Genomic DNA, 288,358 nt, shown 5'->3' on the forward strand with positions numbered 1-288,358 from the left:
CCTGTTCTTTCCACCCTCCTGTCAGGTCAGAGGGACTTTGGGAAGTTTCCACTCTCTGGGGAGGGATGGCCCCTGCCCTTTACTAGGAAAGAGTGATCCTGGGGGCAGTGAGCTTGGGCTCTGTGATTGCTTGCTGTGACCTTGGGCATGTGGTGACCCTCCCTGGACTTCTGTCCCTGTTCTCTATACTATTAGAGGGAGGTAGACAAGATTCCACTTCTACTCCTGGTCCTTAAGCAGGGTGCTGGTCACCCTCGAACCGATTACCCCATTTAGTCCTCTCAACAGCCCTAGGGGACAGATCCGTCGACTCCACATTGCAAATGTTTGCTCTAAATCCCAGACTTTGGAGTCAGAGAGACTTGGGTTTGCACTCAGCCTCTGCCAGTTCCTCACTGTGTGACCTTGGACAAGTTACTGCCCCTCTCTGAGCCTCAACATCCACATTTATGCAGTGGGAAGGTTAATACCTGCCTCTCAAGACGTCATGAAGAACTAATGGGCTGATGTTTCCAACACATCATAGGTGCTTGAACAGCATCTGTGTCCTTCCTTCCCTCTCCGGGTCTCAGTTCCTCACCTGCACAGTGGGGATTAACTCTGTCCCCCTTATAAATGGGACAGCGGGTGAGTGGATTCACCAGGGAGAAGATGTGTGTGGAAGCTCTTTGCAAAGGGTACAGAACATCTATGGTGTGCCAGGCGCTCAGGGGCAGAGGAGCTGACAGCAAGCGACAGGGAGCTAAGGGACAGGGAAAAGGAAAAGGACTACTTGTGTCTGGGCAGACGAAGAAGCAAACAAAGGCTGAGCATCTGCTAAGTATCGGGTGCTCCCTGAATGGAACCCTCCCACCAGCCCTGAGAGGTGGGCATCCCAGGGCCCGGGCTGGGATTCCAGCATTGGTCCTGGAGCCTGTGCTCTTCCTCCAATGCCACCTGGTCCACACATGTAGCAAGACCCACAATCACCTATTATGCTGTGCTCACCTGCACATTTCTCATTTCACCCTCAAAATCTGCAAGGCTGGCGTGCGCCCTCACGTTACAGGTGAGTAAATGGAGGCTCTCAGAGGCTGAATAATTTGCCCATCCTCCCAGAGATAGGGCTAAATGGGGGAGAAGAGATGAAGCCATAGGGCCTTCCACTTCCGGCAGGATTCGTCCAATAGTCCCAGGTGATTTCGACCCTAGTGAGGACAGGAGAAAGACACACTTCAATAATTCAGGCAGCAAGGTTGCACTGAGCATCTACCTGTGTCTTTCCCTTTGCTGGTGCTCAGGGCAGACACACGCCTGCTCCCATACCTTCCATGACTCCCTATTTGCCACAGGATAAGCCCAGACTCCTCAGCCTGGAGTTTGAGGCTCTTTTCAGCCAATTTGTCCACCACTTCCTCCGGTGCCATAGCCGCTGGACCCTTGACCCGTGACCCCATCTTCTTAATGCCCTTCCTCCACTTCTCTATCATCCCTCAAGGCTCAAATTCCACCTGTTCCCTGGAGCCTGAACTGGCCTTGCTCCCCGCACTGGGGCAGAACCCATCCACATCCCACCCTCTCCTCTGTGTCCTTCCCAAAGGGTGTGCACTGCTCTGGTCCCAGCGCTGCTTACGTGACTGTGTGTGTGCTGGTCTCCTCACCTGGACTGGGATGTCCTTCAAGGACAGGGGCCTCTGCCTACCCATTTTTCTATCCCCAGGACTTAGCAAAAGCAAGTGGCAATAGTGCTGGTGGAAGAGGATGGAACTGACCCAAATTGAACTGAACCACACGGCCACCCTGAAGGCTCATGGCCCCGTTGCAGAGACCACATAGCACAGGGCTGAGGAGCTCAGGCTTTGGCATAACCAGTCCTGAGTCTGGGCTTCCCCTGGCAAACTGTGTGACTTTGGCCAAGAGACTTACCCTCTCTGGTCCTCAATTTCTTTATCGATAAAGTGAGATTAATAATACCTACCTAATCGCATATGAAAATTAGATGAGATCACGCGTATCGAGTGCTCAGAGTGTGCCTGGTGAGCCCCCAGTAAACGGTAGTTATTACCATTACCATTTGCAGGGAGGAAGGGAACGCGCACAACGCGTAGACATCAGGAGCCAGCGTGGACTTGAGGTTGGCATCCAAGTACTGTATTATTAGCACTTCCCAAATGCAGGTCAATGGACCCAGCTGGGCTGGTGGCGTCAGACTCTCCTGGGCAGTTTTAAAAGTGCAGTGTCCTAAAATACCCACAAAGAGGTCTGGGATGGTCTGAAGTGTGAAGAAGCCAAGCCACGTCATTCTAAGGTGCAGAAGGGCTTACTCTTTTGTTTTTAAACAAGTTACAAGGACTAGAAGGGTTGGAAGATGGCCCAGAGAAGGTGGGGTGGCAAGCCAGGAATTAGATGGGTAAGACGAAAGGGCAAGGGTATCTCAGGCAGAAGGCATGGTGCAGGCAAAGTTCCATAGGAAAGAAGGAAGAAGATGTGATCCCAAGAACCTGGAGGAGGCTAGTCTGGCTGGAGAGATGGTGGACGGAGTCAGAGAATGAGGCTGGAGCTTGGTCACAGGACTTCTTGAATTCCTACTGCAGAGCTCACATTCTATCTGATGGGCAAGTGGGATCCACTGATGGTTCTTGAGCAGAAGAGTGACATGAAGAAAGGAATGGTGAGGACATATTCTGGTTAGTATGTGCAAAAGAGAATGGAAGGGCACATATTGGTGGCAAGAAAGCTAGCTCGTGGCCTGTGGCAGGGTTCCAGTTCCCAACCTGACATGGGAAAGGTTTTTTCCACTGTGGAGGGGAAGCTGGGTGGGTGCTAGGTCAGGACTGAAGCTTGGTGGAGCCAATGTCCCAGATTCCTCATTGCTGACCACAAGACCAGCCCAGCAGAGCAGGGGGCTATGTGGCAGAGGCTGGATCTTCTATCCAAGTCACCAGAGCCCTGATCAATGCAGTGTTCAGTTCAGAGAGAGCCCAGGGGAAGGGCAGGTGAGGGTCCAAGGGACCCAGTAAGTGCCCAGGTCAGATAACCGGCCCCATAGGTGATTCTGCAGGTGGTGAAAGCTCCCAAGCCAGCTGCCTATCCTCACGTTAACCCTGATGAGAGCAGACCTGGGTGGAGGGTAGGCGGCAGCAGCAGGCTTTGGATGCCTGGTCTACCAGCCTGGAGACAGCGAGGGGTCGATTTCATTCATTCATCCATTCATTTATTCATTCATTCATTTATTCTGGCCACAAGCACTCTCTAATCACCTGCTTGGCGTCACCCCCTGTGCCAGGCACTGGTCTGAAGCATCTGACCCATGCCTATCTAGCTGGAGGCCCCCCTCCCCTGGGGTAGCTGCAGAATGAACAGTGACAGGTCAGAGTGGTCAGTGCTGGGCAGAGGAAGGCACAGTAGAGGTCTGACCCCACCTGGAGAGTCAGCAAGAGCTTCTCAGACTTGCACCGAGCTATGTCCTGAGGGTTCACTGGGGGAGAAAGGGAGAGGAGAGCAGCCTAGACAAAGGCAGGGAGCCCAGAGTCACCCCCCCATGTTTGAGGAGTGACCCAGGGGTAGGTGTGAGCAGAGCTTAGGATAGATGGGGAGGACGGCTAGAGAGGACATGGGTGGGTAGGTGGGGACTTGACCAGGAAGGGCTGTGGATGCCACCCTGGAGAGAGCCCCAGTGGGCTGGATGACAAGTACACAGCTACAGTCTCCCAAGGAGGAGGACCTTGGAACACACAGCTGCCCAAAGAGTGGCGGCAACATCTGACAGACGGAGGTCACAATCCTTCACATAGAGAGTGCTAAAAATCAGACAGGAAAAGAAAAGGAGTTCACTCACAGGAAAGATCTGTGACCCCATAAAAGAAACAAACGAAAATATGGTCGATCAAAGGAATAATCAAAGGAATGGAAATTAAAACAGCAAGAAACCATGTTTCAACCCGTAACACTGGCAACGTTTTACAAAGATGACGATAACAGACGCTGTTGGCAGAATGTGGAGGAACAGGGTGATTTCTTACATTGCTGGTGGGAATAGAAATGATGCGAGCTTCTGGGGGGAGGAGTGTGGCAACGTAGGCTAAGTGCCTCAGCACGTGGGCTGCCCCAAGATTCTGCACGTCTACACGTAGGAACCTATCCCAAGGAAATAATCAGACAGGTGCACTAAGATGCAGTTTGGGAAGGGTGTTTACTGTGGCGGTATTGATGACAGCTCAAGTGTGGAAAGAATCTAAACATCCAGCAACAGATTTGTTGAAATAACGATGCGACAGCTCTGCGAGGGAATGGTGTACGGCTGTTAAAAGGGGGACCCTCCTGATTGAATCACACCCCCTTCCCCGACCTCTCCTTGGTAGCATATGTGATCACTGCCATTTCACATTCACTTGTGAATTTCTTGGGTGACTTTCTGCTTTCCCCATCCGCTGTTAAGCCCCGTGAAGGCCAGGACTCTGTTTATTATGTTCAATATTATGTCCTCGGTGCTGACTTCAGTTCCCGTGGGCCCTCAGCAGATAGTTATTAAACGAATAAATGAGTCTGTACTTCTTTACTGTGGTAAAATACACATATCATAAAACTTACCATCTTAACCATTTTCAAGTGTACAGTTCAGTTCTGTTTAGTACATTCATGTTACCGTGCAACCATCCCCGCCACCCATCTCCAGGTTTATCTTCCCAAACTGAAACTCTGTACCCATTCAACAGTAACCCCCATTGTCCCCTCCCTGCTCCCCAACAACCGCCATTCTACTTTCTTTCTTTCAATATCCCCCTGTTCCCTATGCCCCTGTATTTTTTGATGTGGAAAGACGTTCATGATATATAATTGATAAAAAGACACCTTACAAAGCAGAATGCAGCAAACACTGTTAACTCCCTCCTTCCTTGATTTTGTTTGGAGGGATCACATGTCTACACCCAGGCGATCAATTACGATCGACCCAAAGCCAGTGAGGACAATCCTATTCTCTACTGACAGTTCTGGCCAATGAGACCTGAAAAGAAATTTGTTGGAGTCACTTCTGAAAAAGCTTTTACTTTCTTGATTAAAAAGGCAGCCGTGATTAGCTTTGCTGGCCTTGAATACAGATGCAGTGGTTGGGGCTGCAGCTGCTGTCTTGCAACCACCAGAGAAATGCTAATAGAATCATAGGGATTTTGGACCTGTAAACTGGTGAACCAAAGCCAGCAACCGCTGGTCTTCTAGCTATGTAAGAACGTTTAACTCCTACTTATTTAAGTTACTGTGCTTGCAGCTGAACTCACTCCCAACAGATACAGAATATGATCCTTTATCTATGTGCACGTATGAATAGAAAGAAATTGAAGTGATTATCTCTGGGCGATGAGATTCTTCTTTTTGAAATGTATATAATGAACGTGTAAATAATGATCGGAAAATAACAATTTTACATTTAGGAAAATGTAACAATGATGTTAGTTCTATTTTAAAAAATAAACAAAATATTGGGCCTCCAGGAAGTAATTCACTCCTATCTGACCACTGAATTCAAGGGAAGCTCAATGGGCACCTGTGGAACAGATTCAAGCCTCCAGGGGGAGGCTGGACTTCACCTACACGGGTCCCATCCAAAACAGTGTATGATTCTAGCCTCATGATGGGGGGCAGGACCGATGCCATGGTGCCAGGGAAACATGAAAACCTGAGGCTCTGTGAGGAGAGGTGAACCTCGAAAGGTCCCCAGTGTGGCTGTGAGGGGCTGGACCACACCCTCTCTGGCTCTCCTGTCCTCCCCCTGCTGCAGCCCTGGAGGCCCCACCTCTCCCTCTGGGCTTTGAGGCCAGACCCCGTGTTCCTGGCAGAGGCATGTCCCTCAGCTCCCAAAGGACAGTCCACCCTCACCCTCAGATTAGGGCCCAGACCTTCTCCGGCTGACGAGGCTGCCAAGCAGGTTCTCAGCCAGCTCCAGGCTGATGACCGGATGACCAGGAGGAAGAGCCGCGCTGGGACCTGGGCATGAGGCCCCCGGAGGACGGAGCAGCCGTGGGGCCTGCAGGCAGGGCTGATGTCGGGCAGCACCTGTATTGGCTATAAACACCTTTACCCCAAACGACCTTGCCATCTCTTCCCACAACAAACCTGGGATTATCTCTGTGAAAGTGACCCTGGGGAAAAGCAGAAGAAAGAAGGAAAAAATGCCAGCAGAGAATGAAAGGGAAACTGCACTAAGGGAGCACTGTTGATCCTCTTCTTGGCAAACGTGCCCAGGGTCGCAGCTGTGCCGCCTGCGGACACGGCAGTCGGGACCACAGCCAGCATTGCTCTGTGCGCTCAGCAGTGCCGTCCTCGGTCACGCACGTGTGCCGGCTCATTTGATCTTCACCCAGGAGGTAGTGCGTGCAGAGATGCATCAGAGGAAACTGCCCTGGAGAAGCGGGGGCAGAGATAGCGCCAGGGACACTTAAGGGCAGCAGGGTTTTCTCCTGGGATGGGAGGAGACTGGACCATGAGGATGGTCTACACCAGCGTTCCCTTGGGGGAGGCATCTGGGTACTAGCTCTCCACCTTCTCTTTAGAATGGGATAGACCAGTCTGGAGCAGCTCGACATCCCGGTGACTCCAGTCTTCTTCCCTCTCTTCCTTTCCTGCCTCCTCTTTCCTTCTGCCTCCTTCACCCTCTGAGTTAGGAAGCTCAAGCCGCCTACCTGAGCCTCGGTTTTCCCCAGTGAAATAACGGGGTGCCAGTCAATGCTGCCCGACCTCTTCTCAGTGAGCACTTTTTTTTTTTGGGCTGCGCTGTGCAGCTAGCGGGATCTCAGTTCCCCATCCAGGGATTGAATCCGGCCCACAGCAGCGAGAGCACACAATCCTAACCATGAGACCACCAGGGGACTCCTCCCAGGGAACACTTTGATCTTCCCTGTCTAGGGAAGGGGAGCCAGACTCCACCTCTTTTTCCCTGTAGGATCTTCCCTGGCCTCAGTTTCCTCACCCCATAAGGGGCTAGCAGCCCTGCCTGCGTGCCTCACGTGCTGATGCGAGGCCTGGGAGGGGACAGAGGTGGCTACTACTGCCGCGCTGGATTGCAGGGCTTCTGGGCTCCTCCCCCCAGGCTCAGATGGCTGCCTTCCCTGCACCACTAACACCCTGACCAGCAGGTGATGGAGATATTTTGGCCTGGGGGTGAGGGCTAGTGACTGGGGAGCTGCCAACGGCACATTCTTCCTGGTCCCCTCTGCTCCCACCTGCCCTGGGGCCCTGGGGCTGCTGCGGATTCTTTCCTTTCATCCCAGACCTCAGGGCACTTGATGCCAATTGGGTGCATGTCCTTGGGGTCTTTTGGATCCAAATTGCCAGTCCATGATACAGCTGGGTGTTTGTGTGGAGGGGGCGCTGCCACCCAACCATTTACAGCCCCCGTCTGCCCTCTCCCTCCACGCGTGTCTAATGTGATGAAGCGCTCTCCTCTGTTTGTGCTATAAAGCATTTTCAGATGTGTCATCTCATTTGGCCTCACGTGTCCCTGCTGAGGTTGGAATTACTGTTACCATTTTACTGATGAATCAACTGGGGCTTGGAGAGGAGCAGTGACTCACCCAGGGTCACACCATGGGTTTAGTGGTGGAACTGGGATTAGAACGGTGCCTTGGATCCCAGCCCTGGGCCCTGCCCATCTGCTACCCAGGCCTGCCTGTTCTGGGAGTACTGCCTGGAGGAGGTGACTCTGAGCGGGTCTTGAAGGATGTGTATGAGTTATTAGGTGAAGAACGTTGGGAAGGGCATTCCAGAAGGGAACAGTGTGCACAGAGGCATGGATCTGCCTGGCGGCTGCAGAGTGGTACTGGGCAATCTGGACCACTCTAAGCAGTGCTACATCTTCAGGGAGTAAATCTGTGGCTCCCATGCTTTGGGCTACCTCAGACTCTCCTGGGGAGCTTATGAAATGCAGATTCCTGGGCATGTTCCTAGAGATTCTGGGTCAGTCCGAGGAATCGGCCCTTCTCACAGACTGGTTCCCTGCCCCCACCCCACAGCCCCGATGCCGGTGGTCCTCGGGTTAGTGGAGAAGCCCAGCAGAGCCGTGGGCAGGGCGTAGGGGAGGCGGTAGGTGTGCAGGAAGCCACAGGAATAGCGTAGGGGCTGACCCTCCTGGACCTCCCTGTTAAAAAGTGCAGCTCTCCCCGCAGCCTTTCCCTTTTCCCTTTTCTCCAGGCCTCTTGTCACCACCTCACATACTGCACACTTGACTTAGCGGTTTCTTATGTTTTACTCTCCAAGAGTGAGGGCGACATGAGGGCAGGAGTTTTGTCTACCTTGTTCAGTGATGTAACCCAGCTTCTAAAACAGTAGCTGGCACATGTAAAGTGATAGAGGGGCCTTTGCTCTGTTTATTCATTCATTCATCTTCAGGGTGGAAGAGCTCTGAGCATCTCAGAGGCTGGCAAGCCTTGGTGTGGACAAGATGGAGACAATGTCGGAGCACAGTTTCTGGAGGAGGCCAGGGGAAAGGATGGGTCCCTCAAGGGAGAGACCTGCTGGACATCTTCTCCCTTTAAACCTGCAGGGACAGAGCTGGTGCGTGGTGGGGAGGTAGTGCAGGAGGTGGGTGCCACTGGCCTTCATTTCCTCCATGAAGTGCAGGCAGGAAGAGGGGGAGGGGGCAGTGGAGGTTCATGGATGACGAGAGACTGGGGTAGTTCCTGAGGGGGGCCTTTTGGAGCAAGTGAAAGCATAACTGAGGCTGGCACTCTAGTCACCACTCTCTTTTGTTCAGAACCTCCCAGGACCCCTCAATCCACCAGAAGGGGCCGTACCTTTCCCTGGTCTCAAGGGAAACATCATTAAAAACTAGCCTCCTGTCCCAACGTCCCCAGCTAAGCCATGCACTGCTTGCTAGACATGTCCCCATTACAACTGGACCACAGACCCAGAGTTGTCTCCTCCAGGAAGCCTGCCTGGATCCAGTGTCCATCGACTGGGTCCCACAGAACCCAGCCTCTCTCTTCCTTGTGTGACTTGTCTCCTCCTGCCTCTCATCAGAGGCCTGAGCTCTTACCTGCCTTGCTGCGGGCTCGCCGAGGGCAGGGCAGGGTCTGCTTCATCTCAGCGGCTGGAGCAGGCTGCCAGCGAAGTCTGGGCTCTGCCTGGTCTGGGTGGTTAGGCCATGGGCTCTCACGCTGGGCGCTGGGCGCCCTCTGCTGGCCCAGCTGGACACAGCCACTGCTCGCAAGGGATTGGAAACTTCTGGGAGACACATCTCTTTCCCTGGGCCCAGCGCCTCCCTAGTTCCTTCCTTCCTCCTTTCCTGAAACCCTTCACTGTGCTCTTGAAATCCTGGTCCATCACCACCGCCTTGTCCTCAAACGCCTCTCAAACATTCCTTCCTCTTCTTGCTTTGCCGAAAATCCCCGTCCCCCGAGACACTGCTTCCTCGGTTTCCTCTCCTTTACCTGGAGCCTGAGGTGGGGTGAGGCCCTCCTTGCTCCTCAGCGCCTCTTCCAGATCGCTGTCCTTCTGTCTTGCATACATACACACCATCAAAGTGTTACTGACCAGGGTTCTTGGCCTCCTTAATCGATAGAAATTGATCAGAGGCCAGACAAGAAATTCAGGCCAGGCTTATTGGAGACCCTGCTACAGCAGAGGGGAGTGAGAACAAGTAACAGGTTCCCTTGCTCGCTCGCTCACTGTGGGGGGCGGCAAGCTGGTTCCTTCTATGGGGGGAGGGGAGGGATGCGTCCAGGGGTCTGGCCGGAGGGGTAGCTTAGGTGGTTTGCCGACCCCCTTGGTGGTGTTGTGTGCAGGGGGCATGCGCAGTACCCTGCTTTTGTTCCCCCCCCACCCCCTGCTTTTCTCCCGGCTCTTCAGAAATGGCAGTTGGGCTTTTTGGTCTTTTTGTATCTTGCTGCCCATAATTTGCCCCAGCTGCACATACACGCGGTTATTTTTAGTCCCTTATAGTGTCTTTGTATTTTGCTGCTTGAGGAGATGTTTGTCTAGGTGCAAGCACTGCAGCAAAGGGTCCTGGGTCCCAGGTCCCAGCCTGTCTCAGAAGCTCCTGTCATCAGATTACATGCTTTACGTACTGGAGACTGAGCATACGGTCCGTTCTCCTGCGGGGCCGATTCCAACATGCACTGGGCTCTCACTTCCTCTACCTCCAAAGACCTCACCTCCACTTCCTCTCAGCCACTCACTCCCACCGCTATGCTCCTGACCCTGTCGCTACCTGTAGTTCTATCTCCTCTAGCATCTCAGTTCCAAACACCCTACCTTCTGATCACCACATTCCCTTTTCCCAGCTCACCCCCAACTCCCGCATCCTTCACGGACACCTGCTGTTGACGGCCCCCTTCTCACCTCCGGCTGTCACTCACCTCCTCCTGTGTCTCAGCTCTGCACACCTGAGGCTTCCGGGTCCAGCCTTCTATCTGCTCGCACCCTCGACTCCCTTGCCCCACTCTTTATTGTAATCACAGACCAAAACCCAATCCTGCTTAGACCCCGCTGTCCACCAGCTCCGCTCCCGCACCCAGGTGGCTGAGCACAGAGCAAGAGGAAAGCATTCAACATACACGCTTTCTGGTTTCACTTCATTATCAACCACAAACCTCCCGTGGGCCCTTAAGACTGTCCTACAAACCCACATGTTTTCTGAGCCATCACTCTTCCCAACTCATTTATTTTAGCTTTAATTAAAAATATAACACCTCTACTTTGCAGGTAATATTCTAAGCATGTTATGAATACCAATTCGTTTAATTTTCAAAAAATTCTGTGAGGCAGGTTCTATGGTCACTTGGATTTTACATGAGGACATGGAAGCGTGGTGGGGGTCCGTGGATTGGGGGACCTACACTGGGAGCCTCCGCCCTCGAGCCCCCAGAGACACTGCCTCGATTACATCCCCCCTTCCCCTTTGTCCTCACACCTCCAAACCTTCTCCCATCCTTCCTTCCAGCTGATGCCGTGTCTCCTATTTCCATGAGAAAACACATACAGTAAAGGGAGGCCCCCAGCAGCTCCCATTCCACAGCAACCTGGCTGTACCTCTGCCCCCTTCTCCACCCCCCCCCCCCCCACCTGTTAGGATACAGTGGTTTTGCCCTGTCTCCACTGCACCAGAAAACATTCCTTCTCACCCACCTAAGGAATTCCCACCCCTCACCTTCTGGTTGCCAGCTTCCCTTCTCTGCCCATTGGCCTGCTCTCACGGTTCCCATCTAGGGGAGAAAAGCTTTCTTGGCCTCCTACTCTCTCTGTCCACAACACACTTTCCTGCTCCCTTTATAAGAAAGTTCCTTAAAGGGCTGTCCGTACTCTCTGGCTATCTCAGTTCCTCTTCCTGCATTCTCCCTAGAACCCTCTTCATTCAGACCATTCTGGTGCCAAACCTGATGGGATCTTCGGATCCCATCACCTGATCTGTTAAATCAATTTTCCGGCCTCACCTTACTTGACCTGTGGGCTGCATTTGACCCGCTTGGTCACTTCCTCTTCTTGGACACACTCCCTTAGTGATCTCTGCGAGTCGGTGGCTTTGAATATTATCAATATGCTGACAGCTTCCAGCCGAGCGTCTCCCTGAGCTCAGGTCACATGTCACACTGCTGATGTAGTGTCTTGGTTGTCTGGTGAATGATCCAGACAGGGGCAACCAGAACCCCGCAGCTGCCCTGCTAAGCCTCTCCCCCTGGACTTCCCAGCTGCCTAATGACAGCCCCATCCTTCCAGCAGCCTCGGCCAGAACTGGGAACCTTCACTCTTCTTTTTCTCAGACTCACATCTAAATGGTCGGCAAATGCAACAGGCTTTATTTTCAAAATACACCCAGAATCCAACCACTCTCACTGCCCCACTGATGCCCCTGGTCCAAGCCACTAGCAGCGACTCACAGTCTCCTGGCTGCTTTCTCTGTTCCTGGCCTCGCCCCCTGCCATCTTTTTTCTAACCAGCAGTCAGAACAATCCTTTAAACCATCAGGGCATTTCACTCTCCCGATCAAAGCCTGCTTTAGCTTCCCACCTTACAAGACAAAAGCCAGAGTCCCCAGAATGGGCTATACTCTCCTACTGGATCTGCACCCCAGCCCGGCAGTTACTGCGCTGCCTCCTGGTCCCTCCTGGCTTGTCCCTTCCGTGGCTGGCCTTGTGCACCCGCTGTTCCCTCTGTCTGGGGTGCTCTTCCCCCACCTTGTGTCCATATGGCGCATTTCCTCAGCTCCTTTCTCCCAGTGTCCCCTTCTCACTGAGGTCTTCTCTGACCACTCTATCATCTGTCTATCTATCACAGTTCCGAACATGGAACACAGACATTGAGAGTCCCCTTGAATTCAGCTCGGGTCTATAACCTCGATTTTGTTTTGTCTATGCAGAGGTAAACATTATACATGCATATGTAACCATTTTATGGAAATGAGATCATAACCTACTTTTTAAAAGGGATTGATTTCGGACATCTTTCCATATCAATATATAAACGTCTATGTCATTGTTTTTCACAGCTGCAAAGTATTCCACTGTGTGAATAGTCTAAAATTGGTCCCTCCATATTGATGGAGATTTGGGTTGCTGAACCAATAGAAGAACTCAGTGAGATCGAATGAAAGTATGATACCGTGGCATATCAAAGTGACAGTCTTATTCCAGAAGACAGTAATGCTGGAAGGAGACAGCAAAGTGAATCGACCTGTGGCCGTGGGAGCTCCCATGGGACCAGATGAGAATGTCCCACCCTGCCACACGATGTCTGGGCTTTTATATCCTAGAGACTCCTTAGTGAGTCAGGGGCTGTTTTAAGAACCAGATGCAACCATCAGACAGCAGAAGTTCTTATTAATGAATATGCTCCCGTCCTTGACCCCTCGTCCAACCCGAGCCATGGCCCACTCAAGTCTTGTCCTTTGATGGTGGGTGAACATACTGGGGGCCTTGCTGGTTTATGTTAGGGCCTCCATACACTTTAATTGCTCTCAGTTTTTCACAGTAACAACTGTTGTACCAATAGTACCTCTTCGTTCACTTGTCTATTTCCTCGGGATGACTTCCTAGAAATAACTTTGCTAGGTCCAAACGCACGCATGTTTTGACATTTCGGTATCCGCTAGAGTTATTAAAGGAGCAAAACGGAGAGGCGGAAAGAGCTGCTGAGTCATAAGGGAATTTAGTTGCTGCTCAGGTGTCATTTCTAACCATTGGAGAAGAGGTGAGTTATTGAATAAATGGTATTGGAGCAATGGGTTAGCCACTTGCCACAAAATAACCTCACTCATTATGCAAAAATAAATTCCAGCTGAAGCCAAGATTTAAACGTTTTCAAAAAGGAGAATTTTTATATGATCTTCATAAGGGGGAGGCCTTTCTAAGCACAGCACAGAAGTTAGAAATCATTCAGTAGAAGACTGATAAATTTGACTCCAGAGAAAATAAAATTTCCTCTGGAGTCAAATGCCATAAAGTCAAATGTCAATCAACAAATGTGGGTGGAAGGGGTGTGGGTCACCTCTGGGCGGAAGCTGCATGTGAGTCACCACTTCCGCTTCCCTCCTGCTTTGGTGGATTCAGCAAAGTTCTAGATGAAGGTGGCTTCTTCAGTCTGAAGCAGGGATCGAGAGCAAAGCCTGCAGTGGACATGCAGTGTGAGAGAGAAACAAGCCTTTGTCATTTGAAGCACTGAGATTTGGGGGTTGTGCGTAACTGAAGCAGAACCTAGCCTATGCTCATTGATTCCCCAAGCGATGCTGGTGGGACTATATCAGCATCAAACATTCACGTGCCTTTTACGTAGAAATTCCACTTCTGGAAATATATGAAACAGAGAGGCTCACGCATGTGCAAAGAGGCATGGATGAGGCGAGGCACTGCTCCTTTGTCTGTAACAGCAAAAGGCAGAAAACAATCGGCACACCCATCAGTCAGAGATTGGAACATACATAGAACGGAACCGTCTGCCACCAGAGAAATGACCAAGCAGACGGAGATGCACCGACATAGTCGTAACCCGCAGATTAGGGCTGGAGTAAGACGATAGAGACCCCAGGATCGAAAAAGATGAAGAGGCCCCTCTCCACCTTGCCCATGTAAACAAAAAGTTAAAAATGAGTCACAAATATTTGTTAAATGTTTAAAAGTATTTTTATAAAAACATATCTGAAAAGTGACACAATAAATGGGTATACTAACTCGTTCCCAAGGGCTACAGTAACAAGTTACAAGGAAAAACCTTCGGTGTTTTGAAACAACAGAAATGTATTCTCTCACAGTTCTGGAGGCCAGAAATCTGAAATCAAGCCCATGCTCCCTCTGCAGCCTCTCGAGAAGAATCCATTCCTGCCCCTCGCAGCCTCTGGTGGGTCCTGGCTTTCCTCGGTTTATGCATCATTCCCATCCGTACCTACATCTTCCCATGGTCCTCTTCCCTCTGTCCCTCTGTGTCTTAAATCTCCCTCCCTTTTCTCTTCTAACACCAGTCATTGGATGTAGGGCCCATCCTAAACCCAGGTGATCTCACCAGGAGATCCTTAGCTTAATCACATCTGCAGAGACCTTCCTTCCAAATAAGGTCACAGTCACAAGTACCAGGGGTGAGGAGTGGACAGATCTTTTGCGGGGGGGGACACTGTTCGACCCACTACAATGGGTAACAGGGGTTGCCCCTGGGAAGGTGGAGGGGGACAGTTAGGAACGGGAGGGAGATAAACTTTTCACTGTATATACTTTTGAACTACTCACATTAAAAAAAAAACCATTTTCCTGTAAAAGTCTTTTTAAACGAACATACACACAAAAAGGATGGGTCCCTCCCCAAAAAGAGTGTGCCCGTTTGAAATGTTGACACTGCTAAATTGGCCTAATGTACACTCATGGCAATAGGGGCTGCAGACTCCAAGTTTTCTGAGGTTGGGGAAGTACAGGGCGTAAATCTATCGTTCAGACTGTGAGTGGGAGTCAAGGGGAGAGGGCCATTTTGAGGGAAGGGGTTTGGGGGGTGGAGAAGCCTTGAGAAATCTGATGTGGTGAAGAGGAAGAATAACAGGAGATGAGGGATTTGGCAGTAAGAGGGGGAGACGAGATGGTGGACGCAGATCCCTGAGGAAGCCTGACTGGGGCAGGGGAGGGTCCTCTGTGGACAGGAAGATGGTCCCTTCTGCCCTAAAAGAGAAAGGAAGGAAGGAGGAGGGAAGGGTGGGTGTTGGCCCAGGAAGAACTCGGAGGGAAAGACCTGGAAGAGGCTCTGTCTTACCTGGACCCCTGCATCTTTGCATCTCTGGTGGTGGTGGTGGTGATGGTGGGTAGGCTGGTTGTCAGCTGGTCTGAGCAAGGGGGGGGTGCATCTGAGAAGAGGGAGGAGTTGACACCACTGCTTTGGGCAACTCTTGGGGGAGGGTAATTAACAAGGGACAAAAGCCCTGCCAAGTGACAGGAAGCCAGGGTGGGGCTGCCGCCTCGAAGAGTGCAGTGGAGGATGCGGGATGAGAAGGGACTGCCCTCGGGGTCCATCTGTTGCAAAGTCCAAGGTGCCTGCGGGGCTTCCTTGGTCCCCCATCTCCATCCAAACACACCCACTGCACACTCGACAGTGCCTCCGCCTTTCCCAGCCTGTTGACATCGTGTCCCTCTGTGCACGTGCTTGATCATCTGCTGATAGGTGAGACCCCAGGGTCCCCAAGGGGAGCATCAGGGAAACCTTGCTCCCACCTCCCAAAAGAGGAGGCCTTTGATGAGGAAGCCGCCAAAAGCAGGTTTCAGATACAATTCTCTTTATAGGCGACAGGAAAGGGCGCATCTGCTGCCTGCTGAGAGCCTCGAGCTACCTCTTTCAGCAAAAAATTAATGAGCTCCTACTCTGTGCCAGGGACGGTGGGATATTCCAGGGGAGGACAAAGTGGAGGAGACCCTGACCTTGCGGAGGTCGCTGTCAGCCCACTGGCTGCACAGTCTTTGTTCAATTGGCCTTGGCCTCCGGTGTGAGGTGTCTGCAAACAAGGTGGAAAGGGCATTGACTTTGGAGTCCAGTGACCCAGGCTCAGAGCAAGTCATTTTCACTAGAACCCGCTAATCATCTGCAAAGTGGGAGCAGGAAGCCTCCAGTTTCTACACCCTGTGGCCCTTCTGGGAGGATGCCTGGCTTTGTGTGACACATCAACCCCGAGGCCTGGGGCTGCTGGCCTCCACATCCTCCCGCAGGCAGCAGCTGCTCACCAGATCCTCATCCAGTCATGCTCTTGGCCATGGTGTGTAAATAGAATCTGCAAACCGAATTGTTTGGAACACTGAGCTTGTGCTACAGTGGAATTCTTTCTTTTTTTTTCCTAGTTTTTTTTTTTTTTGATGTGGACCATTTTTAAAGTCTTTATTGAATTTGTTACAATATTGCTTCTGTTTTATGTTTTAGTTTTTTGGCCGCAGGGCATGTGGGATCTTAACTCCCCGAACAGGGATCGAACCCACACCCACTGCACTGGAAGGCGAAATCTTAACCACTGGGCCGCCAGAGAGGTCCCTACAATGAAATTCTTGAATGTACACGTATGATATCTCTGCAGATTAAAACCAGAAATATTTGTAGAATAAATCCCTTGAAATGTTTGATTAGTGCTGGCTGGAAGTCAAAAGCAACAGGACTTCAAGGAGTGGCTAGTTGGTGAGGTTGGGTGTGCCGGGTGCATACGGGGCAGAGGCCCGAGAGGGGTCGGGGCTGAGTTTAGAAGGATGGCACGCTCAGACCTGCGGAAAGACTTGGGGGCTGGGAGCAGCGAGGGGTCCGCTGTCACTGGCGGCGGCGGCGAGGAGGAGGACCCGATGGAGTGGTTTAACATCGTTCGGGGGGTAGGCGAGGGGGCTGGCTGGCCAGTGCCAAGGCAGAGCCCAGAAACGCTCGACAAGGTGGGCTCAGCCGAACTTGGTGCCCGGCACAGCTCGCAGGTCTCGGGTTGAGGGGCGGGGAGAAGGCGTCTCGGGAGCGCGGGAACTGCTTTCCAGCCCAATTAAGATTTGGGATTTTGTCCTCTCTCTGAGCGTAATCTGACGCCGTTTGGGGGTGGGGGTGGGGGTGGGGAGGGGGAGGGGGAGCGAGGCCGAAACCCGATCCTTCAGTCCGGGGGCTCCGTTAATATTTAATCAGGTAGGATCATCCGATAGGGCTCAGGTGGCGTGATCTCCCTGACCCTGGGCGTTGCGCACCCACACCCCGGAAGGTTTCCGCCGCGGCGTCGAGGCGCGCGCGGCTGCAGGCGGGCTCAGGCTCAGGTCGGGTCCGAGCCAGGAGGGGCGAGCCAGGAGGGGCGAGCCAGGCAGTGAGACGGCCCGGGGCCGGCAAGCGTCTCCTCGGCGCAGCCCCGAACCGGGAGGCCTGGAGCCCGGCCCAGCGCGCGTCCCCGCCGGGGCCCGAGTCCCGAGCTCGCATCGGGCTCCCCGCCGCGAGGCACAGGCGCTGCGGGTCTGGCCCGCGCGCCGCCCCCGGGTCTCCCCGCCCGACGCAAACCTCTCCTCTCCCCGCGATGGGTACGGGCAGCTCCCGGCGGCCGTGGTGGCCGCCGCTGCTGCTGCTCCTGCTGCTGCTCCTGGGACCCGCGGGCGCCCGCGCGCAGGAGGACGAAGACGGCGACTACGAGGAGCTGGTGCTCGCCTTCCGGTCGGAGGAGGACAGCTCGGCTGACACGGCCCAGAACGTGGCCACCGCCACCTTCCACCGCTGCGCAAAGGTGCGGACGCCGGGGTGGGAGGCGGGGGCGAACCCGCGCGGGGACCCGGGCGGTGGGCATATCCTCTCTGACCTCAGTGACACCCCACACCCCGGAAGGGAGGGGCTGGAGTGAAAGTCACTGGTTGGGGGGGCTTTGCTCACCCGAGGACGGGCTTGGCGCGGATCTTGGGGACTGCGGGCGCGGTGGTGGGGAGAACGGGCACGGCGGCTCTTTGGGGTGCGCTCTGCGGGGGAAAGGTGCACGGGGCTCGGAGACTGGTAGGCACCAGGTAGGACGAGCAGAGCACCTCCAGGATCGCCTGCTCAGATCCTGGACGTGCCTCACCACTGAGGCTCGGGTGGGTCAAGGCGCTAATGCCCGAAACGTGCTTAGAACGGCCCCGGGCAGAGAGGAGATATTAGTATGCGTCCTGACGCGGATCGGGAAATCTGGGTAGTGCAGACTGTGTGTGGGGAGTGTGGGAGGGGGTGGGCTTGGGGGTCTTGGGACGAGACGGCGCTACTGTGACGGGTGGAGCGGGAGAGAAGGCGAATGAATGATAGTGGCGGGAGGCAATTTCTTCATGACACAAAACTCACATTCTAGGATTGCATCTTTTTCAGCTGAAGAAAAGAATAAAACTGAAGGGGAGGGAACGGAGTTATTCTCCAGGCCCGTTGGGGTCCTTGGGCTTGTCTGGGAAGGGCTTGTTTGGTGCTCTCGGGAAAGAAGGAGCCTGGTAGCCGCAGCCCACTCAAACGCCGCCCAGAGTGGGTGGGGCGAGTTTCCTGAAGATGAAGGCCAGCGCCTGGCCGCTGGGCTATCGGAGCTCCTACCCAGGGTTGGGACTGCTGTTTCCCTCCAATTATAACCTTCCCAGGGCTCAACTGAGGTCCTGCTACCGGGCTTGGAGTCAGCTCTGGGGTTGAATCCTGGCTCCATCACTCACTAGCTGAGTGGTGCTTGGCAAGTCACTTAACCTCCGAGCCTCCATTTTCCTTATCTTTAAAAGGGAGGTGACAGTCCTTCCCGAGGGTTTGTTGTGAAGAGTCAGTGCTGGGCAGATGGAGGAATGAAGGGAAAGGGGCTCTGTTGCCCACATGAGTGACCTCCCCACCATGTGAGCCAATGAAGAGAGCACTGTAGGAGGTAGCTATTTACCTTGCTGCAGTGCGACCTCCCAGTTATGCCCTTTTTGCTCCAAACTGCAGCTCCCGGGGCAGAGGGGAAGTTCTAGGCTAATGGACATCTGGCCTGTGCTTCTGCCCCAGCTCCTCTGCCTGAGTGTGCTGGGTGCAGAGGGGTGTCAGGCCCTCAGTGTTGCCTGTGTCCTGTGTTAGTGGCAGGAGGGGAGGGACCTCTCTTCTTCAGTCTGGCTCTCACAGAAGAGTGAAGTTTACTCAGCTCATAGCACCTTCTTCCTTGTTCCCTGAGCCTTTCACCGTCTAGAAGGATGTTGATGGGTTGTGACAAGGTTGAGAAAGGGCGTTTCAAGTCACTGCCCCCAAATAACTATTCTAGAAGTAGTAAATACCCTATCCTGAGAGGTGAGTAAGCAGAGGCCGGACAACCAATTAAAACAGGTGCTTGAGGGTACTTCTTCCCCAGCGGAAGTTTGGAGCAAGAACCTCCAGAAGTTCATTTATTCATTCCTTCAATGGATATTTTGTAGAGATTGAATTTGTAATGAAAATATTTTTGGCAGGCAGAGAAAGATTTTAGACCAATCCTTTTATTTTATTCATGAGAAACTGAGACCCAGAGAGAGGGGTTTCACCCCCCTGATGCATTAGAACTAGGCTTCTAGGGCAAGTCTCCTTCCAGTGCACAAAGTGTCCTCCCAATTCATTAGGTTTTCATTTCACTGAGGGCATTTTAGATGGGCCTTTGAAGCATAAATAGGAGTTTAAATAAAAGTGGCAGGGGAATTTTATTCTAGGTGAAGGGGGTAGCATGAACAAAAGCTCAGACCTGGGAAAGCTAGAGGTGGAGAATAGGGAGCACATGTCCACAGTTCCTTATCTCCCTTCTGAAATGTAAAATGTTCTGAAACCCAAAAGGTTTCTTGTAATTTATTTTGTGGTAACCTGACCTGAACTGACATGAGGTTATTTATAAGTTATCCCACTGATGTAAATATTTATATTCCTATATTTTGCTGCATAGATTACAATGTGCTGCTCCAGACGCCTCTGAGCACCCTGATTGCCTATTACTACCTTTCTAAAGTCCAAATAAGTTCTGAATCTTGAAACCCATTTGACCCTAAGACTTTGGATGAAGGGTTGTAGACTGTATTCTACTCTGGTGCATGTACAGAGATGTGGGAGATTAGGCTACGGAGGTAGGTTGCAGCGGGGACCAAGGGGCAGCATGGAGTTTGGACTTTGTCAGGCTATGGGGAGCCACTGAAGATTCTTGAGCACAGTTGTGTCTGTTTGAGAGCAGTGGGAGCAGATAAGAGCTAAGAGCAAACAGATCTGCTCCTGTAGACCATGGCCTTGAGTCTTTTATCCCATGTGAGAAGTGTTGCCTTTGCTCACTCTATCCTCCCTTCTGTTTGCTAGATGCTTTACACAACTATGTCTCTTAGCCTTCCCAGCAGGCCTGTGTCATAGGTATTATGTTCCCCACACCACAGAGGAGATATCTGAGGTTCAGAGAGGTTGAGTGACTTGCCCATGGCCACATAGCCAGTAAATATTGAGGTTGGGATTCAGGCCATGGTTTTGGACTGCTTCCAGAGGGGGTCAGGGAGGTACTAGAACCGGGAGGAATTGATTGTTTCAGATTGAGACATGGGGAAGGGAGGTGTAATTAAGAAGGTCTTCGGCAGGAGGTGGCCTTCAGGCAGGACCTCCAAGGGTGGCCAGGCCTTGGTCGGCCCCACAGAGACTAGGTGCAGGTGCAGGCGGGAACCTGGTGTTGACTGTGGCCCATGGTTCCCGTTTTTGCCTGACTGTCAAGTATGAAAGTGTGGTATATGTTACGTTACTGCTAAGAGTTGGCTTCTATGTGGTTTGGGGGTCCTAATTGGGTGACTTCTCTTTATACTTCCTATACTCTATGGAGTTTCTTTTGCTGATGAAGCACTCACAGCACCCTTCTTCTTTTTTTAATGTCATCATGTCACTCCTCCTCACTGGGGGCCAGGACGCCTGGAGGCTGCCAGGCACCTACATGGTGGTGCTGAAGGAAGAGACCCACCGCTCGCAGACGGAGCGCACCGCCCGCCGCCTGCAGGCCCAGGCCGCCCACCGCGGCTACCTCACCAAGATCCTGCACGTCTTCCACGACCTTGTCCCCGGCTTCCTGGTGAAGATGAGCGGTGACCTGCTGGAGCTGGTGAGCTCCGTCTCTGGGCGGGCCACTTCCCGAAAGGGCTGGGCTGTCTCATGCATACAGGGCACTGTCCTGGGTGTGCCCATGGCTGACCATCGGGAGGCAGCAGTGTTCACAGAGCGCTTACTGAGTACCAAGCATAGTGGCTCCTGGCCTTCGGTACAGGATGCCCTTCAAGCCTGGCCATACCTCAATGGCACTTCATCTTCATCTGAGAGATGAGGAGACCAAGGTTCAGAAGGGACCACACAGAAAGCCAGAGGCAGAGCTGGGATCAGACCCAGTGGTCTGTCTTCTAGCTGTCTTTGTGTTGGTGAACTTGCTGCCTATGAGAACCCTATAGGAACAAGGCCTTATGACATTAGTGGGGCCAGAGTCATTTTATTAAAACATGACTCAAGGATCCAAAATTCCTTTGAAACTGATGCTATTCAGAAGGTTCCTCCTGTAGGACAGGGAGGCTGTTCCCCCTCCAGCCCGACCCTGATGCCACATCTTTGGTGCAGGGGCAGAACAGGCATGGGTAGTTGAGGACTTCTGGCCTCCCTTCTCCTCATCCTGGCCCTAGTGCTTTAAATGCATATCTTAAAAACCTTTCTTGGTGAGGTTCCCTGCGAAAGGGGGCTCCGCTTGAAGCGAGTTGATGGATGTAAGATTTGTAGCTTTAATAAAAAGGCAGAAGAGAATTTGGCAAATGCACCTTTAAAAACAAAACAAAACAAAAAACAACCCTTTCCTTGTTTTAGCCTCTGCTCCCTTCCTCCCAACACGCCCCCCTCCCCTGTCCTCCTAACTTGATGAGAACACATGGTTCCCATTTTCATACTGATTCTCCGCGTGGCTGGGGTGCTTCATAGCCTCCTGCAGACACTGAGACCCAGAACGGGACAGGGTCTTGCCTGAGGTCACACAACACATAACCGGCAAAACGAGAATCTAGGCCCAGGCCTCCTTGCTCCAATGTACTACTACTGCATAGTTTCATTCCATTCAGCATACAGTGGCTGAACAACTACAGTGTGTTAAGTCCTGTGGGGACAATGACATGGATTAGACAGGGTCCAATCCCTTAGTCTAATAGCGGAAACATCAAGTTAATGCCTTCGATCAGTCTGCTTATCCCATATTTAATGAGCACCTACTATGTGCTACAGACATGAGGATGGACCACCAGCCCTTTCCCTTGAGCTCACAGTTCAGAAAGAGAGACTGAGAAGTGATGGCCAGTCAGTTAAATGGGGGATGATATGCCCAGCACAGTGCGGGGGAAGGAATCAGATGCCCACAGAGCCAGATGGCACGCATGAGCCCCGAAGGCCAGGCAGTTTCTCGGAGGGGAGACACTGCTGATCTGCAGGCCACAGACATGTGCACTCAAGAGCTGGGCTTTGGCATCGCGCCAGCCTGGGGTCACGTACCCTTACTAGTTTGTCTAACCTTGGGCAATTTTCTTCACCCCCTGAGTCTCAGTCCCCAACCTGTAAGCTGGCATGAAAATAGGAACGGTTCTTGAAGGACTAAATGAGATCGTCAAGTATTTAAGCAGATGCTAAGCACAGAAACTCACGGAGGTGTGGACAGGTTAAGGAAGCCCACAGGGACACTGAGGCATCCAGGGATGAGTTTTCCTGACAAGTTGATGGGCGAGGAGAGGGAATAGTGTCTTCTCTGCCAGGTGGGAGCTGGAGCTGTGGAGCAGGGGCTGCCCCGGGGGAGCCGTGGTCACCAAAGGATGCAGCCACCGTGGGAACCTTGCAGCAAAACAGAGAGGGAGTGAAGACACCCTCTCATCCCCCAAAACTCCTTCTGGGCCTCCCTCTGGCTGATCCCAACCAGAAGTCACTGCAAGGAGGCCTGGGTGCTGCAGTCTGCAGGGTCAGCCTCCCCACGCCTTGCACGGTGGAGAAGGGTGGGAACCAGTCTTGGGGAAACAGAATGGCCAGTGAGGGCATCATGATCTGGGCATGGAGTCCAGCCTTCCCCGGGGCCTGGGCACTGCCTGGCTCCCCAGGTGGCATGTCAAATTCAGAATCCTTCCTAAAAGGCATCCTCTGTGCTGGCGGGTGCTGGGCTCCCCAACCTGAGCGAGGAAACCCCACACCAGGAGGGGACAGGTATGGGACTGGCATGTGACCCGGGACAGGCTTGATCAGGTAGGTGAAAGGCTGTGGCTACGGCTGCTGTCAGCCAAATGGCTTTTGAAGCCGAGCCCCACCTCTCTGCCTTCTGCAGGCCCTGACGTTGCCCCACGTCCAGTACATCGAGGAGGACTCCCTCGTCTTTGCCCAGAGTATCCCGTGGAACTTAGAGCGGATTCTCCCTGCGTGGCGCCAGGCGGATGAACACCACGCTCCTAGTAAGGGCCCCAAGCTCCCTGCGCCTCTTCATCCCAGCGGAGGCCACGTGCCGCTCTCTCCTCCCTGTCTACGGTCCTCACCTCCCAGGGGCATTAGAGCTCAGTACACTCTGCTGACCCCTTTTCTGTCCCATTCCACCCAATCCAGCCCCATGCCCTGCCTTCCTTCTGCCCCAGGTACGATGCAGAAGTCTGTTTCTTTAAATGAGCCCCTCTCCCACCTTCTAAGTTCACATTTGCCTCTTCTTGCAATTTGGCCCATCAGGCTGCACTCAGGTGGGGAGAGGGTAAACCTGACCTTGACACCCCCTAAGGCCCACAGGTCTGGGTGATCCCAGTGCCTTGAGGACAGGATTGGACCCCATACGGGACAGATAAGCCCTGTTTGCCATGCCCCCAGCTGGTCTCTGGTGTCCTGCCTTGCCCTGTGCCTCCCTTCAGCATCGCTAGGCTTCCTGGGGTCCCCTGCATGGGCTACTCTGTGTGTCCCCTCCAGGCCTCTCCCCCGACTCTTCCCTCTGCCTGGGGTGGCCTGGCCAGGAGGAGGAGAGGCCAAGGGAAGTGGCCTGGGTTTGGGCAGGGCCTTGTGGGGGGTGGAGGTGACATTTATTGAGCTGGGCAAGAAGGGAAAGACACCGGGTTTGGGGAGATCAGGGGTTTTGGCTGGCCCGTGTTCAGCCTGAGAAGCCCGCACGCAGCATGAGGTCTGGAGCTTAGCGGAAAGACGATGCAGGGATGCTCCAGGACTCAGCCAGACCTGGGGCTGCGTCCAGCCTCCGCCCGTTACTGGCTCACGTGGGGTTGGAGCCTCCCCTTCCTCGGCTGTGAAATGGGCACAGTAACCCCATCCTGTCCTCACAGGGTGTTGTGAGGCTGTTGATGTACAAATGCTTTGGGAACTGAAAGGCTAGGCGGGTTCTGAGTTGCTGTCATCGTGACAGACGGTAGACCTGGGGCCTCCCAGGGCTCGCGGCCAGGATGGGAGATGAGTAGGAAGTGTGGAGCATCAACCCCAGGGTTGGCAGCGGCAGAGGTGCGGGGCCTGGTCGGGCAGGGTGTGCTGACCGGTCTGGGCAGCCTGTGGCCAGGGAGGGGGTGCCCTTTGCAGGAAGAGCCTGCCTTTCCCCACCCCAGGCTGCTCCTTTCTAGGCAGAGACCCTAGAGACCCCACCTTCCACATCTGCGACTCAGGGACCTCCCGGAGCCGGCTAGTACGGGGAATGGGGAGGGGATGCTGTGCAGGGGGTTCCGGGGGACACCAAGCCAAGCAGGAGAGAGAGAAGGCCACAGCCCCTAAATTAGTTCCCTAGGGCTGCCCTAACGAAGTACCACACACCTGGTGGCTTAAAGCAATAGAAATGTACTCTCCAGTTGGAAGTAAAAGTGTCCGTGGGCCAAGCTCCTCCCAAAGGCTCTAGGGGAGCACCCTCCCTTGCCCCTTCCAGCTTCTGGTGGCTGCAGCGTTCCTCAGCTATGGCTGCATCACTCCTGTCCATGCCTCCTTCAGAGGATCTGCTCTGTGTATCTCTCCTCTTCTGTTTTTTTATGAGGACACATCAATGGATTTAAGGCCCATCGGGATAATCCAAGATGATTTCGTTTGGAGGTCATTAACAATCACATCTGCAAAGCCCCTTTTGCCAAATAAGGTCATGATCATAGGTCCTAGGGGTTAGAATGTGGACATACATTTTCTGGGGTGACCGTTGGACCCACTGCCCTCCCCCAGGCCAGAAGCAGACGTGCGATCCTTTCCTTCCCCACTGGGATGCCCATGGATTGCCTTACCCTCCTCCTGCGCCCAGTGGCTGTGAGAGGTGGGGGGGATGGAAGGCAGGAACATGGAGTCCATCAGGAGTCACAGAAGGACTTGGCTGGACGAGGCCCCCCGGGGGCTGTTGGGTCGGAGTGGGGCGGAGTGGGCACCATGCAGATGAGTGGAGAGTGGCGTACCCGGCCAGGAGCAGACCCTTCCTTCACAGAGAGGCCACCTGGCAAAGGGCTGACGAGCACAGGCTCTGGAGCCAGCTGCCATGCGCAAAACCAGACTTCAGCATTTTCAAGCTGTGTGAGCTTGAATGAGCCTCAGGTTCCTCTGCAAAAACGGGAGGTGATGACAGTCCTATGTGGGGGGCTGTGTTGGGGTTAATGCTCTTTATGCTGTAGCGAGCCTCCAGCCGTGTCTGGTATAGAGTGAGAGTGCTGTCATTTCAGCCCTCCCCCTCCTCTCCTTCCACGCCAGTGAGCTCTCGAGTAGCCACTCTGCTCCAGACACTGTGCTAGGTGCTGGGGACACAAAGACCAACAAGATGGACTTGGTCTCTGCCCGCACCCCCACCCCCCCGCCCCCCGCACTCCGCCCAGAGCTTCTAGTGCATGAAGGCTAATCCTTTGCTTACACAGATAGCTACATGACACCGGTAGTCTGGATGGGGTAGGAGCTACGAAGGAGTCTGGACAGCTGTGAATATGGAATCAGGAAAGGCTTCCTGGAGGAAGTGGCACTCAGCCAGGCCCTGCCGTGGGTATCATTAGCCCCACCAAGGGGAGCACGTCCAAGCAGAGAAGCAAACAAGGACAGAGGCCCTGAGGCAGGAAGGGGTGTGGCCTGCGGGGAAGAGGCAAGAGGGTCAGGGTCAGGGGCCTCCTGGGCAGAGATGAGAAGGAGAACTTGGCTGCCTTCCGAGCTTCTGAGGCGTGGCAGGGGCTGTCCTGCGGGAGAGAGAAAGCTCCCTGCTCTGGAGGGATGCAGGCAGGACTGGGCGCCCACCTGCCAGAGGCCGCAGAGCTCCCTGCACTGATTCAGAGGCTGTAAGAGGCCACTCGCAGGTCCCTTCGCGCTAAGTGATAACTCCTCTTGAGGCCGCTTTTCCCCTCTGGAGAATCTGAACTGACCCAACTAGAAATGATGAAGTGTAGGTGGTAGGCTTTTGGTGAACTTCCAATACTGCTGTTTTCTCTGAGGCTGTAACTTGTGTCAGTTGGAACCAGCCACCGTTGAGCCGTCCTGGCACCTGGTGGAGTGGAGAAAGCATGGGCTTGGAGCCAGGAGGCCCAGGTCCACGCATCCTCCTTGAGCCTCGGTTTCCTCTCTGTGAAATGAGCTGACCTGCTCAGATGGCCATACAGGCCTGTTATTCTCCTTTTACTTGTCAAATCCTGTTCTGTCTTTAAGTTCTGTGGCCTCAGGTTTGGGGAGCTGTGAAAAATTTTAAGTAGGGGCTTGGCATAGATTTTCCCATTGTATTTGTTAGTTTCGAGTGTTCATATTGTTATTTCATATTAATATTAATATTATGGAGCCAGACGACTTGGTTCTCTTGCTGGTTCCACCATCACCAGCTATGTGACCTTGGACAGTTACTTACCCTCTCTGTGCCTCACATTCCTTGTTTGTGATAGAAAGATATAAAAGTATGTAGCTGGAGAGGATTTTCTGAGTTGACGTATGTAAGGTGCTTAGAGCAGCGCCTGAGACATGGTAAACAATTTATATGTGTTAACTATTACGTTAACCTCACGGTTATTCTTTCCTTTCGAACAAACCTCACCTTGGAAAGCTGGAGGTGGCCTGGTGGAGGTATATCTCTTAGACACCAGTATCCAAAGTGGCCACCGGGAAATTGAGGGCAGGGTGGTAGTCACTGACTTCGAGAACGTGCCCGAAGAGGATGGGACACGCTTCCACAGACAGGTGAGCATGGCCCTCATCCCCGACCTGGAGTTGATGGTACCCCCGGAGTGCCACAGCCGCACCCCCGCTGGCCTCCGCAGCTGTCACTGCCCCTGCCGTCAGTTGTGGGTGGGGACGTCTGTCCGGTCACTCCCTGATATTATTACAGGGTGGATGAGCTTTCTCACTCAGGTCTTGTATTGATCGAGCAGGCGAACAAGTGTGACAGCCACGGCACCCACTTGGCAGGGGTGGTCAGTGGCCGGGATGCTGGCGTGGCCAAGGGCTCCAGCCTGCGCAGCCTGCGTGTTCTCAACTGCCAAGGGAAGGGCACGGTGAGCAGCACACTCACAGGTGAGTGACGGCTCCGGGCGTGCTGTCTCTGCATCCAGACCCGGCACGGGACGGGGCTTCAGCCCAGAGAGAACTGACTCCTGACCGACGAGACCAAGGCAGCCTCTGCCCCAGAGGCAGAGTCCCAGAGTGTCAGAGTGGGCAGGGCCCCCAGGGGGCATGTGTGCCGATGGAGAAACTGAGGCCCAGAGAGGGGCAGGGCTCAGCCCAGGCAGGTCCTGCAGCTTGGACCCCTAGTCAGTGGTCTTTCTACAGTTTCACACTGCTCCCCTTTCCAGATCTTTTAAAATAGTTGCGTCTCTTGCCATGTTACTTTAGATTTGGATGTACCCTCGAGGTGATCTAAGCAAACTTTCCCCATCTTCTGCTTAACACGGGGGGACTCACTCCTCGTGAATGATTGGAGCCCAGGTTGGGTAGACCTGGTAGAGGAACTGGCAGAAGACTTTTTCCAGACTCTTGCATCCATCCAGTCACCTCTGGCAAGGTCCAGCTTAGAGCTAGGACCCTGGGAGGCCTGTGGACAGAGAAGAGGCTGGGAATTCTCACTTACTGAGTCCCTCCTGTGGCCAGACCTTGAGCAAAGGACTTTGTACTCCATACCCTGAGGGTGGTATTGTGAGCCTGTTAAACAGTTGAGAAAATCAGCCCAGAGAGGGGAAGTGACTTTCCCAGGGTCACACAGCCAGAGCCAGTGGCCTCGCTGGGGAAGGTGCTGGCTCTGAGTTTGACCCCACTGTAAGCGCCCAGACCCCTGTGTCAGACGCTGGCCTCTGAGCTGGCAGAGGTAGTCATAGGCCTTTTTGAAGGGCTGGGAAGGGCTGGTGGTGCCTGCCTTGTGCTTGGTGAGTGAGCTCTGCCCTAATTCTTTGCAGTTTAGTGCACAGGTTTTTGTTTGTTTAATTAATTAATTTTTGGCTGCATTGGGTCTTCATTGATGTGCGCGGCCTTTCTCTAGTTGCGGCGAGCGGGGACTACTCTTCGTTGCGGTGCGCGGACTTCTCATTGTGGTGGCTTCTCTTGTTGCAGAGCATGGGCTCTAGGCGCGTGGGCTTCAGTAGTTGTGGTACTCTGGCTCAGTAGTTGTGGCTCGCAGGCTCTAGAGCACAGGCTCAGTAGGTGTGGCATGTGGGCTTGGTTACTCCGTGGCATATGGGATCTTCCCGGACCAGGGCTTGAACCTGTGTTCCCTGCATTGGCAGGAGGATTCTTAACCACTGTGCCACCAGGGAAGCCCTAGAGCACAGGTTTTGATGTTTGGTTTTAAAGGCAAGAATCAATAATCCCCTGCCCTATCAGGTGACCCTTCCTTCCTGTCCCACCCCTTTATCCACTGACCTCAGCTCAGCAGGCCAATTCCCAAAGGTCAGTGTGCAGAGGAGGGGAGGCCCGCTTGTGCCCTGAAAGGCCTTCCACAGGCCTGGCGCCCTGGGCTTGGCGGGTTTTCCGGGGAAGAAGTCCCCGCTTTGGGAAAGGCCCCTAGCACGTTACCTGGAGCAGAGCAGGGGCTCCACGAACAGTAGCTTTTACTTTCGTGGTCACCGCCGGTCTCCTCTGTAAGCAGATTGTTGAGGTAAAGTGTGTCAAGTCCGAGCACAGAAACATACATACAGTTAATGAATGGCAGCTGTAGTCGTGCTTATTCCTCACCTCCACTCCTACTTCTGCTCTGCCCCTCCTGGTGTGAGGGGCAGCTGTCTCCTCCTAAGAGGAGCCTGGCTATGGGACCCCAACTCCCACCTCTGCTGCAGCCCTGGGGACCTCCCAGAGGTCCAGATCCAGAAGGTTCTGAGAGGTCAGCTGGCCACACCCCCATCTGACGGGGCAGGAGCCGGAGCCTGAGAGGAGAAGCTGTCAGCTCCGGGTCCCCTGGCACGTGAGGGCCAGAGCTGGTGTTAGAACCCAGGTCTCCACTGGGCCTGGGCTCCAGGCTGCACACTCGGCTCTGGGGCGGGGGAGTGCAGCCGGGGTCAAGGCATGACACTCCCCCCGAGGGGGCAGGGTTATCAAGTCCCCCCCCCCACCCCCCTCTAGCTCCAGGGCGAGGAGTCTTTTGATCCTTGACACAGTCCGAGCAGCAGTGCACCCTTTCACACAGGGGAGGGCAGGGTCCCACAGCTGCGAGTGGGCAGTGTGGACTCACTGGAGTGTGTGTGTCTGTGTGGCGGGAGAGGATTACTGTGCACCAGCCCTCAGAGGATGGCAGCGAGGCTTGTGAAGGTCAGAGGCAGGGCAAAGGGGGCCCTTCCTGTTCCTCGGAGAAGCTTACTCATCCTCTTGGTGCCTCAGTTTCCCGGAAAGGGAAAATAATGGTAAGGTTACTGTGAGGACTGTGTAAATTCCCATAGTCAGGCCCTTAGAAGGAGCCTGGTGCGCATACGTGTTTGGGAGTTGGCTGGTTTTCTAAGTGCTGCTGCTGTGAACATGCTTCCCGTGTGTATTAGTCAGGGTTGTCCAGAGACACAAAACCAACAGGATGTGTGTATATTTATATTTATACATACATACGTATACCACATATGGGCGATGTAGCTTAAGGAACTGGCTCATATATTGTGGGGCTGGCTGAAATCTGCAGGGCAGGCTGGCAGGCTGGCAATTCTGGCAGGAGTTGATGCCGCCGTCTTGAGTCTGAAGGCAGTGTGCACACAGGTTTCCTTCCTCCTTGGGGGACCTCCATCTTTTCTCTCAAGGCCTTCAACTGATTGGACGAGGCCCACCCCCATTATGGAGGGTAATCTGCTTTACTCAAAGTACTGATGTAAACATTAATCACATCCACAAAGTACTTTCACAGCAACACTTAGACCTATGTCTGAGCAAACACCTGTAGCCTCGCCAAGTCGACATGTAAAATTAACCCTTACGGGGGCCTCGGGGGCGGGGGTGGGGAGGGGGAGCGTGCCTCCTCATGGGTGACCTTGGCTTTGTCCTCTCAGGCCTGGAGTTTATTCGGAAGAGCCAGCTGGCCCAGCCGGCGGGCCGGTTGGTAGTGCTGCTGCCCCTGGCGGGTGGGCACAGCCCGGCCCTCAACGCCGCCTGCCAGCAGCTGGCCGGGACGGGGGCAGTGCTGGTGGCCGCTGCCGGCAACTTCAGGGATGACGCCTGTCTCTATTCCCCGGCCTCAGCTCCCGAGGTGGGTGCTCCCGAAGGGAGGGGAAGGTGGCAGGGGGGCCCCTGGGGGCTTCACGGGGGGTGCTCCTGAACTGGCCTGGCTTTGGAAGGACGTGTCAGAGACTGCCAGGGCCGACCTGGGCAGAGCAGGGGCTTGAACCTCCACCATCCCAGACTATGAACAGTGCCAGCCTCAACTCTCCCCTCCCCCAGTGCAGCTCCAACCCCACGCCCTGGCCCCTCTCCCTCCGAATGTCTCGTGACTCCCCCGGCCCCTTCTCCCCAATCCCATCACCTCCGTCCATCTGCTGTCCCCTGGATTGACACCATAGCTCCCTCTGCTTTCTCCCGGCCTCCCTCTCCCAGTCCACTCGGTAAGGGCCCCCCCCGCCCCGCAAGGCCCCCTGAGGCCCTGCATTGGTGTGTCCCAGGGGAGCTACATGAGCACAGAGATGACGCTTCTCAGCTTCAGAGGTTGACCCAGGGGGTCCAACGCCCGTCCATTCCTCTAACATGCAAGGGCACCTACTGGCGGTGTGGGCACTGGGGGGACTAAGGGGAAGGAATCTCGTCCCACTTCAAAGATATCATAGTCTGGGGGGTGGGTGTTGGGGTCAGGGGCAGGTGGGGGGCACACGTGTGAGCCTGACAGTGATGGATAACCTTCCCTGGCAGCCGAATTTAAAATCGCACAAAGCAGACTAAACCCAGCAGGTCTTCTCCACCTTGCCGGCTCTGCTTTCCTCCTTAGCACTTATAACCACCTAATGTGTTGCATTGTTTACTGTTTGTTTACTGTCTGGGTCCCTCCCTAGAATGGAAGCACCTCGGGGACTTCGGGAATGGTGCCTGGCATATGGTAGGGACAGAGGGCAGCGCCAGGGCCGGGTGGGGCAGAGAGTGCCAGAGCTCTGCCTGGAGAGTCAGATTTCCCTCAGGAGGGGATATTTGAACGGGCCAAACAGGTATACAGGAGTTGGCCAGCCCAGTTGGCAAGGTCTCAGTCTCCCTACATCCTCTCCTTGACTCCCCTCTCTGCCATCCACTCTCTCACCTCCCCAGGTCATTACTGTTGGGGCCACCAATGCCCAGGACCAGCCGGTGACCCTGGGGGTCCTGGGGACCAACTTTGGCCGCTGCGTGGACCTCTTTGCCCCAGGGGACGACATCATTGGTGCCTCCAGTGACTGCAGCACCTGCTTCACATCACAGAGTGGGACGTCACAGGCTGCCGCCCATGTGGCTGGTGAGTAGCTGCCCCATCGCCTTAGCCATCATGATGCTGACAGCCCCTTTGGCAGGCAGGGTCTGCACCAGGACCACGTGTGCCAGGCTCTGTGTTGGGTATGGGGGAGTAAAGACGAGTCAGACTGATGGTGCCCTCAAGGACGCTCAGTCTGATGGGGGAGGCAGGTGCACAAACGGAGTTAGCCAGGGCTGTGTGGAAGGGAGAGGCGCCTGACCAGGCTAAAGGTCAGGGAAGACTTCCTGGAGGAGGGCCGTTTCATCTGGGGTTTGGTGGATGAATAAGAGTTTACCTGGCAAACAAAACAGCCATCGCCAAGGCTCGGAGGTGCGAGAGCAGGATGTAAGTCTTGCTCTGGCCATCTTTTAGCACGGGATCGCAGGTGGTTTAACTTCTAAAGAACAGCTTGGTGTGTCTGTGTGTGTGCGCACGCTCATGTGTGCACCAGGAGAGGAGTCCCAGGTCGGGAAGGAGGGCCAGGCCACCACCATCTCTCACCGCCTGCCCCACGACCAGGCATTGTGGCTAGGATGCTGACTGCCGAGCCGGAGCTCCCCCTGGCTGAACTGAGGCAGAGGCTGATCCGTTTCTCTGCCAAAGACGTCATCAATGAGGCCTGGTTCCCCGAGGACCAGCGGGTGCTGACCCCCAACCTGGTGGCTACACTACCCCCCAGCACCTATGGAGCAGGTCAGCAGGAGGGCAGGGCGGGCAGAATCCAGACTGGGGCTTGGGAGGTCTCAGGGCATCTGTGTGGCCTGGGCAACCTTGTCCCTCCCCCATCTGTGGAGGGAGGATTCGGCCACCAGCTCCTAGACACTGGGGGAGATTGAGTAGGACGGGCTCCAAAGGGGCTTTGCAAGGGCTTTCGTGACCGGTTTTAATGGGAGAATGGATCACATTCCTTAAGGCCCCTCTCCCCCACCAGGAGCCAAAGATCTGGAGCCCTCTGTGAGCAGAGCCCTGACGGAGGCTCCCTCCCCAGCCACCCCTCCTCACCCCAGGGCCTCGTTGCAGGTGGGCAGCTGTTCTGCAGGACCGTGTGGTCGGCGCACTCGGGGCCCACGCGGATGGCCACGGCCGAGGCCCGCTGTGCTGCCCCTGAGGAGCTGCTGGGCTGCTCTAGCTTCTCCAGGAGCGGGAAGCGGCGGGGCGAGCGCATTGAGGTGACCTGTATCCTCCCGTCGGAGCGTGAAGTGGGGTTCTCGCTTCCAGGCCCAGATCTGCCTCAGCCCCATCCTCCCCTGAACTCCAGCGCCCGTCTGCAAGTTAAAGTCGAACGGGGCGTATCTCAGTCACGCGGTTTGGGTGCTGCAAGAGGGAGGCACACGGAGGGTTCCCGGGAGACCCTGCAGGATGAGACTGGATGGATTCCCGTGCCCGCCTCGTGGGAGGGGAGGGCCGAGTGTGTGCCAGGGATTCACTGCCTCGGGGGAGGGGAGGGCCAGACGTATGCCAGGGATTCGCTGCCTCTGGACGCAGTGGTCTCCAGGGCCCTTTTCACTCAGATGTTCCACGGTTCTGGCAGTTGAGAAATCTCAAAGCAGCAGAAGGGGGACTTGATGGGAAGGCTGCAGAGCCTGGCGGAGATGCCATCTGGCTGCAGGGTTTTGGTGGAAGGGCAGTGCCTAGGCCAGGAGGACAAGGGGCGGGCAGGCGTTTCTGTCTGGGAGCCGGTGTCTGGGAGTGTGCTTGACTGTGCGCCCTCCTGCACTTGAGTGCACGTGGGAGAGGCTGAGAGTGGGTCAGGGCTGAGCAGGCCAGGTCCATGCTCTGGAGTCTTAGGTTTCCCTGTATCTGCATTTTTTTTTTGCGTGCGCGGTACGCGGGCCTCTCACTGTTGTGGCCTCTCCCGTTGCGGAGCACAGGGACGCACAGGCTCAGCGGCCATGGCTCACGGGCCCAGCCGCTCCGCGGCATGTGGGATCCTCCCGGACCGGGGCACGAACCCATGTCCCCTGCATCGGCAGGCGGACTCTCAACCACTGCGCCACCAGGGCAGCCCCCTGTATCTGCATTTTGAAGTCACTCTCAGTGTCCAGAAGAACTTTATAACACCCAGAACTGCCCATCTGCGGAACCGTCTGCCTTGGGTGGAAGCGAGCTCCTTGTCCTCAGGGGCCGGCTGGCCCCTCGCGAGGCCATCGGAGACGTTTCAGGGGGCTGGGACCAGGCGCCCGAGTCAGCTCCCTCCAGCCCCCCTCATCCTGTGTTTCGAAGCCTTTTCTAAAGCAGGTTCCTCTTTCTGTCTTTGGCTCTCAGGCCCGAGGGGGCAGGCGCGTCTGCCTGGCCCACAACGCGTTTGGGGGTGAGGGTGTCTACGCAGTTGCCAGGTGCTGCCTGCTGCCCCGGGCCAACTGCCGTGTCCACACGGCTCCGCCAGCTGGAGCCGGAGTGCAGACCCAGGCCCGCTGCCCCCAGCGGGGCCAAGTCCTCACAGGTAGGCGGCTGGGCCCACCCCGGGGCGAGGAGGCGTCTCTGGCTCCTGGTGCACCTGCCCCCACCCGGCTGGTCCCACGTTGGAGCCCGACGGCCTGGTGTGAAGGCCAGTGCTACCCTTCCCATCCCTGTGACCCTGGGCAAGCACCTCATCTGTCTCCGTCTCAGCCTCCTCCTCCCTAAGAGGGGCGGCGGCAGTTCCTGCTTCACTGGGTTGCTATGAAATGAGTAACACCTAGAGCACCAGGGCTGGGGCATCGTAGGCATTTCCCCACAGGCAGTGCATTGCATGAGGGGCAGTTTAGGGAGTGGATCCGAAAGTGGAGCTGACCTTGGTTTAATCCTGGCTCTGCCAGTCGTCCGCTGTGTGACCTATGCAAGTTACTTAACTTCTCTGTGCCTCAGCAATAGAATGAGGATGATGGGTGCTAAGCATTTAGCTTGGTGCTAGGACAACATAAGTGCTAGCTATCCTGGTTATCATCCATTGCTTTAGAATCCATTCTCTGATATAGGTAACTGTGGATGGGCCACCTTGTGTCAAAAACATGCCCTGGGTAGGTAGCAGGAAGTCGCAGGTAGGGACCTTGTGGGGGATCCAGGGATGGTGCCCCTCAGATCGGGAGGGGGCTGAGCTGTCCTGCTTGGAGGGTGCATGGGATGTCCTGGGGAGCGTTTGGGGAGAGGGCAGGTAGTGGGCCTGGAATAACTGGTTCAGGAGTTGATTCTTCATCGAGTATGTACTGGGGAGCCACTGAAGTTTGAGGAGGGTGACAAGGGCGAGTGACGAATTAGGAGCTGGCTCTAGGAGGAGCAGCTGGTGATGGCTTTGCAGGGGAAAGATGAGCCCAGTCAGGTGGAGAGGCTGGGACAGGTCCAGCAGGCCACTGGACATCTTATTGGGGTCCTGGCTTGGTGGGAAGTCCACCGTGTTCTGATGGCTTGCCCCTTTGGCAACGCCCAGCAGATGAACTGCAGGGCACGTGCCAGTTCGAAGACATCGGAGTCATAGAACCCACTACCTATGAAGCACGTCCAAAAGAGTCCCACTTTACAGCGAAGGGAACCGCACCCTGACATGCTGAGTGACTTCCCCAAGGCCGTGCAGCTAACACACGGGCATTCCAGTGACCATGACCCTAACACGTGCAGAGCCCTTGCCCGGTGCCAGACGCTGTGCTGGGCTCCGCGTGCATGTCCTCACTTCACCCTTGCAGCCTCCCTTTTCCTTTTACAGAGGGAAACTGAGGCTTGCTATAGCCTAGAAACACCCTCTGAGGTCTCGTAGCCAGGGGTTATGCCTGACTCCCAAGCTCTGGAGGGAGGCCCATGTCTCCCAGAGAGACATCAAGCTCACCCCTGAACTTCTGCCTGGGTGGCTGGGTTATGGGGAGGAATACCATTTCCTGGTCTAGCATCTCAGGCCTTGGAGCCCCCTCCCCATGTCGGGGTGGAGAGGAGATGATGTTTTCCCTGAGACACTGAGGCCCAGAGAGGTTGTATGGCTTTCCTAAGGTCACACAGCAGGCCAGCAGCAAGGTTGAGCTGAGAACCCAAGAGTCCTGCCGCTCAGGCTAGTAGTGCCTTTTTCCTGCCGAGACTTGTTTCTGTGTTTCCCAGCTCCAGACTCAGACTCTAAAAAGATGGAGACTGAATGGGGTGGGGAGGAGAGACAGAGGGGCCCTTAGCATCCAGGTGTTTGAGCCGGCCCTCCTCTTCCCCAGGCTGCAGCTCCCACTGGGAGGTGGAGGACCTTGGCACCCCCAGGCGGCCTGTGCTGAGGCCACGGGGTCAGCCCGACCAGTGTGTCGGCCACAAGGAGGCCAGCATCCACGCTTCCTGCTGTCATGCGCCGGGTCTGGAGTGCAAAGTCAGGGAGCACGGGATCCCGGGCCCTGCAGAGAAGGTGAAGGGGCTTGGGGGGTTGGGACGGGAGCCAGACGCCGCGTGGGTTGGCACGTGTCCATCCTGTGCAGCTTTTCTGGGTCAGTGTTTGTGTCACCACCATACCCTCACATATCTGGGGAGTAGCTTGTGGGGTGGGTGCTGTCAGCAGCTTTTGCAGTTGTGTGGACATCACGTGTGTGTGTGTGCGTGTGTGTGTGCCGCTGGGCCAGTTTTTACTTTTGTCCAGCTTAGTGAGATCTGCTGTTGGGGCATGCTTCCCTCGCTTCGGAAGAATATGTGTAAATATGGCATAAGAAAAGCAGTCCACACACATTCACTGATTAATCCACTTAACACATCTGCTGGGAGGATGACTCAGCCATGACCCAGAGGACGGGACACCTGAGCTGAGCGCTGCAGGTGGAGGAGAGGCTAGCGGGGCCAGCGAGGTGAGGAAGGGCTTGCAGAGAGGGGAGGCACGCTGGGGGACTGGGGCGTGAGAGGCCCTCAGAAGCTGCCAGCGCAGACCCGCAACCTCCCTACGGCTTCTCTCTAAGTCTCCTTTTAAAAGCCACAGGGAGCTTCTTAAAAGGAAGCCCTGGGGAGTCCACTCTCCTGCCTCAGAGAGGTTTTTAAGAACAAGTCTGTAGTGATTGTGGTCTGGATGCTGCATTGCTCGAGGACAAGGACTGTCTTGGGTCCACTTGCTCAGCATGTATTGAGGCCTCTGGCATTCCAGGCACCATTCCAGGCGGTGGAGATACAAACCTGACAAGTTCTCCTGGGGTGTCTTTTCTAGTGGGATGACAGTAAACGAATGAGTAGTATTACAGAGTACTTAGAAGATGCTGTGGAGAAAAGTAAGGCAGGGAAGAGAATGGGGAGGGGAAGTTCAGGAGAGGCCTCGCTAAGAAGGTGGGGGACAGGACAGGGAACAGTGTTCCAGGCAGAGGGAACAGTCGCGGCAAAGGAGCACCAGGAACAGCCAGAGGGCCAGTGAGGTGGGCACTGAGTGAGGGGGGGAACCAGAGACAGGGCTCAGGTGGGGCCTGAGGGCCACAGTAGGGACTTTGGTTTTTGCTCCAGTGAGCTGGGAGCCACTCAGCGTTCTGAGCCTGGGGTGGGGGGAGGGGAACGGGTATCTGACCTGGGTGTGAGCGGGTTCGTTCTGGCCCCTGTGCCATGAAGACTGCAGGGAAGGGGGCAGAAGCAGGGAGGCCTGCTGTAGGCAGGTGGACAGCTACGGTGACTGTCCAGGCCCGGGGGGCGGGGGCTCGGCCAGGGCAGGAGCACGGAGGATGCTAGGGCCTGAAGGAGGAGCCCACAGACCTGAGGGACTGGACGTGGTGGGAGCAGCGGAGGGGGCAGTCCAGGCTTTGCTTTGCCGCTGGCCGGGATGGGGAGGGCTGTGGGAAGCATGGTGTCGGGGGAAGATGAGTCTGTGTTGGCACGGCAGACACCAGCCTGTGCCCTCCCGGCCTGGCTCACAGTGTGCCGGGCCATACGTGCGCTTTCTTTCGTCCCCTGTCCCTGGCAGGTCACTGTGGACTGCGAGGGAGGCTGGACGCTGACCAGCTGCGGGACCCTCCCCGGGGCCTGGCCCGCGCTGGGGGCCTACGCGGTGGACAACACGTGTGTGGTGAGGGGCCGGGACATCGGAGCAGGAGGCAGGACGGGCGAGGAGGCCACCGTAGCCATCGCCATCTGCTGCCGGAGCCGGCCCTCAGGGGAGCAGGCCTCCCAGGAGGCCCAGTGACTGCCCTGCTCGGGACGCATGCATGGGGAAGGGGCCAGGGCCTGGGGGCCGTGGTCCCAGGCCTCGGCTGGGCTTTGAAGTGCTTCCTCCTTCCCCCTTCCTCAGCCTGGACCCCAGGGAAGAGGATACCTCTTGCTTCTGGAGCTCTCGCGCTGGCACTCGGGGTGCGCCGGCTCCCCACCTGGGAGAACCCCAGCTCTCGGCCTGGATCACCCCTTCCCAGGCCTGAGCTGCATGGGAGGCTGAGTGAGTAGGGCTGCAGGTGCCGGGCAGTCCCTCCCTCGCTGTGGGGCTGGGTCCACATGCCACCATTAACGCTGGTCAGGCTGTGCCCAGCTTCCTGCCAGCTGCTCCCAAGATGCCAACACTGTGGGTAGAATTACTTTTATTGAGCAGTCAGTCTTCAGGCCTCCGTGCAGGAGGTGGTCATTCTCCTGTGGGTAGGCAGGGAGGCGCTTGAGGGCTGGAAGGGGCCAAATATTGGTCAGGGGAAGTGAAAGGTGGAGATGGCCCCTCATCTCCTGCCCGCTTTAGGGACGCCCTGTTGGGCTCCCGAATTAGTGGAGGATCAGTTTTCCATGCCTCTGGGGGTGCAGGGTGGCACTGACAAGGGGTGACGCTTCCCCACATGTGGCCAACGTTTTCAAAGTGTCCAAAGGGCTTCTCCACCCACCTTCTCACAAAAGTTTCAGAGTAGCCCTGGGGCAAAGGCAGGGCCTATATTCATACCCATTGGATAGATGAGGATGTTGAGGCCCGAAGCACGAGCCCAGGGTCAGATGCCAAGATGCCTTGGTTCAAGTCCTTGCTCTTTAGAGAGATCTCCATCAGTTCGGTGATCTCCACCGGCCCTCCCAGTCCTGCTGTTAAGACTCACCTCCCGAAGACAGCTTGTTGACAAAATTCCTAGCTCTTGTACCCACCAGCGGCATGACGGATGCAGCCAGATGTGTCCCAGGTGATCACGAGGCCGTGCCTTTGTTTCTCCCAGCTGCCCTCACCTGGCCTGGTCCCGGCTTTGCAGTCCACCTGGCATCAGCCTGCAGGGGGACATCACCCCAGGGATGACTCTTCAGTTCCCAGTGGAGGGCCACGTGCTCCATCCACCCTCTCACCCAGTCCTCACACCTACCCTGCACAGTACACACTGTCATCCCCACTTCAGAGGGAAATTGGGAACCAGGGGTGGGGGTTGGGTGCCCGCCATTCACACAGCCAAGAAGTGAGGTGGTACCAGGGTATAAACCCAGATATGTCCCTAAAGCCAAGGCTCTTTTTGCTGCACCAGGTTGGGCCCCCCATCTTTATAATAACAGAGGCTCATTAGGGAACACAGACCTGGGGTAGCCCTGTGAGCAAGGACAGAAAACTGGGCAAAAGGCACTGGCCGATTCACGGGGACCTGAGTGGAGAGGGCTTTGGAGGGATGCAGGGACGGAGGGGGAAGGGGAGAAGGGGGAGGTGCAACTCTCCCTCCTTGAGCTCCCCTACCCCCAGCCCCACCCAAGCAAACAAGCACGCATTTATCTTTCTGGTCTGTTTGTCAACAACTCTCTGCTGCCTTTTTACAGCAAGCAGCTTTTCTAGATCTCTGTTTTGCTTTTGTAACTTGAAGATATTTATTCTGGGTTTTGTAGCATTTTTATTATACAGTGACTTTTTAAAATAAAAACAACTTGTCATGACTCTTGCCTGAGTTTGACCGTCTAGGATGAGGCCTTGCTTACACCAGATGCCTGATAACCGTCTGTGGGGTGGTTGAGTAAATCAAGCCTTTGAGGAGCGTCTGTATTTTGAGTACAAGTACTTGAGTACTCATGCCCGTCCTGGGATAAAATCAGCGTCTTCCTCTCGCTTCCGAGTCCCCCCAGCAACCAGGGCTCCCCCTCCTTGGCAACTTCTGCCCCACAATGTTGTAGACGCGTGGGGCGCCCGTGTCCTTTCCATTCTCCTCTCCCAGCACCTGGCACAGGGCCTGGTGCAGAGTCAATGTTTATGGTATACGTTAATTATACGAGTGGCTGAGGCTTCTATAGTGAGTATCATGTCCATGGTCATTTTTCATGATTTGAAATTAAGAACAGCCTCGGGACTTTGCACCTGGCCAAGTATAACCATCCCATGCAATGCGGCCCCCCCCCCCGGCCCCCAGCCCCACTCTGAGGCTGGCAAGCGTAGCTGTCTTAAGCAAGGCCTAGCTCTCAACAGCCCATGTTATAAGTGATCAGGGAATCGGCCTGCAAAAGCAAAAATCCTCTCAAACTCTATTTGCTGACAATTTAGTGTCATGGAACGCGTTCAAGAGCGGCCAGCTGCTAAGGGCCTGACTGCCAGCAGGCATTTGTGTAAGTGGGCCCACTGGCACCCCTCGCCCACCACCCGAGAGTCGGGGGTCAGTTTCTTAGCTGTCCACGCCCGGATGGCTCCAAGATCTGAGAAAAGGGAACGACTGTTCTTGCAGAGGTTGGCAGCTGGTCACCGGGAGTTGGGGAGGAATGGGTGTGGACCGCAGGAGAAAAGTCTGGAGCAGCAAACACCCCAGGAGAGGGGAACCATGTGGGCAAACGCAGGACCTTAGGGGTGAGGCTGAGACCTGCGGGGTCCAGCAAGAAATCCAGCTTGACCAGGGACGTGATTTATGCTGGGGACCACTGGGAGACCTGAAAGCTATGGGGGAGATGTCTACAGGCCACTGGTCTGAGTTTAGCACATCCTTATCCAGCTTTGCAAATGAATCCTGAAATGGTCAGGGTATCCAGAGGAGGAAACAGTAAAAGGCTTAGAAAAAGAGCCACCGCCCCTCATTATTGAAGAGTGGACCTTATTCACACCGTCAGTGCAAAGTACAAAAAGGAGGGCTTCCCTGGTGGCGCAGTGGTTGAGAGTCCGCCTGCCGATGCAGGGGACACGGGTTCGTGCCCCGGTCCGGGAAGATCCCACATGCCGCGGAGTGGCTGGGCCCGTGAGCCATGGCCGCTGAGCCTGTGCGAGGCGCGCATACCGCAAAAAAAAAAAAAAGAATCAGCACCATTTCCCACCAGGTCACTGGCCCTGGCACCCCTTCCCCCGACCATAGCCATTTTCTGATATTCACAGAAAAATGTCAGTGAACCCCCAACTTTGTTTTTGAAAAATTTATTTTATACCCTCAGAAGCTAAGAACTGCCACTCAGTGAACCAAATTTAGAATTAAGTTTCTTCCCTAGTTTATCTACTTCCTTTTGAAATTTTATAAACAAGATTTTGTACACAAGAGGTAGCAGAGGAAAATTCCAGTCTGCTCGTTCCAAGCTCAAAAGGTAACGGCACACGCCTCGATGTTAGCAGGGAGGGTGGAGCAAGACAGGGTGAGTCTGGTGACACGTGCTCTAGGCCCGCGTTTGTTCTGTCAGGCCCGTGTGTGGGCTCCCGGGGAAGTCACGGGCCAGGTGCCCTTCGGAAGGCTCATTTGCGTTCTCTCCCAGGAAGCCTCTAAGGGGCTGATTCGGCCATCCTAAGAAGGGCCTCACGAAGGGAGCTTCTTGAGAAAACACAGCACTGAGTTTAGTTGTGCAATTCCTACTCGATTTGCAGACCATTTTGAAAGATTTATAAAAACATCTTCATCCAAAAAATTGGCAGTAAAAATGACCCTTCTTCCAAAGTAAGCCTGTCGTAATTGTCACTTTGTTGTATGACATTAAAAAAAAGTCATCAGCAGGTTCGTAGACTGCAGCCATTGGAAATCAAGGTTACTGGCAACGTGAAAGTGATGTTCCTCGCAGCAACAACGTGAGCAAATCAACCAGGGCACCTAACATCAGCGGCAGGTGATGCTGGTCCTGAAGAACATGACCGTGAGGGAGCAGGTGCTGGGGGCTGTGGAAGGCATTGTTTCCATAGGAAAGAGGGGATAGAAGTAGCAATTTCACTCCTGAATCTGGGCTCCTGAGAGTGCAGCTGCCAGCGTGATATCATCACGCTTTACCACGGCTGGCATTTCAGCGTCACGCCCTGTGGGGTCGCTTTGTGAGGATGGGGATGGAGGGGACGGCTGGGGAGATAGTAGGACATCGGATATTCATGTGCTCAAAATCCATTTTGAAACATCACACTTGAGTTTGCAAGAACAGCAGAACCACATAAAATCTGCCGGCTGCCTCTGACCCTTCCTCTGGGGCGCAGCTCTGCTCTTAGGTGTCGGCCCTCCACCTCCTCAGTGTCTTTTGACAGAAGCCACCACCAGCCTGTCACGTAATCACAAACTGCAGCCTGGCTGCACCGTAACTTCAACCTTCGACCGTGAGATGACAGGGTCTGCAGTGCGCAGTGGGAGCAGCTGTCTGTCCTGTCACGGGTCCACTGAGCCTCTCTGACTCTGCAGATCTATGACTGGGGCCACTCGGCTCTTCCTGAGGCTCCCCTAGTCCTGTGCGTGCTGAGCACAGGACCAGGCAGGGCACACAACCAAAGGCAAACAGGGTTGAAAATGTGTGTAGTGACTCAAAACCCAAAACATACAAAATATATGCAATATGTTGGCATGCCCCCTCCCCTCCAGAAAAAGGGGGAGCTGGCATCTAACCTGAAATGAGTGCTTGGTACAAGACTTGGGAAACACAACTAAGTGGATGGCTGCTCAGTTGCTTACTAGTTATTTCTTGTCCCCATCTTTTTAGTGTCAATTAGTTATGCTGAGGAGAAACTAAGTCTCAAATTCCTTCTCTGGATTAAAAGGTCTAGAAACTCACAAAGCAGTGTCTTTCAACTCAAATATTTAAACTTCATATACAACCAGTACCAAGGGTTTCAGTAATTATTTTTCAGCAAAAGCAAATGATTGCAGGTCACATGACTTAAGACTACAGTTTATTCAATATGTCTCCAAGCATTAAAAAGATGATTTTATGAAGTCAAACTCAATAAAATTATATCTTAAAGTGCTTTTTATTTTGCTCTTTTTAAAATTTGTTTTGGGAACAACTCGCAACTTCTTCAGTAACTGGTGTCAAAGAATGCACCCTGTACTTCTGGAGAACACAGCATTTTTTTTTTTTTATTGCTCTTTCAATCTCAATTATATCAGAAAAATACCTTAAAGAGCTTAATTTCCCAATTTTTGATTCTGGTAACATTTCATCAAGATCCAAGTTTATGCGCAGAGCTCTCATCCAGACCAGCCTGAAATTCTATACAAATAGGGAGACATATTAAATACAAAGGTCTGTGTAAACTGAATTCTTTAACTACTAATGTACAGTGAAAAGGAACTTTTATCACATATCTTTACATCATTTTAAATTGGATACGCCTATTCAATGTTACTGCAAGATTAAAAATTTGCCCGCACTCATCTAAAGGCAGCTTGCTTTTTTTTTTTTAAATATAAAAACCAAAGGAATTTCTTTTGTAGCATCATAGAGAAAGCAACAGCTTATCCTCACTCACTCTTGTTATGTTCATGTAACAAAACAGTCTACCACCGGCTTTATTTCCCAGAATCTCCCCAAAAGTGTCAATCCACATACGGACTGTGCCCCCGGGGGTCAGCGGATCCACAGGCTGGAGTTCTTCGCTGCCAAACAGCTCCCAGGCCTTCCCCGGGGGCTGAAGAGTGCTTTCCTTAAAACACGTGCTCCTCCCTTCACGGCGCAGGCTCTCCCGGTCCAGCCTCCAGGCTCTTCCAAAGGGTTCAAGGATGAGATTCTGATTTCAAAAAGGTCCTGAGCATCTAGTAACTGTGACGTGACTTCTCATCATGTGCTGGGCACATCCCCTAGGGATCGACATCGTCCAGGTCACTTCTTAACTCGCTGATCATCATGGGCGATTCAGAACCCTTTGGGAAAGGAAAAGAAGTTAAATACATAGAGTTAAGTTAGAGAAAAAAGGTTTTCTATGCCAATGGACTTGTGTTCTGCAGTTTAAACATGTCCTCATTTAACTACTTAATGTTTATCAAAGGGCAACAAAACATAACAAGTGTGACACCTTATATTTGATAATTCCTGATTATGCAAAACTTTCATTTCTGTGTTCTTATTTAGTCACAGAAACAACCTAGTGACCTGCCTGCAGTCACAATGTGGCCTTGGGCTAAATCAAATCACTATGCTGAGTCTCAGTTTCCTTCTGTGAAATCAGGGTAACAGCGACCTCACAAGGTTGTTACGAGGATCCGAAAGATTTAGAAACAAACAAAACAGCACACAGAACATCAGCAAGATTCATTTAATGAGGCCTCTGTGCCATGCACTGTGATGGAGCTACAGGAATAGCTTTACAGAAGGTTACAGACCAGAGGGAGGACACGATACACGTCATTACATTTAAACCTGCTGCAGTATTTTGCACATAGTAGGTGTTCAATAAATATTGCATTCCTTTTTCTACTATAGCGATTAGTATTAAAAATACTTAAAAAATAAGCTTAAAATTACGCTTTGACTCCCCTAACAGATTTCAATGGCATGAGACCCTTCTTTTCAAGGGTCTGTGTTTCCAGGAAGCCTGGTGAGAGCAGGAGGAGGAAGGGGTGATTCTTCATAACCCAGCAGAACAAGGTACCATCTGGAAGGACCACATCTGCAGCCTGGCTTTATCAGGACGCTCTCCAAGCTCAGCAGAACAGTCAGCAGAGACTGAGGCCAAAGCCTGGCTTAATTTCACGGTGCAGCACTGTTCTGCTTTCTAAGCACACAGTGCCTGAGTCCTGAGCAGAGATCACTAGAGGGTGGAGCTGGTGTCTCCTTTCTCTCTTGATTATGGAGATTCTCTATGGAGAACCTCAGAGCAGGCGCTGCCCTTTCACACAGGACATGCCCTACTGTACCTGCTGTAAGTGCCTCTCTCCGTTCTCATTCGCAGGACTGCTCTCCGACCCGTTACTGCTTCCCGACTGCTCCTTCTCATTCAGGAGAGCTGTGGCATATGCTAATGTGTCCTGCCGGAGATTGAAACACAAGAAAAAGTTAGGGGGTGTGCAGTGGCAGCAGCATCACTGAGGAAGACTACCCTTCACTTGACCTTTGGAGGTGGTGCTTTCACATCAACCTCTGTGGCAGTGGGGGCCAGACTGACCGACCCTCATTGCTTTTCTTCCAGGCAAATAACTCAAACTGTACACCAACTTGCTGTCTTTTCATAGAAAATCAATTGTTTCTTCCAGCCTTACTCATTTTTAACCTACGCCTCTTTTCTGAGGCTGCAGTTTCTGAGAAACATACTAAAAATCCTACCTAAGGGATTTCAAGCCACACAAAACCAAAAGACAACTCTCACCTGAGCTGAAATTGTTCGCTGAAAAGTTTTTCCAGTTGATGTTTCATTAGAGACATTACTCTGCGGTGTCCAGTAATGTTCTGACATCTGAGACAGAAAGTCAAAAATGCCATCAGAGGACTTACCGGGTGGTCCACTGGTTAAGAATCCGCCTTCCACTGCAGGGGACGCAGGTCTGATCCCTGGTTGGGGAACTAAGATTCCACATGCCGCAGGGCAACTAACCCGTGTGCCGCAACTAGAGAGGCTGCGTGCCGCAAACTACAAAGCCCACGCGCCACAACTAGAGAGAAGCCTGCATGCCGCAACCAAGACCCCACGTGCCGCAACTAAGACCCGACACAGCCAAAACCATAAATAAATAAAATAAATATAAAAAAAGAGTCATCAGAGATGACAAATAAGCCCACGTGAGCCCACGATTTCTACCATTAGATATTACAGTACAAAAAGCATCTAGGGACTTCCCCGGTGGTCCAGCAGTTAAGACTTCATGCTCCCAATGCAGGGGGCCCAAGTTTGATCCCTGGTCAGGGAACTAGATCCCGCATGCCGCATCTAAGAGCCCGCATGCTGCAACTAAAGATCCCGCATGCGGCAACGAAGATCCCACGTGCTGCAACTAAGACCTGGTGCAGCCGAATAAATAAATAAAATAAAAATTAAAAGCATCTAAAATAGCATATAAATTGACCCAGACTTTCTGTCACATCAGGAGATTCTTTCTTAGAAGATTCCACTTCCATTCTCAAGAGCTCACTAAAATATCAATATTATCTCTTATATGATCATCCTTACCTTTTTACCCATAAAATTAAAACACATGTATTAAGATACAAATTAAATGCATAAAGATAGGTATCAACTGTACTAAAAAAAAGTCTGAACTCTGAAAATATTTTGAGGACAGTCTCCAAATTAGAGATTTTTCCTGATACGATATGCTGCTATTGATTCCTATGTTATAGCCAGAAAAGTTAAAAACTCAATTACCTTCTTCTGCAGCCACTGTACAGCCCAACTCCAGTGATGGGAGTTCTCCTTGAAGTATTCTTTAGCAGCAGGACACCTGGTGATTGGAGGAAATTTTTATTAGCCAAATGCTTTCTCTGCAAATATACCTATAGTACTTTAAAATTTGGAAACATAAGTGCTACTTAAAGTTCAGTTGTCTTTACATTAAATGTGTACGTTTTTTTGGTTTGGATACATCCACATGTTTAAACTTCAAAAGGCAGTAAAAGATAAATATGTGGTGAAAAGTTTCTTATCTACCTCTAACTCACCCACCTCATTCTATTAAAATTCCAAGTTGGAAAATGAAAAATAAAATACCCACAACAAATTGTACACTTAATAAATAACCTATTTATTTATTTAAATTAAAGCATAGTTGATTTACAATGTTGTGTTAGTTTCCGGTGTACAGCAAAGTGATTTAGTTATAAATATACCTTTTCAGATTCTTTTCCATTGTACGTTATTACAAGACGTTGTATATAGTTCCCTGTGCTATACAGTAGGACCTTGTTGTTTACCTATTTTGTATATAGTAGTGTGTATCTGCTAATCCCAAACTCCTAATTTATCCCTCCCCCACCTCCTTTCTCCTTTGGTAACCATAAGTTTGTTTTCTATGTCTGAGTCTGTTTTTTCTGTAAATAAGTTCATTTGTATCATATTTTAGATTCCATATATAAGTGATATGATATTTGTCTTTCTCTGTCTGACTTACTTACTTAGTATGATAATCTCTAAGTCCATCCATGTTGCTGCAAATGGCATTATTTCAATCCTTTTTATGGTTGAGTAGTATTCCATGGTATATATATACACCACATCTTTATCCATTCCTCTGTCGATGGACATTTAGGTTGCTTCTATGTCTTGGCTATTGTAAACAGTGTTGCCATGAACACTGGGGTGCATGTATCTTTTCAAATTAGAGGTTTTCTCCAGATGTATGCCCAGGAGTGAGATTGCTGGATCATATGGTAACTCTGTTTTTAGTTTTTTTTTTTTTTTCTCTGCGGTACGCGGGCCTCTCACTGCTGTGGCCTCTCCCGTTGCAGAGCACAGGCTCCGGACGCGCAGGCTCAATGGCCATGGCCCACGGGCCCAGCCACTCCGCGGCATGTGGGATCCTCCCGGACCAGGGCACGAACCCGCGTCCCCTGCATCGGCAGGCAGACTCTCAACCACTGCGCCACCAGGGAAGCCCTGTTTTTAGTTTTGTGAGGAATCTCCATACTGTTTTCCATAGTGGCTGTACCAATTTACATTCCCACCAACAGTGCAGGAGGGTTCCCTTTTCTCCACACCCTCTCCAGAATTTATTATTTGTAGACTTTTTAATGATGGCCATTCTGACCAGTGTGAGGTGATTACCTCATTGTAGTTTTGATTTGCATTTCTCTGATAATTAGTGATGTTGAGCATCTTTTCATATGCCTATTGGCCATTTGTATGTCTTCTTTGGAGAAATGCTTATTTAGATCTTCTGCCCAGTTTTTGATTGGGTTGTTTGTTTTTTTTGTTATTGAGTTGTTTGTATATTTTGGAAACTTAGCTACTGTCCGTTGCATCATTTGCAAGTATTTTTTCCCAGTCCATAGGTTGTCTTTTCGTTTTGTTTATGGTTTCTTTTGCTGTGCAAAAGCTTAGAAATTTTATTAGGTCCCATTTGTTTATTTTTACTTTTATTCCTATTGCCTTGGGAGACTGACCTAAGAAAACACTGCTACAATTTACGTCAGAGAATGTTTTGCCTATGTTCTCTTCTAGTAGTTTTAAGGTGTCCAATAAATGACCTCGTGATAAAATCAAACTAGTCTTTAACTTTTGTGATTTAAATAAGAATGATATTATGGGAAAAACTATTTTAAAATGTGACTTTGGAGCACCCCTGCTTTCCATTTTTATTTGCTCATTTAGAAAGCTGTCCTTATTTGAAGACACTACCGATGGGGATATTGCCACTAATGTATATAAAATGTGATATGTGCAGGGTATGGAAGCACATATAAAGACACTACTGATGTCTGGACTGTGTGTCTGCTGGCATCAGACATGCTATGTGGCCCCAACACTACTTGGAAATGCCACTTTTAGGCAAGGGCTTATGATGACATGTTGCCAATATGAAGCCTAATTAATGAACGCACAATTGTGGCAGAATGATTTCCATCTGTGTCTACAATGTTATGTCATCTGGAAAACACGTGTTCATGCATTATTTCAATGGGGCTCTCAATTTAAATCTGTTGAGGATGCTCAAATGCAGCAGATTAATCCCAACAGATTTCTCATTCTCATTCTGGTACAAGTCCAAGGATGGCAATACCCATGCCTAAGAATCAGCGAAAATCTGGAGCAAAATAAATTAAACTATAAAAAGAGCTCGGTGCAGGACTCAGTGATGGCAGTGCAGTCTGCTCAATAACCTTGGGTTACACTCCTGTACATAAATCCTGAAAAGACAAAATCTCTAATTTGAAAAGATACATGAACCCCAATGTTCACTGCAGCACTGTTTACAACAGCCAAGACATGGAAACAACCCAAGTGCCCATCAACTGACGACTGGTTTAAGAAGATGTGATGTGTGTGTATATATACACACACACACACACACACACAATGGAATATTACTCAGCCATAAAAAAATGAAATATTGCCATTTGCAACAACATACATGGACCTAGAGAATATTATACTTCGTGAAGTTAGACAAAGACAAATATTATATGGTATCATTTATATGTGGAATCTAAAAAATAATACAAATGAATCTATATATAAAACAGAAACAGACTCACAGACATAGAAAACAAACTTATGGTTACCAGGGGAAAGGCATGGGTGGGGAGGATAAATTAGGAGTATGGGATTAACATACAAACTACTATATATACAACAGATGATAAGCAACAAGGATTAACTGTACAGCACAGGGAACTATATTCAATATCTTATAATAACCTATAATGGAAAATAATCTGAAACAAAATATATAACTGAATCACTTTGTTGTACACCTGAAACTAACACAATATTATAAATCAACTATACTTCAATTAAAAAAAAAATAACCTTGGGTTAGCATGCAGTCACTCTGATCTTTTGTTGGCCGACGTACTAAATCGGGAAGCTGAAGTTGCAAACCACTAAGGTTCCTTCTAACATTGAGAACCTTTGCTTTCCAAGGGTCTACTGACAGATGAATAGATAAGCAAAATATAGTATACATATATCTATACTATGGAGTATTATTCAGCCTTAAAAAGAAACGGAATTCTGATACATGCTACGATGTGGATACACCTTGAAGACATCATGATAAGTGAAATAAGCCAGTCATAAAAGGACAAATACTCTATGATTCCATTTATGTGAGGTACCTACGATAGTCAAATTCATGAAGATAAAAAGTAGAACGACGGTTGCCAGGGGCTGGAGGGAGGAGGAATGGAGAGTTACTGTTTAATGGGTACAGTTTCAGTTCTGGAAGATGAAAAAAGTTCTGGAGCCGGATGGTGGTGATGGCTGCACTAACAATGTGAGTGTGCGTAATGCCACTGAACTGTACACCTAAAAGTGGCTAAAATGGTGAATTTTATGTTATGTATACTTTAGCACAATTAAATAAAAAGAAAAAAGAACCTCTGCCTTGAAGTCAGTCAGCCTGTGATCAAGTCCTAGCTCTGACGGCAGGCATGTCACTTAAACCACCTTTGACATGGGACTAATACCAGTACTTAACCTCATAAAGTTGTTGAAAAGGTTAAATGAGAATACAGGCGAAGTATTTAGCATAGTGCCTGGGTTCGTAAGTGTAATTAGCTGTTATATGACTTTGTCTCTTGAGACACAATTTTGAAAGTGGGGACCTAGAAGCTGACACAGTTGGTAGTTAACTAAAGGTCTCCTGAGTGAAGGTTCATCAACTTTTTGTTGTCGAGCCCCCTAAATCTGCCTTGGACTCCTGCCCTTCCTGCATAAAGCCTGGTGGTTTAGCATTTTTTTTTTCTTTGGATTACATACGATCTGTTACCTTTAACACTCCCCCTCCACATCTCTTGGAGATCATTTGAATAGTTGTCTGTACCATCCAAGCAAGCATGCCCTGACTGGGTCAGATTTTCTAGGCACTAAAACAAGGCAGATTTTTTCCCTCTGGTCATATTTGACTTGTAACTAAAACACCATTTCCTCATTGCATTTTGAGTCAATACTTACTTCTGAGCAAGAGTTACAAGAAATTTGACACACTGGTAGCAGCGACTGCTGTCCACGTGATTACTGTGGTGCATCAGAGCTGAAGGAACAGAAGAGGAAATTTTAACAATAAAGCACTAAACTGAAAGTGGGTCCAAGTGATGACAGCTCTCTTGTTCTGAAAATTTACAACCAACTATTTTGATAAGCAGATAAGAAACTTAACAAAAACATGGTGGTGCTGACTCAACAGGAGTCCCTAAATTCTAATGGGCAGAAACACTAAGTAGTATTCAAGAAACACACAGGGTGGTGAAAGTTTGACTTTTACAAGAACTGAAAGGAACTAAAATTTATAATGGCTGACAATTCACCTAGAGACCTTCAAAGTTCTCCATCCACCACACTCCTGACAGAGAGTGGTTAGAATACTTTAACTGTGATAAATGGATATGTATGGTAATTGTTCAGTTCAACAAGTATTTTCTGCTCTTTGCTTTTAGCATTTAGAGATAAATTACAGCTGATCCTTAAACAACATGGGTTTGAACTGTGCAGGTCCACTTATATATGATTTTTTTCAAGAAATACATATAGTACTACACAATTTGTGGTTGGTTGAACACTCAGATGCAGAACTGTGGATACGAAGGGTGGACTCTGGAACTTGAGCGTCTGTGGGGTTTGGTATCCAAGGTGGGTCCTGGAACCAATGCCCTGCGGGTACCCAGGGATGACTGTAATGCCTGGTCCCTGCTCTTGAGCAGTGTGTCCTCTGTAAGTTCCAGAGAGCCCGAGGACTGCCCTGAGCAGAGTACACCATTCCAAAGGGGGTGGCCTAGAATGCTGTAGCTACAGAACCTTTTTAGCATAAATTTCCTTTCTGCAATAAAAAGAGATCCTAAAACTTCTCTTAATACATAGCAAAATCTAAAATGACTCAAGTTAACTGGAAACACAGGTGGATGGTGGGAGTTGGATAAGACTATTTTTAACTAATCTTTTCCTAAGAAATAGCTCATTAAAGCCACTTTAGCCTTCTGGAAAAGAAAACTCTGTCAAAAAACTTTTATGAATAGACAATAGAAATTTGGGTGCATTCATACCACAGGTAAAGAAAAAAAAGAATTACATTTCATGAGCTTGACAATATCCTGCGTCTAAGGTTTTAGTTTTTTCCTCCTCAATGGCTATGGAGTGGGATGAATGATTTCTTGCTTAAGTGGACAAACTTTAGCTTGTTGAAGAAAGTCACAGCACCCCCAAATCTTACCTGACCCAGTAAAAGGACCTCAAACTGTGTCTTACTAAAAGTAGGAGAGTGTCCAGGGCGATAAGATCCTCTGGCTCTAATTCTCCTGACTAGAATGAGGGAGCCTAACAGCCCTGACCAGACTTCTCGTGGCTTCCTCACTGATCCACGCCAGGCAGAGCGTGGGGGGCAGACCCCAGGGAGGAGAGACTGGCTGGAACGATGAGCTCTCTGCACGTTTACTGCAGACACTTCTTCATAAGGCAGCCATACTTGCCTAGTAATCCATTTTCTGTCTCAAACACAAATTTGACTCGCTCCACTTGTATGGGATCCTCAATGACCTGGGAGAAGCAGGAAACAAAGGCTGGTAAATGAAGGAAGGAACTTGTGTTACAGCCACTGGTGCCTTTAAAACAAAATAATTCAAGAGATTATATAGTTTCTAACATAAAACCAAATACAAACAAATATCAAGTCATTGCTGTATTTCTCAACAATATATTAAATTTTAAACGAAACATGAAAAACTATTACGTAAGTAATATTTGAAGATACACTTATTTTCTAATACATGTTCTTACCAATAACATCTAGAGTTCTCTGTGAGCTATATGGACGCCTATTTCATGATCCCAAGGATAAGAGGTTTATGGTTTACAAAAAATGTGTCAAAGTTTTGATGTAACACATGCTCTGCAAGTTGACGTGGAGGTTTACGCCACGCCAAACGGGCTGGATCTACATCTTACTCTCACTGTACTTCTAATGCCCGGGCACTGAACCGTGCATGGTGCAGTAAACTAAACGGGTCTGCTGTTGAGCAGATGAACAATACGCAGTCCCACCCCAAGGAGCAACAATCTTCCAAAAGCACTAGGACCAGAAGGCGGTAAGGACCAGAAAGACAGACTTCTTAGAAATGGCACCCACGAGGTACTGCCATATTCAAAAGTGTTTATTAAATGCCTCCCCTGTGCCAAGGCCTAAGGGACCTAAAGGGAACCCAGGCCCCCCCCCCCCCGCCCCTCTTTAAAAAGCCCCTGGGCTAGTCTCTCAATGGCTCACGGTCAGTCACCAAATTCTACTGATTCTCTTTCTAAACACCTACTGTTCTGGCCTTTGCTCCCGCTACTCCTGTCTCTCCTTAGTACAAGCCTTGTTATTTCACATTCAGATTACTGCCACAGACTCCTATGTGGTCTTCCAATTCCAACCTTGCTTCCTTCTTTAGTTCATCCTTCAAGACAACTGCCGGAGGAATCTTTCTAAGAAATAAATCAGGTCACATTGCTTTCCTGCTTCAAACCCTCCCATCACCGACGGCAGAAGTTGCTAACTTAAATGTCTACAGAGCCCAAGATGATAAGACACGAGCCACGCGGCAGACAAGAGGAGTGGTGAGGACACTGGGGAACGGGAGACCACAAGCCTCATCGAGGGGGTGTGCCGCTGCTGTTCTAGGTGATGGGGCGTGGAGGAAACGGAGCCAGTGTGGCCAGACTACCTGATTCCTCAAGACAGGCTGGGATCCAGAAAGTAAAAAACAAGACAATTTGCGCCAACTTAAATAGACATGTAGGTGGAACTTGGCCACCAGAGTGCCACCACTGACCTACAGGGAAAAGTCTACACGCACTGGTACCTGAAGCCTTTCCTGGTCTGGTTTGGGCTTCCTCCCCAAGCCATACGAGTTCCCACTCCTTCTAGCTCTACCTCTACAATTCACTGAGCAAACCAGGGGTTTGGTGGAGAGCATGGGATCCAGGGCCAGTCGCTTGGCTCAGATCCTGGCTCTGTCACTTCCTGAACAATGGCCTTGGGCAGCTCACTCCACCTCTCTAAGTTCAGCTTCTAATAAAACTATATTTCACTGATTACAACTGAATTTTAGCCCCTGCTTTTCATATTTCTGAAATTGGGATGTACCCTACGGTGGATTACGTTTCAGTTTTTTGGCTCATGAAGATATCTTCAGTGGTACACAGTCAGTGGTGTCTCAGATTCGAGTGAACTGTAGCGCCAGCCGTTCACCTCTGCCGGTCACAGGGTCACACAAGATCACATCTGAGCTGATCACAGTTTCCTGTCCATGGTGAGGCCTTTGCTCTCTGTACTGTGATCGCCTGTGTACTTGTCTGGCTCCCTCACTAAACTGCAAGTGCCTATGAGGCAGTTTATTATCGCTCACTTCTAAGTCAGTAATGCATGAAAAATGGCTGACGTGAAGAGGACGCAGTGAGTACAGACCAAAGGAAAGCAAAGGCAACACAAGGACACACAGTGTTTATTCATGAACACATGCTGACTAGTAAATACCTAAATGCAAGTGAATTAGAACATTTATGACTTACCAACATCTCATGAAGCAGTTGGAACGTATTCTTTAACTCATGGGGTGGAGCTGTTTCTAGTTGGTTCTGAAATATTTTTTAAAAGCATAAAGATTCCAGTAAGTCTTCAGTGGAAAGCACACTGGAGTGGCAACCAACAGTGCTGGATTCCAGCCCTGGTTCCACCACCTCCTGGCTGATATTGGGCAAGTCGTTCCCTTCTCTGCAGCTCAGTTCCCCAAATGCTAAATCTGGGGACTGAAACAAACAACCTCTATGGTCCTCCCACCTGTAACCCTCCTTGATCTTTTACTATGAAATTAGGAAGGAGACAGGAAAAAAAGCAGAAAGGAAGGGAGATAATTTTCAGTCACTAAACAAGCCTAAGTGTATACTTGTATTTCATTTATACACATCCTATTTTGTTGAACATGCTGGAGTAGCTATGAGAATGCAGATGAGAGCATTCTGAGATCAGCATGCTATGAGTGAAATATATAACAAAATTCAGCGTAGGAAGTGGAAAAATCTACCAAGATACACTAAGTGAAGAAAGCAAGGTTCAGAAAACTCACACTCCTGTGCATTTTAGTAACCTTATACATATGTGTAGTAGGAAAGGATACTGCATTACAACACCGCACTTGCAAGGTGCCAGGTACGGTACTAAGTAAGTGAATGAGGCCTGGAAAGACATACATAACGTGACAATACTGATCCGTGGGGCAGGGTGGAGAGGGGATGAGCCTGGCTGGTGGTGCTCAAGGTGGACTTTGGCCTTGTTTGCACGTTTTAGTTTTTCACCAAGAGAATGCAGTTATATGTCATCCATGTAATTAAAAATTAAAGATTAAAAACAAATAAAAATGCTAGGTGTAGGCTTAAAGGTTTTTCTCATAATCCCCAGCAAGGTAGTAAACAATATGGTTAAGAGCACAGCCCTGGAACCACCCTGCTGATGTTCAAACTCCCACTCTGCTACTTACTGGTTGTGTGACCCTGTGCCTCAGTTTCTTCAATTGCAGAATGGTGATAAAAACATATCTACCTCAAAGGACTTACGGATTTGAGAATTAAGTGAGTTAAACAGGTAATATTCTTGGAACAGTGCTTGGCATCCAGTAAGTGCGACATAAATAATTACTACACACTGATCAGAGCTTCATAAATGAACTGCATACATTACTATTTCAGAAGGGGACAAAAATCAATCTACTTTCGATATCTTAGATGCTGCCTGGGGAAATAATCTAAACCTGTAAAACCATTTTACACAATAATGGTCACCACAGCATTATCATTACCTGTAAAATATTATTCTTAATAGTTAAGAATTGAAGCCAATGCAAATGTGCATCACTAGGCAGGGAGTGGCTAAGTAAACTACGTGCATGAGAGAATGAAATCCACTCAGATAACTTTTAATGATATGGAAAACACTTATAAATGTCAAGTGAAAAAAGGACACAAAATCATAAAGACAATAAAATCCCAATTATGTTAAAGTACATGCATAGAAAATAAAAGGGAAATGTACGAGAATATTATAAATGGTCAGATTTTGAGTTTTTTATTCTTCATTAAAAAAAAAAACCAGTAAGTATATACTATTTTTATGATTAGGAAAAACAATTAAGATTATTAAAAGAAACATAGTGCCTGGGAGCCAAAGGAACGCTTTCCTAGTGTCTCACCCACAGGCTCTCAGGCTATCACCGGGTTTCCTGAGGTCCTACCTTAATGAAATGCAGCATGGTGAAGGAGAAATGCTCGTTACAGAAACAGCAGTACACCACCATCTCAATGAGCGCCAGCAGGGAGCCTGTCAGCTCTCGCAGAGCAAACATCACCTAGCGAGAGGGCAGAGAGGAGTGAGCCTTTCTTCTGTCACAGGTTACTGCTGATACGCTGCTTCTGACTTTCACTGAAATCTGCTCAGATTTATGACCATCAACATTGCCTCAAAACAGTCGGAGTCTGTCTGAGAGTTAACACAATTTGTGCAGATGTGCACCTTTCTCTCGGGAGTCACCTTCATCAGATTTTTAGAGGTAAATCTCCTCCTCCCCCATTAAAATAACCACCGATAGATCCAAAAAATACACAATATTAAGCTTAAAAAAAAAAAAGGAGATATATAGCACAGCACTGTTGATGTAACTAAAAACCAGTATGATTATGTTCACAGTCATATATATGTAAATCAAGTAATGGAAGAAGGGCTGGAAGATTACGTTCTCAAGAGGGGGTAGTTCTGGGTGGAAGGGAAAGGGACTCATTGTGGATGGGCCACAATGGGGGGTTGTGAGCAGCCCACTTCCATACTCCTGAGGTTGAAAAACCCATGTGCTTCAGAGCTGTAGTGTTCCAGGACCAGGGACACATACAAGAGACTGGGAATAAACTCTCTGATAATAAACTGAATGGCTGTGACTGGGGAGGTGCCGTGTACCTAGCTGCTGGGACCTGGAGGGGTAATTAGCTGGGCTGGATCTTGAGGCCCAATTCTTAGCTGCAGACAGGACTAAGAATATTTAGTCCTTATTTCTTCCTGACACACATACAGGAAATAAAATTATTTGAAATAATCACTTCTCTTAACAATACTCCCCTTCATCAGAGCAACATACAAAATACAACTTATAACAAAAGGCATTTTTCCTCAAAAAGAAGAAAACAGCTAAAACAAAAAGAAAGTGGCTTTAGCAGAATTAAGTACATACCTCTAACAGGTAAGGTTTCCCTTCGGACAAGAACAACAGGGCTTCGACTTCCTCGTGGAGGGGCAGCAGGGGACTCGAGGGGGCAATGCTAATAGGCGGCCGTTGTTTAAATGCACCCGGAGCTTTAGGGGACCAAAGAAAAACCCACTTTACTGGATATTATCACATGCAATCGACTCTACAAGGCAAAGCGATCCCCTCAAGATTCATACATGCAACTGCTGAGCACCTACAACTGTTCCCTCACAGACATGAGATGGGAGAAAACACTTACCCCTCTCTTTCAATGTATGCCCAGGATGTAGGTGTAAGACCTCTAGACTCCTGGTGATTCCACCCAAGACAATCTTCCAAAGAAGTTAAAATATACAAAGTGCATGAAAAAAAAAAAAAGCCCAAAGTGCCTCTGAAGAGACCCTGGACAAGGCACTTCTGTTGCTCAATGGCCAGCACCACCTGTGCTGTGCAGAATCAACCCACGTGGAAGGGGTTACCCCACATGGTAGAAAAGCAAGGACTCCCACTCTCATTTTCTTTTGCAAACCTTTCTAACTCATGAATGCAGTAGCTTTGCCTCTGTAGATGGGCGAGTCAGAGTTTAGGAAGCATACTCTAGCTCACGACCGTCTAAATGCTCTCCCACGTCCCTTCAGACAGCCAACGGCACTTCCAGATCAGAGGGATGCCCTGTGTTTTTTATCTAGTTTCCTGGTCAGATGACATGAAAACCCTACCACAGGCTCGGGGGTCAGAGGCTTGCATTCCACACTGGCTGCCACGCCCCTGACTAGCGGTGAGACTTTCAGGGGCTACCAGACCTCTCCCTATCTCAGCTTCTGCACACACAGGAGGGGAACTGCCCTCACAGGTTTGCTGAGAGGATTCAACACAACAAACTGCGAGCCCCACGGAAAGGCACAGCACACAGGAAACACTGACTACTTCTCAGCTGCTTTCCTGTATTATCACTGTTACCGTTGCTGTCACGACAAGGCCTAGAAGCAGTGCAGAAACGTACCTTTAACCCTAGTGTGTTGGTAAATACTTCTATGTCCCACCCCAAAGAAATGACTGGCTTGCTCTCGTGACAAACTAGTAAAATAAGGTGAAGTTTAACGTGGACTGAAACAAAAAACTTTAAGTGTTCCTCAAATAGCCAAATGAGAAACAAGTAACACCCATTTAACTGCCAACGTTGTTACTCTCCACATGTTACACGTGTTACTGACAAACTCACCATCTCTCTGTTTTCCTGATGTATTAAAGACAGGTTAAAGCTTACCAACGTTTCTTTGGGAAGAGACATCTGAGTGCAAGATAAGCAATGCCACTGTATTGTGAAGGTTCCCAAATTCTCGTGCTTGTGCCGAACTCCATCGACGTATCTGTTGTCAGAGAAAATAAAGTGGATGTTAGTGCTCCGGTTAGAAGGGTGTGTGCGGGTTCCTGATACTTTGAGCCACATTCTTTCTCAATGTGTGACAGTAGGACAGGTCAAAGTCCAAAAAAGTCATGGGTTTTAAGCCAGCTTAAGAGTGGCTTAACGTAGATGTATATTAACTCGTATTCTAAAACAAATCCATTTATGTATTCAATTCAGGTACTGAGAGCTCACCCTGTGCCAGGTAATTTTCCTACACCCAGTATAGTGGGGAAAGCCTGTGAGGCTGGAGGTCTGCAGGCCTGGCTCTCCTCTGCCACTTGCTGCACCACACGGATGTGGGCGAGTTCTCTACCTGACTTCTTTGTGTAAAGACAGAGATAACCTACCTGTTCCGCCCACTTCGTGGTTGTGAGGACCAAATGAAACATGAAAGGTAGAATGTTTTCAAACTCGTGTGCTCCATAAATGCAAAACAATATTAATCGTACAACATAACACCATTAATTAAATCTTATTTAAATTACAATGAATTTAAATCAATCGCCAGTGTCAGTGGAGTCCCTGATAAGGAAAAGCTCGAAGTGAAAAACATACTGTAAATCTCAACACAACATCAACACACAGAGCATGTCAGTATTTGTTTCTTTAACACTAGAGTCACAGCGGCAAGGTGGTGTGAGAGGAAGCTGAGAGGAGGCCCAAGTAGCAAGTCTGTCTCCCTTAATAAAGAAAGGAAAGCTTCCCTAGGCAATGCATCCCACACAGGGGAAACCAGAGCTTTAGCCCTGTGGCCTTGTCAAGGTTGTCACAAGTCACAACTCTTCTGAGCTGTAATTCTTGCCTGAGAATGGGGAAGAAACTGCCTGTTTTACTGAATTGTGAGTTTCAGAGGTACAGCATGAAAAGTAACCAGTTCCATAAACAGTATTTATCATTACAGCATGTTCACATTTTGTGTATTTTAAATCTATCAAACAGAAGAAATACAATGATTGGAGAAACACACCAATATAGGAACTCCAAACAGGAGACTCATTTTTTGATATATCTGACCCTACTATCACAAAACCACTTCCCTTTCATTTTCTGAATATGAGTATTACATCTGCGGCAACATCGTTCAGCGTGTAATGGTTCAACTTCGCATCTGAATCCTGGCCTGTGACCAGCATCCCGTGTAAGCACGTCCGCCAACACAGCCTGCTCACAGCCCCAGAGAGCCAGTGGAGGACCCAATGCCACTATTTCTTGAATGCTTTCGAATCCCCCAGGCAGAACCCATCTTTCCTCCTAGGTCACTCAGCACTTTGCATTTTGAGTGATATCCTAGTTAGTCATTCCCATTGGTTACAGCATTTAGAATAAATTCTATGAGGAGGCTGTAAAAATAACTGAACTCCAAAGAATTTTAAAGGCTATGCAGTACTTATACCTGGACTCTGATGAAATTAATATTTATTCCCTACAAAGAGAAACACTGTGGCTTCCAAAACTGTGGCCACTTCGCTGGGATATATAAAAGTAGGCATTACCTGACTGTTCTGCCGGTTGGCCCCCAGGAGAAAGCTGATCATGTGTCGCAGAGCTGAATGCTTCAGAAGAAGATCTCCGGCCCTAATTCCTTGCTGTCACGAGATATTGAGAATGACAAATTATATTCCTATCCAGACAGAGATCTATTCCAAAAATACAGTTAAATGAGAAGTTTTCAGTGGTCAGTACGTTTTTAAATGGTATAATTTACATAGAGAAGGTACTTGTTAAAAATCTAACAGCCCCGCAGTGCTGCACAATGGCCCCTAGTTTCAATGCAGACTTCTACTCCAACAGTAAGTAACGATCCCTACGTACACTGGAATTCTTGCAAGTAATATAATTGCACGAATTAAGATTTTTAAGAAGAAACACTCATAAAACCATATCATATAAATCCTATATTGACCAGTCTGAATTTTTTGCACATATAAAATTCCTTTAGACTATCAATCTGCTATATTAGGAAAAAAATCATTTACCTTTTGTACGAAAGTGTTGAACAGGAAAAAGTACTGAGCACAGTTTTTACAATTTTCAGGAACATCTTTATCCAACAGAGCAAGTAGTACCTCCAGTAACTGATGAAGGCTCTTTAACTGATTAGAGGAAAGATGAAATTACATAAAGAAAAAGAGTATAAGACAGACACTTGTAACAGGATTAATCTGAAGTAAATCACCATAAGAACAAAAGGAAAGTCTGACTGATACAATCCAGTCTCAGATTCAGATGGATTTATGCTTTGGAGAGCAAAAACAGAATTATCAATTTGATCTTCCAGGGAAGACTGGTGGAACTGTAGAAATAATTAAAAGAAAAGCCTAGTTTTGTTTCCTAGCTTTCAAACTCAAGGGCACGGTTCTACTGCCTAATCGTCACATTTTCTGCAGAGCCCATTTCTTTCTGTCTCTTAAAAGGCTGGGGGTTTAGAGGTAACATATTTCTGAATCCCTCCCTCCACTATGCTACTTCTTCACATAATCACAGATGCAAAGAATAAAAAACACAGACACAGGCATAGGGGCTAGAAATCAAGCCAATGGAGCAAATGGAGAGCAACAGCCTGACAGAATGACAACGGTAATATCGACTCAACTGTGAACTTACTTGAAAGCCCGCTGACGCCTCATGGAAAGCTTTGAAAAACATTTTATTTGTTTAGAAACCATTTTGGTCATCACATTGCTTCTTCTTTCCCTCCCACCCCAACTGTTTTTGGACAAGTCCCTAGAAATTCATGTGTGATCTGAGAATTAAGACCAGCCTTACTACTCTTTATCAGTTCATTTCCTCTAGAGATGCTTCTCACAGACTTGCGAAATATTCCCATCCATCCTGTCACACTCGTTATATACAGTAAAATCTACCATTTATGTAGCACTTCATTTCAAAGTACTTTACAATATAAAGTGGGTAGCAAGAGGTACCATTTCCATTATGGGGTAAAATTAGACATAAAATACATCAGCTGGATATCAAGTAGAATTTACTGAGGCAAATGGTTTATGTCCTCCACCACTCCCTTCCCTTTCTCCCCACTGCAGCCCTGCCTTTAGAGGTTGGTGGGATGATGCTCTATGGCCTGACCCCATCTGTAGGGAGACTACACTAACTCTGCCTTTATCCTTTGTCCGGGTTTGTACATGGGAGGAAGGAGGAGAGTAAGAAGGTCCTTATGTTAAATATCAGAAAACTTCCGCAGGGGTACTTCAGGGCAACGGTATCCAAACTGTCCTAGGCTGCTCCCAATGACCTATTTTTAAATATTCTGCAACCAGGTAAGGTTTTGCCAAAAATGGTTCTGCTGTTTAAGCTGATCGAAAGCCAATGCCTTAGAGTACACCTCCACTTCCTTAGGATCCCTGGAACTGAGAGAGAGAGTCTTCCTCTAGGTCCTCCCTGAAGAGTGTATTTGACCTCCTTCTCCATCCTGGATTGAGCGGAGCTCCTGAGCATGTCTGGTCTAACGGGGCACCCCGGCTCAGGACTGCTGAAGGAACTAAGTGCCTGGGTGCCAGGCACTGGGTGTGGATCAAGGGCCTCTTTAAAGGATTGAACAGTAAAGCCAACATCTGAATCTGAAGCAGCAATTCCTAGAATTTGCCTTCAGTTCGTTGAGACACTGCCTCCAGCCAATTTATAAGGAGTTTATAAGGAGCCAATTCATTCTCAAAACAACATTTTTCAAAGTTTTCCATGTAGTGTCAGCTGTTTGAAACAGCAAACTTGGGAAGTAACTGCTGTATTTGCTAGGACTTCATAACAGACTGAATAATCAGACTCATGTCATTTATGTCCCTGAGACTTAAAATTTGGGGGGACTGAGGATGGTAATAAATACCATGGTTTGTTTTAGCATGTGTGGCATTGTGAACCAGAAGAAAATATGTTACAGAAAACATGGTTAAGAAGAAGAAGAAATTCAGAGGAAAAGGAACAAGGATTAGGGAATAACGGAGATCAAAGAAGGAACTGTTGTGGCCAATGCCCCTGGATGGACGGCACTATTTGGTCCGGCTGCCAAATGAAGGTTCGGATCATGAAAATAACTTAGGAGGGAAGAGACAAAGCCAGGGGTGGCTCAAAATGACTGTCGGTCTAGACTAGAGACTCTAGACTCAGGTTGGTCTTAATGCAGAGAGATCGAACACAAACTCTCAAGAGAAGACTCTGAGAAGGAAGTGCTCTAGACAGAAAATCCTGACACAGACCAAAGCAGATCTGAGTTCCTAGCCTACCCTGACATCTGGGATCTGAGGAGAGGAGGACAGAATGCCTTCTAGCCTGGCATTTACCAGGAAGTCAGTGCACAGAACGTGTATTTTATGTGGATAATTACCAGACTCTAATCCTAGGCTTTCTTTCTTATTATGTGCACTTTAAAACATTTGGTAAAAACAGAATGTGTAAATAACATTTAGAAAACAAGACTGACCTTATCCTGATAAAGCAAGGCACTGTCTAGGGTTTTCTCCAGGATGGTGGCCACAGCGACACGTACTTCTCTCACATTGCACTCCAACAAGAAAATCCTAACATAGAGAGAAACGTGGTGTGAAAAAGCAAGATAGATTTCTATAACCCAACTTTCCCAACATGGTCCCACCTACTGTCCAAGAAAAAAATTACTCCAAGATGTAAGTTCAAGTCTCCTGAGAGCATCAGCACACACAGGCCCTTGTGAGGGAGGAAGGAGGAGAAAAAGGAAAACAAGACCCTTGAACACAGAAAGTGGATTTTTTCCTGTTTTTTCTTTCTTTCTTCCCCCAAGATGAGTATCTGTATAAATGTAAATTCAGACTTCAAGAGATATACAAGCAAAGAACCTAAAATTTTATAAGTTCTGTTCACTCAGGAGCAGTTCTCCCTGGCACCCCTTCAATGTCTCAGAATAAGACACAAGTTCAAAGTTCTGAGTCAACACAGCACCTCCCAATCCCCCTGTGCACCTGGTGTTTCCATCCTTTCACTTTCCTCTCCTCTTCCCTCCCAACGTTTACTTATTACTCAGTCCTCCCAGAAGCATGTGAGGCTGAAAAGGTCCTGCTTCCTTCCTTTCTTCTTCTTCTATGATGATGATGATGATGACGATGACAGCAGTTTTAAGGTTTATCAGCCACGTCCATCATATTTGGCACACCCAGTGTTACACTGGGATACTACACTGCCCGCTGCAAAGGCATGACCCAATCCAATCCTCCACACCACCAGGGCGGTAGAGGCAGCAGCCTCAGATGTGGCGGAGGGCGCGGTCAGGCAGAAACACCTGCTCCCTGGCGCCGGGCAGTGGTGGTAACTACCTGAGAGCAACTAGGTAACTGCATGCTTCCCCACAGTCAGCTTTTCTTTCTCTGTTCCACACACGCACCCTGACATGACAACCCATATTATAATCAGCACAGTGAAAACTTACCTATCGTTTCTAATATCTCTTAACAGAAAAGTCTCATTGTTCCATGAGCAAGATTTAATATAACAGAATTTTGATGACCCAAGGCAAAGCTGTCCTGAGGCATTCTTTCAGGTCACAGCAGTGAAAGCTGCTCTGGTCCCTGTCTGAGGGCAGCATTTGCTGACAGCCCTGCCCTCCTTCTCCCCACAGTAAGATGACAGTGGAGTTTTCTGAAGCCACTTCACTTCTGCTCATTGCACGTAACTGTCAATGCTCAGCATTAGCTACCTAATGTGAACCCGACACAAGGTTCTGTTCAACATCCACTAAGATTCTAAGTGGCAACTCCAGGCAAGTTTTAAAAGATAACAAGTACTCTTGCAATATTTAGCTCTAGATGTCTGATCAGATTTAGGTACAATTCTTCTGGAAAGAATATCTACAGGGGGTGCTCCACATTTCCTATCGCAGACATTAGGAAGCATCGTGAGAATGCAAACCCAGAATATGGGCACTTCTACAGGACTAATGACCTGTCTCACGCCAGTTAAATGGCATGACAGAAAAGGTGGTGGGGAAACGGAACAATTACAGATTAAAAGAACCTTAAGAAACATACAAACCAAATGGAGACCAAATGGAGCTCATTTGGAGCCTGATTTGTACAAATTCAATGGTAAAATAACACTTTTGAGACATCTGGGGAAATCTGAACATGGACTGGGTACAGGATGATAGGAAGGAATTACTATCATTTTTGTTTAGAGTGATGATGGTAAAGCACTTATTTTTTTTTTTAAACTTAACCTGTTAGAGATACATGCTGAAAAATTTATAGTGAAATTATATGATGTTTGAAATTTACTTTAAAATATTTCAGAGGATAAAAGAAAAGTATGCATGTGAGCGTGTGTGGGAATTGGGATAAGCAAACAAGACTAGCCAAATGCTGACAACTCAAGCTGGGGATGGGTACAGGAGAGGGTTCGTTATTCTGTCGACTTTAGAGTATGTTTAAAAATTTCCACAATATAAAAAAAATTTTTAAGATGTAAAGTACCCTTCATGTTAGTAGTTTTAATTGCTTTAGATCAATTTGCAAGCATTATTTGCTAATTTAATTTTTTACACTTATAATTACATTTAAAAATTGTCCCCTGAAAGGACTACAGAGGGGCTAATCTGAGAGACAACAGCCTCTTCACATGCACAGTTACTGAGGTATTAGTAGAGTGTATGTTTATTTTTTAGTTGTAACAACAACAATTTAAGCTATCTTAAAAGTTCTAAAGAAATAAGTAATTAGAGAAAGGAGAATATTAATTCGATAATGATGAGTAATTGGGCTTTATAAAGAAAGACACAAAATATAATAAACTTTACCAGGAACATTTAGGTTAGGTAATTCACTAGATTCTTTACCATTAGGAGTTCAAAGAAACCAAATCATACTACCAAAGGAAGTTACTGTAAATAGAGCTGCAATGAACATTGTGGTACATGACTCTTTTTGAATTATGGTTTTCTCAGGGTATATGTCCAGTAGTGGGATTGCTGGGTCATATGGTAGTTCTATTTATAGTTTTTTAAGGAACCTCCATACTGTTCTCCATAGTGGCTGTATCAATTTACATTCCCACCAACAGTGCAAGAGGGTTCCCTTTTCTCCACACCCTCTCCAGCATTTACTGTTTCTAGATTTTTTGATGATGGCCACTCTGACCAGTGTGAGATGATATGTCATTGTAGTTTTGATTTGCATTTCTCTAATGATTAATGATGTTGAGCATTCTTTCATGTGTTTGTTGGCAATCTGGATATCTTCTTTGGAGAAATGTCTATTTAGGTCTTCTGCCCATTTTTGGACTGGGTTGTTTGTTGTTTTGTTATTGAGCTGCATGAGCTGCTTGTAAATTTTGGAGATTAATCCTTTGTCAGTTACTTTATTTGCAAATATTTTCATTGAAGCTCTATGTACAATAGCCAGGACATGGAAGCAACCTAAGTGTCCAATGGACAGAGAAGATGTGGCACATATGTACAATGGAATGTTACTCAGCCACAAAAACGAAATTGAGTTATTTGTAGTGAGGTGGATGGACCTAGAGTCTGTCATGCAGAGTGAAGTAAGTCAGAAAGAGAAAAACAAATACTGTATGCTAACACATATATATGGAATCTAAGAAAAAAAAAAAGGTCATGAAGAACGTAGGGGTAAGACAGGAATAAAGACACAGACCTACTAGAGCATGGACTTGAGGATATGGGGAGGGGGAAGGGTAAGCTGTGACAAAGTGAGAGAGTGGCATGGACATATATACACTACCAAACGTAAAATAGATAGCTAGTGGGAAGTAGCCACATAGCACAGGGAGATCAGCTAGGTGGTTTGTGACCACCTAGAGGGGTGGGATGGGAGGGTGGGAAGGAGGGAGATGCAAGAGGGAAGAGATATGGGAACATATGTATAGCTGATTCACTTTGTTGTAGAGCAGAAACTAACATGCCATTGTAAAGCAATTATACTCCAATAAAGATGTTAAAAAAAAAACAAAAACAGGGCTTCCCTGGTGGCGCAGTGGTTGAGAGTCTGCCTGCCAATGCAGGGGACACGGGTTTGTGCCCCGGTCCGGGAAGATCCCACATGCCGCGGAGCGGCTGGGCCTGTGAGCCATGGCCGCTGAGCCTGCGCGTCCGGAGCCTGTGCTCCGCAATGGGAGAGGCCACAACAGTGAGAGGCCCACGTACCGCAAAAACAAAAAAAAAAAACAAAGGAAGTTACTGAGTTTCTCTGGAGATATTTAAGAGCGAGCCTGCTTGATGGTAAACTAAATATTTTGCCATGTTCCTTTCAAATGGATGATGATTCTATGACGTTCTACTGCTTAACACAATACTCAGGAGTCCTAATGGGAAGATATTTTGGAATTAAGCTGGAAAAATGGGTGAAAGGTTATTTTTAATGCAAACTCTAAAGGGACAGGCAAAAACACTTCAAAGAAATGTTTATCTGTTCTCTCTTTATGAACTGTATGCATGTATTCATGCACAAATACTTGAGCACTTAATGCAGGGAACCAAACGGAGTAGCTTCTGCCCGTCAGGAAGCTGAAGTTTAGTGGAGGAGACAGAGCAAACAATAGGGCAGACCTACTTTAAATTGGGTGGCCCTTGCCATCTGATGGATGAGAAGGCGCTTTCTATGCAAAGAGTAGAGGGGAGACTTTCAAATGGAGGGAATAAGTAGCAAAAAGGTCTTTAGGCAGGACAAAAAGCTTCGTGTGTTCAAGGAATCAACAATCAGGTGAATGATAAGCCAGGTGGAAAGTGAAACACACAGGCAAAGCCCATATTCAAGTGAGGCCTTTTGTATTACATTATGGCAAAGATTTTGGATTTTATTATAAGTGCAGTGAGAATCCACTGAAGAATTTTTAAGCAGAGAAGTAACATAATCTAATTTGTTTCAAAAGAACCCTTTTGTTGCTGTATGAAGTACACTGGAGGAGGCAGAGGTGGAGATACCAAGCAGGCCAGTGAATGAATGTCTGAAGCTCAGACCTCAAGATGAAGGGGATACGGGACCAGGAGTTTCAATTAGATCTTAACTTGCCGCCGCACGAGGATCTCCCTGTGGGAAGGGACTTGCATTTCTGAATTCCTTGTCTGTTTTAAGTTGAGAGATACCAGAGCATATTTGCATGCTGATAGAAGTGACCCAATAGAAAACTCTGGAAGGTAAACACGCCAACTTCCTTGAGAAGCTTTGCTCATGTAGAGAGATTCACTTTGAGAGGAGAGAGGATGCTTCCTCCATTATATCAGGAGGAAAGGAGAAGATGGGAACAGACTGGTTGGTGTGCAGCTTGGGGCGGGGCGGGGGGCTTCACCTGTGCTGGGGTGAAGGCTGAGGCAAGGCCACTGGCTAGCAGCGGGTGAGCCCGCTCGGCACGCCCGAGGGGCGTGGGGCAAGCTGCGGCAGAGGGAGGGGAGCGGCCACTGGGGATAAAGCAGCCTGGCCACTGACAGATCAAGGTGCTCGCTGAGTCCCCCACATCGATGCTGAACTCTCCGAGGATAAGAGAATAAGGAGCAAGGTGTAAACATTCACAGTGATCGGACCTTCTTGAAAAATCCAATTACTTTTGTATTATAGATATGTAGGTAAATATACGATCATGGTATATCTGCCACACTATCATGCTATCAAAAACTTTTTGAAAAATAATATTTTAGCCAGAATCCAAACACATTAGCAATATTGTGGTCTTACTGTATAACCCAGGACGGCTGATCTTTACCTGCCACCAGACTGTGAGTCCGAGGGAAGAGATTTGTATTTTGGAATCCCCTGAGCAACAGCCGTTGCCTGGGAGGGCCTGGTTACCTGCTTAGAATTGATTCCAACCAGAAAAAGAATTTCAAGTTGAAATAAAAAGAGTTACGAGACGCTTCAGCTCTAAATCACTGGAAGAGACACACATTTCTTTTAACTGAAAGATACTGACTGACACTTACTTTATCAATTCTCGTCCTTCAGAACTAATAAAATACTCAACCAGCCACTGACAAGCATCAAAACTTTTTGAAAGTAATGCTTCAATAGTGGCAATCCATTCTTCAGTGTCAACCCTTTAAAAAAGCAAAGACAGCGATGTTAGACAGCCCAGCAAATAACTCCATGGAGTGTCGCTCATTTTTTTTTATTTAAAAAAAATTTTTTGTGGGGGGGCGGGGTGGAGGATAAGTTATGACCGCTGGACTAACATGGATAGTCAGTTCAAGCCCCATATCTGGATATGACTTTTCCCAATTTCTAAAGACATATAGCATTTACACCACAGTTCTTTTTCTGTTTTGTCCATCTTTCCTACTGAATTAGAAATACCTTAAAAATAGGAACCCATATTTTAATCATCTGGGTGTATTAGGTAGTTGCCTTCAACTACCTAAAACAATGTTTTGAATTTAATTTTAAGTGTTTGAATTTATAAATTCAACTTTAATTTAATTAATGCCTTTTGTCACAATAGACTATCAAAATGTGTCACCTCTTACCTGAGTTTTTTCTTTGTCCGTAGATAAGTTTGAAAAAGGAACTGAATGGCAAGCTGTAAGCTCACCTTTGCCATGCAAGGATAGTACGGATGCTTTAATTTAGTCTACAAGAGAGAGAGAAAAAAGACAGGCTATTTTTCACAGAAGTTTTATAGATTATTATGCATTGTTACGGACTGAATAATGAGATACATATAAAATAAAGTTAAATACTAGTAAGAAAAATCCAGCCAGTTCATAATAGAAAATGTTGCAGTTAAATTATAAAAAGATTAAGAAAAGATATCTCCTTCATTTCTTTTATGAAGCCTTCTCAAAATAGAGCCTTTAGACCACAGCGTGTTAATTAAGCTACCAATAGACTAAGAAAGTCTTCCCCTTACTGGCAAACTGTGATCATGGTGCTCAAGAAAAAGCAGCACTTAGAAGCTGATCTTGAGTCTGGTAACATCTGATTACGAATTGGGAATAATTAATCTCCTCATAGCCCAATATCTGTTTACATCACCTATGGCTACTCTTAAATTTTTTATAAAATATAACAAGAGCACTTAAAAAAGCCAGTAAGTAGAAACCCACATTCATTCACAATCTGTATTATATATTCTGAATACTGCCTGTATTTTAATATCACCCATTAAGTGACACATTTGTGGGAATTTTTTTTGGCATTTAATCTAAATGCTAACAAGTGAGAGTGACGGTGAGTCACTGAATGCTTTAGTGGAAAGATATTTAACTATGATCCTTTCTAGTTTGTTTAGTAACAATCCAACTAGTACTTACAGCATTCAATGATGCTAAAGACAAAACAAAACTGAAATAATCACTACTGTACACATCTCTATTCTTCATAAACTTGAGGTTTTCATCTCTCACCATCTATAAAAGAAAATTGGTAATTATTTTTAAGAAACAGGGTAAATTATTCAGTATGGAGAAGACATTTTTACTGATATGTTAGGTAAAATGGGTTCATAAAAACACTTCTCTCAAGCCTTCAAATTTTTAAAAAGGAGAGAGGAAAAACTTCCTTTCAAAGATAAGAAGCTGTAAAAAGGTGAATTATGATTCATTAAACCAAATTCTTCTGGGAAATTCAGAAAAACCACCATGTGAAGGACAACTGAATTCTAACCTGTTAATCTGAATGGAAAGGGACAATGAGAGCTTTCCCAAGTACAACCAACCCCATGCTCTCTGTGTATCAGATGCTCAATTCTCTCTCTCTCTCTCAATCAAAGACTCCATATTTTTCTTAAATCTTTTGATTCTGGCTACTTAGCTTTTGATTACTTAGTGTATAAAGTCTGGATTGGGCAGCTGGACAGTCTGAATTTAAATCCTGGCTCTGTGACATTGGCAGATCATTTCGCTTTTCTAAGCTTTTTCTCCTTTTCATCTGAAAAATGGGAATAAAACCTGGTACTCCACGAGAGTGTTTTAAGAATTAGGGATTTGTTTAAGCATGTAGCACAGAGCAGGTATTCAATAACTAACGTTCATCACTGTTATATTAGTTTTACCCAAAGGTTATGAACCTTAACTTATTTTTCTCCCCAGATTCAATAAATTAATTTCAGCAATATGTTTCTGCACTGCCCACTCCCTCTCTCTTTTTTTTTTTTTTAAGATGTTGGGGGTAGGAGTTTATTAATTAATTTATTTATTTTTGCTGTGTTGGGTCTTCATTTCTGTGTGAGGGCTTTCTCTAGTTGTGGCAAGCGGGGGCCACTCTTCATTGCGGTGCACAGGCCTCTCACTATCGCGGCCTCTCTTGTTGCAGAGCGCAGGCTCCACACGCGCAGGCTCAGCAGTTGTGGCTCACGGGCCTAGTTGCTCTGCGGCATGTGGGATCCTCCCAGACCAGGGCTCGAACCCGTGTCCCCTGCATTAGCAGGCAGATTCTCAACCACTGTGCCACCGGGGAAGCCCCCCTCCCCCTTGTTTATGTGGGGCATCACACAGCAGGTCAGTGACAGCCCTGGCCAATCTTGAGTCTGTTGCCACCTCTGTGACAAGGTGGGTCAGAAGACGTGGCGCTAGAGGTACAACTACGTCCACAAGAAGGCTGGCAGGAGTAGTTTTGGACCCACGAGATATCCGTTAGAACTTTTTTTTTTTTTTTTGCGGTACGCGGGCCTCTCACTGTTGTGGCCTCTCCCATTGCGGAGCACAGGCTCCGGACGCACAGGCTCAGCGGCCATGGCTCACGGGCCCAGCCGCTCCGCAGCATGTGGGATCTTCCCGGACCGGGGCATGAACCCGGGTCCCCTGCATTGGCAGGCGGACTCTCAACCACTGTACCACCAGGGAAGCCCCCTTAGAACTTTTTATACAGTTCTTACCTGGTATATGCGAACAGGCATCTTCTCCACAAAGAGTCCTTTCTTCTCACCCTTTTTAACCAGCTTGGTTAGAATAGAGAGCCGGTCATTGTTAGGCCTATGGGGCCGAGGAGATGACTGAGGTGAAATTTCTGGTGAAGATGGTGCTGACCTAAGAGATGGAATCAGAAAAGTGTTTGTCTAGAATAAAACAGCTATTGTTTTAGTAGTTTGCTACAACCGGATAAACTTAACATAAACAGGGTATTTAGACTGTATACTTTCCTGACCTAATGTATTAAAATGCAAATTCACAGAAAACAGGACCTCTAAACAAACTTTTCAGACAGTGCTGGTATAGTATTTACTGGGTGGCCAAAAGGCTGGTTCGTTTTTTTTCCGTAAGATGGCTGTAGTAGCACTTGGTTGTCTTTAACTTCATTCAGAACGATTTTATTAGACTGTATGTGACAGCTGTCAGATCAGAGTGCATTAAAAAAAAGACTTATCAAAATTGGTGAAAATTTTTGTGTAGCCATTTTAATATTTAAGATGGAAGAAAAAAAGCAACATTTTTGGCAAATTATGCTTTATTATTTCAAGAAAGGTTAAAAAAAGCAACTGAAATGCAAAAAGAAGATGTGTGCAGTGTATGGAGAAGGTGCTGTGACTGATTGAACATGTCAAAAGTGGTTTGCGAAGTTTCATACTGGAAATTTCTCGCTGGACGATGCTCCACGGTTGCGGAGACGAGCTGAAGTTGACAGCAATCCAATCGAGACATTAATTGAGAACAATCAACATTCTACCGCGCGGGAGATAGCCGACATGCTCAAAATATCCAAATCAAGCGTTGAAAATCATTTGCACCAGCTGGGTTATGTGAATTGCTTTGATGTTTGGGTTCCACGAAAGTTAAGCGAAAAAAAACCTTCTTGACCATATTTCCACATGCGATTCTCTACTTAAACGTAATGAAAACGTTACATTTTTAAAACAAATTGTGACAGGTGATGAAAAGTGGATACTGTACAATAATGTGGAACAGAAGAGATCCCGAGGCAAGCGAAATGAACCACCACCAACCACACTAAAGGATGGTCTTCATCCAAAGAAGGTGATGTTGTGTATATGATGGGATTGGAAGAGAGTCCTCTATTATGAGCTCCTTCAGGAAAACCAAACGATTAATTCCAACAAATACTGCTCCCAATTAGACCAACTAAAAGCAGCACTCGACAAAAAGCATCCAGAATTAGCCAACATAAAACGCATAATCTTCCATCAGGATAACACAAGACTGCATGTTTCTTTGATGACCAGGCAAAAACTGTTACAGCTTGGCTGGGAAGTTTTGACTCATCCGCCGTATTCACCAGACTTTGCACCTTTGGATTTCCATTTATTTCGGTCTTTACAAAATTCTCTTAATGGAAAAAATGTCAATTCCCTGGAAGACTGTAAAAGGCACCTGGAACAGTTCTTTTCTCAAAAAGATAAAAAGTTTTGGAAAGATGGAATTATGAATTTGCCTGAAAAATGGCGGAAGATAGTGGAACAAAAGGGTGAATACATTATTCAATAAAGTTCTTGGTGAAAATAAAAAGTCTTTTATTTTTACTTAAAAACTGAAGGCACTTTTTGGCCAACCCAAAACTATGCTCTGGACATAAAGTGTACTCAATAAATGAGATTTAAAAAAAAATCTCAATTCTAGAATGAAATAATTTCTATGCATGTTTCTGAAAACAAAATAACTTCTTGCCAAGGAAATAATGACCAGGTAGCAGCAAGAAAAAAGGTAGAGGGATTTACTTATTTTCTTTTTAGAATTTCTCTCTAGCTTAGCTAATTACCCTTAAATCCCAAACAGCATACTCTGAAGATCACGGTATCACCTACTGCAATCACACAGCAAATTACACAGAGGAGAAACTCACAGAGAGAGGTCCTCAGCTTCCTGCCGCACAACGCTGACTCGACTTTTCTTTGGTAACACAGGGGAGTTCTGATCAGACACCCTTTGGTAGAAGAGCATATAGGCGTTCCAGTATCTTCGGCGTACATCAGTATATGGGTTCGCTTCATAATGAGACAATAAGAAAAATCTCTTTGTAAATAAAAAAGGTGTTTTGTTTTTTTTTTGTCTTGACAATCTATAACAAAGGACCTACAAATCCAGCAAGTAATTACTTACTAAATTTGTTAAATGGAAAGCGTAAGTGAAGTGTGTGTCTTTTTAGAGCACTGCTTAAAAATCACTCTGAAGGTGATTCAGAGGGGCAGGGAGTAAGGAGCTGTATGGTAGCAGAGTAGGGGAAAGAAGGTATACATTCCGAGGCATGTGGAAATTTAATCAAAAGGCAAGTAACATTTAAAAATAAGTTCTGTGGCATAGGATGGGATTATAATTGGCCTCACTTAACCATTTCTGCATAGAAGAGCCAAATGCAGGTAAATTTTGGCAATGACACTATGTTCAGCTAATAAAGGTTACTACCATTAGATGCATGACTACCGTGGTCTGGTGTCAAAATCTAACACTGTGGATCTCATACACGTGGAAAAATTTAAATGCCCCTAGAGTATTTCAAAATCAGGTTTCAAAAATGTCAAGGTCTCTGAAAAATATTTCTGCTTCAAATAGCAAATTCTGATGGGATTCTGTGATGTACTTTTCCTTATATTTTTTCTTCTGGGGGTAGAGTTGTGGAAAGATTCCTTTACCACACTGCATAACAAATAAGGTTTTAAAAACACAGGTGCTAGAAATGTCTTCTCCATTAATCACACCTCTACATAAGTGAAAAGGAAATTTGAAAATTTTAGTGGACTACTACTTCTGAAACTATTTGTAAGGTTGAAATTCTTTCAAGTTGTTCTTTAATATTCATTTCTTCCATTGAACTCACCCTCCGTCCCAGGGCTGTTGTAAGGAATTATTTAAAAGGAATTCCGTAAGCAGCTGGAACCTTTTCACCCTGGCTATCAAGGAGTTCGTGGACCTACATGGCTAGAGCAGTAGTATGTAAAAAAATAAAATCTTTTCTATTTTTATATAAAAAATACTGCTTCCAATTTGATAGAAAACTATAAATTAAGAAAATAAAACTCATGGAAAATATACATTTGCAAATACTTACTTTGATCATAAACTTTTGGTCTATATTCTCCTCCAAAGCATTCGTACTCTAGGGTCTCATCATTTAGGTCAAATTCTTCTATGACTGTGTCATTAAATTTATACCACTTTCCTTTTCCACATCCCCTAGAGCACAGATTTGATAAAACAAACATTATGAAGTTACAAATCAAACATCCCCATCCCCAGCATTTATCTCTATGTATTGTCTACAAATACAGCAGGTAATTACCATTTGAAAACACCTAAGAAAAATATAGCAACAGTTACTTCAATTTCTTAAACAACTTTTCAAATTGAAGGGATAAAACAATTGCAACAACTTTTAAAAATCCAATATGAAATAAGATCAAAGAACAATGTGATATCATTGCACCGTAATGATAAGTGTGGATGACAAAGCAGGGCAGGGAGAGCAGAGGGGAGATACAGGGGGGGCAGGGGGAGTGGAGGAGGGATATAGGAGGGCAGGGGGAGTGGAGGAGGGATACAGGAGGGCAGAGAATGCATAGAAAAGACATAGGAGGATAGGGGTAGCAGAGGAGAGGTACAGCAGGGCAGGGGGAGCAGAGGAGGGACATAGGAAAGCAGGGGGAGTGGAGGAGAGGTACGGCAGGGCAGGGAACGGAGGAGAGACTACTGGAAGGGTGGAGTGAGGGAGCAGTACGAGAACCCCTTACCGCCTGTCCTTGATGAAGGAATAGTAGTGGCCTGCATGTGCCTGCCCACTATGTACAATGACGCCGACAAGTTCGTAGTTTTCTGTAAGGGCAACTTTTTTTCGTGGAGATCCTCCACCTCCCTGATCCATATTTCGCCCGTTTTCACCAACTTCCGAAGATGAATCTTGGCGAGCCATTCCTGAAACTGTGTAAGGCTCCATGTTTAGCATCCAGGGAAACTATTTAAAAAGCAAAAAGAGCACAATGTTGGTTAGTAACATATAGGGTCACACCCAGTTAAGTCTGTACAAAGAAGAGGGATGATGTGTTTTCCTAATTTAAGCTAGGACTACCCTCCAATTCAAGTACACAATTTCAGAATGACTTACAAGTCTAGGAAGGTTTAAGCAGTCTCTTGCTTGAGCATTAAGGAAAGGATTTCACTTCATAGCTGTCACTAGGATGCCTTCTAGAAATGAGGGTTACTGTCTAGAGATCTGCCGGTACCACTAGCAGCAGCTGCTTAAGACGAGGGGCTGTGCACGTCTCAGAATGCTGAGACCACAGCCTTTCACATTTTAGATGAAATTTGAAAATATAAAAAGGAAACAATAAAGGGAGCACAGTAATAATGGTTATTAAAAAACCAAGAAAAAAAAATAAGTTACCCTTATCTGTTCGTCATATTTAATGGAGCGTCCACTCTCCCAGTCAAATCCAAATCTCATCAGGTGGATGACCAAGACACTAGGTAATGACTTAATACAGGTCCTTTTCACTGTTGTTCTCTAAAGAGAAGCAAAACCCAATTATCTCCATGGAGACAATAAAATAACAAAGTAATTAATATGAAGGTCACAGATTTCTACAGGGCTTTCCCATCTCTGTGAACACAAATTTAATGGCAATAACAATAGGAGCTTAATACTGATCTTACATAAAACATAAAGATGAAGTCCATGAATAACAAATTAATCTTGTGTTTTGAAAAGGGCAAATGTAATACCTTTTCTTTACACTTTTCACAGTAATATGCATTACTTCCCTCTAGAACTTCTCCTCTAACAAACTGGTCCAAAGAAATTTCCAAACTCTGACAGGAAGTAACTCCTAGATTGAGAGCCATGAAAGCTTCCTCGCGCTCATATCTGCTTAGGAAATAACAGAAACACCATATCAGCAATGGAATTTAAAAACCTTGAAATTACCACAATACTTGAGATTGAACACAGAACTATTGATACATTCCTAATCACTATAATTAACACACACCTTCTTCTCATCCTTCTAAAAGTATACTAAATAAAAATGCCAATTTTTGATCACTTAGAATTGCTTAAAATTATGAATTTCAACAAAGAAATTTTAGAAATGGAAATTAATTCCCTGGAAATGTCACCAAAGAAATTTAATTCAATAAACATTTATAGATCCATTAGGAGATATATCTGCAAACCTCTCAATGAATAAAAAATTTACAACATTCTAGAAGAATCATTTAAAAATGATGGTGATTATTTTCTGATGTCAGTGTTATCTTCACTAACCTGTGAGGACAGTCTTTACAGATCTTCTGATCAGAATAGATGCCCTGAAAAGTATTCTTAAAAATTTGGTCTCTCCCCATTTTCTGTTGAAATAAAAAGTTAAAATTTTAGTTGATGCCTCTAGAACTTTTAGGTTGTTTATACAGAATTTTACTTAGACCTGAGCTAAAGCATAGATTTGAATTTAACCAACAAAATAAAACAAGTCAGCTTGGTAGTTTAAGCTGGGAACTAATGAAAGAATTATAACTCATGAGACCCGCTGCCAGAGTAATGCAAATGATCAGAAAAGGAAGAGGAGCGCCGTCAGCCACACTGATGACAGGATCCAGAAGGATTCAGATGATCCATGATGATCCCGACTCCTTCTCCACTTGCCACAATTACCAAGCTAGGAGTAACTCTCCACGATTTTCTCTTTTTTCTTGTGGATAGAATGCTACAAATTTATGTTATTTTTATTTATTTTTTTGGCAGCGCTGTGCAGGTTTCGGGATCTTAGTTCCCCAACCAGGGATCGAACCCGTGCCCCCTGCAGTGGAAGTGTGGAGTCCTAACCACTGGACTGCCAGGGAAGTCCCTATAGGTTATTATTATTATTTTTTCCCAGTTGCGCTGGGTCTTAGTTGCGGCAGGTGGGCTCCTTAGTTGTGGCTCACTGGCTCCTTAGTTGCGGATCGCCAGCTCCTTAGTTGTGGCATGCTAACTCTTAGTTGCAGCATGCATGTGGGATCTAGTTCCCCGATCAGGGATTGAACCCGTGCCCCCTGCAGCAGAACTGTGGAGTCCTAACCACTGGACCACGAGGGAAGTCCCTATGAGTTATTTTTTAAAAAAGAAATGGATAATTTGTGCCTACTGAGAGGAGAGGCAAATGCTGGCAGTGATGGGAAGCTATCTGTATCTTAGAAGGCAATACCACTTAGGAAGTTTGTGACACATTTTCCTGGGTAGAGGTAGTAAGCTTTGGGTCGCACAACCACAAACAACTTTTGAACCTGGTCCTTTTGTACCCTTTGACAGAGCAAAACAGTTCTGCACGGGGCCATCAGTTCACCGGTGACAGCAGCACTCCTCTGAGGCCAGGTTACTTCAATGCAGACACAGAGCGTGTAGCCACAAATGGTTATCATTATGGGGTATAGGTTAAGAGTTACATACTTTATCAAGTGTCAGATGAATTAAGAAGAAAATAAATCTATAATCTATAGTGTTCTGTATATGTTTTGATATTCAAACCCAGAAGAAATGAATTACTGTTGTGGTATTAAAGACGATCCCTTTCTGATTTGTCAGTTTCATAGTAATCCCAAATCCTAAACCACTGCTCTCATGTTATAGAGTCTGAGGGAGTTAGAGGGAAAATGAAACTTTTTCTACCTTGAGATATTCATCCATCTGATCGATGAGACTGGTGAAGAATTCATATGCATCCTGTTGTTCTCTCACATAAAGTTCTTTGTTCCACATCTTGAAAATCTATGTAACAAGAATTAAATATGTCGTTACAGGAAAAATAGCAATTTCTGAATGTGGTAGAAAAGGAAAATGAAAGAGTCCTTAAATGCTTCTAAAAACCAAGTTTACTATTAGGGTATAAAAGTTTTTACTGACATGAGATTAGCTTGCATTCAGCCATCTATGTTTTTCCTCGGTCCCTTTATACTAAGTCTATGAAACCATAGAGGGTGAGATCTAAGGCCAGGGAACAGAGTTTCTCTCTTAGAAACTAACCAACCTATAGGGGAAAATATAAGGTAAAACATCGTAAAGCAATGTTTTAGAAGAATGGTCTTTATTTAGAGGTATTAGTGAAATGGGCATAAGTTCAGAGGAATAATTTGAACAAATATTTCAAACAGCTAAACAAGAATAATGGGAAATAGTCAAAACATTTAAGATTAGCAAAACCCTAGAAATTATAAATGACTATTCTCAACATTGTAATCACTTGACTCAAGCTCCAATGCCAAAAAGAATGGTACAGACATTTCTTTTATAGGTTCTTGGCAATGGGATTAGTCTAGAGTCAATAAACAAGACACTAGAGAAAGAATGCAGCCACACTCCAAATACCTAACACCCTTCAATCTAAAGAGTTACTGGGTAAAATACCTTCCAAAAGTTCTCAGGTACATAGTACTGCAGCTTGCTTTCCATCAAATGCCCGAAGAGAGACTGCACTTGGTAGAATACACTATCGTCTGGATTGTCCGTGTCATCATCCACTGAAAGTAATGACTAAAAAGAAATGAACTGTATTAAATTAGAAATATTCAACTGCTTTCAGAAAATCTTGACTTCTGTATGTGTGAGTACCCACTGCTCCTTCAGAATGGTATGTATGTTTGTATATGGCTGTAACTCTGCATATGTTTAGCTTCAACGCTTCCTAGCTGGTGTAATCATGAATAAATCATCTCTTTGAGCTTCTGTTCGATTATGAGAAACTGGAACTAGTAATGCCAGGATCTCTATAAGAAATAAGTGTGACATGATGACACACAGAATATTCTCAAAACTATTTCATAGCTTTGCTATATCACAAGCTACTAATAGATTATTACAGAATGCTAACGAGAGAGTCTAAATATTTCTAAAATACCAAGTGTTAGAAGCTTTATGGAATACAATTTGAGAATAATTGAGGAGTTCAAAAAGCACATTAAGTCAAATCCATCTGTCAAACAGGCAGCATATTACCTAAGCAGATATACAAAAATATGTGACTATGAACAATGTCATCTATACAGATTTCAGAAGCTACTAGAGAATCTCTAATTATGTCCAGTTTAGTAAACCCCCAAATGCAATATATGAATATGGAACAGTTCTCAGGCAATGTACACATACATCATTTATAACACTAAACAGGAAAGAGGAAGAAAATCACCTCCGGGAGACCAGGTTGCATATACAGCTGTTGGAAGACTGCATTCATGTAACATGTAGCGCCACCATTCCTCAGTCCCACAAACCCTGAGCTGGACCTGCTATCCACTGGGGGAAGGTACTAGGAAAGAGGGGAGCAGAAATAGAGAGAGAGAATTAGTATCTCTGCCACTAGCACATTTCCTTACAGCTTTAGGAGATGTCTGAGAGGAAAAGAGAGACACAGATTTATCCATTCAGTGTGTTACGAGTTATGGTAGCAAACCTATGTTCATGAAGTACCTCTGCAGATGCAATACAAATCTAAAACTACTATCTCAGTGTTTCCTTTTAGTTCCTAAAGTACCTCACATATATACGAAGCATGTACCTATACATCCACTATGTAGTCTTGCATTTAGTCACTTGATTATCATTCGACAAACATTTCTTAAGAGCACAATGTGCCAGGCATTGTGCCAGGGACATGAGAGAGAGCAGAAATGTATTTAGTGCTTGATCTCAAGGAGCTTACATTATAGTAGGGTATACATTAATTAAGTAAAAATACTGATATATATTTACAAACTGAGGTAGTAATCTGAAAAGTAGGAAGGGTTCTATGAAGTGTTTACTATAAGAATCCTAACCTGTCTGTCTGGATAGTCAAGGAAGGCTCATATTCATATTCCTTCCCTTTTTTTTTTTTTTTTTGCAGTATGTGGGTCTCTCACTGTTGTGGCCTCTCCCGTTGCGGAGCACAGGCTCCAGACGCACAGGCTCAGCGGCCATGGCTCACAGGCCCAGCCGCTCCGCGGCATGTGGGATCTTCCCAAACCGTGCCACGAACCCGTGTCCCCTGCATCGGCAGGCTGACTCTCAACCACTGTGCCACCAGGGAAGCCCCTTCCCTTCCTTTTTTGAGAAGGTGAAATTCTTCTACTGAACTTCCTCTAATAAGCATGCCATTAAATAAGTATGTAAACACCCTAGCATTTCACTTAAGGATGATCTGTAACAATGTAGATTCCAGGACAGTATTTTTCTAGGTAGAAATCATCTAGAAAAGGCATCTTGGTTACAAGTTCAACATGGCACTTCAATGGATATTGTAACGACACACTCTGAAATGCTATTACAGCAGAATCTTGGTTCTAATCCTATGACCAGAATCATGTTACCTGCATATATCAAGTACGTGTAACCATGTAATAACTAACCAATTGACAAAACCCTGGAGGTCTTCTGGACTGGAAGGAATTGCTAAATATCACATACTTTTCATTAACATTCAACATGCACTTAGAGCAGGGTGATTTCTAAGATCTAATTAACAGTGTAATTTATTTGTAGTCCAAAGCACAGACTAAAAAAATAGTTATAAAATAAGAAAAACTGGTTCATAACAGTGCTAAAAAGGTAAGTATTTATATGACAAATATTTTCACTATGCTGATATAATCCCTGACTTATTAAAATAAGATTGTCATTTTAATCTGATTATTAAATAAATGCATGTAAAACTTAAAGCATAGCATAAAGTAAGCATTATAAACTAAACAGTTCATACGAAAATAGTTCCCAATTTACGCATTCACATTCCACTTTGCAAGTGCTCTTTCCTCTACTTAGAACACCTGTTCTCACTTCTTTTCCTGCCTAACTTGTATGTTCCACAGTACTCAGCTCAGGCATCCAAAGGGATGAGACTGCCTCTTTATGACGTTAGTGGAAAGCGCTTTAGAAGTGTCCTCCCACACTCCTGGTCTGGTATTCCAGGGCATTTGCAGCTCGCTTCCCTCTTGCAGATCCCGACATATACAAAGCTGTCCATGGCTTCTCATGTATGGAATGACCTTCCCACCTTGCTTCAACTGGCTCATCACTCTTAAGGGCTCTATTTTAAATTCCATCATTTCTAAGAAGCTTTCTAAAACACCACCATCTGGTGCTGAAGTGCCTCTCTGTTAGTAGAGCATTCAGGACATACCTCAATCTTAGTGCTGGGTTCTATCTTCATTTCTGAGCTCCAAAAGCCAACAACACCTTAGCGCATAGTAAACTCAATAAATCTTAGTTGAATTTAAGTGAACATAGACTATACTGTGACAGAACCAATGTTTTCTGGAATTTGTAGCTCTAGTGCCTGGCACTGTGCCATGCATAGTTCCTCAAAAAATAGATTCAAATGCTACTTTTTACTGAGAGTAATTATCAACTGACTTGAAAATCTCTCCTCTTTTTTAATCAAAAGGGTACCATTTAGTAATATATTACGGTGTATTAGTGTAATACACTATAGATTATAGTTGATTTGAGTACGTGAATTTGATAAGCAAAAGAATAACACTGACTTTCTTTGTGACTAGGATAATGCAAACATAGTTTTAAAATACTATGTTTAAGAGAGCATTCTAAAAAAAATTAAGTGCATTGAGGTCTAGAAAACTTACATCAAACTCCTTGGTAAGAGCAGGATCAGGTTGATGATGCATAGAAAGTAGTTCTTTTGTAATAATCTGAAGATTTGAAGGTGAGCTATCAGCCAGCATTACAAGGACTTCGTAGGCTGCCAATCGGCTATTCACTGTACTACATCTAAAAACAAACGACACAAGTCAATTTCAACAGTGAATAATTTACTTAAGTCGCTCATTAAACTAAATCAACATTTGAAATGAAAATATAAGAGCTGCAATTCCTAAAACAGGGTTAAGTCAGGTCTGATGGCACAACCTAGTAATCTAGTGGGAGGTGCTTACTTAACCAAGGAAGAGACCATGAATACACGAGGGATGATTATGGTTCAGAGCTAAGTATCTTCTTGGCCTGATGATAAAGTAGCAAATCTTTCAATTATGACTCCAGATTATTATCTAAGGGATGGATCAGCAAGAATAGAGAATAGAGAGTCTGAAAACTTTACCAAAAACACAACATGGAAATAACTATCTTTCAATTAAAGTAGGTAGAAAGAAAGGTTTTTGTAGTTACTGCCCTGAAATTCAAATATCTACATGGCAGAAAGCTATACAAATCAGAATAGATGCCCATAAACATTTGCTGTGCACCTGCAGATAAAAAATTCTTCAAGGACACTAACCAACTTTCTATCTATGAAAATGTGGAGACAGAAATAGTTTGCCAAGTCAACTTGTTTAAAGTGACAATGAGAGATAACCAGCAAGCATTATGCAGGAAACCGAAGGCTTCTTTGCTGCTCACCTTTAGCAGAAATCATTTAGGGGATGGACAGTAATTTCTCACAGTCACCTAAGCCAACCTTGCATTTGTTAGGAGATCACAGGTTAGGAAGGATACACAGAAAAGAGGACATCCAACCTTTGAGAGAAACACTTATGGAGTGGAGTGTGGGAGATGTGTTTAAGAGGGGGTTGAAGGGCATGGAGATCAGAACTGCATCAGGCACTGAGGACAAGAGCCATGGAGCTGGCGCTGTCCTTTGCTTCTTACCTGCATTTCTGGGTTGCAAGGGACAGGTAAAGAATGAATAGAAGGTACCATATATACAGGTTAAACGTCAAGAAGTTCTTTTGTTGGTATGATATAAGAATAGCATTACTTGTGAAAAGACTTTCTGTGTATTTTAAATCTCTTTCTGGCTTTCGTGTTTAGGTGGCAAAAGGCTGGGAGTCACTGTGATAAATGAACACCGTTCAGTACACTGGATGAAACAAAATGTTTCCTTTTCTATTCAAGGCACTGTATATGAGTAAAAAAAAACACAACTCCTCGTTGACGGATGTATTACTTTTAATAATTACAAATGGAAGAATTCATGAAAAAAATTTCAGTAAAACTGCTGAAAATTTATTTTCTCTGTTCACTGAAAACTGAAATACTCACGTGTTTCTACTGCTTTAATAAAAGACTCCCGCAGAGCTAGCACCAAATCTTCCAGAACAAGACTGGGGCAGAGGTAAGGATGGGAGTGACAGTGTGAGGGACACCCCAAGAGTTTTCATGAAGGTTTATTACTTAAAACAGATTTTGCTAATAAGGAATCTCTAGATAGAGAAATATTCACACATGGTAAGATACCTCTTAAGATTCCATAAAATACTGCTTATTATGCCTTGCCCATTTCAATAACCACTGAAATTGTATGGGAATTTTTTTCACTGGTTAAATACCAAATCCTCAGTTCCTTCAGGATTACTCAATTAACTCTGGTTTTCGTGAGAAAAGAATGAGGTTACGTTAGGTTCAGAGTAAATAAGATGGCAGCTTGTAGCTGCCTCTTCCTATTTCCAAGAGTACAAACATCACCCACGAAGGGTCAACATTACAGAAGATCTTTCAACTTTCTACCCATAAAAACTAATATAAAATTTGACTCTAAAATTACCACCGTAATAAATCACTAGCAGTTTTAATGATAAGGACACAGTCAATGCTCAGCAAATCACAAGGTTCATGCACTAAAGCACCTATGCTTTTCTCCTAGCAGAAAGAAACCCTCAAGACTCAGAGCCTGTTTATCTTTACTTCGGAAGCAATTCTTACAACCTCCGTTTCTCCTGGAATGTGTTACTGACCAAGTTAACCACATTATTACTTATTCTTCCATCTTGATGATAGTAATAGTACCAGCTCGGCAATCGCTATGTGCCAGGCAGGCTTTATCCTAAGCCCCCTTACATGCATTTCTTTATACAGTGGATAATGTCTTACAAGCTACACACACTCACACGATGGAAGACAAACTCCAAGTTAAGAAAATCTTTTTTGGACTAAAGTTTCGAATTAGAATTTTTACCAAAACTGAACACAACGTGCATTTTCCATACTTTGGATGAAAGTCCTGTTGACTGATGGCGGCACTGCCAGCTGGAGAATGACTATTTAAAATAATTCTAGAAGCTCGGAAAAGGAAGTCATCTAATAATGGTTTAATGAGTGATGAACCTGGAATAGAGCATAATATTCATGTTGAGGATGAACACATATTTTAATTCAAAGATCTTGTCTTGCACTTTCATATCAGAGCAGCAAAGGCACCTGAGGCCACCCAAAGGCAAGGCATTCAATTTAACTTGATGCTCATTTTTTGAGCTCTTATAATACATGGCAAAGATCTGTGGGGCAGAGGAGTGGGGATGGGTGGGAGAGTCGGGACAGGATGCAAAGATAGACAAGCGAAGGAATCTTCCTTTATGAGCTTAAAATAGAGTGAAAGGAGTTAAGCTTTCACTTTAGAAACACAAATGCCAAGAACATCACAAGGCAGACGGTTTGAGTGAATAATTTACTTTGGGCATAGGGGAATCCAAATAAAAGTTTTTAAAACTTTAAATATCTTTAGGTAAAAATGATGTGCCCGGGCTTCCCAGTTGGCGCAGTGGTTGAGAGTCCGCCTGCCGATGCAGGGGACGTGGGTTCGTGCCCCGGTCCGGGAAGATCCCACATGCCGCGGAGTGTCTGGGCCTGTGAGCCATGGCCGCTGAGCCTGCGCGTCCGGAGCCTGTGCTCCGCAACGGGAGAGGCCACAACAGTGAGAGGCCCGAGTACCGCAAAAAAAAAAAAAAAAAAAAATGATGTGCCCATCTCACCCTGGTTTAGAATCACTCTTTTCTATGTATCCCCAATAGCCAAGATTTTTATAGAACTCAGTTTGTGTGATAAAAGTGATAATTAACATTTTGATTTGTCTTCTGAATATAATTTATAATACCAAATATGGTTTTACAAATTATATGTGTATCCCACCATCCAGGGGTGGTGGGTGGGGGCTGCCTCTCCAGACAAGAATTATCCTTAAAAGAGGTAAGACATACAACGGGCTGTATCTTATAAAGTATGTAACAGGAAAAAGAGAAGACAAAAACCTACTTCGATTTATAATTTTTATTTGTTGCTAAGTTATGTGAGCCAACTATTTTGAACGCTATAAAATTCTCTATATGGTTTAATGACACAGATAAAATACACCTTAAATTTGTTAGCCACTAAAATTCCAGACAATACCCTACTGTCTGAGGGTCAATTTTCTATGGAACATTTAGCACCTATCTTATTTTCCCAATTTCACACAACACTATGGCAATAACTGAGAAATGAGGTACTCTATCACATGATAAGATGAAGTAATAATTACCAAGCATTTCCTTTTCTGCCCCACAGAGTGAAAGAAGGGTCTTGATGAGCCGTAAGTGTCCTGCCAATAAGATGTTATCTGCTTCACTGGTCTCACATTCAGCTGTGCGATTAGGTTCAAAGTTATCCAGCCAAGTAATCTCATCTTCGAGCATGGTAGCTGGGCTGATTCTTAACTGCTCCATTTCTGAAGCTAAGATGGAAAAACAAAACAAAACGACCTCTCATCCTGAAGAAAGAAGGATTTCTTTTCATGGAGTCAAAATCCTGAATTAAAGTAAGCAGAGACAAGTCTCAATCTTCTACTTCACAGATTTAAAAAAACTGTCATTAATGAACAGCAGCTGCCCACAGGACTATGAAGGCTCAACATGTCCGTTCCTTCCCTCCCTCCCTCCCTCCGTCACAAATCACACGGTACTGAGTGCCTCCTCTGTGCAGGTCACGGTGCTGACGCTGGGGGTACAAGATGAAAGGGACACTCCTTGTTCCGAAGAAGCTCCTGTTTGGTGGTGTTAGCAGATGTCCCAGGGAAGAAACCCTTCTAGAGAAGGAAGGTGTCGAGGGGTGAGAGGAGAGCCATCACTCCCACCGTGTTACCTATGCCAAGGGAGGGGGGAGCCCTGTGAGGGAGAGAGGGGTCCGCAGCGCAGCAGCAGAATCCATGTTTCCAGATGATGGGCCAACCTCCAGAGAACCACTCTTTTGTATTATGTATTCCACATTCCCCTCCAAACAAGGATTGAAAACAAGATTCCATGTTGGAAGCGGGGCTTAGGGAGGAGAGCAGGAGTAATCATGCTCTCTTCCCACTGCACTGCAGGCACAGGCAGGCAAGGCCCCACAGAGTGAGGTGGAAAGGGATACTGCAGGCGACACTGTGCATCCTCGTTTCCTCATTTATGAAATGGGGCTAACACCTACGCTGCAGCGTGCTGTGTATACAGTGTCTAGTATAGGCACTGGCATATAGAAAATGCTCCAAAAATTGCTTGTTTCAAGACATATTCCCTCCCTGCCCTCAACATCCCATTAAGGGATCTTGGATCCCTTACTTATGGCTCACTGGCACAGCAAAGGCCGACACTAATAACTTGTTCATGCATTCTGAGGATGTATGTGTCTCATACAACTCATGAGTCCAGTTCTCAAGCAGCAAAGCAGAATACCCTCTCGAAGTCCAAGCCAGAGAACAAACCTTCGCTGGCTGCTGCCCAACGTAACACTGAAAGCCTAGTTGAAAAATGCAGTACTAGGCTAGGCTGTTAGACGGACATGTAGTCCATCCACTTCTCTAGATAGTACAGGTCTTATCCCTGAATCAAGACACATAGACTATATCATCTCAGGCTCCAACAAAACCAATTTCACTGCCCTGCTCAGAGCACCACGTCCTCAGCTTTTGAGAGACACTTATGAAACCCAGGAAGGCATCTGCCTTAGAGATGCTGCTGAGGCTTCTTAGTCACTCTGTCTTTATGTGTCCATTACATGAAGACCTTTGTGTGAAGTTTCTTTTAGGTTTGAGTGCTGGGGAAAAGATCTGTTTCTTTTGAGAAGCCATTCTGTTTCTTCCTCTAGGGTACTGAGAAGAAACAAACAAATGAGGTTTCCTTTTTACCTTGGTCCTCCTCAAAACCTCATTCTGACTGTGTGGGGCTTTTCAGCCTGCACATACACAAGGTATTTTTTTTTTTTTACCTCCTGGTCTTGACATTCTTTTCCAATTAACATTTTTGTTGATCCCGACTTTCATTTTATTTATTTCCTATAGGCAGAAGCAAATCTTTCCTATAAACTTTGTGTAAAGAACAAGGAATAAACTAACGAACTCTTGACTGGAACAACTGAAATTTGCATAGAGGACTCCAACAAACCTTTGCATTATATAAGAGTAAGTACAGATGATTAAAATATAAACACTCTAACAAAAAGAGTTTGTAACAATGATATTGCAAACACCTAACACTAAACAATTACCTGACTTCTATCACTCACTTCTATTACTATCAACATATCTCAGCAGATTCCCTCTTTCCTTCAAACCTTCAAAACTGTCAGAATTGACTATAACGGAAAGACTCTTCTTAATAGTTCTGTATCAGTGTAATTAAAATATGAGCCTTTGACAATTTTTAAAATCAACAAATCTTCTAACACATTAATGGTTGGGTATATAATAGCAGAAGAGATAACTGGTACATGGGTTTACATGCTATTTCCAAGAAAATAAAATTCAACTTCGAACAATAATTTTAATGTTATTTATATCTGAGATACATTAAGTCAGATTTAGAAATGTCTGTCTTTCTTTTCTAGTCCTTCCCAACCCCTCCCCCAACATAAATCAAAGTTAGACATCTACTTACTTGTCAGATCATCTAATAATTGGCACCTCAGATCAAAATACTCCATGCACTGGGATAACAGTCTAAAAAACAGATTTCAGTTATTAAAAAAAGGCTGATTTGAGAATAAAAAAATATTTTCCTTGTAAGAATAAGTTCATAAAACAACTGAATAAGAGAATTTTCCTAAGCATAAAATAACTACATCAATTCAACTTCAGTATTTTAGCAAGACACACACTAGTGATTTTACTTATACAGATATAGTATAGGAATAATAGTGTAAAGAGAGAAAACTTACTAAATCTATCACATTATGTAATGATGTACACACTGACTGCATACATAATGCATTGATTAATTTGTTCAAATATCAACTGATACACACTAAGCACCTACTATATGCTTGGAACTGTTTTAGGGGAACAGTGAACAAAGGAGACAGACAACAGATGAAAAATACATACATATGTCAATTGGTGATAAGTGCTAAGAAGCAAAATAAAGTGGATAAAATAAGAAAAAGGTAAATTCTTTTATCTAGGATGATCAATGAAGCTTTTTCTGCAATTACAGAAGTGAAGAGCACAGGTTTTAAAGTCAGGCGGACCTTACTTTTAGTCCTGGCTCCACTACTTACAGCTGGGTGTCCAGGCACAATTTATTTCAGTTGTCTCAGTTTTCTGATTTCTAAAATGCTTACTAGAGCATTAGAAATAAATGCGCACATATACACAAACATAAAGGGCTCAAGAATGCACTAATGATGAGACTACATAATGAACCAAGAACTACGATTATTAAAGAAGTGGGGATGATAAAACTGCCAAACTCATTTGGCCATTGTGAGGATTAAATGATAAATGTATGCAAAGAATTTAGCATACTGTGTGGCACATAATCAGCCTGTGATAACTGCAATTATCATCACTACTATTATTATGGGAAAATAGGTACCAAACTTGGGCATTAAAAAGTTGTGAAATGCAATTTTCAAATTATAAAAACACATAATTAAAAGACCCAATATTGTGTAAAATTAAATGCTTTACATTCAAGAGCTTCTCTGAGAGTGTATGTTAAAAAATTCATTTAATGCTTTCTGCTTCTTTCCCAAAGTTTAGAGGAACTTAATAACAAATCAAACTGTTAATGGTTAGTTATGTTAAATAATCTGACTCTTACAACAAGTAGAAGCACAACAGCTTACTACTTAAAAAATGGCTTACACATTTAAACTAAAGAATCACTGATCTAACTAGTTAATAAAAGGATTATCTGATTTTAGGAAACTTTAGCTAGGAAAAATTGGAATACTGAAGTAAAAAATGTACAAGGGCAAGAAAAGAAGTTTCTGTAACTTTTAATCCACATGCCTTTACCAGGGAAAAATCATTCCCTGAAATTCTGGCTTTACATCACTAAAGACTTACTTTTCATGACCAGAAATACACAGCTAATGTCTATGTAATTTAGGTTAAATCTTAATGGTCAGCTGCAGGTTTGCAAGTTTTAGTTAAACTAATTGTAAGTTTTAGTTAAATTTTTAAGTTTTATAAGTCACTCACAATGATCTCATCTCAGAAACAAAAATCTTAACTTCTTTGTTATTTATAAATTTATAACATTAAAATAGGCTAGATGCTTCAAAATAATATTTAAGTTGAGACTTAGACATGTGGGCCAGGAACCTCCATATATGACAGTGTGTGAGAACATAATCAAGGTTGAAACAAACATTTAATCCTGAAATGAAGACTTGCAAACTGATAATATAACTCAGTTCAAAAAAATTCTGAAGATTATATAACTTACAATTAGAAAATACAGGTATTTAAAAAAAAAGTCAGGGACAGATTGGAGAAGAAATCACAAGGAAAATTAGAGAAGATCTTGTGACAAATAAAAATGAAAACACAACATACCAAAAGTTATGGGATGTAGCTTTTGAAAACAGTGCTACTAGGGAAGTTTATTCCTGTATGTGCTTACATTAAAAAGGAAGAATGATCTCAAATCAACAACCTAATTTTACACCTTAAGGAACTAGGAAAAGAAGAACAAATCAAATCTAAAGCTAGTAGAAGGAAGAAAATATTAAGAATTAGAGTGAAGATAAATAGAGAACAGGAAAACGATACACAAAATCTACAAAAGCAAAAGCTGGTTCTTCAAAAAGATTAACAAAATGACTCAAAAAAAGAGAGAAGACTCAAATTAATAAAATCAGAAATGAGTGAGGACACTACTACCAATTTATAAGATAGTATACGAGCAAGTGTACACCAAACAAATTGGATATCCCAGACGAAATGGACAAATTCCTAGAAACATAACACTTTGGAAGACTAAATCAGGCAGAAATAGTGATTGCTTGCTATCACTAGCAAGAAGATTGAATCAATCAAAAACCTCCCAACAAAGAAAAGCCCTGGACCAGATGGCTTCACTGGTGAGTATTACCCAACAGTTAAAGAAGAATCAATACCAACCCTTCTCAAACTCTTTCCAAAAAACTGAAGAGGAGGGTACATACACTTCCAGCAAACCTAATTCAACAGTACATTTAAAGGATTTAACACCATGAACAAGTGAGACTGATACCTGGAATGCAAGGATGATTCAAAATACGAAAATCAATCAATGAATATACTACATTAACAGAATGAAGGAGAAATACCCATGATCACCTCAACTGACATAGGTAAAAAAAATTGACAAAATTTAATGCCCTTTCATGATAAAACACTAAACAAACCAGGAGAGTAAGAAAACTACCTCAATCCAATAAAGGCCATATATGAAAGCCCCACAGATACTATCATGCTCAATGGTGAAAGACTGGAAGCTTTCCCCCACAATCAGGAACAAGGATGCCTACTTTCACTGCTTCTATTTAACATAGTATTAAAAGTTCTAAGCAGAGCAATTAGGCAAGAATAAGAAATAAAAGACATCTAAATTGGAAAGACAGAAATAAAATGATCTGTTTGCAGATGACATGATTTTATATATGGAAAACCCTAAAGAGTTCACAAAAAAAAACTGTTACAATAAATGAATTCAGCAAAGTTACAAAGATAAAAAATCTGTACATTAAAATCAGTTTCATTTCTATATACTAACAATGAACAAAGAATATGAAAAAAGAAAGACAACAATTCCACTTATAATAGCAACAAAAAGAATAAAATACTTAGGAATCAACTAAACCAAGGGAGCAAAAGACTTGTACAGTGAAAACTACAAATAATGCTGAAAGAAATGAAAGAAGACTTAAATAAATCTAAAGATATCTTATGCTTGTGGATCAGAAGACTGAATCTTGTTAAGATGCCAATATCCAAAATGATCTACAGATTCAATGCAATCTCCATTAAAATATCAATGATGTCTTTCACAGAAACAGAAAAACCCATCCTGAAATTCATATGGAATCTCAAGGGGACCCCCAAAGAGCCAAAACAATTCTGAGAGAGAAGAACAAAATTGGAGGACTCACACTTCCTGACCTCAAGCTTACTACAATGCTACAGCAATCAAAACAGGGAGGTACTGGCAAAAAGCCAGACATATAGATCAAGGAATAGGAATAAAGAGCTCAGAAATAAACATGTGTGCATGCATCTATGTATGTGTGTAAATATATAATATATATATATATTTTTTTTTCAAATGATTTTCAACAGAAATGTCAAAACCATTCAGTGGGGAAAGGACAGTCTTCAAAAAAATGGTGCTGAGATAACTGTATATCCACATGGAAAAGAATAAAGTTGGACCCTTACTTCACATCATACACAAAACAACTCAAAGTGGACCAAAAACCTAAATCTCACAGCTAAACCAATAAAACCCTGAAAAAAACCAGGGGAGAAACTTCCTGACATTGGATCTGTCAGTGATTTCTTGGATATGACACCAAAAGCCCAGGCAACAAGATAAAACAGAGAAACTGGACTTCATTAAAATTAAACACTTTCTGCACATCACAGGACACTATCAAGGGAGTGAAAGAAATCCCACAGAATGGGAGAAAATGTTTGCAAATCATGTATATGATAAGGGATTAATATCCAAAATATATAAAGAACAACAAAAAACAGACAACCTAACTTAAAAATGAGGAAATGGGGGACTTCCCTGGTGGTCCAGTGGTAAAGAATCCGTCTTCCAATGCAGGGGATGCGGGTTTGATCCCTGGTCAGGGAACTAAGATCCCACATGCCACAGGGCAACTAAGCCCACGTGCCATGAACTACAGAGCCCACGCGCTCTGGAGCCTGCGTGCCACAACTAGAAAGAGAAAACCCGCATGCCACAACTAGAGAGAAGCCTGCGCACCACAACGAAAGATCCCGCATGCTGCAACTAAGACCCAATGCAGCCAAAAAATAAATAAAATAAAAATAAATTTTTAAAAAAAATGAAGAGACTTGAATAGACATTTCTCCAAAGAAGATATACAAATGGCCAAATAAGCACAATGACATACTCAAAATCACTAATCATTAGGGAAATGCAAATCAAAACCCTGAGATGCACATCACACCCATCAGGATAGTTAGTCACAAAAGCGAACAGAAAACAAGTGTTGGCAAGGATGTGGAGAATATGGAACCCTTACACATTGCTGGTGGGAATGTAAAATGGTGCAGCCACTGTGGAAACAGTATGGTGGTTCCTCAGAAAAGTCAAGCATACAATTGCCATATGACCCAGCATTGCTACTTCTGGGCACATACCCCAAGAAACTGAAAGCAGGACTCAAATTGATATTTGTATACTCATGTTCACAGTGGCATTATTCATACTAGCTAAAAGGTGGAAACCAAATGTCCACCTATGGGTGAATGGATAAACAAAGCATGATATATACATACATTCAGTCTAAATAGAAATGAAACCCTGACCCATGTTGTAACATGGATGAACCCTGAAAATATTATGCTACGTGAAATAAGCTAGACACAAAGGACAAATATTGTATGATTCCACTTTTACGAGGTACCTAGAATAGTCAAATTCATAAAGACAACGTAGAATGGTGGTTGCCAGTGCCTTGAGGGAGGAGGGAAATGAATGGGGAGTTACTGTTTAATGGGAACAGAGTTTCAGTTTGGGATGACAAAAAAGTTCTGGAAATGGACAGTGGTGATGATTGCACAATAATGTGTATGTACTTAATGTCACTAAGTTATACCCCAAAATGGTTAAAACGCTAAATTTTATGTTATGCATATTTTGCCACAGTAAAAAAAAAAAAATCTAGCAAATCTGAAAAAAAAAAAAATCATCTCCATGATTGTCTTTGAACTATCTCTCTTCATTTCCTTTGTCCATTTTTCTATTTGGCTATTGGTCATTTGTGGTTTATAACAGCTCTTCACATATATTAGCAAAATTGGCCTTCTATCTGTCATATACGTTATACATCTATTTGTTCAGTTTAACTGACTTTTGACTCTACGGCATTTTAATTTTTATGGCGTTACCTTTATCAGTCTTTTATCTAATGACTTCTTACTGGGTACATAGTTTCAGTTTAGGATGCTAAAAAAGTGATGGAGATGGATGATGGAGACGGTTGCACAAAATTGTAAATACACTTAATGCCACTGAGTTGTACACTTAAAAATGGTAAAAATGTTAAACATTCTGTTATGTATATGTTACCACACTAAAAAAAAAAAAAAGCCAAGTTTGGTGCTTATATGTTAGGGGTTTAGAGTAGCTCTAACGTTTCTTCCCTCTAAGGGCTCTAATTTGTAAAGCATATACATATTGATTTCACAAATCTCTGTGGCACCTTCTCAGCCCCAGAGCAAGGGCTCGCTGGTAAAGCTGAATTAGAGAAACTGGCTTAAACTTGAGGTCAGTGTGGGATCTCTGATCTCCCAGCCTGGGCCTACACTGGGGCACCCCTGCATGCAGGCTTGCCTAAGGAGACAAGATGGGGCAGGCAGAATGGATTTACTCGAGTCATTCTCTGAGCCTGGACCTCAAGCCTTCTTCCATGCCCAGGCATGTATAAAACCAAGAAAGCAAGCTAGAAGGATACCCTAGTACCTCTAGACATGGAGTTGTGAAGCAGGCTGAGCTAAGAAAGTGAGGTACAAGTGGACATGGGCAGTGCGACCTTTACACAGTGATCTGGCTTGAATCATGCAGCTTCTCAACCACCAAGTAAGTCCTCTTTCTCTCTGGGGTAGGGGGACCAAGAGGAGTGGATGTGGGAGTTGGGGTGCTTGAGAGGAAGAAAGCCTGGTAATGTTTCCTCTAACTCTTCTGTCCTGAATGGGGAGAAAACCTGAAATGCCCTCTTTCAGGGTACAAATGTTGGAAGAGGAAAGGAGAAAGTCCTTCATCTCAATCATGCACTGTGGACTCTGGGGGAGCAGTACACAAATCATTATTCTCTTTCTGTATGACGTGAACTTTTTCATCTTTACGTACCTCTGATTGACTCCTCGCATAATACTAGTTGGGGACCAGAGAGGCAGCTGAGCAGTGAGAATCACACCTAGGAGAAACTGATTTGGCTTTTGCACATCTGGATGGGCCGAAGTATCTGTCTGACTAAGAGTATACAGTTGATCACAGGCAACACGGCGAATCTGAAATTACATTTTTAGTGGCAAAGGAAGTACATCAACCAACACTTACAGACTGCTTAAAAAGTTATTTTCTTCCAAAGTCCACCTGTGAAGGATGCTGTAAGGGTTTGAGTATTTCAATCTTTAATGGTAAAGTTTACATTGAATAAACTAGGGCTAATTTAAAACAAGTGTAGTCTGGGAACTAATTTCCCAAATTATTCTAGTACTGTACTCTCATCAATAGGTTTATAATTTAATGTAAATGAAAATAAGGAAAAAACTCTTCTGCAAGTGCCTCAAAGTTAACTTTCAAGGTCATTTACAAAAATGAGGATTATAAAATCTAATGAAAGTTCATGGCTTGAGGTTGGGTCTTTCTTGATTTTGACCAACTTGTTGATGCTTAATGCTAGCTGCCTTGGCCAGCTATGGATACTGAACACTGGCTGTAAGATTTTTTTTATAAACAAACACAAGTTAATCATAGCACTAGTCTCTTGACTTTCAGTGAAATATGAAACAGAAAGGAGGGCAACAGTACAAATGGTCACTTTGCTTTCAGAGGGCTCTGCGGCCTCTTTGTCTGATTCCCCGAGAGGACTAAACACCATCCCTTCTATACTCCCCACCATGTCACAGGTATCCAGAGAGCCCACGCAGAATAGGACCAAAGGGGCTTTTTATAAAGTGAAAAATCCTTACCTCAGCACTTGGTGATCCAAGTAGAATATCAATGATAAAATCAGCAACACAGGGCAAGTTATAGAAAGATGCTAATAATAAGAATAAAGATAATGGGAGCAGGGGAGGAAAATAAGTTAGGAAATGCATTTTCAAAATTTCGAAAATTTTGAATAATTTCTTAAGCTTAACTATCTTAGAAATCATCTCTTCTTCCACACAGAATCAAATTCAGTGCCTCCACAGCTGCACCCACGTCTCTGAGTCTATCCCACGAGAGCCCAAGGTGCTCAAAAGCAGGACTGTGTCTTGGTCATCTTCACACCCGGACATTTTTCATGATGCCGTGTGCACACCAGTTACAGAATAAATGTCTTGCCTTGATAAAACTGTCAATACTTGTGAACTATAAAATGTACCCCACAATAAACTTACAAATGATAAAAAAGCTTGAAGTTATAATTTTTTCATCTTGATTTGAAAATATCTCTATAATTAAACAATTGCAGGAAAATCGAACTAAAAGTATGGTATATGCTCAAAAGCATTTCATAATGAATTACTTTCATATATAAGCCTTTAAAAGCATTTCTGCTCAAAGTAAATCATTTCTGATATTACTGAACTGTCCCATAAACATCTAACTTTTTCTATATGTTTATCTTGACATCTTATATGATGAGTTTGGATGTTATACTAAATACATAATGATCACCAATTCTATGAACAGGCAGTCTGAATCAGTAGTAATAGTGAAGAATAGGGCTCTGATGTGTTGGTATAATTTTTTAAAGTGGAGTTGTTAAGACCTCATCCCTGAATAAGTATTTATTGAGGGCCTACTACACATCACACAGTGTTTGGGTGCTAAGGATTCAGTAGGGAACAAAATGAACAGAAGTCTCTGTTCTTAACGGAGCTTACCATCTAGTTGGGGAGGGGATAATGACAATAAACACAGTAAGCAGAGAAATTATATTGTATGCTATAAAGTGACAAGAGATATAGAAAAATAATAAAGAGTTTAGGTGATGGTGGGTGAGAGAAGGGTTGCGATTTCTTTAAAAAAGGCAGAGGAAGAACATACCAGGAGTTAGGAACAGGCAGTGCAAGGGCCCCGAGGCAGGAATGTGCCTGAGTGTCAGGGAACAGCCAGGAAGCCAGGGTGGCTGAAGCACGGTGCGTGAGGGGAGAGCGGGAGAAGGTGAAGGCACACAGGTGTCACGGGGGTGGATGCTGTCAGGCCTTAGGAAAGACCTGGCTTTCACTCAGTGTGAACCGAGAGGCCACTGCAAGGTTTTAAACAGAGGAGTGATACAATCTGACTTACAGTTTAGAAGGTCCATTCTGGTTACTGTGTGGAGAATAAACTGCAAGGGTAGAAGCAGGGAGATTAGTCAGGGCACTACTGCTATAATCCAAGTAAGAGATGATGACAGGTCAGAGGGTGCTAACAGTGAAGGTGGTCTAAGGGGTGGAATCTAGATAGAATTTGAAGAAGGATGTGCTGACAGATTAGAAGGGTGTGAAAAAAAGGAATCAAGGATGTCTCCAAGAATAAAACTGCTATCAATTCAGATGGGAAATCTCTTGGGCGGTATGGGCCAGACCAGTAGTTCAGTTCTGGACATGTTAAGTTTGGGAAGTCTATCTGATATCTAAGTGGAGAAGTCAGGGGAGCGGTCCAGGCCGTAGAGTCAAATTTAAGTGTTATCAGCACATAGAGGGAATTTAAGGCTGTGAACGTGGATGTGATTATGTGGCGAGAATGAGTGCAGACAGAGATGAGGGACTGAGCCCTGTGGTGTCTAATGTTAAAAGTATGATTAGCAACAGCCCTAGTTTGCCAAAACCAACAATAAAGACAAAAGGGCAAATCTTAAGTTTCATGATTTTTGATACTGGAGTCATTATCAGTTTAGGAATTGATACATAATTCTACTTCTATAGTTTATGACATACAACTTTGGGTTGTTTTAATTCCTCCACTAGAAGGTAAGCTCCTGGAGAGCAGACATACTGCCCTGTAACATCTACTGTGGAACCCTGTATATAGAAGGTGCTCAATAAATACTTGTTCAGAATTTAAGTACTCTAGCACTATTCTTACCTATTCCACATGCCAACTTTCCCCTTTGCCATTTCTATTAACATGACCTTATCTATGAAGGGATAGAAATAATTCCTAACAGAAACCTGGCCTTTTACTAAAAAGAGTAAGCCTCCTGCATACCCAGTTGTTGGCTCCGAAGCTGCAAGCAAGTAACAAGAAGAGACAAAGCCTCTCCAGCAATCAGTGAGTCTTTGGTGGACACGGACTGTTGTCGCACACAGATGCCTGCGTGCAGGGCTACCGGGTCCCCTTCACTTCCAGAGCTGCAATTGCTTCCTGGAAACAGGCAAGCAGAAGGTTACTGTGGATCCCACAGGACCCTTGAGATTATAATATCCTTTAATGAGTCCCATAATCCTCAAGTGAAAGTAAAGAGTTCAAGAAGACACTTTAGGCTAAGAAACAAGAGAGACTTAGTCACTTGATTTGAACCTCATTGCTTTGTACTTAAAACACATTTGGAACCATTAAAAAATATGTTTATGAGGCAAAACTAGTTTCAGGTGACAGAAGTAAGAACATTGCAATTTTGGAGGCATGTGGGAGTCCTGGGATATTAGAAATGTTCCTTATCTTGATTTAGATGGGTTACACATATGTAAAAACCCTAAAAATCCTACATATTTGGCATTTCTGCCCTTTACTGTGTGTATATCATACAGTTTATATATCCACACACATAGATTGAGCAGGGAAACCAAATGAAGCTGAGAAATAAAGCTATTTATAAAGGCCTAACAGAAAATGACAGGCCAAACCAAGAAAATGATTTTTCCAGGTAAAAATTCGAGATGAATTTTTATTACAGCCACAATTATTGGCCTCCCTACACTTTTACACTCAGCAAGCTAAAACTGCTTGGTTTCTCTGTATTCTGTATTTATAACCTTTTTTTCTCTTAGTATGACATACATAAATGAAGGATGCCTAGGCATACATGCACATTTGAGTGTGCACAAATCTAGAGTGTTCAGCTTGATGTTCAGAAACATTTAGTTTTAGCTTACGCTCAAGAACAAGGGAAGGGCTTCCCTGGTGGCGCAGTGGTTGGGAGTCCACCTGCCGATGCAGGGGACACGGGTTCGTGCCCCGGTCCGGGAAGATCCCACGTGCCGCGGAGCAGCTGGGCCCGTGAGCCGTGGCCGCTGGGCCTGCGCGTCCAGAGCCTGTGCTCCGCGGCGGGAGAGGCCACAGCAGTGAGAGGCCTGCGTGCCGCAAAAAAAACCAAAAACAAAAACAAAGAGAAAAGGCTTTCTCCTTTCTGTGACTCTGAACAACCTATACAAAGATGATTCTTACAGCTACTTCCTGCCCAATATTCTGATTACTTTATCCTTTTTAATCAGTACCTGAACTGCTGAGCCTGTTTCGAATTCCAGCAGGAAACAGAGAATTACTTTCTTTAATTGGCTGGCTACTCCCAACGAGGTCAAGCCGTCCTGCAGCTGCAGCCCATGACAATCTCATGAAACAAGCCACAGTAGACGTGAAATCACTGACTTCCATTGTCTAAGGAAGTGAAGAGTGTTGTGAGAAAAGGTAGTACTTGAACACATCCCACTGACTTCAATAACCTCCCCCCGTCTCAGTTTTGAGACTCGTTTCCTTCTAAGATCATCCACAAGATAGTCTTTTCCATGCTTCCATACTGTTCAAAGACTTTCACTACCCCTCTGCTACTTGTAATACAGAGACTCTACTCTCCATGTTCTGGCTTCAAATTACCCATCACCAATTTTGTTTTCATAGTTTCCCCTCTTCCACATTCTGCGTTTTGGCCTATGTGAACCACTGTGTGACCACCCACACAGGCTCTGGCTTTCTCTCTAACTGCTCACGCCCTCCCTTTTGCTTGAACAACTATCCCCTCTCCAAGCTAATCTCTGTATATCGAACCCCTACTATTCTTGAAGGCCTAGCTCAAATGCCACCTCCTACATAAAATCATCCGTGATAGCCACACATGAAGATAATTTATTCCACCTCCTCTCAAGGCCTGTAGAATGCTTTGCCTTTGCAGTTCTCTTATAACATCTGATATCTTCTACCTGAATTACAGTTATTTCTGCACTAGTGATCTCTTTCTTACTCACCATGAGCTTCTTGAAGGCAATATTCATGTCAGTAATTTTTATATCTGCATACCACCACCAGCGCCTTCTAAACAGGAGGTACTTAATATTTCTTGAATACACAAATCACTTACTTGTATTGCAACTCGAGCAGCAGGGATGATTTCCTCAACCCTAATGGAAGACCTGTCAGACACTGACAGCTGTCGGTAGGATGACTTTTCTGGGGTACCACACAAGGACATCTGCCTGCTTGTCTGCCGGCTGACATTTCGGAACGGGCGAGAAGTAAGTGCTTCTATGCCGTCTTTGGTGAGGTCTTCCTCTAATAATGTCGGCAATGTTTGTCCCACAAGTAAAAATCTTAAAAGGAAACAAAAAGCTAGGCTTAGTCAAGGTCATTTCATACTATTTTAAAGGATGGGATTTGGAAGAAAAAGTCAAGAATTGCCTTCTGAGACTAACACAACATATTTACATACCTTGCAAGTTGTAGGCAGATGGAATAAACTCCCTGCCTTGTTTCATAGTCTACTTCTGATGGGATGGAATCCCTCTGCATGACATTTACAACCAAACTTCAAAGAAAAGAAAAAAAAAAAGGCAGATATTAAAGACTTCTACTTCTTTTATAGGAAATCTTCTGTAAGTAATTTGATTGTTTATAAACGTTATCAGTTACTTAAAATTTCTACAAGATCTTTACCTATAAATGGATCACACATATTCCTATTACAATTATTTCCTATAGTACATATAAACCTCCTGGTCCATTTAGAATTAGACTCCTTCCTTAGCCAAAAAGATAACCAACACAGAGTGTTTGGGTGGTTCTCCTTCTCACTAACTGGTTTCGAGTGCACCGATCAACTGCTATCTTGGTACTAGTAGAACTGTCAATTCAAAAGTATGTCCAGAATTGGTGTATTCCACAAAGCTTGTTTTTCATATCCACTACCACCTATATTGCTGCAAAAGCTTCCCAACTGTTCTTCCTGATTCTACTCTTGATGTTTCACCACCAAAATCTATTCTCAAAAGATCAACCAGAGTGATCCTTTAAAAATGGAGGTCACCATGGAACTGCTCTGCACAAAATCCTCCCATGGCTTCCTATTTCCTTCATAGTAGCTTGTAAGATCCTGCATAACCGGACCTCTGGTATCTCTGTGACCTCATGCTTCCTACCCTGCCCCCTCACTTGGTCCCAACCACACTAGACCCCTGCCGGCCTCGCAGGCACCAGGTTCGCCCACACAGGGGCTCGCACTAGATGCTCCTCCGGACAGCTTTCTCCCCTATCTCCAGGTCTTGCTCCCTCCCGTCCTTCAGGTCTTTGTAAAATGTCACCCCATCAGTGAAGCTTTCCCAGATCACCCCACTGGATATCAAACCCTCTCCATCCACTCTTCCTTGTCTTATTTTTCCCTACAGCTCTTATCACCACCTGACATACACTCTTACTTCTTCGTTTATTGTCTGTCTTCTGTTCCAGACTGTAAGCTTCATGAGGACATGGATTTTTGTTTCATCTACTCACTGCTCTGTTCCCAGTGCTTAGAACAATGCAGACACGTACATTAACTGACATTCAAAAATAAGCCAGAAGTAAAATGCCTTAATTAGCACAGCTCTGTAACTGGCTGAGTGATCTGAAATGAGTTTAAACCTTACAGTTCCACTTCTCTGTTTCCCACCCCCTTTATCTCCTCAAGGTCTCACCCAACTTCTCTTCCCCTGAAGGCCTCCAGACAGGAATTCCTTCAATTACCCTCTGTTCAAACGTCAAGTGGGTCTTCACTCCTTCCTCCCCCAGGGGAAATGGCATGCCTACTTCTTTCTGGAGCAAATCTCCTTCCAACTGCAGTGGAACTTAGCCCCATCAGTTGATCATCCCCCTTTCTTTTATCTTTATTCTTTTCTTTTTCATCGGCCCCTTTTAGTCAGCCTACAATGAGAATCAAGTCTTCTACAAATTAAAATCAAAACAGAAGAGCAAACTTTCCCCTCAGTTATTCTAACCTTCAAACTCCTGTCACCTCCGTTTTCTCACTCAACATAAAGCAGAGGTTTCTACTTACTGATTCTGCTTCCCATCCTTACACTTGCCACGCAACACTTGGCCAGCTGCTTATGCCCTGAGGCTTTACTTACACACTGATGTCTCCCTGAACCTCTAGTGCCATTCTCCACTTCTCTCGAGAGCATCATGTCCAAACCATCCTCTTCACATGACTCACAGGGACCTCGTGTGCAATCAAATTCTTGACTTTCTCACTTTCCTCCATCTGGTTCCATATTTATTTCCCATATGGGTTAAAGAGTCACCATTCACTCACTCTTCCAAGCTAGAAATCACAGGCCATTTTATAAATGTTCCTACCCTATATCTAGTCATAAAGACTTGCCTATTTCACCTTATTCCTTCTACCACACTGTCCCATATTTAGAAACGGTCTCCTCTCCTCTGGAACAGTCATAGTTCTATAGTTCTCCCTGCCGGCAGCCTCTCCCTCCCACTTCTATCCATCTTCTCCACTGTAGCCAGAGTAACTGTTCTAGGTAACTCCTGGGTTAGAAACCTCCTGTTTTTCCATGGTCTTCAAGATAAAGCTGAAATTCCTCAATGTGACCCCTCTTTACATATTTCTCTCCTTTATCCTTTGCTCTAGCCTCACTAGGCAACTGTACTTCCCAAGACAGTCCATGATGCTTTCACTCATCCCCACCCCACCTCTGGCTTAGAGTGCCCTTTTCCCCTTATTAACCTAGGGAATGGCGACTCATCGCTCAATTCCTAGCTCAAATGTCACTTTCTGGGAAGCATTTCCTACTCTTATGATCCTAAGCAAATCTAACCGTTTAACCACTGCTTTCTTCCCCACCCCACAAAGCACTTTTTATAAGCCTCTGTTTTGATACTTATAATAACTGTTTGTTATTCTTTATTAAACCATGAGGCTCTCAAGGGCAGGGATAATATCTGTGCACCCCCATCACTAATGCCTTGCACAACATAGATTACCGACAATCAGATTCACCTTATCTCAACTGATGTGGGAATGAACAGAAACAGTAAGCCTTCTCTCCTCTACTCGAGAATTTCCCTCACTACCAGAGAGGAAAGAGACATGCTTCTGTCAGTTTTCCAAATAATCAAAAGTCATAAAATGAGTTAAAATATTCCAAAGACTAAAACAACACTCCTTATTATAACTGTCATAATGCTTCACCTAATGCCTTGTAAGAATAAGCAAGGCTTGGCAGGAGAAATTAACTAAAATAACTAGATTCATTTTCTGCAATTCATATAACATAATATCGAAACTCTAACCTCAAACCTCCTGCTTTGAGGAAGTTCTCACAAAAGGATTTTGCACAGTTTCTTGCCATGTCATCATCAGCTGTTGGCATGAGTTTGGAGCTTAGAACCTTGGAAAAAGATAAGCACAATTAAATCATCCCAACATTTCCGGTTGAAATTACTCCTTTATACTAAGTAAAACAATCAGACAATTTGAGTCAGAATCTCTTCAAATGCTACTGTTCTTTTTACCCCCAGTAGTGTAAGGAGGCTGATGTTTCACAAATAAAATAATCAAATTTTCCAAGTTCCATTTACTTAGCATGAAAAATCTTTCTGTTTTTAAGAGAGCTGGTGTATTCTTCTTTTTATGAAACCAGCAAATGTGAAGGTCTCAGGCTCCCAGACTTAGGTAAGAGCAGGTAACATTATGTGTTATGCTGATATGTTCTAGAAAAAGTATATAAACTAAAGTCTTACAAAACAGCCCATTTATTATAAATGCTGGATGAGTTGCCAGATAATGATTCTAACTCCTATTTACTGAGCACCTATCTACAAAGTACTAGGCATAAGGTGAGGTACTTAACATGCATTCTCTCTTAATCTCACTATGCACAGCACAGGTATTTTACTCTACAGGTAAAGACTGAGACCTGAGAGGTTAAGTGACCTCCCATCTGAGGTCACATAGTTAGAATTCAAGTCCAGATGTGCCTCACTCTAATACCCATGCCCCTTTTATGACACTGCAATACCCACCTAAAGGAAAGCTCAACTAAATATTCTGGTATAGTAGAGAATTATTTCACATAACTAATCATACTGTGGTATGAGACGACGAATCTAGCTCACATTCTAGTTTTACCACCGACTAGCTGAAAGATCTCAGCTATGTGATTTTCCTTTTTTGCCTCAGGTTTCTCATACGGTAAATGGGGACAATAATTACCTTTACCAGAGGATTGTTTGTAAGTAAGATAACACAAGCTTAAGGTGCTTTAGTACAAGCTCTGGCACAAAACAATTGCCCAGTAAACAACTGCTTATTTAGTAATGATTTAAAAAAAAATTTTAAAGCTCATTGCTGCAGTTTCCCCAAGGTTTTAATCTAGATGTAATTCAAGATCCTTTTCTATTCAAAAAAATCTGCTTCTATGAACCTATTAGTTTTACGGCTTAGATTTTTAATGTGGTATTTTTGTTTAAAGATGCTTTCTTCCTAAGCTGCCCTTTGGGAAACAGCCTCACCAGCCTCAGATCACAAGCATCACACAAGGAGAATGGGAACCCTCTGCTATCCTAACCCCTCCTGAATGTCAACAGCCACATGCACATACTCCCCATGTTTAATGGACAATTTAGTGAAGATGGAAGGTTTCTCCAAAGGAATGGGTATTTGTAATATCCACTTTGAATCTTCCTAGTGGGCAAACATAAGTTAAAGATCGAAATGCAAGGACATTAACCTTGCAGGTAATAGTAAAAATAAGTGCTCTGGGAGTGTTAGGTTTTCTACATTTTTTATGTCAAGCAAAAGAAAACCTATCAGAGGAATTTCCAGTTAATCAGAAGTCCTAAAATTATACCGGAGATAATTTATATAACCCTTTGGCTCTAATAATGCAATCTAGGTAGCCAATGACAAGCTAGACCCACTGTTGGGTCATTCTGTTTCTCTGGGTGCTCTCAAATATGGGTGTTAAAATTTATACCTTAACTTTCTGAGACAATCATTCAAAAGCAAATGACAAATCTGGCAGTAATTGTAAGATGTCAATTTCATAAGCTTGAGTTAGCCAAAAATATCTAGGTAATTTTCTGTTTTAGAATATTGTATGTATTTTTAAATGTCTGCAAGAAATAAGGACATATTTTATTTTAAAAATATTTGCTAGATATTTTCTCCTTTTGAACCCAACAAATGTTTTCACAAGAACGATTATTTTAAGGCAAATATGAAATGTTAACACAGCTCCACCATATAAATAAGTGAAACATAAAAATGAATGAATGTAATTTTATACTCCAAATTAGACTGTCAGATGAAATAAAACTTGGAAAAAATGCCCAAGCAGGTACCTTCCTACCAATTATGACCTATGTTGTGATTCAAAACCTACTGAAGATAAATGGTAATTTGATGATTAAGGTTGCTTAGGCACTGATCTGGATTCCTTAATAAATAACTGACTGGATAGAACACATTAGGGCAAAGCAAAATCATTCAGGGCTCTATTTTCTCCAGATCTTAAGTGGCCTGAGGGTCTAGCCCCTCACCCTCCAAGAGTGGGCCACTCTCCACACTGCTTTGTTACTGCTTTCATTTCATGACTCAGCCTATCCAGCCTCCCCTATGTCTTACTCATAAGATCTTGGAGCAATTATCTTGTCCTTTCAACTCTGACCCTTTAAATACCACAATGACTTGTAGACAGTAAACAGTTAGTAAATGTTTACTGAACTACATCTACTAGTTTAAAGCTACTACTGGGAAGAAGGATAATAAAAATATTCTTTTCAAATTCTTTCAATTCTTTTTTTTAACCTTGAAATAATAATGTTAATGTGACTCCTGACAAACTCCTTATAAAGCTTCATTAATGGCCACAAATTACAACAGCTTTTTAAAAAAGTTAGGATGCATTTAATAAACAAGAAGGCTGAGGATTAGGAACTGATGTTATACAGACTTGCAAAACTTCCAGAGGAAGATAATGACACATTTTAATACATAACGCTTCCTAATTATTTATTTACATGCTATTTTGCAAGTATAACAATGCACACAGGTATAAACTGAAAAAGAAAACTGAGCATGTTCAAAGTCCAAAACAACAAAATACTTCAATTTATATTCTATTTTTTACTTTTTAAAACTAATTTTTCTTAACAAACCATTCAATAATAATAGAAACCTATTTACTTATTTCTGATATCTGAAAGCATGAACCTTTAGGCCAAAATGAATCTGTTAAAATGAAGTAAAAAGAAATGAGGTTTCTTACTTCTAAGTTGTAGAGCACTCTGAAGGTGGACATTCCTGGAGCGAAAGATCGAAACAGACTTTCTAAAATTGAACTGGCGCTTGGCTGATGCTGCTGCTTGGAAGAGAGGGATGGAGATTTTGAAGACTGAGCACTTGTTTCAGACAGCAATGTTTTCTAAGTTTAATGGAAAGAAAAAAGGAATATACAGCTCAAAAGCACAAATAAAGAGAAGCAGATATCACTACACACTCTAATGTTTTTTCCGACTTTAATACAATCAAATCAATGAAATTTTCTAAAAATTAACCTCAAAGCCACATCACTCTAATTATTAACAAAGCACTGAACTCCATCACACAGACAGTAAATGCTCAACAGCATTCCAATCCTACAGGAATGCTTCTGGGATTGTATTCTAAGCAACACTAGTGGGGTCATCCTAATTTGTTTCCATGTTTTTAAAATTTGTACCACTAGGAGACTTCCCTGGTGGTCCAGTGGTTAAGACTCTGTGCTCCCAATGCACGGGGCATGGGTTTGAACCCTGGCTGGGGAACTAAGATCCCACATACCGCAACTAAGCTTGCACGCCGCAACTACTGAGCCCATGCACTCTAGAGCCCTCGCGCTGCAACTAGGAAAGCCCACGTGCTGCAGTGAAGAGCCCTCGCAGCCAAAATAAAATAAATTAATTAATTAAAATAAATAAAATTTGTACCACCAAACATTGATAATTAAATTATAAGATTGCAGTGTAGTAGTTTTGATAATTTTTTTAGTTAGTATGAGTAATATAGCTTTTAATTACATTAGTTCTCTTCTTCCTCAAATTAATATATAAGGTACATGTGACACGATTATGAGCTCATCTAAACTATAATCACTGAAATACAAAATTCATAACTTAGTTCTAACAGCTTTGATCTAAATGAACTTATTCTGAGAACACAAACAATGTTATAGATAAAACACAATTTCATTATATATATATACACAACTCTTAAGGAACAAGATTCTAAACATTAAACAAAAGGAACTTTAAATATCAACTGTGAAAATATTAAATGATAACCCATTTACGCAAGCAACTCAAACATATGCAACAACCACATTCAGAGAGGCATCATAACAGAAGAAAAATATCTCAACTCAATCAGAACTAGAGTCTGACCCTAGTCAAAACCGTTCATCACTCTGCGCTTGGGTTTCCTAATATAAAACATGAAGGAGGTGGAAGCAGATGATACTAAAGGCTCTTCCAGTTCTAAAATTTGATATCATTATTTACAGCAAAGGTATTTTTCTAAAGAAAAAAAAAACTGTTATGGGAAAGATGATATCATATGACCTTAATGTGATGTCATGCTGTATTTTCACTGAATCATGATATAAAATTTCCATGCCTGTTAAATAACTATCCAAGATACTCATACCTTTCTTCCTAAAGAATCAAGTTGATCAAGGGCTTCCTGAATGGCTGGATCAGTGGGTATCAAGAGCAGAAGCTTTCGTACTCGTAGAGTTATCCTGAAATTTTTCAAATATTAATTTTTTTTCACACAAACCACAGTTTCAATAACAAAGTCACTTAGTATGGGATGTGAAGCAATATACATTTCAAGTGAACATTTACTGGGTTCCCTAACTTTAATACCTTTCTCTCTTTCAAGCTTTGTAAACATTTCTATTTACCTTGGCTCCTCCAGATTGGCCAGCTGGTAAAGCATGTCAAATACATTGCACACAAGTGCCATCACCACACCAGGGAGGGATTTCTCCTGAGGGAGGAAGCAAAACATAAATGCAAATTTACAAAACAATTTCCTCCTTTTCTAATCAAAGGTACGAACAATAAAATTCCTGGTTCTTAAAGACTGGCCTGCAAAACTGGAGGGAAGCATGGTGCTTATCTGTCTCAAACAACAACGCACGGGAGCACAGAGTGAGGGACCACTCCCTCTCCTAGCGTGCTCATCACCTGGGCTCTCTTCTCCTACCACCTGCTGGCCAAGGGGCTAAGGCACCAAAAAGTAGGCAGCAGCAGAGAGGCAAAAGGAAGGGCAGATGTGATGAACAGAACGGAGGGTGGGCACCGTTGGGAGCTGATCATAGCTTGGCAGGAGCAAACAAGGCAGAGTGATTTAAAAGCAAATTCATTCAGAACTCTAATGGAAAACTGATGAATTCATAAAAGTGCTAACAAAAGATCAAGATGAAAAAAAATTAATTACATGGGACTGAGTGAACTGATGAGGATGATTATAATTTTTGTGACTTTCTGTTTGAATAATAATAATAAAAAATCCCACAAGGACTCAGAGGCAAAAAATATACAAAGCAATTTTCACTGCAAGGTAAAGGAGCCGTTACAGTGGAGGATGACTGGGCTGAATGTCAATATTATGACATAGTAAGAGTGCGTTTCGTGTTTGGTAATTGCAATCATTGTTGCGGTCATCCATTTACAATGCTTGGTGTCAGTTTATTTATCTCTTGTTAAAATAAAATACAGTGTGTGTGTGTGTGAGTTGTGAAAAAACAAAAACAAAAACAAAAACCAGGAGTCAATCGTGTTAAAAAAAAAAAACAGGGCTTCCCTGGTGGCGCAGTGGTTGAGAGTCTGCCTGCCGATGTAGGGGACATGGGTTCGTGCCCCGGTCCGGGAAGATCCCACATGCTGCGGAGCGGCTGGGCCCGTGAGCCACGGCCGCTGAGCCTGCCTGTCTGGAGCCTGTGCTCCTCCGCAACGGGAGAGGCCACAACAGCGAGAGGCCCGCGTAATGCAAAAACAAACAAACAAACAAAAAACCCCACAAATTCAAAGTGATATAATCAAACACACACACTCACACAACCACATAGATATAAATGTAATTTAAGTTGAGAAAAAGAAGTTGGCCTCTTTTTTTTAAAGGTGAAAAAAATGGATACAACTGTATAGAAGAGATTCAGATGTGATTAAAGTACTATTTTCTGGTATAAGAAATAAAAAAGCTGGATATCAGTATAGAATATATTTGGGAAGGTTTTTAATAAATTCAGGATAAATATGAGATAGTTTAAAAATGTTAAACTCAAAGATGCTATGTACGTCATTTCTGTTGCTGATAAACTGTCATAATACTGCTCTGAGTATGATTTCGTTCTTAAATTCTCACTACATATAAGTATAGTTACTTTTTAAGAAACGGCACAATACTAACATTAACCCTGCAGGATTCTGTGGTATCTATAAGCAAGGCTATGCTCTCTAAGTGAAAGAGACAGCCATGCAAAGATCTTACATTTGTAATTAAATGAAAGGACTATACATAATAACTATGAAAAAAAATCCCTCTCTGTCATTTAAATACCTTTATTTCACAAGAGGGCTGGTATTATCTTACTTTTCTAGACTATAAAAGCATAAAGAACTGAATGGTCTTGTTAGTTTTGTACCCCTGGTGCTGAGCTCAGTTCCTGGCAGAGAGAAGGTACAAAAAACCCTGATTCATAAAATCATTCAACAAATACTGATTACCTATTATGTTCTAGGCACTGTTTTAGGTGCTGGAAATACAGCAGTGAGCAAAACAGACAAAGGTCTGCTCTCAAGGAGCTTAAATTTCACTGGTGGGGGGGAGAGGCAAAAATAAAGTAGGGAAGGGAAATGAGATGTGCAGGAGTAGCAACAGGTGGCAAGTTTAGACAGGACTGCTAAAGAAGGCTCACCAAGAAGGCAACATTTGAGTGAAGGCTGAAGAAGTGAGAAAGAACCACGTGGGTATCAGGAAAGAACATTACAAGCACAGAGAAGAGCAGGTGCACAGGGCCCACTTTGTTTGAGGACCAACATGGAGGCCAGTGCAGCTGGAGTGGTGAGAGTGAGGGTGGGTCATGGGGGAACATCTCAGTGGGGGGGATAGACCAAGTAGGCCCTGAAGGTCCCAGTAAAGACTCTGGCTCTTACTCTGAGATGGGAGCCGCTGGAGAGTCTGAGCTGAGAAGTGGCATATAATCTGACTCTGTTTAAAAGAGATCATGGGCTGTTGGGTGCTACACAGAGAAGAGACTGAACTGGTATAGGGGCAGAAGCCCTGAGACCAGTGAAAGAACTCCTGAAACCCTCCAGCTGAGCGAGGATGGCTGCTTAGATTGGTGTGGAAGCTGTGGAGGCAGAGAAAAGGAGCTAGATTCTAGATGAATTTTAAAGGTAGAGTCAAGGATTTGCTGACGGATAGGGCTATGCTTTGAGAGAAAGTAGGGACCCAAGGATTTTGGCATGAGCCACTAGAAGCATGAAATAGGCGTTATCTGAAATACGGCAAGGCTGGGATGAAGAGGTTTGGGTTAGGGGTGAGGTGGTGGGAAAGGGGATATCAGGAGCTCAGTTTTGGATGTTAGGACTGGGATGTCTATCACACATTTAAGAGGAGATGCTGATTAACCAGTTGGTTCCATGTACCTAGACTTCAAGCTGAAAATAAAAATTGGGGTGTTATCAATATACATACAATATATAACGCTTTGAAACTGGATGAGATTCCTAAGGGAATGAGCGTAGACAGAGGAAAGGTCAAAGGACTGAGCCAGGGAACTTCTTTGTACACAGATCGGGAAGATGAAAAGGAGGCAGCAGAGGAGACCAAAGAGGGAGAACCAGAGCGGGAGGGCGGAGCCAGGGGGGTTCTGAAAGCCAAGGGGAAAAAGTATTTCAAGGGGAAGTGATCACATGGATCAACTGCTGAAATGTCAAGAAGACGAGGATTGAGAGGTGGACATGACAGATTACCTTGCAGAGTTTATTTTCGAGAGGGGTCAAGAGAGCATGGTAAAGAGAGCTCAGACAACCCTTTCAAGGAGCTTCGCTGATTTGGGAAGGAGAGAATGGGGACAGGAATTGAAGCTGAAATTGGGATGAAAAAAGGTTTTTTAAAAGGATGGTAGAAATAGCACAGCACGTTTGAATGTTAATAGGAATGACCCAGGAGAGGAAACTCAATGAATCAATGAAGAGAGATATGTGAGAGGAGCAGCAAGCAGTGGCCAGGCGGAATCACTCAGACTCAGAAAAGTCTGTGGTTCAGAAGACTGACAAATTGTGCATCTTCTTCTCCCAACTGAATCCCAGCATTTCTCAGTGATACAGTTCTGAAGGGGCAGGACTTGCCTGAGAGAAAAGGACATAATCATGCAAATCTATATGGGCCGAAGGCAAAACTTAATGATGTTACGTTCTTGTTCTGAACTTGAATATTATCGCTCAATACCTGCTCCATGGCATATGATGAACTAAACACCCCACTGCTGCTGCTGCTGGAGCTGGTTGAGGAATCTGCAGAGCTCCCAGACGGGGTCCCACTGCCAGAAGTCTTTACTGTGAGGATTTGCTCATCAGAAAAGCCCAGCTGGTGGAGGAGCTTTTGATCTTTATTCACTGTCAGCTGTAAAAAGTGGTTTCTTAATTACTGAGAAGGAAAGGAGAGGAAAATACTGGTATCAGACTAAAGTGCCACAAAATGTTGATTTACACCTACCAGACTATCATTTGTAAATATCTGTATACTATCCACGGGAGAACACAACTGCTTGGCTATCTTCCACCGGACACTCCCTATGGTTTCATTACTGTGAGCCTGTAAAACGAAATGAAACACTGTTCTGAGTAATGCACTTATTCATCCATTTAAACAACTATTAGCGAGCATCTGTCATGTACCGGGCACTGTTCCAGATCCTGGGAACACAGCAGAGAACCCAAAGACAAGAATCCTGCCCTTGCGAGGCTTCCCTCCTGCAGTAATTAAATATTCTATTCCATACTCCATTCCCCAGCATGCATGGAATGAAATCTCAAGTCCTTCTTCCACTGGAGTGTCTTCCACTCTTCCCCTTCTCACTGTGCTCTAGTCACACCAGCCACTTTCCTTGCCACTGAATAAATCAAACAAACTCCCACCTCAGGACCTTTGTACCTGCTGCTCCCTTTGTGTGGAATGCTCTTCCCCAGAAATGGCTAACTCTGTCACTTCATTCAAGTCTCTGTTCAAATGTGATCACCTCAGAGACCTTCCCTAACCATTCTTATCTAAAATATGTCATGTATACCCATCTTATCCTGCTGTCTTCTTTTGTAACCTTTATAACACTCGTTATCACCTGACATTATGTATTTACTTATGAGTCTGCTTATACCCTATCAGCTTCCTTTCATTTCAGGTCTTTATTCTAAATTTGCTTTCCAAACAGCTTTTAGAATAGTCATTCATGCAGCTAAATCAACAACAGTGTTCAATCTCAATCAACAGTGTTCTTATAAAATAACATGACAATATGGAAATGGCTTCAGAGCTTAATGTAAACCTACCTCTACAGTGAAGGTATCTTTGGTAGACTCATAAGTAACATTAAGAGTTAAAAGATGTCCATGGAATGAAGCACCATGAGGTAGAATAGTTCGGGGAACAGAGTAAAAATCCTTGAAAAAGATATAGCAAGTCAAAAGATACAGCAAGTGAGATGCACAGCGCCACTGTTAAACGTCACAAAAATACTCTCCTAACACATTGAGACTAATTATAGGATGATAAAGTTGCTTTACAAAGAAGAGAGGCTTACCTCTATAGTGATCACATAGCGTTCTGCCAGAAGCAGCAATCTCTCAATTATTACAAGTTTAGTGGATCTATGAATTAAAAAAATTTTTTTTGAAAATACTTGAAATGAACTGCTGACTTGAGCTCAATTTCAGTCTATTTCACCAAAACCACAATCACAATTAGCCCTCTCTGGTCAAAGACTGAAATCTGCAAAGACTAAACTTCCTTTTCACTCAAGCAGGAGGTGGTTCAAGCAGGTCACAGCTGTCGCACACAGATGGAATATGGGGCAGAAGCCTGCCCCGCCCCGTGTTTCCTTTCCTGTTCTTTTCTTTCTTCGTTTTCTTTTTTTAAACAGTTGTCCCATAAATAGAGGACCTGGGTCTCCTCTGGGTCTGCAGGCTTATTTGTCTACCAATCCACCAAGAATGAACGATCAGTGAGTTTGAATCTCATAACCTTACAACTAAGATATGCCACATAATTCTGTAAACACAGAATCTGGCTAAGTTCTGAACGGCCTGAAATTTAGAAGACAAATGCAAACCATTAAGTATGCCACAAATGAGAGCTGCTGTTTGTTTTACTTAGCCTAAGAATGAGGCAGAAGAAAAGGATGAAAAAAATTGTTCATCTGGTTTAAGTGACTAGTCTGTATAGTTAAAACATACAATGTAAGAATTTGTTATCCCAAGGGTTTTCAAAGTACTTAAGAAATCAACACACATCAAGAGACGTAACCATCTCTGGAACAGAAAACACACAGCAAGGAACTGTGGCACTCTCACAGACTCTGAAAGTGAGACCTGAGATCTCTTTTGGTTAGACTTAAGCAATCTTACCATTTGAAATAACAGGACTCCAACATTCAGCAGCTTGTACAGTCACAGCTCCACACTTTATTAAACACTACATGTGTTAACACTAACAAATGAAAATCCAAGTGCCCTTAAATATTTACCATTCCAGAGAGTCTAAGTATTTTGTACAGGTGTATTTCTAAATCTGGAAAGTTTTCAGATTTTCTAACAATAAGTATGCTGATTAGCAGTACTGGAAATTTCACTTTAAAAAGAGTTGGTTAAACGCATTTAACAGAGTTCTAAATTCTTTCAGTCTATGGGCAGAAACCAGAACTTGATATTCAGATGGAACATCTTTAGGAAATATTTAAGTGCTTAACAACTGAATTGTTTTATTTTGGCTCAATGAAGAATTAAATCACAGATAGCGTTGCAAACACTACAAATGAGAGAATAACTCCTCCCATAAGTGGAACAATTACGTTCATTGAAAAGTTCTTTTAAGACTAGTGAATGAGATAAACTACACGTACTGGTTCAAAGGCAACTCTGAAATTACATATTCTTAGTAACTCTGTTTAGGGTTTATAATGAGAATATTTAAAAACTGTCATGTGGTTTTGTTCTGTAATAGTCAAATATGAAATGATTCAGAATACAAAGCAGTTAGAAAAGACAAACAAAAAGCATGCTTATTTAAAGAAGCAGCAGTTTGGAAATCCCAATCCAATAGTTCATAAGTGCATTTCTAGTCTGGCTTGTCAGAAAAATGAATCGTTAAAGACCTAGGTCATAGATATAGACTACATTTTACAAACATGTAATTAGGAATTCTTAATGAAAGTCTATTTGAGATACACTTCCAAGAATGTGGGAATGCAAAAGTCATGTTAGTGTTCTTATCATGAGTTGAATCTATAATCACTTTCTGTCATATTAAAAAGAGGTCCAAGAGGGCTGAGTTCTACTGGCTTCTTTCATATTAATAATGTATCACTACACGGTACTCAGCTCATTTAAAAAAAGAAGATAAAGAAGAAGAATGTGAGCAAGGATATTGCCTTGACTCCTCTTCTAAAGGACGGCTTTAAAAAGAAAGGAATATCCCCAACTGTGAATAAAGAGAAATAAATACATACATAACATACGTAAACACGTAAAGCGATTCCGGGAGTTGAAAAAGACTTTATGAGCACCGATCACTAGAGGGCAGCAGAGTGAGGCATAGAGAGGGAGCCCTTCTCTGATCACCTGCCAAGGTCTCCTGAGCATCACTGACTGGGGGATGCTTACCAGTAACGAAAGGCACATAAAACCCCACAAAAGTATTTTAGCTACTTCAATCTAATGTTTCTAAATACTCATCTATTCTCCTTACTATATCAAAGACCTATAACACTGAACTCAGATTTCACTGACAACATCTGAAAATACTCAACACAGCAATGTGATTAAGAGATGTCAGTTCAAAGTTTTAACACAAATATTTGGGGCTAAAGTTCTTATTAAAAATTATTTTGAAAAATGATTTTAAGTAAAACATTTTAACTATGATTATATCACAATGTACAATATTAATCAATCATCATATTCCACTTCATTTTGCTTATGCTATTGGTGCCCTGGATTTGACTATTCAATGAGAAAAGTTATGAGGTCTAAGTAAATATTTCAAACTTGAAAAAAATTACTCTTCATACAATGCCTGTATCTTGATTCCATCATAAAGAGTAGGCTACTCGTGTTACACACAGTAAAAGTAAATGAATCAAATAAAATACGTGATGGGGAATATATAATTTCCCAGGATATGACTGTTTGAAAAAGATATGAAATGAGGAAATGAACAATTAACCGAGATATCTCCAAAGGAAAGAAAAGATTCCAATTATTTTTTTTTAAGCTGATCTACATTTAGGTGTTGCAATATTCGCTGTAACTTCTGCAATCACTTACCTGTATGGAGACTGGACTGACGTGGCTACGGTTGGCATGGCAGTTGCTGTAAGCATCTTTGTTGCTCTGGTCACAGCGTGTGTCAGAGTGGGGCCACCAAGCGCTGAACTGGCTGCCTACGAAATAGAAAATCATCTCTCTATATCAGGGTTTCTCAACCTCAGCTCTACTGACATTTTGGGCTGGAAACTTTTTTTGTTGTGGAAGACTGTTGGGGACATTGTAGGATGCTCAGTGGCATCCCTGACTTCTATTCACCACTCATCTACCACTAGGTTCCAGTAGGACCCCTCTAGTTGTGACAACCAAAACGGTCTTCAGACATTGCCAAATGTCCCCTGGGAGGTAAAATAACCTCCAACTGAGAACTACCATTCTACATGTGTTAATACTTACATGGCACGTCATTTAGGGATACCTGAATACTTTAAATGTTTTTATGATGGCATATTTGGACGGAAGTCACAACTTGGGAACTCCTTCCTGTACAGATTCATCACCAGCACATATTCATCATCAGAAAGTTTAACTTATTGAGACAGTATTACACTGCAGGCTTCTAGTGGACAAAGACACCCAACACTACCCACTACTGAGTGTGCTGCTGTGGCCTTTAATAGCATTTATGATATAAACAAAGTGACACATGGGGAAGGATGGGAAAAGAAGCAAGTGCTTATATAAAATTTCTGGACAGAAAAAGGAGAAAAAGAATCTATCAGAAATGTGGAAAGTACAGTAGACCTATTTTCTGAAGACAGTTTCTATACCCCCAAAAGGGGGTGGGGGTGGGGTGGGTGGGTGGAGCAGGGAAAAGGGATGGGGAGGGAGAAGGAAGGATTTCCTGTAAAATACACTTCTACATTGTGGGCATTAGGGCAAATGCCTGTTCCCTATGTCCACAATACGGTACTTCTAGCAAATTCTTCCAGTAGGATCCAGCTACAAATATCAACATTATACACGATCTCAAAACAGAACATTATAAAAGGAAAAAAAACCCAAAGCATTTATTTCAAAAACAGGTTAAATAAAATTTGCTACTCACTTCTAATCTTGTGTAGCAATCAGCAATGAATTTCTTATGTAATGATACAGAATCCTAAAAGTAAGAGGTATATGGAAATTAAAATTAGTCTAGCATTTAGTTGTAATCATTATTAAGGATAAAATGTCAAAATAAAGAAGCCCGACTTTCAGGCATGCCAACTTAGCAATTAAAAATATATTATTTTCTGCTTTTTTGTGTACCTTCTTTCCTTAAATACCCACCTTCTTTAACCGAGGATTTAGATTAATGTAACTGTAGTTTATGATTAACTGAATAGCTTCATTAGCAATTTCTTCATCAGGTGATTCCATAGCTATTTTCCAAATGAAATCCATTCCTATCAATTCCAGCTTTTCTACATACTGTTCAAAAAAAAGAAAAGTATACAGCACACCAAGGTCACAAAATTAGTTATTTTCTGCTACACTGTAACTCCACACCTCTTCAAGTTCAAAACGAATTAAGGCTGCAGAAACCCAGCTACATATGAGAACGTCATTATACTGATATGGAACTTTAAAACAAGAAACGATCAACAACAGAAACACTGGACAACTTCCATGGAACCAAGACAGATATGGAGATTTTTCTCCAGACATTCCTAAACCTAAGCTAGAACTCTACACAGATGGGCTACTAAAGCAGAAGCAAAACAGGAATAATATGGGCACCCTCTTCACGAGCTTTTCTTCAAAGGAAAGAGAGTCAGGTTAGAGGTAGTTACTAATCCTTGGGGCTCAATCTGGTCTTCTCAAAGCTGAGTTAGAAATGGCAGGATCCAGGCCTTGTAAGATCTTGTTAAAATTCTTACCACCTAGGAAGTCAGGTCATGAATGAAACAGACTTGGAAAAAGAGTTATTTTTTTGCCTTTCTTTTTCAAGGTGCTCACGTAAATATAAACATAAGCTGTATACATTCTACAGGTCCTCATTTTCCTGCTTCCTTGTCTGTTAAAAATTTCCCCCTAGGGCTTCCCTGGGGGCACAGTGGTTGAGAGTCCGCCTGCCGATGCAGGGGACACGGGTTCGTGCCCCAGTCCGGGAAGATCCCACATGCCGTGGAGCGGCTGGGCCTGTGAGCCATGGCCGCTGAGCCTGCGTGTCCGGAGCCTGTGCTCCGCAACAGGAGAGGCCACAACAGTGAGAGGCCTGCGTACTGCAAAAAAAAAAAAAAAAATTTCCCCCCAAATCCTTGCCCCTGCAATCCCAGAATTGAAGATTTTGGTACTTTTTTAGGTACATGTGAACTGCTAGATCTGAGAGGTTGGAAGCTTGGCTGGAACTATCCCTACTCCACGTTCACCCAGCCACAGGAGGCCGCTGGCTGCCCCAGATCAGCAAGAAGCAAAGAGGGGTCTGAGAAGTCACCTGTTCGAGAAACGCAGCCTCTTCACACTCTAAGAGAAGCGCCCTCGTCCATGCAGAAGCCCGCAGTCAACGAGGCGCCCATTCTTTTTAAAAAAACCTCATGTTTTCTCTCAATTATAACACATGTGTTTTGCTGAATGTCAAGTTTTACTAGATTTTCCATATTTTCTACATTTGAAAACAATGTTACTTACCAACTGAGCTCCTTGTCTTTTCAATCGATGATCACAGAGATTCACATTTTCAAAAAAAGTCTTAAATAAGTTAAAACCTGAAATTATAGAATGTCAGATAAATTCATGCACTCTAGGTACCACAGATAATCAATGAAAAGACAAAGTATATCAAGAGCTAAAACTATAAAACTCTTAGGACAAAACATAGGCACAAATCTCCAAGACCTTGAATTAGGCAATAGTCTCTTAGATATGGTATCAAAAGCACAAGCAACAACAATGACAAAAAAATAAATAAACTTCATCAAAACTGAAAGCTTTTGTGCTTCTAAGGACTACCAAGAAAGTGAAAAGCCAACCCACAGGACAAAATACTTGTAAATCACGTATCTGATAAGGAGTGAATATGCAGAATATATAAACAACACTTACAACTCAAAAATAAAAGGGCAAATAACCCAATTTAAAAATGAGAAAAAGATTTTTATAGACATTTCTCCAAAGATGATATATAAATGACCAATAAGCCCATGAACGAATGCTCATCATCCTTAGTCATCAGGGAATGTAAATCAAGCCACGAGATACCATGTCACAACCACTAGAATGGCTAAAATAAAAAAGACAGTTTACAATTATTAGAGAAGATGTGAAGAAATCAGACCCTCATATACTGCTGGTGTGATTACAAAATGCTGCAGCCACTTTGCAAAACAGATGGGCAGTTCCTCAAATGTTAATGATATGATAGAGCAATTTCACTCCCAGGAATATAAAAACTTGTATATGAATGTTTACAGCAGCATTATTGGTAATAACCAAAACTGGTGAGAACCCAAATGACCATCAACTGATGAATGGATAAACAAAATGTGTTATGGCCATACAATGAAATATTACTCAGCCATAAAATGGAAAGAAGTTCTGGTGCGTGTTAAAACCTAGGTGAACCCTGAAAACATTATGTCTCAGCGTGATAAAAGCAGCCAAATATTCATACAAAAGGTGACATATTATATGGTTCCATTTATATAAAATGTCCAGATTAGAATAATCTGTAAGGACAGAAAGTAGATGAGAGGTCGGGGAAAGGGGAGAATGGATAGTGACTGTTACATGGTTTCTTTCTGGGGTGATGAAAATATCCTGAGATTAAAAACGGTGAAGGTTGAACAACTTTGTGAATATACGAAAAGCACTTATTGCACACCTTAAAAAAGTAAATTTTATAGCATGTAAAATACATATCAATAAAAAAAACTCAATTAAAAGAAACAACTGAAAAGAGGATTTCTATACTTTGACAAATCTTCACCTTAAATGAATCCTTTTTGTACTAAGTAATTTCATGAAAAGACAGCTTGACAATTAGCCTATATGATTTAAAAATACCATTCATGTAAAAAGAAATTTATCTGTGTATATAAACATATGTATATATAGATGTGTCTTTATGTGCATAAGGCAAAGTCCAGAAGGATATCCCAAAATGGTTAGCTGCTTCTGAGAGTGGGCTGAGAAGAAAAGTATAAAATTCTTACTTTAAAGAACTGAAAAAATGATTTTACGTTTTTCTTCCCTACCATTCATGGTGATTTCATACGACTCCAATTTAAGAATTTTCTCCTTGAAGAGCTGCTGCTGAACATCACTCTCAAGATCATGCTGCCCTTTTGTAAACCATTCAAAACACATCTGCGGATCAAGACAAATCACTCTGTAACTAAAATCCATTTCAGGCAAATACATATCCCAAACTGGGAAAGCAAAGATAAATTATTTTTAATTCTATAGAAATTTATATTGCCTTAATACCACTCAAAACTGAAACGGTTCTAACTCTGGAACTAAATAAAGCAGTTAATTATAGCAATCTTTCCTCTAGATAATGAAAATATATATTCATGCTTTTCACTGAATTGTTACACTTTGGTTTTACCACCAACATTTATTAATAAGCCTTACTATGTGTCAGGGACTGTGCTAGGCACCGTCACATACTTAGTCCTTTCAATAATCTTATGATGTAGTTAACACTATTCTACAAAATGAGATGAGGAAACAGCCATTCACTGTTGGAAAACGTCAAAGCAGTGTGGTTTTCTGGTTTAATCCATTTTCAGCTGTGTAACTGTAGTTCTAAAGATCTGTCTAGGTATCAGTTCCTTCTTTAGCGTTTCCGGGATACAACATCATTATAGGAACTCAAAGTTTTCTGCTGGTTAATTTAAAACTAGTTTCATGGGAGGGAAAAAAATACTAAAAGACACACCAAGAATTCTTTTGCTGTACTCACTTGGCTGAATTTGGTTTTATCCAGAATGGTATCAGACTTACCAAGATCTCACACACTTGTCTATATCACAGATATATATTATATAAAATATCTTTTCAACACTTATAGTTCCTAGCTTATTAGTATAAATGTATGCTTAGTAAATTGAAAAGTGTTTAGAATTGAAGGTGTGAGACACACACAAAAATGTGAGATACACACAAAAAAGTGAAATGCTATTAAGTCCCACTGCTGTCTTACTTCATCCACAGTATCTTCTTACCTCTCTATCTAATTCACAAACATCCTGGCCAGTCACAAGACACTCCCAGATTTCCTTGGCACGATTCCAACCGAGATACAGAGTAGCTTCTTGCAAGAAAAATGCCAGAAATTTTAGATGGGCCTCTAAATACTGCAAAAAGAAATAATGCTAATTAGTTAACTCCAGGCATTCATATGTAAAAGAAAAATTTAAAAAAACAAAAAAATTTTGAAATTAAAAAAATAGTTTTACCTAATGCTTTTTCATATAACTTAGGGTAAAGTAAATGTGAGAAATCTGTTTACAAGTTGACAATACAATGTAGCAGAAACTACTTGAAGTCTAACACAAACTCAAGTTGGCTTTAGATGCCAAAAAAATACAATTTCGGCAATCTCAGAGTAAAACACCACAACACAACTGGTGAGTTAAGGTATTTTTCTATTTTTAAAAAAACAATATTACTAACCACTAGATTTGAAAAACAAAAGCCATTAGCCACAGAACTGACAGTTATTATTTCTGATCAAAGACAAAGAAAAGATGTTTATTTTTATTACCATATCATATGCAGTTATCTTGGGTGATTTACTGAAAGATTTACCCACAAATATCAATTTTCTGAACTTTTATTTTGAGGTGGTTATAAGTCAAGATACAAAAATGTTCCATTATGACAAAGACACCTCATGCTACCTCTTTAGAGTTACTCCCAATAAATATGATTTTTATAGTTCAAGTGCAAAAAGGCCAAATGAATGCTGTAAATCATGAAACAAAAGCACAATGCCAGATACCTCCCGATAAGTGTATCGGCCATCCACTAGTGTTGAACCAGTTAAGCCTCCAGGTCCAGCCACGGCTGCTGCAAGCCGATGACAAGCTATCAAACTTCCTGTTACCAATTTTACTATTTCAAAATTTTTCTTCAAGTCTTGAATAATGCTCTTGGCGAAACAACAAAAAGAAAAATGGTATGAGAATGCGCAGTTATTTTGTCAGTTTAATACAAGCTTCTATTTTAGCACGTAGTTGAGGAATAGCAAACACAGAAAGTTTTTCACTCATATTTCCTACATAAAAGTAAATAAAATCAATCTGGCATGTACATTTACTAGGGAATTACTATAGAATTAATAAACTTCCCTGGTAAATTTCTGCTTCTAAAAGGGATTCTTTAAAAAAAAAAAGTCTTTCAAAAGAACTATTTCACTTCTTGCATACTTTTCCAGATCTTTCTTCCCAAGTCTATTACACTGAGGAAGCTCTAGCTCCTTAAGCAAACTAATGTTTTCACAATATAAAATAAGTCTTTGAATCTTTTCAAACAAATTTCTAAAATACCATTAACTTTTAAACATTGGCTTACTTTGTAAATTAAGGAAATAAAAAATAAATGAGTTAGGGATATATCAAAAGAAAAGTTCCATAGAAATGAAAGCAGAATGATGTTTAAATTCAAGATTATTAAGTAATATAAATGAATTACATTAATAACCATAAAACTGTAATACAGTCACTACAAAACTCAGCAATCTTTTGATGTTTGTTATTATAAAAGGTTATGCAAGGAATTGTATAATAATCAAATATAACTATACTCTTACCTTGTCTTGCTTCTGATAGGTTTGTTTTATGAATGAGCGGGTGATTTCATGTAGCTGACGCAAAGCTGGTACTACCCATACAAACTGGGGATTATTAAGTTGAGATGACTAGAGTTAAAAAGAAGTTACATTAGTTAAATTTAGAAATAAATAGCAGATTAAATTTATTAGCTACAAAAAATTTCCAAGTCAATTAGGTTTTATTGTTACACATTCTATTATTTTTCTCTTCACATCGCTCATTTATAGTTTATCTCCATGCACTCATAATTCAGTCTTCAACTTCTTATTCTGCATGCAATCCTAAAGCCAAGAACTGCAAACAGGAGTGGATGTGAAGTGATAGTAAATGTATAGGGGTACATCAGCAAAAAACAGACGACAAGGAATTAGCAACTTCAGAGGATAGATTAAGTAGCACAGGCTGCTAGGATATGTTGACGTAATAAAATAAATTGATGGCAAAAGCTTAACTTGGATAATACTGAACTGGCTGATAAGTAAAATGGTATAAAAATATGGTTGTCTACAATTACATGATTAAGATACCAATGACATGATCAAGATACTAATAGTGGTCTAAATATTAAAGAAAATATCCATGGTCTGCTTGTATTTCCTAGTTAAAACAATTTTATGAGAGAATTCTACTTTTATTAATTATTACAGCCACTTCACACTTATACTTTATATTTTTCAAAACACTTTTCAAATATGTTATTTCTGAAACTGGTACATGACAATCCAGATCTTCAAGTACATATCTGAAAAGTCTGATATTCATGCGATACTCTTTAAAAAGAGAATTGCTTTTGAATAAATAGCATCTTTCAAACTATGTGATTTCATTATAAAGGTTGTAGGAATGTCAGATTAAACACTATCGATCAATTGAAAAGTAACTCTCTAAAAAACTGAGTAACAGTTTAAGTCCTTAGCTTTTACTTTAAAAACTGTATTATTTTTTTAAAGCCTTGCTTCTTTAAGTCTTTCTGTAAGATGAAGATGCCTATGGGGCAGAAAACTACTTTTGATGTCATTTGCAGAAAAATATCGTACTACTAAATACGTAAATGTGAGACAGCTACTGCCTAAATAATACTGGCTTTCCTAGAGATTAGCCAATCAGCAAATACCGTATTTCCTGGATTCTAAGATATAGGTTTTATAAATTTTAATATTTCTGAAACGGACACTTCTTACAACTGTATCAAAGAAACTTACCAGCCACTAGGCATAGGAGTAAGTTTAGATATACCTGTCCTTATGTGAATATGTGCAAACTTAGCTGTTTTCAAAAGGTATCTGTTCATTTACCCATCATTTCTGCTGTTACCTGGCACAGTTTAGCACCAAACAAGGATGGCTTTTTAACTTAAATGTAGATCACTGATTTGTTTCTTGAATGCTATCAAAAAGATTACACTATGATATAGCACTGACTAGCCTGTCGTGTCCATCAATTCAATTAAAAGCAAAGAATAACTGCCAGTGGTCTCGGACTTAAGTGTTTTTCAGAGCCAGGAGAATTCGGTGTGACAGACTCATACCCTGTGAAGGGCTGTATCACTTGGCATTAAATGTCTCTCTGTCCAAGGCTGCACCTTGATTCAAGAGAAACTGTTTAACTTGTAGTATATACAACTTAATGAAAGAAAAAAGCAGCTTGAGTTTTTACAAAAAAAAGGACACAAAACTCCATATTCTTCAACGTGCCTCAAAATTCTACAATCTTAAAGATTTCAAAGAAGTCCAAAGCACTACACTAGATAATGAAAAGCGGTGTGCCACAGTGAGGCTGTACATACTGGATTAAACCTGTGATGCATGTTGCAATCACTGGCATCTTAGAATCAGAGAAATAAGGTATGTATTAAAGGCCAACTACTTGCAAGACTAGCTAGAATATTTCTGCTAGGATATGAAAGTTGCAAAATGACAGAGATTAAAATTCTAAGGCTTAAGTCCGAACTCATACCTTCCAAAAGGATTACAAACATTAGGATATAAATATAAACCCTTTAGTAAATAATCAGGTATATTAAAAAGTATCATTATGACCAATTAAGTCAATTACGGTTAGATTATTTTTTTTAACATTGAAAATTACCCTTTAGAATCTAAAAAGTATTCCTGATATAGCCTTTCTACAGTTTAGCAAACAAGACAGATGTTATTTATTCCATCATATCTATAACATTATGTTGCTATGTTATAAGAAAAATTTAAATTACTCTTCTCCATTTATAAAAGGGGCAGAAGACTATGGTGAACAATTAAAACAAACATATCTGATAATGTCTGATAATGAAGCTGAGGTTTCATAAGTAGGAGTTAATGGTATATCCAAATTAGACTCCTAATGTTAGATGAAGCCGTAGAGGTCAACTAGTTTAGCCTGCAAACCTGTGCCTAAACTTTCCTTATTCATTTTTGTTACAAAACTTGTCTTCTAGTGTTTCCAGTGATGAGGAACTCAGGAGGCAGTGCATTCTGTGTCAGACTGTTTTCATAGGAAGTTCATTGCTCTATCATATTGCAACATGCCTTCCCATAACTTCTTAGGAGACATAAAAAGTTAAGTTGAATCAAACTTCTATAACAATCCTCTAAGTAGCTGAAAAAGCTTTCCTATTCTTTCTTGAGTTCTCTCTTCTCAAAGTTGAATATCCCAGTTCTTCATCTGCCTTGTTTTACCAGACCTAGCCATTTACCTAGAACCAAGTTCAAATTTTTACATGGGTGGACATTTAAAAAGTATTTCCTCCTGTGCTAAGCACATCACTGTGAGGCTGTACTGAGGGCATCTTGCTGGTTTTACTTTCAGTTGTATGTTTTGGCAAGTGGAGGCCCCTCAGGTATGGGTAAGTAACGATTTTAGTGTCCTCACAGAGGAAGGGGAAGAGGTAAGAGAAAGGGAGCCAACATTTATTGAAAGGCTGCTGGGCACTGTGCTAGGAGGCCTTCATATAATGACTTAAGGAATACACAAACACCACTAATTGAGTAAAAATGACTTTTTTTGGTTTAGTAATATTTTTTTTGGATGAGTACATTTAAACTTTTTAATTGAAGTAAAAAATAAGTGCAATAAGAGGGAAAGGGTTGGGGGCAGACAGTGGAAGGTATAAAGGAAGCAAAGGAAAGAGGACCAAGGAAGCCAAGGGTATCCTGGCAGAATCTACAGAAATAAAGTTGAGAGAAAAATAAAGGTCAGAATATCTGAACACAATAATGGAACTTGGGAATTTTAAGAGTGTCAAAAGCAGAGGGAAAGGGAATCAGTTGGAGGAGTAGAGGTAGCTGGGGGGTGGGAGGGGAGTAAGAGGTGGGTGATCTTGTCTTACCCTTTGCTTAGTTTCTGTGTAGCCTGGCAGGGAGACATAATTCCCAGTCAGCCCACCTTGCTGCCTGGCAGGAAAGGGCATAGCATAGAAAAACACCTTTAGTGGCAGTATATAACTCAACCCCCTGCCTGGAGTCATATCGGGGGCTTTGATCTTCCCACTGCCCCCCTTCAGCCATGTGTACTTTAAGAGAGTATCTGCGAAAGCACTCAGTCAACTGAAAAGTGCTATGTAAATGCAAGTTATTATTATTTGAAATGAAAGAATGGTACGTCAGAATTTCTTTACTGGGAGCAGTGGGATACAAAAAAGGAAGAATATTCCTTTCAAGACTCACAAAATGACTCCAAAATTCTCCCTGCTACTTTTTGAGTTTTGTTATCAAACAATAGACATGAATGAAGCGACTGCAAAGAGAAGCAATAAAGATGCAGCGATGCTACTGGCTACAAGGGCTAAAGTACTGCTTAGTTGTAACAAGGAAGGAACAGGGATCAGGAAGGATTTTTCTGGTTTCAAAAGCCATTTCCCTGGAGGGAGGAAAAAGTCCCTTCAGCTTTGACCTTCATACCTATAAAGAAATGTATCTGTTACTGTGAAGAAAAGACCATTTTCTATAGATACCCTTTCCCTCTTACTATTACTATTGAAAGATTTAAACTTCTTAAATAACTCTGGATGAGTTTCAATCATAAAGACAGAGGGTGCTAAATTATCTGAATCACTGAGCTGAGAAAATTCAAATTGTATCTGAGTAGAAAGAGAGCAATGTTGTTGAATTAAAGGAACAATTAATCATAACCTGAGCATTACCAGCTCCAGTCTGTGAACGATTTTAATGTAGAAAATTCACTTGATCAAATTTCAATGTCAGAAATATAACACACAAAGTTCTTAAATGTCCCCAACTAAACTTTATGACCAAGCATAATTTAAGAGAATAAAAGCCTACTGAGTCACCAAGCCCGCTTAGCAAGAGCTGAGTCTCTGAATTTACTAATGTAAATTAGCAGTATTCAAGATCCTTTAAAGAAATACTTACTAGGAAAGCCAAGAAATATGTTTTACCAATGAAATTCCTAAGCCATTAGCTATTTACTAAAACCTTTTCTTATGATAACAGTGAAATGAAACCCCTCTCGCTGCTAGGCTTTGTTTCATCTGGGCAACCTGAGGGCCTGCGTGGGAGGAGGACATGCTCTGATCAGGGCTGCAGCAACCACAGAAGCAGGCTCCAGTGAGCAGCTACTGACTGCAGCAACAGGAGAGCTACAATCATCACTACACATGCTGCTACCCACCCTTTCGAAGGATAGCCCTTAAGTCCACAGTCACCTGGAGGCCAAAGCCCTGCAGCGTAGGACTTCACAGCACCCATCACTACCCAGTTCTACCTTCTAAAATCGAGTCCTAGCAGCAGGCACTCACTCAATAACCGTTTGTGTAAGGAATTACTTTAGGAACACATCTGAACCAAGCACCTAGAAAACAACTACGTGCCAGCAACGAATGAACTTCTTTCTTCCCTTCTTTCTCTCTTCTGACTCTATGAATGTTCCTCCATTTCTCTCTTATGGGAGAAAAATGGACACGATATTTATTTAGAATCCACTGTGCTTATTAAAGATGTGCATACTTTGGATTTAATTTTAAAAAAGAAAAACTAAGTTGAAGGTCTTACAATCTTATGAAAATAATATAGTAAAACTACTCTTTGAATGTGACCCTGGATTTTTCTTCCCCTTTGACAGTCAATAACCCCCAAGCTTTAAATAAAAAGCACAGGTCATAAGCAAATATTTAAACAGCAGTGTGTATCTGAATATTATTCGAAGAAACACTAAAAGATACTTTTATCTTAAAATTATAATTCAATTTATTAAAAGGAATTATTAAATTAGTATACCTTTTAGTTGGTTCCATCTGCAAATTCTTACCTTGAATCCATCCTTCTTGTTTTTTTCCAAACCTGACCATTCTCCAGGCTGAAAATTAATTTTAAGAAATATAAGTGACTTGGTAAAAGCAGTACCTATAATTTCCCTATTTTGGACTCTAAGGTATGAGCTTCCAGGTAGGACATTTAGTTTAATTTACATAATAGGGGAGGAAAATTATTTGGCTCTAATTACTCAGACAATACTGTTGCTCTGACAACAAAACTAGACCGAAGATAAAACCAACCCTTTTAATATCTTCTATGCACTTAATGATGTAGCTCCTCTTGATTGCTTCTTTCACTGCATACGCATCACTTAGGATTGTCAGGTGCTCCTCCAAAGCTTGCTGAATAAGGCTACTGGGCAACGTTGGGAGATGAGCCAGTTCCCAGAGTACATCTAACACCTATAATAAACCACATGTGATGAGCCAGCCCATACGCAAGTAAAGCTGCTTTAAGTACTTGTAGCTAGAAAAAGTCATTTGATTCTCCTGCCTTTCCAGAAGTGGTCTCAAAGCGAGCTTCACGGCCTATTCGTCCAATCAGGCTCAATAGCTTCTGTCTTACTCTATCGGTCTCGGTCTCCCAGCTCTGCAGAATGAAAAAGAAAAGACACAGGAACTGCTTCCCAGTCCCATTTGATCACACTGGCAAAATATGCAAAAACTTTAAACTTGAGCTAAAAAAGTTTAATAAAGTAAGAAGTGTACGGTTAAACACTGCTAATTTAGAGGGAGGAGACTTCAAAATAAAATTATTTTAGAAATATTTAAAAGTAAGCACGTTTGAACACATACCTTCTGAATGAGAACAAACAAATGATTAAGCTGATCTGAATTAAATTTGACAGCTGCTGCAGCAATAATAGTATGGATATTCTCGATCACAGTAGATGATTGTCCTGACTAGAAAAGAAGACATTGGGAAGAAAGTTAAGTCTTGGAGACCGGAAAAACCCAAGTCTTTCCCTGTTGATTTATAGACGCAAAAGCAAAACAGTAACAAAGATAAATTGATTCTAGTCTAACAGCATACATACACTTGCGTGATAAAATTGGTAAGACTACAAGAAGCAACCATTATTAATGGTTATCTGTTGGCCTTGTTTAAATTCCTAGAAGCATTAAATCTCTAAAAAGACAATGTAAAAAAAGATGAGAATCAAGTTCTCAATCTGACATATTCATTTCAAGAGGAGAACAAAATATCTTCAACTGGCTTAAAAACAATTTAAACTAATTACAAGAAAAACATACTCACTTTTCACATTTTATAAATGATCTTGAGGGTCTCAGTTGAGAGTATTATGTGTCTCATTTTTAAATCTGCTTATAGATAATTTGTGACTTCAATTATTATTTATTTATCCATGGGCAGTAAGTCTCTGCTTTAGAGAGTCACCACCCTTCGCCCTTACTGAAAAAAGTCAGAAAAAGGCAAAAATAATTCTGATCAACTTACCTGTATCTTCCAAATTTTAGTGAGCTCATCTAAAGACAATTTACTGCCCAAGAGTTCAATAATTCCCTTTATACGATCACAGTATTGTGCTTGGTCTATGTTGCCTAAGAGAAGAAACACCAGAGAGGCAGACAGATACAGTGAACACTAACTTTCTAAATATGATCCTATTTATTCAAAGCAATATTAACTTTCTGTAAGATTATTTAAAGGCTAATATAGTCAAAACAACAATTTCATACCTTTTTTATACAGAAATATATTATTTATGTGTTAGGTAACCTTTTTTAAGCAACTTACCTTCCAATGCAATTGAAAGAACTGAGTTCTCAACTAGCCAATCTAATAGTCTGTCTGTATCTATAGCATTCTTCACAGATTTGGATAAAGTGCTATCTTCTATTAGTTTGGTTACCTAAAAAGACAGGATTATTGTGATTGAATCTAATGCGAATATTCATAATCAAAATCTTCATATATATTTTGTGACTTTTATAGTGTTACAACGTGGTCTAACGATTAGCCAAAATGTATCAAAGGCCAGTTATTAGAAGTTAATAGACCACTTATTTGTGATGTCTCTTTAAAAAGAACACAGAGTTCACACTTCCTGGGCCACTGCTGATTGGCTCAGGGATGCACATCTGACCCAAACTTCAATCAGAGCACTCCTCCAAATTCTATACTTGGGACCAGAGAGAAAGTATCAGTCCTTCCCCAGTCACAAGAGCTATCCATGGCCATGTCTACCATATGAAAGATGCCACTCTGTAGGTGGAAAGAGAAAAAGGCCATCATGCTCATAAAAGCAGAGATAAGACCTGGATAGAGTCCTGGCAGTGATTCAGTTCTCAGATTCTAGTTGATCCTGTTGCCCACATGTGTCCCTGCCCTTACACGGTTTGGCTAGTCAATCTCTCATTCATGTGAGATAGCCTAGCCTTCTTCCATTAAATTCCTCTTTTAGTCTAAGATAATTCAAGATGAGTTTATTTCACTTGCAGCCAAGAATCCTAATTAACACAAAACTGAAGGAAAATAACTGGAATTATGACTGAACTGTATTGGCTCCACCGGAAACTCACCAAAACCAACTATGCTCATGTAAAGTTTAGGAAGCTGCAGAAAATTACTTCCATCATTTTGCTTAGACCATCACAGTTGTAAACAAAACAAAATTTTGCCTCAACCCCAGTTAGAAGATTTGATTTAAGTAAACACATATCTGAAATATAGTAAAAGGAATTATACCCTTAGGGTAAAAAGTAAATCTCAAACTGTATATTCCAAGGAATTATGTTCTAGCAAATTTCACTAGAACACTAAATATTTCACAGAACGAATTTGGAATGTAATACGTATAAAAATATTGCTTTATTAACAATTATAAACATGTATACCATTTTATATATAATCACTGTTATCTCTTTTTGTAGGATTACAAGAAATTATTATTCTTTATTTCCCAACATTTTTATATTAATAACCACAAGTTCTGGAAAAACTTAAAGTGTCTGTCCTTTAAGTCTTCCAGAAACGGACGCAAAACTTACTTCTTTGAGGGAATTCATTTTAGCGCTAAAATGAGGTGATTTCAGCATGCGCAGTAGGATGTCTAGTCGAAGGTCGTCCACAACGGTCACCAGATCCGGTTGGAAGCGCATGCAAAGTAACTTAATGGCAGACAAGAGCTCCGGGATGCTAACCAATCTCTTTTATTTAAAAACAAAATACACACAAACGTACAGATACATAAACAGAAAAAACAAAAAGGAACCATGAAGACATTCTGATGCCAATTCTTACACATACACAGGAATACAGGACATTTTCAATAACCATGGTCTAATGGTATATGATATTCCACATGATCAATAAACTACATTTTACTTCTAAACAAAAGTTAGCACATGTGTGAGCAAAGAAAAGGGAAGGGTTCTTGTGATAAATTCAAGGTAGACAAAATAAATCACGTTAAATTTAAATGTTAAAATTGCTTTAAACACCTTTGGATAGCTTTTAATACTGAATCATTTTAAAGCTTCTTCAATGCTATACCAATTATACTACTATCAAAATCAACATGTTAAAAAAAAAATCAACATGTTAGTAAAATTCTTAATGCTATCACTTGCTGACAACCCTACATTCATTCTATTGACTGAGGTAACACCAACCACTTGGTATTTCAGACAAAACATTTTTTGGTTAGGAGATGTAAAATTAATTTGATGTGAGTTGTATGTGACCAGAATCCAAACAGCAATGGTGTGTGAACCTTGCCCTAAGCCCTGGCTCTGCTTCCATGGACCAATAGGCATTGGGGCTACTTGACTGGAGAGAACATTACCTTATCTTTAAGGTCCTTTTCTTCCACGCTCCGCACGTCCTGGATTGTAGTAAGGATGACTGGGTCCAGCATGGGCTGCAAGAAAACAGTACTAAAGTTAATAAGGACCCCTGAATCTGTCCCCAAACTAGAGAGGAGACACTTTTTTATTCATATTTCACAAAGGAGAGGGTGCTATGCAAAGATCAGAATTCTAGTATTAGAGCAGCCACTAACTAGGTAATACCATCCCAAGTAAACCCTTAACTGATTCTGTGCCTCAGCTTCTTTACTATCATATGGGTGCAATCCCTCTTTACTATCTTATAAAGGGTCCTTTGAAGAGCAACCAAAGACAACCAAAGACACACCGACTAACTTAAAACATTAAGGCATGAGTATGTACTATTTTTGTAATAAAGTATTTTGCATTTGATTTAAAAAATGAATGTAAGCACAGACCATGAAAAACACGCTGTTTTATGCATTTATTTTGCTAACTGATATAAATGAGGCCTATAGACAAGACTCATACAACACACTGCTCCAGAATGGTAGCATAACCAGGTAACTAACTCTGAATAGTATGTGAAAAGTAGCAAACTATTAGCTAGATCTAAATGATCACTTCCATTTAAGTAAAATAATTTTTAAAACTTATCTGGTGACAAGAGAAGATAGACAATATTTGGCTGTCAAAGCAAGAAGACATTAGCAATGAATTAAAATGACATCAGGCAACTGATTATCCTAGTAGAATTTCTTTATTTACACTTATGCCAAGTGAGAACTGAGGGCTGTCAGGGTAAGAGGCAAGTCACACGGCTCTTGTCAGCATGTGCCAGCCCTGCTTAATTCTCACTGCAACTCTGTGAGATAGGCATGGTTATTATCACTGTTTTACAGATAAAGAAGCCAAGTCACAGGAGTTACTTCAGTCTTCCGAAGTCACACAAGGAGCAAGTGGTAGAGACAATTGTTAATTTACATAAATATGGTATGAATTTATTGCTGAATGAATTTAAGGTTGGATGGTTTGATATAATTAAAATAAAGATAAAGTTAAATAAGCTTTGGTTGGAAATTCATATACTTTTTACTCTTTTTAAAGTACACTGTGCTTGGACTTCCCTGGTGGCACAGTGGTTAAGAATTTGCCTGCCAATGCAGGGGACACGGGTTCAAGCCCTGGTCCGGAAAGATCCCACATGCCATGGAGCAACTAAGCCCATGCACCACAACTACTGAGCCTGCGCTCTAGAGCCCACGAGCCACAACTACTGAGCCCACGGGCCACAACTACTGAAGCCCGCGCACCTAGAGCCCGTGCTCCGCAACAAGAGAAGCTACCGCGATGAGAAGGCTGCGCACCACAACGAAGAGTAGCCCCCGCTGGCAACAACCAGAGAAAGCCCGCGTGCAGCAACGAAGACCCAACGGAGCCAACGAAAGTACACTGTGTTCACATATAAAACCTGGAATTTCTAAAGAACTTAGTATTAATTAGCAGTTGGAATATTTACACTGAAGCTCTTTCCATGGAGCAATGCATGGGTTTAAAAGCATGCATTTAAAAATTCAATCCTGGCTCTGATTATTAAAAAGCCAATTATTAAGTCAAATCATTTTGTCTCTTTATGTCTTTGTTTCAGCTACAAAACGAATGACTGTATTCATATGCTTAATAAGTGAGAGAACACTAGATGTCTCTAAAGACCTTAGTACCCAGAATGAAGAAATACATAAGTAGCCATCCTGTTTCATTTAAAAATCTTGCAGTATTGCTTTGAACTCTAAAGAAGGCACTTAAAACTTAGAAATAGCAGGAATTTCCAGAACCTACTAAAAAAGTCCTATATCCCTTGTTAAAATGGCCCTAAGTAAATTAGATATTAGAAAGAAGGAACAAGTGCATACTATTTGCTTCCAAAGGACACTAAGCTTTCAAAACCATTTGCAGTGATTTAAAAAAAAATCTCTGTGAAAGTTTTAAGTTTCACAGACTTATTTCTATAAAGAAAATAATAAATGGAGGTATTTCAACATGACATTTTATTCAGTAAAACTTGTTAACTGAAATGGAAAGGAATAAGAAAATGTAATAAGCCCTAAGCATTAGGAAGCTGAACATTCCACAGACTTGACTATCCTGTGACCTGCTGACGTACAATCTGCAGAGGCAAGAAATCAGACAAGATGTGCTGTTAAACTGTTACTCAGATAGTGAGTGACTTGGCTAGCAGGTGAGCCCAGCCACTCAACACTGTTTAACACATAATGGCACTGAACCCTTAAATAATCCTGTAAAGGGGGTAGGGATATATGCCACCTATTTTATAGTGAAGGAAGCAAAGAAAAATATATGCTATAATATGTAATTATATTTGATAAAATGATAAATTAAAAAGGTAAATAACCTTAAATGTTAGGTCTCCTATACCTTAAATTAGTAATCACTTTTATTTATCTTCTGATATTTTCACTATAAAGACAGCTAATCTGAAAAAAAAAAGTTACTCTAAATTAGGCACAATTCTGAACAACCTGATAAAAAGATAATTTTACTGTTTGTATGTCTTAGATCACCTCTGAAGTAAGCGTAAAATGGCCTATCTTACCTGTACCACTGAGGAGTTGAGGTACTCTGCACACACCCCTAAGGGCTGCACCAGTGCTGATACTGCCTGAAAAAAGACAGTGAAGGTGAGAAATAAATGTGAGCGAGTTTCTTCCTGTTAACATTAAACAAATCCCTTTTAATATGTCAGAGAACATTTTATACTCTTGAATAGAAGAACTGATATAAAGATGTCGATTTATTTAAGTTACTGTAGAAATGTGATTTAAATCATAATATGCCAATAAAACTTCTTTCAAGGCTTGGATGAGATGATTCTAACGTTCACATTGCAGAATAATAAAAATTTTTATTTGAACAAGGAGAGAACAGTTGGGGAAGGAGTGAAATGTGCCTTTAACAAAAAAATACTTAAAACTTCCATGAAGAAAATTATAAAACTTTACAAAAATACATAAATAGTCCAAATAAATGAGATACCATGTTCTTGAATGGAAAAGACCAGTACTGTAAAAATGAACAAACTGAACACACCTACAAACTGAACACAATTCCACATATGGTCTTGGTGGAACTTTCTAGAGCAGGAGAACCTGACATGCTGGCTATATTCAGAAGAGTAAAAATATGAGAATGATCAATAAAATTTGAGAAAAGAAAGACGCTGAGCAAAACTGGCACTACCAATAATGAAAACATTGGAGAAATGGTATAAAAATGGCAGAGTGACCGAACGAATGAATGACAGGAACAGAAGTCCAAGAACAATTCATGTATACACGGGACTCTGACATTTGATAAAGCCAACAAATCAAAGTAGTGAAGAAAAAAATGGAATATTTTTTAAAGGACCTTAACAACAATTAGTTACCCATTTGGAAGAAAATAAAATTGGATTTCTATCTTACACCATATATAAATACATTCTAAACGAATTCAAGAACTAAGTTTAAAAAATGAAACTGTAGAAGTATAAAATTATATGAGTATTTTTATAACCTTGAGATGGGGAAGGAAACACTCCCCAAGCAAATCAGAAAAATTTTAAGCCATTAAGGAAAAAACTGACTGTATAAAATTTTGAAGCCTCTCTATGGCAAAAAGACACCATCAACAGAAACGAAAAGAGAAGGAAAAGGCTGGGAAAGATATTTACAAATACACAAAATAGACATGACATTGATATACTTAATATAAAAAGAAAAAAATAAATAAGACAAGGAACCCCAAAGACCTATGTAAATAGATCAAATTTACAGAAGAAATGCCAATAGCCAATAGTCATATAACAAAATGCTCAAATTCACAGGAAATCAGAGTATTGCAAATTAGATAATAAAATACCATTTTTTTGGTCCATCATATTGGAAAATTAAAGACTGACAATATTCAGCACTAATGACAGTACTAGGAAATGACTTTATGGGAGTATACACTGGTCACCACTTTTTGAAAGGAGATTTAGCACTATCAATTATAATTTTAAAATGTATATAATCTTTGAAATCCCACTTTCTAGGAATCTATCCTTCAGATATGGCAGCAAATGTACACAAGGACAAATTTACATGGAACACTCTCTGTAATAGCAAAAACTTAGAAATAATCCAATGCTCATTAATAAATGACTGCATCACGGTACAACAGTTGCAGGAACACACTGGAGCCATCAAAAACACTGATAGCACTAACCTGGAAAGATGTCCATGATATAATGTTATATGAAAGTATGCTACTAGGTATAGTTTGATTATAATTTGGTCTCAAAGAGAAAGAGAGAACATGCAGATATATTTTATATAAACTTAGGAAAAAGTCAGAAAGACTATGCATGATATGGGTAACCATGACCTAGGAGGTAGATGTATGAGTCGGGGTGGGGTGGAGGACAGGAAACCTTCACTTCTTACTTTGTACAGGTATTTTAAACTGACAGATTGTGAATGATTTTTTTTCCCCAGTATTTTTCAAATCCAAAAATATGTAAATATAAATGTAAAATGATGACATTCACTTGTATTCAGTCTTATAACACAGCCTAAATTTATTCTGGGACAGTCACCTTCTTAACTGGTCAGAAATCAGACATCTATTGTGATTTAAAAAAAAATTATTGATTTATTTTTGGCTGCCTTGGGTCTTTGTTGCTGCATGCAGGCTTTCTCTAGCTGCTGTGAGCGGGGCTACTCTTCGTTGCGGCATGTGGGCTTCTCATTGCAGTGGCTTCTCTTGTTGCAGAGCACGGGCTCTAGGTGCACGGGCTTCAGTGGTTGTGGCTTGCGGACTCAGTAGTTGTGGTGCACGGGCTTAGTGTTGCTCTGCGGCATGTGGGATCTTCCTAGACCAGGGCTCGAACCCGTGTCCCCTGAATTGGCAGGTGGATTCTTAACCACTGCACCACCAGGGAAACCCTTACTGTGCAATTTTAATTGTACCTGTTTGCAAAATTAGAGCCTCAATCTTTGCAATCTCCTTCTCCTATGCCTGAATTTCTACCATCTTCTCAATACAACCTAAACAATCTAATTTTACATCAACTGCAACAAACAACACAGTTGTCTGAAAAATGGTCTGACCTAAGGGAAAAATCTTCGAGGTATCTTTAGCTTCAAGACATTTGATAATAATGAGGGCAAGCCCAGATTCCTATGCATCCATCCTTGGTCAATTTTCATCCAAGTAGGGGAGAAACTTTGGGCTTCTCTGTTTGTTTGTTTAAATAAATTAACTCTGAAGGAAATTAGTGAGTGTTTTATTTAAACTTTTTAAAAAATGAAGTTCATTTCTAATACTGCCCAATGACCTATATAGCCAGTTCTTGAGAAACAAGCAAGCTGGATAAAACCCCGTATCTGAACAGGTGTTGTTTTGTCTTGCTTTTTAAGTCACTAACTATTATCTTCCAGGTCAAGAGTCGTCTCTAACATACTTGATCCACTTAATGGGGATCAAAATGACAGCCTAACAACCTAGTTAACAGTCAGGGAGGGAGAAGAGGCCTCTGATCAGTGTCAGTAGAAGTATTTATGAGCTGGCAGACATATGATCTTTAAGGATAAACACTGGGTAGCAAGAAATAGACTATTACCAACCACAGCACCAGTCTCTCTCATTGACGGTTGTTACTGCTCTCATGCAAAGATGGACCAAGGGAGTTAGGTGATTGGTCATGGTCCCACAGAAATAACTGCTATTGTAAGCACAATTTATACCACTTCGGTATATTATTTTACCACATCATTTTCTGCTCTGATCAATTTACAGTAGCTAGCACAGTGTCTTCTACATGGCAAGTACATAAGTAGCTTATAACTGAATGATTAATTAACTAGAGAACAGAATAAAGTGCTCTCGGTTACAAACAGGTCGGCAGTCCGTGAAAAATTAAAGATTATGTTATTCCCCTTATCACAAGGTTAAATTTGAGAAAATGAAGCTGACATGAAAAGATAATGGTATTGCACCTGAGGGATGATTCTAAGCTCCTGTTATATAGCCCTTGTTATCTATGAATCTCTGTAACACCAAAAAGCTGACTAAACAATCTTAAAATAAAATATTTTATTTGTTTCTGGTACTATGAAATAATTTCTGACTTATCTGAGGCATAAAATTGTTATGTACACATATACTTGCCACATATAGCAACTGTCCCTAAATAGCAAGATAATTTCATGTAACCCCCACAAGTTAGTAGTTAAGAGAAAAATATCACAAAGAGAAATTAGTGTGGTGAAAAAAAAAACCAAACACCATACACTGAAATTTGCTTATTTTGATTAACAGTAAACATTTCTGTGGTTATCAGAAACATGGAAGCTGCTCCTGTAAAGATTGACTTAAACTTTAACATTTAATTTAATTTGTCTAGACCATGTCCCTTAGGTTACACAGCAACCCAGATAAAGTGAACTTCCACACTGTAAATATAGTGGTTTAACTTACCCCAAGTTCTATATCTTCTGAATGGAGCTTGGCCTGGATTGCTGCAAATCCACCTAATTCTCCAAACTGAGAAGAAAAAAGGTATACATTAATTTTAAAATGCTATACCTTAATAGTTTAAGCAAGCAACTAAGGCTCACATTCTGCTTTATCAGTGTGCTCTATAATCCTGGTCTTAAGGGTCATCACAAAAATAATTCCAATGCTCCTGTGATATACTAGAGGAGATGTGCTAAGGCCTAAAGCTGAGGTTTATCTGTATAAACAGCACCTATAAAAAAGAGGGAGAAACCGTAAAACCTATCTGATTATTTTCTGTAGCTGTCATCTACCTAAAACACCAAACTCTAGGAAATCTCATTAGAAAATGGAAAACACGATCATATTAATAAAAGCTTTATACCTTATTTACCAAATCCACAACCCATCCATGAGGCTCCTATGAGAAAAGAAAATAGAAATTGAGATGGCAATACAAAAACTTCCCTACTAACCCTCATATTTCTTTTATCCTAAATCAAATGTTGGAAAAAAATTAAAATTTAAAAAATATTTCAAAGTTTTCTCAAATGTTTCTTAACGTGATTCTTTGACATTACTGTAAACAGTTGCATGAGTAAGTCTGTATTTTGATGGAATTGCTGCAATACGAAGCATTTATGTGTTTTGGGTAGCTGAGATCAGTTTAAGCTCTCTGAGGTACAAGATAACTTGAGTTAAATTTTCTAAGAGAGTTATATTTTAGGAACTAAATTAACTTAAAGAGTAGCATATCAGGAATCAAGAAATTAAAAGTTTTAGTCCCAGCTGTACCATTAATTACTGTCCTAGAGTAAGCTCTTCTTTTCTCCTCCTTTTCTTCCCTCCTTTCCTTTCTTAAGCATTCACTGTTCTAGGGGCTGAATAATGTTCTAGTGGCTGGATAAAGAACAGTGACTAAGAAGAGATGTGGTACCTGCTTTCACAGAGCTCATATTCTAGCAGGATCAATAAAGACAAGTAAACCAACACATAACTCAGATTGTGCTAAATTCCACAAAAGGAAAAACAAAAGGTCTTCAAATGAAAAAGGAGCCTACTCTGTTCAGAGTGGCGGTCACAGAAAACCTCTCTGAAGAGGTGGTCTTTAATCTGGAACTTAAAGGATGAGACAGATTTAGCCATTCAAAGAATAGTCCAGGCAGAGAGGCTGAAATGGAAAAGGTCCTGTTTGGGGAAGGCAGAAAAGCCTACCTTGTTTGAAAAACTGAGAGGCAACTCTCCCAGCTGGGAGCCGGGGTGCAGGAGAGAAGGTACAGATGAAGCTGTAGAGACAGGAAAAGCCAGATGATGCAGAAATCTGTAGATTGTGATTAGAAAGAAAGCAACAGAGGTGTTTAAAGCAAGAAAATGATGCCTTTTATGTTTTAAGGGGATGTTTTGCAGTTATGTGGAGAATGGAATGGAATGGATCAATGAGAGAGTGAAAAGTAGAGATACCAGGGAGAAGACTAGTGCAGTAACTAGGTAGGACATGATGGTGTTTGGAGTAGGATGGTGGCAGAAGAAAAAGAGAGAAGTCAACTTAAAATCTATGTGAGATTAAATCAAAGGACCTGTTTACAGTTTGGATATGGGGAATAAGAAAAAGGGATGTATCGTGGCTGATTCCTATGTTTTGGCTTGAGCATGTAGGTAGATGGTGATGCCATTTACTGAAAGGGAGAAGAATGAAGGCTGGGGAGACATAATGAAGTTCCATTTTAGGCACAGTTTGAGATGTCTGTGTGGCAACCAAGAGGAGACAGTTGGCTCTTCAAGTCTGTTGTGCTCAGAGAAGAGGTTTGGGCCACAGAGATATAATAAAGCAGAGGGCCATCAGCACAAAGATAGCATTTAAACCCATGAGAATGGAAGATATTTCTTAGAGAGAGTACTCTCGATCAAAGTTGGGTAGAGGTGAAGGAGTCGAGAAAGGAAAGGTGGCTGAGGGGCAGGCAGAAAGCAAGAGACTGTAGGAAGGAAGTTTCAAGGAGGGAGAAACTGACTGTGACCATTCCTGTTGACGGGGTCGAGAGACATTTCCTCTGGATCTAGAAACATGAAGGTGCTGGTATCTTAACGAGAGCTGTTTCAGTGGAGTGGTGGAGAAAGAAGGCAGAATGGAATGCCTTGAAGAGTTAATGTAGAGTTCAGTCTAGTGACCCCAAACATCTCTCCAGCCGAAAATAACTTAACACCACTGGATAAAAACATTAAAAAAAAAACACTTTAAAAATATATAGCTGAGTTGACACAAAGTGCTCAGAAGTTTTAAAAAAAGAGAAAGCAGAAATCCTGTGAGGTAAGCAAACTGTGAGGCCAGCTTTCACGCTGTAGGCATCTGTGGAACTCTGGAGACCTCTAGCTTCCATTTTCACAGCCTCACAGTGGCTGAGAAGCAGGACACGTAGCCAAGACAGGGCTCAGAGACTAAGAAGAGTTTGTCACATAAATCAAGAACCCAAAGGGCTACATCCTGAGTGTAAGATGAACTGAAATAAACTTACCTGTGGAAGGGAAACAACAAGGAAGCCTGCCTACCTTGACTGTGGTACTGGATTGTGAGAAGAAAAAAATTCTCCAGGAATTTATAACCACAAAATTGCCCTCACATGGCTTTGCTGCTCCAATTCACACTGCCTTTATGGTCTGAAAAACCTTAAGCTGAGAATTTATTCCCAAATCGTAGTATCCCCAGGCATCTGGAAGAAGTAAATCTTTTTTGGAGGAAAGAACTTTCAACTCAGGCCTCAAAAACTCTTCTTAGATTAAATTCCAAGAAACGTAAGTTCACAGGAAAACAAAAAAATACGTATAAAAATGTTTTTCTATACACATACATACATATACAAAACAACTGAGTAAAAGCTGGCAGAATCAGACCAGCTTTTAGATGTCAGACATATGCTTTTAAGTTAAGCATTAAACATATAAGTTAAGCATCAAACAAGGAGGAGACTGAAAATGAGTCAAGAACATGAGATAACAAAAAATAAGCAGAGTCAAAAATGAACCAATGAGAATTTATAGAAATGAGAAATATAATAAATGAAATTAAAGACAATGAATAGGTTAAATAGCCTATAGGATACAAATAGAAAAAAAATTGGTGAACTGGACCATAGGTCTGAAAAAATGTTATCAGAAATGCAGTACAAGAAGACAGAAAGATGGAGAATATGAAAGAGAATAAGGGACATAAGAACAGAATGAGAGGGACTTCCCTGGTGGTCCAGTGGCTAAGGCTCCACACTCCCAATCGAGGGGGCCCAGGTTCGATCCCTGGCCAGGGAACTAGATCCCATATGCCGCAACTAAGAATTTGCATGCTGCAACTAAAGATCCCACATACCGCAACAAAGAGCCCATGTGCAGCAATTAAGACCCGGTGCAGCCAAATAAATAAATAAATAAATATTAAAAAAAAAAAAAAGAACAGAATGAGAAGGTGCAACATGTAGCCAATCAAAGTTCTAGAGGAAGCGAGACTAATGGGGAAGAGGCAATATTTACAAAGGTAATGGTTGAGAATTTTCCAGATTGCGACAAGATATAAATCCTTAGATTCGAAAATTCAATGATCTGAAGCAAAATAAACAGAAAGAATACCTCAGTTAATTGCAGTGAGAGTCAAATTGCCAACTATCAAAAAGAAATAAAATAGCCATGAAGAAAAGAAAGACTTCTTACAAAGGAACAACAGTCAGACCAACAATCAACTTTCAATAACAATACTCAAAGCCAGAAGACAGGGCTTACCTGGTGGCGCAGTGGTTAAGAATCCTCCTGCCAAGGCAGGGGACACGGGTTTGAGCCCTGGTCCGGGAAGATCCCACATGCTGTGGAGCAACTAAGCCCGTGGGCCACAACTACTGAGCCTGTGCTCTAGAGCCCGCGAGCCACAACTACTGAAGCCCGCGCACCTACAGCCTGTGCTCCGCAACAAGAGAAGCCACTGCAATGAGAAGCCCGGCGTACCGCAACGAAGAGTAGCCCCCGCTCGCTGCAACTAGAGAAAGCCGCGCACAGCAACAAAGAATCAAAGCAGCCAAAAATAAATTAAAAAAAAAAAGCCAGAAGACACTGAAATGATAGCTTTGATATTTTGACAGAAAAATGTATGTCAATCTAGGATTTAAAACCCAGTGAAAATGTTCTTCAGGGAATAGGAAATAAAGTCAAGTTTAAGCCATCAAAAACAAAGACTCAACTCCCAATGGACCCCTTATGAAAGGACACTGTACAGGATGCACTCCAGGAAGAAGAAAAATCATCCCAATGGAAGGTCTGAAATACAGAAGGAATGGTACACAAAGAGATAGCATATAAATAGGGCTGAGTCAAAACACTGTATAAGGTAATGATGACTGTACCTATTTGAGGGGATAAAACAATACAGGAGAGGACTAAGACAATGCACAATAAAGACAAAAGGATAATGAGTCAGGTGAGGAATGAGTACACGAAACAGTCTAAGGTTTTCAAGTACTCCTCAGAAGAGGGTAAAGTTACTGATGAAATTTAGGTTTTAATAAGTTAAAATTTTAGACTAACCACTAAAAGAGTAACTGAGAGGGAAGGATATGGAATCTTTCATCTGGTTGGTTGTGAAGGGGGATAGAGAATAATGCTGAAGCTAGAGATGGAAGTGGTATCCAGGGCAGAATTTTTAAAGATGGGAAAATACTAGACTCTGTTATACACAATGGGAATAATCTGATAAAGGGGAAAAAATTGAGCGTACCAAAGAAAGAATAGAAATGCTAAGGCATAAAATGCTTGAGAAGGCAAGAGGAAAGAAGAGGGGATCTAGGGCATTTGCAGAAGAGATAATTCCTTTTGTGGTAATGAGAAGAAATTAAGAGACAACATTTCTGGGTCTCCATTGTTGTATATGTAAATTGGGGGGAGGAGAAAAAGAACATTTTTTGAGTACTTACTAAAGTGAACCACTGTGTTCAGTGTTTTTATATACATTTGTCATTTAATCTTCACAACATAACTGAAGATAAGATTTTAGTATTTTGGGAGCCAAGACTGTATATAAAGAATGCAGACTATGGCACTAGATCGCATAGGTCCCCTCTATAAACAGGTTTGTGAACTTGGGCAAGTACTTAACCTCTGTGAGCCTCAGTTTCTCATCTACAAAATGGGGGTAAAAATAGCACGTAACTCACAGAGCTGTTGTGGGGACTAAATTCCATAGGATATACTCACAGTACTTTCCACTCAGCTCTCATTTCCTCTCTAGAGTACTGCCTGACCTTCCAAGGTGGCAACTCCTTCCCCTTATTCCATACATAGTACTTATTATTATAATTGCACCTATTGTTTGTTATACTGTGATTTTTTTTTTCCTATTTCCTCCACTATGCTGTAAGTTAGAAGCCATGTCTTATTACTCTTTATACTAAGGGCAGGAACTATTTATTTATATCTCCAAAGCCTAGAATAATGCCAGACACACAGCAAATGTTCAATAAATGATTGCTGAACTGAACCCCTGCCTTCTAGATAAATCAATGGACAAGTTTTCTATCTACTACATTGACTTCTTTCAAATGTCTCTCAAAAACCAAAGTGTTTGATCAACAAATTGTCTGAATTATGTACTCCTTGTAGGTATAATGTTATTGGCACTTCGTACGCCTTTAAATATAAAATGAGGATGTTGGTCTGTGCTTAGAAAAAAACAAAAGCTTTAAAGCTTACAGAGTTTAAAGAAAATTATACATGAGATTAACTACTAGATTTTATTTTCTGGGAATAATTAGTCGTTTCAAATGATTTCAAATGCTCTAGCTTCTCAAACATCTCTAAGAAACTGGGACACTCATTAAACTGGGGTTCTGGTAATTCAATAAATAGGGCACTTTTCATGTCATGCAGTCATTTCTCATTTCACCAAACATTATTTCAAATCTCTAAAGTTCTTCATGATGTTAATTAACAGCTATGGAAAAATATCCAATAGCTGAAAAAAATGTTAAGCAATTTTATGAACCATATGGAGTATTTGTCATTTTTCATAGGTTGTTTTATCCTTCCATGTAAATTGTCATTTTTGTAGCAGAGAAAATCTTTTTCAATACATTTATCTATAAAAGGATGAAACAAAACTATGTTTACCTTTTGGAAAGTAGATACAGGTGAAATAGCAAACATATTTCCCTCTCCAAACACTTCTGCCCAATTCCTTTGAGATACTTTCATTCTGTTTTTAAAATGGTATTCATTATCAGGATTGAAAGCCTAGATTCAAAGAGAACAGAGAAGCATTATTATTATCTACTTCTATAGCAACACATATTAGCATTAGAAAAGAAGATAAAAATATAGCCTTGGACTCCCTCATTAATGGAATCTTTCAAGTATCCCAACAAAACATATTCCTTAGCCAGTGCTGAGGAACAAAGTGGTGCTCTCCTGTTCTGTTCAATGTTTGCTGTGGGGAAAGAGAAGGGGGTAGCAGGATGGGAGGTCTGATCCAGGCACGGTGATGCCAATGCTCCAGGTGTTCTAGGGCTGCCACAAGCAGAGCTGGGCAACAAGGCAGTGAAGACGGAAGTTAGGAGGGAAAACACGAGCACCCCTTCTTCATGCAGCTACTGCTACTAGTCGGGGGAAAAGCCCAGAAACCAAACTACATCAACACCCTATGTGACAGTATTTGTGATTCGAATAATCAGGGAGACATAAAGGAAAGCTATTTAATCATTCTAAAAGCTGAGAAAGCTTAAAATTAGAAAGGTATTTCTTTAAAAATGAAAACACAGAACAGTTGTTCTGCTTTTAAAATAAAAAGCAAGAACAGTCAAGTTAATAACTTTAATGATAAGATCATGATCACTCATTGTTAATTACAAGTCAGAAGGTAGTAGGTATTTTAAACAAAAGCAAAACACAAAGTACTTCATTTTAGACATACTGTACCATTGTAAGCACAGCCAGCAGACCAGTGGGAATTGGATCTTGTTTTATTCTCTCTGCAGCCAGTTCTATTAATAGCATCAACATGTTGTAGATGCCTTCATGAATTTCAGTACCCCACTTGTGAACAGCACTTGATGTCAGCAGCTATAAAAACATAAACGGCACTTTAGAGTCTTACTTGAAAAGAAAGAAAAGACATCTACAGTTATCAGTTCAGTCTTGACTAATGAAGAGATTATTACCATAATACTTACTTTTATGCAGATGACTTGCTTTAAAAGACCCATAGCTGTAGTCCATCTACTTATCCACTTATTTCACAGTCAACACTTAGTTTTGTTTTTTTGAACTTTAATTCCCTTATATTAAGACAGTTTGGGGAATTCCCTGCTGGTTCAGTGGTTAGGATTCGGCGCTCTCTATGTCGAGGGCCTGGGTTCAATCCCTGGTCAGGGAACTAAAATCCCACAAGCCACGCAGGGTGTCCAAATAAATAAATAAAACAGTTTGTTTAAAAGAAAATGTTGTTTTCTACTTTTCATTATTACTAGGAGAGGTCAAGTGGTGAACAACAAGAAAGAACCTGAGATCAACTCTGGTACTACTATTTTCTAGCTGTCTTGAACAAATTTACCAGCGTTCCGAGAGACTCAGTTCTCTCATCTCGAAAGAGGGATAATTCCTACCCACTTCACAGAGACGTTACAAGTATCAAACGGTACATTGAATGTAAAGTATTAGCGAGGTTTTATTATTAATATATTTTGGCTGTCGTTATTAATCAACATTCCTGGAACCTAAGAAATCTCATGATTTGAACATGTACATTCTTTTCATATTATTTATATCTCAGAAACAGAACTGCATCTTCCCACCTGTTGACCAGATGGCAGCAGGGCTCTGAATGTGAAAAAAATTTTAGAAATACCTTGTCTATTTATTTTGCTTGTATTTTCCTTTCTAGTATGTATTAAAGAAATATACAATTTTTTAAAAAAGTTTAAGCAAATATAAAATAGCACTGTAACATTGTTTACTTTGCAGCTATTTTTCTTAAATATAAAAAATGGTGCATCTTATACTCAGATAGCAGCTTAGATTTGTTAAAAAGGAAGGAAAAGGCACACAGAAGAATCTAAAATCATCATCTTTGGATTTCCCCAATCTCTGACCTTCTAAGTCCTTGGGGAAGTCTAATTCAGGAACAACTGCCGAAACAGGGAATGGGAAAGTGAGAGGATTCCACTTAATAAAATAATGGCAAATTGGTACAGTGGTTTCATGTTTTTGTAAGATCTCCCTTCAGAGGGAAAATACTGTGCTATAAAAATTTCACCTTAGCCATACTGAGAACCCCTTAACGAGAGGGTTAAGACCCTGAAAGAGCCCAAACTTCTTTAGCTGCAGAGGAAAACCTCAGTTCCAGACTTTCTCTATAGCAATTAGCTGCACTATTTGCTCAAATGAACAATAATCATAAGACTCATTCTATATAAGGTAATTACTATTTTTTGCTACTATTTTTGCAAGAATTCTTTTGCCTGCCTATATATTCTTTCTATGCTTAAAAATTAGATAATAAAGCAGAGATTAAGATTTAAGAAGCTTCATGTGACAACAATAAAATTTATGTGGACTAAGCACCACTCCCTCTGTTGTCATCTCATATGTTCCGTTTTTACTTTGAAAATGGAGTTCTATCTACCTTCCAGATGAGGTGGGGCAAGACAGGCAGCACCATGTGAGGAAGAGGCACACAAAGTTTAAACACAACTGTGCACTATGGCCACACCTGGATGTTTTTCCTTGCCTGAATATACTAGTAAAAGAATCCAGGGGATTTCCCTGGTGGTGCAGTGGTTAGGAATCTGCCTGCCAACACAGGGGACACGGGTTCGAGCCCTGGTCTGGGAAGATCCTACATGCTGCGGAGCAACTAAGCCCATGTGCCACAACTACTGAGCCTGAGCTCTAGAGCCCACAAGCCACAACTACTGAGCCCGGATGCCACAACTACTGAAGCCCGCGCGCCTAGAGCCCACGCTCCACAACAGGAGAAGCCACTGTAATGAGAAGCCTGCACACCGCAATGAAGAGTAGCCCTTGCTCGCCGCAACTAGAGAAAACCCGCGTGCACCAACAAAGACCCAACGCAGCCAAAAAAAAAAAAAAGGAATCCAGGCTGGCCTGAAAGTGAAAGGTGAAGAAAGTAGAAATTACAATAAAGCTCCTTTTGTGCACCTTATTCACACAATTGCTTATTATTTGTACTCTTACTTCTTTTTTTTTTTTTTTAAAAAGGGCAGCTTGTGAGAAAAGCCCAGGGAAGGTAGGGAGAGAGCCATCATACCAGGAAACACAAATCTAAAGGCACACAGAATTCTGTAGCCCTTCTAGTTTAGAGGAATCTTTTTAATAGCTCTAAACTGTAAGAATTGAATGACATTAAACATAATGCAAGGTACCTTTGTGCTCATAGTTTTATAGGAAAAAAAACCCCAACAACCGCTTGACCATTTATTATACTATTACGAACAGCTGAGGGCATAAAATAAAACAGTCCTCTGAAGCATCTCTGTACAGAGTTAGAGTATTACACTCCAAATATGCAACTTGCTGCTGGACTGACTTGACCCAGGGCTCTCTGAATCTGAAGATCATCAACCTAAAGATCCCTCCTTACACGAATAAACCCTTTTCCATGACTCTGAATAAACTTGAATTTTCTTTCTCTGCAAATTTATGCATACATTATGATAGGTGTCACAATATGTTACATTATAAAAGTGCTGGTATTTTTTTAAAAAGATACTATAATTCTTAACAAAATTCTTAAAAGTTAAAACTACAAAATGGTAGATGAATTCATCCAAAATGAAGAAAAATCTTGATTCTCTATAATCCCTGCCTAAATGACAATTTTAAAAGATTTCTCCCTTTTTTCAAAGATGAAGCTATTTTTGTTCCTAAAATTAATTTTGTTCTGTCTTCAGTCTTGAATCAAGGGAGATTCTGTCTGTCAAGACGCAGATGGAAATAACAGTTTGCAAATGAAGTTTATTTTACTGGGTTTTATAATAAATACAAACTTCATCACCTGTAGTTGTAGTATCTTACTTGCATATGAGACAAAAAATGGATGTCAAAACCCAGAAGCATGAGACAGCAGGAGACTCATTTATTCATTCAACAAAGATTTACTGAGCTCTTTCTCTGCACTAGGCACTGGCTATATGCTGGGGAAAACAACAGTGCCTGTGACATCGTCCCTGCTCTTGGAGGATTCAGGACTCAAGTCCTGAATAGGGAACCATGCTGAGTTAGAATGCTTTCAGAAACAGAAGTCCTGTGATCTTCTATTCTCACTGTTAAGAAAAATTGCTTTATAAGAGATGTGGCCATAATGGGGGCAAGCATATCAGTCTAGCTCCAACAGAGATGCTGCCATCCACATGCCGTTTTGCCAGATACAATACTCAATCCAGTTAAACTTTCTATAGTTTAAACGTCTGCTTCTGTCTCAGTAGAATAGTATGTACAAAACGGCCTATATTTTGATAAATAAATATCATCTTTCTAAGTGCTACAATCCTTAGTTTAGTAAGATTTCTAATTTCCTAGTGTAAGTCTTCACCTATTCTTTAGCAGTTAAATAGAAGGAAGTAAAAGTTATATTTGACCAAAGACATGCAAACAATTAAATATAGAAGAAATAAATCATTCCTGAGCCCCATATTCAGGGCTACGTTTTTCATTTTTGAGCATTCCTCAGTTGTACAGGATTCATAAACTGGGCTCACATGTTAAAAAACTAAAACTAAAGCAAAAAGCCTATTCACCTTCACCCCCACCAAAAAAAAAAAAAAAAAAAAATCAGCACAGCACATTTTTCTTACCTTTTTAAATGCTTCAGGCATACACCTATCCATAAATCTTTTACAATTCTCATCAGACTCAGAAAGACCTTTGTAAAATAAATGAAACAATATGCCTTATTTAGATTTTAGGTAGTTGCAGAAATCATATATATCATTCCAAGCTCATACATATGGAACTTATTACAGAAACCTTGACTCTTAAGGAATTATTAAAAGCAGAAGACATACATTCTGATAAAGGAATAGGCTGAGAAAGTAACAGTATTAAATTATTAATAGCATAATATATCCATTTATATTTATTATTAATATACACTTATTAATAGTATAATAAGTAAATACTAATTAGAACTGAAATGCTTGAACTCATGTTTCCATATCAGAGTAACTTTCAATGATCTGACTAAATAGCTAATAGAACAAACACCACCAGCAGCTACTTATCAGCCATTACTGTCTTCCTAAACATTTCTTTTAAAAACACATATATTCTCAATAAATGCCAAAATCACTCTCTTGCCCAAAACAAATTGAACTCTGTGCAATAAAATGCACAGAACTGTGCCTGGCATAGAGTAAGTGATAAATACTTGCTAAATGAATGAATGAATCCACTGTAAAATTATCCTTCGGAATACACTTAAAAGAAAAACTCAATGACAGATTTTGCTTATCAGTGGAGACACTGTCGAGCACATTTTCTTTTTTCAGTCCTACCACTTAGCATAATACCGGCATCCTCTCAGGCACTCAATAAATGTTGCTGCTGAGAAGCCAGTCATAAACGCATCATGGAAGCTAGTCAAAATATTTCCTTTTGATGTGCCTTGTATTTAATCACAATGGTAAACTATGCACTTCTAATGAGAAAAAAAAATTTGCAAAACACTGGCTCAATTCATCTTATTTTACAAATGAATTCAATATGAAAAATAAATTATTATTCTCTCTTTAATATATTTATAATATAGATGCTTCCTTATGTTGAAACTTATTCTCTAACCTAGTGATATTTTATTACTCTATTCGTTTAATATCTGTAAAGCACTTAAGATAGTGCCAAGAACTTAATAAGCATAAAATATTAAATAAACATTACTTTCTTTTCTTTAAAAAAAACAAAACGCCACTGCATTAAGCCTTAATCTAAAGTGCTCCAAGTTTCTGTGGAAAAGTTAATTTCAATTTCCGTAAGGCTTTTCAATTATATTTTAAACACTCTTACACTCTATTGGAGTTAGAAGAAAATAGCTGATTTAATTCAACGCTTTTACTCCACAGGGAATAAACAAAGACTAAGACAGTAAATGATCTAAGATAATACAGATGGCCAATGACAGGAGCTAAGATGAAAGTCAAGCCTCCTATCAAAAAAAAAAAAACCCCAAAAAACGAAAACTCCTCCTGTGTCCTGAAGTATGAACTTACCAAGTCTTGCTAGGTAGGTAGACGCCAACAGGCATTTGCCTAGTGACTCTTCCCGCTTGTAAGGTATGGACCAGTGATCCGTCAAAACGCGGCTTTCCAGTTCATATAAATTTGTTGTAGGGAATTCAATTCCTTCCCCTGAGCAGTTTCCGTTTTCATCATTCTTCTGACAAAGAGGGATTATGGTTTAAAAAAAAAAAAAACACAGATACACACAAATAATTAGTGACTACTTAAAAATTTTTCGATTTAACACAAAGCAGCTCCTTAATCACTGGTAGCCATTAATTCCAAGATTGTGGATTCCACATTTCTTTCTCGTAATCACATCTTTCACCAAGACTATCTGAAATATTCTCAGCTTTTATCAATGTGGCATCCCAACTCTCTCAGAAGGTGAGCTCATCTCATTCTTCACAAATGAACTCTCTTAATCTCTTGTTATAAATATCAAATCTACCTTCACCTACAGCCCCTTTTCTCACGCTCTCCCAAAGTGGCAACTGTTAAGGTCACCACACTGAATGCTACATCATTCAATCCAGTGGACATGTTTCAGTCCTTATCTTACTTTTCAGGAATATCTGACCTTCTGCCTGCTTCCTCTTCTCGGTATGCTAGATTCCCTCCCCTTACCTCCCAGGATAACATGCTTCCCTGTTCTCCTCTGGGGTCTGGGTTAGGGTGGTTCCTTCTGTCTCCTCTTCTGGTACATCCTCCCCTTCCTAGCCATCAAACACTGGAGTTTCTCAAACCTCAGTGCTAGGCTCTCTTTTCTCTGCTCAGTGAATGGCACCACATTCATTTGGCAGCATAGCCAGAAATCAAGACACATTCTTAAAACCCTATTCTCCCATCTCCACCCCTAAGACTAAGTGATCAGACCTCCTATATTTCTCTCAAATCCATCTACTTCTGTCCATCTCCACAGGGATGCCGCTATTCCTGAACTCAGCCTTCTGCCCTCTTTAACCTACTTAACTCTTAAACCCTCTAAACTCTTTCAGAGAAAAACCTTTCCAGAACTTCTAAACATTGTCAAATTCCTTTAATTATTTTATACCCCTACCATCCCGAACTTCTCCTTCATAACACAACTCACAGATATAATTTTACATTTATTTGTGATTTACTCTGTTTGCCCCCACTAGACCAAGCGAGCCACAAGGACGAGGACTGTTTCTGACCACTTCTATATCTCTAAAACCTAGTGCCTAACACAAAGTAGGTATTTAAAACGTATTTTTAAATAGAAAAATAATTCATGCAAAGTTTCAACTATCAGTGGGGTAACTGCCAAACTTTCCATCAGTCCTCGCTATAGTAATCTGTAATAAATCAAATGGAACCTCTCCTCCCAAATGGCCTAACACCTGGCTCCTTTGAAAACCTAACCATTTTCACAACCCACTCTATAATCTGATCATTACAAAATAAAACAGTTCCATTAAAAAAAAATCACCTTTAGCCTCAATGAAGGAAAAGACCATAAATATAAAGCAGAAATGATTTAAAAACACACTGAAAAACAAATTTCAACCCCACATGAATGATATCTAAAGGAATGCAACACATTTTTTTTCAGGTTCATGGCTAAATTGGGATGAAAAGGAGACAAAAAACAGGAAGGTAATAAAAATTTAAAATGGAGTAGAAGACAATATAATTGGGGGTGAAGAGTGAGGGATGGTGGATGAAGTAAATTTAGAGTCATAATGTTTGGGGATAATTCAGTTTTTAAACACAATACTTTCAGAATTTTTTTTTTTTTTTTTTTTTTTTTTGCGGTACACAGGCCTCTCACTGTTGTGGCCTCTCCCGTTGCGGAGCACAGGCTCCGGACACGCAGGCTCAGCGGCCATGGCTCACAGGCCTAGCCGCTCCGTGGCATGTGGGATCTTCCCGGACCGGGGCACGAACCCGTGTCCCCTGCATCGGCAGGCGGACTCTCAACCACTGTGCCACCAGGGAAGCCCTCAGAAATATTTTTAATTAATAAGTTCTGTAAATAAACCACTTTACCTAAAGGAACTGAGGAGAATCAAAATGTAAAGATTTTAAGATAGTCTCAAAATTGTACATTTGTTAAATGCTTAAATTTATGAACCTAGGCTCAAAGTAGAATAAGGCATATAAAAATAGAATTCAGTTGTATGATGGGAATATGTCATTACTATGAAATATCTACCATTAATTTCCACAGGGAGTTAATAGATCAAATCATGTATGAAATCATTAAATGTACTTAGCAGCTATGAAAACCAAGAGCCTCCAAATGGGATTATTGCCCTTGTGAGAGTCACAGGAGAGCCTGCATCCCCTCTCTGCTCTCCACACAACAAGAAGACGCCAGCCTGTGACCCAGAGGAGGACCCTCACTAGAATGCAACCATGCTGGTACCCTGATCTTGGACTTCCAGCCTCAAGAACCACGAGAAATAAATCGCTATTGTTTAGAAGCCGACAAACAAAACCTGCCCCAAGCTAAGAGCTTCCTTGGGTGGGGGTGGGGGGAGACCTTTAACATCATCAGTAATGACACAAACATCGTGTGCCTCCTGAATGGACGCACTGTAAAGGGCACAACATCATTTCTGTGACAGTCCTGCCAAAAATGCATCCTGTCTCTAGTCATGATGAAACCCAAAATGAGAAACAACCTAAAAAATAGCCTGTATTCTTCAAAAATGTCAAAGTCAGGAAAGATTGAGGAAGACTGGACAAACATAACAACTAAATGCAGCATGGGATCCTGGATTAGATCTTGAACCAGGAATTTTTATTTGTTTAATTTTACTTCTTGGCTTCAAAGGACTTTAGTACTGGATCAATGTTCCCGATTTTGATAATATACTGAGGTTACATAAGAGAATATCCTCATTTGTAAGAAATACACACTGAAGTATTTAAGGGTAAAGGGATATCATGTCTTTAATTTATTCTCAAACATTTCAGAGAAAACAACAACAAAACACACACATACTTTTACATACACGTGCACATTATACATACATGGATATTCATATTTAGAGAAAAAAAGAAGAATAAAGAGAATGTGATAAAATGTTAACATCTGAAGAATCTGAATAAAGTTTATATAAAAATTTCAAATTTATATAAAGGTTATATAAATAATTTGACATTTACAGAAAAGTTGCAAAAATAGTTTTGCGCTATTCTTGCAACGTTTTTGTAAACCTGGAATTATTTCAAAATTAAAATAATTTAGTAAAATAAATATATAAAAACATAGATTTTTGAAGAACCTAATGAATTAGAGAGGTAGGGACTCACCTATAGCGGTAAAAAAAAAAAAAACCGTTAAATTATACTGAGTATGTTTTACTTAAGAATCCCATTCCACTTGGTAACATAATTTGGTTTCTAAATACCTTTGTTTTTGTCTTAAATTACCAAATAAGTAATACATGTTCATTGTAGAAAATATGAATAGCAAAAAATAAAACCCACCGTTAATTTCACCACTTATAAATTAATCACACTGACATTTTAATAAATATTTTTCCAGTAAAAGCTTTTTTTTAACAGATTTTTTTCTTAAAAATTCACAAATGTGGAATTAACCTCATTCTCATCACCTCCATGGCCTTTCATAATTCTGTTATTAAAGACAGTATTAATGCAGTATTTCTTTTCCTATCTGATTTAAAAGACAGATGCACAAAGCAATAGTTACAAAACCATGTTAATGGGCTTATAATGAATACAGATGTGACCCATGTGACAATAATAGCACAAAAGGGCGGGGGTGGAGAACAGAGTTATATTGGAAGAATGTTTTGTACACTATTGAAATTAAGTTGGTATTAATTTGAATTACAGTGCTATAGATCAGGATGTTAATTGTAATCTACAGGGCAACCACTAATAAAATAGCTTTAAAAATTACACAGTGAAAGAAAAAACAAGGGAATTAAAATTGTACACTGGAAAGTATACTTAATACGAAACAGAGGAGTAATGGACGATTAGAGAATTAAAAGGCATAAAACATAGAAGACAAACAGCAAGATGGCAGATGTAAATCTTGTTTTATCAAATAATTATATTAAATTATAACTATCAGAAACATATGGAATGAAAGTGGACTAAATGCTCTAACCAAAAGGCAGAGATTTTCAGAATGAATTTTTAAGAAGTGATCCAACTGTCTACAACAGATACCCTCTAGATTAAAAGACATAAAGAGGTTGAAATAAAAGGGTGGAAAAAGATATATCATGCACACGTAAAGGTGGCGGAGTGGCTATATTAGTAACAAACAGAATACAGGCATACCTTGATTTATAGTGCTTTGTTTTGCGGTGCTTCGCAGATGTTGCATTTTTTACTAATTGAAGGTTTGTGGCAACCCTGCATCCAGCAAGTCTATCAACACTTTTTCCAACAGCATTTGCTCACTTCATGTCTATGAGTTGCATTTTGGTAATTCCCACAATATTACAAACTTTCTCATTATTATTACATTTGTTATGGTGATCTGTGATAAGTGATCTTAGATGTTACTATTTATATTGTTTTGGGGCACCAAGAATTGTGTCTGTATAACATAGCAAACTTAATCAATAAATGTCTGTGTTCTGACCACTCCACCAAATGGCTGTTTCCGGTCTCTCTCCCTTCCTCAGGTCTCCCTACTCCCTGAGACACAACAGTATTAAAATTAAGCCAATTAATAGCCCTACAATGGCCTCCACGTGTTCAAGTGAAAGGAAGAGTAAGTAGCATGTCTCTCACTTTAAATCAAAAGCTAGAAACGATTAAGCTTAGTGAGGAAGGCATGATGAAAGCTGAGACAGGCCAAAAGCTAGGTAGGTGTCTTGCACCAAACTGTTAGCTAAGTTGTGAATGCAAAGGAAATCTTCTTGAAAGAAATTAAAACTGCTACTCACTGAACAAACAAATGATAAGAAAGCAAAACAGGCTTATTGCTATATGGAGAAAGTTTTAGTGGTCTGGGTAGAAGATTAAACCAGCCACAACATTCCCTTAAGCCAAAGTCTAACCTAGAGCAAAGCCCTAACTCTCTTCAATTCTGTGAAGACTGAGAGAGATAAGGAAGCTGCAGAAGAAGTTTGAAGCTAACACAGGCTGCTTCATGAGGCTGAAGGAAAGAAGGCATATCTTCATAACATAAAAGTGAAAGGTGGGCTTCCCTGGTGGCGCAGTGGTTGAGAGTCCACCTGCCAATGCAGGGGACACGGGTTCGTGCCCCGGTCCGGGAAGATTCCACATGCCACGGAGCGGCTGGGCCATGAGCCATGGCCACTGAGGCTGTTCGTCTGGAGCCTACGCTCCACAACGGGAGAGGCCACAGCAGTGAGAGGCCCGCGTACCACAAAAAAAAAAAAAAAAAAAAAGTGAAAGGTGACAGGGGAACCTTCAAGATGGCAGAGGAGTAAGACATGGAGACCACCTTCCTGCCCACAAATACATGAAAAATATATCTACATGTGGAACATCTCCTACAGAACACCTACTGAACGCTGGCAGAAGACCTCAGGCTTCCCAAAAGGAAAGAAAATCCCCACATACCTGGGTAGGGCAAAAAAAAAAAAAGAAAAAATAGAGACAAAAGAATAGGGACGGGACCTGCACCAGTGGGAGGGAGCTGTGAAGGAGGAAAGGTTTCCACACACTAGGAAGCCCCTTCGCGGGCGGAGACTGCGGGTGGCAGAGGGAGGAAGCTTCGGAGTCATGGAGGAGAGCGCAGCCACAGGGGTGCGGAGGGCAAAGCGGAGAGATTCCTGCACAGAGGATTGGTGCCAACCGGCACTCACCAGCCCGAGAGGCTTGTCTGCTCACCCGCCGGGGCAGGCGGGGGCTGGGAGCTGAGGCTCGGGCTTCGGTTGGAGCGCAGGGAGAGGACTGGGGTTGGCTGCGTGAACACAGCCTTTAGGGGGCTAGTGCGCCATGGCTAGCCGGGAGGGAGTCCAGGAAAAGGTCTGGAGCTGCCAAAGAGGCAAGAGGCCATTGTTTCAGGGCGCGCGAGGAGAGGGGATTCCTTCCCCGTGTGCCCACAGAAAGCAGAGTACCGCCTAAGCGAGCTCCAGAGACGGGCACAAGGCGTGGCTAATCAGCTCAGGCAACAGAGACAAGCGTGAAATGGTAACACTGCTGCTGCTGCCACCAAGAATCCTGTGTGCAAGCACAGGTCACTATCCACACCCCACCACCCCAGGGAGCCTGTGCAGCACGCCACTGTCAGGGTCCCGAGATCCATGGACAACTTCCCCGGGAGAACACAAGGCATGCCTCACGCTGTTGCAATGTCATGCCTCTGCCGCCGCAGGCCTGCCCTGCATTCCAATTACGACTACCATACGCTTCGCTCTCAGCGGCCTGCGAGAGCAAGAGAGCCACAATCAGCCACTGCTTTAACCCCCTCCTGTCTGGGTGGGGAACAGACACCTGAGGGTGACTTACACGCAGAGATGGGGCCAAAACCAAAGCTGAACCCCAGGAGCTGTGTGAACAAAGAAGAGAAAGGGTAATTTTTCTGTGTAGCCTCAGGAGCAGTGGATTAAATCTTCACAATCAACTTGATGAACCCTGCATCTGTGCAATACATGAATACCTGAACAAATGTTCCCAAAATAGAGGCAGTGGACTCTGGGAGCAACTGTAGACATGGGGTTTGCTGTCTGTGACTGATTTGTTTCTGATTTTTATGCTAATCTTAGTTTAGTTTTTAGTACTTCTTATGACTGGTAGATTTGTTTATTGGTTTGGTTGCTCTCTTCTTTTTTTAAAAAATTTATTTATTTTATTATTTCTTTTATTTTATTATTTTTTTCTTTATTATTTTTAAAATATATTATTATTATTTTTCTTTCTTTTCTTCTGAGCCAAGTGGCTGACAGGGTCTTGCTGCTCCGGCCGGGGGTACAGCCTGAGCCCCAGAGGTGGGAGAGCTGACTCCAGGACATTGGACCAACAGAGACCTCCCAGCCCCACGCAGTATCAATTAGCAAGAGCTCTCCCAGAGACCTCCATCTCAACACTAAGACCCAGCTGCACCCAACGGCCAACAAGCTCCAGTGCTGGATGCCCCATGCCAAACAACTAGCAAGACAGGAACACAAACCCACCATTAGCAGAGAGCCTGCATAAAATAATACTAATTTCATAGACACCCCAAAACACACCACCAGACTCAGTCGTTCTCATCAGAAAGACAAGATCCAGCCCCACCCACCAGAACAAGGGAACACCAGTCCCCTCCATCAGGAAGCCTTCACAAACCACTGAACCAACCGCACCCACTGGGGCCAGACACCAAAAACAACGGGAACTACGAACCCGCTGCATAAGAAAAGGAGACCCCAAACACAGTAAGTAAAATAAAATGATAAGACAGAGAAATATGCAGCAGATAAAGGAGCAAGGTAAAAACCCATCAGACCAAACAAATGCAGAGGAAATAGGCAGTCTCCCGGGAAAAGAATTCAGAGTAATGATAGTAAAGATGATCCAAAATCTTGGAAATAGAATGGAGAAAATACAAGAAACGTTTAACAAGGACCTAGAAGAACTAAAGAGCAAACAATGATAAACAACACAGTAAATGAAATTAAATATTCTCTAGAAGGAATCAATAGCAGAATAACTGAGGCAGAAGAACAGTAAGTGACCTGGAAGATAAAATAGTGGAAATAACTGCCACAGAACAGAATAAAGAAAAAGGAATGAAAAGAATTGAGGAGAGTCTCAGAGGCCTCGGGAACAAAATTAAATGCAGCAACATTTGCATTATAGGGTTCCCAGAAGAAGAAAAGAAAAAGAAAGGGACTGAGAAAATATTTGAAGAGATTAGAGTTGAAAATTTCCCTAATATGAGAAAGGAAATAGTCAATCAAGTCCAGGAAGCACAGAGAATCCCATACAGGATAAACTCAAGAGGAAACATGCCAATACACATATTAATCAAACTATCAAAAATTAAACACAAAGAAAAAATATTACAAGCGGCAAGGGAAAGCAACAAATAACATACAAGGGAACTCCCGAAAGGTTAACAGCTGATTTCTCAGCAGAAACTCTACAAGCCAGAAGGGAGTGGCAGTATATATTTAAAGTGATGAAAGGGAAGAGCCTACAACCAACATTATTCTACCCGGCAAGGATCTCATTCAGATGCAACGGAGAAATCAGAAGCTTTACAGACAAGCAAAAGCTAAGAGAATTCAGCATCACCAAACCAGCTCTACAACAAATGCTAAAGGAACTTCTCTAAGTGGAAGAAAACGACCTACAAAAACAAACCCATGACAATTAAGAAAATGGTCATAGGAACAAACATATCTATAATTACCTTAAACATGAATGGATTAAATGCTCCAACCAAAAGACACAGGCTCACTGAATGGATACAAAAACAAGACCCATATATATGCTATCTAAAAGAGACACACTTCTGACCTAGGGACACACAGAGACTGAAAGTGAGGGCATGGAAAAAGATATTCCATGCAAATGGAAATCAAAAGAAAGCTGGAGTAGCAATACTCATATCACATAAAATAGACTTTAAGATAAAGAATGTTACAAGAGACAAAGAAGGACACTACATAATGATCAAGGGATAAATCCAAGAAGAAGATATAACAACTATAAATATATATGCACCCAAAATAGGAACACCTCAATACACAAGTCAACTGCTAATAGCTATAAAAGAGGAAATCGACAGGAACACAATAATAGTGGGGGACTTTAACACCTCACTGACACCAATGGACAGATCATCCAAACAGAAAATTAATAAGGAAACACGAACGTTAAATAACACAATAGACAAGAAAGATTTAATTGATACTTATAGGATACTCCATGCCAAAACAGCACATCACACTTTCTTCTCAAGTGCACACGGAACATTCTCCAGGATAGATCACATCTTGGGTCACAAATCAAGGCTCAGTAAATTTAAGAAAACTGAAATCATATCAAGCATCTTTTCTGACCACAACACTATGAGATTAGAAATCAATTACAGGGAAAAAAACATAAAAAGCCCAAACACATGGAGGCTAAACAATACGTTACTAAATAACCTAGCGATCGCTGAAGAAAGAGGAAATCAAAAAATAGCTAGAGACAAATTACAACAAAAACACGACGATCCAGGGCTTCCCTGGTGGCGCAGTGGTTGAGAATCTGCCTGCTAATGTATGGGACACGGGTTCGAGCCCTGGTCTGGGAGGGTCCCACATGCTGCAGAGCAACTACGCCCATGAGCCACAACTACTGAGCCTGCGCGTCTGAAGCCTGTGCTCCGCAACAAGAGAGTCCACGACAGTGAGAGGCCCGCGCAGCACGATGAAGCATGGCCCCCGCTTGCCACAACTAGAGAAAGCCCTCGCACAGAAACGAAGACCCAACACAGAAAAAATAAATTAATTGATTAAAAACACGACGATCCAAAACCTATGGGATGCAGAAAAAGCAGTTCTAAGAGGGAAGTTTACAGAAATATAAGCTTACCTCAAGAAACGAAAAATCTCAAATAAACAATCTAACCTTACGCCTAAAGAAACTAGTGCAAGAAAAACAAACAAAACCCAAAGTTAGCAGAAAGAAAGAAGTCATAATGATCAGATCAGAAATAAATGAAAAAGAAATGAAGGAAACAATAGCAAAGATCAATAAAACTAAAATTGGTTCTTTGAGAAGATAAACAAAATTGATAAACCATTAGCCAGGCTCATCAAGAAAAAGAGGGAGAGAACTCAAATCAATCAAATTAGAAATGAAAAAGGAGAAGTTACAACAGACACCAAGAAATACGAAGCATCCTAAGAGACTACTACAAGCAACTCTATGCCAATAAAATGGACAACCTGGAAGAAATGGACAAATTCTTAGAAAGGTATAACCTTCCAAGACTGAACCAAGAAGAAACAGAAACTAGGAAAAGACCAATCACAAGTAATGAAATTGAAACTGTGATTAAAAATCTTCCAACAAACAAAAGTCCAGGACCAGATGGCATCACAGGTGAATTCTATCAAACATTTAAGAAGAGCTAACACCCATACTTCTCAAACTCTTCCCAAAAATTGCAGACGAAAGAACACTCCCAAACTCATTCTATGAGGCTGCCTTCACCCTGATACCAAAACCAGACAAAGATACTACAAAAAAAAGAAAATTACAGACCAATAGCACTGATGAATATAGATGCAAAAACCCTCAACAAAATACTAGCAAACAGAATCCAACAACACATTAAAAGGATCATACACCTGATCAAGTGGGATTTAACCCAGGGATGCAAGGGTTCTTCAATGTTTGCAAACCAATGTGATACACCATATTAACAAACTGAAGAATAAAAACCATATGATTATCTCAATAGATACAGAAAAAGATTTCAACAAAATTCAACACCCATTTATGATAAAAACTCTCCAGAAAGTGGGCATAGAGAGAACCTACCTCAACATAATAAAGGCCATATACGACAAATCCACAGAAAACATCATTCTCAATGGTGAAAAACTGAAAGCATTTCCTCTAAGATCAGGAACAAGACAAGGATGTCCACTCTCACCCACTGTTATTCAAGATAGTTTTGGAAGTCCTAGCCACGGCAATCAGAGAAGAAAAAGAAATAAAAGGAATACAAACTGGAAAAGAAGAAGTAAAACTGTCACTGTTTGAAGATGACATGATACTATAGAGAATCCTAAAGATGCCACCAGAAAACTACTAGAGCTAATCAATGAATTTGGAAAAGTTGCAGGATACAAAATTAATGCACAGAAATGTCTTGCATTCCTATACACCAACGATGAAAAATATGAAAGAGAAATTAAGGAAACACTCCTATTTACCACTGCAACAAAAAGAATAAAACACCTAGGAATAAACCTACCTAGGGAGACAAAAGACCTGTATGCAGAATTCTGTAAGACACTGATGAAAGAAATTAAAGATGATACAAACTGATGGAGAGATATACCATGTTCTTGGATTGGAAGAATCAACATCGTGAAAATAACTATATTACCCAAAGCAATCTACAGATTCAATGTAATCCGTATCAAACTACCAATGGCATTTTTCACAGAACTAGAACAAAAAATTTCACAATTTGTATGGAAACACAAAAGACCCCAAAGAGCCAAAGCAATCTTGAGAAAGAAAAACGGAGCTGGAGGAATCAGGCTCCCTGACTTCAGACTATACTGCAAAGCTACAGTAATCAAGACAGTATGGTACTGGCACAAAAACAGAAACATAGATCAATGCAAAAGGATAGAAAGCCCAGAGATAAACCCACGTACATATGGTCAACTAATCTATGACAAAGGACGCAAGGATATACAATGGAGAAAAAACATCCTCTTCAATAAGTGGTGCTGGGAAAACTGGACAGCTACATGTAAAAGAATGAAATTAGAACACTCTCTAACACCATATACAAAGATAAACTCAAAATGGATTTAGAGACCTAAATTTAAGACCGGACACTATAAAACTCTTAGAGGAAAAAATAGGCAGAACACTCTATGACATAAATCACAGCAAGATCCCTTTTGACCCACCTCTTAGAGAAATGGAAATAAAAACAAAAATAAACAAATGGCACCTGATGAAACTTAAAAGCTTTTGCACAGCAAAGTAAACTATAAACAACACGAAAAGACAACCCTCAGAATGGGAGAAAATATTTGCAAACGAATCAACGGACAAAGGATAAATCTCCAAAATATATAAACAGCTCATGCAGCTCAATATCAAAAAAACAAACATGCAGCTCAATATCAAAAAAAGCAAACAACCCAATCAAAAAACAGGTGGAAGACTTAAATAGACATTTCTCCAAAGAATACATACAGATTGCAAACAAACACATGAAAAGATGCTCAACATCACCAATCAGTAGAGAAATGCAAATCAAAACTACAATGAGGTATCACCTCACACCGGTCAGAATGGCCATCATCAAAAAAACCTATAGACAATAAATGCTGGAGAGGGTGTGGAGAAAAGGGAACCCTCTTGCACTGCTGGTGGGAGTGTAACTGATACAGCCACTATGGAGAACAGTATGGAGGCTCCTTAAAAACCCAAAAATAGAACTACCATATGACCCAGCAATATCACTACTGGGCATATACCCTGAGAAAACCGTAATTCAAAAAGAGGCATGTATCACAATGTTCATTGCAGCACTATTTACAATAGCAGGACATGGAAGCAACTTAAGTGTCCATCAACAGATGAATGGATAAAGATGTGGCACATACATACAATGGAATATTACTCAGTCATAAAAGGAAACGAAATTGAGTTATTTGTAGTAAGGTGGATGGAGCTAGAGTCTGTCATACAGAGTGAAGTCAGAAAGAGAAAGACAAATACCATATGCTAACACATATATGTGGAATCTAAAAAAAAATGGTTCTAATGAACCTCGGGGCAGGACAGGAATAAAGATGCAGATGTAGAGAATGGACCTGAGGACTAGGCAGGGGGAAGGGTAAGCTGGGAAGAAGTTAGAGAGTGGCATGGACATATATACACTACCAAATGTAAAATAGATAGCTAGTGGGAAGCAGCTTCATAGCACAGGGAGGTCAGCTCGGTGCTTTGTGACCACCTAGAGGGGTGGGATAGGGAGGGTTGGAGGGAGACGCCAAGAGGGAGGAAATATGGGGATATATGTATATGTATAGCTGATTCACTTTGTTATAAAGCAGAAACTAACACAACAATGTAAAGCAATTATACTCCAACAAAGATGTTTAAAAAAAAAAAGTGAAAGGTGAAGCAGCAAGTGGTGATGCATAAGCTCCAACAAGTTATCCAAAATATCTAATTAGGTAATTAAAGAAGGTGGCTACAGTCAACAACAGATTTTCAGTATAGACAAAACAGCCTTATATTAGAAGAAGAGGACATCTAGGACTTGCACAGGTAGAGAGGAGAAGTCAGTGCCTGGCTTCAAAGCTCCAAAAGACAAGCAGACTCACAGATACAGAGAACAAGCTCGTGTATACCAGTGGTGGGGACAGGGGGAGGAGGAATGTAAGGGTCGGGGAGGATGAGGTACAAAATATTAAGTGTAAGATTGGCTCAAAGATGCATTGTACAACACAGGGAATATAGCCAATAATTTGTAATAACTGTAAATAGAAAGTAACCTTAAAAAAATTTTTTAATGGTTAATTAAAGAAATAAACAACACTCCCCCCCAAAAAAAAACCCCAAAAGACAAGCTGACTCTCTTGTGAGGGACTACTGAAGCTGGTGACTTGAAGTAGAAGCCAGTGCTCATTTACCATTCCATAGACCATAAGGCCCTTAAGAATTATGCTAAATCTACTCTGCCTATGCCTTACAAATGGAACAACAAAGCCTGGAATGCAGCACACCTGTTAACAACATGGTTTACTGAATATTTTAAATTTACTGTTGAGACCTAATACTCAGAAAAAAAATATTCCTTTCAAAATATTACTGCTTACTGACAATGCACCTAGTCACCAAAGAGCTCTCTGATGGAGATGTACAATGAGATTAATGTTGTTTTCATGCCTGCGAATACAGCATCCATTCTGCAGCCCATGGATCAAGAAGCAATTTTAACTTTCATGTCTTATTATTTAAGAAATACATTTTGTAAGGCTATAGCTGCCATAGATAGTGATTCCTCTGATAGAGCTGGGCAAAATACATTGAAAATGATCTGCGCAGGATTTACCATTCTAGATGCCATTAAGAACATTCATAATTCATGGGAAGAAGCCAAAATATCAACATTAACAGCCGTTAGGAAGAAGTTGATTTTAACCGTTGTGGATGACTTTGAGGGGTTCAAGACTTCAGTGGAGGAAGTCATTGCGGGTGTGGTAGAAATAGTAAGAGAGGAGTTCCCTGGTGTCGCAGTGGTTAAGAATCCGCCTGCCAATGCAGGGGACACGGGTTCCAGCCCTGGTCCGGGAAGATCCCACATGCCGCGGAGCCACTAAGCCCGTGTGCCACAACTACTGAGCCTGCACTCTCGAGCCTACAAGCCACAACTACTGAGCCCGCGTGCCACAACTACTGAAGCCTGCATGCCCTAGAGCCTGTGCTCCGCAACAAGAGAGGCCACCGCAATGAGAAGCCCGCGCGCCGCAACAAAGAGTAGCCCCCGCTCACCACAACTAGAGAAAGCCTGCACACAGCAACAAAGACCCAAAGCAGCCAAAAAATAAATAAATTAAAAAAAAAAAAAGAAATAGCAAGATAACTAGAAGTGGAGCCTGAAGATGTGACTGAATTGCTGCATCTCATGACAAAACTTGAACAGATAAGGAGTTACTTCTTAGGGAGGAGCAAAGAGAGTAGTTTCGTGAGATGGAATCTGCTCCTCGCAAAGATGCTGTGAAGATTGTTGAAATGTCAACAAAGGATTCAGAATATTACATAAACTTCGTTGATAAGGCAGTGGCAGGGTTTGAGAGGTTTGCCTCCAATTTTGAAAGAAGTTCTGTTAGTAAAATGCTATCAAACAGCACTGCACACTACAGAGAAATCATTCATGAAAGGAAGGGTCAACTGATGCAGCAAACTTCATTGTCGTATTTTAAGAAATTGCCACGGCCACCCCTACCTTCAGCAACCACCACCCTCATCAGTCAGCAGCCATCAACATCAAGGCAAGACCTCCACCAGCAAAAAGATCCCAACTCGCTGAAGGCTCAGGTGATGGTTAGTGTTTTCTAGCAATAATGTATTTTAGAGTTGAGGTATGTATATTTTTTTAGACATAATGCTGTTGTACATTTACTGACTACAGTATAGTGTAAACATATCTTTTATATGTACTGGGAAATCAAAAACTTCATGTGAGTCCGTTTATTGCAACATTCACTTTGCTGCGGTGGTGTGGAATTGAACCCACAATATCTCCGAGGTATGCCTGTAGATGTTAAGACAAGAAATACAGTACTAGAGACAAGGAGGGATACTTCGTAATGATAAAAAAGTCAAAAAAAAAGGAAGATAAAATAAAAGAATGGAAAAAGATATACTATGAAAACAGTAACCAAAGGAGAGCTGGAGTGGCTACACTAATATCAGAAAAAAGTAGAAGTCATGTGAAAATTTATTACTAGAGATAAGGAAGGATTTTTTTTAATGATAAAGGGCTTATCCATCAGAAAGACATAGCAGTTCTAAACAAATATGCATCTAATGGCAGAGACCCAAAGTACAGGAAGCAAAAACTGACAGAACTAAAGAGAAATACACAATTCAACAAGAATAGTTGGAGAGTTTCACTTTCAATAATAGCTAGAACTAGGCAGAGGTCAATGAGGAAACAGAAGAATTAATACCACAGACTAAGTATACAAAAGACATTTATAGAACGTTCCACCCCATAACAGCAGAATATACATTCTTCTCAAGTGCACATGAAACATTCTCCAGGACAGAGCACACGTTAGGTTATAAAACAAGCCTCAATCAATTTGTAGGGATTAAAATCATACGAGGTATGTTCTGTGACCACAATGGAATGAAATTAGAAATCAGGAGCAGAAGGAAAATTGGGAAATCCAAAAATACGTGAAAATTAAATAATATACTCCTAAACAACTGATGGGCCAAAAAAGAAATCATAAGGCAATTAGAAAATGCTTTAAGATGAATGAAAATAAAAATACAATATAACTTATAAGATGCAGTGATTGGAAGGAAATATTTTTTAAAAAGAAAAAAGATCTCAAATCAATAACATAACCATGCACCTTACAAAACTAGAAAAAGAAGAGTAAGCTAAACCCAAAGCAAGCAGAAGGAAGGAAATAATAAAGATTAGAGTGGAAATAAATGAAAGAGAGAACAGAAAAACAAGAGACAATAAACAAAACCAAAAGTTGGTTCTTTGAAAATATCAACAAAATGGACAAATCTTCAGCTAGACTAACCAAGAAAAAAAGAGAGAAGACTCAAATCACTAAGATCAGTAATAAAAGAGAGGGTATCAATTCTGACCTTATAGAAATAAAAATGATTATAAGGAATGCTACTGATGACCCTATGCCAACAAATTAGATAATCTAGATGAAATGGACAAATTCCTAAAAGACATAAACCACCAAAACTGACTCAAGCAGAAACAGAAAATATGAATAGACCTATACAAAATAAAGAGAATGTTGTAATCAAAAGCTTCCCACAAAGCCACGACCAGATGCCATTACTAGTGAATTCCACCAAACATTTAAAGAATTAACATCAATCCTACACACTCTTCCCCCTGACCCACCCACCTCCAGAAAAAAAGAAAAAAAAAAAAAGGAGAGGATACTTACCACCTTATTTTATGAGATCAGTATTACCCTGACATTAAAACCAGACAAAAACATTCCACATCCATTAGGATGGCTACTATTAAAAACACAGAAAATAACAAGTGTTGACAAGAATGTAGGAAAACTGGAAACCCTGTGCATTGCTGATGGGAATACAAAATGGTACAGCCACAGTGAAAAACAGTATGGTAGTTCCTCAAACAATTAAACATAAAATTACCACTTGATCCGGCAATTCTTCTTTGGGGTATATATCCAAAAGAACTGAAAGAAGGGACGTGAACAAATATTTGTACACCCGTGTTTATACTTATAGCAGCATTATTCACAATAGCTAAAAGGAGGAAACAACCTAAGTGTCCATCAATGAATGGATAAACAAAATGTGGTATACACATACAACCAAAAATGATTCCACCCTTAATAAGAGGAAGGAAATTCTAATACATGCATGCTACAATATGCATGAACCTTGAAGACATTATGCTAAAGTGAAATATGCTAGTCACAAAAGAACGAACATTATATGATTCCACTTATATGAGGTACCTAGAATAGCCATATTCATGGAGACAGAAAATAGAAGGGTGGTTGCCAAGGGCTGGGGGCAAGGGAGAATGAGGAGTTATTGTTTAATGAGTACATAGTTCCAATTTGGGAAGATGAAAAAGTTCTGGAGATGGACGGGGTGATGGTTGCAAAACAATGTCAATGTACTTAATGCACAGAATTGTATACTTAAAAATGGTTAAAATGGATCTGTAAGTCATTTTATTTATAGGAAATTTTTAAATTCTAAGAACTATTCTGAAGACTGATCATGAAGTTATCTTGCTTACTTGGTGTAAAAGTTTAGATCTATTTTTAACAAATCACAAACCTGTATAGTGATAGTACAATTCTGAGGGCTTTAAAAAGATCTTTCTTATGTGATTATTTAGGTGATTTTTCCCTTTACTTATTGAATGTTTGTATTGCATCTGTATGTTGTATGTGCATCTGTATGTGAGCATACACATGTGTTGGGAAACATAAGTAAGAATTTAATACATTTATTTTACAGGAAGCTTTGAAGAGACAGAGCATCTCAAGTTTTCGATTTCTAACATAAATACATTTAATAGATAATGTATTGTTTCAGGGAGTAGAACAGATATTCTTCTTTGGTGATTACTTATTGATTTTCTTTTGTCTATAACAATTTAAAGTACTTTATTGTTTACATTTAAATAAATGCTAAATCAACAGTAAGTTATACAACCATATAGTGGATATATGTATAGAGACATTATCCAGAATACATGCCCTGGTCAGAACAGAGACTTGTAGAAATACTCACTTTAGATGACTCTTATAAGAGCAGAAATGTGAAGAAATAAAATGATCTTACATTTCATCCTCAACAACAACAACAGAAAAATGGTTAAAATGGTAAATTTTATGTTGTGCGTTTACCACAGCTTAAAAAAATGGACAAAGATATCCCAAGAAAAATAAACAGAACTACAGACCAACATCCCTATGAATATAAACACGAAAATCCTTAATAAGCTAGCAAACTGAATCCAGCAATATATAAAAAGGATTGTACCATGACCAAGTATGCATACAAGGTTGATTCAGCATACAAAAGTCAATCAATACAATGCTATAAACAGTAATCGAATAAAGGATAAAAAACACACAATTATTTCAATAGATGCAGAAAAAATATTCACGAAAACCAACACCTTGTCATAACAATAACAGAAAAAAATCAACAAATAAATAAAAGGGAATTTCCTCAACTTGATGAAAAGCATCTACAAAAAACCTACAATTAACATCATACTTAACTATGAAAGACTGAATGCTTTCCTCTAAAATCATAAACAAGGATGTCTGTTCTTCAGCTTCCATTCAACATTGTACCAGAGTGTCTAGCCAGAGCAATTAGGCAAAATAAGAAATAAAAGGCATTCATTCAGATTGAAAAGGATGAAGTAAAACTATGCCTATTCACTGATGACATGATCTTGTATATAGAAAATTCTAAGGAATTCATGAAAAAAAGAAACTACTAGAACTAATAATTGAGTTCAGCAAGGTTGCAAATAAAATATCAATATCTAAAATTCAACTGTATTTCTATATACTAACAATGAACAATCTTAAAATAAAATTAAGAGCCACTAAGCCCATTTGCCACAACTACTGAGCCTGCGCTCGAGAGCCTGCAAGCCACAACTACTGAGACCACGCGCCACAACTACTGAAGCCTGCACACCTAGAGCCCATGCTCCGCAACAAGAGAAGCCACGACAATGAGGAGCCCGCGCACCACAACGAAGAGGAGTCCCTGCTCGCCGCAACTAGAGAAAGCCCGTGTGCAGCAACGAGGACCCAACACATCCAAAAATAAAAACAAATAAATAAATAAATTTATTTTAAAAATAAATAAATAAAATGGTGCAGCCTCTTTGCAAGACAATTTGGCAGTTCCTCAAAAGTTAATCATAGTTACTGTAGGACATAGCAATGCTATTTGCAGATACACCTATGAGATACACCAAGAGAAATATATTTCCACATAAAAACTTGTACATGTGTTCACAGCAGCATTGTTTTTAATAAGTCAAAAAGTGGTAAAAACCCAAAGGTTCATCAAAACTGATGGATGAATATAGTATATCCATACAGTGGAATATTTTTTAGCCCTAAAAATGAACGAAATACTGATTCATGCTACAACATAAATGAACTTCAAAAACATTATGCTAAGTGAAAGAAGCCAGACATAAAAGGCAACGTATTACATGGTTCCATTTATATGAAATATCTAGAATAAGCAATCCACAGACATAAAGAGTAGATTAGTGGCTGCCAGAGGATGGGAAGAGGGAGAAAAGGACAGTGACTGTTAAAAACACATACAAGCTTTCTTTCGGGGGTGATACGAAAATATTCCAAAATTAAGGAGTGGTGATGGCTGCACAACTATGAATGAACACTTTAAAAGGGTAAACTTCAGGGCATGTGAATTATGTCTCAATAAAACTGCTATTTTAAAAACTTGATTAACAAATATGAGTTCAAAGATTATAGTTATTAAACATCAGTGAGTATAAAATCTTGTATCTAAGAATTTCAAAACACAGAGTTGTACCTAATGATCTATGATAAAAATGATATATATGCCTAGTAGTCAGTTTTTAAACAGAAATCTAAAAAATAATATATTTGAGACCTAAAATCTCATGTTGCCTCCTAAGCAGTTAACATTCTTGGTCTTGAAAAGGGGGGGAACATACATGGTGTACATTAGGGTTAACAAATGACAACACAGCAGCGTTTCATTTTGAGGAGGGTACTACCAACACAAAAGAGATAGGGAATCACAAGAGAGCAGGAAATAGTGACATGAACCCATATTTAGGTCGGTTTAATATTCTGAGTCATCATTTTGAGTAGAGCCCGTCCTTGGCAAAAATTACATATTGAGCAAGAGAACACATGCAAAGCTGCTCAGAATCATCCTATTGCAAAATAGCTCCCGATAGACATAAGGTATAAGGCTTTTAATAAGAATTTTGGAAGGTAATATACTATTTTCTCATTAGATGCCAAATCCAACTGATACCCAAGTAACCGTTAACAACCAATGATTCTAAATTGATGAGAAATACACTTATCAAAAGCTCACCATGTTCCAGACAAGGTACTTGGTGTTGGTGACGGAGATAAAGACACAATTCTTGTCTTTAGAGTACAGGACAACGTGAACAAAGAGAAGGGATGGATCCAAGCCAGGCCGTGGGTGATGCTGTGCATGCATGTGAACAGTTGAAGTTTAAGGGAAACAGTATTACAGGCAGAGGGTTACAGAGGGAACTGGAATTACTTTATTTTTCAAGTATATTAAGTAATAAAACTTCAACATTTTCAGGTTTTTTGACTATTTGAGGCAATGTCTTTTTATTATGACAGTCTACCAATTTCATTTAAAATTTAAAGATACCTAAGTTTTGAAAATATTTTACAATATTTATGTAAATTTAGCATGTTAGAGATGCACAATTCTGTCACTAAGGCAGAAGAGAAATGAGCTCACAGACAATTCTTGAATGTCACTTTTAACCTGAAAAATTTCTAGTAACACTGAATCCTGTGTATTCGGTCATCCAAGAAAAATAATAAATGAGTTAATGTCCTAAATTATGACTCCTGAATTAGCCATTTAAAGATTAGAATCAAAACAATTGCTGGAAACATAATTTAGGCTAGTTTCTAAATAAGTAACTTTATTTATGCTCATAAATACAAATTAAAATATAAACAAGACCTCTGCAACTCCCATAATATTGGTTAATGTCATAAACATGCTAGGAATTCATATAGTTGTGATTATAACTTCATTATTGGCAAATTGTTCAGAATAAGGCTTACTGTTTGCTCATAAAAGGGCTTAGTACTTTTAATTATTGGAAATAAAGTTTTTCATGGAATTGATAAGTGCTGTCACTATATAGTGTAAATCTACCTCCTCAGAGTTTAGCAAAGATCTTTAGATTTAACATCTAAATTATTTTGACAAAAACATTTTTCTGTATGAAAACTTCTATATTTACAATTAGACGTGTTCATATATGTCACTACCCATATCTAGAAATCTGCCTGTTTGAAAAATGCAGATGAACCAACATAAATACAGTACAGGCAATAACTTAATTGAGGGCTGAGTACACAAAACAGTATCACTTACTTAGCCCTTGCAACTGGGCTTTAAAATATTACTGCATAAGCTTTTAAGTTAATAACAGAATTTTACTATTTACTTAGAAAACTACCTTCAAGTTTAAAAAAAGACAACAAACCCTTTGCTCTTGAACTCAATAAGGACATATTAAAATTTAAGCCTTCTTTGTTTAAAGAAGTGAAACCTACTGGAGTAAATACTGCCTGTGAGTTCAGAGAGAAACTCTGCTCCTGTCTGCCCACTAACTCAACAAATATAGATAAAGAAAACTTAAGGCATAGAAGATTGCCAATACTGCTTAAAGTTTATGTTAAAACTAAATTAGATTACTGAATTATTTTATTAGCCAACAATGTACTCAAAAGAGCTTCCAAATGTTTGATTAATGTACAGAAAAATGAAGATACCAAACTGATGCCAAATCATTTCTCCATGATTTTTAAAAATGCATTTGTCTATTACCTAAAACAAACCATTAGCACCATGTATGTCAAGTGCTTAAGGAAAAACACGAAAACATGAACATTTTGATTCCAAGTCACTAACTTACAACTTTCTAATGAAACTTGAGATCTTGAGATTGTCAGTCTTATTTATTTAATATTTTTCAAGCAATTCAGAGATAGTTACATGCAGATCTAATATGCCTTCTGTTATTTCAGACTAGATAAAATGATTCCTAAAATACTGCTTACTGAAAAAAGAGATGATGGACAAGTGCAGGCAGTCCCCAAGTCACTAATACACTGTGTCTCAAGTCTGTTGCCAAGTTGTTTTCTTGGAATTCATTTTCATCCCATGTTATAAGTCGCAGAGAATTTAATTTTTCTACAAAAGTTGACATTTCTCATGGCCCCTTCTTTCATAACCCTTGGTGTTTATTCACTATATAGAAACAAGGTTTTCATGAGAAATTGTTGTCTTCGAATTCAAAGGTGGTATCTTACACATAGGATTTACCCTTCCATTTAGATTTGAGGTCTGAGACTTACAGATCATTGATCTCAGGAACAAAAAAATTGGTAGCTGAAGGTGGACCTTCAGTTTTAATAAACAGCAGGAAAAAGGAGAGAGATGGTAAAAGGGGATTTAGATATCTGCAGAGAAAAATAAGTGAGAGGCAAAAGAAGAACATATCTACTGAGTACTTAGCTACTTTGTGTCAGGAATGGTGCCCAACCCCATGAGGCAAGAACTGTCATCTTTCTTTTTTAGATGGGCAAAACTGAGGCTCAAATAAGACAAGTTACTCAAATCACATTTCTCATGGTCTCTTGCCTAATGCTAATAGTCATTCATGGATTCAGAATGGGATGAGAATTCAAGTCAAGTTTCTCCAAATCTCAGGTTCTAGATTAAGCACCCCTGGAGGTATTCCAATTCCTCCTAAAACTGGTAGGATGACACAGTCCCTAAAATCACCACTCCAGAATGGAAGTAAATTGTTTGTTATTAAAAAAACAACCAAACAAAAAATTTATATAATGTCCCCTAAACCAAGAGTTGAGAAGGTAAGAGAGGATTGATTATCAACTCTTTTTCTCCCAAAGCACTTGTATTTCTTAATTCACTGATATTCCTGAAGTTCTAGATAAGGGGTTTTCTAGGAGAAGCAAGTACCTTTTATTCTTAATTTTGTTGAAATTTCCTTTACTATATATTCCCAAATGACAGATCTAAATGTTGATTCTGTCACCACCACTTGCTTGATGTATGACCTTGAATAAGCTTCTGAACTTCCCTATGTGCCATAGTTTTCTCAACAAAAAATAGAGAACAGTGCCTGGTTTGCAGGATTATTACGCAAATAGGACAACATCCACGTAGAGGGGCCAACCACAGCAAACAGGCACATCATACCCCGTAGCCCAGACCTCTCTTCAAGCTTCAGATGAGTGTTTCTATATCCCTGTCAGACTCTTCAACCTCTGCAAAGAACTCAGTGTTCTTCTGCTTCACATTTGTTTCTTTTCTACTATCCCTAATCTCTGAAACTTTGTGTCATCTTCCCAACCAGTCAGTCACCATACCACAGTGATTCTACCTCAGAAATTTCTTCTCAATAGTCTCTCCTAGCCGTCCACCCCCTTAACTAAGGCCCTCGACCACCCCGTTAATTAAGGCCCTCGCTGCACGTTGCTTAGACTGCAGCCGACACGCATAAATGACTGCTGTTCCTGCCACCATTCTATCCCCACTCTTGTGTCCGCTCCAAAATGCCACAGTGATCTTTCTTTACAAAACAAAAACTAAACCAAACCAAAAACAGGAATCTGATCCCATCACTTACTTGCTCAGAAACTTCCTTTAGCTCCCAGCTGCCAGTAAGTGCCTAGAAAGTAAAAGCAAGTCTCCAGCACTGGCATGCAAAGCTCTTTACCACCTGACCACAGCCTACAAAGAGATCCTCATCTGCCACTTTCCCAAACCCTTCTGCTCTAACCACACCAAACTCCTCAGACCCCTGAGGACACAGGCCTTGTTGTGAAACCATGCTACCTCTATGTTCTTTCCTCTGCCTAGAATGCTTAAAATGCTCTTTTTCAACCCAATAAATTAGCACTTTGCCTTTGCTACAGACTGAATGTTTGTGTCCCCACAAAGTTCATATGCCAAAACACAGTCCCTGCTATGACAGTATTTGAAGGTGGGGCCTTTGGGAAGTGAGCAAGTCATCAGAGCTCTGCTCTTATCAAAGAGACCACAGAGCACCCCCTTGTCCCTTCCTTCCACCATGTGAGGTTAGAGCAAGAAGACAGCCGTCTATGAACCTGGAAGCAGGTCCTCAACAGACACCAAATCTGCCAGCACCTTGATCCTGGACTTCCCAGCCTACAGAACTATGAGAAGTTAATTTCTGTTGTTTATAAGCCACCCATTCTGTGGTATTTTATTATATTACCCTGAATAGACTAAGACAGTCTTTAAAATCAGTTCAAGTATCATCTCTTTAACAAATTTTTCAAGATTCCTCCAAGCAATGTAAAGTATTCTGTCTTCTGTTTTTATACTGAATTCCCATTCAGTATTATCCAGAAGCTGTGAATACATCAATGGATAAGACAAACACATTCTGTCTTTGAAGCTTTGAGATACACTGTCTATCAGAAAAGACAATTAAATAAGAGATTATAATTTCTTGTAAGGAGCTTGTTACACTAACAGTATTATGCAAGTGTGTAAGAAGGGGAAACCATGGAATGTTATTCAGCCTTAAAAAGGAAGAAAATCCTGTCATATGCTACAACGTGAATGAACCTTGAAGACGCTGTGCTATTCCACTTATGAGGTATCTGAAGTAGTCAAATTCATAGAAACAGAAAGAATGGTGGTTACCAGGAGCTGGGGGTAGGGGATAAAAGGGGAACTGTAGTTTAATGAGTACAGAATTTCAGTTTTACCAGATGAAAAAGTTCTGGAGATCTGTTTCACAAAAGGTAACTATACGTAACACTACTGAACTGTATCCTCGAAAATGGCTAAGATGGTAGATTTTATGTTTTGTGTTTTTCACCACACACAATTTAAAAAAAAAGAAAAAAAAAAAAGAATAAGAAGGGGACCCAGCCTACCATGGTCAAAGGTATCCTACAAATGAAATGACATTTAGGCTGAGACCTAAGTAAGCATCCAGCTTCTTCAGCCTCGAGCACAGGGTAATGCTCAGTCCTCACCTGACCCCGCCCACCAGCAACCTTTAACTCAGCTGCGGGACCCATGGCCCCGAAACACCTCCTCCATGTGGCTTCCAGGACAAAGCCCCTGCCTGGCTCCTCTCTCTTCACTAGCCACTCCTCGCTCTCCTCTGCTGGTTCCTCCTTGTCACCTCAGTCCCCAAACACTGCAGTACCGGGGAACCCAGTCCTCAGAACTCTTCTTTACTTCAGACACACACACATTCCCTTGGCGATCTCACGGAGTCACATCTAGCGCAGTGTTTCTCAACCTTGTTTTCATGATCACACCTTCGAGGAGCCTTTTAAACATTTTTTTTTCCTCAATCATCCCATCTCCATTTATTAAATACTAAAGAATAAGACTGTGTTGGCTAGGGTTGAGCTTTGGAGCCAACCACTGTAATATCTAAGATTTTCTTCACCCCTCAGGAAACAATTTTTGGCCCTTTGGAGTGCTGTTGGCCCTGCTGAGAATGCACAGGCTAATGGTCTTCAATACCATCTCCGAGCTGAAGGCGCTCACAGTTTAGATCCAGCATGGACCTCTTCCCTAGGCTCCAGGCATCTATCCAACTCCCTGTCTGACATCTCCACTAGCGTATTTAATAGGCATCTTAAATAAACACATCCAAAAACAAACTGGATCTTTCCCATAAGATCACATTACCTCCCTGTTCAGAACCCTCAACGCTTGCCTTCCTCATTCTGACAAAAAGGCCATTTCAGTTGCCTACAAGGCTCTGGTGAGGAGCTGCCCTCTCCACCTCTGAACCTCATTTTAAAAAGCAGCCCTGTGACACCTACCCCCTAGTCCAGCATGCTCTCTGCCCCATTCCCTGCTTAATTTTTTTCTATAGCACTCATCATTCTCCATTTGACTTATTTGTTTGCTGTCGGTCTTCCTTCAGGCAGAATATAAGCTCCACCAGGGCAGAGTTTTTGTTTTGTCTGCTGCACTATCTCCAACAGTCCTTGATACAGAGTACGTGCTCAGTAGATATTTGGTGGATGAATGAATGAATGTTAAGCACCTAATAAATCCTTAGGAAATGAAAGAGAAGGGGAAGGGATTCTAGGCCTACAGGACTGTATGTGTGAGTCTGCCACCAAAGAGAGAGTGTGGCATACTTAAAGCACTTTCTTCTATCTCCATAACAACAAATACTGCGTTGTATTAAACTTGATCTATTCACAGGTTTGGTGCACTAATTGGATTGTGTTACTGAACAAGCTGTGTCTAACTGTCCACTCTACCGCCAGTGGCTAAACCTTTGGTGATACCTAAATCCCTTCCACATCCCCGGAAATATCCCAGAGCTTCTGCCTGAACAGGTCTAGGAACCAGGAGCCTATGACATTTTGAGACTGCCTGTTCCTTTTTAGCACAGATAAAAGTTCAACTGAAATCTTGCTCCATGTAACTTTAACTAATGCCTACCTGACCACAGTTCGATGGGATATATTATTTTCCTTGACCCTTCATTTCCTCACTTTTGAAAAGGACACTGACATTTGTTTGCTTATAACTACAAAGGGGTTTTGCGAGTACTAAATAAGATAATGTATGTGAGAATGCTCTGTAAACTCAAACATCATATAAACAAAGTAAAGAGCTGTTACGGTTATCCAAACTGCTTTTAAAAGGTTATTTTGCATACATTTTTACCTACAGGAACAAAACTCCACTGAAAGCACTTTTATATTTCTCTTTTAGAAAGATACTCCATCTTCTTCTAGCAATATGCTCTAATTCATCTTAATCCTTACAGGCATCAAGAAGTTCATTAGGCTTAACAAAAAAGGTTCAAAGTGAAGAAACGGAGGATGAAGGCAGGGAGAATGAAAGGGAGCGAAAGTCAGGCATTGTATGTTTTGTGTGTGGAAAGAACACAGAACTGAGGGTCAGGACACATGGATTTACTTCCCTGGTGGTGCAGTGGTTGAGAGTCTGCCTGCCGATGCACGGGACACGGGTTCGTGCCCCAGTCTGGGAGGATCCCACATGCCGCAGAGTGGCTAGGCCCGTGAGCTATGGCCCCTGAGCCTGCGCGTCCGGAGCCTGTGCTCCACAACGGGAGAGGCCACAGCAGTGAGAGGCCCGCGTACCGCAAAAAAGGAAGAAAAAAAAAAAAGACACATGGATTTAAGCCCAGCACTAGCTGTATGATTTTAGACCAGGGTTTCTTATCCTCAGCACTACTGACATTTTTGACTGGATAATTCTTTGTTGAGGGGGGCTGTTCTGTGCATTGTGAAATGTTTGGCAGCATCGCTGGCCTCTACCCACTAGGTGCCAGTAGTACCCCTCTAGTTGTGACAACCAAAAAGGTCTCCAGACATTACCAAATGTCTCCAGGGGCAAAATCGCCCCCGGTTGGGAACCACTGTTTTAGATAAGACTTGATAACTTCATATTTTAGTTTCATCTATAAAATGAAAATGTTTACCTATAGGTTTAAGACCCCTCTTTGGTTCTAAAAGTGCTAAAATTCTATAAAAGATCAGAATAAAGGTGATTGAAAGTGCAGTCTTATTAAAGAGGAGCAAGTTATGTCATGAAAGAAGTTAATATTTTTGTTCAGTTTTCCTTATTACCTTAATAGACAATGATAAAACTTTCCTGTGCATTTAAAATGATTCAATTATAAAATCTTTTAAAAATACAATATGAGAACTGGGTTACTTTCAAAAATGTCAGTATCAAAAGACTAAAGAGATGTAAAGACTATTCTAGAATTTACATTAAAGGGATATGATAACCAAATGCAATGCATAATTTTTGATTCAATCCTGCAGTTTTTTTCAACTCAATGATGCATTTGAAGTGCTTAATATATGGCCTAATACTTTATTACATGATTCTTTTTTTTTTTTTTGGCTGCGTTGGGTTTTCATTGCTGCCCGCGGGCTTTCTCTAGTTGTGGTGAGCGGGGGCTACTCTTCGTTGCAATGTGTGGACTTTTCATTGCGGTAGCTTCTCTTATTGCAGAGCATGGGCTCTACGCTCACGGGCTTCAGTAGTTGCAGCACTCGGGCTCAGTAGTTGGGGCTCAGTAGTTGTGGCACACGGGCTTAGCTGCTCCATGGCATGTGGGATCTTCCCGGACCAGGGCTCGAACCCATGTCCCCTGCATTAGCAGGGGGATTCTTAACCACTGTGCCACCAGGGAAGTCCCTACATGATTTTTAAAAGGCTATATTCCATTTATAGTTATTATAAAGTATCTGCTATATTCTCCATGTTGTACAATATTATCCTTGTAGCTTATTTTATACCTAATAGTTTGTACCTCTTAATTCCCTACCCCTATATTGCCCCTCCCCCGTCTCCTCTCCTCACTGGTAACCACTAGTTTGCTCTCTATTTTTTCTGTGAGTCTACTTCTTTTTTGTTATATTCATTAGTTTGTTGTATTTTTTGGATTCCACATATCAGTGATATCATACAGTATTTGTCTTTCTCTGTCTGACTTAGTTCACTTAGCATAATGCCCTCCAAGTCTATCCATGTTGCCGCAATTGGCAAAATTTCATTCTTTTTTACGGCTAAGTAGTATCCCTTTGTGTATATATATACCACATCTTCTTTATCCATTCATGTGTTGATGGACACTCAGGTTGCTTCCATACCTTGGCAATTGTAAGTAATGTTGCTATCAACACTGGGATGCATGTATCTTTCCAAATTAGTGTTTTGTTTTTTTCAGATATATACCCAGGAGTGGAATTGTTGGGTCATATGGTAGTTCTATTTTTAGTTTTTTGAGAAACCTCCATACTATTTTCCACAGTGGCTGCACCAATTTACATTCCCATCAACAGTGTACGAGGGTTCCCTTTTCTCCACATCCTCACCAGAGTTTGTTATTTGTATTCTTTTTTTTTTTTTGCGGTACACGGGCCTCTCACTATTGTGGCCTCTCCCATTGCGGAGCACAGGCTCCAGATGCGCAGGCTCAGCGGCCATGGCTCACGGGCCTAGCCGCTCCGCGGCATGTGGGATCTTCCCGGACCGGAGCACGAACCCATGTCCCCTGCATCGGACTGTGCCACCAGGGAAGCCCCAGAACCTGGCATATTTTAAGGCTGATTTTTTCTTTTAATGTATCTTCTAAGAGTTAATCAACACATGCTGTTTTATTTCTGTATTCATTAAAATATATAACTAAGGCAAGTGTCATGTTTTTAGAGTATTAATACCTTTCCAAGGTATCATTCAAAATGTTTGATTTCAAACCTACAATTGATACGTAGAGAACAAAAAAGGCAGTTTTAAGAAAGTAAAAGATATACAAATTAGGCATATATTATTTCAAAAGATTTATATACTGACTATTAAGCTTATTTTTAAATACCCAGTACCCATGTGCAACTATGGATAGACTCAGGCAGGGGGTCACTAATCCTTGTCAGGTTTACAAGGATGCTAAGTAGACAGACGGACACAGCACCTTCACAAATGACAGCACTTGTTCAACCTTCCCCTCCTCAACCCTCACCACCCTTTATACACTTGTCAACAGCTGCTGACATTAGAAAGTGCTGAATGAGAAAGCAAGGTAAACAAGATAAACACCTTCAAGGGGGAAAAAAATGAATCAAATGTCACCTTTGCCCCCTTAACTGAAACTAGTATCTAACAAAGGAAATAATGATGACTAAAATACAGCAAGTTTATGAGGAAGGATATACTAAAGATAATCTACAGTAAAAGACTTCCTCATGTCAGAAAGACAGTGTGGTAAACTATACAAAACACTTCTTGAGAAGGAGAAGGCTAGTTCCCTTCCTGACTTTGCTAATGATCCAAGAGTCGAGGTCCTCATCCCTAAACCGACGAGATTTAAAGATCCCAATGGGGGCTTCCCTGGTGGCGCAGTGGTTGAGAGTCTGCCTGTCGATGCACGGCACACGGGTTCGTGCCCCGGTCCGGGAGGATCCCACATGCCGCGGAGCGGCTGGGCCCGTGAGCCATGGCCGCTGAGCCAGTGTGTCCAGAGCCTGTGCTCCACAACAGGAGAGACCACAGCAGCGAGAGGCCCGCGTACCGCAAAAAAAAAAAAAAAAAAAGATACATAAAGATCCCAATGGTCCCTTCCAGCTTTGAAACAAATCTTCAATTTTAATCCTTAAATTTACAACTTTTAGTATTGTTTGCTGGAATAGGGAGAGGAGAGGACAGGAAATATTCTCAGTTCTACAGATGATTTTTCTGTTTTATGACGTGTAAGGTATTCTTGATATTTCTCTCCTGTATTATAACCACTGTGAACTGGGTGAATCCAAGGTAACTCAGCATTGATTCTGGTCTTTGATCTTCCTTAACAAATGCTTGGAATTCTTTTACCACAGACCTGTTTTATACTCCAAGCATAAAAACCTCAAAGTAATAAAAAGCAAACAGGACTCGCTTGTTATTCTCTACAGATGTCAGTATATATGTACACATATCATGAACCAATTGTTTTTTATGGTACAAATGTTATATTACACAAACATTTTTTGCCTGGTGGAACTTCAACACCAAGAATACTGATTGCTTAATAGACAACTGACATTTTCTCAAAAACAAATATGATATATAAACTTGTGAAATACAGAATGATCTGTTGCTACTGTAACTCACCAAAACATTTCAAATGAAGCAGACACCATGAGAAGGAAATCTTACAAAATGAAAATGACTAACATTTTAAAAGTATTACAGTATTTTAGTAAAGACAGTCCACTCCAACATAAAACTACACACACACAATATTGATAATAAACTAAGGATTCCTAACGTTATTAATAGCAGACAGGTTTTTCATTTAGAGTTACTGTTACTGCCACCATCGTTAAGTCTTTCTAAAATCAACAACATTCCTCCAGCTTTAAAACATCCTTTTTGGAGGGTATTATCAACAATCATAAGAGATTTTTAGCCTAAAAAAGACCCATTCCTAGGGCAATTTCTCTTTTCTGGGAAAAAAATACATATTCATGATTTTAGGACAAAAAGTAATGACACTTAGTTGAAATAATTAGCATCATTCTTAAAAGAGATACTAGTTGAAAGAATCATTAACCTACTAATATTAAACATTCAACAAGTAAATAAATACAAATTCTGTACATTCCATGGCACTAAAGAAATATCACTTGAAAAAACAGTATCACTTGCTTTCCTGGCAATGGATACCACTATAGATCAAATTACATCACAAAAAAATTCTTGAGGCACTACGCAAATGCTTTTGATAGATCTAATCTCTTCACACTTAACCCACAACTCTTCAAGGCCTTAATTTTCTGAATTATAACATTATAATCTATTGGACACAAAGCATAAGAAATCCACCAGCCTTGAAACTGGAACACAGAAGGAACTATGTGTGATTGGTTCACCACTGTATTCCCAGCGTCTAGCTCAGTGCCTAGCACACAGTCAATGCTCAATAAAAACCTACTGAATGAAGGTATGTTTAAGTGTTTTGTTAAATGGGCTATTAACTGTCTGGCTGCTCTGACATTTTTGGTGTAATGCCTGTTTTTATCATTGGAATTTGATTTGTATCATTATTTAACGTAAATCTAGAGTTTTTCTTGAGAACTCTTTATTTTCCATTTAATAAAAATACTGGAAATAGCAGTCTCACCCTCTTAAAAATAAATGTGTAAATACACATGAAAGAGTACATTAAGGTATGCAAATGACAGAAAAAGTCAAGTGAGTGGAATGTGTCTTGAAAACAGCAGATAAGATTGAGTCTGGAGCCCAGCAACAGCCCAACAATCATGAGTAACAGTGTTACAGGTCACAGAAAAGAGAGGTGACAAGTGAAGGCCTTGTTGGCCAGGTGTGCATCTCTATTCCATCCCTTTGGCAAAGCAAAACAAAACAAAACAGAAAAACTGTGCTCTAAAGACAGCTGTTTCCAAAACACAGTCACAGATCTTGGATAGTCTTTAAATGCTGGCAGGTAACCTAAAGGCCAATCAAAACACACCGGAGTCATAGATAAGAAAAGTCCTAAAAACAGTCAACAAGGCAAAATGCTCTGAGATATTAGGCAAGGGGGGGGGGGGTGCGGCATGAAGAAAAGGAGAAAGGCAGGAAAAGCAACTAAACAGAAGCTCCGTTAAAGCTCAAGACGTGACTCAAAATTGCAAAGTCCTGCTGAACCACATCTTCCAAGCCAGTTTTCTTACAACTAGGACTAATTAGAACCTATCTAATAAGTAGATAATCAAATATAAAATCTAGATTTTTAAAAAATGTTCACAATTATATGTTAGGAAGTAGTATACTTTTTTCTGTATTTCAGTTAGATAAAACACGAATTAAATCTTTCTATATTTAATTTTCCTCAGTAGCAAAGTTTTAAAATAATTTTGGAGTCTAGGCAAAATTTTCCTAAGAATCATGAAATACTTTAGTCTATTTTTTTAAGCTATTTTTATTTTTAATGGTTTTGGTTCATCTTCATTTAATAAAGTTTATATACTTTTCAAAATTCAGAAAAAAGAAAGAATTACCTGTATGTCCTATCACCCAAAAATAATAGCATTAGTGTTTTAGCACCAGTTTATTTAAAAAACCAAGTGTGTATATTTATATGTGCTGTTTTCTGAAAGGCCTCATAGCTTTAAATTTCTTAAAGAGGTGAAAGAATGAAAAAATTTAACCACAGATCTAGTGCCCATTTCATAGGTGAGGAAACTGAGGCTCAGAGAGGCAAACTGACTTGCCCAATACTATAGTTGGCAATCAACAGAACCCTGAAGAGAAATGTACAGTCTCCCAAGTTCCTGGTTCAATACTCTTTCAAATACCATTTGACTTTTTATTTCACTTAAGGTGTTCTTTCCATCCATTCATTCAGTTATCTATCCAATCAAACTCTGTGAGCCAGGGGTCCTAGGACACAGAGAGAGAAAGAAATAATCCTGCTCCTCAAGTCCAATGGAAACAGATACATATATGTACACACATCTCTTTATTAACTAAAACATCATCACTGCTTTACTTGGTGTACATACAGAATGCAGTGGGAGAATGTGGCCGTGTGAGACAAGTGTGCTTTGAGGAGGAATGGCATTTGAGGTAATCTTGAAGAATGAATCCATGTTAGCCAGGCAGATGGATATTGGGGTTCGGGGGTGAGAGTGAGGGAACAGATGGCCCCTGAACTGCAAGGGAGAGCATGGCACTGGAACACAGGAGGTAAGATGGGATGGATAAGTATGGAGACCTTGAAAGAAAGTTTAGATCTTACCTACAGGAAATAAGGAACCACCAAACATTTTTTTTTTTTTTTTGCGGTACGCGGGCCTCTCACTGTTGTGGCCTCTCCCATTGCAGAGCACAGGCTCCGGACGCGCAGGCTCAGCGGCCATGGCTCACGGGCCTAGCCGCTCCGCGGCATGTAGGATCCTCCCGGACTGGGGCACGAACCCGTGTCCCCTGCATCAGCAGGTGGACTCTCAACCACTGCGCCAGCAGAGAAGCCCCACCAAACATTTTTAAGCGAGGTTATCCCATAACTAAAATTTGCATTTTACAAAGATCATTCTGGCACCAGTGAGTGGCACAGAGAAACAGTAAGAAAAGCACATGAATAAAACCAAAGCAGTAACAGAGGAAATAGACAAAAGGGGCAGGAGAGATGTTTAGGGTTAGAATTAACAGGCTATTTGATAAGAAGAGAGAGTAAGGAGTCTAGAATAAATTAAAAAATTGACAGATGGTGTTGCCATGGGCAGTAGGGAATACCTTCATATTTTTTAGGATCTGAAATTTATTTTAAATTGCTACCAAAATGCTACACTGTAGGCTTCTAACTATGTTTCACAAAGCAATTCAATTTTCAACAAAAATTGCCAATATAAGAGAAATGGAAAGAGGGAAAAAAAGCCAAAAAATGCTGACCTGTTTATGAAAAGCTAGATTCTAAAAGAACACAAAGCAGAAGTTGAAAAGCCTTGGCAACAGAATGTCTGACCAACAAATCTTTCTGGAAAAGATTTTAATTTCAGAAACCATTTTGGAAGCCTACTGATAAAGAATGTATCATATTTACTTTTTTTTAATAAAGTATTTCTAACATAAACATCTTAAACCTAAGTGAAAGCAAATCAAATGCTGTCAATTGAATTTTACAATGCACATAACTGACTAAGACACTACAGGAAAGAGAACTGTGTGCTAGAACTTAAGTGAAAAGACTTTGGTGGGCACCTAGGGTATTACTTATTTCTAAGAAGAAAAATAAAATCTTCAACTTAGCTCTAGAAAAAGATTCCACACACCTCTGCTTCATGGCTAAAGCATTTCAATTTCTGGAAAGATTATCAGAATGAAATATCAACTTAATTGTGTTAGCTCTTTTCTTCAGAACAAATAAAAATAAACCAAATCTACTGTCACCTACTACTAACATGAGCTTAACAAAAAAATTTTACAACTCAACTGTGACTGAAAAATATTTTAACACTGAATAATAAAAATTCCTATGATAACAATGAGAATGAGAAATACAAACTTAAAAAAGAAACTAAAACTCCCTAGAAGGAAGGCGAGAAAAAAACATCTACTCTAGGGGCTTCCCTGGTGGCACAGTGGTTGAGAGTCTGACTGCTAATTCAGGGGACACGGGTTCGAGCCCTGGTCTGGGAGGATCCCACATGCCGCGGAGCAACTAGGCCCGTAAGCCACAACTACTGAGCCTGCGAGTCTGGAGCCTGTGCTCCGCAACAAGAGAGGCCGCGATAGTGAGAGGCCCGCGCACCGCAATGAAGAGTGGCCCCCACTTGCCACAACTAGAGAAAGCTCTCGCACAGAAATGAAGATGCAAAACAGCAAAAATAAATTAATTAAAAAAAAATCTACTCTTGAAAATGAAGCACAACCTACATAGCAATGCCTCCACAATGTAGAAGTCTCAGGCTGAAATGTCCCTCGTATCTGAATTTTCCAGGTACCTGAAAGCTTATTTCTTTAATGTGTCCAACTTTCTTCTTCTTCCATTTTTTTTTAAATGAAAACCTTGGTAAAGTGTATTACACATTCCTGACCTTTCTTAAACAGAACATACTGTAACCTTTTCTTGAGCATGGCATCAGTAAAAACAGCCTCTCAGGGGCATGTAGCACATAAAGCTGTTTCACATCGCCCTATACAAACGGGTGAGCCTGCTTTGTTTTTAAAGTTTCCTGTCCCCTTCTTTACCCCTGGGCTACTTGTCACTTCTCACTACCGTCAAATGCATTTGCCTCCAACAGCTCATCCCCTCACGTTTGGACTACTACAAAACACTTCTAATGTGATAGGAAATCTAATATTAAAACTTACTTGAACTATGTTTTTTAAAAAACAAGCTAGAACACAAATGAATGAAATCCATGATCTTGAGTGCATTAAATGTATGGGGCTGTTTTGAAATGGTTTAATCTTATGTATTTTACTTCTTACTTCTCTCTAGTGTTCCAAATAAGAAAAATTTCCTGGAAAACTGAACTCCAGACATGAAAAGTATTACTGAACTAAATCTTTCTAAATATAATAGTTCTATTAAAAGTAAAAATTTTTCATGTTTGCACTCAAATTAAATAAAATCAATATTATATGATATTTGAGCAGTAAGTACAAAGATGTATAGTACACCAATGTCTGCTATTTGGGTCGTATTACAGTTGAAACTCTTTCCTCAAATTGTTAAAACATTACAACATTTACTTTTCTAATATTGTAATTGGTTTCAAATTTTAAGCTAACAGCATTATTATGTTGTATAAAGCTGTCACTACCTACTATGATTTCACTAGAATACACACTCACTGACACACAAGAGGTACTTCCTTCATGCCAAATTACATTCATTCTAATAGCAAATGGCCAGGTAATTACAAGGTGAGAACCAACTGTCAGATGAACTCATAAGCTTCATTCGCAAAGGAGATACATATATACTAGATTATAAAGAAATTCTTATTTCAAAATTAATCTTTCAGATTCCCTATTTTTCATTTACTTTCAACTGATTTTTGGAATTATTTTTTAACTCTAAAACTTTTAAATAGATTCCACTTTTTCTAATTTAACAAATCACAGTAAATCAGAAACCACGAGTCATGTATTCAAATCACAAATAATAACTAAAATTTACTTATTTGATATTTACTCTATATCAAATGAGCTAGGATTGTGTATTTTAGGGAAAAAGGGGCATGAATTTTAATATAAACCTTAATATATCATATAACATATTATATATTGTATATATAATGTATTATAACTTTAATTCATGTATAACTACCCACTTAATACCAAAAGGAAAAAAGGAGGCAGAAATGAATTAGAGTTACAAAGTAATGTGATTTATATATACTCTAGCAGGACCAACTTTGGGGCTCTTAACAAAGTAGCAATGAAATCTTGCAAACACGCCTGACAAAATACTTCCAGAAAGACTATCCACAATACAACAGGAACAAAACAAGCAGTTCACAATATTGGTGAGATCACAGCATTAAATGTCACTTCTAGGAATATTAATTATCACAGAACTAGACAATGAGGAAGGTATTTCTAGCTGTTAATTAAAATCTCCTTGCAAAAACATTCCATTTTAGGGACTTCCCTGGTGGCACAGTGATTAAGAATCTGCCTGCCAATGCAAGGGCCATGGGTTCGATCCCTGGTCTGGGAAGATCCCACATGCCATGGAGCAGCTAAGCACATACACCACAACTACTGAGCCTGTGCTCTAGAGCCCGCAAGCCACAACTACTGAAGCCCGTGCTCTGCAACAAGAGACGCCACCACAATGAGAAGCCCACGCACCACAACGAAGAGTAGCCCCACTCGCCACAACTAGAGAAAGCCTGCGTGTAGCAATGAAGATCCAACACAGCCATAAATAAATAAATAAATTTATTTCTAAAAATTCCATTTTTGTATTTTCTAAAGACAAAAGAAGGAGACTTAATAACAAATAAGGTATATTTCACAACTGTTAAATTTTAAAAGGTGCCTACAACGGTTTCTGGTTCTAAATTCTACTAACTCTCCGGACAGGATCACAATTCTTAAGGGACCAACTCTCTCCCAGCTCTGTGGAGGGCAGAACCAGGGGGCATGCCCTGAGTAGTGGCCAGGGGGGTTGACAGCCATATAAGAAACACTGAAGAATTCTGACAGTGGGGGTGTTAAACATCTGGATATTTAGAGCAGCTGTGAGATATCACTCTCTAATAATAGAACAGACTCCTACCTGCCGTGGAAAGAGTTTGAAGTAATACTATTCAAAATCAAAACTGGATAACTTTTCAAAGTCCCGTCCAGGCCCAGAGACCAAGAATTACATATACGTCTACATCCAGCAATACTAATAACAACCAAACACAACTTTCTGCAAAGCGATACCTTTACTTCACTGGAGGATATTTAAAAAGTGGCTTTCTGTGCAGTTTTATGTGTTCTGCTAGATATCTGGGTCTTTTTTATCTGCCTTCTCCTTGCTGCTACTGAACCAGAAGTTAACGCCTTTTACTTTCCAAATTTTAATTTCTAAACCAAATACTAATTATAGCATGTGCCCAAATTACTAAACTGGTTTACCTAACTACATGACCGTGGGAAGTCATTTCTTGCAAAATGAGTGGCTTGCACTAAGATCCACCAGAATGTAACCTTCACGTTCTGTTCAGCACTCTATTCCCAGCCCCAGGACCTGGAAGGCATCAAATATTTACCAAATAAGAGGATCATTCCTGTCCCCAAATGACAAATATAAAATAAATGTAATCATTTTTCTTTTTTAACAATTAGATTTTAATCCGTATATTCCCAAACGTTTTTAAGAGGACACTGAAACTGAAATTTCCTATGGGGCAAATAGAAATTTATATATTTTCAAACAAGGTACTAATTTTTTAGAAATAAAACAAGTAGATTACACAAGAGCTGGCAATCTTCACACTGTTTATTATACTTCCCTTTGCTTCAACCCATTACTGTGTCCTGTCCCCTTTTCATTTGAAAGGCAGGCCGCTGGTAGGGAGAAAGTACACTGGACTTGCAGTGCATGGGCCTGGGGTCTAGTCCCATCTCTTCCATTAACTAGCTCTATGGGGAGACGTCACTTCCCCTTTGGGGCCTGCAAGGTTGCACTTGTAAAACAAGGGAGCCAAACTAATCATTAATTTCTAAAGTCTTCTGCTTTAAAAATCGATGATTCTCCTTTCATTCTACCCATTATCCTATTCCTAATGCCTTGATTCAGCAATTGCCAGCCACATCATTCCTAGACTTGTACAAGAGCCTCCAAACTTGACTCTTTCCCTCTTTATTTTTCCTTATCTTAAAATGAATTCAATCCTAAAACCATGAGTTGAGCAGAATGAAAAGCACACTGTCTGAAGTCAGAGAGAACAGGTTCAAATCCAGACTTTGCCACTAGCCAAGCACAGCTCTGAAATGGTGATCTTATTAGCTATCTCACTGGGGATTAAATAAAATGTATAAAACACCTAACATAGTGCCTGACACACTGTAGATGCTCAACAATGTTTAGCACTTCTCCCTATTTCCCAAGATCAAATGCCTCAGGTTCCCACTGTCTACAGCAAGGATGACCAACAAGGTGCACAGGTGGCATGCAAGAAGATTTGTAAAACTACAGAGGCAAAAATGGGGTTAAACATTCTCACCAGGCTCCTGTGTGCCAGGAAAGTGTCTCCCTGTATCCTTGCCAATACTCTTCCAGGTAAAGCAGCCTCAGTAACCAGCCCCTAGTGAACTTTCAAAATTAAATGGTGCAGCCAAATCCACAGGTCAAGAGGAAATGAAAACTTGACAGGATTCTTCAGAAAGTCATAGATTCTCTGGATTTTACATTAAAGCAAACTCCTCAGCCTGTCATTCATGTGCAAAGAAGCCAGTCCCAATTCTTAGTATTTAAATGTACAGGCAGTACAACTAATGTTAAAGTACCACCAAGCATTATAATTTATTTTGATTTTGCAATTCTAGGAAATTAAAAGGTGTGACGAAAGAAAAAAAGAGTAAAATTTTTCACAAAATGAGGATACACTGAACTATGTAGGGCCATACAAGCATCTTCAGAATAAGCAATGACTTTCTTCTTGATTTCAAAACTGGGTCAAAACTAGAAGGAAGGGGGCTTCCTTGGTGGTGCAGTGGTTAAGAATCCTCCTGCCAATGCAGGGGACACCGGTTCGATCCCTGGTCCAGGAAGATCCCATATGCTGGGGAACAACTAAGCCCGTGTACCACAACTACTGAGCCTGCGCTCTAGAGCCCGTGAGCCACAACTACTGAGCACATGTGCCACAACTACTGAAGCCCGCATGCCTAGAGCCCGTGCTCTGCAGCAAGAGAAGCCACCGCAATGAGAAGCCCACGCACGGCAACAAAGAGTAGCCCCCGCTCACCGCAACTAGAGAAGGCCGGCGCGCAGCAATGAAGACCAAACGCAGCCAAAAATAAATAAATAAATTTATAAAAACAAAAACAAAAACAAAAAAACTAGAAGGAACAAGGAGAGGAGTGATGGGGACTTGCAAAGAGAAGCTCATTTCTTAAAGTGACTTAGGTACATTTAAATATATGGGAATTTTTCCCCAGACTAGGACTAATTACAACCTTTACTGCCATATACTAGTCAATGATCTAGCTGAGTTACTAGGTAACAGAGGGCAATCAACCAAGTGTGTGGAAGTCTGGAAACCAAAGAGATCTTGCGAAGAAATCTGGCTTTTTGAAGTGCCACCTTCTTTCCCAAAATACTTCAGCCCAAGAAACTGCTGCAAAAGAATATAACTGAAAGGATAGAAGATTATTTAGGAAAAAATTCTATCAGGAGGCTTAGCTTCATTAAGAATTTTCCAAATTCACATCTCTACTAAAAAACCCAAACCACTAGAGTAGGCCAACCCGCTCTACTGGACCCTTGAAATGTACCAAGCAGTGAATCTGACCAAAACTCCTACCAGGAGCTGCCATTTTTCTGCAAAGTAATTATTCACAAGCACTGTTGCTTCTGGTTGATGCTTTTTAAAAAATCAGGTAAAGTCTGTTTTCTCCCCCCATGTTCTTTGCTCACATCCCTAACTAAAACAAAAAGGAATCGTCTCCACCCAGATTTGAGATTTCTGACCAAAGCCATTCGCCTAGACGGCCCTCTTTCTCCTTAACAGACTTCTCCAGTCCCCTTATCTCCCACCCTGTCCCTGTCCCTCTACACAGCACCCTAAGTATTGCTCCAATCCCTTTCTCCAGTCTAGCTTTCCCTCATTTCTGACTTAACAGCTGACCAGTACTCTGCTTACCCAGACTTGGTCCCAGCTTCATCCTCCAACTCCAGTCCCATCACTGCCTAGCCCCTCCTCAGCTTTGACTCCTGCCCTGGCCTCTCATCTCTAACCTCTCTCAGTCTAATCCCCGTGGCTTTAATATCTAACCTTATCAACGACGCCCCCCCCCCAGACTTTATTGCAGCTGAGCCCCTTCCCCACTTCCTATCAATTCTTGTCATTCCTGGCCTCTGCCCAGTCCCTCTTCATTTTAGACCCTGACCAATCTCCTCTCTTTCTGGTCCTTGGCTAAAACCCAAACCCCATTCCTAACCTCATTCCTGACCCTAGCAAAGCCGCTACTCTGGCTGGCCCATCCCACTTTTTCTCTGACTGAACCTGGTGCCTCCCCACTCCTTCACTGAAACCCTGGGCCGCGAAATCTCGGGCCCTCGCCTAATCTCCTAGGACCCCATTTCTCACCCCCTGATACAAGCGTCCTCCCCATCACACACTCCAGGTCAATGTGTCTGGCTCTCCCCACCTCGGATGCCAGCCTTGGGCCCTTCTCCCCATCCCCGACCCGGGCCTGCCTCGTTAGTGAGCTCAGCTCAAAGCCCAGAGACCCCCTACTCACGCTGCCGCGCAGCCCTGTCCTGCAGCCCTTATTCCCATTCAGCCCCTCCCCATGGACCCTTCTCCCCACTTGACCCCAGTCCGGTGACCTCCATCCCGACGAGCCCGGTGTTCCATTTCCCCTCTCTCCGTGCCTCCCCCGTCTCACAAGCCCTCCGCACTCCAAGCCCAGTGGGGTGTGTCCCCTCCCCAGGGAACTCCAGCCCGCTGGCCTCTCCCGCGGGGGTCATGGGTCGCCCCTCCTCACCTCGGCGTCCACCACCTCGTGGTAGGCGGGCGGGGGGTCGAAGCCGCCGCCGCCTCCGGTGCTGCTGCCGCGGGAAGGGCCTCCGCCGCCGCCGTCACCGCCGCCGTCGCCCCGCGAGACCCCGCCGGGCCCGGGGCTGGGGCCGCCGCCGCTGTCCATGGGCTCGTAGCCGCCGTAGTCGAGGCCCGGCCGCTCGTTGGTAAGCAGCGCCACGGCCTCGTTGATGTCGTTCTTGGCCAGGCGCAGGGCCTTGCGGATGGTGGCAGGGTCCGAGAAGCCCATGCACAGCAGCGTGGTCATGTGCTGCTCCTCCTCCGATTCCATGGCTCGGGCCTCCGGGCCGCGCCAGCCGGCGGGCTGCGAAGCTGCGGGTCCGGGGCCTGGCGGGCCGCGCGGCGCTGCCTCCGCGCCGTCCCCGCGCCCGGGCGGGCCCCTGCACTCCTACGCTGCGCGCTCCGCGGCTGCCGGGCCAGGGTGGGCGCGGGGGTGGGCGCCCCGAGCCGACCGACGGCGGTGGAGGGCTCAGGCGCTGCGGCGGCCCGGCCCAGCCCTGCGCGCCGCCATGTTGGCCTCCTCCTCCGCCTCCGCCTCCTCCGGCCCGCGGGGCCGCGCCTCCGCTCCCGGAAGCCGCACGAGAGGCCGCGGGGCCCGCCGGTCACGGGTGAGGGTTGGGGGGTGATTTTTCTTTCTTTCCTTCTTTCTTTTTTTAATAGAGGCGGTGAGGAAGGGGCTGCGCCGCGGAGCGTCTCTACGGTGAAAGGGACGCCGTAAGGGCCAGGCGGAGGCGAGGGAGGGTTCTTCGCCGTCGCCGCGGCCGCCCGCCCATTCCTCCAGCAACAGGTTCCCGCGGGAGGGGCGGGAGCAAAGTGCAACGCGCTGCGCGGAACGTCGCCGAAGTACCCGAGCTGGCGATCCTGCCGGGCGCTGACGGCGGTTCCCCCCGAACCTCGCCGGAGTCCCCGCCGGACTCCAGCTCCCGGACTTGCTCGCCCCGGCGCGGCCCGGACTGCGCCCCAGCCTAAACGCAGTGCGCTCGGCGGCTACTGTAACCCACCCCACACCTGGCCTGACTTGCACCACGGTCCTGAAGGAAATCCTCCAGCCACGCTGCCTGACATACCCTTCAGCACCCACTTAAATTCATGCCCAAAGCAGGCAAACCAACCCACCCGGGCTGAAATGCACCCCCCACATACTCTTGACCTAAATCCCTCCAACTTTCGCTGAAATCACCCTAAACTGGCTGAAGTGAATTCCCAGCCCTCCTTGAATTTTCCTTCCAGCATTGACTGACCACCACCTACCCCCAGCCAACCTGACTGGACTCTATCAAACTCATGCAAAAATCCCCTGAGAGTCCGAAACATATTTTTACAACCGGAACTCCAAATCCCAGTGCTGTCTGTGAAAACCTCCAAAAACTCCTGACTGCATCACCCTTTTTCAGCCTCTGACTCATTCGAACACCTTGGACCTCTGCTTCCCTCCTGATGCTCATCCACCCACCCACATTCTACTGCACCCTTTGGCTCAGGGTTCCGTCTTTGTTCTGCCTCTTGAGGAAGGACTGCCCTCCCTCTTTTTTATGCCCTTTGGGGGAAGGGACCGCACCCCTGTTGGTTTCCCCCTTTGAGCATTCCTCTTCCCCCTCAAAGGCCTGCTTTCTTTGCTTTCTCTTTCTACTTTTAGCATTAGCGCGCAGGGGCCGTATCTTTAGTCCACTGACTACCATCTAAGCCCTGGTCCTTGGTATTTCCCGCCTTCAATTTCCTTTTATTCTTGCTTCTCCCAAGTTCTTTCCCCACCCTCTCCCAAGATCCTGATGCTTTTTCCATATCTCACTTCATCTCCTATTACCCTTACCCTGGTTTCTTCCTGAACATTGAAGTCCACCATCTAACCTTTTTCATACCGTCAAATCCCTCCTGTTGCCAACCGGGCACTCACTAAAATCCCCCTTTACCCCAAATTTAAATTAGGGACAGTACCCAGAAATTTCCTCTGCACTTTCTCTATTAGCATCCTTTTCCCTGGACCATGAGCCCTTCTTGTCTAGTACTTGCTACATACATTTATAAACACCAGCAATTTGATTTACAGGGTGAATTTATCACTGCTGTTTACATTTAAATGAAGTAACTGTATTTGTTGTATTGATTAAAGACCAGATTATAGACCAAAGACTAGGACTAATATGCAAAGGAAGTAAAGTCTCGTAATTTGTTAATGAAAATAACAAAACTCTTCTCTTCTTACATTTCTGAACAACAACAAAAAAGAACCTGCTAAAGAAGAATGCCTATAATTGGATCAGGTCACAATGTGTATATTAAAATAAAATTTTATTAAGTGTTATCCACTTCTAGGTACTCAATGACATTTTAGATATTTATCTGTGGCATATGAAGAACAAAAGTAATCTAAATCAACCCAAGCAACCTGTCATAGAGTACCTGCCAAGGTATTTAATTTTTTCAACAAATATGTTCTTAGTATTTGTCAGGTGCCAGGTACTGTTCTTGGCACTGGTGATGCAACTCTAAACAAAGTAGACAAAATTTGATGATGGCAAAGTGATGACATTCAATTTTGTGCTGTGTTTAAAGAGTTAATTCAGTGACCAAATTAAGAAATCAGTTATAAGGGAAGAGAAAGTAGCAGATAGAGAAAAAATTGTTTGCCACTGAAATTCAAAATAGAACTCAAGAGGTAATGAGACGGGGCCGACCGATTCAGATGGCACATAAAAAGACTCATCAACAGTGGCAGGTTTATAGAACGTGACAGAGGAAACTGTGCTGAGTTGAGAAGAGGAAGCAGAGAAAAACAAAGTCTGTGATAAAAACTGGAAAGGAGCCACAGAACGCTACACAAAAAAAGGAAGGCCATTTTTGAACCAGATCCTGGAGTGACTGAAAAGCCAAAGTGTCATTTGAGGATGTGAGTAGTATAATCACACTTTTTTGCATGTAAGAAAGCAAGTGAGCACTTTAAACTCTGTTGAATTGGGATAGCAGGAGAGGGGACTGTGGTATGAATATTCATACCTTCACTTACATTTTTATTTGTATTGCAGTAGAATCTTGAAAATGTTAAAGGACCCCCCCAAAATAAATATTTATTTCACATTTATCCTTATTTAGAAGCTTTTAGAAGAAAAAGAAATAGCTTGGTCTAGAAGAGAGGTATAATGGACTTTTTTTTTATCTATTAAGTTTTTATTTTTTTAACATCTTTATCAGAGTATAATTGCTTTACAATGGTGTGTTAGTTTCTGCTTTATAACAAAGTGAATCAGCTATACATATACATATATCCCCATATCTCCTCCCTCTTGCGTCTCCCTTTCACCCTCTCTATCCCACTCCTCTAGGTGGTCACAAAGCACAGAGCTGACCTCCCTGTGCTCTGCAGCTGCTTCCCACTAGCTACCTATTTTACATTTGGCTGAATATATAAGTCCATGCCACTCTCTCACTTTGTCCCAGCTTACCCCTCCCCCTCCCTGTGTCCTCAAGTCCATTCTCTACATCTGCATCTTTATTCCTCTCCTGCCCCTAGGTTCTTCATAACCATTTTTTCTTTTCTTTTAGATTCCATATATATGTGTTAGCATACAGTATTTGCTTTTCTCTTTCTGACTTACTTTCTAGGTCCATCCACCTCACTACAAATAACTCAATTTCGTTTCTTTTTATTGCTGAGTAATATTGCATTGTATATATGTGCCACATCTTCTTTATCCATTCATCTGTCAATGGACACTTAGGTTGCTTCCATGTCCTGGCTATTGTAAATAGTGCTGCAATGAACATTGTAGTGCATGACTCTTTTTGAATTACGGTTTTCTCAGGGTATATGCCCAGTAGTGAGATTGCTGGGTCATATGGTAGTTCTATTTTTAGTTTTATAAGGAACCTCCATACTGTTCTCCATAGTGGCTGTATCAATTTACGTTCCCACCAACAGTGCAAAAGGGTTCCCTTTTCTCCACACCCTCTCCAGCATTTATTGTTTCTAGATTTTTTGATGATGGCCATTCTGACTGGTGTGAGGTGACACCTCATTGTAGTTTTGATTTGCATTTCTCTAATGATTGGTGATGTTGAGCATCATGTGTTTGTTGGCAGTCTGTATATCTTCTTTGGAGAAATGTCTATTTAGATCTTCTGCCCATTTTTGGATTGAGTTGTTTGTGTTTTTGATATTGTGCTGCATGAGCTGCTTGTAAATTTTGGAGATTAGTTAATGGACTGTCTTGAAGATAAGATATGAGGGGTTTCTAATAATAATAAGTAATTTAAAAAACATTTATTAAGTGTCTATTTTGAGGCAGGCTGAGGACTAGGGAGACAACTGTGAGCAAAACATGCATAGTTTCTGCCCCTTTAGAACTTTAAAGGCTTTAAAGGGAGATAGAAAAATAAGCAGTTATCAAAAAGTGTGATAGGTGCTTTGACAGGGGAATTTCAGGAAGTAAGGAGCAAATTTCTTGTCTCCTATGGGCATAAATTACCAAATCTAGGAAATCTGGAAAGTTTTCCAAAGTAAGTGTTAAACAATAATATGATGGGGCTTCCCTGGTGGCGCAGTGGTTGAGAGTCTGCCTGCCGATGCAGGGGACACGGGTTCGTGCCCCGGTCTGGGAAGATCCCACATGCCGCGGAGTGGCTGGGCCCGTGAGCCATGGCCGCTGAGCCTGCGCGTCACAACAGTGAGAGGCCCGCGTACTGAAAAAAAAAAAAAAAATGTCAGTGGAGTGTGGCTGGAGTGCAGAGTTCTAGAGAGGTAGCAATGAGAAAGGAATCTAGAAACCTAGACAGACACCAGATCTGAGAAGGCCTTTTAAACTTTGAACTTTATTCTGAAGGAATGGGAAACCACTGAGTCTTTTGTATAGAGGATAGAGGTGATGGATGTTATTTAAATTTTAAAAAAAGATCAACCTAACTGCAGTGTAGAGAATGGTATGGAAGAGAAGAAGAGTGAAAGTAGAGAATCCATTTAGGAGACAAGATCTGTTAGCCTTCCTAGGTAACCTTTGAAATGAAAGAGTTGAGTTGTTTTCTTATCCAATCTACAATATTTGTCTTTTTGTTCTTGGTTTCTGGCAGTTTAACTGTGATATGTCTATGGATGGTTTTATTTGTACTTGTTTTCAATGGAGTTTGCAGAGATTCTTGAATATGTGGCTTGAGATCTTTCACAGCTTGGAAGATTCTTGGCTATTGCTTCTTTATATTACTTCTGTTTCATTCTCTCTCTCCTCCTGCGACTTCAATTAAATAAATGTGAGGCTCTTTTCACTGAACCATTTCTGTCTCCTATGCTTGTTTTTATATTTTTTATTCTTTTGTCTCTGTGCTTCAGTCTAGATTTTTTTTTCTGTCCTTTCCTCTGGTTCACACATTCTCTCTTCAGCTACATCTTATCTGCTAAGTCTATCTATTGAGTTCTTAATTTTCAGTTATTGTATGTTTAAATTCATAATTCACTTTAATTCTTATGCCTTTCACATTTTTCTGAAATTCTTTATCTTAATTTCTTTAACATATTAATTACAGCTGTTTTATAGTCAGTGTCTGATAGCTCCCATATCTGCACTTCTGTGGGTCCATTTCTATTGTCTGATTTTTCTCTTGATTACCAATCAATTCTTATGTTTTTGTAAGCATAATTAAAATCTTTTTTCTGGGCATTAAATTTTATAGATTATATATTGTTTAAAAACTACATAGATGACCTTAGGTTCTAGATGATGTTATCTTCCTTACAAGTGGATTTACTTTATCTTCTGGCAGGTAACTGGGAGTAGGAATGATAAACAAAGTAATCTAATAAAGGATTAAGTTTTTTGGAAGCCAGACATCAATCTTTGTGAGGGCTGGTTTACTTTTGGACCACCTTTACTCCTAGCATACTTTAGGGTTCCCAGCTGTTTTGGTTATATATTGTTGTATCCCAAAACACCACAACACTTGTGGCTTTAAACATCAATGACTAATCATTTCTCATAATTCTCTGAGTTGACTGGATTGTTCTTCTGCTCCATTTGGTGTTGGCTGGGATCACTCATAAAGTTCCATTCACCTGAGAGCTTGGCTGGGGCATTTTTTTGCTCTTCCACATGACCCCTCCCTCCATATTATGTCCCATCCTTCAGGGCTTCTCCACATGGCCTATTTCTCCATTGGGATAACCTGGACTTCCTTATGCTGGGTTCTAAGAGGGAGAATTTCAAAAATGAGAACCCTAGTGAGCAAGTGCTTATCACATCTATGTTTGTGTCACTTTTCCTGATGTACTATTGATGAAGACAAATCACGTGACCAAGCCCAGAGCCAATGTGAAGAGACCCACCCCAAGGCGTAAATATTGGAAGATGTGTTTCATTGCAGGAGCCACCAGTGTAACAGATTACCATACTAAATGAAAGCCTGGGGTGTTTATCCAAACCCTTCCTCTTTAGTGGCCCTTGATCTCCAATTTTTGTCATCTCAGTTCTGTAAGACTGCCCAAAGCTCTCCTCAGCTTCTCAGCTTCTTGATTGATGATTAAGAATCAGCAAGTGCATGAAAGGGAAAAGCAGTGCCGAATGATGGACTCACTCATCACGTTCGCCTCTCTGAACTTCCGTTCTCTTTGGGATTTGGCCCTTCAAGTTCTCACTTGGAAACTTCCCAGTGCCTTTAAATAGATATTTTTTCTATTCTGCCTGACTTGTCTGGTTGTTCTCAGTAAGAGGGATGGTCTTAAATAAGCAGATCTTTCATTGATGGGAGCAGAAATCCCATAGAATGAAAGAAGATGGATAAAAGTACTTCAAGGTAGGGAGTAAAAGGAGCAGACCCTGACAGAGAAGGAGATTTTCCAAGACTAGGAAGAGGTTAGTATTTTGTATATTCCATGAGGAGGAAGAGCCTTGCCCTGTTGCCTCACAGTGCCCCAAGAAGTAGAAAGAGCTCAAAGAGAAATGACTGCCTGGGCTTCCGGCATCTCCAGCCTCCACAAAATTCCCCACTCTCCAGCAGGGCAGGGAAGTAGCAGAACCGCCTTCCCTTGGAGGACCTTAGCTTGTGCAGAGCTATACTGTGATTCTTTCAGTGTTAACTAGTATAGAGAGACCAGAGGGCACTTCCTGATTCTTCAGACTACAGAAGACCCCTGCAACTTGTATAAATCCACCCCCCACCCCTGCAATAGGGGAGGGAGTCCTAATTGTGACTGTAATTCAACATTTCAATGCTTTGGCAAATGGAGTTTTAGGTGAGCTTTAAATTGTTTCAGAAAAAATAAAGTAAAATGGTATTTAATTTACCAGATATTGATGGATGCACATTCATACCCATTATATATGTTTAAAAATTAGTAAAAACAGCCACGAGAAAATTGGCACCAATGGCCATACCTTGAATACTCTACTTGGGCATTGATTTTTTATTTCTTTTGGTAACAGCTTTATTAAGATGTAATCCACATACTATACAGTTCACTCACCAGAAGTGTACAATTCAGTGTTTTTTAGTATATTCATGGGTGTGTACAACTGTCACCACAGTCAATTTTTGAACATTTTCATCACTTAAGAAAGAAACTTAGATGGATGTTTCCTTTAGCCATCATTCTATTTCCTTATCCTCCCCAGTGCTGAACAAACACAAATCTACTTTATGTCTCTATAGATTTGCCTATTCTAGAAAATTCGTGTAAGTGGAATCTTACAACATGTGGCCTTTTTGTCTGGCTTCTTTTACTTAGTATACTGTTTTCAAGCTTTATCCATGTTATATAGCATATATCAGTACTTCATTCCATTTTATGGCTGAGTAGTATTTCATTATATGGATATACCACATTTTGTTTATGCCTTCGTGATGGGCATTTGAATGTTAGGGTATTATGAATAATGCTTCTATAACCACTTATGTAAAAGTTTTTGTGTGGTCATATGTTTTCCTTTCTCTTGGGTATACATCTAAGAGCAGAATTGCTGGGTCAAATGTTAGCTCTGTTTAATTTTTTGAGGAATTGCCAAATTTTTTCCAAAATAGCCTAACCAATTTACATTCTCAGCAGCAGTGTATGAGGGTCTGATTTCTCCACATTTTCTCTACTAATTGTTATAAACTGACTTTTTGATTATAGCCATCCTAGTGGGCATGAAGTGGTATCACATGGTTTTGGTTTGCATTTCCCTGATGACCAGTGATATTGAGCATCTATTCATGGCTTATTGGTAATTTGTATATCTTCTTTGGAGAAAGGTCTATTCAAGTCCTCTGCTCCTTTTCAAATTGGATTGTCTTTTTATTATTAAGTTGCAAGTGTTCTTTTATATTCTAGATCCAAATCCTTTACCAGATGTATGATTTGCAGATATTTTCTCCCATTCTGTGTGTGTCTTTTCATTTTTTGGCAGTGTCCTTTGAAGCACAAAAGTTTTAAATTTTGATGAAGTCCAATTTATCTTTTTTTTTTCTTTTGTTGCTGTGCTTTTGGTCTCATATCCAAGAAATCATTGCCAAATCCAATGTCATGAAGTTTTTCATCGATATTTTCTTCTAAGAATTTTATATGTTTAGCTCTTACATTTAGGTCTTTGATCCATTTTGAGTTAATCTTTGTATATGATGTGAGGTAAAGGACCAATTTCATTCTTTTGCATTTGGCTATCTAGTTTGGCTTCTCTTTGTTGAAAAGACTATTCTTTCCCCATTGAATGGTCTTGCATCCCTGTCAAACATCAATTAAACATAGACACATGGGTTTATTTCTGGAATCTCATTTCTATTCCATTGAGATATATGTCTGTCCTTATGCCTATACCACACTCTCTTGATTACTGTTCCTTTTTAATAAGTTTTAAAATCAAGTGTGAATTCTTCAACTTTGTTCTTTTTCAAGATTGTTTTGGCCATTCTGGGTTCCCTGCAATCATATATTAATTTTAGAATCAGTTTGTCAATTTCTACAAGAAAGTCAGCTGGAATCCTGATAGGGAGTGTACTGAATCTGTAGACAAATTTGGGGAGTATTACCATCTTAACAACATTAAGTCTTTCAATCCATGAACATGGGATGTCTTTCCATTTATTTAGATCTACTTTAATTCTTTCAGCACTGTTTTCTGTTTTTCAGAGTACAACTCTTGTACTCCTTTTGCTAGAATTATACCTAAATATTTTACTCTTTTTGATGCTACTGTAAATGGGGTTGTTTTATTAATTTCATACTTGGATTATTTGAATGGAAATGTATAGAAATACAATTGAATTATACATATTGCTCTTGTAACATACAAACTTGCTGAATTTGTTTACTAATTCTAATAGTTTCCTAGTGTATATCTTAGGATTTTCTATACACAAGATCATGTTTTCTGTGAATAGAGAGAGTTTTTTTCTTTCTTTCCAATCTGGATGCCTTTTTAAAATTTTCCTTGCCTAATTGCCCTGGCTAGAACCTTCAGTATGGTCGGTGTTGAATAGAGGTGGCAATTGCAGCCATCCTTGTCTTTTTCCTGATCTTAGGAGGAAAGCATGCAGTCTTTCACCATTAAGTATGATGTTCGCTCTGGCTTTTTCATATATAGCTTTTATTTATGTTGAGATAGTTTTCTTCTATTTCTAGTTTGTTGAGTGTTTATCATGAAAGGGTGTTAGATTTTGTCAAATGCTTTTTCTTTGCATACTGACATAATTATGTGGTTTTGTTTTTTATTCTATTAATCTGGTGCATTGCTTTGATTTTCAGATGTTAAACCAATCTTGCATTCTGGGATAGTGCCCACTTTATCATGGTGATACTACTTTATATATGTTACTGGATTTAGTTTGCTAATATTTTGCTTAAAAACACAGTGATGGGCTTCCCTGGTGGTGCAGTGGTTGAGAGTCTGCCTGCCGATGTAGGGGACACGGGTTCATACCCCAGTCCGGGAAGATCCCACATGCTGCGGAGCAGCTGGGCCTGAGAGCCATGGCCGCTGAGCCTGTGTGTCCGGAGCCTGTGCTCCGCAATGGGAGAGGCCACAGCAGTGAGAGGCCCACGTACCGCAAAAAAAAACCCCAAAACAACACAGTGATAATGTTGGGGAAAGAGAGCAATTACTTTTAGAGGAATCTAGAGTCTGATTATTTGCTGCAAAAAAAAAAAAATCAGTATGAAAAAATGGAGAAATCTAGAAGGAAGAGGAAAACATAATTTTAAGTTCAAGCCGCCTCCCACCCTTTAATAAAGAAAGCATATTGCCAAATGGGGAGTCATTTAAAAGTTACTGTGGGGGCTTCCCTGGTGGCGCAGTGGTTAGGAATCCGCCTGCCAATGCAGGGATCACGGGTTTGAGCTCTGGTCCAGGGAGATCCCACATGCTGCAGAGCAACTAAGCCCGTGCACCACAACTTCTGAGACCACGCACCACAACTACTGAAGCCCGTGCACCCTAGAGCCCTTGCTCCACAACAAGAGAAGCCACTGCAATGAGAAGCCTGCGCACCGCAACAAAGAGTAGCCCCCACTCACTGCAATTAGAGAAAGACCGTGCACAGCAGCCAAAAATAAATAAATAAAATAAAATAATTTAAATAAATAAATAAATAAATGAAAGTTAATGTGGTGTCTTTCATCACTTCACAAGATGATACAACTGACCTGATGGCAGTCCAACTTAGCTTTTGGTTATTTTTCCAGCAGCAGCTATGGGTTTTCCTGAGCCCCCATGACTAATGGGCAGATCTATCCCCTGTACATGCAAACCGATTCCCCTACCTCCACTTTGGGAGGCTTTTCACTTGTCGTAGATGAACTAAGAATCCAGAAGTCCACAACCTAAGGAAATGCATGCTATCAGATTGTGGAGTGAATGGGAGACGGGAGATAAGGCCAAGGTTTTGACTGCCAAACTGAGGAGTTTTCCTGAATTTGTTAGGCAGTGAGCAGCCATTAAATGTTTTGAGTCTGGGAATGACATGATTGAAGATATACTTTAAGAAGATTAAACTGGCATTAGGGTATTGAACATAAAAGATCAAGTAAACAGCTGTGGGGTGAGACTGAAAAGAAGTATGCAGAAGGATTTGGCAATTGGATTTGATGATCAAGGAAAAGGAAAGACTCCTAGATTTTAAGACTGGATGATCTGAAGTCAGGATTCAACCAGAAGGGAAGATGATAACTTAGGCTTTAGATGAATTGACATTTAATTAGGAAAGATTGCAGACTTTCCCAATCATATCACATGCATACAACTGGAAATAAAACAGTTAAAGCTGATAGGCATTTACACGGAAAGGAGAATGGAGCTATTTAATTTGGAAAGTGAAAAGATTTTACAAAAAGAGAAAGATGAAAGGACGCATTTATTTCTCTGATGACCTAGTTCCTGGCCTTTAGCTCATCATACTCACCTATACATGACACCACATGGCAGCTCAAGAAAACAAAGCTTGTTCAGGCAGAAGCACCCCAAACACACACTCCCATTTTTATTCCACTGTTCCTCATTTTCATCTCTCTCCTCCTGGGTAGCTGGTTCTGTACTCCAGCCTTCCATATGGTGGCTAATCTGCCGGTGGCCTCTTGACTATAGTACTATTCGACACCCCTTCCTGCATGTTGGATCCCTCTGTCCATGGGTTCAGATTTCAGCCATCTCACAGTTTTCAGTAAAAGACTTCCTCTGCCATCTCAGACCTTCAGAACCCTCTTGTTCAGGCCGACTCCAGAATCTTTGCCAGGAGATAGAAATTGGGCAGTTTATCTTAATTATATTTTCTGAAGAATATGCAGTTATAATGTAACAGCTTGCAATTCTCTGAGTGATTAAAAATTTGAATAAAGAATATGTTTACCTCGTTAGTAATGTTGAAACTCAGTTGTTGAAAAGAGAAAAATGGACTCCCATATCTGTAGTTGAAAACCCAAGGTTTGAGGCTTTTATTTCTTCTGAAACCAGGAGGACCTGGCTGTCAGGCTTCAGCTTAATTTCAACATGATTTAGAAGTCTGTTTCATTTCCCTGATGTTGACTCATCAGTCTGGATTAATTTTCCAGGGTGTTATGCTAATTATAGGCTAGTGGAACTAATGGACTAAATCAAAATGGCAACAAGTGAAAAAGTAGCAGAGCCCTCTGGGTTCTGCTCCGATGCAGATCTATTTATAACTTCACATTGTATGGTTACTATTAATTAGAAAGTATTGCAATGACCCTCAGTTTTCAAAGGCGTCCACAATCATTTCTAGCTGATCTTTCCCATCTATTACCGCATCCGTTTTATGTGGAGGGTGGAGCTGATGAATTACTTGCCTGAAGTCATGTCTGTGGTAAAGCCAAAATCATACTTTAAATGTTATGAATAATAATAAAAATGATATCTTTGTGGAGCATTTGCAGTTTTCAAAAGGTTTCCTCCATTGTCATTTCATTTACTTACTAAGCACCCCTAAGAAGGTTTCCTGTTGGTTAGTTTGAGGAGAGCGGAAGAGAAGAGAGTTCGGTTGACAGCTGTCTTGGTTAAATTTGAATAAGTTAAGTGAAGAATACAAAGTTGTTGTTCAGGAGTGCAGAGTTCTAAGTTGTATGATCTTCACTCTCCATCAGTTCTTTCTGTTAGGTTTTCTTGGCCTTTGAGGATCCACAGGGCAAACATTTAGTTACATTAACCTTTTATTTTATGAGTCTCTACTTTTGTTCCATCCAAATATTAAAGGTAGAAGAATCTAGTGCCACTAGAGACCTCAATTTTTAAAAAGTTGAGATAATCCAGTGATTGTTATGCTAGAATGTTGGAAGAAACTCTCCAAAAAATGGAAGTGGTTCCAGTGACTGACGTGAACCGTGACTGCAGTGCACCAGCTTCCCTCCCATCCTCCACGCAACAGCCTAGGCCTTTCCTGGCCTTCCGAGGCCCAGAGTGTCCAGACTCTCTACGTCCGATCTCCCAGAACCTTTTATAATCTCACAAGCAGAGAATTGTACAGTTAGATGGTTCTAAAAGGTCATGGAGTCTAACATCATCACCTTACAGATGAAGAAGCTGAGACTCAGAGAACTGAAGTGACTTTTCCAAGTCCCACAGCTAATAATTGTCAGAATTGAGGTGAAAACCTCGTGGACTTTTGCTCAGGTGGAAGAGGAATCGATGACGACAGTCACTCTCTCACTGAAGCTGTGTTTGCCACAGCAACCCAGTGAATTAGCCACACAGATAGCAGTTTCCAAAATGTCTTCACAGATGCTCCTTGACACAGGGTCCTGTGGTCATATTCCTTTGCCCAGTTGGGAATTCATAAAGCAAATTTGAAGACCCTGGAAAGTCTCATGGGAGGAAAGAATTTTGTTTAATCAAGCATTTCTCAACTTATTTCATTATTTTTTTTAACTCAGAGAAAACCTAGAAATAGCCTGTGTAACTGGTGCTCCTTTGAACACATTGAAGAATAAATAAATGGTACCTGTTGAAATGGAGCAGTCACAAGCAGGGTGAAAGCTTATTGCTTAGTTCTTAGCTACATGTTATTTTATCTTCACAACACCTTAGGAACAGGTATTATTACCCCTACTTACCGATGGGCTCAAGATTCTAGTTGCATGTGATAGACTGAACTCAAACTTGCTTAAATGCAAAGTGGGGTTTATTGGTTCATGTAACTGAGAAGCTTGGAATATTGAAACTCTCAAGATTCTTTCTCTCCTACCTCTGCTTCTTGCTGTTTGCCAAATCTGTTCATTCACTTTACTGACAGATGTCCTCATGAGAATGGAGACATGGCTGTACACAGCTTAGGTTCATGCCCCAACTTCTCTGCAGCCAGATAGGAAAGGATTTTTCCCCTGCCAGTACCACTAAGCAAGATCCTGAAGAGGGACTCTATTTGGTGGGTGAGGGTCCTGTGCCCCTCTGCTGTCCACCTCTATGGCTAGGAAAATAGGTACTGTGATTGGTTTAGACTGAGTCTCCTGCCCTCTCCTATAGACAAGGAAGATACATTTCCAGAAGACCCGAAAGGAACTCAGACAAAAAAATAGTCAGTCTGAAAGTTAAGTAACCTGTCTCAGGTCACATAGCCAATAAGTGGCGGAACTGGGATTTGAACCCAGGTCTGTCTGACTCCAAACTCTCTCTCTCTCTCCATATATATATATATTTTTTCCCTGTACACTTCGTTGTTTCAATAAGATATAATCTTCACTCTTAAGAAAGGAATAATCTGATAGAAAAGATGCACAACCCTGGTGAATTAGTGGTGAAAGTTACAAGAACAATGGGTGTTCAGATATTGGTGAGATCATGTCTTGATCATAACCTCCAGAGCCAGTGCTCCAAATTCTTTTGGGATTATGGGCACCTTTGAAGATCTCAAGAACCCTGTGAACATTTCCCCCCAAAATACTCACACACACACACACACACACACACACACACATACACGTTGCCTGCATTTTTTGCATGCATTTTAAAGGTGTTCATGGACTCCTGTAAGCTCATCCTTTGTTTTCCAAGGTACTCAAGACTTTGAGTTAAGAATTACTGCTTTGAAATGTACTTATCTAGAAGAACCAGTTCAAAAGATAGAGGCTTGCTGTAGAATGTTGGTATGACCAACCTCAGGTGTTGGTCCTTCAGTATTAGCAAGGAGGGCCCAGGAAGCCCAAGTCAGAGCCATGTAGAGAGAGGAAAGGCACAGGAAATAGTGTGTTCCTTGGAGCAAACTTTGGGGCACATCTATAAACAAATAAATGGTACTTGTTAAATGAGGCAATCACAAGCAGGGTGGGAATGATTGTTAGAAGTTACTGCTGCTATTTTTAGTATAAATAATAGAATCATAACCATCTAATTTGACCTCATTTGAAAGAAAAAGAAAGATGGAGAGGGTAAAGGGATTTACTAAAGGACACACAACTGATGAAGTTCTATAACTGAACAAAACAGGGTTCACCAGGTGCTCTTGTCCAGTGCTCTTTCTTCATTCCATGTCACCACATAAAGGGAAGAGCATGAATATAAATAATAGCATTCACTTATTATAACACTCCTCCCACTTTATTATAACTTGTTTTAACTGTTTGTTTTTTCCACCAGACTGTAAACCCCATGAGAGCAGAACCTACGTCTGCTTAATAATTCACTCCTCCATCCCCAGGACCTAGCTCATAGGAGACACTCAGTAAATACCTCTCTCCTCTGAATGCCTGAAGAATGACTGAGTAACAGGAATTCCATTCCTTGAGATGGAATACATCCCTTGCTGTTTATATAATTTCTGATGTGGCTTCTGTCACTCCACCCTCATTTTTCTCCCTTGGCACCCTCTGCAATTTCTCAGTGCTCCTGACTCATGCCAAGGAAGCCTCTACCTTCCATATATTTTAAAGGCACAGGACTTCTAACTCCTTGTTGACTGATTGACAGAGCCCTGGAAATGCAGTGCTCACCTCCGTTTCCCTCCTGACTCCCACCGGGAGAGTTCTAGGTCCCTGGGAAACACTCCTCTGGCCTGCCTAAGAGAGGACCAGCCCACTCCACAGAAAGCACCACTTCCTCCTCCTCATTAACAGATGCCACCAGGGGGATAGATCTTTTCTAAATTTCCTTGAAACCCAGGCCAGCTTTGATGAAAGGAAAAGTGGTCCCACTGCCTATTAACCAAATCAAATGCCCTTAGTCACTTGGCAAAAGGTAGTTATGGATGCTATGCTATGTCTGTCAGTAGGCAGCTTGTGTCTAATTAATCCAAAGGAAATATTTGTATGATGTACTTTTAATTTACTGAAGAAGAATATGTGTTCAAACCTTTGCAAATTTACACTGAAATTAATTTTTCAAGTTCCATATAACCACAGCTCTGTTAACCACAGCTCTGTCAAATCTTCCTTTAAAACATACTTCCTTTAAAGTGTGACTAACCATGATAAATTACACACATTTATAAATGTCATCTCTCATAGTGTTGTTGTGAAACTTAAAGAGAATGAAGTGTGAAAAACACCCAGCACCATGCTTGGCATATCAGTTGCCTTTCTTCTTATTCTATTTCCAGCTTTTAGGGTGGTAGAAGCCAAAACAGATGAAATTCCTATCTGTATGGGCTAGGAATGGTTTGGGCTATAAATAACAGAAAACTCCTAAGAGCTTAAGAAATAGGAGCTTTTTCCCTCACATAACATTAAGTCTGATGGAGTCTGCTGGTTTGGTTTTAGTCTGGGAGCCCAATAAGTCCACAGCCGGTAGCTCTTCAGTTCTCTTGGCCTTTGCCTCATGCGTATTGCTTCATGGTTCCAAAATGGCTACTGCAGCTCCAGACATCGTATTCATATCTGAGACAGGAAGGAAGAGTAAAAGACCTATCTAGTCCTTTCATTAGGAAAGCAAAAATCTTTTTCAGACCACTCTCTACCCTCCAGCATTTTCATGTCTCATTGGCAACTCAGCCTCACTGGAGTTGAGAAAATGAGTACTTAGCTTTTTCAGCCTTTATAGTGGAGGTAGACAAGGGAGAGGTGGTCAGAAGTGGGTCTTCAGTCAGCTAACTTGAAATATGGCCACACTGAAGCTCTTAGTATGACCCTCAATTGTTTTGCAGAGCTGGGGGAGCGAGTTGAGAGTCACTTAGTAAGATTCAACTTTGCTTTCTCCTCTTGGTCTAACTAAAGACTCAGTTTAGCATAGTTGGATTCCATCTGTGACATATATGGGTCTATTAAGCTGCATAGTAAGTGGGGTGCTGGAGCTGGCTCTTACCATCTCACGAGAGCCAGTTGTTAAATTTTTAGGAATGTTGTGAGCCAGCTGATAAACACAATCATTATTAAAATGGAATTACATTAACTTAAAATTAAATAAATTATTTTGAAAAAGGTCATAAATACTCAAAAGGACTCACCACTTCCTAACATTGTATTACGTTTCACTATTAACTGTGCTCTTGAGGTTATTTACGTTTTCTGTGTCTGTATGGCATTCTAAAAATGTGCTACTGTGCATCTCTTCTCATCTCTGTGTTTAGTGACAACTTGTTGGTAGTTTTAAATTGGCCATGGTGGGAGTATTTACACCACAGAAATCAGCAAATGCTACAAATCTGGTGGGTTTTTTTTTGAGGTAGTCAGTTAGACATTTACTAGCACACCATTGTGCACAGTCTTAGAAAACAATAATTTGGAGAGAGGATGGATATGCATGGACATTTGAGGTAAGTAGGTAGGCATTATAAAACAATTCTCAGAGCCCTGCCAGAGATAAAACACATAAAGAGATGGTTCCCTGTGTTTTAAACCAACACAATAGGAAGGCATTCTATAGATTGCTTACTTTTTGCAGAGATGCAAAGAAAAGCGGAATTTCTTCAGCCCCTGGTACTTAAAGAGTCATCCTCAAACCATACTGTTCTCCTTCATTGCCACTTCATCATTAATAACCCCCCACTGCATACCTACTATGGGTTAGATTCTGAATTTAACCAAGCAACATTAAATATGGTCTCTATTCTCAAGGAACTTATGATTAAACTGGAATATGCAGAGAAAAAAAATGAAAGTAGTCTATTCTTTTGTTCTAAATGTTCTATGCTTTTTCTTCACAGCACTTATCTTGATTTGTATCACTCTTGTGAGTGTATCTCTCTCTCTCTCTCTCTCTCTCTATATATATATATATATATGTTTAATGCTGTGTCCTCCTGTACACTGTAAGTTCCATTAGGAAAGGCAACTTCATCTCGTTTGTTTACAGCTGTGTCCTGGTATCTACACAGTGCCTTCAAAATAGTAGACACTCAATTAATGTTTGTTGAATGCATAAATGAATGAATGAAATGAAATGGGTAGCATGGACAATAAGAACTGTAGGAGGTGAGAGGAAGGAACACTTACCAATGACTGGAATGGTTGGGAAAGCTTTATGGAGGTTCTAGGACTTTAGTAGGATACTGAAGAAAGGGTAAGGCATAAATAAGGTACATGACATATTCAACACAAGGACTTGTATGGCTGGAGTGGAAAGTTTATTCCCTTTTGCTGGAGTTGGAGCAAACTCTCTGGAGTTGGTGGGTTGGGGTCACCAGTGTTATATTCGTTGAACTTGAACTATGTTGTTACTTGGACCCAAAGGAGGAAAATGTAATTTAAGAAACAAATGAAGATTAGGGCTGAGGAGGGAACTCAGGGTTGAGAGAAAAGAACAATATCTAACTAGTTTCCCAGCTGCCATTCTTGCTCTTCTTGCCATTCTCCACAAAGAAACCAGAGCAATCTTTTAAAAATATAAATCAACCAATATCTCTCATGAACTTAGATGAAAAAATATTCAGCAAAACATAGCTTATTGGATCCAGCAATGTACAAAAAATTTATATACTACGACAAAGTGGGGTTTATTTCAGGGATGCAAGGCTGGTTCAATGTTTGAAAATCAGTCAATGTAATCCACCATATTAACAGGCTAAAGGAAATTCACACAATCATATCAATTGATGCAGAAAAAGCATTTGACAAAGTTCAATTCACAATCATGAAAACTCTACAAAAAGTATAGAAATAGAGGGGGGACTTCTCAACTTGATAAGGAGCAACTACAAAAAATTCTACAGGTGACATTATACCTAATGGTAAAAAACCAAATGCTTTTCCCCTAAGATTAGGAAAAAGGCAAGCATGCTCACTCTTACCACTCTCATTCAGCATACTACCAGAAATTCTAGCCAGCACAATAAAGCAAGAAAAAGAAATAAATGTCATATATATTTGAAAGGAAGAAATAAAACTGTCTTGATTTGCAGACAATATGATTGTCTATGTAGACAGCCCCAAGGAATCTACAAAAACAATTTCTCAAAACAAAACAAAAAGTCCTAGCTCTCTCAGCCACCTTTCCATGCTTCCCTAATGGTGTGAATGACTGTCCTGACTGATGCTCTCAGGAGCATCAACAGTGCCTAAGAGAGAGGCCAATGACAGGTTCTTATTAGTCCATGCTCCAAAGTCACCAACTGGTTTCTAACTGTGACGATGAAGCATGGTTACATTGGCGAATTTGAAATCATCGATGATCACAGGGCTGGGAAAATTGTTGTGAACCTCATAGGCAGGCTAAATAACTGTGGAATGATCAGCCTCAGATTTGATTTGCAACTCAAAGATCTAGAAAAATGGCAGAATAAACTGCTCCTGTCCCATCAGTTTGGTTTCATTGTACTGACAACCTCAGCTGGCATCAGGGACCATGAAGAAGCAAGATGAAAACACACAGGAGGGAAAATCCTTGGATTCTTTTTCCAGGGATGTAATACATACATGCAAATAAAATGCCCCAGAGGAAAAAAGAAAAATCTTAGAACAAATAAGTTCAACAAGGTAGCAATTTACAAGATGAACACACCAGGAAAATCTACAAACAAAATATATGTGGAAACTGAAATTAAACTGAAATTAAACACACAATACCATTTACAATAGCTCCACAGAAAATTAAATACTTAGATATAAACCTGACAAAACACATACAGGATCTGTATGCTAAAAATTATAAAATGCAGATGAAAGAAAACAAAGAAGATCTAAACAAATGAGAGATATACCATTTCATTTATTGTTCATTTATTGAAACTCAACATAGTAAAGATTTTAATTCTCCTCAAATTGATCTATAAGCTTAATGAAATTCCTATCAAAGTCCCAGCAAGCATTTTTTTATATTAGAGAAGCTTATTTAAAACTTTATGTCAAGCTAAAAGAACTAGAATAGCTAAAACAAGTTTGAAAAGGAACAGTAGTAATGTCAGAGGAATCACTCTATTTGATGTTAAGTTTACTATATGGCTACAGTAGTGAAGACAGTGCACTACTGATAGAAAAACATATAGATCAATGGCACAAAATAGAGAACCCAGAAATAGACACACACAAATATGCCCAAGCGATTTTTGACAAAGTTGCAAACGCAATTCAATGGAAGAAGGCTAGCCTTTTCAACAAATGGTGCTAGGGCAATTGGACACCCTAAAGCAAAAAAATAAATTAAAAAAATAAAAGAAAAATAAAAGAACCTTGAGCTAATCCTTACAGAATTAACTCAAAATAGGTCCAAGATTTAAATGTAAACATAAAACCACAAAACTTTTAGATAAAACATAAAAAATCTTCAGGACTTAGGATGAAGTAAAGACTTCTTAGACTTCACACCGAAAGCACAATCCAAAAAAAAAACCAAACCCCAAAAAAAGAGAATATGATAAATTTGACTTCATCAGAATTAAATACTTTTACTCTGTGAAGACTTTGTTAAGAAGATGAAAAGATAAGCTACAGCTTGGGAGAAAATATTTGCAAATCACGTATCTAGCAAAGGGCTACGTTCTAGAACATACAAAGATCACTCAAAATTCAACAGTACAAACAAACGATCCAGTTAGAAAATGGGCAGAAGACATGTAGAGACATTTCACTGAAGTACAGATGACAAATAAGCACATGAAAAGATGTTCAACGTCATTAGCCGTTAGGGAAATGTAAATTACAACCACAAATAAAATATCACTATATGTTTATCAGAATGGCAGAAATAAAAATTAGTGATAACACCAAATGCTGGTGAGGATACAGAAAAACTGGATCACTAATCATACATTGCTGGTGGGAACGTAAAGGTACAGCCACTCTAGAAAACAGCAGTTTCTTTTAAAACCAAAAAATCACTTACAGTACAATGCAGCAGTCTCACTCCTGGGCATTTATTCCAGAGAAATGCCCACTCATGTTCATGTAAAAACCTGTACAAGAATGTTCATATTATTCATAATACCTAAACCCTGGAAACAACCCAGATGTCCTTCAATGGATGATAAACAGGGCATTTATTCCAGAGAAATGAAAACTTATGTTCATGTAAAAACCTGCACATGAATGTTCATATTATTCATAATAGCTAAACACTGGAAACAACCCAGATATCCTTTAATGGATGATAAACTATGGTACATACCTGCCATGGAATACTACTCTGCAATAAAAAGAAACAAAGTATTGACATAAACAACCAGGTGGATGGATCTCAGGGAAATTATGCTTAGTCAAAAAAGCCAATTTCAAATGGTTACATACTGTATGCTTCCATTTATATAATATTCTTGAACTGTTGTAAATATAGAGATGGAAGACAGATTAGTGGCTGCCAGGGATTAGGGCTTTGGGGGAAGTGGGAAGAGTGGCTACAAAGGAGTTACATGATGGAACAGTTCTGCTCCTGTCCCATCAGTTTGGTTTCATTGTACTGACAACCTCAGCTGGCATCAGGGACCATGAAGAAGCAAGATGAAAACACACAGGAGGGAAAATCCTTGGATTCTTTTTCCAGGGATGTAATACATACATGCAAATAAAATGCCCCAGAGGAAAAAAGAAAAATCTTAGAACAAATAAGTTCAACAAGGTAGCAATTTACAAGATGAACACACCAGGAAAATCTACAAACAAAATATATGTGGAAACTGAAATTAAACTGAAATTAAACACACAATACCATTTACAATCTTCATTGTGGTGGTGGTAAGACTACTCCTGTTATAAAATCACCTCAAAATATAGACACGCACACACACACACACACACACACAAGTACAACTATAGAACTGTTGAAATCTGGATAAGCTCTGTGGGTGGCAGCAATGTCAATTTCATGGTGTCATTATTGTACTATATTACATATAGGTACTCTATATATTGTATGTATATAGTTATATAAGTTACTAACATAGGGTGAGGAGGGGTGAAGTTTCAGGAGACCTGTCTGTACAGTTTTATGCAATTCCTGTGAATCTATAATTATCTCAAAATAAAAAGTTAAAAAATGTAAATCAGATCATATCAGATCTCTTACTTAAAATCAGTAGGAGACTTACTAATCAGAATTAAAAGAAAATTCAAGTTCCTTCCCTTATGTCATCTTCTCCCTAACTACGTCTCTGACCTTATCTCACTCTCCATCTTATTAGTAAAGCCACGCACATCTTCTTTTGCCTACTCTGTGCTCTTTCACATGCCCAAGATGTTTCACTTGTTTCCTTCGTGGAAAGCTCCTCACATATCTCATCTGCATGTCTTATCATTCAGACTCACCTCAGTCACCTCCTTAGAGAACCTTCCCTTTGCCCCCAGTCTAAAGCATCCCTGTCCACTCTGTTACCCTCCATGACATTACACATTTCATTCCTTCCTAGCACCTGCCATTATCTGAATTTACCTTTGATCTTTGTTTATCAACTGTCTTCCTCCTTTGGAATGTAAACTCTATTAGAATGGGGTCATGCTGTCCTATCTCTAGCGGTTTAGACAGTGTCTGGTCCTCAACTCCAAGGGCCTTCCCCCCTCCGCCCCAACACACACACAATAAGCAGCATTCCTCTTGCCCTTCAGGTTCTGAACAACTTCAAGAAATATAATAAAAGGGTAAAGACAGAAGTGAAAATATCACCTATATTACCAGTAGGGGCTAATTTGGAAGCGTAGCCTAGGCAAAGCTAACTGGTTGTGGAATTAGGCAGCCTTACCCATTGGGTCCCAGCCAACTCTGGGCTGGATTAAGCCCTCCTTCTCCAGCACGTGGAACATAAATGCATGCTAAATATTTTGTAAAGGAAAGAGGGAAGAAATAAAGGCTGTGACAAATCTCTGAGTCCTCTCTCATATTGGGTTTGGGAATAAGGCACAGAGGCCTGCTGATTTAAGGATACCGGGCCCAGATGGAGGATAGGGTGAAGGTTAGAGACACAGGTAGGAGGCAGCCCATAGAAAATCTCACATGCCAAGGCATTAGGAAGCTGTTCAAAAGGAAGTTGGGGAGATGGTACATCTTTTAATCCAATTCCATCAGCTCATTTATTTTGGTGCTATTTTCATTATTTGGGGGGGGAGGTGTGAGTGATTGCTTTTCCTATGACTAAGCTCACATCAGTACTCGACACAGGTACAGTATTAAGCAATCCATCAGCCTTAATAGAGTTTATGTCTTTCCCATAACTTTCTTGTCTCAAAAATAGTAAAAGCACGCCTAACATGCCTACTTGTCAGCTACTATAAGGTGCCACGTTAATTGGAAGTGGAATTTAAAAAAAGGTAACTCATGAGTTCCAAACCATCACCACAGTATTTCCTTTAATGGAAAAATGAAAGTTTTGGGGAGCCAGATAGTTATATTGTCTGGAGCAATCTGGCTACAGTCATGAATAAGAGATTTTAAAAAGGTGAGTGTGAGCAGAATCAGAGGAAAGGAATACAGGATATTCAAAAGTATGAGGGATAAACAATACAGCAAACTTGAAAAAGAAAACCTTTAAGAAAGATGAAATGATGGGGCTTCCCTGGTGGCACAGTGGTTAAGAATCCGCTTGCCAATGCCGGGGATACGGGTTCGAGCCCTGGTCCGGGAAGATCCCACATGCCACGGAGCAACTAAGCCCGTGCGCCACAACTACTGAGCCTGCGCTCTAGAGCCCGCGAGCCACAGCTACTGAAGCCCACGTGCCACAACTACTGAAGCCTGTGCACCCTAGAGCCTGTGCTCCGCAGCAAAAGAAGCCACCGCAATCAGAAGCCCGCGCACCGCAACGGAGTAGCCCCCGCTTGCCACAACTAGAGAAAGCCCGTGTGAAGCAACAAAGACCCAACGCAGCCAAAAATAAATAAATAAAATAGGGCTTCCCTGGTGGCGCAGTGGTTGAGAGTCCGCCTGCCGATGCAGGGGACGCGGGTTCGTGCCCTGGTCTGGGAAAATCCCACATGCCGCGGAATGGCTGGGCCCGTGAGCCATGGCCGCCACTGAGCGGCGCGTCCAGAGTCTGTGATCCGCAACGGGAGAGGCCACAACAGTGAGAGGCCCGCGTACCGGAAAAAAAAAAAAAAAAAAAAAATTAATTAAAAAAAAAGAACAAGATGATGCTAATATTTAAAAAAAAAAAAAGATGAAATGATGTCTCTATTCTGAACCACCACCATCATCAAATGGCCACAATGTGTGTTGGACACACACCCAACTTTCTCTTGACAGTTTCCCCATTATTTCTCCAGATATATATGTGTAAAGATAAATTTTAAAATATAATACATATATTTCTATTTTTCCAGTTTGTCCTGTGCCTACTGAGCAAGCTTAAGCCCACGTGTATGCTCTGCTCTGTCAAATGCTTCTGTGTGCATGTGTGTGTTGTGTGTGTGTGTGTGTTTATACACTGGGGAAATAGGAGTGAGAGGTGCTGTGTGTAAAAACAAGATATACTGTGTTTTGCCGTCATTTTAGGATTTTAAAGAGTTGTAATGGGTCACTAACAGCTTGGGGTACTAGTTTTTCTCCTTGTTTTCCTGTGGAAGAAGAGATCCAGAGCCCCAGAGTAGCATGAAAGGAGGGAAGGGGAGGGGAAACACAGATTTTTACTTACTTCACAATTTTACTTAATGCCTATTTATAAAAACCAATCCTTTGAAAATGAACAGACCTCTCCACATTAATCAACGTTGCTCAGTGTTGCAGAAAAAAAAATATAAATCAACTGACATTTGAAAATGTCTTTTAGTCAGAACTTTACCCATCTTAGTGAAAACCACAAGTGGCACCCTGTAACTCACAAGAAAGAGTTTTTGAGACAGATTTGGGGAGTACATTTCTGTAAATAAGGAAGATGAACTACTTGCTTGACAGGGGCTTAAACTTTTCTCATGTTTGTTATGGCTTGATTCATATCGCCATTTGATTTTCCAACTGTTTATCCCTTGTCCCCCAGGTGTGTCAGTCAGGGTCCTGGCAGGAAGCAGAAGTACACTCAGGTGGAATTCACGAGAATTGGACAAAGGGACTATTTACAGAGGTAAGGGCAGGTTAAGGCACCACGGGGCTAGCCTCAGGGTGGTGGTCTCTGCCACCCCTTGGGGCCCGTGGGAGCTGGTATCATGAAGGAGGGGATCCCCAGTGGGGGCTGAGGCTGCAGAGGGATGCAACCATTCCAGAACCATGTGCAGATCACAGAGGGATGGAGAAATACATTGACTTCACATTCCTTTAGCTCTCTACCTCCCTCTAGTACCTCCCATTCATACCTCCACGAACCCACCTGGAACCCAGAGGGCAAGGGAGCCCAAGGCCTATGGTCCACGGCAACTGGTTCCTTGGCACACAGAGCAGGCACAGGAGGAAGGCGAGGGTACCCAGTGGTGGCAAAAAGAGGGAAGTGTGCCAATTCATAACATTGTGCTTGAATTCCAGGTGAAAGAAAAATTAGATGCAGCAGATTCCCGCTGGATAGGACCATTCAGGAGAGAGGGTGAGATAAGAAACTTTATAGTTTTTTTTCTCATAAAAAACAATGCAGTTGCCCAGACCTGGACTATCCGAGGAGTGAAAGAAGAAAGAGAAGATAGCACATTCCAGACTGGTCTCCAGAGGCAGCAGGCAGCCCAGATTTGAAGCAACTACCCTAGGTTTGGGATGATTTATGCCCCTTCATGCCAGAGTGTTGCTCCATTTTGCCTGGAATTCAGGCAAAGTTTGATTTAAGAGGCCTGGGTTCTCTGAGAAATTGTCTTGGCCAAAGAAGTGCTGACTTAGCTCACCAGGTCTTCAATCCCTGAGGTCAAGCCTTGTGGCATCCTCCTCCTGGGTTGCTCCTGGCAGAGCCTGATGGACTCATATTACTGTCACTGTGTGCTGGTCAGAAGTCGTAGTGTTTGGAGTAAAGACAGGGATTATCTTGCCACCAGGGCTAGCTACATGGATGAAGTTAGAGTTCTTACAAGTGGCTGAGATTTGATGGAACATGAAAAGTCCCTTCTGAACTCCAGTGTTCTCCTTCAGAGGTCCTCTTTCTATCTTCTTTTTATTGTTGTTTACTTGTTCATTCATTCAGTAAGTATTTATCGAATTCAGTGGGTCAGGCAGAGCTACTATGTCTTTCAATTCTAGGATATTCTGCAATGCCATAGTCCTGTTTCTCAAGGGTATAAAGACGAATAAAATATAGAACATACAACGTACAACATACAAATTTAGGAAGTCTAGTGAGTGGGAGAAACGGGTGATAAATCACATTACAACATTGAGAGTACTGCAAAAGATACCAATCAAGAGTTGGAGACAGGACAGAGCAGTGAACTCTGCCTGGGGCAGTGTAATGACCTAGGAAGTCCCACATCATCTATTACTTGGGTTAAGTCATCAAACACCCATATAAAAACATGAACATTTCCTGGGAGATAGCTTTACCCATTAACAATTTTCAAGTCCATATTATAGAACATGATCAACTTCTTTCTTCCTATGTATGCTTCTCCTCAGCATTTAAGGATGCTCAAGCCTTGTACCTCCTAAAGAATTCCCCCTGGAGTCCACTTCCCCCACTGCTCCATGTCTCCTCTTCCCCTGTGTAGTAAGACTTCACACAAGAACTGTTTACTTTCTTGCCGTCATCATTTTCTTGCCTCCTAGTCACTCCTCATCTCCCAACTCACATCATCCTGGCTTCCACTCCAGCCACCATCAAAATGATCCTCCCTAAGATTAACAATGGCCTCCACATTGCTTGAGCCAATTGGCAACCTTTCAATCCTCAGCTTACCTGACCTCTCAGCAGCATTTGATGCTATGGACACCAGCTCCACTTGTTAACTTGGCATTTGTGAAACATTCTCCTGGTTTTTCTCCTTTTTTTAAAAATAGGCTTTAGTTTTTAGAGCAGTTTTAGATTCACAGTCATACTGAACGCAAGAGATTTCCCATATGCCCTTTTGCCACTGCATCGCACAGCCTCCCCCATTATCAACATCTTGCACTGTAGTGGTACCTTTGTCATAACTGATGAACCTACATTGACACATCATTATCACCAAAAGTCCATAGTTTACATTAAGCTTCACCCTTAGTGTTGTACATTTTATGAATTTGGACAAGTGTGTAATGACATGTATCTACCATTATTGTACACGGTAATTGCATTGCCCTAAAAACCCTCTGTGCTCTGCCTTTTCATTTCTCTGGGACCCGATTTTTGGGAAGTTTAGGGATTCTAATTCAGAACCAGAACGACAAAATGTCTGATTCCAAAGCTCGAAGCCCATAGTAATTATGTGCTGTTGTTTTGTCAATAAATACTTCCTGGTCAGTAGCCAGGTCAAGGAATTTCAGGCATACTTGTTTGAATATGGGCTTTTGAAATCTCAGTGGTTTTTCTCCTCCTTCTTAGTACTGTTTGCTGGATCACCCTCCCCTCTGTGATCTTCAAATGGTGCAATCCTTAAGGTCTTTTCCTAAGCCTCTTTTCTCTTATCCCTCTGTACTCTCTCCCCAAGTGAACTCATCTGCACTCATGGCTTCAACGATCATCTATATAATAATAACACTGAAAAGTATATCTTAGCCAAATCCTCTCTCCTGAGCCTCAGATCCATATATTTTGACATTTCCATTGAGGTGTCTAAAAGGTGTTGCAACTTCAGTTTATTTAAAACCAAACTTACAGTGTCCTGGGTCAAAACGGGCCTTTTTACAGTGTGTATTCTGACAAATAGCTCCACTATCTACCCAGAAATGCAGCATCATTCTTAATATCCTCTCGCCAGTCTCCCCAGCCACCAAGTTCCGCGGATTTTTCTCGAATCTCTCTCCAGTCTGATCACATCGCTCCTTCTCCAATGCTACCATCACTTCTCCCTTGAACCATGGCAATGGACTGCTAATTTGTTTGCATATGTTCACTGTCGTCTCTTCTCCAATTCATTCTCCACAGGGCAGCCACAGCCATCTTTTCAAAACACAGCATGACCTGCGTCTTTCCTCTGCTTAAAATCATTCAGCGGCTGCCTGCTGCCCTGAGCAAAATCCTTAACAAGGCCTAAGGCCCTGAATGACCCGGCTCTATCCTCTCACATCTCAGCCCAGCTCTTTTCACTCTACCCCTTGCTCTGACACACTGGCTTTCTTTTGTGCTGCCCATTTTTGTGTTTCTGTTTCAGGACCTGTGGAGTGCTAATTCTTCTCCCTAGAATTCTCCCTCCCCTCTTTTCACCAAATGAACTTAACAGATTTTCAATCTCGTTTCAAACACTACCTTCTCAGGGAGTTTTTCTTGAATTCTAGACTAGAAAAGACCCCTCCGTTATATGCAGTCATAACAGCTTATGCTTGTTGTAAGTTTGTAATTATATGCTTGCCTGATTATTTGATTCATACCTGTCTTTCCCTCTATACCGTAATACTCGTGATATCCGAGTCCATTTCTGCTTTCTCACTATGGGAACCCTAGTGCTTAGGGTAGTGTCAGGCACATGGTAGGTATTCAGTAAATATGTTTTGGAAGAAGGGAGACTTTGTAACCCGGAAGGGCTCAGGGGGAAAGTGACCAAGGGCAGGTGGGTTATGACATTTGGAATGACTTGGGAAAGACGTAGACAATTAGGTGGGTGGGCCATGACAGTGGTGACCTCTGGGCAGGAAAGAACGGAGAGGGCCTGTCAGGGACAGAGGGCATGTCCACAGGTGCCCTTTGAGCCTCTGTAAGGCTGTGCCTTGTGGGAGCAAGTGCCCAAACTCTGCCAGGAGACCTGCTTGTGAGGCCTGGATTTGATGCTAACTAGCTGTGTGTTTTCCCCTCTCATTCTTAATTTCATCTGTAAAATAACAGAATTGGATTATTATAGCAGTCAGGGCTCTTAGCTGCAAAGAAATATTGCCTCTGGGCAATTTCAACAGAAAATGAACTGATTGAAGGGCTGTTGGCCAGCTCACAGGATTCCTAGCAAGCTTGAAGAACCAGACGGAGAGAACTGGTAAGCACAGAGAAGACTGAATGGGCAGAACCGAGGCCAGCATCTCAGTGAAGGGCCAGACTCCCTCGAAGCCAGCACAGCTACCCACCGTGCCATTGAATGCTGAGCGACACAGTTTGTGTCCCTGCCGGGAGTGGGCAAGGGACACCCCTGTTGGCACCACTGGCTGTGCTGCCCTTGGGAACTGGATGTTGCTGCCTTTGCTGTTACTCTCGGAAAGAATGCTCTGCTTTCTTTCCTTTGTGTCATTAGTTTCTGACTCAAAAACCTGAGCAGGTGCATCTGACATCCTGAGCTCGGTGTGCGGGGGCAGGTGTGGGGATGGGGGCGAGGGCCGACTACGGCAGACTGGAAAACAGCTTCCTAGAGAGGGAGGCAGGCTCTGTTGGCCATCAACCCTCCTGAAACGGAGAGTTCCCCAGGGGAGGAATCAGAGGGTTCAGATCCCGGGCAGCCAATTAAATCGAACGTCCAGTACTAGGCAGTCTCGACGGTCCCTCCAATGCTAACAATCCATGCGTCCACCAACAAAATGAAAATGGATCCAGTCATCACCTCACACCCCTTTCCATTAACCTCAGCAACATAGAAAAGCTACGACATCAGCGTTTCGCCTCAGAAGATTTTGTTTGGTATTACAACTCCTTACTTCTAGGTACTTTGGAGACGACTCTGTGTGTCCTTGTCTTACATGTTTATTTGAGCCACTGAAGCCAGCCTGTGTTTCCTGGCTCCACAGCCCTAAAAATAGGGCATTTTTGAGTAGCCTAATAACCTGTTCAGAGTGCAGCAGGGCCTGTGCTGGTTTGTATTTTTAGCAGATGCTCTTTCTATTGGAGGATCTATTTTTAAACTAGCCAAATGTCAGTGCTCTCTCAACTGTCGATTTTCATTCTCAAAGACATGCTCGTTTGTTTGTTTGTTTTTTCCTGGTAGAATTTACTCTACCATATAAAAGGCACATTTCAGTCATTAATGGTTCCTTTTGGACAGAAGTAACATTTTCTTGCCCATACTCTACAGTATCTTTTTTTTAAACTTGACTGAGAACTAGGAGAATCAATGAAAAGGGAATATTCTGGAAGGAAAGGGTCCAGGATCTTGGAGTTGATTTATGGCACCTTCTTTTAATGCAGTTTCCACCATATCTGCTTCCTTAGGCAAGTAGCTTGCATTTAAAGCAGCCGAGCTGTGGGAACGAAGCAAGCTTTATAAAATCATTCAGTGTGAATAGCTGATTCCGGCTTAATTTGCTACCACTCCAAGGTAACATAGAGGTGTGAATGTAAAGTAACTTGACTGATGCTTTAAAAACCACCAGAGATCTTACACATCCAAATGAATGTGGAACTCCTCAAAGAGCCCCCTTTGGAAGGCATTGCACTTGGTCTGACAATGTGTTTTTGCTCAAGGCATTTTTGGAGTACCTTTTTCAGAACTACCTTCCCAGGCGTGGAATGAGGCTATGGAATGTCCTCAGTGATCTAAGCCATTATGTGCTTGGGGAACGTGGGGCATTCACTCAGAAGAAGATGCTGTCCCATTCTGGTGGTGCGTGTGTGTGTGTGTGGGGGCAGCGTTAAGTGTGGTCATAGTGGAGCAGGTGTGAACTTTGGAGTGAGATGTTTCGGGTTCAGTTCCTCTCTCTTCCAGTTACGAACTTGGTCAAGCTGCTCAACGTCTTAGAGCACCAAATTCCTTCTGTGCAAGATGAAAGAAATCCCCCCTTCCTCGTGGAGTTGTTGTGAAGATTAAATGTATTAACGTGTGTAGAGTTCTGGTACCTGGTAAACATTCAAAAAGTGTTAATACCCTTCTTGACTACACAGTTCTTCTAACACACTTTGTCTCCAGACAAATGAAGCTGCTTTGCTCTTCTGCTTTCAAGCCCTTCCTGTCTTTACTGATGTTCTTCCCCATCCCACCTCCCACCTATATTTCCCCCTCCTGCATCTCTGTATGTCCAAATCCTGTTTCTCTTTAAGGTCTGGCTCTAATAAAAATAATACTAATGAAGAAAGACATTAAGCAACTTGCTCAAGGTCTCACAACTCTCTTTTGTTTAAAATAAATTTATTTATTTATTTATTTATTTTTGGCTGCATTGGGTCTATGTTGTGATATGCGGGCTTCTCATTGCAGTGGCTTCTCTTGTTGCAGAGCACGGGTTCTAGGCTCTTGGGCTTCAGTAGTTGTGACATGCAGGCTCATTAGTTGTGGCTCACGGGCTCTAGCGTGCAGGCTCAGTAGCTGTGGCGTATGGGCTTAGTTGCTCCGCGGCATGTGGGATCTTCCCGGACCAGGGATCAAACCCGTGTCCTCTGCATTGGCAGGCGGATTCTTAACCACTGCGCCACCAGGGAAGCCCCAGGGTCTCACAACTCTTATGTAAGTGCTAGAGCCAGGCTTTGGGCGCAGGTCATCAGACACTAGTGTCAACACTCTACAATGTCTACACTACACTAGGCTACATTATACCCACGTGTATAAATGCCTCTTCCACCTTCTACATGAAGTTTTCCAGACCCCTCATTTAGAAACACCCTCTTCTGCCTTTGAATCACATATACTCCATTTACAAAGCTTTTCTTATGAAGCATTAACTTTCCACGTGGTATGATGATCATTTTGGTGATTAGTCTTACTGCCCTGCAAAATCGAGTGCTCAGTAAGTGTTACTTTTTCCACAGTCTCTTCTTAATATCTTGCATAATTTGTTGTAGGCGCTCAAGAATGTTTGTTGAGTGAATCGTTTAAAAAAATGTAAATCTGATCACGGCTCTCTGCTTAAAATGTTCCATTAACTTTAGGGTGAAAATGAAAATGTTCAATACAGCCAGAAGGTCCTGAGGGCCTAGTCTGCCGCCTCGTGCCTCACCTGGAACCACTCTTGCCCTGGCTCTCTGCTGTCCAGCTCACAGTGCCTTCTGTTTACTCTTCACCCGCCCTCCTCCCTGAGGACCTTTTCACTTGCTTTTCCTTTATCTGGAAGGTTGGATTCTCTTTCCCAACCTTGCCTTTGGCTTGGTCATGACTATTCTGATGACTTACCCTTCTTACATTGCCTCTAGGTACGTTGGGGAAGCACCCCTCTGGCCTGCTTGGGAATGGATGTGTTACATCCTGGCCCAGCCTGTCCAGCCCTGACAGGGGACCTACCTGGTGGCCCTGGCTCTGTCCTCACTCTGCTGGTGGGAGTGCCAGGCTGCGTGATACTTGGGGATTAGGGCCTGACCTCTGCGGTGGCCTCTGGGGCAACAGAGGCTGCTTGTCCAGTCCAGCTTGCCTCGTCACTGAGGAGGAGAGCTCTGACTCCAGGCCAGAGATTGATCCTGGCAGTGGCATTTTCTGAAGGCAACTGTACCCTTCATCTCCCCTTGGTTCATACATTCTGACTGCCAGCAGGCCTGGCTCAGAGCCATCTTAGCAGAGAGGAATTTTTAAAGCCTGGTTGGTTTCATTTTGCTGTCTTCCCAGATTCCTATCCTTGGGCAGAAATAGTCTCCAAATAGCTTTTGCACCAAGGGTGATACGAGGGGGGAAGCATGCAGGGGAGGAAAGAGATCACAGCAAGGACATCTAAGCTGGAAATAGGTTACTTCCTCATTTAATAATAATCTATTATTTTTATAATAATAGGTAACATTTATTAAATACTTACTAGGTCCCAGGTACTGTACTAGGGATTTGTCCATATATTATAGCCCTTTAAGTGGGGCTCTATTATTATTCCCACTTTATAGATTAGAAAGTTGAGGGTGAAGGAAGTTAAGGAACTTGCCCAAGGTGAGTAATAGCAGAGGTGGGCTTAAAGCTGAAGATAGGGGAGTTGAAAGTTTTGCCTTGAGGATAATAATATCAAATTACATTATGATTTCCAGTGTAGGGGTCTAGCAAAGAATGAACATCAAAACAGTGGACTCCAGAGAGATCCAAGCATGATCCAGAATATTCCCTGCATGTTGACACATTAATGATTACTTTATAGGTACTTATCCAGTTCACTGGGAAGCAGCCTGATGTGAAAGAGAGAACATGGAGTCATGTCGGAGTCACGTAGACCTGGGTTTGAAACCAAACGCAGCCTCTTCTATCTGTACTGCCTCATACAGTTTATATAACCTCATTGTGACTCAGTTTTCTCATCTTTAAAAATGGTCATTGTGATTCATAACCCATAGGGCTGTGAAGATTAAGTCAGAAAACACAATACAGCTTTTTGTGCTATGCCTGGCATGTAGATAGTGACCAATAAATGGTAGCTATTAACATGGCATGGATGTGAAGGGAAGCCATGGGTGATATTATTACTAGCCTCCCCTCCATAGTTCATTATTAGCTGATAAATTCCACCGTTGACATTTGAATTAAGATGTGCTGTCTTTGGGAGGCCCAGTGGCAAAGAAAATACCTTAGGGGATTCCCTGGCAGTCTGGTGGTTATGACTCTGCCCTCCCAATACAGGGGGCATGGGTTCGATCTCTGATTGGGGAACTAAGATCCCACATGCCGCACAGCGCCTCCTTAAAAAACAAAACAAAACAAAACAAACAGAAAAAACCTTAAAGAGAAAACATATTAAATCACGATCAATCTCAATTATTAAGTCTTAATTAATAATTAAGCTATTTATTGTGCAAGCTGGAAAGTAAGCTTGTAACTTGCAAAAAAAAAAGCCTTAAATTAGTAATACAACAGCTGCCTCCATTTAATTAGGGTATATTATATGTTTGATGTCTTTTATTTTATTGTTAATCCTTGTGACTACCCTGTGGGGATAGTATTATTACCATTCTATCTATGACGCTTAGGAAGAGATTAAGCAACATGTCTGAAGCCACCTGAGAGTAAGTGACGAGGAAAGGATTCAAATAGAGGCCTAACTCCAATGGCCATATTTTCCCCGATATGCCTTGCTACTCTTGGGACTGGCAGTCCCACTTCTGAGAAAATGTCCTAAGTAAAAAATTTTAAAAAGAAAAGAAGATCAGTTGTTAAAACAAAACAAAAACCCCCAAATCTTTATAGCTCATACTCATCACATAGCCCTATGGCCCCAGATTGGACAGTAAAGTAGCCAGCTGCCACACATTAACATAACAGAACCAACTTCAAAAGACCAATACATGAATCATGTCAGCGGAGAACATCTGAAACTATATTTAGGAAAAAGGACAGAATGCAAAATAGTACCACAAAGAGTATACACACACTTCTCAAAGCAGAGAAAATTGGTATCTGTATTCCAATAGGGAAGAGGAATACTCAGAGTTATGCAAATGATTAGCGTATGAAGCCTCTGTTGTATTTTGGGGTAGAGTAGTTTATAGTATTCAATTAAAAAAAAAAGAAAGAGGGCTTTCCTGGTGGCGCAGTGGTTGAGAATCTGCCTGCCAGTGCAGGGGACACGGGTTCGAGCCCTGGTCTGGGAAGATCCCACATGCGGCAGAGCAACTAGGCCCGTGAGCCACAACTACAGAGACTGCGTGTCTGGAGCCTGTGCTCCGCAACAAAGAGAGGCCGCAACAGTGAGAGGCCCACGCACCGCGATGAAGAGTGGCCCCCTCTCGCCGCAACTAGAGAAAGCCCTCGCACAGAAACGAAGACCCAACACAGCCAAAAATAAATAAAATAAATAAATAAATTTTAAAAAAAGAAAGAAAGCATATTGAACAAGTTTAAAAACAGGAGATAGGTTTTTTAAAACTATCTAGTTTTAAGTTGTAAAACTAGCTTCTTGAAATCACTGAAACAAAAAGTGATGACTGTCTTGAGAGGGATTTGTTTTTTTTTTTTTTTTTTTTTTTTTTTTTTTCCAGTACGCGGGCCTCTCACTGCTGTGGCCTCTCCCGTTGTGGAGCACAGGCTCCTGACGCGCAGGCTCAGCGGCCATGGCTCACAGGCCCAGCCGCTCCGTGGCATGTGGGATCCTCCCTGACCGGGGCACGAACCTGTGTCCCCTGCATCGGCAGGCGGACTCTCAACCACTGCACCACCAGGGAAGCCCAAGAGGGATTCGTTTTTTATAGTGTTTCCTCACCTGGAATTTTAGGACTCCTAGGGATAGTGATAGAGGCGCTCCAAATTTGTGCTGTATTTCACAGAACATGATGGAAATTATATATTTTAAAAGCACATTTAATCACGTTGGCAATAGTTAAGGATAGTGAAGTTTGGCTCTGTTATCAGCTCACCTGAATTTGAACCCCAGCCTTGTTACCTACTTGCTAAGTGATGCTGGACAAACTAATCTCTTCTGTTTCCTTGTCTGTAAAACTGTGTTAATAATAATGCCTACCTCAATGGGTTACTGCCCCAGCACATTGTAAGTTATCTGTAAACATTAGCTGTTATTAAACTATAAAGCTTCTTTGCTCTAATCTGGAGTTATATCAATTCAGCACTAATTTTATTATCTCAAGCAAATCAGAACTCTCCATTGACCATTATACAGCATTTGATTGCCAAAATATGGGGAAATGGGTGAAATGTGAGCAAATGCACTTTGGTCAATAAAATCTTTCAAAATATGGGTGAGAGGGGAGAAGAAGGGAAGAAGTGTCAGGGATCCTTGGTGATAAAATCTGAGGATGACTATACAAGATGGATGCATTTGATAAGGGTGAGGGGAACGGGAGGCCTGAGCAGAGCACAGAGGTGGAAAGCCACAGCCTCCTCAGGCTTTCCCAGAGTCAGAGGGAGGTGGTCATGTTTTGTTGAGGCCTGACACATCCTGTTGTTCTCCTCTGCTCTCTATGCCAATGTCGGATTGCGACACCTGAACCCAAATCAGGACTTGTAGAGGTGAAGATGAAGGGGGTTGTGCAACCTGGGTACCAGCTGGGGCTCCCCATCCCTGGGAAGTCTGTGTAACCTTGACCTGAAGCCAAATTCCATGGCCTGTGACATCACAAGACTTCTGCATGGTTTCTCTCTGGTTCTGATCGCTTCCTCCACTTGCTGCTTTGTGCTGCTCTAAGTCAAAGCAGATGCAAAGCCCAGCCCTCCGAGCAAGTTCCACAAACAATGCACAGACACTGATTCTTTCATGAATTTAGTAAAATGCTACTGACTATGGACAGGGGCAAGTATTCCAGGTCAGGGGCACATCCCAGACACAGCCTCTGCCTCCTCCCACTTTCCTTTCCTCCATTTTTCTGGTCTCTTTCCCTCTCCTCCTTCTGTCCTGCACATAAATTCCTCCCCTGTATCACATGGGAGAGACAAACCAACCCCAGCCTAAGCACTCACCACTGTATTTTGCCAACAAAGATAGTTTACCCACCTTAAGAGGAATTCTGGTCAAAATGTGTTCTCATTTACATTACGGTTATGAGTATTAGGTCAATAGAGCATTTGTGACTTTCATTTTATGCAATAGGAGTGCTTATTAATAATATAGAATTATAAAAATAGGAAAATACGTATAAATAGTGGTCTATCAGTGGAGTTTTGACATATCAGAACCCCAATGGTGGTAAAGAGTTGGAACTAACAGTAAGGGTAAGGGGAGCTCTTGGGCTGCACCTCACAGGCCTGCAAGCCCTGGACTTGCCCAGCCTCAAGCTCAAGAAAGAGCCGGAGTCAGCGACAGAGACACCAATTATTTAATAGGTGGAGGATCTTACATCTCTGAAGCAAAAGAGTCCCGGTGCGACATCCCACCGGATGGCAGGCAGGACAGGGCAGCAAGGGGAGAGGGAGGTTACCAGTTATAGGGAGAATTGACATCTCATTGGTTAGTAGGGAGTTGAGCAGAGGGGCATGCACATCCCTCAGTACCCCTTTGATGAGCTATCATAGATCTAAAGATTAGAATAATCACTAGCTGGGGCTGGGGGCAGGTATGTAGGCATTTACTGATTAGGCTCTATGATGAAGAGAGAAGGTCAGTCATGTGAGTAGGGTGTAGGTGAGGCAGGAAGGGTACTTCCTACAGGGGGAGGTATAGAGAGCAAGAGAACAGCCATCTTGGGTGGCCTGATCATACAGGAGCCATGGAGCCATTGAAGAATCCTAGTAGGAGATTTATGCCATTAGACTTATGTCTTTCAGGAAGGTCATTCTAGTCACCCTAGGTGAAATGACAGGAAGGAGGCAAAAGTGGATTCCAGGAAACCACAGGCAGAAGACAAGAAGCTCTAGGATAAGGCATGGTTGGTGGTAGTGGAATGGAGGGGTGGACTCAGGAGGTTGAGCGTACAGAAGTAAGTGGCCAATGGATGTGGGAAGTGGGGATGAGGATCAAGAATTAGGGTAACCAACTTGTCCTGGTTTGCCTGGAACTTTACCAGTTTTTTTTTTTTTTTTTTTAATTGGAGCATAGTTGATTTACAATGTTGTGGTGCTAGTTTCGGATGTACAGTAAAGTGAATCAGTTATATATATATATATATATATATATATATATATACACACACATATATCCACTCTTTTTTAGATTCTTTTCCCATACAGGTCATTACAGAGTATTGAGTAGAGTTCTCTGTGCTATACAGTAGGTCCTTATTATCTATTATATAATATATATAGTAGTGTGTATATGTCAATCCCAATCTCCCAATTTATCCCCCCTTTCCCCACCCCTCGTAACTATAAGTTTATTTTCTACATCTGTTACTCTATTTCTGTTTTGTAAATAAGTTCATTTGTACCATTTTTTTAGATTCCATATAAAAGTGATATCATATAATATTTGTCTTTCTCTGTCTGACTTACTTCACTCAGTATGACAATCTCTAGGTCCATCCATGTTGCTGCGAATGACATAATTTCATTCTTTTTTATGGCTGAGTAGTATTCCATTGTATATATGTACCACATCCTTTTTATCCATTCATCTGTCAATGGACATTTAGGTTGCTTCCATGTCTTAGCTATTGTAAATAGTGTTACAATGAACACTGGGGTGCATATGTCTTTTTGAATTATGGTTTTCTCTGGATATATGCCCAGGAGTGGGATTGCTGGATCATATGGCAGTGGAAGTTTACCAGTTTGTTTTGTTTTTTTAAAAAAATATTTATTTTTTTTTTGGCTGCATCAGGTGTTAGTTGAGGCACACGATCTTCGTTGCTGTGTACAGGATCTTCGCTGTGGCATGTGGGATCCTTAGTTGTGACATGTGAACTCTTAGCTGTGGCATGTGGGATCTAGTTCCCTGACCAGGGATTGAACCCAGGCCCCCTGCGTTGGGAGCATGGAGTCAGCCACTGGACCACCAGGGAAGTCCCAAAGTTTACCAGTTTTAAAACTGAAAGTCCTATGTCCTGGGAACCCCCTCAGTCCCAAGGAAATTGGGATGGTAAGTCATCCCTTAGGTGTATTATTTGGGAGAGTGGAGTTTGGTTAAGGGCATCTACTGAGAGGAAGGATATAGAAGGAGGTGGTTAGTAGGTGATAAAGTGGGACAGGAAGTGGTGGAGGTGGTGTCTGGTGATAATAGAATCTTGAATATCCTGTATTTGAGATGCCTGCGGGATATTCAAATCAAGGTAACAGTCTGGTGTTCAGATAAGAAGTTAAAACAGGTGATAAAAGCTTGATAATAAATCAACAGCCACAACAACTGTGATTTAAAAATAAACATTCTAAGTACTTTTCATTTTTTGCCTCGTTTGATCTTCACAGCAACCCTATGAAGTAGGAATTATTATTACCATTTTACAGTTGAGGAAACTGAGGCACACAGAGGCTAAGGAACTTGTTCAAGGTCAAAAGTCAAAAAGTTAGTAAGTGGAGGTGCTGAGGAAAACATCTCTGGCCCAAGGTGTTCTCTGAGACATATGTTACAGGAGCAAGACATCAGAAACCCCCTAACTAGGAGGCAAATAGGTAGGTAACCTAGGATACACTCATGAAACGGAATGAGTGTGAGCCACTTGTTCCCTGCCCCCACCCCCAGAAAAAGAACGCCACCTTCCTCTCTTTCTCTGCCCCCAGCAGTGGCTCTGGCTTTGCTGGTCTTGTTCTTTTAGGCCCCTGTGATGTCAGAAGGACAAGCAAGTGAGAGGGATGATGAGGGGGAGTGCTGAAGACATTGGCATGGAAGCAGCTGTAATGTATCAGGGTCGTGGATGAGAGAAAAAGCAAACTTTGTAAAGACATATTCTTATTGCATGAGTCCCCTTCACGGTATTTAAAAATACAAAGGGCTTGAGATTTTTAGAAATCACCTTCTGGTGGCTGAGCTCAGTTTCTGTGCCGGTGGCCACATGAACGGTGCAACATGGTTGGGGTAATGGTTTTACCATTATTTGCCACAGTTTTGTCACCACCTCAGGGGTGACAGAAACAAGGCAGGGGGTTCCTAGAAACCACCTGAACAGGAAGGGCACAGGGCTTGACCAGGTACTGAGAGCTTCCCCTGTGCAGGTGCTAGAACACCTTTCAAACAGGGATAAACCACAGCCCTGGGCTGCCTGGAGCTTCCAGCTTCCTGGAGGAGAAGGATACAGAAATAAATTTTCCTATAATGCAGTAAGTGGATTGGTGGTGATCCACACAGCAGGCTGCTCAGGTAGGGAGGAACCCCACTTTGCTTAGCCGTGGAGGGACTTAGGCTGTCAAACAAGGCTTCCTGGACCAAGTCAAGAGGGAAGGGAGAAGGCAGGTGGGGGATGATGTTCCAGAAGAAGGGACCCGTATGGGCAAAGACAGTAAGGCAAGAAATAGCCTAGTGTGCACAGGGAACTACCAGCGGGTCAGTGTGACCAGAAGAACAAGTCTGAGGTGGGAGTGTTGCAGGAAGGGGGACCCCTTCCAGGGCCCGAGAGTGGGCTCTTTTCTAACACTTGGAAATGAATTGTCTGAGGAGACACACGTACTGACAAAGCAAAAGACTTTCTTGGGAAGGGGAGTCCAGGCAGAGAGCAGCAGGGTAAGGGAACCCAGGAGAACTGCTCTGCCACGTGGCATGCTGTCTCAGGTTTTATGGTAATGAGGTTAGTTTCCGGGTTGTCTCTGACCAATCATCTTGCTTGGTCGCTATTTGGTCTGACTCAGGGTCCTTCCTGATGGTGTGTGCATCTCTTAGCCAAGATGGATTCCAGCATGAAGGATTCGGGGCGGTTGGCAGGACATATCATGTCTTCCTTCCTCCTTTTGGCCCCTCCCGAATTCTCCCAGTTAGTTTTCGGTGGCAGCACCGATTCTTTACCGGGACCTCCTGTTGTGAGACAACTCAGGCAAGCCATTATCATCGTGCGCGGTCAAGATGGGCAGTTTCCGTCAATGGTTCCCTAACAGGAGCGGAGCTGATGGGGCTGGAGGGCAGATGTAAATTTTCTTGCAGCAGGAGAGAAAGCTCTGGGGGGTGCATTCATTGGCACCTCTCTTTCCTCAAGCAGTTTTTCATAGTGTGTGTTAGGGGGTGGGCAATGATGGGAATGAGGGGGAGAACCAACTACAAATTAGCAAATGGTTGTCAAAATCTGGGTCAGTTGAGAGGGGAGGCTGTGAACCAGTCGGCCTGTGCCATTTTCTCCAGCAGCACTTGGGGTGTGGGGTGTAGGAACCAAGAAGACGGATTGAGGCAGGTGAAGCAGGGCTGCAAAGTTGGTGAAGAGGTCGAGGGGAGTCTCTTTCAGGCCAAACAACCATGGGCTGAACTTGGGTAGCCAGGAAGGAACAGAAAGGGGGTTGCTAGATTAGGAGATAATGGGGGAATCAAAGGCAAAGAAGTTATGGTTTGGCCCATTTTTCCCCACCCCGTGCCAGAATGGCTTGCAGTGGCAGTACTAGGGTGCTGCCTGGCCTCGAATAAGTAAGTTCACCTTCTGGGCCTCAATTTCCCCATCTGTACGATTACACAACCACTATGGTATTCTCCAGCTCTGACTGTAGGATTGTGCAAACCAACATATTCCAGCCTCTTGGGTCCCCAGGTGAGACCCTTTCTGTACCTTCAGTACTGCAGGTGCAGAGTCAGTGTGCATCATTTCTGCTCAGAAGGAACTAACCCTGGGGGGGTGAATGAGATGTGAGATTTCAGTTCATCAGGGCCGGATGTGGAGCAATGGCCCAGAGTTCACATTTAGGTCACTTTGCCTCAGGGGTCTCAGTAAATATTAACCAACATACTGGATGACCTTGGTCAAGCTACTGAAATAATTCACCACTTGGTTTACTCAACCACTAAGGAAAAGCAAGTAGTTATATGCTCAGGGTGGCCACAAAGAAGTGTGACTCAGAATCATTGGGGAAACAAAGGTACAAACAGAAATATTTATTCCCAGAAAGGCTGCTGCCTTAGGTTGGGTTCCCTAGAAGCAGAGCCTGAGAGAGGGATTCTTGTTCAAGGGATTTACTGGGAGAATGCTCTCAGGAGAAGGGAGTGACAGAAATGGCACAGGGCAGAGGAGAAAAGTTAGGGAAGTGTGGTTTCCTCCAGAGCCTGGCTTCAGTCAGCTCCTACAGGGAAACTCTAGAGCACAAATTGTGCTGCGGGGTTCGTCTCATCTAAGAGTAAGAGAGTGGGCCTTTTGTATCCAAATGTCAATCAATTACTGTCTGAGGTCCGTGGACAGGTGGGGTGGAGGAGGGAGTTGTGTAACCTCCCCACGTGAGGTGCTCTCGTTTGGTCCAGGGCACTTCTGTTCCGAAGAGGGCAGCAGAATTTTGTCAGCAGTACTCACATTCACTGGGTAGGAAAAGGGGCACCAATGGGATCCACTATAGCTACCCTAGAAATGATAAACAGAAGATGTATCTTCAGGTCTGTGGAGGATGGAAGATGACGTATTGGTAGTTAGAAAAGAAAAAAAAAAGGAAACGGTAGCACTATCATGCATGCAGAATTAAAAGCCTTGAAGATCACATACGTCAACTCATAGACATTACTCACATTCTAGTGACAAAGCAGTAGAACTACCTTCATTCCTTCTGCATGTATTTATTAAACTTCACACTGCTGGCAAAGAATGAATATCCTTAGTATATAAAGAACTCCTACAAATCAATAAAAATGAAGACCCTGATAATTACATAGGTAGAGGATATTAATCAACAATCTACAGAGGGGGAAATATAAATAGCTAGCAGACATTTAAAAAAATCATTCAACCTTGCTGATAATCAAAGAAACACAAAGGAATATGCAGATTTTAAATTACAAAGATTTAAAAATGAGAGCACACAAAGCTAGCAAGGAAAGGAGAGATGGGTGCTTTCTACTCAACTCACAGGAATGTACATTAGCTCTTCTTGGAAAATAATTGTATGGTATGTTTCATGAGATTTAAAAATGTTTAAACTCTTTGATTTGTACTTCTACTCCTTAGACTCATCCTAAGGGAATAATCCAAATGTTTCACTGTTATCATATGATGGAATAGAGAAATTGCAGTGTGCTAGGCATTGTGCTAAGTGCATTAATACATAGATTTTTTTAAATCTGTACAATTGACTTAGTAGGTGGGTACTTTCATTAAGTCTCTTCTTGCAAGAGAGGAAACTGAGGCTTAAGGAAGTTAAGTAAAGGTCACTTATTGTGAAGAAGTGGAGAAGTTGGGATTATCTGACTCCAGTGTATGGGTCCTTAATAACTTTACGTGGGTCCAAGAAGAGGGTGAAAAGCTAGTGTTTTTACAAAATGATTAAATCAGGTGTGGAATTAATTAAAGAAACCTCAGCTAAAATTGGAGTCAGGACGGGCCTGTATGGGAACTGTCACACACCCACCATGCATGTCAATTACTCTAAACAAGAAGAGACTTCTGCCTACATCTCTGATAAGAAGGTGTTGCCTACTCTACAATCCACCAGGAAGAAGAAAACGCTCTGTGAGAGTACAGCCCAGCCAATCAGAGACTGTAGCAGCCCAACCAATGAGAAAGCTTCGTACTTTGGACTCCCAGCTTCCTCCAATGGACTCTTTGGTTATTACAGCCCCTCCAAATTGCCCCCTTTCCCTATAAAAGCAAGTTCCCTTTCTTTGTTCTTTGGATTTGCCTGTGGTCCTCCTTCCGTAGTCCTCATATCTGGAATTGCAGTTCCATTGACTATTCCCAGGTAAACTCACTTTTGCTGTTAAATAACTGGCTATTATATTGTTAAAGTTGGCAGGGGCAAACTGTTCCTCGTTCCATTGATCAGAGAGCCTCAGCAGCATTTGGATTTCTAATTAAGTCAGACATTTAATTAGGGATCCTGGGGCTATCACCTAGTCCTTTGAAGTTTTTGTGATGAGTTTTACGTAAAAATATAAAAGAGTCCTAGGCTTCTCTGTGCAAAATGGTGAAGTCAGGTACTGAGTTTGGCACCCTTTGGGGTTGAGGTGGTAGTGAACTGACGGCTTCATAACAACCGGTTACGAACAATCAATTGTATAAACTTGTTTACTTGTCTATCCCTCCTCCAAAACTGTGAGCTCTGTAATAACAGGGATCATGTCTGTCTCATTCGTTGAAATAACCTTAGAAGGTGAGATTGGATTATGGGCAGGCATCCAGCAGTGTCTGCCAAGCTCTCCTGTGCATACAGGAAGACATGTCACAACAATGGTCATTGCAGTGGCATTGTTAGTATTTGTAAAAAAATTGGCAGGACATCTGAGTTGTTTCTAGTTTTTGACTATTTCAAATATAAACATTTGTGTACAGGTTTTTACATGAACATAAGTTTTCATTTTTCTGGAATAAATGCCCAGGAATGCTATTGCTGGTTTGCATGGTGGTTGCATATTTAATTTTTAAAGAAATGGTCAATCTGTTTCCCAGAATTGTGTACTATTTTACATCTGACCAACAATGCGTGAGTGATCCAGTTTCTCTGAATCCTTACCAGCATTTGGTGTTGTCACCCTTTTATTTTAGCCATTTGGATAGATTTGTGTTGATATCTCACTGTGGTTTTAATTTGCATCTCCCTAATAGTTAACAATGTTAAACATCTTTTCATATGCTTTTTTGCCATCTGTATATCCTCTTCAGTGAAATGTCTCTACATATCTCTTTGCCACTTTCTAATTGGGTTGTTTGTTTTTTATTTTAACTGCTGAATTTTGAGCGAGGTTTATATATTCTATCCTTTGTCAGATATGTGGTTTGCAAATATTTTCTCCGAGTCTGTAGTTTGTCTTTTCATCCTCTATAGAGTCTTTCCTGGAGCAAAAATTTTTAATGTTGACAAAGTACATTTTATACATTTTTCCTTTTATAGATCTTGAAGATTTTCTCCTACATTTTCCCCCCAAGTTTTGTAGCTTTACGTTTTACATTAAAGTCTATTATCCATCTTGAGTTAATTTTTTGTATAAGGTGTGAGATTTGGGTCAAATTTCATTTTTTCCCCCTTCTTTGGATGTTCAATTACTCCAGCACCATTTGTTGAAAAGCCTCTTTTTCCTCCATTGGATGACTTTTGCATTTGGGTGTATTTGTGTGGGTTTGTTTCTGGGTTCTGTATTGTGTCCCATTGATCTATGTGTCTTTCCCTCTGCCAGTAGCACACAGACTTGATTACTGTAACTATAGAATAAGTCCTGAAAGCAGGGAGTCTGATTTCCTCCCATATTATAATTCTTTCCCCAAAATTGTCTTAGCTATTCTAGTTCCTCTGCCTTTCCGTATAAATTTTAAAAATATATATATATATATTTATTTATTTAATTACTTCGGCTGTGCCAGGTCTTAGTTGCAGCACGTGAGATCTTTTAGTTGTGGCATGCGGACTTCTCAGTTGCAGCATGCATGAGGGACCTAGTTCCCTGACCAGGGATTGAACCTGGGCCTCCTGCATTGGGTGTGTGGAGTCTTACCCACTGGACCACCAGGGAAGTCCCCCATATAAATTTTAGAATAAGCTTCTCTATATCTGTAAAAAGTCTTGCTGGAATTTAGAGAAGAGTGACGTTAAATCTACAGATGGATCTGAAAAACTGACATATTTACTATATTGAGTCTTTCAATCCATGAATGCTGTATGTCTCTCATTTATCTCTTTGATTTCTTTCACCATCATTTTATAATTTTCAGCCTATAAGTCTTATACACGTTTTGTTAGATTTACACCTAAGGATTTCATTTTTTTCTGAGTGATTGTAAATGGTATTTTAATTTGTTAGTTATATAAATACAATTGATTTTTGTATGTTCATGTTATATCTTATGACCTTTCTAAACTCACTTATTAGTTCTAGGAGTTAAATATTTTTTTTTTGTAGGTTTCTTGGCATTTTCTACATAGACAATTATGTCATCTGTGAGTAGGAACAGTTTTCCTTTTCTATCTATATGCATTTTATTATGTTTTTTCTTGCCTTATTTCTCTGGCTAAGACTTCCAGCATGATGTTGAATAAGAGTGGTAAGAGGGTTAATCCTTGCCTTCATTCTTATCTTAGGCAGAAAGCATTCAGTCTTTCACCATTAAGTATAATGTTAGCTGTAGGTTTTTTGTAGATGTTCTTTATCAAGTTGAGAAGTTTCCCTCTCTAGTTTTCTGAGTTGTTTTTTTTTTTAAAATCATGAATAAGTGTTGAAGTTCACCATAAGATTTTTTTTACAATTGATATGATCGTGTAATTTTTCATCTTTTGCCTGGTAACACAGTAGATTTTTTTTTTTTTTTTTTGCGGTACGCGGGCCTCTCACCGTTGTGGCCTCTCCCGTTGTGGAGCATAGGCTCTGGATGCGCAGGCTCAGCGGCCATGGCTCACGGGCCCAGCCGCTCTGCGGCATGTGGGACCTTCCCGGACCGGGACACGAACCCGTGTCCCCTGCATCGGCAGGCGGACTCTTAACCACTGCGCCACCAGGGAAGCCCCACGGTAGATTTTTGAATACTGAACCAGCCTTGCATCCCTGGAATAAATCTTACTTGGTCATGGTATATAATTCTTTTTATGTGTTATCAAATTCTATTTGCTAATAGTTTAAGAACTTTTGCATCTATATTCATGAGGAATATTGGTCTGTAGGGTTTTTTTCCTTTTACATTGTTTTCATCAGGTTTTGATATCAGGGTGATATTAGCATTATAAAGAGGACTGAGAGATATTCTATTCTCTTCTATTTTCTGGAAGAGATTTTGTAGAACTAGTGCTAATTCTTATTTAAACATTTGGTAGAATTGTACAGTGAAAACATATGGGCCTGGATATTTGCTTTGGGAGAGTTTAAATGAATTCAATTTCATTCATAGACAAAATTTTGGAGACAGTGCAAAGATTGGTGATTGTCAGGGGTTCAAGGGGGAGTAAATGAGGGATGAATAGGTGACACACAGAAGGATTTTTAGGGCAGTGAAACTATTCTGTATGGTACTATAATGGTGGATACACATCATTATACAGTTGTCAAAACTCATAGAACATACAACATGAAAAGCGAATTCTGATGTGAACTGTGGGTTTTGAGTGATAATGATGTGTCAGCATAGGTTCATCATTTGTAGCAAATGTACTGCTCAGGTTGGGGACGTTGTCATGGGGTGAGAGGTGGGGTTGGCTTCGGGTGTGTCAGGGCAAGGGTATGTGAGAACTCTGTACTTGCTGCTCAGGTTTGCTATACACTTAAAACTGCTCTAGAAAACAATCTATTAATTAAAAAAAAAAAACAAAACACAGCTCTGAGCCTGTGTGGTTGCAAAATGGGTGCTCTTACACCATTGTCGCCATCCCTAGTGTTCAGCTCGTGACTCGCATCGTGCCTGTATTGGGCTGCCTTGTGTAGACACCTCCGGACTTCATGCTGTGAGCAGGTGGCCGGCTGTTGTGCCTAAGTCTGAGGCTGCCCTGGACTTACTCCAGTTTGATCTGCTGTTCTGCTACCTCCTTCTTCCCTGTGTCTTGGTAGGTCTGGAACCTCGGAACTAGGCAGACTTGAGTGGCAGCCTGCCTAAGCCTCTTTCTCCTCATCTGTATAAAAGGGGATATTACAAGATTATGATGCAAGGTGCCCAGGGCGCTGCCTGGGACAAGGGGTAATTCCTTCCGCTTCCTTTCTCCTCTCCCAGTGGTGTGGCTTAGGGTGGCCCACTCTGGAAAGGCAGCCCTTTCAGAGTAAGAAGTAAGGAGGCCGGTGGGGGAAGGTGAATGGAGAGGGACGACCCCCAGGACCCTGCACACAGTGGCCAGGCCAGCTAGTCAGTGCCCTTTCCCACGATGGACGCACGTCTCAAGATATGCTTGTTTCCTGGGCCCCCCTGAGGGTGGGGGTGGGAGCAGGGAGCACATGGGGTGACGGGGGCAGGATGTTGGTTTTCAGCTGACAAGAGCTACTCCGTTTCCGATTCTCACAGGCGACCTGAATGCCCATCACATCGGGCAGGGAGAGCTGCCCAGATCTGACACTAACCCCTTGTCGAAGTGGCTGGCAGGCCCCCGGGGCGAGGGGACGCCTGTGGGCCAGCGGAGGCTGAATGAATTTGGAGCCTGTGAATGAGGTGGGGTTGGCATCCCTTGAGACAAACTCCCTCTTTGTTCCTGAGCTGTACCTCCTAGACACGGGCAGTGCCAGCTTTCTTCACTCCATCCTGTCCACATTCTCTGGCCCAACTCAGCTGTGCAGAGAGGCACAGAGGCTCCCATGTTTTAAGCCCTAAAAAGAATCCGTTAATTTGTGTCTCGGAGACCCAGAAGCAGCCTGCAGCCTGCACGGCTGGGGTCGTAGAAATGAGTGTTGACAAGGCAGCAGTTTTCAAACATTTTTTTGACTGTAGCCTTTAGTGAGAAATAAATTTTGCATCATGACCTTGTCACATACACAGACACCTTCATGTACACCCTCACGCATAATTTAAACATTTAAAAAAGGAAATAAAATAGACTAGACAGTGTCAGAGTGCAATGAAGATACTGTTTTGGTGAAACGCTCTTTTCTGTGTCACTGAAAGGAAAGGTGTATTCATTTCAATGCACATTGGGTGTGTGTGTGTCTTGGGTCATGATATAAATCGTCTTTCCGACTGTGGATTGTGGTTAAACAAAGATTGAGAAACACTTGTCTGGATCACTGTTTCCCCAACTATATATTAAATCGTCAGCTTGGAGAAGGATGAAACGTGTGCTTTTTAAAGGCCCTGAAAATTCCTGCAGTAAAGACATCCGTGGAACTTTGCTAATCCAGTGTGTTGCTTTGGATCACCCCTTTCCTCCAAATCCTCGTACTACCTCATGGAACTAATATTTCACAGCACACAGACGTAGAAGGAATCTGAAAAGTCCCCTAGAATTTCCTCAAGGGTTTCAGCAGCAGGGTGAGGGGAGGCTGCTTCAACAAGAAGGAAGTTCCTAAATCTGTTACATTGCTGGTTGCCTTGCAAGATTGTGTCTGAAAAATTTCTCCTGCTAAAAATGTTTGAAAACGGCAAGTCTAGTTGAACTTGCTTGTGTTTTGATTAGAGAAACTGAGGCCCAAAGAAGGGAAGGGACTGGCCCAAGGTCACCCAGTGAAGTCATGTTAGAGCTGGGACTCAGTTTTGCTGAGTTCTTAACGGTAACCCTCTGACCCCACCTCCAGGGTCAGATAAACACCCTGTTGCTGGGGGCCTCGGGGGCCTGGGACGGGGCATCAGAGGGCCAGCCTGGCCTTATCCCTTGTCCCCTGCTCTGTTGATTACCTTTTGAGAATGGTTTGACTACTCTGTATTTGAGCTTTCTCATCTGTAAGATGGTAAATAAAGATACTACCTTAAAAGAGTAGAGTATGAGGTACTATATGACACGTCTTTGAAAAGGCAGATATTTTATAATAAATATAAGTAGCTTATTTCTTTTTTCTAAGCCTCAGAAGCGAGGTTCTATAGTTCCAACCAAGACGTTACCAACCCTATTGTATTGTAACTTAATGATTTTTTTTTTTTTTTTTTTTTTGGCCGAGCCTCATGGCTTGCGGGATCTTAGTTCCCCAACCAGGGATCGAACCTGTGCCCCCTGCAGTAGGAGCACGGAGTCTTAAACCCTGGACTACCAGGGAAATCCCTGAACATTCTTTTCTGTTGTCCAACTCTAAGAAGAGTTGCTCATTGCTATATTTTAAAAAAGTAAAAATGTTTAGGAATTCCTCTTTTGTCCAACTAAAACTCTATTCTTGTTTTCCCAGAAGTGACTTTGCTTAGATTGTATTCCAACCAGCAAAGAATATCTGTTCCACATCCACAGAGGTGTAAACTAGAATTGTTTTGCATCCAACAGTGTCTGAATATAGTACTGCTCATGAAGCTTCTGTTGAAGGGCCAGGCTTGAATGGTGTGTGATTGCCTGCACCTCTGAATCCTGGCATCCCCTGCACCCTGCTCCTCGTTTCCGGAAGCTGACATCCAGGGACTCTGTCAGTAGCTTCCTGGGTTGAGTTTGGCTGAACGAGAAGCACGGACAGGAGCTCAGAGGGTGGAGGACAGCGGGTTGGGGTATTTATTCCCTTGGTTGCTTCCCTCTACTGAGGGAGTCCTTCCGACCCAGCCTGCTTTAGCTCTGGGTCTAATCACCACTTCCTTGTCTGGCTTTGGCCTGCAGGTAAATGTCTGTCCACTGTTCCTTGTGGTTTCTTCACACCCTGATTGTAACTTTTGTAATTTCTTTATCAACTTTCCCTAAGTTATCCAGTTTGAACGAGACATCTGTTTTCTGCTGGGACCTTGACTTATACACTGTTTCATGTACATTTTCTCATAAAGACAGCATACTTTCTTGCCCTTTTACCATTTGGTGTCCTGACACCTGTTAAAGTACAGAAGATTCACATTTTCCTTTCTTTGGCGTTCCTTGTGTTGAGAGGCAGTGATGAGTAGGACTTCACCCTGGGATGATTTGAAAACCACTGGTGCCTGAAACCCACCTGGAGGTTTGGGTTGCTGGGTCGGGGTGGGACCCCGAGGCACTCTACGTGGGAGCCACTGATGTAGGGAAGGAGGTCTAGCGCTGCAATTTGCTTCTGCGAGACCACAGCTGAGGCCTCTGCCCTGAGCTTCAGTGCCCCACCTGAAGTGTGTGTGTGTTTGTGTGTGCGTGTGCGTGTGTGCATGTTTGTGTGTTTGTGTACGTGTTTGTGTGTGCTTGTGTGTGTGCGTGTGTACGTGTGTGTTGGTCCTTGACTCTGACTGGATCTTCTATAACTGTCCCTAATGCTGGTATCAGGAGAACTTCTGTTCTGACCACATGCACCACTGCCCTCTTGTGGACAGTGACACGGCTGTGACGGTGGCTGAAGTGTCACTTCACGGTCCCTGTCACCTACTGTCAAGACTGAATGGGGCTTCAAGAGGAGGTTTAATCAAGAATAGGAAAGGTTGCACTTAACCACTCTCAAGCAGACAGCTGTCTCCTTTTCTCTAACCGCCTTCAGTAAGGGCCCCCTCCTCGTTCCTGTGCATTCTTATTTCAGGAGCTTGTTCCTTTGTTTAGAATTAGCTCTCCATGAGAAGGGCATGGGGTGAATGAATTGCTTTGCAGAATAACCATGATTAAAAATAAGGCAGAACATTTAGGAAAAAACCCTCAAACACCACAAATTAGCCCCTGGGAGACAGAGCCAGAGAGCAGAGTAGCCAAGCCCCGGGGACCAGGAAGCAAAGTTTCTGGGTGCAGCTGCGCTGCTGAGAATGCCCCACTCACTTCCTCCCAGACGCCCCCTACACCCCTCCTAACGTACCTCCTCCTGGAGATCCCTTCCTCTGGCTTCAGCCTCCTCTTGCCCGCATCTTCTGAGCCTTCTCTCAGCCCCTCCTCTGAGCATCCTCCTGCCTCTGATTTCCAGCCTCCACACCTGCTGCTCTATCCCCTTTCATGCAACGTGCTTTCAGCGGCCCTTTCACAGAAACGATGGTAGCAGTTAGATAGCTGTTTTTCATCAAATTTATGTGCTATATGGTGCATTGATTATTAGTATATTTTAAATTACATTATTATTTTTAGGGATGATATATGATGAAGAGTATTGTGCATTAATCATCAGTGTATTTTATTTTTAAATTGAAGTATAGTTGATTTACAATATTAATTTCAGGTGTACATCATAGTGATTCAGTATCTTTACAGATTATACTGCATTAAAAATTATTAAAAGATAATGGCTATAATCCCCTGTGCTATACAATATATCCTTGTTGCTTATTTATTTTATATGTAGTAGTTTGTATCTCTTAATCCCATACCCCTATCTTTTCCTCCCCCTCTCATCAGTGTATTTCATATTAAACAATTTTTATGATTTTTGGTGGGGGGATATATAAGTAAAAAGGCTAAATGTGTTCCTGAAAAGTGGATGTAATTTTGACCACTTAAATTTACACCAAACAAATTTTTGTGCCATATTTGGACAACTTTTAATAATGATTTTAGGTTGCCCATGATCCCTACCACCATTCCTGCACTGCCATTTTCTGGGTTAATATGAGTCTGTTCACTCATTCAGTGGTGGTTTTTCTTGAGTACATACTTTGTGCCAGGCACTGTTCTAGGCTCTGGGGAGACAGCAAGGAATAAAACTCTCTTCTTTCATAAAGCTCAGATTCTGATGAGTGATGAATGTGTATGGAGTCTCAGGGGCTGGGTCATATTTCATTTGCCTCAATAGGTCCTTCTTGAGTTTTGGAAGTGGGAACAAGCCCCCAAGCTCCTTTTCTTTCACCATCTCAAACATGTGATCTCTTTTGGGTAAATTTTTGGGAGAACTTGGCTACTTATTGGCGATGCCTGGTGACTGGGTTTAATTAACCATTCACAACCTGGTAACTTTTCTAGTAGCTGACGTCACAGTAAGAAGAGGGGGAAAGGGATGCCACCTTCCAGGGCTGAACTAGTTGTCACAGGGCCGCTGGCACTTGTACAAGGTGTGAGAGGAGGTCACACTGCATCAAGGCAGTTTAGCATGGTGTCCACAGTGTAGCTCTGAGGACTCACAGACCTGGGTCCAAATTCTGGCTTTGCCACATATATATCTACACAGCTTTGGGCAGATGACTTAACCTGTCTGAAGCTCATTCTCTGCCAGCTCCCACCCCTACCTCCCACAGAATGAGGAAAATGATAACTGTCACCTAAGGGGCTGCAAGTGGTCAATCAATGAGGTTTTATAAATGTATGTGCGTGGATACAGTGCTTGGTACAGTGAGTGCCTGGCACAAGGCTCAATGAATGGTAGCTATTATTACTAAGTATAATTTAGTGTTACTTCCCTCCTACCAGCTTTACTGAGGTATGACTGACAAATAAAAATTGTATATATTTCAGGTGTACAGAATATTTTGGTATACATATACATTGTGAAATGATTACTACAATCAAGCTGATTAGCATATCTATCCCCTCACATAGTTGCCATTGAAATATCAATATATACTCTCTTGGAAAATTTCAAATATACAATATAAAATTATTAACCTTCTCTACCAGCTGTATCCTATAGTCATCATACTGTACGTTTGGTCTCCAGAACTTATTCATCCTATAACTGAAAGTCTGTACCCTTTAACCAGCATCTTCCCATTTCTCCCAACCCCCAGCCCCTGGTAACCTTATGCAGTATTTGTTAGTGTTTCTTAATTTTCACATATAATGGGAGCTTCTTGATTAACTGCACTGTAATTAGAGAACATATACCATACAGTTTGACAAATGCTGAGACAAGGGAAATACAGGTTGATACAGGTGCATATAGCAAGGCCACAGACAGTCTAGGCAGACTGCCTGGAGGAGGAGTGAGTTATAAGCATAACACTGAAGGATGAGTAGGATACAGCTGGTAGAGAAGGTGTGTATGTTTGCATGTGTGTATGTGTCAGGGAGTAGTGGCTAAAGGGCCTCAGTCTTATGAGGGAGACCCATAAGTGGACAGGACAGGTTCCAATGTAATTTAGTAAATGTTATGATGGAGGAGAGCCTGGAACGTTAGGAGCACAGCAAAGTGTAATGGCTCTGCTTCATGAAGTTATGGATATGTAAAGCTAAAAGGTGTGCTGCATGCTTAAGCTAAAAGGTGTCAGACCTGGGTTTGAGTCCTCTTTTGCTCTTAACAATTTTACTTTGGGCTAGATAATAAACTTCTTTCAGTCTGTTTTCTCATCCTTACAATAGGACTAAAAATCCCTGCCTGGCAGGATCCACATGAAGCTATCTGAGATACATCAGATACAATCAAGCAATTAACAAAAGGCAGGTGTCAGGGCTCCGCTAGTGGGAGTGATTTTAATCCCTGGGTGTCAGTTCTTACAATGTCACAATGGGCATCTGGCCCACAGAGAGACTCTCAGGTCATGCTGCCACTGCAAAACACCCAGGAGGCACGGCAGCAGGTAGAGAGGACAAGAATAGCCAGGCGCCCTGACAGAAGGAGGCTGTGAGCATGGCACGCTCTGGCCAAGGAAGAGTCCAGCAAGCTGGAGGATGTTGAAAGCTGCGTGCGCAGAGCACTGGGCCGGAAGATTTGGGCCCTCCCAGCTATGCACAGGCTCATCCAATGAGCTTGGCCCTCCTGAGTCTCAATTTCCTTAAATGAAAAATGCATTGACATATATACACTAATATGTATAAAATAGATAACTAATAAGAGCCTGCTGTATAAAAAATAAATAAATAAAATGAAATTAAAAAAAAAAAAGAAAAATGCAGGAGGAGTTTACATGGTAGGTTTGATCCTTCCCACCCGCAGTGGAGAACTAGATTGAGAAGAACTCAGAAGCTTTGTCCAGATTCAGTAGGAAAAAGCGTTCAGATCCATCAGTAGTGTCTGCTCTGAGTGACAGGGAAGTGGCAGCATGTGGGCCACATATTTTTATTCCTGGAACTTGCTAGGAACCCCTAACATTGTTGTGTGCTTATTTTGTACCAAGCACCATACTAAATGCATCATGTGAATTATATAATTTAATTCTCTTAACAACCCTGTTAAGTCAGGGACTATTATTATCCTCATTTTACAGATGAGGAATTTGGCACAGAGAGGTTAAGTAATTTGCCCTAAGTCATACAGTTGTTAGCTGTGACCAGAGTCTCCTCCAGCTCTCGTAGTCCATTGAGACTGAAAGCTCTTTGAGAAGAGGAGCTTTATCATACTTACTTTTGAATCCCTAGGGCCTGGTAGGCTTTCAGACCATGTTTATTTCTATGCTGAACTCAGTGGTTCTAGCTGAACATACAATCATTGGGGGCCTCTAAAAATTTTCTCACACTTGGACCCAGCCTCAGATCCCTTGCACCTGAATCTCTGAGGCTGGGGCCTGGGCACCTGATTCATGATTCTGGCTAAATATTCTGATTCTTTACCGAATGCTAGCCCTCCTTCTCTGTTCCTGCTTCATGGCGCTGGGGGGTGCTGTTGGATAGTCTAAGAATTAATAGCCCCCTCAACCCAGGAAAGGCGTTTCTTTCTGTTTTCAAATTTGTTTTGTGTATCTCCTCTCCCGAACTTGGAGAACTTGAGAGATTGACCTGCACTAGACTTTCTGTGGCTCTTTTGAATGTTAACCATTGATGTTTAAGCAAATAGATGTATAAGATGGTGAGTCTGCAGTTTTGTTTTGTTTTCAGCCTTCCTTAGGAGCAGGAGTCTGTGTTCAGGAAGAGAAGGTTTTCAAGGAATCATGTGAGGTGAGGTGGTCTGAATAATAGGTCCTCAAAGGTGTCCATGTCCCAATCCCCAGAACCTGTGCTATGTTACCTTACATGGCAAAGGGAACATTGCCGATGTGATTAAGTTAATGATCTTGAGATAGGGAGATTATCCTGTGGATCCAGTGTACTCACATGTGTCCTTAAAAGCTGGAAGTGGATGCAGAAGTTTAGATCAGAGAAGGGGCTGTGAGGATAGAAGCAGAGCTAGAGTCAGAGGGGGCTTTGAAGATGCTTTGTTGATGGCGTTGAATATAGAGGAAGGGGCTACAAGCTTGTCATGGGATGAAGGCAGCCTGTAGAAGCTGGAAAAGGGTTTTCCCCTACAGCTTCCTAAAAGAACACAGTCCTGCCGACACTTTGATTTTAGCCTAGCAAAATCCATTTTGGACTTCTGAACGCCAGATCTGTAAGATAATAAAATTGTGTTTCTTTAATTGCTATATTTATGGTAATAATAGCAGCAATATGAAACTAATACATGAAGAATACCTGAAATGTCTCCCCATGGTAGACATTACTGCTTGGCTACCTAATGGACATTCCTAACCCCCTCCTCCCTTGCCTTCTTCCCAGGTACTTGTATTTCTAGCCTGCTTTGTACTCTGGTGATCATGTGACCCAGTGAGTCATAAGGAAAAGTCAGCAGGGGAAAGTGTCTTCTTTCCTGAAAAAAGAAGCTAGGTACTCAGCGAGAGCTCTCTCTCACTGTCTCAGCCACTCCCTGATTTCTTACTTTGAGAACATACTGTGAGAATGTGATGTCTAGAGCTGCAGCAGCCGTCTTGGGACCATGAGGTGAAAGTCCATACATCACACCCTTAACCATCCTTAGGATCTGAAACCATTGCTAGGTCATCCCAATGCATCATAACTGTTATACTTCACTTTCTAAAATATGTCCCTAATTGCTCTTTCAGGAGCCACATAATTTCCTCCAGAGAATTATATAAAAATCAATAAATATTTATTGACTGCCCCAGGCTCCAGGCTGAGCATTGGGATGAAGATATGGATTAAGCATTCCTGTTCTGGAGGAGTTCACAATGTATTTATACGATTTTTTTCAGTTACAATTATGCCAGAAACCCAACTTTATTGTGGTGCTGTGAGACTCAAATGAGACAAGAAATAAATCTAAGGTAACTAGCATGGTGCTTAATAAATGTTAGTATACTGTGATTATTAGAGGACTTTCAGTTTAGAAAGCTCTTTTTTTTTTTTTAACATCTTTATTGGGGTATAATTGCTTTACAATGGTGTGTTAGTTTCTGCTTTATAACAAAGTGAATCAGTTATACATATACATATGTTCCCATATGTCTTCCCTCTTGCGTCTCCCTCCCTCCCACCCTCCCTATCCCACCCCTCCAGGCTGTCACAAAGCACCGAGCCAATATCCCTGTGCCATGCGGCTGCTTCCCTCTAGCTATCTACCTTACTACGTTTGTTAGTGTGTATATTTCCATGACTCTCTCGCCCTGTCACAGCTCACCCTTCCCCCTCCCCATAACCTCAAGTCCGTTCTCTAGTAGGTCTGTGTCTTTATTCCTGCCTTACCCCTAGGTTCTTCATGACATTTTTTTTTCTTAAATTCCATATATATGTGTTAGCATACGGTATTTGTCTTTTTCTTTCTGACTTACTTCACTCTGTATGACAGACTCTAGGTCTATCCACCTCATTACAAATAGCTCAATTTCGTTTCTTTCTATGGCTGAGTAATATTCCATTGTATATATGTGCCACATCTTCTTTATCCATAGAAAGCTCTTTTATATGTTTTTCATTTTCATCTTCATACAGATCTTGAAAATAAGGAGAATAAAATTGTTACTCTCCATTTGCAGATGAGGAAACAGAGACCCAGATTTTGTAATACTTTCTTAGTGGCACTGAAACCCCATGGCTCGGTGCTCAGTAGGTCCCAAGTTTCCTAATTTCTGCTTTGCTGCTTTTTTCCCTCATGGATCATTCAATGTCAAAACAGGTAAAAATCATCTGGCTCAGGGATGGCAACTAGATTTTTATTTACTTCATGTGTCAGCTCTGGGCTACTTGTCCCAATTGCCTGAAGCAATGTATTATGTCCTGCTTATGGGGAAAGGGTGCTGTGATTGATTAGTAATGTCTGCATGGTCTTTTGGTGGATGAGTGAGGGTGGCATGTACTTGCTCTACCTGATCTAGTCCAACTCTCTCACTTAACCAACAAAGAAATGAACTTTAGAGAAGGAAATTGACTTACTCAAGGTTACATAATGAACTAGGGGCAGGGCTGGGACTAATGATTTTTCTCACTTCAGTCCAGCTTCCAAGACTACCAGTCATACTTAACTATTTAAACATCCTTTTTCTAGGGAACCCTCATACACTGTTGTAGGAAAGTAAATTGGTGCAGCCACTGTGGAAAACAGTAAGGAGATTTCTCAGAAATATAGAAATAGAGCTGTCATATGACCCAGTAGTTCCACTCCTGGGTATATATCCGAAAAAACCAAAAATACTAATTTGAAAAGATGCATGCACCCCAATGTTCATAGCAGCATTATTTTCAATAGCCAAAATATGGAAGCAACTTAAGTGTCCATCAATAGATGAATGGGTGCAGAAGATGTGTTATTTATGTACAATGGAATACTACTCAGCCATAAAAAGAATGAAATTCTGCCATTTGCAACAACACGGATGGACTTGGAGGCTATTATGCTTCGTGAAATAAGTCAGAGAAAGACAAATACTGTATGATATTACTTATATGTGGAATCTAAAAAATACAACACACTAGTGAGTGTAACAAAAACGAAGCAGACTCACAGATATAGAGAACAAACTAGTGGTTACGAGTGGGGAGAGGGGCAAAATAAATAGGGGTAGGGTAGTAAGAGGTACAGACTACTACGTCTAAAATAGATAAACTACAGGGATATATTGTATAGCCCAGGCAATATAGCCAATATTTTATAATACTATAAATGGAGTATAACCTTTAAAAATTGTGAATTACTATGTTGTACACCTGAAACTTACACAATATTATACATCAACTATACCTCAATAAAAGAACTTAAAAAAAACCCCATTCTTTTTCTTACCTCAGCGGATTTCCATTGTTTAAGTGGAAATCATCGAGGCAACCTAGAACATTAAAGACCATAGGCTCTAATCTCAGCTATGATGCTCTGTAGCATTAAACACACTAATCTTGTTGTGCTTACAGATGAATCTGCTTCCCCTGGATATCTTCCCCTATCTCAAAGAAACTGGACAGCACTGTGTACTAGATGTTGCCTAAGACATGTCAGCCAAGAAGTTTAACATGAAAGAAACACTGTGGCATAGACTCTGTAGAGACCTTGAAAGGCAGCTTGAGTCAGTCAGTTGGGCTCTCAGTGTGTGTCAAGGCTGTAAGCTGGAGAGGAAAGAATGGCTAGATTTGCATTTTGCAAGAAATAAAACAAAAGAAGCAATCCTTTCACCTCCCAGGTTACAGAACTCTGGCTTGATTTTTGACATGTGACTGGGCTTTGGAAAGAATCCCATTTCCCATGGGTATTTGGCCTTTTGTGAGAGAGGCTGGGTTGTTCTCAGGTTTTTAAGTAATCAAAAGCTCTGGGCCCTTCGGGTTTGGAGGGAGAACAGTGACCCAGGCTGATGTGGGGAACTCTGACTGGCTCTTTCAGTTAACTGTAGCTCCTTAAGCCCTGGGATGTATGCTTGGGCTTGCAGGTGAGAAGTAGCATTTCTATGGTCTGAACAACAACATAAATTACTTCTGCACTTTTCAGAGAGGGGCCTTGGGGTCAGAGGGAGTCTGTGAAAATTCTGCTTATCAGTGACAGTGAACTGGAGTGGCCTGGATAATTGAATCTGTATACTGGGTCTTCTAGCAGAAACATTATAGACCATAAATGCAGAACCAGATCATAAAAAGTTAGCCTTTATGGTTTAGTATTACTATTGCCCTAAAAGTCAATAGTTTAATTTTTAAATACTCCATGACATTTCAAAGTTTACAAAGTTCTTTTCCACGTATCATCCTGTTTGTTGATTTTCCACGAGTGGCAGGGGGGAGTCTCCCTATTTTAGAGGAGAGGCAACAGAAGTTCAGAGATGCTGAGTGACAGGTGGAAGGTCAGTCTATGAATCACTGGAGAGGCTGGGACTTGACCTGGGACCTTTGGGTTCCCAACCCAGCGGTATTTCTGTCTCATGGTGGCGGCCTTTGCAGGGTGAGTTTGGTTATCTGGAGTCCTGAGGGAGGAGCGGAGGTCAAGGCCAGGGGAGGGGCACGTGTGGTTAGAGCAGTTGGAAGTGTTGGACTCGGGGTGGGCTTGCATCGGTGGAGGGCTGGGCAGGCGGGATTCTGGGGGTGAAGGACACGGCATAACCAGGAGATTGGTTTGTTATCAGCTGTTACTGATTGAATTCTTACTCTGAATTAGGCAATATGTTGCAGGCGTAACGTTCATAACCTCATTTAAGTTGTAGCAAACGCTATTACTTTTAGGATGTGCAACCTGATTCAGGAAGGCTGAACATCTGGCCCAAAGTCACACAGCTTGGGAAGGGACGGGGCCCAGGATAGAAATCTGGTGTATCAGCTCTGAAGCCTGTGCATCTGACGACCACGTGAAGCCCGAAGTGCATGAGCCCATGAGGTGTAGTATTGGGAAATAAAATTGTAAAAGTAGGCTGGGGCCAGCTGGGGAGGCTCTGAGATGCCAAATTAAGGAGCCTTGGGCATTGTCTTGTGGGCAGCGGGGAGCCCCTAGATGGGTAAGGAGAGCAGAAGTCTGCCTCTCCTTCCTGAGTCAAATGGAAATCTTACTTGTAAGTCAAGAGGGCGCACTCCTGGTGCCATTTCCATGGGCTCTCACTCTGCTTTACCCCCATTCCCACTACACCCGTCCAATTTCTTCTAAAAATAAAATAATCATTTAAGAACCTCTGAAATTCTGAAGCCATTCTTGCCGCGAGCTTGGTGAAGGTCCTGCGAGGTTGCAGAGGGACAGTCTGGCCCGGCCGACCCTTGCCGCTCTCTCTGGCCAGCAGCCTCTGCGCGGCTGTTCCCCAGAGAGTGCGCTCTTTGGCATCCTCGACTTACTTCATGTGCCCCTAAATAAACACTGTGGACGTAAATGCTCCCACGGGGCCTTTCTAGGGAGAAGAGTGTTCCTGAAACAAAAACTCAGATGACGTTGACACGGTCCAGCTCATCGGTCTCGCTGACGAGGGACCGAATTCCCGGCGGCCCATTCCGGTCTTTGCTGATGCCACAGGGCCTGGCCTGGACTCCTTGCTGGCCTCACACGTCAGAGTGGAGGTGGCTGTGAGGGATGTGGGAGCTTGCCGGGACCTTTAGTTGGGGAGTGACGTGATGTGATGGGCTGTGATGGAACGGAGTGGCCTGGTCCAGATGTGCCCCGTGTGTCCTTCACGGGAGGTGTGGCTTCATGTCTGTGGCCCTCCCACCCCCATCAGACAGTAGAGCATGTCTGTCTATTGCTTTATACTTTGTAAGGATTGTATACATACATGAGCTCATTGAATTTTCTCACAGCAACCCTGGGAAATATTATACAAGTTATCTGAAATTTATGGGTCAGCGCACTGAGCCTTAGAGGATGTCTCTTGGACAGATCTCAGCGTCCTATCCTCCTTCTTCCCCGTACAACTGTGTAATTGGGTGAAGTTGGATTTTAAACACTACCAAGGCAGGCACGATGGGGGCCAATTCTTAGGAACAACCCACAGTGTGCTGCTTAGCAGAGGGACTGTGTGCTGTTTATCTGTCATCTGTCCTTGCAGATCCATTCTCTTCTTTACTTTACTCTGCACCCTGGGAAGCTGACCCTAACAGACTCCTTCTGTGGGTTCCATTGCCCCCTGGTTTCTGGCTGGGTTCAGCCAATGGTTGGCACTGACAGGGGATTGGGGTGTGTGTGGAGAGTGACCTGGCAGGGGGTTCTCCCAGCCAGGAGGCCATGAATTGGCTAAGTTCTAGGCAGCCTCGCTGCCACTAACCCCAGGGAACTGCACTCCCCCTTGATGGTTTTCTTGAACTCTGCTCACATCTTAAAGAAGAGCCCCTTTATTCACGTCCCACCCCCATTACAGATTTAGTGTACTACCTGCATCTGCTGGGAACCCATACAGCTCACTACACAGGTAGTGAACTTGAAAAGGTTGTTTGCCACACACATTAAAGAAGGTATGAGTATACATGTCTGCTATTGATCTGCGGGTTGGGTAAGGACGGGCTGTGTCTCTCCAGGCACTAATTGGTGGATTTGAATTTTCTCCCCTGTTGGCCTCTTTCTTCTCCAGTTCCTGCCCAGTCAGGAATTTTCCACCTAGTAAAACTTCCAGATAATTAAATGTCCACTTTAAATGCTGTGAATCTGGAGAGAGTGACTCAGGGGCAAGTGAGAGTTTATTCTGGTGCCAGCGGTGCCTGTTCTGTGCCTCGTGTCCAGTGAGGGCCATGGTGGTGCCGGTGGTCCAGAGATGTGCCCCCGTCAGACTCTTCCTGCCACAACAAAACCCCTGGTCAGCAAGAAGCTTTAACTTAGAGACTGTTCAGTTATGTATGAGTGATAACATTTGTGGACACATTTGTAAAGCGGATGTGATGATTGCCATAGCAAACCCTGGCCAAAGCAGAGAAAGGAGAAAACCCATGAAAAATCCTGCGTCTGATGCAGCTCTGCTCTGATGTCCAGATCAGAGTTGGAATTATGTGCATTTCTTTAAAGGTGCAGACAGTTAATCCCGCAGCTCCGTGCTCTGACCAGAATCTGTCATTTGTATCTGGCAGATTGCTAAAAAGCATCCCCAGTGAATTATTTCTCCTATGTCATGTCCCTTTGCAGTGTGACCTTGCTTGCTCCTCCCAGGGAGGGGCTGGGGTCCATTTCTGCACCTTCTGGAATCTAGGTTGGACTTGTGACTTGTTTTGGTGAGGAGAATGCAGCAGAATTGACATCCTGAGATTTAAGGAGCCTTTTCAGAAGGCTTTTGCTTTCACTCAGAGGAAAACATATTTACTATGTAAAGAAGTCCAGAGTATCCATGTGGAGAGGCCACGAGGAGGAAAACAGACACTCTACAGAGCAGAGAGGAGGGGGTCCCTGCTGAGCTCTGCTGGACTTCCCTGGTGGCACAGTGGTTGGGATTCGCCTGCCAATGCAGGGGACACGGGTTCGAACCCCGGTCCAGGAAGATCCCACATGCCGCGGAGCAAGTGGGCCCGTGTGCCACAACTGCTGAGCCTGGGCTTTAGAGCCCGCGAGCCACAACTACTGAAGCCCGCGTGCCACAACTATTGAGCCCACAAGCCACAACTACTGAAGCCTGCACGCCTAGAGCCCGTGCTCCCCAACAAGAGAAGCCACCGCAATGAGAAGCCCATGTACTGCAGCGAAGAGTAGCGCCGGCTCAACGCAATTAGAGAAAGCCCACCTGCAGTAATGGAGACCCAATGCAGCCAAAAATAAATAAATAAATAAATTTATATATAAAAAAAAAGAGAGACACCACTGCAATGAGAAGCCCGCGCACCTCAACGAAGAACCAATGCAGTTAAAAAAAAAAAGAAAGCCTCAGAACTGGGAGCAAAGAAAATGATTGTCCATCCTCATAACTGAGAGCAAAGAAAATGATTGTTGTTGGATGCCAACAGGGTGTGGCGTGATTATTATTTGGGTGCAGCAGTAGAAAGCTGGTACACTATCATGTCCAGCTTTACTTGACACACAGGGTGATAGGCTTGGAACCCATGAATTCACAAACACTGAGTGAATAGTTTTTCAATACATACTTTATGCATTGTCGTCTACTGGAAAGAGTCCAGTCTGGGATCTGGGTTTGGATCCTGACCCTGTGGGCGATCTTTCTGACCATGACTTTCCACATTGGTTAAACAAATGTGGAGCATCGTGAGCTTATAGGAGATAATGAACGTAAAGCACATGGGCGTAGTGAGCACCAACAAACGCGGCCATTAATTCACCTTTATGACTGTGAAGAGGACAGGGTCTTTGCTTCCAGTATTACAGGTTAGTGAAGAAGTATAGTTAATTTGGGGGATGAATATGATAAAGTCCAAACTAACCGTACAACAGAGTCCAGGCAGGGAGAGAGGGATTCCTTCCAGGGAGTGTCTTCCTAAAAGAGGTGGCATCTGAACCAGGGCTCTCAAAAGAAAATAGATTTTAGCCAGCTGGCAGTCTCCGGCAGTCTCTAGGTGACAGGCGGTCTCCTTAATGACAGCAATTCTTGTCACTTGGGGTTTTATGTATTGTTGCGTTTTATTCCTTGTTTATCTTTGCAGCTTTTTCCTCTTAAAGTACAGTATACCCACAGATCAGCACCAGGGCAGTACAAGTGGGAAGGTGGTAAGTGGAAGGCAGAGTGCTTCAATATGGAGGGGCCAGGATCTGTCCTGCCTTTCCCCCGAAGCCTCCAGCCCTCAAATACCACTGCTCTGAGTGTAAACAGGGATACACCAGCTTGGATTCCAGAGCCACTGAGCAGGGCTGGATTTTAGCCAGTGGCACATGGCATTTTGCCTTCCTAGATCCTTCTGTGTCAGCAGCCAGTGTGTTGGATTTTATACAGTCTGGCCGAGAGTGGCAGTGGCCATGGGCCTCGGCCTACCCTTCTTGAGTTAGGTAGCTAGCGATTCAATCTCAGCTGCATTATAGTTTCAACTTTGGCTACGTTACTTCACTTCTTTGTGTCCAGTTTGCTCCTTTGTAAAATGGAGACACTTAGACCTCTTTTATAGGCTGTTGTGAGGATTAGATGAGGTGACACGTGGAGGACTGCCAAGCCTGTGTCTGGCAGGCTGCTGACCCTCAGCAAATGCTCTTTCTTTTTGTCTCCCTCTCCTGCTCTCACAGGTTGGTTTTCCTTTAAAGAATGCTCCCCTCCCTCTTCCTTACTTTTCTCACTAGTGCTGTCCCTTTAGCTCTGCCTCACTCTTAGCTCCTTCTGTTGGCGGGAAGAGGCCAGCATCATAGCACGTGTGAACACAGCAAGTTTGAAGAAGGATCTGAGTTCAAATCTTAATGCTACTGTTCACTGGCTCGGTGACCTCGGGAAAGTTACTTATGCTTGCTGAGCTTTTGTTTTCTTACTTGCAAAACAGGCATCCAAGTATCTACTTTATACAATCCTTTTGAGATTAAATGACTTAATGAATAAAACATACCCAGTCCGGGGCTTACTCAGTGTCTGTCCCCTTCATCCAGGAATATGTAATCCCCGTCATGTTCCAACTTGTATTTTGGCCAATCACTCTGGCTTCTGTACACACTTCACAGGCAATAACCAAAGGGACTGAATTTAATGGTACTTCGAGAGTTGTGTTCTCTGGTGACTCATCTGGAAAATGGAGCCAGGAAATGCATGAGTGTGCTCTTGGCCTATCCTCGAGGCCTGGTTGTCCTACTTAAGTGGAGCCGGCATCCCGAGAGCAGATTCTGCGGTCGTGTGGCCCAGGGAGGAGCGGGGTTTGCCACCCTTCCACGCCAGATTCTTCCCCAGGGCCTGGGGCTGCAGGAAAAATAAGACAAGGGTCTGCCTCTGAGTAGCTCAGAGTTTAGCAGAAAGGACCAAAATATAAGGGTCTGACTTTACAGTTTGGGCTGCAGATGTTGTCCTCCAGGTGTCCTGGAGTGCAATCTTCTCTCTAACTCCCTCCTGCTCTTACTAAAAGAAGCCTATTCGTTCTCCTCCAGGAACCCTGTTAGGGTTCCTGGATACTCACCACTGTGTGTGTGGGGAGGCCCAGACCTACGGTCTCCCAGCTCATCACAGGAATCCAGGAGGCAAACCCTATTGTCTAAGGCAGGAGGTGCCCAACTTCCACAGGAGATGGCTTGCTTTGGGATGGTTTGGTGGCTGCTGGGTCCTTGGACAGGGGAGCTGTTGTAGCAGTTGTAGTGAAGGGAGTCTGAAGGAGCCTTTTTCTCTATTCTTCTTGTTGCTACTGACCAGGTTTCTTCAAGGGTGGATGATTCTCCTTTCCAAGGTTGAACTTTGGCACTGATCAAATGGACAAATTCTTGCCTGGTAAGTATTGCCAGATGTGGCAGGAAAGGCTGGTACTCACCAATATTCATGTTCTTTTCTTCCTCCCGGGCATGGAGCTCAGCTAGACTCCCAGACTCCCTTGAAGCTATGTGTGGCCATGTGACTGGGCTCTAGCCAGTGGAATGTGGGTGGAAGTAATTGCACCACTTCAAGAACTGGCCCATGTGTGATACTTGCTCTCTTTTTTCACCCACCTGCTGTATGGAAAGAACTCTGAGGACCTACACGGAAGGGGCCTGGGTCCCTGAATAACACATAGAGCAAGCCTCCCATCCCTACCACCTGGCACTGGGCTATGGCATAAGACAGAAATAAACTTGTAATGGGTTCGACTATTGATTTAGGCCCTCAAGTGATTTCCTATAAAGTGACTTGCTGCCCCCATTTCTAGATATAACAGAAACTGACCTCATTTGAGGTGGCCCTTTTCAAAGAGTCAATTATACAAGTGACCAGGAAAATCCAATACAGTGAGATGAAGTGGTAACAGGGACATGCAGAGGCTCTGGGAGCTCAGAGAAGGCTCTTAACTCAGGCTTGGAGGCTCATTCAGGAGAAACTCTGCTGAGCAACTCAGAGGGCAAGGTGGGGGATGGTGAAGACGAGGAGGAATAGGCAAGCAGGCACTAAGGAGTCTGGGGCAGAGTAAGTGGTAGGAGGTTGAGGCCTCCGTCCAAGGCCAAGTTAGGAGTCCCAGTTGAAGGAGAAGCAAGGAGCCCTAGGGCAAAGCTTTAAGATCTTGAGTCTTGTAAGAGCTGGCTTGGTTGGCTTGGTTTTAGGATTCAAGTCTGGGGAAGGGTGTGTGCAGTTGAACAGGAGATGAAGCAAACAGAGCCGTCCAAAGTCTCCAAATTACTGTCAGTTGGCCGGACCTACCATAGGATCTGCAGGGAAGCCCCTACGTGCGTCTGACGTATTCTAGGTAGGGAGTGGAGACGGGTGATGGGTTTGAGATCCATTTAAGAGAGGTGATAGCAGGACTTGGTGACTGCTGGGAAGAGAGGAGTTGAGGCCAGTATCCAGCTTTTTGGTTCAGGTGTCTGAATGGAAGTTTCTGCCATTCACTCACAGAGGGGACTTGGGATGAGCGGTATCGTGGGATAGGCATGAAAATGAATCTGGTTTGGGGAATCTTGGGTTTGAAGGGCCATTCAGTTCCTGGCTCCATTTTCCAGATGAGTCACAGAGAACACAACTCTAGAAGTGTCATTAAATTCAGTCCCTTTGGTTATTGCCTGTGAAGGGTATACAGAAGCCAGAGTGATTGGCCAAAATACAAGTTGGAACATGATGGGGGACTACATATTCCTGGATGAAGGGGAGAGATATTGAGTAAGCCCTGGATTGGGTATGCTTCATTCATTAAGTCTAAGTCATTCAATCTCAAAAGGATTGTATAAAGTAGGTATTTGGATGCCCATTTTGCAAGTAAGAAAACAAAACCTCAGTAAGCATAAGTAACTTTCCTCAGGTCACTGAGTCAGTGAACAGAAGTTTGAAGGGCCTCTGGGACACCCCGCAAGAGAAGTCCAGTAGGCAGATAGCGATTTGAGTCTGGATCTCGTGAGTGTGGTTGGAGCTGGAAGGGAGTAAGTGAGAGGAGAAGCAGGCCAAGACTGAATCCTTGGGAGCACCGACACTTATGGGATGGACAGACAAAGGAGGGCCCTTGTAGCTCCTTTGGGTTTCCCCCAGCTCCCAACAACAAGCCTCTCTTCCTGTTTAGGATACAACCATGCAACGCCCGGATGGTTTCTTCAGCTTCGTTTCCCTTAGACTAGCTGTTGGCTAAGGCCCAAACATGCTCCCTTTCAGAGCCCACCTAAGCTGGGATAACCCCACCAAGGCAAGTTCTGTTCTGCATTAGGACCCTGCTCTCCTAAGTCTTTATATCCAAGCTTTGGCTTTCCACCCCCACTGCTTCAGCCTCAGTCTTGGAATTGGAGTTGGTGGCAAGGCCTCTGGCTGCATAATTCATTAAGGGTCCCGCTGTCCTCCTCAGGCAGCCCACTGACAGTCTGACTCAGGCGTGAGTTCACACTTTGGGAATTTTAATAAATGTTGTGCATCCCAGCCAGCCCAGATTTCTCTGTTTCTGTGCCAGTGTCTTCTCTAAGGTGATCCCTTCCCATTTGTCATCCTCTGTGCCAGACTTCCTCTGGCCTTTTAATTAAAGTCCCCCACCAAAGAAGAAAGCATTTAGAAGGTGTGGTGAATGCTCCTTTAAGCTAATTGACCAAGGTGTCTGAACATTCATGTGGTTTTGTTTGAAGAGTCTGACCTGGGTCAGGAACATTTGCTTTCCATGGGGTTCAATTTTTTCCTTCTTGAAACTTCCACAGAACATTTTTTTTTCAGATTGATCTGAGCCAAATATTCCCCTAACTTGCCTAAGTTGTCACAGATGATTATCTGGCAAAAAAAAAAAATACTGTAGACCTATCTAATTTGGTGTTATTGGTTGCAGAATGATCAGATTCCATAAAAATCACCCAGAGGATTTCTCCCAGCCCTTATGAAAGCATTACCTGGGTGTTGCGCTCCATGCCAGAAACCACTATGATTCCTAATGGGGTCTTTTAACCACCATGCTACTCTTTTTATCTCTAAGACTGCTTTTCCTGCAGTGACCCAGTGGCTTCACTAGGAGATGGATCCTCCAGCCACCCCGGACACCTTCTTTCTCAGGCTCCACATTCAACCAGCTACAGGCCTGGCTGATTTGTTCAATACATATTTATTAACAGTGGACCATAGGACAGGGATTATGTTTCAGCATTGGGAATAGAGTGGCGAGCCAAGTGGAACAGCGCCCACAGTTCTAGAGATTCCCCTTCATAAGGAAGACACTGAAACAAGCAATTACAATCGAGAGGGGTAATTCTTATGGTAGGACTACACCACTGTAAGCTTTCATTTAGCTCAGGACAAACAAATCTATCAACGCGAAGTTAGCTTTAAACTGCAAAGGTCTTATGCAAACATTGGTCATTCATTAATATGATCAATGAGTCCTTAGAATCTACTCTCAAACATGAAAGGAAAGGAGGAAAGGGCCCAAGCTGTGGGTTAGTGAGAGACACACGAGGAGGTGAAAGCCAACGGTGAGAAAATGCGGGGCGGGACTCCAGGACTGAAGAAAAAGTTCATTTTTTCAAACTGCAGGGTTACTGGTCTCTGTGGTGAAAGGGAATTTCTGAACCGTGAAATGGGAAGGAGGCCACCAAGACCGCTTAAAACCCTTTACCTTTACTCCCCGCTCTCTGCTTCCTACCCAGGGGCCTACCGTTGAGGGAACTGGGCTGCAGAGAGGAGAAGGGACCAGCGAGGGCCCACAGTAGGCCAGTGACAGGCCTGGGCTGGACCCTCGGCCTCCTGACTCCTGCTCCAGGTATTTTTCTCACTGTACATTTTTTCATTTTCTTGGTCAGGGGCACCTGTCATTCAATAAAAACAAAATTCACAATTTCCTTTCTGACCAAGGGCATCCTCTTTTACCTTTGGGTGTCACAAACACAAACACAAACTGATTGGCAGCCTGGTGGTGTGCTCTCCCAGGCGCGTTACGGGCTGGGCCCTGGCCTGGTGCCTGCCTTTTCAGGGCTGCTGGTGGTTATGAAGGGATCATCACAACACCTGGGTGGTGGTCATGGTGGGGGAAGGGAGGGGCCTCCCAGCAGGCTCTGCAAGGGCAGCCAGATCTGAGGTATGCACTGGACGGCCCAGGGACGCCCTAAGCTTGCCACCCTGGGGCCCCCAATTGTCCTAATCGCATGGGAGCTGGTCAGTGTTGAGGCTTCTCCTACAGGCTCTGCCCCAGAGCCCCTGAGCCATCCTGACTTGGGTGCAGGTCCAGCTCTCTCAACTCGGTGGGTATGGAGGGAGTCTTGCAGCCTGGAGTGAGCTTGGGGTCCGCCTGTGTGCCTGGGGATGATGGCAAGACGTAACGTTAACTGAGAGTTTACCACCTGCCCAGAATTGTTGAAAGTGCTTCACGTGGGACAGCCTATTTAATCCTCCCGACAGCCCTAGTAGGAAGGTATTGTTTTGAATATCTGTAACATACAGATGAGGAAACTGAGGCACAGAGGTACCTCCCATAGACAAGAAATGGCTGCACCAGGATTCAGACCCAAGCAGGATGATTTCAGGGGCCATGTATTGAACTATTAAGGATGCTGGGAATTGCAGCCCTCTCCCAGCTGGGTCCCATACAGCTGGGCTTTTTCCTCAGATTCCCTGATCCGTACCTCAAATCCTTGATGAGGTTAAGACCTTCTATATTAGTCAGGACTTAGTTGCATGTGTCAGAAACTCAGATTGGTTTAAGCACAAAAGGAACTGGGTTGGCTTCCTTCGCTGGGAAGTCTAGGGGTTGTGCTGAATTAAAGCACAGCTGAAACTAGGCGCCCTAATGATCAAGTCAGGATTTTTCCTTCTTTTTCTCTTTCTCCTCTGTGCTCCTTTGTATTTGCTGCATTCTCAGGCAGGTGCGTCCCAGGTGAGGAAAGGTGGCCACCAGCAGCTCCTGGCTGGTGCTTCACTTCCTAGTTTTAGGAGCAGGTTCCTGCCCTAGTTTTAAGAGAAGCCCCTGTACTGACTCTCATTTGTACTAACTCTGGTCATATGCCCATCCTGAACCAATCACTAGGACCATTCCCTCCTAGGGACTCCACTGGCAGAATTCCATTCCTGAGTCAGGATGGAGCCACTGGAAGCCCTCTTTGAACCACTTGGACTGGGAGAGTTGAAGGTGGAGAGGGGCCACCAGTGAGCGACCAGGTGCTTCGTGTCCATCCCAGCTCACCTGGGTTGCGGCAGAGTGCACAATCCAGAAGATCAAAGAATAGCCTTGTGCATCCGTCAGGAAATAGACGGTCAAGTTAGGACGCGTCGAGAAGTTAATAAGGGCGCTCTTCATGGCGGAAGGGCGGGTAAGGAGATCACAAGGGATGTTGCGGAACTTCGGAGTTAACAGCAGAGAGGATTTTTTTTTTATCATTCCTTGTCCTGAAAGGGTGAGGGGGTGGTAACTGGACCAAGGAAGAGAGGGCTGTATGGAAGGGTTCCCCCCCTGCAGCATCTGGATCTGCAGCGGAGGGATTCAGCCAGCCTGTGGTGACCAAAAAGAGAGGGCACTGGGGGAATAAATACCCCAACCTCTTTATTCTCTTCCTTTAATCTCTGGATCATATTTCCCATTGTTCCCATGAGGACAAGGACACCCAGTGATATAATCCATATGTGAGCCAGCAGGGACAGAGAGTCAAGTACAGAAAGCTGGTAAGTGGTGGAAGGGGCCTGGGCTCAGCTGACATATTGGCCTGTGACCTTGTTGTTTCTGCCTTGAGGTTACTGGAGACGGGAGCATTTATTTAGCATAGAGGAAAAAGGGCTAGCGTCCTGTCCTGGTATACTGTCAGCGCAGACAACTGGCTGTCCCGGACTGAGGGAAGGCTGTGGGTGGGAGAAGAGAGGTGAGCCCACTCAGGTCCAAAACAAGCCAAAATTTAAAGAGTAGGGTCCAGAGACTTCACTGGTGGTCCAGTGGTTAAGACTCCGCACTTCTACTGCAGGGGACGCAGGTTCTATCCCTGGCTGGGGAACTAAGATAACCACGTGCTGTGCAGAGCGGCCAAAAAAAACGGTCCACATTTGTGAATAGATTCTGCCTTTTGAGGAGGTGGGGTTGGAACTGAGGGGTTGGACATCCGTATGCAGTTCTGAGTGGTCTTTAAAAGTGTAGGCTGCCTGAGTTCAAGTTCTAACTGAAAGTTTGGGAGACGTATTGGGTTGGCCAGAAAGTTCAGATTTTTCCATAAGGTGTTACAGAAAAACTGAACGAACTTTTGGGCCAATCCAATACTTAAATTGTGCCTCAGTTTCTTCATCTGTAAAATGGGAATTATACTATTACCAGTCTGATGGGGTAGCGGCGCAGATTAAATAAAATTGTTCCAAGCACTTAGAACAGAGTCTAGTACATAGTAAGGGCTCAGTACTTGTTAGCTGCTATTATTGTTGTTATTATTATTGGCAAGAGCACTGAACAGAGAGTCTTCAGACTTATATACCAGTCACGCTCTACTACGACTTGCTTTGTGCCCTTGGGCGAGTCACTTTCCTTCTTAGGCTTTGTTTTTCTCTTCCCTAAAGTTAAGGGGTGGGATTCAAAGTTTCTGAAAACACATTTTGGCTAGAAAATTCTAAATTCCGCAAGTCCCAAGTCCATCACAGATTTTGCAAAGGTGCCCAAAGGGGAAATGTGTTTCCAGGGCCCCTCGGACTCCTGCCAAAGAGAGCTCAGGTTTCTCCCCCCAGCATCAGCTTGAGGAGTTCCCAGTAAGGGGGACCTATATGGCTCCTCCCCGCAGGTGTCTCAGGGCCGTGTGCTAATCTATTTTTGATGGCCTCCACCTGCAGGAGATCTCCTGCATGCTGCCAGGGGGAGGGGCCATCCCTTTGCTGCTGGTCCTTGGGGCAAATCACTCACTTGCGAAGGTCTCCCCTGAGGCCTGAAGTTCACCTTCAGGAGGGCCCTGAGCTGGCCTGGCGTGCTGTGGGACCGCTGGGAGGCTGTTACACCATCTGTGGGTGAGTAGGATGGCCCAAGGCCAGTTAATGTTCTGAAATCTCATCTGGGGTTTTCAACTGCCAATTTGCTCTCAAATGGCTTGAACTCAGGAAATTTGCCTTCCAGTTCTCTTTTCCTGCTTCCTTGTTGTGTTTCTTCTGTTCCTTTCTCTTGATAAAGGTGAGCCCCTTAGTCTGGCCTCGGGCATTGGCTCCGCTGCCTCCCAGCTCTCCTTGCTGCCTCTGCGGCCCTTGCCCTCTGAGCTCCTGCTGCTCTGGGGGCCTTAGTTCCTTGATTATGCCAAGCGGTTCGCACCTCAGGGGCTTGGCACATGCAGTTCCCATGCCTGGAGCACCTCTCCATCCCTTTTCTCATCAGCTAACTCCTACTCATCCTTTGGATCTCAGTTTAAAGCTCATTTACTCCTTGGAGGCTCTGTTGACACCCATGGTTACCAGTGGTTACGGGTTTGGAGGATGTTCTCAATGTCTATTTTCCGGACAGGACAGGGAGGGCAGGGCTGTTTCTGCCCAGTTCACACTGGCCTCCCTGTGCCTGGGACAGAATCTGGTGCTTGGTCACTATTTGTAATTAATTGATCCTTCTCCATTTGTTGCTGCTTCTCTTCTTCTTCCTCCTTCTTGTCTTTTTTTCTTCCCATCTTCTCTAAAATGCAAACCTGATGACGTCAGCATCTGTTAAGATTGCCTGACTTTCCCATCTTCTTGGATAAAGGTTTGATTTACAGGACTCACCAGGACGGCTCCTTGCCCTCTTCCCAACCCTGTCCCCACAAGCACCTTCTTTCACTCCACGCATGCCCGCCCACACCCAAATGCTCTTTCCCATCTTCAGGCTTCTTCACAGACTGCTCACTCTGCCTGGACTATCTTCCCTGACTGTTGCCTCCAGTTTTTTAGTTCACAGCTCAAGGGTCCCTTCTCTTGGAAATTTGCACTTAACCTTCTGGACTGACCAGTTGCCTCTTCCCTCTCCCACAGTCCCTTGGGCCTCCCTTCCTCATGGTTCTGGTCCTGCTGGGTTGGACTTGTCTCTTTACTTGTATTCCTCACTACAGGGGGAAGGGCCTTAAAGGACCATGCCTCCATTTGGAATCCCTGGTACCTTGTATATATTGCCTTGTACACAGTAGGTACTCAGCAGAAGTTTACTTAATACTGAGTTTTGTCAATGATAGTTAACCGAGTCACGTCCAGCTTTGTACTGAGATAACATATCACTTACTACCTGAACAGACATAACAGTTACTCCACCCTTGCCAATGACTCTCCACTTTTGGGGTATCGTGTGTTTAGGGGAGATGGCGCTACCCTCAGTCCCAGGAGGATGAATCCTGGTTGGTTTAAGTCATCCATTGTGGTCTCATACTCTGTCAGTAATTGGTTCGGATATGGACCCATGAACCAATCATATGGTCCCTAGGACTTGAGAGGGAACGCACTGTGGGGCTTCTGAGAAAGAACTTTATTGCTGATAAGAGAGATGCACAAGAAAAGATGTCCCCTTTTTTAGAGTGTCCTTGAGTGATCCCTGCTGCAGCCATCTTGTGACCATGAGGCAAGAAACCAGCAACATGCTGAGGTCACAAATCACAAGGCTGACTAGCACTGAGCCTTTGACGACGTCTTCCTGCCCCCGCATTAACCAAATGTAGAATTTCCCCTCGTTCCTGGGCTTCTGGCCACGTGGGTTAGTAAACCTTTATTGTTTAAGCTATTTAAAATCAAGTCTTCTGTTACTCTTAGCTGAAAGCATTTAAACTGGTTTACTGCCCGTGTGTTCTTGGGCAGGTGACTTATTCTTGCTCAACTTGAGTTTCTTTATCTGTAGAAAGAGATGCCAGTCTTCCTGCCCATCTTTTCATCGGTGATCTTGTAAAAGAAGTGAATTTACTTGGAAAGAGGGCAGAGCTGCACGAATGGAAGAAGGGTTTAGCGTCGGCCCCCGCTAGGGGGCTGGATGGGATAAAAACACTGCAGATGGCTTGCTCTTCCTCCTTTGTTTTGTGACCAGGTGGTAGGTTTAAACATCGAAAAGTATAGAATGATCTTCCACAAAGCAGGAGGCTGGGTTTCACTCAGCTGCTTTCTCACCAAGCTGCAAAATCCAGAAGCAAACAGGAAAGTTAAGCTCTGCCCCGTGTCGTAATGTCTTTACTATATTGTCCTGGTCACATACATTATTTTTTATTCACCTGAATTGAACTTCTAAAGGAATGAAAAAAACTGTAGAATAACATAAAGTGAGAATTTCCCATCCACTTCTTCCTCCCACCTGCTAACTCACACTGTCCACAGCACTCCCCAAACCAACCACTATTGCTCACTCGTTTTTCTGCCTTAGAGGTGTTTTATATACGTACAAGCACAGAGTACACAAAATAGAGTATTATTCCCCCACTTTTTTTTTAACTTAATCAGTTTATCACTGTTCTGCACTTTCACTCAGAAGTATATCTTGAGATTTTTCCTTAACAGCACGTAGCAAACTTAATTATTCTTTTCCTTTTGTAGTATCACAATATTTCATCGTAGGGTGTATCAATTTATTTACTCCGTTCCTCATTGGTGGTCCTTTAGATGTTTCTAATATTCATTATTACAAACACTGTTGAAATGAATAACTCCATGATTAGTCTGGTTTAACCATAGGAAAGATTTTTAGGAGCAGAATTGCCGGGACAGAGGATATATGCATTTATAGCACTCTGAAAGGTAACGCACTTGAATCTTAAGTACTGAATCCGGGCTAAAGGAAAAAGACTTGAAATTCCCTTTTTTTATCCACGCCCGTACCTGTTCCAAATATCATTCTGGGCCAATCTGACTACCTTTCTTTGCTCTGCAAACGTTTACTGTAGACATGGGATGGCTACTCTGGTGGAGTGGCTCTTTCCTGAATGAATGAGCCTAGTTAAGAGCCTGGAGATGATTTAGCAGATGAGGACTTGAAGCCCAGAGAGGTAGAGTCATTTCTCCAGGGCTCTACAGCACAGCTGGAGCCAGGACCTCGGGCTGCTCGAGCCCAAGTCCAGGACTCTTTCCTATGTGCAGGCTGTCTTTTTCCATTGCACGGCTCTTTGGAAACCTCCACAGGGAGCTGCCACATAGTTAAGTTCACATCTTCAATAGTGTTCTTCACAGACCCCTCGTGTATTCTTCAGTCCTGTCACATGGAACCACTCACCGCTTGTTCGTTCGTGTGTTCATTCATTCATTCGTGGTTCACAGAAAGGAAATAAACCTCAGAGTGCCCTGCAGACGTGGAGGGGCTGGCTGTGTGCCGGGTGGTTGCCCTGCTCTGAAGTGGCCCAGCGTCACCAGGAGTCGGGAGGCCAGTCCTGCCTGCTCCATGTCAAGAGAATAAAATCAGGCTGGACACCCAGGGGAAGGAGCCAGAATGGGGAGGGAACTTAAAAACAGGTCTCGCAAAGGCGTGATGGGGGGAAGTGGAAGTGATTGTCTTCAAGAAGGGTTTTGGAGAGTCAAAGGTCTGTGTTCAGGCTGAGGCTTCCCTGAGCAGAGGGGCTGGGGGTTCCGTGCTGCCCCTGAGAGGAGAGGAAGACAGATGCCTGGGCTGACGACAGGCAGGAGGAAGGGCGGGAGCTGACCATTGCCTGGGCTGGGCGGCCTTGAGGGGTGAGCAAGTCGCTCTTGCCGAAGACCCTTCAGTGGCCTCCCACGACTTTTTTTTTTTTTTTGCGGTACGCGGGCCTCTCACTGTTGTGGCCTCTCCCGTTGCGGAGCACAGGCTCCGGACGCGCAGGCTCAGCAGCCATGGCTCACGGGCCCAGCTGCTCCGCGGCATGTGGGATCTTCCCAGACTGGGGCACAAACCCACGTCCCCTGCATCGGCAGGCGGACTCTCAACCACTGCGCCACCAGGGAAGCCCCCTCCCATGACTTTTAGGATAAAGACCACACTTCATGTCGTGGCCTAGGAGAGCCAGCGTGGTCTGGCTTCCTGCCCCCGCCCCCCTTCCCTTCAGGCTCTCCTTATCTTACCGTCTCCCCTGCTACTGGGCCTCCCTTCTTCGACCACACCACATCTTTACCTGTTTCAATGCCCTAGCACGTGCTGCTCCCTTTAGAATGGGGCCGGTGACAAGTCCTTCCTCGATGGTATTGCATGACATAATAACAACAATGATAATAATAGTAGCAGACACATTGAGACCACTCACCACATCCCAAGTATTCTAAGCCTTTGACATCTATGTTAACTCATTTAATGTGCACAGAAGCCCTGTGAGGCAGGTGGTGCTCTTATCCCCATTTTACAGGTGGGAAGCTCTCAGACTGGGCTGCTCAGGAAGCCGACTCCGAGATGGGCAAGTGCGTGCCGGCTGCTTACAAGGGAGTGCTCTTGGGACCAGCACCCGTGGAAGGAGGGGAGGAAGCGGGATGGCCCAGGGGAGAAGTTGAATTGTGACCGGTCTCAGCCAAGACCTCAACTGACCCCGTGGGATGCTCTAGCTTGGATGGTCCTTCAGTCGGTCCCTCAGTCGGGGAGCGGACTGGGATTTGAACCACTTTGTTGATCGTACACTGGACGTGAGCGTTATCTTGGGCGACGTAGTTTTCTTCAGCCAAAGCCATCCCCAAAGGAGGCTGCCAGCTGTGGGCTGTCCGAGGCAGCACTCCCAGACACTGGGGGCATTAAGTTCTTCATTCCTTGAAGGGCACCTGGGGGCACTGCATCCGCCAGGCACACAAGCCCCAGAGTTTTCAGGGGGATTGGAACTCATGCTATACTGCCTCCCAGGGAATCCTTGTGTTTCAAATAGTGCCTGACAATTAGTGCTCAATAATTGTCAGCTGCTCTTATTATTATTGTTATTTTACAGGTGAGAAAACTAGATATTGGTGAGGTTAAGTCGTGTTACCAAAGTCACACAGCTTTTAGGGAGTAGAGGTGGGGTTTTAACTCCATTTCATTAACTAGAGAATTAATTAATATAAGCTTCATTAGAGCAGGGACTTGGTCATCACTGTTGTCACCAGGGCCTAACATGCCTGGCACATAGTAGGTGCTCAGTAAAAACCTGTGGCATTAATTAGTTACTCAGCTAAAATACTTACGGAGCTTTGAGTCTGATTTCCCAGGCCTCTGCTCCCTCCACCGGCTCCCTCCACTGGCAGCCCCTTAGAGAGTATCTGGTCTAAGCACCCTCATCTCACAGGTGAGGAACTAAGACTCAGAAGGGGCTTGCCCAAGGTCCCAGAGCCTCTTGGTGGCTGGTCAGGACCCTTACCTAGGTTTCTGTGGCCAGTGGGTCATTCTGCCCATCAATGTGTACGCCAATCACCTGCACATTCTGACTCAGCAGGTCCAGTGGGTCTGAGGTCCTGCATTTCTAATGAGCTCCCAGGTGGAGTGAGGTTGCTGGCTTAAGACCACCCTTGGAGGAGCGAGGCCACTGGGGACCACAGACGTTTGAGAGCAGGAGGCCCCTGAGAGCCACAGCGGGTTGGTGCCGAGATTTGGTGTTGAAAGCCTGGGGCCTGTTCCTCTTCCTGCCACATGTAATGCAGGTGCTGTCAGCAGGTGGCAGGAACACCTAGTTGTGGGATCACAAATGCACTCAGGCGCCCGGCTGTTTCTGACAAGCCTCCCTCTACATCAGTCACCTGCTGGAACTGGGGGGCACGGCTCTCTGTGTGTGTGTGTGGGCTGCCCAGGTGGGCTGGAGTCAGGCCCGGGTGTGAGACCAGGAGCTGCTACATATTCATGAGAGGCTTGGGGGTGCTGCTTCCCCTCTCTGAGCCTCAGTTTCCTCACTTGTGAAATGGCAGGATTGCTTGCTAACTCACAGGTCATTGTTGTGAGGCTTGAATGACATAAACGCATGTCAGGTCCTCAGCTGGCAGGTAGCAAATACTTGAGTGTTTGTTTTTCTTATTCTCATTTTTATGGGAGTCCAGTCTTTCAGGGAATTTCTTGGTGATGAGGAAGGGAAGATTGGAGGGTTACTCAGCTTCCTACACGCAGGGTCGGCAGGAGGGATACGGAATCCTCAGTCTGAGCATCATCCTGGCCTCCGTCCTTTCTCTTACCCCCCACATCAAATCAATCACTCAGTCACCAATTTCCCTTCTTCCTAACTTCTGAGTATCTTCCAGGTCTGCTCACGTCTCTTCGTCTCCAATGCCTAAATAAGTGGACTGGGCTGGTGATTGATCAGGAATTTACTTAACTTTCCCAAGCTCCCTGCAAGACTTGCGAGAAAGAGGTCTTATTATACCCACTGAACAGATGGAAAAATCTAGGCTCACGGTGGTCAGGTGGCTTCTCTAGCTGGTCAGTGTCAAAGTCAGGGTGAAACCCAGGTCTTCTGGATAATGGATACTGTGCTTTAGCCTCTACGCTTTGGTCCTAGTATTCTCAGCTGTAAAATGAGGGATTTAGCTAAGCGATGTTTACATTTGTATCCGTCTATCACTCGATCTTGCCTATGCCAGATGCCTGCTTTTGTTCAGTCATTGGGCCCCGTCCCTTGCCTCCCAGCTCCATGTTCCGACGCCTGCAGCATCCTTGGTCAGGGGCAAGGTCGGGCTGCCTGCCCAGGGTCCCCTTAGTCAAGCACATCTTTGTATCAAAAGTGACACAGATTCATCCTGATGTCCTGAATCTCCTCTGGAGGAATTGTAGATGACGAAGCTTTCACCATGGAATACTGCTGAGCTCCTTGAGATCGTTTCCACACCTTCCCCCTCCCACCTCCATTGTCATGGGTCCAATCTGCCGTCATCTCTTGGGTTTCATCATAAGCTTCTTGAATTGGCATCTTCACTTTTCCAATCTCTGCTCCATACTACAACTAGACTATATTTTATAAACACAAATCAGATTGTTATTCCCCTGCATAAAACCCAGTAAAGGCTCTCTTTTATCCTGGGAATGAAGTCCAGAATCCTCACCTTGACCTCTGAGGGCCTTTGTGATGTGCTCCTTTCCTACTCCCGCTTCTCCAGACTCTTCACATCCACTCTTGTCGCTGCAGCCGTATTGCACGTTTCTCTGTTTCCGTACCACGTCTCTGCCCGAAGGCTCCCTCCTGACTATTCATCCTGCGAGTCTCCTCAGGGACGTCTCTGACCCCACACGGCTGGGCTTGATCCTCTGCTCTGTCCCTCCCTAGAAGCCTGTGCTTCTTACAATCAGTACATTGATCAGGTACAGCTTGGTGAGATACAAACGTGAGACAGTTTTATTTCCCTGTAATCATTGCCTTCAGATGTGTTTGACGGAATGTCCCTTTATAGAGATCTGAGCATTTTCTGGACAGTTAGTCCTTTAAAACGCTAATCTCACTTCCAATTTAGAATTGATTTTCGTCCTGGTCCAGGCCAGGCTTTGACCTGAAGGACCTGGATCAGGAAGGAGATGTGTCTGCCTCTTCTCCCGTCCTACACTCCTCACTTTTCTGCTTCTGGATCTTTCAGGGTTATGGATGCCATAGCGTGGGAAAGGGCAGCAGCACCCATTGAGTGCAGGGCGTGATATTTTAAATGAATGAATGAAGGGCATGGGCTTAGGAATTCATCCCAGCTTTGGTTTAGCTTTAGGCAGGATTAGTCATTACTCAGGACCGTGGGCAAATCAATTTCTTTCTTTAAACCTCAGTTTCTTTGTCTCTAACATGGGGTTAATAATCTCTACTTGGCAGTTCAGGGTGAAGAGAAAACATAAAGTGAGATAACTATAAACAACTGAGTGCATCACGGAGTGCATAATTGCTGCTTCGTAAATGTTAATTCCTCTTCCTTATCTGTGAATGGGGGTGGGAAGGAGGTGATAATGCAAGTCCCATAGGGCTGGGCTCACGGCTGCCTGTGATAACATGCGAATGGGGGCTTAACAATAATCATTTCATTTCCTTAGGATTCCCATGTGATCCTTTCTAATGCCTCTGACTTTACAAGGTGACCTCAAAGTCTCTAAAAGACATAGACCAAAAGGACTTTTGAGCCCCACTGTGCTAGGCTCTGTACTGGGCGTGGGAGGCACACACACTGGATAGACTCCAGCCCTGACCTTAGGGCGCCCCGAGGCTCACTAAGGACAGAGACATCCCAGTTCAAATTTTGGGTAGAAGAGTAATGTGTACTATTCTAGGATAGGAAAGAGACATGGGAGCAATTTTTCTCTTGCCTGAATGTGATCCCAAAGATAGGCTTTTAGAACTTGAAGGAAGCTTCGTAGGACTCAGGCTACACCTACATTGCATGACTGGGAAAGTAAAGGTCCAGAGAGGAGAAGCAAGTGTCTGAGGTCACATTGCTATTTGTTGGTAGGGACAGGAGCACAGCGCACAGCTCAGAGCTTCCGCTTCTTTGGCTAATTCCTACTCCTCCTTCCCATTAAATGAGAAGAGCATTTCCTTAGAAGGCTTTCACCATGGAATGGCCTTAGAAGAGCATTTCCTCTTCGCTCCCTCTACCCCCTGCACCCACCCTCCGCCACACACACACGGGTGAGGCCTCGCATGATCTCCCCTGCGCTTCAGGCTTCCCGTTTGGCGACACTCATTACGTCTATCGTCAATCACTATTTAATGGCCTTTTCTCCATTGGATTGCAAGCCCCGTGAAGGCAGGAGCCCCTTCCCTCTTGTTCACTCCTCTGTCTCCAGCACAGAAGGGGCTCAGTAAATAATTGTGGAAGGACGAAATGTTGTGTGCCCCTGACTCCTGTCCTCTGAGTACATCTGAGCCTTTCGGGAAGTGAGGACCAAGGGCATAGGAAGTGATGCCATTCAGAGTCCCCTCTGTGCCAGGCACGGGACGGGGTGACTGTCTCAGATGACCTCACTGGATCTTCTAGCACCCGAGTGCCTGGTGGGGCCCCAGAAGGAGACAGAGTCAGGAAACAGGTTTAGATTTAACTTTAGTTTTTCTTAGAAGCCAGGAAGCGGTGTCATGAATGGACAATGGGAGAGATGATACTTAGAGGTACCCAGAACCTTCCCAGGGAAGCTAGTCATTCAAAGTCCAGTAGGCCTCATGTCACCAAAACCGGTGTGTGTGTGGGGGTGTGGCTGGTCGTTGACGGCACGGGCTCAAGCAAGGGCACATCTCCTGGGTTCCGTCTGCTCGTTGGTCTGCTGCATAGAGAGCCTTCACTGAACCGGTCAAGGGGGCAGTGACCATCACTAGTGGCCTCTAACTCTTCCCTGCTGGGCATTCATTTACTGTCCAGTATACCCAACCCTACTGGAAGCTGGACTGTGACTTATTGCTTTCCTCTTAGCTCTGTGATCTTGGGTAAGTACTTTAAGCTCTCTGGACTTCAGATACCTCATCTATAACATGGGGATAAAAGAGTACTCAGATAACAGGCGTTCTGTGAAGATTAAATGTGTCAAAACCAGCAAAGTGCTTAGATAATGATATAAATAATTAACGTTTAGTGAGTACAATGTGCTGGGCCCTGTTCTCTTTCCATGACATCAAGAACAGTGTCTGGTCTTGGGTGGGTAAGGGTATTAGTTTGCTAGGGCTGCTGTAACCAAGCACCACCTCTGCTGTCGTAGTGTAAAAACAGCCGAGGACAACACATAGACAAATGGGTGTGGCTGCGTTCCAATAAAACTTTATTTACAAAAATGGGCCAGATTGCTGACCCCTGACCCTCCGAACCTCAGTTTCCTCATCCACAAGTGGAGATAATAATCCTTTCCTCTCTGGGTTTTTGTAGGAGTAAATACGTTAGTTAACAGCCCTTAGGTAAATTATATTGAGCCCCTCATTTGTGCCAGCCCTGTGATATTGTTTTCTTATTCTCATTATTATTCTGCTGTAGCATTATAAGGGACACATCCTGGATCAGAGAGCCCTGGATTAGGAATCAGGAGAGTTGAGGGTATGACTGTGTTTCTCACTATTCATGTGGTCGGGGGTGAGTGATTTCCCTTCTCTGAGCTTAGTGCCTCCGTCTATAAGACAGGGAACATGACGCCTGGCTCAAAGGCTAGACAAGAGATGCGAACCTGCAAGGCCCACTCTCAACTGCCTGTGACCACAGGGAAGGGAAAGGAAGTCGCCCAATCTGCTGATGTTGGGTGAGCGTGGGAAGGCTTTTCCTCAGGCTGCCGATTAAAAGGCCTCCTGTCGCCCGCTTTTATCTGACGCCTTGAACCCTCTTCCTGACCCCCTTCCCTACTGTGGCTCCCACCAGTGTGTGACTGCCGTGGAACCCAGATTAGAGAGGAACCGTGCTCAGGAAGTGCTTGAACCAGCCACAGTGGAAACATTTCTCAGGGTTGGCCAAACTGGATGGCGTCCAGGGCCATGAGGAAGAGTTTGCTTTTGGGTGCCTGGGCGGGGATTGGGTGGGGGAAGAGGGGACAAGGTGAAGGTTCTGTGCAGCAATGCTTCTCGCAGCACTGGCTCTGAGGCAGAAGGTCGAGCTGGTCGGCTCTAAAGCAAACATTCTTTCTAGAGCCACAATCTCCCACTGCCTTGCAGAACTTAGAAATCGGATGAGATTGTTTCTGACCCGATCCTTCCTTCCTTGTGTGTGTACGTGTGTGCGCACACAGAGGTGTGGAGGCTACGGAGGGGCTTCCTCTCTCCTAGGGCTGGGAGGGCTTTGGGGGGTGCAGGTCAGGGCTTGCCAAGAGGGCGTGAAGGGTGCAGCTAATATACTTGCTGTCTTTGTAGCGCTTTTGTGCACCAGGCACTGTGCTGGGTCGCTTGTATGCATTCTTTTTCTTAATAATGAGACAGGCATTGCGCTGCACAGTTTAAAGATGAGGATACTGAGTCTCAGCGTGGCTAAGTTCCTTCCCAAGGCCATGTAGCTAGGAATGAGCGAAGGACGACACATCCCCGTGTGCCTGGATGTGAGACTGCATTGAGGTGTTCCCTGGACGGGAAAGCTTGTGCCATGCTCCCAACAGCTCAGCTCCCCTGCTTTGGCTTAGGTTCCTGGAGTCCCCTTTTCCCAGCCAGATGGTGGGAGATAGAAAGAGCAATAATTATCTTTTGTCTCAGGTGTTTCTATGCCCCTGCCAACCCCCCAGTCAGGGGGTCTCCATCCCACTGGAACTCTGCACAGGAATGACCCCACGGGTCTGGCTTTGGGTCCAGCATCCCTCTCTTACACACTCCCTTCCACTTGCTCTGTTTCAATGGTGATAGAGCAGCTCCTGTTTAGCGAGCTGCTGCTACGTGCCAGACAGTGGGCTTAGTGATTTTCATTTCTTGTTTAATCCTCACCACCCCTATGAAGTACAATTTGATATCTCCATGTAACAGATGAGAGCACTCCGATGTAGAGAGTTTAAATAACGAACCACGTGGCCAGGAGACTGCAGCGCTGGGTGGTACTTCTAGGTTTGTCCAAGCTCACAGTCTGTTCTCTGAACTGCTCTGCTTTCCTGGCCCCCTCATCACAGGGTGTGACACTTTTCCAGGTACAGGGCTGAGTCCTCACTAGAATGCTAGCAGGGTCCTAGGTGTGGGTAGACACTGGGTCTGGAGTCACAGAAAACTGGTTTGAACCACAGTGTTGACATTTCCTAGCTATGTGACCTTGGTACTTCATTTTTCTAAAGCTTAGTTTTCTCACTGTTAAAAGAGAGATAACCATGCCCTGTATAATTATATGATTATGGCCACATGATTCATGGTGTGAGCAAAATGCCCAGCACCTGTGTGATTAATGTTTGATGCATGGATGAATTCAAACCGAGCCTTCCTGTGAGCCTGGCTCTGCTGATGTCCTGGGCGTCTCCCTCTCACCTGTCATCCTAGGTTGGAGAGCAGCGATTTCTACTTCCGTGTTCTTACCCTGGCAAGAGCTGCTGTATGGCGTACCTGCCTGGCACAGGAGGGGGTAGCAAGAGACCAAAATAGTCTTCCCCCACAAAAAAGCCAACCCTATTAGTTTTCACATGACACTCTCACGCTTCCCTCTTCCTTTTCCTCTCCTTGCCTGAAATAAACCTCACACATCAAAGTCACTCAGCATCCCATAAAAGGACACAGGCCTCCTCTTGATACCAATTCAAGAAGTGAGTCCCCGCCCCCTCCACTCTTCCTCCAGCCTTGATAATTCCCTTGACCATTAGGACTAAAACATCAGATAGCTAGAAACCCATGCTCCCAGCCTGGCCTGAGTTTTCTTGCTCCCTGCCCCCTCTCTCCAACTCCATCCTGGCTCCAAGGCACAGAATGTGGGCTGAGGAGATACCCTCAGTTAGAGACCTAAGGCTGAATAGGAAAGGTAAGCTGGGAAGAGCACAGTGAGGGGGCAACTGGGCTTGAATCTTAATCCTTCACTTTCTGAGCACATAGCCTTGGGGTCATCACCAAATCTCTCTGTGCCCATCTCTTTGTTTGTTACTGGGGATAGTGTTTCCTAATTTGCAGATGGGGGTTTAATGACACGTTGTCTGTAAATTATCCAGTCCGTTGTGTGCACTTAACCACGACTGCTATCATCAGACACCTGTAGTCACAGATGGAGCTAGTTGAGCCCAGAGGTACCTAAGAGCATGCCCCGGCCAGCTGAGCTCCTGGCCACCGCCTCCCAGGGTGTCCTCGTGGGGCATGGGAGCTGCTGAGGAGGACGTTATTCATAGATCTCTGGAGTCAGAGGTAAGGAGGGGGCGTAAGGGTGTGGGAGGGAGAAGTTGATGAAACCACACTGCTACTTCTTTTTCCTAGTCCAGACCATGGGTTAGGTCCCAGTCTTCTGAATAGGGTCCAGGGTAGAGGCTTAAGGTGTGGTTTTCACAAAGGCCTATGTGAGGTTTGGTTCCCAGTAGGGCTGCTTTGGGGCCCAGCTGGCAAAGTGAGATACAGGTTTGGGGAGACTGCACCCCCTTCCCAGTGATGCATGGAACGTGGGTTGATTCACGGTCTGTCCTGAGGACTGAAGGGTGCAGTTCTGGGAGCCCTGGGAAGGAAGAGCTGTTCTCACTGGTAGGAATGGTGGCAGGGAGGAACCCTCCCCTAGAAGCTTCCAAACCGCAGGTACCCTTGAGGGTAGCCCAGAGCCCAGAGTTTCTGAGACGGCTCAGAAAACCCCAGGGGTGACTTTCAGGTAGGCCAGGTTCCTTCATCAGCAGGTGAGGGCCCTGAGCCAGTAGCATCTGAATTGTTAATGGGACCTCCTTTTTCCCCCACAGCCTGCTGAGGGTCCCAGGGGATGTAATAGTATCAGTCTTGATTCCAGAAATTCTTCAGTGGGCTGAGCTGCTGGGAGGAGCTCTGGCTGGACCCTGCCCGCAGGCAGGCTGGGGAGGGAGCAGCAGGGCAAGGCCATGGAGAGCACCTCCAGGCCTTCTGGGAGGCTGAGCGAGAGCTCTGGGCTCCTGCTGGTGGGCTCAGATTCAGGGAAGGTGCTGGTCTAGAGGCAAAGACTGGGCAGTGTTACAGGGGCCTGTCAGACTGTGGAATGGTCACTAATATTTGGTGAGAAGCATTACAGCATGGCTGGTAGCACGACAGCCTAATGGTTAAGTGCAGGAATGGAGCCTACTAGGGTTCCAATCGCAGCTCTACCACATCCCAGCTCCGTAACCCTAGGCAAACTGCTTAGCCTGATGGGGCGCTTAGAGCCGTGCTGCCAGGCAGAGTGTAAGTGTTGGTTTTATTGCCTCTCGGTTACCTTATGTGGAGATGGTTATACATTCAAGGTATAGTCTGATCCTCCAGCTGGCCCTTCAGTAGCTCTGCCTGTGAGAGGATGGAAGCAAAAGAGCCTTCAGAAACAGGCTCCAGATAACAAAGTCTGGTCTTCCAAAAGTCTCCTAGTAAACAAAACCACAATAAACATTGAAAATATTTCTAACTGGGCTTCCCTGGTGGCGCAGTGGTTGAGAGTCCTTCTGCCGATGCAGGGGACACGGGTTCATGCCCTGGTCTGGAAGGATCCCACATGCTGTGGAGCGGCTGGGCCCGTGAGCCATGGCTGCTGAGCCTGCGTGTCCGGAGCCTGTGCTCCGCAACAGGAGAGGCCACAACGTGAGAGGCCCACGTACCGGAAAAAAAAAAAAAAAATTTCTAACTGAGAAAGGAATATACCATGTTTCCACGTGACCCCAGGGCCTTCTCTAGTCCTTCTCCTTAGGAGGATGGTTTCCTAAAATGGTTGTGCAAATACAGTGTGTGTGTGTGTGTGTGTGTGTGTGTGTGTGTGTGTGTGTGTACAGTATACGTAACGTACTATTATGCACTCCAAATAAATTCTATTTTGCTAATATTTACTGAGTTCTTACGGTTCCCCAAGACAATGCTAGTACCTTCCCATGCGTTATCTCATTTAGTCCTGTAATGACCTTGTGTGGTCGTAACGCAGATATGGTATTGTTACTTTGACCATTCTGTGGATGAGGAAAAGGGGTCTTGGTGAGCACATTTGCCCACAGCCACAGAACTGAAGACTGGATGAGCCGGGGGTCAATCAGGTGGGACTGACGCAAAGGGGATGCGGGTCCTAGTACTTCATGCTGCCTCTTCACTGCCTGTCTGGAAAATGCTTTCTGTGAATTTCTTAATTTGACTTCAGAAGGTCTACAACAGGCTCTCAATGCTAGAGTTTATTCTGCTGGGGCAGAGTTTATTCAGTGGGGCCTCATTTGTGTGCCCACTGTCCATTTATTAATTGTCACCTGAAGAAGTTGTCCTGGTCCCCATGAAACGTGGCTGGGGCTTGCTCTTAGGGCCAACTGACCTAAGCTTAGATTGTGTGTGTGCATGCATGTATGTGTGCATGTGTATGTATGTATGTGTCCCTATATGTGTGCGTGCATGTGTGTGTGTGTGACATTTGACTCAGAGAGATCTGAGAAGCAGTGACAGTGCAGGTTTGCCATTGGTAAAGACCAAAGGGGACAGTGGAATAAACCTTTGACCCCTCACCCCTTTCTGGTTTCATTATTTTTTTTACAAAGAATAAAAGTAAGGCCTGACCCAGAGAAGGGAGTCACCCTGATTTGGGGAAAGTTTTAAACAGAATAATAATATTTACTTTGCTCTGTCGTTGTGAGGACTGGAGATAATAGTACATGTTTGTGCTTTTCCAGCCGGGTAGTCATAACTCTGATTCCACAGTCATACATATCAGGGCCTCGAGAAGGCACAGGATGGCTATGATGCTCTAAACCAGGGGTCCCCAACCCCTGGGCCATGGACCGCTACTGGTCCGTGGCCTGTTGGGAACCGGGCTGCACAGCAGGAGGTGAGTGGTGGGCTAGCAAGCAAAGCTTCATCTGTATTTACAACCGGTCTCCTTCGCTCTCATTACTGCCTGAGCTCCACCTCTTGTCAGATCAGCAGCGGCATTGGATTCTCACAGGAGGGCGAACCCTACTGTGAACTGCGCATGCAAGGGATCTAGATTGCACGCTCCTTAGGAGAATCTAATGCCTGATGATCTGAGGGGGAGCTGAGGTGGTCCCATCACCCCCAGGAAAACAAGCTCAGGGCTCCCACTGTTTCTGCATTATGGTGAGTTGTATAGTTATTTCATTATATATTACAACGTAATAACAATAGAAATAAAGTGCACCATAAAGGTAATGCGCCTGAATCATCCTGAAACCATCCCCCCGCCCCGTCTGCAGAAAAATTATGTTCCACAGAACCGGTCCCTGGTGCCAAAAATGTTGGGGACTGCTGCTCTAAACTACAGATGAACAGTAAATTAGAAGATGGCATTGATATTTTTTAATTTAAAGAGAGCGTGAACACACTATGGAGGAAATACGTCATAGTGGTAAAAGGCATGGTCTTTGGAGCCAGACTGTCTGGGTCCAAATTCTGGCTCTGACATTTGCTGGCTGTGCAACCTCAGGTAAGCTAGGTAACCTCTCTGTACCTAAGTTTTCTCATCTGCAGAATAGAGGTAATAATAGGGCCAGCCTCATAGAAACACCAAAAAAATAGAAGAATTAATACATGGAAAAAGCTTAAAACAACATCTCTTTTAAGTGCTCAATAAATCTTAGCTAGCACTATTATGAGGAACAGAATGTAAAAGTCATATTCTTTTAAAAGATAAAACAGGAGACTTCAATGGATTTTTGCACTTGTTCCAGTTGGCCTAGGGCTAAATTTTTACAACCAGCTGGGTTCCCTTGCTCACTCTGCGCACTGAGGCACTTTTCTGGAAACTTTTGAGAGGTACTGTGTCTATACAACGCCTGGCACTTAGTTGGTGTAAAATACATTATAGCTGTCATCGTCAATATTGTTAGTGTCGTTCAAAGGAGTGTTATATCTGTCAAATTTGAGACGCGATTTCCTTACTTTAGTGAGGTGACGTCAGCGGGAGATACTTGCATCTTCTGGATGAGCAGAGCTTTCCAAGGCTGTTGGTAGGGCCTGGGGGAAAAAATGAGGCCTAGTCCTTCTTAAGATTTGGAGGTTAAAAATGAGGTCTGATTATTCTTCCTTGACGGCCTGCTATTTATCTGGTAGCTATAAATGGCTTTTGGTGATTTCTAAAAATCAAACCTCCTCTTGGAGGACGAAGATTAGCCATTTTGAGAGAGTTTCTAAACATTTACTAGGCACTAAATATATGAAAAGAATTTAACCTCACTAAAACCTCCCAAATGTAAATTTAAAAACCTTGACCATAATTTCTTTTTTGAAATTAGTCGACATTGGGATTGCCATCAGGTTGAGTTACACCTGATCCTGTAAAGTGAAAATTGCATATAATCAATATTACTCTTGACCTGACCATTAAGTGTGGCACACTTTATTTGTATTTTATAATTCCCCATACTAATTAATTTAAAAATCTTTTTATTTAAAAAATGTCTGTCACACACAGAAATAAATTGTGTACAGAAAAATCTCTCTGTAGCCATCACTCAGCTTCAACTCAGCATTTTGCCATATTTGGTTCATCTACCAACTAGCCTTCCCACCTTTTATTTTGCTGCAGTATTTTAAAGCAAATCATAGACATCATGTCATTTGTCTACATTAAAAAAAGTAAAGTTCTGGACGGTGGCGCAGTGGTTGAGAGTCCGCTTGCCGATGCAGGGGACGCGGGTTCGTGCCCCCGGTCCGGGAGGATCCCACATGCCGCAGAGCGGCTGGACCTGTGGGCCATGGCCACTGAGCCTGCACGTCCGGAGCCTGTGCTCCGCAACGGGAGAGGCTGCGGCAGTGAGAGGCCCATGTATAGCAAAAGAAAAGAAAAAAAAAAAGTAAAGTTCTTTTCTTAACCTAACTGTAATGACATTATCACATCCAACAAAATTAACAATAATTTATTGATATCATCTAATACCAGGTTTCCTTCAGTTTTTAAAGAACATCTTTTAATAGTTGGTTTGTTTGAATCAGACTTTCAACAAGGCCCACATGTTCACACGAATTCCTATGCATAGTATGGAGTTGAGAACTCTAAGCCCAATTAGAGGAAGAAAGGAAAGGATAATTATAATTACAGCTAGTCAGAGTGGCTTTATGAAGAGGATGCTTTGAAAACTATTAATGTGTTTTTCTATTTCACTTCCTTCCTTTCTTGACCTTTGCTCTGGCTGACCTGAGGTATCCATCATCCTGGGGCTAGATCATGATTTATAGCAGAAGGAATGGAAAAAGAAAGGGCAAGTTAATATCCCTCCTCTGACAAGTAAAATAGAATTATTCAGCAGGAAAATAACCTTGCAAGCCAGGTGTTATCTTGAAAGAAGAATTCTAAATTCCTTTAGTTTTCCCCTTTAGCTTTTCAACAATGCATTCTGATTTACCCAGCTTACAGAGTTCCCGTTGTGTGTACCAAAAATACCCCTGTGCTCCATTAAGGCATTGCCAGGAAGCTGTAGTGAAGGATGGAGGGCATGATGTGATGGTAGAGGGGCTATCTGACCTTTTGGGACGCTGTGAGATAGTGAAAAAGACATAGAGAGAAAAAGGAGGAATGAGGAGGTAAGAGATCAATTGACATTGGATGTTCTCCCAGCTTTGGCCCAGAAAGTTGGGAGGCATGTTGAATAAGTATAACCAAGGGCAGAGGGGCTCTTGAACTTCTTACCAGTTGAGACTTTGCTGAATATATTGTCGTTCTGGGCTGTGACCACATCCACATGGCAGTGTGGCATGGCTGGGCAGCGATGGCCACACAGAAAGTGGTATGAATTTGGCTAGGAAGCATTGCCAATGGGGGTCGCCATGGTTGGGCAGCGTCAAGGTGCTCTGGAGGAAGGGCTGCACGGTGGACCACCTGGGCCAGGCCAAATTGGAGTCATAGGAAATGGGAGGGAGTCTAGGACCAATAGACGAGTCGAAATTGCCAGGGAGGGCTGGGACAAGGCAGAGCCAGCCAGGCAGCCCCCTGGGCTCTGACCAGCTGTGGAAAGCCTGGACTACAAGTTACTCTAGTGCACACCCAAACTTCGGCTGTGAATCCCAGCAGTTGGATCAGGGACTCCTACCCAACCTGGGCCAGAAGAGCCAGAGAAGCCAGAAAAATATGACTCTTCACCTTCCAGGACTTCATTTAAGCCCTATCTCTTCCCCCCATACACCCAGATGTCATCTTGGAGAGGAGCCAGGAAAGGAGACAGAAGAGTGGTATGTCTGAGAGCTTAAGCCTTCATTTCCCCTTGGAGAGTAAACATTCTTTGAAGGGATCACTTATGTTATTGTGTTATACTGAGGTTCAAACCTGATTAGACATGGAAGTAATCAGGTCATCCTTTTGAATGGCTTTTGGCTATTTCCAAAAATCAGATCTCCTCTCAGAGGACAAAGATTAGCCATTTTTGAAAGGCTTCTAAAAACATTCGAACTGATAAATATATGAAAAAAGTTAACTTCAATTATCTGCCCAAATGTAAACTAAAACAACCATCCCATACTTTCTTCTTTGAAATTAGTAAACATTGGAAAACGTACAAAAAATCTGCTAGTTGGGAGGAAAACAGTTATACACAAAACAAAGGAGCCACATGGCCTTGGTCTGAGTTTTGATAGGAGTTAAATGTTCCACCCTGGTATAACAGGAACGTGAATCAAGCACTTTTTCTGGGCCTGGTGCTGCTGTAAGAAATTTAGGTGTGTTATTTCACCAAACTGTTACAGTAACCTAATGAGATATACACTCTTACCACCCACTTTACAGATGGGGACGCAGATAGGTTAAATACCTTGCTAAATTTGCACAGTTAGAAAATAGTAGACCCAGGCTTTGAATTTGGGAAGTCAGATGTGAGGGCCATTTCCCTTAACCTCAGATTTGCTTGCCCAGATTTGGGCACTCAAACCCTTTTGCCTGTGTGACAGTTATCAGATCCTCAGCACTGATTGGGGTGGGTTGAGAATTTCAAAGCATTCCTTCTTGTCTCTGGTCTCTTTTAGCACTGAGCCCCTGTAACCTTAATATGTACGGATAGGTTTGTTTGTTTCGAGGATTGATCGGATATTTCTGAAAACACCTAGCATAGGCTTAGCCAGGGTAGGTGCTCAATCAGTGTTGCTTGTTGATTCCAAATCTTGCTTAATCAGCTCATTTGCATTCACTATTCTTTGAAAATGCCCAGAGAAGAGCTTGGCCACTTACTTCCTGTCTTTCCTGCTGAGGCTCCCCTGAATAGTGTCACTCTCATGCCCTGGATTATTTATCACTCCTTACTAGCGCTCTTGGGTAGCTGCTGCCCTTTCAGCCTGGGTTCAAGGGAGGGTGGGAGGGAGGGAGACACAAGAGGGAAGAGATATGGGAACATATGTATATGTATAACTGATTCACTTTGTTATAAAGCAGAAACTAACACACCATTGTAAAGCAATTATACTCCAATAAAGATGTAAAAAAAAAAACAAAAAGAATAAAAACACATGGAGCAGACCTGACCCAACCACATTCTGGCCAAACCCAGCTGTCAGCAGGCTGAAGCATAGCTTCCCAGCCCAGTTTAGCTTGAATCAGTCGAAGCAGAGCTGATCTGCAGATTTGTAATTGTGAGAATAAATGCTTGCTGTCGAAAGCTATTGAGTTTTGAAGTGTTTGTTATGCAGCATTATAGTCACAAGAGCTGACAAACCCAGTGCGGTGTGTTCTAAAATCCACACGTGTGTTAAGTATGGGAATGATGCGACTTCCTCACTGCTGCTTCTGAGAAGATAAGAGTCTAAATTTAGGAAAGTTATATGCACCTATATCTGTAGCAGAAGCTTTATTTTCTACCTTAGGAAATAACCAGGAGTATGGACAAACATTCATTACAGTGTTATTCCTAATAGTGAAAATTGGAAACGATCTGAAGGAACAATTTGAGAACCGTGATCAAATACACTATGGTTTAGCATACATAGTGTGTAATACAATAGACTATTACACAGTGTGTTAGGACAAGATTCAGATAAGAAACACTTAAATAGTGATTTAAAACAGATTGAAACTGATTTCTCTCAATAAATGAAGTCTGGGGGAAGGCCATCCAAAATTGGTTTGATGGATCAATAGTCACAGTTGCTTTCCAGGTTTCTGCTCCATTTTCCTTAGAGTGAGGTCTCTGTTTTCATGGTTCAAGATGAGTGCTAGAGCACCAGCCATCACATCCATACTTCCAGCAACAGGAAGGAAGAAGGAACAAAAAGGTATGCACACTCCCACTTTAAGGAGACATCTTAGACTTCCTCACATGACACTTTGTTTATACCTCAATGGGAAAATTTAATCCCAACGAAGATCCCAGTTAAAAAGTTGGGTACTATAGCTATGGGATAAAAGGAGAGTAAATATTAGAAGGCGTACTTAGTTATTAAAATTATGGATATGAGGACCTCTGGGGAGTCCTGTCTTACAGTTTACTTTGGTAGCTGATATCTAGTGACTTTATGACTCAGGTAAAAGATACCTGCATTCTTGGAGTTTGTTGGAGCAAAGGATGTAAGAGTGTTTCCCATGGACTAAATGTGGGCCACCTGTGAGAGGGAGGTAGCATGTGTGCCTGACTAGGGTGAAAACAGATTCAATAGAAAAAGGCAAGAGGTGAATTTCTGGGTTCCTAGGAGCTGCAGAAGCAGTAAGTGACAAGCTGTCAAGGGAGCTGTAGGTGTAGGGTCTCTGAGAAGCCATGAAACTGTGTTTAAAGAATGAGCTTTAAGTGTTGCTGAGCTGAGAGAGTGTGATAAAGCTATCTCGGGGCAGGATCAGTCCATTAAGAGTGTCCCTGCCTTTCTTATCTTGCCTTCCTTTCTTCTCTCCTCAACCCTGGCCTGGGTGGGGTGGGGTGGGGTGGGGGGGTGGGGGGGTTGGTGGGGGAGAGGTGGGCGGTGGCAGGAAGCACAGTTAGCCAGAGGATGAGGAAATGCCTGGCACAGCAGAGGATGAAGGACCACGGCTTTCCTCTTCCTCTCCCCACCCCACTCAGGAGAGCTTCTTGCTGGCAGCGGGCCCCTAGCCGTGGGGAGGGGGGAGCAAGTGACCCCTCTGAATCAAGTTTGGCGGTTTGATTGTTCCGTGGGATTTTGAATGGTACTATAACTCATTTTGTGATTATTGGTTTATGTTTCTCTGATCAGAGTGCAGACAACTTGAGTCAAGGGTGACGTCTTTATGTGGCTTTCTCTCCCCAGGGCCCAGGACAGAGCCTGGAACACAGTCAGCACAGAAATAAGCTAACACTCATTCAAGAAAGAAAGAATGTTATTAAAGCAAAGAAACGAAGGAAGGAAGCTAGGTCTAATGCTTCGTCTGAGGGCGCCAAACTGTGGCGGCCACTCTGTCCTCTCTCCTCCCAGAATGTTTGGCTTCTTCCTCTCATATGTCCAGCCTTGCATTAGTGATCTGTGTGCTCATATTAGTTATTTGTGAGCCCTTTGACGGTTGGCCCCGTATGCTGATAAAAATAATAACTATTATTTATTGAGTACCTGCGAGGTCCTGGGCAGGGCGCGAGGGCAGTGCTGCCCACACACTAATGCACACCTGGGGAGCTTGGGAAAAGGCAGATCTTGATTCAGCAGGTCTGGGTGGGCCTGAGTTGCTGCATTTCTAAAAGGTAATGCCTGTGCTGCAGGTTCTAGGGCATGGGTGGAGTGAAGTGGAAGACTTTAGGTCATTTGATTCTTACATCAATCCTTACATCAATAGAGACAGGCACTATTACTCCTTGCATTCTGTGATAAGAGAAACGAGGGTCAGAGCTGGCGAGTGAGGGTCACACACTCGTTAGCAGCAGTAGCATTCAGATGCAGTGCTGACTTCATGGGATCTTTCCCAAGTGCCGCATGCTCAGCATGCCAAGGGGGGTCCCTTAAGAGCCATCTTTGCACTGTGAGGCCCTGGAAAGAAAAGGGAGAGAAGATTATTTGATCCTCTAAAAATAAGCCATAGGCCGTATTTTGGCTCTAGAGGGAGTCAGGGGTCTGTGAGGGATGATCACCCACTCAGAAGAGTGCACACCCTTTCCTAGAGGGGAGGTGCTCACTGCTCTTCTCTAGGCCCCGGGCTCTCAGCTGCAGCTGGGGGAGGCCTGGTCCTTCCCTGTCTGCTCAGTGGGAGGGGCCCGGAATGGGAGCCTTGGCCTAAATGGGGAAGGCCAGTTTTCAGAGGGAAAGGAAGACAATGACTCACCTTTCCAGCATTTGCAGGCTTCTTAGCCCATCTTGACAACCCTCCTGTGAGGCAGGAGCTGTCATCTCCACTTTACAGCTGGGAAAACTGAGGGTTAGTACTGGCTCTCAAACCTTGGTCTTCTGATTCTTCCAAACCCCGGGTGACACTACACTGAGTTTTTGGGGGTTCATGTAAGGAGAGCTCAGATTGCTGGGAAAGATCCAGGCATGCTCCCCTTTGAAGGAGGGTAACCCGGGAAGAAATGAACCAGGGTACAAGTCTTGCCACCTTAAACACTGCATGACTGTGGGCTGGTCACTGGACCTCCCTGGGCCTCTGTGTCCTTCTGTATAAAGCTGGGGTAATAATCGTGCGTGCACGTGTAGTTGATCCTCATTGTTCACAGATTCCGTGTTTGCATTTGCCTACTTGATAACATTTATTTGTAACCCCCATGTCAATCTCTTTTGTCGTCATTTGTGGACGTGTGCAAAACTGATGAAAAATTTGAGTCACCCAATGCACACATTCCCGGATGAGGCCAAAGTGATGCTCTGCCTTCTTGTTTCAGCTCAGACTATAAACAAGTGGCCTTTTAATGATCTATTTAGTGCCACATTTCCCACATTTTGTGCTTTTTGTTTGTGATTTCACTGTTTAAAATGAAACCATTGTAGTGCTGCATGGCTACAGGACACATGTACAATACATACAGGGCATGCATAGGGCTACAGCTGCAGTGCTGAAGTGCTGTCTATTGTTCCTATGCGCCTGACAGAGAAAATACATGATAGATAACTTTCATTCAGGCATGAGCTGTGGTGCTGTCGGCCATGAGTTCAACAGTATATATTAAGTAAGATGTCTTTAAAGAGAAATATACATAAAATAAGGTTATGTATTGATCAGTTGATAAAATGTCATAACCAGAGCCTTGCAGGAACCTATTCCCCTAGGAGCAATGGTTCAACGTTTATGAATCCAGTGTTCATGGTGACGTTATAGAACACAATTACTGCAAATAACAAGAATCAATTATAGCTGTTTCAGGGGCCATTGAATGTCACTTCCCTTTTCTCCTAGTCTCACTCATTGACTGTTTTTGGAGGGGACATACTAGTGAGCCCTAGAGACCACAGTCACGGTCAGAGCCAGCAAGGAAGAGCAGGCAGCAGAGTCAAGGGTCTGAGTGTGGACTCTTCCTATGAGACCTGGAGCGTCCACATCGCCTCACTTTCATCCATGTCTATAAAGACGTGCCTCTGTTTTCCATGTGTGTGAAAGGTGATGACATGGTACCTACTTTATGGCTTGTTGTAAAGATTAAATAAGTTAATATGCATAAAGTGTTTAGAACAGCCTGGTAAACAGGGCTGGGAGTGGGGTGGAGTTCCTAGGGTCCAAAATTTATGGAGGCACTCACCCTGTGCTTGCTTGCCTCGTTAAATTCTGTGCCCTAGGTGTGTTTCTCTTTTCACCCTGGTCCCAGCCCTGCTGGCAAATGAGTATTGGCTATCGCTATTATTAATGGGAAGTCCCCTGCTCCTTCCTTCGCCTCTGTCCTCTGGAAAGGGTCCTGGGGCCACTGTTGGCTGGCCTGGGTCTCTTTGAGCCCCAGCTGTCCCCATGAGCAGGGCATGCTCCTTTTCTGGGCCTTGTCCTGCCATCTGTCCAGTGGGGGTGACATCATCCTTAGACACGTTTGACCATGTCAGCTGCCTCTGAGCGTGGTTGTGAGGATCAAATGAGCTAATGGGTGGGTAGGTTTTTGTAAACTAAAGTACAGGGCAAACGGGAGGTTTTTTTAAGTGCTTGTTCGAGTGCCTCCGTCTGTTTCTGTCATCCATGCAGCCATCTCGACTGCTCTTGGACCCGCTCATGGCCTCTGTCTGCAGCACCCTCAGAGAAATGCATTCCAGATGGCTGAACCCCATGGTAGGAGGGAGAACATTATTTTTTATTTACCCTAAAAACTACATTTGAAAGAGCATCACTCCGTTTCCAAATCTGGTATCCTAGACCTGGGTTCTTACCTGTGGGCCCATTTTGGTCTCTGAAGACCCTACCAAATTTTACAGGAAGGCAGAGATGAGACACTTATTGAAGACGTACTATGGGCCGGGTGCTGTGCTAAGTGCTTTAGAGAAACCTCTGTAATCCTGACAACTCTACACAACAGAGGTCATTGGCACCAGTGTCCTCACAGCGGGGGTGTGGAAATGGAAACCCAGAGAGATTAAGGAAATTGCCTGCGGTCACACAGTCAGTCAGCAGTGGGGCCAGGATTTGAACTTGGTTCTGTCCAAATCCCAAAGTGAAGGACGGGGGAGGTGCTGGAGCCTGGTTGTTAATCCTGGGCCTGGGGGTCACACAGGTTGTAAACCAGCTCCTTCCTTACCTGTTGGGAAGTATTGGGCATGTTACTTTAAATTCTTTTAATCTTTGGTTTTGTCATCTGCAAAAACAACGATCATAAAAATATTTGTAAGGTTGGGCTTCCCTGGTGGCGCAGTGGTTGGGAGTCCGCCTGCCGATGCAGGGGACACGGGTTCGTGCCCCGGTCCTGGAGGATCCCACGTGCCGCGGAGCGGCTGGGCCCGTGAGCCATGGCCGCTGAGCCTGCGTGTCCGGAGCCTGTGCTCCGCAATGGGAGAGGCCACAACAGTGAGAGGCCCGCGTACTGCCAAAAAAAAAAAAAAAAAAAATATATATATATATATATATATATATATTTGTAAGGTTGTTGTGAGTTTTAACTAATTTATGTATACCCAGTGCTTATCAGAGTCCCCGGCCTAGAATAAGGACTCATCAATACTAGTTACTATTTCAGGATGAGGAAAGTGGCTTAGTAAATGCTCCCTTAGTATGGGGGGATAAATACGCTTTGTGACGAGGTACAAAAATGAATCCCTTGTAACTCCCCCCAGCCCCTTCCCTGTGGCTGAGGGAGAGGGTGCTGATGCTGCCTGCTTGGCCTCCTTCACCCTCGGAGTCTCTCTCAGCAGCTCTAATTGAACCCAAGAACAGATGAACATTCTTCATGCCCTCTTTTCACCTGAGAACATAACTTGGTGCTTAGAAAACACTGTTGTCTTCATTAACTTGGCCTTGGCTCACTTTGGGCTTTGACATGAGAGAGAGAGAGCCCTTGGAAGGTGGGTTGGGTATGTGTGTGGGAGCACAGAGAAGGGCCCTGGGAGAGCACAGAGAGGGGCTCAGGGGGAGCACAGAGAGGGGCCCGGGGGGGAGCACAGAGCGGGGCCCGAGGGGAGCACAGAGAGGGGCCCAGGGTGAGCACAGAGAGGGGCCCAGGGTGAGCATAGAGAGGGGCCCTGGGGGAGCACAGAGAGGGGCTCAGGGGGAGCACAGAGAGGGGCCCGGGGGGGAGCACAGAGCGGGGCCCAGGGTGAGCACAGAGAGGGGCCCTGGGGGAGCACAGAGAGGGGCTCAGGGGGAGCACAGAGAGGGGCCCGGGAGGGAGCACAGAGCGGGGCCCGAGGGGAGCATAGAGAGGGGCCCAGGGTGAACACAGAGAGGGGCCCTGGGGGAGCACAGAGAGGGGCCCTGGGGGAGCACAGAGAGGGGCTGCAGGCAGAGCTCTGCTCACTGGGGCCAGAGAGGGAGAGGAGAATCACGGTCATCGCCTGAGTTCACTGTTTCTTCCTTTGGCCAGGAGTGGTCCTTGATGTGTGTGTGAGAGAGAGAGAGGGAGAAGGAATGTGAGTGGGAAGACCGAGAAGACTTGTGTCAGAGTTGGTACGTGTTAGAAGACAAGAAGTGATTGGATGTGCTGGGCCATGAGTGTGAGAATGTGTGAGGGAGTCAGCGTGTGTCTGTGTGTTGCAGGGAGTGTCGAGCAGCTGTGTGGTAGACGTGTCACTGTCAGTAGGGGTGGCTGTGCAGGATTTCTTTCATCTCCCCTCTATGGGTCTGGCTGGGGAGGTCACGGTCCCAGCTGCTGGGCTGGAGAATGGGGTGGACTGGGGGAGGGGGAGTCCTCTTTATATCTGGACAGGAAGTCCTTTATGGGGAGATTGGGTAGCGAAAGATGCCAGGAGATGGGTGATGCGGCCTGACCATGCAGCCCCTCGCCCATCGTGAGGACGAGGAAGGGAAAACAGATGCAGTGTTTGCACGAGAGATACTAGGGGCCGAGTGGTTATGGGATTATGGAACCAAAGTGGCCACGGAATTCCCAAGTTGGGAAGACCCTGAGGGATGATCTCTAGAGGACCTTCGTCCCCAGCGTAAGATGAGACCTGAGGTCCACAGGGGGAAAGTCACCTGCCTCTGGTCACATAGACTTGACCGTCACCCAGCGGGGGTCTCAGGGACTTGGACTAGAAAAAGGGAGGGAGAAAGCCACACAGCTGGTAAGAATTGAATGGCTGCGTGAGTGGGAAGGATTGAGGTGGCCAGCGAGGCAGTGGTTCAGTGCACAGACGCCGTATGGTGTCCACTGTCACTCACGTGGTGGGATGGGGCTGGGGGTGTTAAGTGGGCCGGAGGAGAAGCATGTACCCCCTGGTGGCTGGAACTGTGGGCTCAGTGTCCAGCTCCCACAGAGGAAAGGGTCAGAGAGATACTTGTGGAAAGACACTGGGGGCAAACCGCAAAGTGAAGTGGCAGCCCTGGAGAGCAGATAGGGTGAAGGTGGCAGAGGAAGGGCCATCT

The 288,358-nt window shown here is 43.2% G+C and overlaps 2 protein-coding genes, 1 long non-coding RNA gene and 1 pseudogene across 6 annotated transcripts in view; 3 read left to right on the top strand and 1 right to left on the bottom strand.

Annotated features, from left to right (window-relative positions):
- The first annotated feature begins 17,100 nt into the window (after window positions 1-17,100).
- Window positions 17,101-39,487, top strand: PCSK9 (proprotein convertase subtilisin/kexin type 9). Of its 2 annotated transcripts, none has more exons than XM_060022647.1 (12): window positions 17,101-17,653; window positions 20,789-20,980; window positions 23,210-23,333; window positions 26,894-27,027; window positions 27,219-27,360; window positions 30,300-30,496; window positions 31,537-31,720; window positions 32,237-32,410; window positions 32,738-32,886; window positions 33,941-34,160; window positions 35,884-36,065; window positions 37,584-39,487. In XM_060022647.1, exons 1-12 carry the CDS (start codon window positions 17,450-17,452, stop codon window positions 37,800-37,802), a joined length of 2,121 nt encoding a protein of 706 aa, XP_059878630.1. In that variant the 5' UTR covers window positions 17,101-17,449; the 3' UTR covers window positions 37,803-39,487. The 2 variants fall into 2 exon arrangements, with proteins under 2 accessions (XP_059878630.1, XP_059878620.1); XM_060022637.1 differs by having other exon boundaries at window positions 33,983-34,160.
- A 1,434-nt stretch (window positions 39,488-40,921) lies between these two features.
- On the bottom strand, window positions 40,922-190,436 carry USP24 (ubiquitin specific peptidase 24). Of its 2 annotated transcripts, none has more exons than XM_060022669.2 (68): window positions 190,104-190,436; window positions 149,175-149,337; window positions 147,765-147,832; window positions 143,869-144,012; window positions 143,065-143,187; window positions 137,315-137,350; window positions 136,912-136,977; window positions 133,007-133,072; window positions 130,410-130,484; window positions 129,613-129,771; window positions 128,360-128,474; window positions 128,060-128,163; window positions 127,396-127,503; window positions 127,094-127,189; window positions 126,841-127,002; window positions 126,594-126,641; window positions 121,310-121,417; window positions 120,500-120,649; window positions 119,721-119,852; window positions 118,746-118,857; window positions 117,181-117,257; window positions 115,840-115,980; window positions 115,616-115,669; window positions 114,568-114,683; window positions 111,828-111,894; window positions 111,577-111,687; window positions 110,747-110,845; window positions 110,480-110,653; window positions 106,923-107,008; window positions 106,664-106,757; window positions 105,249-105,404; window positions 102,271-102,368; window positions 99,419-99,514; window positions 99,071-99,299; window positions 98,214-98,373; window positions 96,985-97,140; window positions 94,773-94,843; window positions 93,928-94,088; window positions 87,493-87,554; window positions 85,125-85,316; window positions 83,818-83,935; window positions 81,460-81,604; window positions 79,029-79,148; window positions 78,251-78,376; window positions 77,516-77,614; window positions 76,136-76,218; window positions 75,595-75,736; window positions 75,257-75,376; window positions 74,607-74,827; window positions 73,928-74,052; window positions 72,725-72,866; window positions 70,806-70,956; window positions 69,244-69,339; window positions 68,458-68,561; window positions 67,918-68,031; window positions 62,443-62,539; window positions 59,987-60,103; window positions 59,504-59,596; window positions 57,870-57,972; window positions 56,588-56,709; window positions 55,601-55,714; window positions 53,886-53,951; window positions 51,809-51,875; window positions 50,301-50,379; window positions 46,056-46,131; window positions 45,063-45,149; window positions 44,614-44,724; window positions 40,922-43,620 (listed from the first exon to the last, which is right to left on the bottom strand). In XM_060022669.2, exons 1-68 carry the CDS (start codon window positions 190,425-190,427, stop codon window positions 43,558-43,560), a joined length of 7,860 nt encoding a protein of 2,619 aa, XP_059878652.1. In that variant the 5' UTR covers window positions 190,428-190,436; the 3' UTR covers window positions 40,922-43,557. The 2 variants fall into 2 exon arrangements, with proteins under 2 accessions (XP_059878652.1, XP_059878643.1); XM_060022660.2 differs by having other exon boundaries at window positions 149,175-149,340.
- An 18,549-nt stretch (window positions 190,437-208,985) lies between these two features.
- On the top strand, window positions 208,986-218,110 carry LOC132419746 (small ribosomal subunit protein uS8-like; annotated as a pseudogene).
- A 14,699-nt stretch (window positions 218,111-232,809) lies between these two features.
- Window positions 232,810-288,358, top strand: part of LOC132432374 (uncharacterized) — a 184,792-nt gene continuing 129,243 nt past the window's right edge. The window contains exon 1 of one of the 2 annotated variants that reach the window (XR_009520883.1): window positions 232,810-232,916. This is a non-coding gene — a long non-coding RNA (uncharacterized lncRNA). The remainder of the gene's footprint in view (window positions 232,917-288,358) is intronic. The other variant, XR_009520880.1, reaches the window with a different exon arrangement.

This window comes from Delphinus delphis, chromosome 1 (assembly GCF_949987515.2).
Source record: "Delphinus delphis chromosome 1, mDelDel1.2, whole genome shotgun sequence".
Lineage (NCBI taxonomy): Eukaryota > Metazoa > Chordata > Mammalia > Artiodactyla > Delphinidae > Delphinus > Delphinus delphis.

What these genes read in the sequence shown, in the direction of transcription:
- PCSK9 (XM_060022647.1), top strand. Translation starts at nt 17,450, where the DNA reads ATGGGTACGGGCAGCTCCCGGCGGCCGTGGTGGCCGCCGCTGCTGCTG. An exon ending in GGACACGCTTCCACAGACAG is followed by an intron (nt 27,028 to 27,218) that starts GTGAGCATGGCC and finishes TTGATCGAGCAG; the next exon opens with GCGAACAAGTGTGACAGCCA. An exon ending in GGCTGCCGCCCATGTGGCTG is followed by an intron (nt 31,721 to 32,236) that starts GTGAGTAGCTGC and finishes CCCCACGACCAG; the next exon opens with GCATTGTGGCTAGGATGCTG.
- USP24 (XM_060022660.2), bottom strand. Translation starts at nt 190,427, where the DNA reads ATGGAATCGGAGGAGGAGCAGCACATGACCACGCTGCTGTGCATGGGC. An exon ending in GCTTCGGAGCCAACAACTGG is followed by an intron (nt 94,844 to 96,984) that starts GTATGCAGGAGG and finishes TCTTATTATTAG; the next exon opens with CATCTTTCTATAACTTGCCC. An exon ending in ACCAAAAGTTTATGATCAAA is followed by an intron (nt 72,867 to 73,927) that starts GTAAGTATTTGC and finishes CTCATTATGAAG; the next exon opens with CGAACCCATATACTGATGTA.